Source organism: Oryx dammah, unplaced genomic scaffold (assembly GCF_014754425.2).
Source record: "Oryx dammah isolate SB20612 unplaced genomic scaffold, SCBI_Odam_1.1 HiC_scaffold_27, whole genome shotgun sequence".
Taxonomy (NCBI): Eukaryota; Metazoa; Chordata; class Mammalia; order Artiodactyla; family Bovidae; genus Oryx; species Oryx dammah.
The window spans coordinates 31214836-31503193 of NW_024070211.1; the positions used below are offsets into that span (position 1 = coordinate 31214836).

At 45.4% G+C, this 288358-nt stretch overlaps 3 protein-coding genes and 1 non-coding gene across 5 annotated transcripts in view; 1 reads left to right on the plus strand and 3 right to left on the minus strand.

Annotated features, from left to right (window-relative positions):
* Positions 1-275: 275 nt before the first annotated feature.
* Positions 276-54247, minus strand: SMARCAL1 (SWI/SNF related, matrix associated, actin dependent regulator of chromatin, subfamily a like 1). Of its 2 annotated transcripts, XM_040228493.1 has the most exons (18): positions 54034-54247; positions 52173-52208; positions 50947-51785; positions 50294-50344; positions 46118-46357; positions 43375-43425; positions 35419-35605; positions 32883-33033; positions 31784-31942; positions 30110-30175; positions 23013-23153; positions 19154-19372; positions 12460-12530; positions 8455-8557; positions 6414-6596; positions 5293-5393; positions 4229-4325; positions 276-1143 (listed from the first exon to the last, which is right to left on the minus strand). In XM_040228493.1, exons 3-18 carry the CDS (start codon positions 51725-51727, stop codon positions 931-933), a joined length of 2814 nt encoding a protein of 937 aa, XP_040084427.1. In that variant the 5' UTR covers positions 51728-51785; positions 52173-52208; positions 54034-54247; the 3' UTR covers positions 276-930. The 2 variants fall into 2 exon arrangements, with proteins under 2 accessions (XP_040084427.1, XP_040084426.1); XM_040228492.1 differs by lacking the exon at positions 52173-52208 and having other exon boundaries at positions 54034-54235.
* Positions 54248-61164: 6917 nt separating this feature from the next.
* TRNAC-GCA lies at positions 61165-61236 on the minus strand. Its single transcript has one exon. It is a non-coding gene; the product is annotated as a tRNA-Cys (tRNA).
* Positions 61237-103041: 41805 nt separating this feature from the next.
* MARCHF4 (membrane associated ring-CH-type finger 4) lies at positions 103042-221021 on the plus strand. Its single transcript, XM_040227917.1, has 6 exons — positions 103042-103288; positions 103388-103554; positions 190910-190920; positions 194631-194847; positions 200448-200640; positions 220289-221021. Exons 1-6 carry the CDS (start codon positions 103042-103044, stop codon positions 220654-220656), a joined length of 1203 nt encoding a protein of 400 aa, XP_040083851.1. The 3' UTR covers positions 220657-221021.
* Positions 221022-273222: 52201 nt separating this feature from the next.
* The window catches only part of XRCC5 (X-ray repair cross complementing 5), an 87393-nt gene continuing 72257 nt past the window's right edge, over positions 273223-288358 (minus strand). The window contains exons 17-21 of the mRNA XM_040228547.1: positions 288215-288324; positions 286797-286893; positions 284914-284981; positions 274471-274545; positions 273223-273459 (exon numbers count right to left, since the gene is read on the minus strand). Of these exons, the coding sequence (XP_040084481.1) occupies positions 273445-273459; positions 274471-274545; positions 284914-284981; positions 286797-286893; positions 288215-288324 (365 nt within the window). The 3' untranslated portion in view covers positions 273223-273444. The remainder of the gene's footprint in view (positions 273460-274470; positions 274546-284913; positions 284982-286796; positions 286894-288214; positions 288325-288358) is intronic.

Consider the following 288358-nt stretch of genomic DNA (forward strand, 5'->3'; position numbering starts at 1 on the left):
TGACTGTACTGGGTTAAAGTATTACTAAGTTGGTCCTTCTTTGTTTTTAAAAATGCTCTTTAGAAAATTAAAATCACATATGTGCCTTATGTCTTGTTTCTATTGGACGGTATTACTTTACACCAGGGGTTGGCAAACTATGGTCTGTGGTCTAAATTCTGCTCACTGCCTGTTTCTGTAGGGCCTGTGAGCCAAGTCCAGTTTTTACATTTTTAAATGGTTGAAAATAGAAGAATGGTAATTCATGACATATGAAAATTATATGAAGTACAAAATTCAGTGTCTGGAATAGAGTTTTATTGGAAAAGAGCCATAGTCACTTGTTTCCGGATAGTCCATGGCTGATTCTGCACCAGAGCAGCACGGCTGAGTGGTTCCAACACAAACATCCTGACCCATAAAGGCAAAATTAATTACTCTCTGGCTATTTATAGAAAAAGCTTGTCAACCCCTGCTCTACACACTTAGCTTACTTTACCTTTCTTCATAGAAAAATACTGCCTTTCTTGTTAATATGATGACCTTGGCAAATGCCTGCACTTTCCTTCTTTGTTTAGTGAACCCCTGTCAGCACCTACAACAGGGCCTGGCACATATTAAGTGCTCTATAAATATTTGCTGAATCAATACATTTAAAAAAAATCTAGATTTCAGGGGCTGTGGAGGAAGCACCTTGTTAAAGAACATGATTCACCATTACTACGACCTACTATCTGTTTCTCGGTAGGTCAAGCTAAGATTAATTAAAACCCAGGCAAACCCACACATAAGGAAAGGAAATGCTGACACTTGGCCTGGTAACCCACTGGGCTTGGAGACGGAGACCAACACTAAAGTAAGGACGAGAGGAGCATACGCTTCAAAAAAAATAAAAAGCCTTATGTTATTTTAATAAATTCCATGATTTTTAATGCTCCCCCCCCCCTCCTCTTATAGAGGAGAGGTAAAGCTGTCCCAGTTATCAAAAAATTCAAATTTCTTCTTCTTCACTGGGCTGCCCGTCAATGTGCTTTCATCCAGCGTGTCTCCCGTGTCCTGGGAACCTGGATCAAAGGACTCGGCTGCCTCCAGGAGCTCCATATCGCTTCCGTCTTCCTCGAAGGACTTCTGGAATAGGTCGTAGATCTTCTGCTGCTTTGAGTCCTTCCACAGAGGAAGAAAAGACATCAGTAACCAGGCATTAACACTGACTTTTCCTCCACCTCTGTGGGACCAGCTCAGTAAACTATTTATCACTCGAGCAGCCTTACTGCCTTCATGTCTGGCTTCTTCTCTACTGCTTGTTGGGGGAAAAAAAAAAGAAATGGTTGTGAAAGCAACAAAGGACATGCTCTCACACTAATTTATGTTGGGAATGCTTCTCCCTTCTAACTTTACAAATCGCTATTTCAATGATGAAACAGCTCCCAAGCTCTCACTTCCTCCAAGGCCTTTTTCCACGAAGAGGCTAGTTAAACTGCTAAGTCAACCCCCAAATCAGTGTGTTTAGCCATGGTTTATACCTAATCTTCAGAGTGGTTATAAAACACACACTTGACGTACTGATAAGTAGATACATGCACCCATTTCTGACTACCCTAAACTTACAGTGATTACAACTGTGCCTGTGTGCTGATGACAACAGTGTAGGGCTAAAATCATACCCAGTGGTTACGAACACAACACACGACGGGCTCGTTCTCACCCCTCTGCTGACCTCTGCTCTGTCTCAACTCCCAGCCCTGACCATCACTCAACCCAGAGGCACATATTCGGTATCTCCAGTGACTTCCCACAGGTCCATAAAACCAAACCTGTCTAAAAACCACAGCCATGTCTCACCTCAATCCTACATCTCTGAACCAGCTCCCGTTCCCTGGTTTTGATGGTCTCCCACTTCTCACCCAGTCCCCCGGGCTTGGGATCTCGGGGGTGTCCTGATTCTGTATCTTACACATCAAGGCTGGCTTCTCCCTCTGGTCCCTCCTAGGTACCTCGGAGGCAGTTTGTTTACTTGGGCCACATGGCTCTGGACCTGCCTGGACCTGAAATGGTTTCACTGCACTTCCTGCCTCAGGCCTCTTCCCACATCACCTGCCCACAGATCTGGCCCAGGCCTGATTTTTCCCTCTAGATGGTCCTCTACTAAGATTCTCCTGTCACGTCACTGGGCACCCTCTGTCTACCTCATCAAGTCTGCTTCCAGGCCCTAGCAGGTTGAGACCTGCTAGTCAGGTCTCAACCCAACTAGCCACTCTTTCTTTGCTTTCATGAAAGCCTTCCACGGTGATGCTAAATCCTTGAAAACTGATCCTGCAAGGACTCTAGATTATTCAGTAACCCGTGCCCTACGTTCGCTCGCCATTCAGGATCCCAAATATTCAGATGGGACATGACATTAAAGGTAATTAAGATCAGGCTCATAGCAGCCATGTGCCCCCTCTACGATAACCCTCATCAAGCTTCTGTCTGGGCAACTAAAAGTCAAGGAAATGCTGCTCACAAGGCAGCCTACTCCAGAGAGAAGTAGCTGTCCACGTTCATTGGCGTCTGTTACGGCAAAGCTCTGTGCTAATCTGGAGCACACACAAAGGGAAGCAAATTTCAAGATCAGACAAATATTTCACTTCCCCTCTCAGCAGGCAGGCAGGCAGACATGACCTTTTTTGCTTCTGGCTCCTATACGAGGAGGCAACATTTTCTTGTCCTAACAGTTGATGAAGTTTTCAGTTTTAATTACTAATCAAAATAAATATTGATAAGCTCCGTTTGTATTATCTCGCATTTGTACTTTTAGGCAGAAATTCTTAATTAATTCAGAGCAACTGAGGGTCAGGCCAGTATAAATAAATGAGTTATAAATAAACCTATTCTTATTAGTTGAGAATCCTTTAAAAATAAGGCTCTTTCTTTTTAAAGGGCAAATAATAAGCAAGGCTCTGTCAAAACAGTCATTATTCAACTGAATTAGAGAGTTCTTTAAAAAGTTTAAAAATAAAGTTGTTTTTAAAAATTGGCTTATTAACTGTAAGGATAATTTATATTATAATTTATATCTACCCCGAGTCTAATTTATCCCAATAATTACACCCTGAAAAAAGAATTTAGTTTTAAGTAATCGTAAAGATCACACCCTCAGACAAGTCAGAATCACCTACAAGACTGTGTTGATTTAAACTCAGCTTTGATGCTTGCACCTCAGTTTTCTGAAGAGCAAGGCTGCCTTTCAGCACAAGGCTCAGACCTCTGTCCAAGTTCACTCTTTAGAAACAATCCTCTTAGGACCTCCTGAATTCTCACCTTCCTCGTCAACCACCTGAGCAGGTGAATGAAGACCAGCCCTGGTCGTCTTTGCACCTCTCACTCCTCTCTTCCTTGTTTCACAGAAATGGAAGAAGAAGGGCTGTGGCCGCCAAGGGGCTGGAGAGGTAGGCCAGGGCAGGCCTGCTAGGCCCAGGCTGTTCTCGCCAGAGGCAAACAGATCTCAGCCCTTCTGACAAGGCCGAGCCGGTCACGGAAGGATGCTCATGGGCCTCTTACTCTCCTTGATAATAATAGAGGCCGTCACACAGGGAATGCTGGCTGAGCCCGGAAGCCTTCTGCCTTGAGCTGGCTTCACGTGACCCGTGACTGTGGGCCAGCTTGTGTGAAAGTGAAAGTGTTAGTCACTCAGCCGTGTCCGACTCTTGGCAACCCCATGGACTGTAGCCCACCAGGCTGCTCTGTGTATGGAATTCTCCAGGCAAGAATATTGGAGTGGGTAAACAGAGATTTGCAGGGCAGTTGTGGGCTAGTCTTACTCCTATGCAAATCTCTGTTCACCCCTTTATAAAATGGGGAGACACTGAGAATAAAATGCAGCTACAGAGGAGAAAATATGTACATGAAAGCAACACCCTATGTGAAACAGTCCCCATTGTGGGCTGGGGACATGTTCAGCCAGCCTGCTGAGTGGTGCTATGTACTTTTTGCAACAATTTAGCAGTTTGCACAGGGGAGTTTTTTGTCAGTTTGGCCTGATGGCAGCATTTGGAGGCCCTGGTTTTAGGAGGATCTAGAAGGGTATGTGAAAAGCAGCAGGAGTTAATGTCAGCACTTCTCCATAAAGGGATGCACACTTGGATTGACCTGAGAACGACTGCAGCCGTTTATTTCGGCTCTCAGTCTGGGGGAGATTTCAGGAGTGATTCACACCTTCCTGTTCCAAACCTCAGGATGCCCCAGAGCAGGGAGCCATGGCTGGTGTTACCTTGTGGAAGTAATCTGTGGCTTCTGTCATTTCTGAAAAATTGGTCTCAGAGAGCCCGGCTTCACCCAGAACTTTAATCTTCTCTTGAATCAGGGGCCTGTTGGGGAAGAAAGGAGCTGCAGTGCATGGACCCAGCAGACTGATTACAAGACCACCACCCCCACCCCCGCCCCGAGCTTACGGGACAGTTTACTGTCTCACATCTCTGCAGCTCTCCAGGAACGAACACCCGTCCTGAAACACCTACTTCCTCTCTATTGTAAACAAACCAAGTCAGGGCTCAGATATCAGACTCAAAGCTCTTTCTGCTGGGAGATGTGTATGAAATAAATGCCATTACAACAAAATTTTGGACCTTGTGCTGTTATGAGCTGCCTGAATAACAAATCCACTAACAGAGACAGGGAAGAAGAAGCTAGCCACACACAAAGTAAAGGTCAGATGCCTCAGTCATCATGCTAGAAACAGAGGTAGGCAGTGGAAACAGATTAGATAATCAAGAAACTTATTATCAGGAAGGGAGAAATGGCACTGGGAGGGAGCATTTTGAGATCTTTCTCTTAGGTAATGGTCATGAAACTCCATAGAGTTGAAAACTTTATCCCAGTTCTGCTAAGAAAGCACTGCATGACCCAAGTGAGCCACCTTCTTTGGATGGCCCAGCAGCAGCACTGAAAATGTGGCCTTATGGTACCAGCAGACATCACAAGGGGACAACGGGGGCGTTTCCTGTCTAAGCAAGAGCCTTCATGTCTGGGAACAGTGTTTTACAAATAAAATTTCACCTACATTTCATCCCAGTAAGTTCTCCTCCCTTTTCTCAGGTCAGTGGGAAGGAGCCAAGTACTCATTCCTGCAAGGTTTCTGCATTTCCCCCACCCCACTGCAGTCACAGTAACGCTGCGCAGGGGGCCAGACAGGGTCATGATGAAAGGGGGAGGGCACTACCAGTGAGTCTTCTGTGTGGGTCCCTGGAGAGCTCCCCCAAAGCAGAGGCTCTCAGGGAGCAAAGAAAATACATCACTGGTGTCAAGCCCAACTGCCGGGCCAGCCAGCGGCCTCACCAGAGGTAGTCATCAGCCGTGCCTCTCGCCACCAGGTAGTGGATGCTCACGGAGCTCAACTGTCCGATGCGGTGCACCCGGTCCTCAGCCTGCATCAGCACCTGCGGGGCGTGGGGCGGGATGGAGGCAGGTCGAGGCTGCTCGGTCCATCACAGCCCTGCCTCCTCCCCGTGTGTCACAGGGCTGGGGGCCTGCGTGCCTCTGCCCACAACCTGTCGTCTGACAAAAGGGAGAGGCAAACACAGCACTGGGCAACTCGGGGAACTCAATCTGTAGCTGCGGCTGTGGATGGCTCCCCAGGGCTGGGCCCGGTGCTGGGCACTGTGGACAGAGGCTGAGCTGCAGCTCTGCCACCAGCCGTGACAAAGGGGACCCGGCCTACTTTCTGTCTTCCTCCATGGAATGAAAAGTTATCTTCTAAAGATAAAAATACTGTACCTTGGCAGAGGCCAGATAGGATAGGGGGTAGGGTGGCTTTTTTATACCGTGGTGAACCCTACAAAGAACAATGAAACCCACCAGCCGTGGTTTCTATTCTGAGAAGCCTTCCGCCTCTAAGCCCCCCATGGTCATCGTTATGGCCGTTGCCAGTGTGTGGCAGTGAGAGCCACACCCAGTCAGGACGTCAGGAGGGAAAGACCTTCCTGCTGGAGTTGAGGAGAAAACTTTACAAGTCCCAACAAATGTCTTCCGTCTGTTGCCACAGTAGTCAGCTCATCAGATAAGGCCAGTGGGCACCGTGGCCGTGTCCAGGGAACACCCACCGTGGTCTCCCTGCTGTGGCCCCATCACTATGTGGCTCTCAGGGGTGGTGGATAAAAGGGGCTCAGGGTGGGAAGGCAGAGGCCTGGGACCGGGGCTGCCACGTGCTCCCCTTAAGTGACAGCTATGCTCTCTGAGCGTCTTCAGGGAGAGGTGGATCCGGAGGTTTCTTCAGAACGTCAGCCTACCCATTGATAATCAGATGGAGTCGATAATCCTGCTACAAAGCAGGGGCTGTGAAGACCTAAGATCTGTTTATGAAGCTGACGGACAACCAGGGGCCATGACGCTAGCACCAGGGACAGCGCACACAAGCCCCGCCTCTCGCCTCCCCGACCCCTCGGACGCGCGCCCCTCACCCCCGGGTTCCAAAACAGCTCCCCGAACACCACCAGGTCAGCCGAGGAGAAGGTGAGGCCCATGTTGGCGGCGGTGATAGACAGCACGGCCACGGCGGGGCCCGGGGACAACTGAAACTGCTGGCAGAGGTCCTCGCGGTCAGCCGAGGAGGTGGAGCCGTCGATACGGATGTGCTGCACGCGCTGCAGGAACATGGGGAGAGGCGGTTGGGCAGGGGTGCGCAGAGAACCGCGCTGCTGGGACTCCGAGCTCCAACAGGCGTCCTCTGAACAGCTTTCTGAGCTTTTTTCTGGCCTTTCCTTTCAAACTGAACCTTGTGTTGGCAGAACTGTAGGTTTGCGTGTGTATTAAGCAAAAAAAAACAGAGGGATTCCTCGTCCATTACCCCAGTGATAATATTGGTAAAAGTTGAAGTATTTTTAGTCGTTGGGCTGTGTTCAACTCTTTGGGACCCCATGGACTATAGCCCACCAGGCTCCCCAGTCTATGGAATTATCCAGAGTTCTCCTGAATACTGGAGTGGGTAGCCATTCCCTTCTCCAGGGGATCTTCTCCACCCAGGGATCAAACCTAGATCTCCTGCATTACAGTCAGATTCTTTACCATCTGGGCCACCAGGGAAGCCCAATGTTGGTAAAACTATAGCATACTATTATACCCAGGAGACTGACTTTGACACAATCCACTGGCCGTATTCAATTTCCCATTTTACTGAGACTCATCTATACGTGTTCTATACAGTTTTATCCCACATATGCGTTTTCACATATCTGCCTTCACAGTGGAGACAGTGAATGGTTCTAACCACACAGGGATGCTCTGTGGCCCTTTTATAGCTCTGCCCACTTCCCTCCTGCTTCCCTCTCACCCTACTAATCTGGCCTGCATTTTTAAAATGTTCCATGTCAGAAATGCTATATAGAGTCAAACACTATGTAAACTCTGGGCTGTGGTCTCTACTCAGCATCATTGCCCAGAGACTCATCCCAGTCATTGCATGTACAGACAGATCGCATGTACCTATAATTATACCTCATGATTGCAGCCATGAAATTAAAAGACGCTTACTCCTTGGAAGAAAAGTTATGACCAACCTAGATAGCATATTGAAAAGCAGAGACATTACTTTGCCAACTAAGGTCCGTCTAGTCAAGGCTATGGTTTTTCCAGTGGTCATGTATGGATGTGAGAGTTGGACTGTGAAGAAGGCTGAGCACCGAAGAATTGATGCTTTTGAACTGTGGTGTTAGAGAAGACTCTTGAGAGTCCCTTGGACTGCAAGGAGTTCCAACCAGTCCATTCTGAAGGAGATCAGCCCTGGGATTTCTTTGAAGGGAATGATGCTAAAGCTGAAACTCCAGTACTTTGGCCACCTCATGTGAAGAGTTGACTCATTGGAAAAGACTCTGATGCTGGGAGGGATTGGGGGCAGGAGGAGAAGGGGACAACAGAGGATGAGATGGCTGGATGGCATCACTGACTCAATGAGCGTGAGTCTGAGTGAACTCTGGGAGTTGGTGATGGACGGGGAGGCCTGGTGTGCTGCGATTCATGGGGTCGCAAAGAGTTGGACAGGACTGAGCGACTGAACTGAACTGAACTGAAGGTTTCCCTGGTAGCTCAGACAGTACAGAATCTGCCTGCAATGCAGGAGACCTGGGTTCGATCAATGGGTCAGGAAGATGCCCTGGAGAAGGGAAAGGCCACCCACTCCAGTATTCTCACCTGAAGAATCCCATGGACAGGGGAGCCTGGTTGGCTACAGTCCATGGTGTTGCAAAGAATTGGACACGACTGAGCAGCTAACATTTTCACTTTCAAAGCAATTAAAATTAAAAAAAAATTTTTTAAGATGGGTTAAAACAAACATGTTCATGATTCTAAAAGCAAGAAAAATCCTTCAGAAAGTCTTCAGCAATGGTTCTGGAAAACTTCATCTCACTGCTTTGCTCAGATCTGACCTCGGCCTGCTCAAAACAACTCAGCAGCCAATGCACAAACAAGAAAAGCATCCTGTGCTGAATTTCAAAGGGTGCTTACCTTCCTCTCAAGCTCCTTAGTAATTGCATCCAGAACCACCTTATGGTGCGCAAACACAAGAAACTTCTCTCGTCCACTTTCTAGCAGGTCCAGGACATATTCGCTGCATTTAACAAAGACAACAATAAATTGAAAACATATGCAATCCGACTGAAGTTAGTTACTGAAAAGTGACTGCATTTATGGCAGACACCTTTGGGGTACCTGCCTCCCTGGCCCATCCACTCCCTCCTCTGAGAGCTGACCTTTCCCTCTCGCCCTCAGAAGGTATAGGGAAGTCATCTTCTGCCATATACAGAACTCTTCCATACTTTTTAAGTCATCTCCCAAACACAAATAAGTCAAAGTATCTTTATGTTTTATATGTTTCTGACAGGTTACTGAAACATTCTTATAACCTGAGATCATACTAGATAATTGACAGTTTTCACTTTGGCTGCTATTATCATTCAAGTGTGTTTTCAATAAAAACTGAAGTGCTGTCTATAGATCTGAAAATGCCTGGGCAAGGATTAAGGGATTCTTGACAGTAATCAAATTTGGGGCAATGCAGTATTGAGAAGTGAGTAGGAAATGGCAACCTACTCCAGTATTCTTGCCTGGGAAATTCCATGGACAGAGGAGCCTGGGGGACAGAGGAGGCATGTCGCAAATAGTCAGATACCACTGGGCATGTACACACACACGTGTACTTATACTCAGGACGGGTCAGGGGCAGCCCTCCAGCTCCCTTCCACAGCAGACTGCACACCAGGGCCTGCAGTTAAGGCAGTGTTAAGTGAATTCTTTTCGAGGCCAAGGAATAGGGGGTGAAAAGGCCTTGTTTACGTGGTCTTTTTTCCTCCCTTTATTTCTCTTCTCCATCCACTGTGGGTTTTTTTAAACGACTTATTTTTTTTTTAATATTTTTATTATTCTTATTTACTTTTTGGCTGTGCCGTGGGACATGTTGGATCTTAGTTCCCTGATCAGGAATTGATCCCACACCCCCTGCATTCGAAACTCAGAGTCTTAACCACTGGACCACCAGACAAGTCCCCATCCATTGTGTTGTTTTCTTGACTTTCTGCTCCTTATCTTTAGCTGTGGCCTTAAAGGAAGGCAGTGACCACCGAGAGCTGTGTAGGGAGAAGGGTCGCTCAGTCAGCAGACCCTAAGGCTTGCCCTGGTACTAACGCCCTGCAGAGGGTTCCCAATCTCAATACAGGTCAAGGCTCCTGCACAGGTAGCAGGAAGGTGAGCCTCAGTAGACAGGACACACACATGGGTGTCTGGGCAGAGAACAGATACTGCTCTCCTTAGAGGGCAGATCTCTAAGGCTTCCTATCACAGTGTGGGCAGGTGGTGAAAAGGTAAGTGGATGGTCTTCTTAACATTTAAGATTTTCAAAAAACACTATGGTCAACCATAGTATGGAGTTGAGTTCCATCTGTGAATTGTTGGTACTAACATAATCTAATTAGTTTGAGAGACATAAAATTTGCCATGATATAAGCAAAAACATTTATTACTACATCATCAAAAAGTCACAAGGCCATAAAATCAACTTGCTCAGGCCATAAACACCACGGCCCCCAATTTTCCTAATGCTTTTCTCCACTCTGCGTCTCAGACATGGCACCACTGCTCTGCCTTCCTCATATCCCTAGGCTACCAGGCTGGAAATATTTGCCAACCACAATAACCTTGGCTTTATATTGAAAGATGTCCATTAAAATGAAAACCAACAACAGCAAAAAAAAAAAAAAAAAGAAAGAAAGAAAGAAAAGCAACTATCAGAGGAAATTGGAGTTTTAAGATTTATAATCTAATTTCTACTTACTAGCTGTGTGACTCTGAAGTTTAAAGATTTACATGAGATTTACTCAGTTTCTACATTTTAACTTATTCAACTTATTTAACTGATCTCACGAAGAGACTGTAAATGTGAAATGAGTTAATAGATGTTAGAACTGTTGGAAAATATAAATCACTGTATAATTTATCATAGGATTTTGAAAAAGTATGTCTAAGATATGTTAGGGACTGAATGTTTGTGTCCCTGCCCACTAGCTCATATGTTGAAATCCTAACCCCCAGTGTGATGGTTCGGGCTTCCCAGGTAGCCCTAGTGGTAAAGAACCTGCCTACTGATGCAGGAGACGCAAGAGATGAGGGTTCAATACTTGGGTCAGGAAGATCCCCTGGAGAAGGAAATGGCCACCCACTCCAGTATTCTTGCCAGGAAAATCCCATGGACAGAGGAGCCTGGTGGGGTACAGCCCACAGGGTCACAGAGTTGGACTGAAGAGACTTAGCATGCACACACAATGTGATGTTATTGGGAGCTGGGGCCTATGGGAGGAGATGGAGCCAGTTCTTACAAAAGAGAGCCCCAGAGTACCCGTGCCCCTTCTGCAAGGGAGGACACAGCAAGAAGATTGCTGTCTACAAGCCAGGAAGAGAACTCTCACCAGACTCTGAATCTGCCAGCACCCTGAATTTGGACTTCCTAGCCTCTAGGACTGTGAGAAATACATGTTTGTTAAGGCACATGGCCTGTGATAGTTTTGTTATAGCAGTATAACCATACTAAGTCAAGGTCTAACCTAAGTTTCTTTACAAGATGGAAAAATGGCTAGATTTAAATTTCTAAGGGGAATGGGTGGCTCTGAGCCAGCACTCAAGGGACCCTGGGTTTTGTAGGTCACAAGCTGAGAGAGCAAAGGAAGGGCTGACACCCTTGCCATCTGTTATCCAGTGGCACGTGAGAAATGGGTTGGTGGGGGCAATTCCGGTTGGTGTCTGAGAGAGAAGTTTTCAGGCTATAAAAACCACACCTGGAGTTCATTAGTCTCATAGCAGTATCATAAATGAAAAGGGTAGTACCCAGAGGGTGAAGGAGGGCTGCCCAACACTCAGTGGTCCATGTGGAGAGCCTGCAATTGGAACAATGAGGTGAACTCACTCTCCAACCACATATGAGGATGCAGAGGGAGAGGCCAGGGAGGCTAGGCGGTGCAGGGGCCGAGTGAGGGGCCGGGTAGGCTGCGTGGCTCAGTTTATCCATGAAACTTAACCCATGTTCAATTCCTTTCATTGTAACCTAATCACTTGGACCATTATCCTGCCGGAGTCTCATACGAATGTTAAACAATAAAAATTAGGCAAGCTCCACGTCATTTTAGACTCACTTCAAGCTTCTATCACAGTGATATGTGAAAAGCAGTGGGGGTTTCTTTCTTTAGCAAAAGCAGACAATTTTTTTCAAGTCACTGAATAATTTTAAGGACAGAATTCATCACTTCAGCTTTAGTTTAAAAGGCGGAAGGAGACTCAAGTATGACAACAGCCACTTGCCCGTATCTTTTGAACAAACCCTGACATTCACTTTCTTTCTTATTTAGGTAAATGATGGCTGAAACACGTCTTTGGAGAAGACTGGAGACTCTCTGAAAGGCAGCTTCTAAGTCTTCTATGAAACCCCTAATGTCCTCCTACAGGCAAGTGAGCACAGTTCTCAGAAGAGGAACACTTCACTTCAGTGTTTGGGTTATTCTGCCCTCCTTGGAAGTGGCCTCAGCTCCACTTCCTTGGGTTAAGACATGATCACTCAGGGACCTCAGTCACATCTGGGAGGTGTTCCAGCTACAAGCCTACTTATGCCTCCTGAGCCATGAGGCTGTGGTGCCTTAAACTGTATATTCAAGGCAACTAGCATTCAAGTCTCAGATGATAAAGAGTCTGCTTGAAATGCAGGAGACCCGGGTTCAATTCTTGAGTTGGGAAGATTCCCTGCAGAAGGGAATGGCTACCCATTCTAGTGTTCTTGTCTGGAGAATTCCATGGACGGGGGAACCTGGTGGGCAACAGTCCATGGGGTCGCAAAGAGTCGGATATGACTGAGTGACTAACACAATCATTTCTTACAGAACAATAAAGCCATCCTGATGGACTAAGGTAACAGGTGTTTCTTTTTAAAAAAGAGAAGAGAAAAGAGAGAAGCGACACTTGGTGACCACTTACATAACGGATGGGATTTTAGCTTCAGCTGTTCTGTTGAAGAAGAGAATGAGGGCTTCTTTTTGCTGCTGCTTCTGTGGAAAGAGAAAGGGGGGGGTTTAAAGTCTCCCACTCTGAGAACTCTGCAACAGACTGATGTAATTATTGCCACCACGAGCTTTATAGGTCCCAATATCATGTGGCAGAGCCAAGAGTCCCTGACTTATCTGCTTGCTTTAGCCACGCTGTGGAACTGTCTGGACCCTGGGAGACATGGCATTATAGCTCCTCTGTCAGCCTTTGAGAGCTGTCGTGAGAATCCAACGAGGCAAGGAACATACGAGCTCTTTGGAAGGACATCTCAGGTGGTACCTCGACATCCATACCAAGCTCAGGTGCTCAGCTGAAAGGCAGCCTTGCTAAGCACACCTGTTTACTACAGGCGTTGCAGTCTGGTGACAACTTACACGAGACCCTGGACCAACAAGTTCCCCTAGTCCCTTCCTCTGGCAGGCAGGCAGAGCTGTGTCCATACCCAACTGACTGAGCTCACCTCTAAGACGTGCTGCATCAATTCCAGCTGACACCCACTCTATTCAAATAGCATCTCAATACTCTCATTCATGTGTTTCTGGCCTGTCTCCCCATAAGGCAATTGACTTCTTTAGTGTTTGCGTCTAAATAAATCCCACTAAGGAATGCTAACACAGGAGGTGCTTAAATAGTTTCATAATAATATGAGAGAACGTTTACTATCGCTCCTGGGCTCCCAGAGATGACCGATACTCTCATCGGCCTTGGTAGAGCCACCATCCTCTTCCAGTGTGGGTTTACAGTTGCTCCCACAGTTTGGGCCTGGGCCCTGTGAGGCCAGTGACTGACACGGCAGCTCCCTCATGGGACAAAGAGATGACCCAGCAGTAATAACACCCATGGCCCCGAACTCACTATAACTCAGAGAAGCAGCCACAGCGGGACATACCTTAAATGATGGACACCACAAGACGAGGGGAAAAGCTACCTGGTCAAAATCGCTGTTTGGCTTTAAGCAGCATCTCTCGTCTAGGTCTTGACGAGAAACAAGAAAAAGACCCCAGAACCACAGGAATCCATGGGGATCCTGCTACTGACGGGTTAGCAGGTCCATTTCATTTTATACATGCGTGTCATGGTGGCCACCGTTGCTCCTATCTTGTGGCAGCAGTTCAGTTTAACAACTCAAACTTCCTGGGAACTCACGGCGAACGTGCGGTTCTGTGTGTGTGTGTCGGGGGGCGGTGTCCATGTGCCTTGTTTCTCAGCCTCGGGCGTGGTCAGGACTCCGATGAGGCTCCAGACACACGCCCAACTTTCCGTGTGTGGCCCATAAGCTCACATGGGGTCCACTCATGTCCCTCAAAGGGTCCCCGGCAGCAGGTGAGGCTCTCCAACCGAACACGTCCCTAGAAGGACATGCTGACGGGACAGTGTCAGGCTCCCATCTGGTGACCTCACCAGCAGTGCGCATGCCTCGAGCAGACTGCACCCCACTCAATCCACAAAATAAACCCCTGGGCCCCTTCAGACACTCCTGTCAGATCCTTCCCCCCACCCACACTTACTCCACATCTGCTATTAGAAAAGGAGAGGGCAAAACAGATGGAGAGATGGTAAAAAAAAGCACTTTCAGAAACCCTGCCCTGAGATTTAACATGCCCAGAACTGATGTGGGTATGAGAAAACAAACATCCTCATCACACATGGCTAGGAGGCTGCAGTCCATGGGGTCGCTGAGGGTCGGACACGACTGAGTGACTTCACTTTCACTTTTCACTTTCATGCACTGGAGAAGGAAATGGTAACCCACTCCAGTGTTCTTGCCAGGGACGGGGGCGCCTGGTGGGCTGCCGTCTATGGGATCACACAGAGTCGGACACGACTGAAGTGACTTGGAAGCAGCAGCAGCAGCACGGGGATGGTATACTGAGCTAACTCTTTTGGTCAGTATATAGCAGAAGTCTTCAAAATATGCCCATATCCTGTGATGTGTGTGTGTGAGTCACTCAGGAGTGTTTGACTCTCTGCAAGCCCATGGACTGTAGCCTGTAAGGCTCCTCTGTCCATGGAATTATCCAGGCAAGAATACTGATATGGGTTACCATGCCCTCCTCCAGGGGATGGTCCCGACCCAGGGATTGACCCCAGGCCTCCTGCACTGCGGGCAGATTTCTTTACCATCTAAGCCACCAGGGACTCCCTATCATGTGAGACAGCAACTCAATCCTTAACATTTATCTTCAGGAAGAAATGGAGGTACACAAACTCAGATGTAAACTGCTTTTTCAGTGTAGTGTCATTTAGAATAGTGAACAACGGAAATGACTTAAGTGTCCAGCTACAAAGACTGACAAAATTATTATATAGACATGTGAGAAAGTATTCTGCAGTGTTCAAATTATTGTTGTTATTTAGTCGCTCAGTCATGTCCAACCCTTTTGCAACCACATGGACTGTAGCCCGCTGGGCTCTTCTGTTTCCCAGGCAAAGATACTGGAGTGGTTGCCATTTCCTTCTCCAGGGGATCTTCCCATCCCAGGGACCGAACCTGCATCTCCTGCATTGAATAGGTGGGTCTTTTACTGCTGAGCCATTGGGGAAAACCAGTCTTCAAATATTATGTTTTAAAAGAACACACAACAACACTGAAAAGTGCAGATATAGTTTTGTAACCTGCTTTCTTCCCTACTTGAGGTATGCAATCTCATATCTTAATGGATACATATGGAATCTAGAAAAATGATACTGATGAATCTATTTGCAGGGCAGGAACAGAGACACAGACATAGAGAATGAACTTGTGGACACAGTAGGGGAAGGAGAGGGTGGGACGAATTGAAAGAGTAGCACTGAAATATATACATTACCCTGTGTAAAATGGATAGCTAGCGGAAAGTTGGTGTATAACACAAAGAACTCAACCCTGTCTTCTGTGACAGTGTAGAGGGGTGGGATAGGGGTGGGATATGGGTGGGAGGGAGGCATAAGAGGGAGGGGATACATATGTATACTTTTGGCTGATTCATGCTTTTGTGTGACAGGAACCAATACATTATAAAGCAATTATCTTCCAATTGGTAAGCCTGGCATGCTGCAGTCCAGGGGTTACAAACAGTTGGATACAACTTAGCGACTGAATGATAACAACCACCTCCTCCAATTAAAGATTAAAAAAAAATACTCTGCTCATTACATACATAAGTTATATGTAAACTGATATATAAATAATAAATATTTTAAAGCAAAATACACAGATTTAATAGAAGAAAATACCCAAATGATATATGCCAAAATTATCAAAAGATGGGTCAATTTATTTTTTATAGTATAGTGATAAAAAACGTTTAATAAATGCTACATATTATAAGCACTTTTCTTTATCAGACTTTATACAGTAGATATCTGCTGTATTTTTAATGTAGGAGAAATCAATAGTTTATCTTAAAAAAAAAAGAAGAAGCTCCCCAAACTGAGTAGACATAATATTAGCCCAATAACTATCTTACTTCTTTTGCTAGCCCTGGACTGGGAAATTTTAAATAACCTGCATTCTTTGTTCCTGCCTCTTATACTTTTATTAAATTAGATCCACTGGGGTTCTGAATTTCTTTCTCTGTGTGGGAATTTGAATGGATTGTCAAACGGCAGAAAGGTGAGCTGATACCATCCCCAGGAAGTCTGCGTGGACCAGTTCTATTTTTCTGCTCCTGGTCCTGCTGATCAAAAAACGGCTTTAGACAAAGAATGATTAGAGTTGGCTTTTCTTAGCCGGTGAAGAGCTATCTATTATTTCAGCTCAAAATGAAAAAAAGCTTTCGCTGTACGTTATGTTTTATAAATTGGCTGCTTCACCTTGGCTTCTGTGATTTAAAGCTTTTCAAAAACGTGGTCCTCTGGATGGGAAGGTGTGAGGGAACAAAGAAAGAACCGCTTTTTGACAGGTTAGCAGTGCTTTGCTTGAACCACCATGTGTAAAATCACTGGGAAACCTGGGGCTGCAGAGTCACTATTAAAAATGGGGGTGGTGGGGTCCTTTCTGCAGATTCACAGACTAAACCCACAAAACCATGATTCTCCAGTTTAACTCTTTCAATTCAGGATTTCACAGCCAGTCAGGGCTTGGAAGGCATGTTGATGGCCATCTGGTCCAAGCCCCCACAGACACTGGTTCTATTTCCTGGGTTAAGTGGGGGTGGACTGCTCCCAGTTGGCATGGTTTGCAACGCACTAAATCTGTGGCTTTATGGTAAGAAAGGTTCTGATGTTCTAAAGGCTCACACTCATAAATTCATTTGCTACTTGGATTTTCCATTATAAAAAATGAGTTTACATTAAAGAAGACAAAAGAAAACAACATTTTTCAAGAATTTATCCTATCAGAAAGAATATAGTATCTTAGTACCATGCCGAAGGCAATCTTTATTCAATTTCTCTCTCTTAAAGACAAACTTAAATTTCCCAAGACATCAAGGAAGCACAGAGCAATTCTCAAGCACTGTACTGAGAAGAACTCAAGGGCTCTTCTCCACTGGATTCTTGAAGAATTACAATGCAATTTAGGGTCTGTTTTCACAATCTGCAAAATAGCTTTAAGACTCGGGTGAAGAAGCAGTGACAATAATCACACAACAGGTGGGATTCAGAGCAACTGCCACCAACCTTTTGTACTTTTCCAGCACCAAGCCTAGGAGGCAGGTTGTGGCTTCCCTTTTCAGGGAAGAAAATATCAACAAATCCCAAAGAATTCAAGGGATCTGCATAGTCTCGGGGAGTTATAAACATCCAATATTCCTGATTTCCACGGCTCAGCCTAGTCAATTTCACATCATCCCCTATTAATTCAGAAATCAAACATGCAGGTTACACCTGAAATCATAAAGGGCCACTCACCTAACCATGCACATTGGCGTAAAGTTTAAAAAATCCTTTCAAACCTTGCTGCACTAAGTTCAAGATTCCCATACATTTTTTTTTTTTTTTTTTGGCTATTCTGCACAATTGACAGTTGCCTCTTGACCACTTAATATGACTTTCCTCCTCAATTCAAATCCCCACTGACTACTTTGTCAGTTGTCTACACTGGCTGTTCTCCATCTGGTTCGAGAGGTAAACTGGTATAGGCAAGGCTGTTCTCTGGAGACTCCCATGAAATACTGATAGACTCTCTTCCACCACACGTTCAAGGAACTAAAACACTTTATAAAGCTTTTTATAAACATTCATACCTTTGCATCTAAAAATAACATACATTTGAATTTTTTCCATTTGTTTTTCCAATTTTTTCCATTAATAGTATATATACACTGGTTTTCTTGTTTGGTAGATTTCACTGATGGGCAAAAGTTAGACTTGTTAATGGCTTAAGAAAGTTTTAAGAAAAAGCTTAAAATCGAGGAAAAAATTTCCATTCATTGAGTTTTTATCTCAATGAATGGAAAAGGCCACTGACACTGATTCTAGCAACAGAACACCTTAGTTCTTCTGGTAGTTCCATGGAAATATAATTTGAGAATCACTGGTCTGTATGTCCACAGTGATGTTATGGAACTTTATTTGAAAATTCCACAGCAAAGAGATTATGCCTGCTCATTTCCTCCAGGCCACCCAGATTATTGTGTATAATATAGTGTAAATTAAACACAGCTGGATAAGGTATTAATATCAGTGCAAAATCCTACACTGTTTCTTAAAAGCTACTAGCCAGTTTTGCTCGTCACATGGGAAGATAACATTAAAAAAAAAGAATCACACATTCTGTCTCTTGTCATTTTATTTATTTTGTACTCTCCTAGGAGGCTGGTATCTCATTTAGATCTAAGTTTCTGTATACAGGGTAATACCAAGCCCAGATAATGCTTTATGATAATGTCAAAAAATGTCAATGACTGTTATTTTCTTGGGAATGAAAACTGCAAGGTTTTTATCCCATGAGGACAGAAACGGAGCTGGTATAGATTACTTGACAGCACTTAGCACAGTGTGACACTGAAGGCAGATACGAAATGAAAGTGTTTTGAAAAGATAAAGCCGCCGTAGTGGAAAGAGCCCTAAAATACAGAGCTAACAGGCTTGGGGACAGCCTCAGCTCTGCCATGGAGTAGGTGTGAGACCTTGGTCGAATCCCAATCTCTGTGAACTTCAGTTTCCCTTTCAATAAAATGGAGGTGCCAACTTCCTGCCAACCATAAATGACTGTAATAAGGACTAAAGGGTAAGAAGGTTTGAAAACTGTTATATAAATGTTAATTTGATACTTTGACTAAAGCAAGTGACATGGGATGGTTAGAGGGTTAACATGTACACCAAATACCCTTAGGACTAATTTCTAACAACTGTGACTAGAGAGAGGTACCCTCAAAATACACTAAATGCAAATTCCAACTTTCTTTGAGGCATTCAGAATATGTATCACCATCCTGTCATTCCCCTGGGGTTTATTTTTATGACTGTCCATCAACAGTGATCTACCCAAGGAGAAAGCTGAAAACTCATGAGAAATTTGGGAAGCAGACTAGATAGGCTGAGAAACGAAGCAGGCTCACCATCCTGGCCTTGGGAGGTAGGGAAAGGTTACGGAAAGACAACGTCAGAGGACTCTGGTCACCCCCACGGTGCCCCTTCCTAGGAAGGAATGGCAGTGCCCACGTGGACTTCCAAATCCCCATCTGCTGCCCCGACTCACAGTTTTGTCCTTGGTGGTCATCTCCTTGGCGGCGGCATCCAGGGCGGCTCTGGTCCTGGCGTTGATCTGGCCTGGGGCGACCACCACCATCTTGCGCTGCTTGGCTGGGAGCTGGGAGAGGACGTCGCCCTTGAGGCGTCGCAGCATGACCGCCTCCTCCAGCAGGAGCTTCAGCTCCCCCAGGTTGGAGGAGCCCGAGTAGTCCCATCCCCAGGGCTGCTGTGGAGGCAGAACCGAGACACAGCCCGTGAGACTCCTCAGGACCCAGGGACGGGGCTGTGACCCCCAGGGATGACTTCCTCACAACGTTCTCTTCCCCTGGCTTTGTTCACAGAACTTCAACTGGCTTTGAGGGATGACTCAAACCTCCAGGAAGACAAATGAGAAACAGGAAGGGAATAGGGAGAAACAGGAAGGGAATAGGAAGAAACAAAGTTGGGAATGAGGTGAACCAAAAATGTGTATCATCAGTTCAGTTCAGTTCAGTCATGTCCAACTCTTTGCGACCCCATGAATCACAGCACGCCAGGCCTCCCTGTCCATCACCAACTCCCGGAGTTCACTCAGACTCACGCTCATTGAGTCGGTGATACCATTCAGCCATCTCATCCTCTGTCGTCCCCTTCTCCTCCTGCCCCTAATCCCTCCCAGCATCAGAGTCTTTTCCAATGAGTCAACTCTTCGCATGAGGTGGCCAAAGTACTGGAGTTTCAGCTTCAGCATCATTCCTTCCAAAGAAATCCCAGGGTTGATCTCCTTCAGAATGGACATGGCATCCCACAATTTGGTGTTAAGCTTTCTAGCAGCAAAGGGAAGATGTCTTGGCCCATTACATTAAAGAACAAGCGAGAGGGCCTCCCCTGGTGGTCCAGTGGCCAAGACTCCTTGCATCCAATGCTAGAGGCCTGGGTATGATTCCTGGTTAGGAAACTAGATGCTGCAACTAAGACCTGACTGAACCAAATAAATAAATACTAAAAAGAAAAAAGAACAAACCAGATATTCAGCTTGCCAGGCTCTTCCTATACATCAAATGCAGAAAGACTCTTCCTCAGGGCTTCCCCTACAGAGCCCACTGCCCAAGGTAATAGACGACGCTGTGATATCTTTATTTGATGGGGTTAACAGGGATTTATTTACAAAGCTGTTCTTCCCCAGTGTAGGTTTCACCAAGTGTGACCTGGTGGCTGCTATCACAGTGGCCATAAGTGGGGGCAGAAGGGGAGAACCCGGAACACAGGTGCAGCCGCATCTGGTTGAAACCAGCGGTGGGTTTTAGAGCACCCAGGCCATCTTTGATAAAAACGGTTCCTTCACCCAGCAGCTCACCGGCGGCAGCGAGTGAGAATGCCTACTTGCTGCCATACAGCTGGAGGGGACGTTACCAATTAAAAACCCTGCCCTTCGCTAACAATCTCACCAGAAATAGGACTGACTTTTATGGTCTTGTAGAAAATGAGGGAGCTGGGGTGCCTGTTGCCTTAGGGTTTCAGCTGCTCATTTTCCCTCATGCCTCAGCCCACCCTGTACTGTGAGCCGCCGTGGGCAGGGGCTAGGCTTGCTCATTTTCGAGGGCCAGTGGACCTAGTATAATGGTGATGTGGCAGGTGTCCCTTGCTAAGCTGGGAACAGGAAGAGACAGCCAAAGATAGAGAAATAAAATGATCAAAAACTGCTTCTTTCTTTTTTAAAAAAAATGCTCTGAAATCAACTGGAAGTTCTCAGCAAATGCCTTCACACCATGGGGTTGAAAATGAGCTCAGTATGGGGCATTCTCTTCAGTGGCTACTTTTATTGCAAGAATCTGGCCACAATTAAAAAAAAAAAAAAGTAGATCTGGCCTACTGGCTGCATTATATAAAAATCATGCCAGGAACAAATAGATATCATAATTAATTTAGGTATCATGCTCCAACATTCTAATATTATCAGCTCTTAATCTTGCAGGTTAAAACCTGATAATACCAAAGGTTTTAATATATGGAATAACTACATTTCAGCAAGCTTTTTACTGAAAACTTATCAGGGAGCAGGCATTGGGCTAAGTGGAAGGAAGGATATATTGGTCTAAGCAGAAGGAAGGATATAAAGATGGGGAAGGTACTTTGTTTTCTTGGGTGCTGGGGCAGCAAGGAGGAGGGAAAGGGTGAATTTGAGGATGTGAAGGACTGCGGAGATGGTGGCCAGGAACATAGGGAGGGACGGCGTGGTGGTAAAGGCAATGAGCTCTGCTTCTAGCTCCTACCACCCCTGGCTCAACAAGACACTATCAGGGACCAGACTGTCGAGGAGGAGAAGATCCTTTGGAGAAAGTGGATCGCTTGCAAAGAGGACAGAGGTACAAATCACACATGGGAGTTTTGAGTGATCAAGACAACCGTGTCCAATCTAATTTGGACTGATCCACAGGGAAACTTAGTTAAAGAAGTGTACAGCTTTAAGTACATTCAAGGACAGAAATTTCTTGCCTCAGTGACCAGCTAAAAATGGTGTGCAATTAACTTTGCCAGGCTCCACAAGTCACACGATAAGTACTTTGTTTGAATATAAGTGGATATTTTTAAAGTACTTGGAAAGCTTTTCTCTTTTCAGGAAGCATTTTAAAATAAGGCAGATGATCGTTTTTATGTCATGAACTTGCACAGCAAGGCTCTTCTCTCTCAGGTGGTGTGGGGGGCAGCCACTTCTCCAGAGTGTCAGGGCCAGCCATGCAAACCAGCAGCTTGATATATCTGTGATTTGGTCACCAAACAGGAATCCTTGAGGTCTGAAGTAACGAGGCTTTGAGTCCAGCTAGAGCCTCTGTGACAGGGGCACCACCCACAAGAAAGAAGCCGGCATGAGAATGAGTAATTAACTGAGGGGGTGTCTCTGAGGGCTTCCTTGGTGGCTCAGACAGTAAAGGGGCAAGTTTGGCATCCAACTTTTTTTTTTCACTCTTATTTCCCACATCATTAATTTTTTTCTTCAATTAAAAAAAAATTGAGGTTTTAGAAATCATGATAGCATTTGTGTTTATAAGGTTTGCTCTGCCCTTTTTGGAAAAGAGAAGCTGTGTGGACTGCGGCTCTGTGAACTGCAGCTCCAGGGGCAGCCGCTCCTCTGGCTCTGTATTCACAGACAAATAATCGGTAGGTCAGAGGCTTCCGGCCAGCGGATCAGACACGGTTCACCATCGTGAGTCAACATCTATGAGCCAAGGCGCACTGCTGTGAGCCCACCACGGCAGCCTGAGACCACGCCCCCCACTCCACCTGTTCAAAGGCATCCTCTGTCTTCTGTGCACCAAGCAGGGGGCCTTGGCTTCACCTAAGCTCACTTCAGTGTCCTGCAGTCGGGCAAGAGCTGCAGGCTCTTGGAGATCCAGGCACCTGTGCACCGCCCACTGGTCCCTTTACCAGAAAATACTATCGAGCATTAGAACTAGGAGGGGCTGCTCTTGTCTTACCATAGAGGACACTCCAAGGCCAGAGTAAGGGGTGAAGCGGAGCTAAAATCTGAATCCAGCTCTGTGGCTGGTCCCTTCTGACCACGCCATAGCCGAAAAGAAGGAACAAGAAGGAAAGTGTGACTGTTGTATTTAAAATGGATAACCAACAAAAACCTATTGCATGGCACATGGAACTCTGCTCAGTGTTATCAGCCTGGATGGGAGGGGGGATTTTGGGGGGGAATGGATACATGTATATGTATGGCTGAGTCCCTTCACTGTTCAGCTGAAACTATCACAACATTGTTAATTGGCTATACCCCAATACAGACGGTTTTTTGGTGTTAAAAAAATAATAAAACAAAAAAGGAAAATGTGACAATCAGGGTGAAGGGTGGATGGGGAAGAGAGGGAATGGAGAATAAATACCCGCTTGGCGCCACAGTAGCGAAGTCCAAAGGCATGGAACTGAGGGAAGAAGGTTGGCTTGACGGCAAGGATCTGTGTGTAGAGCTCCGCTGGCCGGGACATTGCTGGTGTGCCCGACAGTAAGATCACCCTCTTGGCAACCTAGAACACAAAGAGCCAAAGGTGCTGAGGCACACAGAGGACACTCAGGGCATGTCCCCAGCACCCTCTCACTAGGAGCTGGAGCCGACCCTAGAACAGTATATTCCGTGGAATCCAGCAGGAAGCAAGACGTTTGCTTCCTGGCATTCTGACCGTAGGTGCTTCCCAAGTTCACCCATCTTAGATCCAAGGCAAATGTAGATTCCAAACACACTAAGACTGGCATCACTCCAGGGCTCTGGGTGGCATCAGCCTGGGAACTCTAGGCGAAGGTACCACGATCAGAGAGAAAGAACAAGTGTGCTCCGAGAACCTCATGGTTGGATCCCTGTAAGAGGCTGGGCGTCATCTTCTAAGCTGCCTTGGCCAAGCCATCTATTTAAGCACTTAGCCCCTTGCACTGCTATCTATCTTGTCTGACTCCCTCAACTAGACTGCAAGCTTCTTGAGATCAAGGACTGAGCTGGGTTCCCTTTGATCTCCTGTAGCACAGTGGCTGGCACAAAGTAAGCACTCAGTAGGTATTCACTGTATGCCAAAAAACATTCACAAGGAAGCTAACCAGTGTCCTAGGGACGGCAGAGTAAACATGGAGAATCCAGCACTGGAAGAGGAAGCATGGGAGACTGCAGCAGCTCTGAACTTTTTCCAGGATGGATTTCTGACATCCAAGCAGAACCTGTGATCAGACAATGGCACCCAGGACCAGCCCTTTCGCACTCCCAGGAGGAAGAATCCACGATGGCCTGTGTGTTAAGCCTCTATTTGATTTTCTTTAGAGGAAAACAGAAAAAACAACAGAAAAAAAGTGTCACTAACCCAGCTACACAATGCTTTGAGCCTGGATATCCCTGACTCAAGTTCATTTTGCAGTTAATAAGGACTTTAAAAGGTGGGACCTGGATCCATCTCCCCTAAATGCAGTCCAGGCCTGTAGCAGGCTGCTCAGCCAAAGGCAGAATGGGTCTAAACAGTTGGTTGATTCCAATGACAGGCTTCAGATGCCTCATTACCCTGACATCCACCTGACCCAAGGAGATCAGACCCCAAATCCTACTTCTTACTCAGATGAGAAAGAGGGTGAGAAAAAAAAAAAAGAGAGAGAGAGAGACACTCCCCACTGGATTAGAATGCAGAATGGTCAAAGATCACTGGAAGTAAAATCCATTTCAGCTCTGGGAAGGGACCCTACTGTGAGGCTCAGTTGTCTAGAAACAGCTTGCTAACCACTGTAACCTTGAGTTAATGACAGCAGCATAAGGCAACTGCATGCAGTCAATCACCTAGGGGAGGAAATTAGGTTTTCAGATGGATACATGGCCTTATAAAAATAAATAAATAAAGGTGCAACAGAGGGAAGAAAAATAATTCTTTATAAATATACAATATATACTTTTCTCAAGATGCACTTCTGCCCTCTGAGCAACCACCAATACCTAATTCCATTATGACAGGAGAGCTATGAATTTCTCCAGCTATAATTTTCCACAGTTCAATTACCCAGGCCTTCTAATTTCCTGCAAGGTTTGATGTAGATTCATTAAAATAACAATGAGCTTCTTGAATGACGCCTGTAGCATCGCTTGCCTTGGCTCAAGACTATTTCAATGAAACGGGAGAAATGAAAAGTCTTATCAGGAAGAGCAAATCAGCTCATCATCCCAAACCTATTCCCCACATCATTGTCATCCCCGCTGCCATAGCCTGGGGGATGGAGTCTGGGTAGCAGCTCACAGATTAGCTGATGGAAATTAACTCCAGGGTTCTCTGCCAGGTGGTTACAGGCCAGAGTTAATATGGAGTCAGCCTTCCCATATACTGTCCAGACCCTATAGGGCGTGAGGGGACTAATGAAAATGGATGCTTGCGGGTGTTAAAAAGCAGAGGCAGCATTATGGAAAATGAAAAAGGCCAGCTTTGAAAAGAAACCAATAGGGCGTCTCATCTGTTATGGAATGATTTAAACCGCTCAGCCCCAACATGTTTATGTCATCACTGTCACGCGTAAGGCCGTTAATCATGCCCGGCTGCTCAAGGTTCAGATGTCATCCTCCACCTCTGGAACTTCCCGTTTAGGAAAGTGGAAATGTATACAGCTACACGAATCCACACTAAACTGAATGCCTTAAGTTAACTCTTACCAAACCCGAGAAACCCACAATGGCACAATGCAAAAAAAAAAAAAAAAAAGAAAGATTTCTATTTAGTGTCAAGAGAAGTTGGGTCATTCTCACAAGCAGGGGATTCCTTCTGCAGATGGCTTGATCACCCTGGGGGAGAGAGCAGGCCCTCCAGCTGACACCACTCCCCTCTGACCTGAAGAGGCAAACAGCCATCTCTTCAGAGCGCAGAGAGACTGGGTTTCCTACCCCCTGCTTTTATATCACAATGAAAAGATGGCCACGGGGCTTTCCTGGTGGCGCAGACAGTAAAGAATCTGCCCACAGTACAGGAGACCTGGGTTCGATCCGAGTCACACAGATGCCCTGGAGAAGGAAACGGCTACCCATGCCAGTAACCTTAAGTGGAGAATCCCATGGACAGAGGAACCTGGCAAGCTATGGTCCATAGGGTCACAAAGAGTCGGACACAAATGAGAGACTAACACTTCACTTGCTCTGAAAGAGTGTTCTTACGGGGCTTCCCAGGTGACACTAGTGGTAAAGAATGTGACTGCCAGTGCAGGAGACATTAAGAGACTCAGGTTTGATCCCTGGGTCAGAAAGATCCCCTGGAGGGCATGGCAACCCACTCCAGTATTCCTGCCTGCAGAATGCCATGGACAGAGGAGCCTAGTGACTACAGTCCATGGGGTCGCAGAGAGTCAGACACGACTGAAGCAACTTAGCATGCATGTAACACCCAGAGCTTGGCTACAAATCCACCGAAAGGGAATGGATGATACACATTACAACAGATTTATGCAGCAGAAAACTACTTCTGAGAATGAGATTCTGTCATCGGTAATGAAATGGAATGATTACCAAGATACATCATCAAGGGGGAAAAGAAAGGTAAAAAACAGTGGTAGAATACTCTAGGGAGGGAGATAAGAAACACACATCACGTCCTGACATGGGCACAGACCAATTTTTAGAACTAAACCAAGGGACTGGGGATTCAAGGTGAGCACAAGTTATTTTTCAGTGTACACTCCTTTGTGCTATTTGAATATGCCATCTGGTGAAACTGCTTTAATGAAAAAGGAAAAGAAAAAGCTCGTACGCCGGAGATCACTAGTCTCATCTGGTCTAGCCAATCAACAGAGATGAAAGGACTCTACTCACACAGAAGGATGGTGGGATTCTTCCTCTACAGAAATAATCTAACTGGTTAAACAATAAAAAGCACTATAAATAAAACACCACTAAAGAAAACTCAAACACACACCTCACAGCTCAACAGGGAAAAGTCTGACACCCTTCAGGGCTGAGGTCACGGGGAGAAAAAGAGCGTGCGATGATTTGGGCTCAGCGAGAGTGACGACGGTGATGCATGGGCAGACTGAGCTTCAGAGGCAGCTGTCAAAAGGTGAATCACTACCCAGAAATCCTGAATGTAGGAATTTGTCCTAAGAGGACAAGGTATAGAAGCTCTGAACATATGGATGGTGCTCATGTGCAGAATTAGTTATAACAGCTAAACAAGGTTCCACGCTAAGGGTTAAATTATGGGATGCGACCATACCATACAGAATGCTCCTAAGCCAGTAAAAACGATCTTGTCCTACAACTGATGTGTCAGAAAAATAACCAAACTGGTAACAGGGGTTTTCTGTGTTGGGAGGGATGAAAGGTGATTCTTTTTTTTTTTTTTTTTTTGTGGCCATGCCATGCAGCATCCAGGATTCTAGATGCCCAAACAGGGATTGACCCCCACTCCCCGAAATCCCCACCCCTCTGACAGTGGAAGCTTGGTCTTAACCACCGGATCACCAGGGAAGTCTCAAGATGATTTTAGTTTTAGTTTTGTCCCCTATAGCTTTCTGTCTTGCTTGCTTTGAACCCATTGAAATAACATGGGTGTGACCTGTACAGTTCCACTTAAGCAGATATTTTTCAACAACAGGTTGAAAATTCAACCACACGGATGAATCTGAGGATGTGGGGGAACCACAGATACGGAGGGCCAACTAACTAGAAGCAAGTTAAAGGCAGACTAACCTCCACGTTGTTCAAGGGTCAACAGGAAATGAAAATAGAACCACTCTGTTTAGCAGCCTGGGAAAATAGTGCCACAGGGAAAGAAAGTTGCCACCTTTCCCCAGGGTACAGTGACACCAATTTCCTACAACACGTCCTCTGCATGCAGCTGCTGTTTCCATCCATGAAACCCACATGCTCTGGCCTAGCTGTCTCACAGACAGTGGGATTGTAACCTAATTACCTCATCACGAGCATCTGCTGAAAATCTTGACATACTAATTAACAGAATGTAGTTCTAAGAGATCCACGAGTGGAGTGAGGGGAATAGTCAAGTAGTATTAAATTAGGCCCATATGTGGCTTTTCAAAGGCATTACTTTACTTCTTCCCAACTCTCTTCTTATTCCAAAAAATACCTAGCTTGACTCGTTTCCTTAGAGCATCTAGATCAATGGTTCTCAAGAGAAATGGGGAAGCATAATTCCCCTCCTCTTGCACCTGGCTTCCCTGCTGGCTCAGCTGGTAACGATTCGGCCTGCAATGTGGGAGACCTGGGTTCGGTCCCTGGGTTGGGAAGATCCGCTGGAGAAGGGAAAGGCTACCCACTCCGGCTCCTCTGTCCATGGGGTCGCAAAGAGTTGGACACAACTGAGCAACTTTCACATGCCACACATGCCACCTGGGACACTTGGCCATATCTGGAGATAACTCTGGATGTCACAACTGGGGGTACCAGTGGCATTTAGTGGGTACAGGCCAGGGATGCTGTTAAACATCCTATTGATACAATGCCTAGGACGGCCCTGTGGACAACAAGGAATTACCCAGCCCAAAATGTCAACAGTGCCAAGGTCGAGGAACTGTGATCTAGATGAAAATACAGCAGAGAGATGACAGGTCTGATCAACAGAATTAATACAGGATGCCTCATCCTCCACCCCTACTCAAAGGTGCCAACAGTCCAGCACCATGCAAAGTCAATGTTATGGATGACAATGGTTTTGAGACACCCATGAACAGGCTTATATTCACAGGTCCTATTTAGATACATTAATTCACCCAAGTTCTATGGTAAATCCAGAGTAATATATACTAGTTTGCACTTAAAAATTTGTTTTAAATGTGTCACTCTGAAATACACCCAAGATATGAAAAATATTAACACTGTTTAAAAGGTCTGGCTCAGAAGCACATATTTCAGAAACCAATATTTAAGTCCGGCTTGCCTGCCAGGCGATGAGGGCATTAACAAGACAGTTGCTAAGAACCTTTCCTAGTATATCTTTAACGATAGCATCTACCTACTGTGCAGTTTCTTTTGTCTAGACAATCAAGGGTACAGATTTAATTTTAGTTATGGCTGTAATATTGAAACCTCGGTACCAAAGTCTATTAACATTTTTCAAAAGAAAACATATTAAAACCTCCCAAAACAAGGGTCACCACTCTGGGAAAAACATTTCATTTCTGTGTGTGCAGAAAGGGCTCTCAATCTATAAACATTTATAGGTAACTTGAGCAGAGAATGAAGTTTTTAAGTAAAGTACTTTTAAGTCTAGAGCAAATACAATCCTGCTTTGGAAGATGTATCATGCTACCAGTTATTCTGAATGCAAAACAAACTTGAAATGAGTAGATACTTGAGTGCCTTTTGTGGGCAGGCAGAAAAAATTTTCAAGTGCTAGTAAGTTTCACCAACATTTAGCATATTAGTTTTCTCCAGCTTAACACGATTATGCTTCTTTAAGGCAATACAAGCTGCAGTTTTAAAACGGTGGCGCAACCCAAAGGCTGCTTTACTAGAGCCCAAGATAAACAGGCACTTTCGTTTGCTCAGTTCATACAAATCAAAGATTGCTCCAGAGTCATCTGTGAGATATTTTCACCTTGTTATGAGGGAAAAGGTTACTTTTCCAAGTGTACAATATTTTTCTCCTAAAGGAGCAAAAAGCTCACTACAAAAAAATGGAAGGAAATTTGGGGCTTTCCCCTTGTTGGGAGGGGAGGGACTGGAACACACACACAAAGACACCAATGTGTGTGACACACGCAACATGGCACTTATGCTGCAGGTCAGAATAGAATGCTTTTGGATAGATTCAAAGCTGCGCTGTACACACATAGAACACGCACAGCACACACACACACCTTCTGCTTGGAAGCCAGGACTGAAGCAGACAGTGTGCAGCACAGGTTCAGACCACCCAGAAAGGATGTGGACCGCTAACCTTTCTGTTAACAAATCAGCCTTAGGATGGCCCCAGAAAATGGTATCATCTTATTATTATTATAAATTAATAATATTATGAAGAAGCAGGTCTCAGCTTTGTGGCTGAGACCCACAATACCCAGTTGATACCCACACTTAGTTCTGAGTCTGTATAACTGGTTGCCCTTGGTTCCCAGCACCCCAAGAGCTCTGCTCCGCAAACCACAGAGCAGAGAGGCAGGTCCTCCTGGACAGTTTAAGATGGGACACTGCTGGAGGCTATAGCTCTGCCTTGTCCAGGAGGACCCTAAGGAGGTTCTGGAGTGAATCCTGACCCGACTCGTGACCTTCAATAGGTCTTCATGTATGACAGACAACTACACTGACCACTAGCTCCTCGGCAGGATGTTAGGAAGAAAAGTGAACCTGGGACCGAAGCCCTAAGTAGAGATGCCCTGGGTCAATGCTAAGTCATGTCCGTGGCCTGCAGCCCCAGACTTGCAGCCCCTGCTCCCCTTGGACCCCTGTCCAGCCCAAACAAAACACAGGGCATCTCGGCACCCCGTGGGTTCAGGCACCAAGTCTAGCCTCGGCAGCACTCACCTTGAGGAGGGGCACAGCTGCACGACAGCGGGCAGTCTTAATGTTTTTGAGGAAGTGGGATTCATCCTGTAAAGAAACAGTCACATAAGTGGACAAGGCCAAACCCTGCGTGGATGGAGAGAGAGCCCACGTCAAGCTTGACCCTGACACAGCATCGCCCTTCTTATTCAGGGAGACGGCTGTGGGTGTGGCTAAGGACCAGGCTCTGGGCATCTTCTCTGCAATGTTTTAGGCAAGCTGCTTCATCTCCCAGGGAGTTTTCCACCTGCCAAGTGGGGCTGGCGATGCCCCTGCCCTGCCCACCTCACTGGCTGCACTGAACAAATCTCTTTGCTGGTTTCTAAGACACACCTCCCACTAATCAGTGTGCTGAGGACCTGGTGCTGCTGCCCGGCGTGTGCAGTCTCCTTCCCCTCCCTGAGCACCTCCTTGGCTCCCACGTCTCTGAAGGCACTGGGATGGGTTGTGATGATCTGCGTGTGCTTCTGCCTGTCCTGCTGGCTATGGCTCCCTGGAGGCCAGAGGCTGACCTCCTGTCTCCATACCCGCAGCAGTGCACGGCCCTGCACAGGGGATGACCCTCTAGTGGGCTGAGCAAACGGATGAAAGTGGCTCCCTTGCAGTCAACCTGCTGCCGGGAAACCCGAGGCAGAACCTCCACTGCAGCCTTGTTGATGCGTATGTCTCAGAGGCTCACCAAGAGCTTTCAAGAGCCCTTCCCTTTCGCTCTCTCTAGGTGAGATGTGCGCTTGACAACACGAGCAGCAAGGTCTGTGGAGCCACTGTCGACAGAGAATCCTATTTTTAGAGGAGGGAAATACCACTGGTAGTTTTCCAGTTACACGTTTGCATAAAGACCCTTTCATGTCATCTGGAGGCATCAGGTTCACCTGTTCTACTAAGAAGAAAAGTGAGGATACACTTACATTGGAATTCATCCATTGCACGCTCCACCCCGAACAGTCTGTTACCTGGACTTGGGGTGGGAGCTGGCCGGATGTGGGTGGAGATGGGAGAGACTCCCACCTTTTCAGGGTTATATTTGTGAGCTTTGTGGACACGCTGAGTGCTGGAGAGGAGGCCAGCCTCTCCAGACTTTCCTTCTGGAGCGTGAGAGGAGTTAGAAGAAGGCAAGTGGCAACTACAAGACATACCGTCACATCTGGGAGCAAGACTCTGACAGCTTCTCCAAAGAAGGATAACGAGTGCTTTTGTGTGTATGTATTTGTGGTGGGAGGGAACATCTTTATATCGGCTGAAAGAAAATCTATTAGCTGTTTGAGCTGCACGCCTGGGTCATGCCAACAAAGAGAGCAGCAGATGAAGGCGCAGGCCCGTGCTGTCCAGGCTGTAGTTCCTGGAGTTCTGGGCTGTCCGGGGTCCACAGGCTCCATCATGACCCCGCCGTGGGGAGAAGAGGCGGGCTGGAAACCCCCAGCCAGACCCAGCAGATCACCATTTTCCAAAAAGCCCCCAGAAGATCCTAATATGTAGCCAGGACTGAGAATTGATATTTGAGAGAAATGAAATACCAGTTCCTCACAAAATGAAGCCAGTGATTTCTCTTCTAGAAACTTAGGGAGGCTCCATGAGATTACAGATGTGGACATTCGTGGAGCTTTCAGGGAGACTTTCCCCAGGGAGGAAGTAATGAAAGACTGTCGAGTCACTTACAATGATGACAACTTTAAATGGGGGTTTTAGCTGCTTTTCTAACTTGCTCAGAAGATCAAAACTGACAATGTTGACCAAGCCATCTGTCAGGCGGTCCTTCCCGGTCACCACAACGTTGATGTCGACCGGGTTCAGAGACGGCAGCCATCGACGGAAGGCCTGGGGGTGACAGGAGAGGACAAAACCCAAGTGAGGCTCTGGCCCGGCAGCCACCAGCTGGGACGCCCGCCAAGCCATCACTGACCCTCTCCAGGTGGACCAAGGTTAGCGCCCCTGCAGGTACACTCAGGGTCCCTGCTCCCCACCCTCCTACATCTGTCATACCCTGTCCCTATGACTGAACTGTCCCTATGAACGGCCATCGCCTGAGCAAGCCGACAGCTGCCCCCGAGTAGCCTGAAGCTGGGGAAAGCTACGGACGATGAACCACGTCTTCCTTCCTCACCACGCCTGCTTATGGAGAGTTTTATTCATTTCACAGGACCACTCTGATCCTTGGGTTTATGGTAGACAAGCTCATAGCTAAGTGACGACACAACAGTTGTGTCGGGTTCTTCAGCCAAAAAGTTGCCCAGCAGACAGAACACCTCGTACCCACACCACATGCTACTGGGTGTAAAATCCTGAGCCCCCAGTTAGGAGGTATGACCTCAAGGTCCCAGAACCGCCCCTCGCTAGCAGTAAGTATGGTGCTTAGCCTCTTTGAGGGGCAATTTTCTCATCTGTAAGTGGGGTTAATATCTCATGTCTATTGTACATGGCTACTTAAGGATTAAGGGAAATAAGGGAGTAAAACTATTCTGAAACCTAAGTGAAAGGTGTTGTCAGCAGGGACACCAGAGGCGCTCAGGAAGCATCTGTGACAGACGCAGGTGAGTTGGAGCTTGGAAAGACTGTTCCTCTCCTTCCTGAAGGCCTGGCCTGATCCCAACTCAGAAAACCAGGGGTCTGACCTCAGGAGGCTATCTCATCTCCCTTCTCCCCCTCAGCTGACACAGAGCTTCCGAGCTTCCCTGGGTCTTGCCCCCGAACAGTCACGTGGTGACTCTGACTCTGAGGAAACTGTCCTTGTGAACGTGAAGACACCAGGAAACCTGACCTGCTCCCAGGTGAAGCGCACAGACGACGGTACCACCGCCAGGAGGGGCCACTCCTTCCGGTAATAGGCCGCTATGCAGATGGCTTGGATGGTCTTCCCTAGGCCCATGTCATCGGCAAGCAGCAGGCGGCCTCTTTGTGCTACAGCGAAACTGAAGTGGACAAGGTCAGGATACAGCTCGGCACACCTCCCAGGGCAGTGGTTAAACTGCCATTGCATAGCATGGGAAGCCACACCGCTGCTTGCGGGGGCTACCTGTTCATGAGAGACCTCTCCCTCAAGAAGGAAGACAGGGGGCAGGCTGGTAATAATCTAGAGAAGACTATACAAACAGGGACAACATGCTGTGCTTAGTTGCTCAGTTGTCTGACTCTTTGCGGCCCCATGGACTGTAGCCCACCGGGCTCCTCTGTCCATGGGGATTCTCCAGGCAAGAATACTCGAGTGGGTTGCCATGCCCTCCTCCAGGGGATCTTCCCAATCCAGGGACTGAATTCAGGTCTTCCACATTGCAGGCAGATTCTTTACCGTCTGAGCCACAAGGGAAGCCCATGAATACTGGGGTGGGTAGCTTATCCCTTCTCCAGGGGATCTTCCCGACCCAGGAACTGAACAGCGGTCTCCTGCATTGCAGGTGGATTCTTTACCAGCTGAGCTACCAGGAAAATGTGTAGTCAAAGGGTAGGGAGAAGCTCCAAGACCTTTAGGTCAGGGAAGCAAAGTGGGCGGAGTTTCCAATAAGATGAGTTGCTCTCTGCCTGGTGCAGGTGAGGCCCACGGGATGGAAGGGAAGAGAGTGGGAAAGCCTCCCTAAAGAGGGGCTGGGAGGGACGCACTTGTCACAGGAGGGATCTGTTGGGAAGGAAAGGGAAGAAAGGAAAGACAGTGGGATCAAAATATGGCTTTTCTCAAGGTCAGAGAGGACTCTATATGCATAAGCATGGCCAAGACAGAAAACATTAGAGAAAAGAATGATGTCCAGAGAGAAGGATGGAGCAAGAGTGTTGGTCTAGGAGGAGCACTGTGGCTCATTACCTAACAGCCTGCAACCGTGACCCTGACCCTCCAGGGCAGTAGCCCTGGCTAACAGTTTGTGAATAAGGCATGGGATTAGTACTCCACTCCCTCAGAGCCCCACTGGCCTGGGCTGGGGTTCCAAGTCCACCACCTGGGAGCTGTGTGCCTTTATGCAAGTGATCTATACCCTCCTCGTGCCTCAGCTGTCACATGGTATAACAGTCAGACCTACTCCAGAGAGTATAGCAGGCATTCATAATGTCTAAAAAACTTAAAACAGTGCTTGGTGCCATCGTAACTGCTGGGAAAGTGTCTCTCTTATAACTAGTATTCCCCAAAATGAGAAAAATAACCAAGGCACAGTGACAGTAACTTGCTTGACCAACATGATGAATCAGAAAAAGCTAAAAGGACCTCTGAAAGCCAGATATCTGGTCTCCTGCTCCAAACACCACTCCTCTTTCATCGGAATTCCTGCAAAACTGATCATTTGTCAGGAACCTGATAATAAGCCAGCTGACTAGTTCTTCTCCTTTCCTTCTTACACAGAAAAGACAGAGGACATCCCCTCTTCTGATGAGCAGCTGGCATGGCCCACAAGAACCCCAGGCTGCACAGGTCTTTCTGAATTGCCTGAAAACAGCATTTCTGCCCTTCGGAAGCCAGTGACCGACCAAGGTGGGAAAGTGACCAGTGAGCCTGTGGGTGGCATGAGCCGAGGACACATACGTTACTTCTTACACTATTTCAAGTAGAGTTTGTGCACCCTTGCCATCCAGAGTCCTGATTAACTTCATTTCAGTCGCTCAGTCATGTCCGACTCTGTGACCCCATGGACTGCAGCACACTAGGCTTCCATGTCCATCACCATCTCCTGGAGCTTGCTCTAACTCATGCCCATTGAGTCAGTGATGCCATCCAACCATCTCATTCTCTGTCATCCCCTTCTCCTCCTGCCTTCAATCTTTCCCAGCATCAGGGTCTTTTCCAATGAGTCAGTTCTTTAGCTGTCAGCTTTAGCATCAGTCCTTCCAATGAATATTCAGGACTGAATATCCTTTAGGATTGATTGGTTTGATCTCTGTGCAGTCAAAGGGACTCTCAAGAGTCTTCTCCAATACCACAGTTCAAAAGCATCAATTCTTTGGTGCTCAGCTTTCTTTATGGTCCAACTCTCACATCCACACATGACTACTGGAAAAACCATAGCTTTGACTAGATGGACCTTTGTCCGTTAAGTAACGTCTCTGCTTTTTAATATGCTGTCTAGGTTAGGGATTAACTTAGGGAACTAACTTAGGGAATTTGAAATTAGGGAATTTAACTTAGGGAATTTGAAATCAATGGTTACAATCAGGCTTTGGTGATGGCACATTGGGACTGTTTAATTCTAATCCCTAGATGCTTTCAGAAGGTTGTGAAAGAGGAGTATTCACAAAAGAGGGAGCATCTGAACCTCGTTCATGGTGATTGATAAACCTGAACAGGAAAGACCACAGAAGGCAAAGGAAGAACCTACTTGACTCCGGCTCTCTGAAAGGGCAGCAGGCTAGACACAAGCTTGGAATCCACCCTGGACAGGTCTGCCTCGGGGATGTCTGCCACCGGAGAGAGAGACGTCTTCTGGAGTTGAGCGGCGAAAGCCAGGGTGAGGGTCTTGGGCAGAGGATCCAGCTGAACTTGTGGAAGGCAGCGCACTCTTTCCACTAGAAAGAACAGAGGCGTAAGAATTGGAGTGTTAATGCCCGAGACTTCGGGGAGAAAAAGGAGGGGCTTTGAGATACAAAGTTCAAGGGCTGGAACTCTGCAGTGTGCCACCTTCTTCAAAAGAGTAACTGGAGCGAAAACAGGGTACTGGCGGATGCATGGCAGAGCAGCAGCTTCCTCCCTCTGTTCTTAACGCCCGCAGACAAGAGGGCGCTCAGTAACGCAGAGCTGATCTTCACTACGCTACGCCAGCACTGGAAAGAACATGTTTTTGTGACTGATCTTTTTTAACCTAAAGTCATTTAAAAAATTATTTTAGTATTTCCTTTCAATAAATAATGACCCATATTCTTCAAAAATGAGCCCAATTAAAGCAAGACTTAGAGTGAATAAATCTTGCCTTGTTTTCATTCTCCTTATGTTTTATTTTGGTTTTGATATTTGAGAAGACGGAGAACTTTAAGCTACATGCTGTCCACAGGCAAGAAAGCACCGCAGTCCATGCAGAGAAACTGTGAGGTGTTTCCAAGAAAGAAGGGTAGCTGTGGTAGCCTGGATGGGAGGGGAGCATGGGGGAGTATGGATACATGTGTATGGCTGAGTCCCTCTGCTGTCCCCTAAAACCATCACAACATTGTTAACTGGCTATATTCCAATACAAAATAAAAAGTATTACAAATAAATAAAAGAAAAAAAAAACAAAAATAAAATAATATCACAAGCCAGGAGGTAGGGTTGGGGGGAGAGAGAAAAATCAGTAGGACAGGAGTGCTATTTACAAATAATGACAAAGGGCAGAGTCCATGCAAAGGCCATGACTGAGAACAATGCCATGGCCTTGGACTTTGGACATTTCCCATAAGAGAGAAAGCATCTCCTCTTGGGAGAGGTGGCCTATGGACCAAACCAGTCTCCTTACTGTTCTGATAAATAAAGTCTGTGGGGAGACAGCTGTGCCCACGTGTTAGTGGACAGCCAATGGCAGCTCTCGTGCCTAATGGTGCAGCTGAGTCACTGGGACAGAGAGAGCACAGCCCGCAGAGCCTGAAATATGAACTGTCTGGCCCTTTACAAAAGAACTTCACCAACCCCCGCTTAGCTTAGAGTCTACACTGGGAGTGGCCACGGCTCTCTCTGAACTAAAGCTTATACTTCAGGGTCTTTACTTTCCTTCCATGCATGCGGCTTCCACACTCCAGTATAATGGATGGAGAGATCTTTTCTAGTCAGAGCCATAAAACCAGCTGGGAAAAACAAATGACCTAGGACTACATGATGGAAATGAAAGCAAAGTAATTGCATTGATTTTTCTTTTTTGAAGGAATTTAGCTTCACCTGATTTCAAAAGAAAAACAAAACAAAACGTCTTTATTCAGTAAAGAAACAGGAAAAAAAAAAAAAAAACAAACACCCAAGTTTCAAATAAAACAGAATTCTGTAGGGTGGAGGAAGGCAGGATAACACCAGTTTAAAGTTAGAGAAAAGACAGAGCTAGAAATCCCTGGTAGTAGAATTATCATTAAACCACCAGTCACAGCCTGCTGTCCCACAGTTGCAGCTTTCAAGATGTCTTCCCTTTCATCATTTCCTTCAAAAAATCTAACTAGAGGAGTGACCACTGCCTACACATCCTCGATGGCTCTTTACCCTTTACCTCTCAGGGGCACCCTGGGAGAGTTGTAGTAACCAACCAAGAGGCTCATTGGATTCTCCAGGAATCCAGGTGAAGGAATCAGAGAGAGAACTTGGGTCCATTTCATTTCCAACCCATGTTACTTGAAATTCTAAGGCTGTTGCTTCTCCATTCCACATGGTCATGTGTTTCTTAATCTCCCCACAAGGTATTCCAAAAGCCTTCAGCCACAACCATCAATTGCCGGTTGCAAATACTGAAGTGAATATGGAGGCTGAGCCATCTACCACCACCTTAAATTGTGTTGCATTTTCAATATATTTAAATCCATTTGTCTTTCCCTAAATATTTCTGTTGTTGTTCAGTCACTAAGTCATGTCTGACTCTTTGTGACCCCACGGACTGCAGCATACCAGGCTTCTCTATCTTTCATTATCTCCCAGAGTTTGCTCAAATTCATGTCCATTGAGTCGGTGATGCTACTAGCCATCTCATCCTCTGCCGCCCCCTTCTCCTTTTGCCTTCAGTCTTTTCCCAGCATATATCTGGAAACCGTTTGCATGAATAGCAAACGGTTTCCAGATAAGAAATTAGGTAATGCTGATAGCTTTAATAAAAGAGACTGTTCATATTGATGCCCCCATACACTGTAAGCTTCCAAATTAAATCCAAACGTGCTGATTTCTGCACACTTCAAGAGGCTGAGCGCTCCATGTGCTTTCAGAACCCATTTTCATTTTAATCCTAGTGATCTTCAGCACTCAGATACCTGATGAAAGCTAAGAAAGGGCTGATGGTCCAGCTGGGGTGGAATGCCAAGGCTTTGTGCGCATCATGTCCTTTCAGCCACTCAAGGGGGAAAAAAGAACCCTCTACTCTGTTTCCTATCGACTGCTAGCTCCCCAGATCCTATGCTGCTGGTTCAGCCCACAGAGTGTGTTTCCGAGGCCGCCTGAATTCTCTGTCAGCGACTCTCTGCTATCCTTTCTCCACACTGGGAGATCAGATGGATGTGCTATCTGGCTTCATGAGTCATCGAGAAGTCGTTTCTGTCAAACAGCTCTCTGGCAGAACGCTGCCGGCCCACATGGCGGAGAGATGTGGATGTGAATGTTTTCAAATAGCAGCCGACAAGATGAAATCACTGATTTGGGGACGCAGAACCCTTCTGGACTGTGACAGGCAGGGGAAAACAGAAGGCTTGCTGCCAATTTCGCTGTGGCCGGGAGGCCGTGAGTCATCACTGAGAGAAGAGGGAGGAGGAACACTCAGAGGAGACTGGCCTGACCTGGAGACCGGAGCAGCCACTGTATCTGCAGTGGGCACTCACACGCTCAGGTCTTACTGTTATTTCTTAATTCGTTTCAGAGGCACATGGTCACTAGCTCAGGCCAATAATCTGATTTTACATACGAGATCTAGGGGTGGGAGAGAGGCCCAGACTCCCCAGGTTTATGATCTGTTACCAGAGGAAGGGAACTGTGACATACGCCGCACTTCATCTCCCCAGGCTCTTAGCTCACAGAACTGGTTTCTCCATCTCCTAGTGGGTCACATCACAAACTCAGAATAACAGTTTTAATCAGACTTTACTGTGACCCTGCAAGGTTCCTGACAAGGAAAACAACTGTTTCCTTTCTCTGGGTCCAGATTTTCCCCAATCTATGAAATGGGGAAAGGAGAAAAGGTAAGATATACTCAACTGAATGCAGAGTTCCAAAGAACAGAAAGGAGAGATAAGAAAGTCTTCCTCGGTGAACAATGCAAAGAAATATAGGAAAACAGTAGAACAGGAAAGAATAGAGATCTCTTCAAGAAAATTAGAGATACCAAGGGAACATTCTCGGAGAAGGCGATCGCACCTCACTCCAGTACTCTTGCCTGGAAAATCCCATGGACGGAGGAGGCTGGTAGGCTGCAGTCCATGGGGTCGCAAAGAGTCGGACACGACTGAGCGACTTCACTTTCACTTTTCACTTTCCTGCATTGGATAAGGAAATGGCAACCCACTCCAGGGTTCTTGCCTGGAGAATCCCAGGGACGGGGGAGCCTGGTGGGCTGCCGTCTCTGGGGTCGCACAGAGTTGGACACGACTGAAGCGACTTAGCAGCAGTAGCAGCAGCAAGGGAACATTTATGCAAAGATGGGCACAGAAATGGTATGGACCTAACAGAAGCAAAAGATATTAAGAAGAGGTGGCAAGAACACACAGAAGAACTATATAAGAGAGAACTCAATAACCCAAATAACCATGAAGGTGGGATCACTCACCTAGAGCCAGACATCCTAGAGTGCAAAGTAGCGAGCCATAGGAAGCATCACTACAAAGCTAGTGGAGGTGATGGAATTCCAACTGAGCTACTTCAAGTCCTAAAAGATGATGCTATGAAAGTCCTGCAATCAATATGCCAGCAAATTTGGAAAACTCAACAGTGGCCACAGGACTGGAAAACGTCGTTGTTCACTATAATCCAGAAAGGCAATGCCAAAGAATGTTCAAACTACCACACAATTGCATTCATCTCACAAGCCAGCAAAGTAATGCTCAAAATTCTCCAAGCGAGAACTTCCAGATGTTCAAGCTGGATTTAGAAAAGGCAGAGGAATCAGAGATCAAATTGCCAACATCCACTGGATCATAGAAAAAGCAAGAGAATTCCAGAAAAACATCTACTTTTGCTTCATTGACTACAGTAAAGCCTTTGATTGTGTGGACCACAACAAACTATGGAAAATTCTTAAAGATATGGGAATACCAGACGACCTTACCTGCCTCCTGAGAAATCTGTCTGCAGATCAAGAAGCAACAGTTAGAACTGGACACGGAACAACAGACTGGTTCCAAAGTAGGAAAGGAGAACATCAAAGCTGTATACTGTCACCCTGCTTATTTAACTTATATGCAGAGTATATCATGTGAAATGTTGGGCTGGATGAAGCACAAGCTGGACTCAAGATTGCCGGGAGAAATATCAATAACCTCAGAAACGCACATGATACCACCCTGATAGCAGAAAGCGAAGAAGAACTAAAAAAAAAAAAAAAAGTTGGCTTAAAACTCAACATTCAGAAAACTAAGATCATGGCATCTGGTCCCATCACTTCATGGCAAATAGACTGGCAAACAATGGAAACAGTGACAGACTTTCTTTTCTTGGGCTCCAAAATCACTGCAGATGGTGACTGCAGCCATGAAATTAAAAGACGCCTACTCCTTGGAAGAAAAGTTATGATCAACCTAGACAGCATATTAAAAAGCAGAGACATTACTTTGCCAACAAAGGTCCGTGTAGTCAAGGCTATGGTTTTTCCAGTAGTCATGCATGGACATGAGAGTTGGACTATAAAGAAGGCTGAATGCCAAAGAACTGATGCTTTTGAACTGTGGTACTGAAGACTCTTGAGAATCCCTTGGACTGCAAGGGGATCAAACCAATCAATCCTAAAGGAAATCAATCCTGAATATTCATTAGAAGGACTGACGCTGAAGCTGAAGCTCCAATACTTTGGCCACCTGATGGGAAGAACTGATTCATTAGAAAAGACCCTGATGCTGGGAAAGATTGAAGGCAGGAGGAGAAGGGGTGAACAGAGGAAGAGATAGTTGGACGGCATCACCAACGCAATGGACATGAGTTTGAGCAAGCTCCAGGAGATGGTGAAGGACAGGGAAGCCTGGCATGCTGCAGTCCAGGGTCTCAAAGAGTCGGACATAACTGAGCGACTGAACAGCAACAATAAGACACGGAAAATCAGCACTCAGGGTCCTCGTTGCACCTCTGTCAAATTCTGTGAACCATTATCATCCCTTCAGTTGTGTCCGACTCTTTGCAACCCTATGGACTGTAGCCCACCGGGCTTCTCTGTCCATGGGATTCTCCAGGCAACAGTACTAGAGTGGGCTGTCATGCCCTCCTCCAGGGAATTTTCCCAATCTAGGGATCAAACCTGTGTCTCTTACATCTCCTGTATTACCAGGTGGGTTCTTAACCACTACCGCCACCTAGGAAGCCCATCATTATAATGAATGCAAAAAAAGCAGTCCTAACTCTAGAAGTCTTAAATCAAGGTCCATGGAATTAGTAATATAAAAAACAAAATCTTTACATGTGGGGACTTCTCTGGTGGTCCAACGGTTACAAATCTGCCTTCCAATACAGGGGATGAGGGTCTGATCCCTGGTCGAGGAAGGAAGATTCCACATATTGCGGAGCAACAAGGCCTGAGCACTGCAACTAGAGAGGCGCAACGAGGACCCCGAGTGCTGCAACTAAAACCCAAGGCAGCCAAAAATAAATAAACAAAATAAATTTTTTTTTTAAAAAAAAACCTTACACATGGCCATTCTGTACATTTTTCCCAGTGAAGACTCCATTGTTTCATCACATATTTCAATGAGTCCATGGCCCACAAGACTTGGAACCATTATATAATGCTACGTGAGCTGCAAGTCATGGTTTTTCAACATTATATTCATCTGCTAATGCTGTAAATGTCCTGCTTTTTGTTGTTGCATAAAAGCCAAAGGCTTCATAGCTCACATATTTACATGTCTTTCTGTGGTTGAAAGACAAAGGGCTGAGAAAGAAAAACTAACTTTGACTGCTCATCAAAAATTCAGCTTCGGCCAAATAATTTGCTCAAGCCACAATTTCCAAACAGTTGCAGCTAAGGAGTCTCAGATAAATGTCAGCCACCCTTTTTGCTTCAGCTAGTGGATGCTGATACTAAATAAGTAACTCATCATATTCAAACTGAACCCCAAATTTGCAGCAAGTTTTCCCTCAGGGAATCAAACGCTCTTCCCTCATATTTAATTTCTGTCAGTAGGATACATATGGATTAAATACCTTCCCTCCCCCATTTTTTTTAACTGAAGGGCCAAATGCGACCCAGAATATTGAGCTACCTACCTGATGTCACACAGTAAATCACATAAGAAGGAGACAGAGGGAAGAGACCTCTTCCTTACACCCCTAGCCTGGTGGACACCGCCCCACCTCCACTGTGCTGGAGAATGTCTCTTCTGGCCGGACAGGTACCATCCCTGGGACCAGAAAGTTCTCAGGGATCAAGCAGGGGGAACCTGTGCTGTGCCAGCTGCATACCCACTGCAGGATTTGAAGTCTGGAAGACAGGTGACAGACGATTCCAGGACAGGCCAAGATATGACCACATCAACCCACCCCACCCCACCCCTTCCTCAGGCATATTGGAATTCATTCATTGCCCCACCCAAGCAGAGCACAGAGAAGCAAAATGATAAGCCCAAACTGACTTCTCCTTCTCATAGTTGTATCTGTACACATAGCCCTTCCCTTGGTCAGGCTCCAAAGCGTGTACTAAACACCAGTATGCCCTGGCCTTGGCTTCTGCCTCTGGCAGAACTCAGCCCATCATGAAGCCCGTTACCACTATGGCTCTCCTGCATCCATAGACCATCTGGTTCTAGCAGTAAGTGAAGAGCCCGCTCTTAAAAGAGATCTAAAGTAGCTTCCATCTAACGTCAGCAATCCTAGCTTGCCTCTGATTCCCAAGCCCATGAACACTCACTTCTCGTTCTGCTGTGATGGGTGGGAGGGTGCACAGGCCTCGAGTATCTGACTAGCACTGCCTCAGCCTGATGGAACATGAGGCCCTGCATTTCCCTGAGCTGTCATAAAGCCACTATCACAGAGCACAGGGGCATGGCTGAGGGCATCTTTGCCTTTCCCAGGCCTGCACTCAAGTGTGTCATGTTATCGCAGCAGAGGGGAGGAAGGAGGTGATTCTTTTAAAATATGTTATACTGGGTCTTCCCTGCTGGTGGAGTGATTAGAGGTCTGCTTGCCAATGCAGGGGACACAGGTCCAATCCCTGGTCGGGAAAGACCCCACATGCATCGGGGCAACTGAACCCACGTGCCACAACTACTGAGACCGTGCTCTAGAGCCTGTGCTCCGCAACAAGAGAAGCCCGCATGGCAGCTAAAGAACAGTCCCCACCACAGCTACAGACAAGCCCGCGTGCAACAGTGGAGACCTGGTAGAGCCAAAAGTAAAGAAATCTTAAAAAAAAAAAAACTACATTAAACCCGAGGCATAGGATTAAGGCTTAACAATAACATGATATAAACAAGCAAGGTGGGCAGCTCACTGAGTTTACTGTATTCTTCCAGGAGAAAGCTCCACTTCCGGGTCTTGACATCTGCAACGACAAGAGAAAAACAGGCAGACGTGACACCCTGCCCTCCTGCAAAGTCACCACACTTACTAATTCATCCCCTGGTTTCACAAAACCCCAGGAAGCTCAGGCGGTGGGCACCTTGTGCTGACCGTGTGCTGGGCAGCAGGGATAGAGAGACTGACAACACCTTTCATTGAGGCTTTCACACAATTCAGGGAGGAAAGACAAGCAGACGTGGAGATGGCACTGGGTTGCTAAGGGTGGGGACAAAGGGAGTTACGTGGACAGAGGACCAGGGATGGCCTAGCAGGTGAGAAATGCCCTGAATCTCCAAGGCTGGGATAATAATATAGCTTGTACTTATTCAGTGCTTACTTTAAGCCAAGAAACTTATATGACCATGTCCTTGGTTCCTCAATGTGCTATAAGCTGGGCACCATTATTAGTAGCTTCATTTTGTGCATGGAAAACAAGCTACATGTGGTCGGAGGGGTCAAATCCCAGGTCTGCCACTTCCTGGCGGTGTGACTTTGGGCAAGTTACATAACTTCTCTCTGTGCCTCTGTTCCCACCATCTGCCAAAAGAGGATCCTAGAGCCCCTGCTTCATAGGGTTCTTGTACGGATTACATAAAATTTAAATGTAAAATGCTTATAAAAGTGGTCTGGCAAACAATGTACTCAAAAAAAGGGAAACAATGATAACTTATGATGATGATGATGCCATCTTCCGATCAGTGGAGTATAGCATAATCTACACACGTTATTAACTATGAAGGGTGAGTATTTCCCTACCCAGCACTGACTTGTTACTTCCGGTTTTCCTACCAATCTACCTTCTGAGAAAATCAAGTAAGCTGCAACTCAGTAAATGCTTTCTGGGTAGTACAAGAGAATTCTCCTCTGTCTGGTCACTTAGGAAGCAAGGTAGTTAGGGAAAAGGCATCACGGACACTGAGTCCATGTCAGGAGAGAAGCAAGGTGGCCCAAGTGTAATCTGACAGAAAGACCAAAAGCAGACAGCCCACTCCTGATGTGGGAATAGTGCAGGAGGCCCTTTCTGATAACAGCTGGATCCTGATGGCGGCAGGGCAGCAAATGGATTGGGGGCAGGAGGAGAAGGGGACGACAGAGGATGAGATGGCTGGATGGCATCACTGACTCGATGGACGTGAGTCTGAGTGAACTCCGGGAGTTGGTGATGGACAGGGAGGCCTGGCGTGCTGCGATTCATGGGGTCGCAAGGAGTCGGACACGACTGAGCGACTGAACTGAACTGATTCCTCCACAAACAGCAGATCATGTCAGAAGTGTGATTTCAAAGGCCATACTTATCAGAAGTCACAGGTCATCGGTACTTGCCTTTTAAGGGCCACCCCAAGCAGAGGTCAAAGACCTAAGGAGTCTAGGGGAGGGGGGTCAACACTCTCTGGACCTGGGCTGGGCCCTGTGCATCATACCTAAATCCTACTCCCCAGCCGGGTCTCACCAGTCAAAACTATCCATCTAAAGGATAACAAGGCAGCAGGCAGCATCACCCTCTCCTGAAGGATCCCCAACCTCGAGGAAGGCTCTCTAAGCAAGTCACTCCACAGAGGCTTCATCCACAATGCTGCCTGAGCATAATGTCTCAAAGGCAAGAGGTTTAAAGGTTTGCTTTCTACCTGCCTGTGTGTGCTGTGCTAAGTCGCTTCAGTCGTGTCCGACTCATTGCAACCCTATGAACCATAGCCCACCAGGCTCCTCTGACCATGGGATTCTCCAGGCAAGAATACTGGAGTGGGATGCCACTTCTTCCTCCAGGGATCCTGCCGACTCAGAGACTGAACCCGAGTCTCTTATGTCTCCTGCATTGATAGGTGTGTTCTTTACCATTAGCGCCACCTGGGAAGCCCTTCTAACCTGCCTAGAAAAAAGCTAAAATCATCTGAAGAATGGGAATACAAAAGCCACATTGTTTTGCAAAGCAACAAGACCCAAGCTAAGAATGAAACCCAAGCTAAGTTCAGAATTCTGCTCCTTATTCTGATGTGGCAGCTTTTGAAGAACCTCACAAAAAAAAAAAATCAAGCAAAACTGCTCTGCTTTGTCTGGTGGATTTCAAGCCTAGCTGATTATTAGACTCACCTGAAATTTTTTTTTTTAAATGCCAATATGCAGGGCCCCACCTCAGGCCAATTAAATCAGTAGCTCTTGGTGGGAACCCAGGCATCAACATTTACTCCGGGGGTTGGATCAGCCGATCTGTGATTCACCCACCACTCCAGGGTTGGGAGGCGGGCTCAAGCTTGAAAACCACTGACTTAGTCGATGCAAAGAGTTGGACACGACTGAGTGACTGAACTGAACTGAGTCTATGCAAAGGCAATCATTTTTATGGCAAACACTTATTTTTCAAGCTCTCCTAAGGACAAGGTAAAACTAAATGGGTTTAAGTGGTTACAGCAGAAACTTGCCTGCTTCTGCTAAGCAGACACTGCCTAGGTGACCAGGGAAGGAGTCTTCTCCTTGGGAGGTCGTTAAGGACAAAGCAGACCCTACTAGGTGCTCAACTATCGGTAACAATTTAGAGAACACCTTTCCGCAGGAAGAGGAGCAGGTTAGGAAGGCTTTGCCAAGAAAGTCACTTCTGAATATTTAAAGAGACGAGCACCTTGCTCTGAGATCATGGGCCATTCTGCCTTCTCGGAATTAGGCAGAGGCCGACTACTTGCCGTATTTTCTGGAGTCCATCTGTTTAAACAGCGCAATCAAGTCTTCTGAATAGCTGATGTCTGCCTCGAAGCGGGCCCGGGAGATGAGCACGCACTGCCCTTTGACAAAGGCCAGGGAGGGAGCTGCAGGAAGGCTGGTCTTGGCTATAATGCCACTGCTGGTGGAGGGTGACTCCACATGGCCCTCGGCTCCTTCCAAAGGCTGCAGGGTGATCCCCGGGAGGCGCTGGGCTGCGTTCACTGCGGAAGAAGAAAAGGACCGAGGTGATGACCTGGTAACTTTTAAGGCCCTGGCATGCTCAGGCAGGTAGGAGAGGAGGCAGGAGCAGGGTGACAAGGAGGTATGCTAGGCAGGCAGGAGACAAGAGGTGTAGTTAGATGGGGAAGGTGAGCAGGTGAGCTTTAATTGGAGGTTCAGAGATCTCAGGATTACCTGAATATAACTCTTTTATTCTTTAGGTTTTCCAATTTGAAACTGAGAATTCAGAAATGAACAGGGAGAAGAGGGGTCTCACCAGGATGAGTAAACTTATTAGATAATTTCTGCAGCTATGTCAGAGAGGCCACTGAAGGGAATCAACACACCTGAAATCAGCGCCTTAACCCTGTTCCCAGGTCACTGCTCTGTCCCTCACTGGGAGGACAAGGAAGGAGACACAGGACTGTTAGGCCACAAATGCAGTTTTCAACCTTGTTTTCTCTATTACTGAGGCATTTTATAGATTAATAGATTTGACAACATAAAACTAAACAGTCAAAAAACGCAAACTGAAATGAAAGGCAAAACTACTGAATAAAGATATCTGCAAGAAATATGAAGAGAGCTCATACTTAAAAAAAAAACACTGAAACCACTAAGATACGTTAGGTAACCAACTCAAAAGGGGGAGAAAATGACTAATAGACATTTGAGAAACATGCAACTCTGCAAATAATCAGAGTAATACAAAGCCAACTTATTAAACTTGCAGAATTAGAAAAAATAGATATTTGAAAATCTTTTGGAAAACAATCTTGCAACACAGAGCAAGAGCTATAAAAAGTCATCAAAATGATTCAACTTTTAGGAAATCTGTCTCAACTAACATAAATTGAAAACACAAAAATGTATAGACCAAGGTGTTCCTTACAGCTTTGATACTAGGGAAACTGGAAGCAAATTAATATTAAACAAAAAGAACATGATTTACCCAATTTATAACACATTCTTACAATGGAAGGTTATATAGCCTTCCATTAATTAATTAATTAATCTTCCATATATAGCCATTAATTTTGGGTGGGAGAAATTTTGGAAAACACAAAGGTACAAAAAACAATATTAAATCATCTTTTGGAGGGCAAAGTGGTTCAATAACAGTGGTTCAATAATGTTTTCATCATTTAGAATGAACTGTTTAACATGCATCACTAAAATAAAAATGTTTTAGAACTTCCCTGGTTGCACAGTGGATAAGAATCCGCCTGCCCATTCAGAGGACATGGGTTTGATCCCAGGCACAGGAAGATCCCACATGCCTCAGAGCAACTAAGCCCGTGTGCCACAACTACTAAGCCTGCTGCTGCTACTACTGAAGCCTATATCCTAGAGCCTCTGCTCCGCAACAAGAGAAGCCACAACAATGAGAAACCTGCTCACTGCAACTAAGAGTAGCTCCTGTTTGCTGCAACCGGAGAAAGCTCATGCAAACTGCACAAAGCAATGAAGACCCAGTGCAACCCAAAATAAATACATAAATAAAAAATTAATAAAAATGCTTTATGCAGGAACACTAAGTGAAAAAGGCAAGATACAAATTATATTAAATATATAAAACATTGTATATTTTAATGCACAGGCAAAAAGGATGGAAGGAACAAAACTAAAATGCTAATAGTGAGTGGAGACAGATGGGGGGCAGATGAAGGGGTTGGTTTTTCTTCTCTTGCGCATTGATATACTTTCCACATGGCCTACAAAGAGTGTGTGGTAGGGTTCGAAGAGTGTGTGGTAGAGTTAAAAAGTCAAAGTTCAGAGGTGAACCCAAATGAATAACAGAAAGACTGACAGTCTTCATAAATTATATTAATGAAAAGTATAATCTACTAAGATGACACAGCAAACATGAACCATCTGAAAACGAAGAAAGGATAGAGGCACAAATTCATGACTGCTGCAAGGGTTTTCAAGATATACTTTGGTAGAAGCAGATTGTGCACGCAAAACACTGACAAGGATACCGGGGAGCTAAACAGTTCCTGTTCAGCAAAATTCATCTGAAAGCTACACCGAGAATTTTGTGCCCAACAAACGGTTTAGGAGCATTACCAGAAATAATCATACTGCACAGAAAACCTAAATGAATTTGCAAAAGCAGACATCATCTGAGTCACCATGCATTATGGTCAGAGAACAGGAGTAAAAAGATGACAAATCAAACAAAACAGAGACTTTAAACAGTCTCTGTAGGTCACTTTTGTATACATATATAAAAGTATATAGCAAAGAAAAAAAAAAAAACAGGACATGAAAAAGATTTCCTAACAGTGGAAATCACTGGTTTAATATGCAACAATGCAACACCATGTATCAAGACCTGCAGTGTTAACTCAGAGCACTGTCTCTCCTCTTCCTAACACACAATAAATGGATTAAAATAATGGTAAGGGCTTCCCTACCCCACTCTAGTACTCTTGCCTGGAAAATCCCATGGATAGAGGAGCCTGGAAAGCTGCAGTCCATGGGGTCACGAAGAGTCGGACATGACTGAGCGACTTCACTTTCACTTTTCACTTTCCTGCATTGGAGAAGGAAATAGCAGCCCACTCCAGTGTTCTTGCCTGGAGAACTCCAGGGACAGGGGAGCCTGGTGGGCTGCCGTCTATGGGGTCGCACAGAGTCGGACACGACTAAAGCAACTTAGCAGCAGCAGCAGCAGCAGCAAGGGCTTCCCTGGTGGCTCAGTGGTTTTGAATCCACCTGCCAATGTAGGCGATCCCCGATCTGGGAAGATCCCACACGCTGCAGAGCACCTAAGCCCATGCGCCTCAGCTACTGAGCCTGCGTTCTAGAATCCGGGAGCAACAAATACAGGGTCCACTTGCCACAACCACTGAAGGCCACTCCCCCTAGAGCCCGTGCTCCCCAACAGGAGAAGCACTGCAGTGAGAAGCCCGCACACTGCAACTAGAGAATAGCCTAAGCAGCAACGAACACCCAGCATGGCCAAAAATAAATAAATAAATAGAACAATAATAGAAATAAAATAATGGTAGAGGTGAGCTCTCCCAAACCTAATGGTGTACATCTCAAGTGGAGGAGGCAAAAAAAAAAAAAACCCACACACAACACAGGAAGTTCTGCAGGCGGCTGTCTCATCACTTCCAGAAGCTATACTAGTGATTCTAGAGAATTCTACTCCATGCCCCAAATCTGTGGAGGAGTAACTGCCCCGTGGATCCTCTGCTTTCCCCTTTTTGAACTGGGTGGGGAGAGAGAGGGCACTGACATGGCCAGCGAGGAGAAGGAGCAGAACGGGGCTGACACGGACCAGGTGCAGGCTCCAGGCATCAGAAGGCGACAAAACCTTGGTGCGGGATAGTCAACAAGATCACAGAAGACAGGAGTGGTGCACCTGGGAGCCCTGACCACCAACAGATGTGGCACAGCCTGGCACCAGCCAGGGCAACGCCCCTTCTCTGCGCCCTCGGGCTTGTGCTGTTGCTGAACTGTTATTCTTCCTGGCAGCAGGGCCCACACAGCTGCCTGGCATGGCTGGAGCCCACATTCTGGTGGGAACAGGCACTCTGAAGTCAGATGGGCTGCGTTTGAATTCCAGGTGCACAACCTATTGGTTGGTGTGTGATTCTATGTTAGTTACAGAGCCTTTCTGGACCTCAGTTTTCCCATCTGGAAAATGGTTGTTATACGGAATAAAAGAGTTACCAAATATATAAGGGGCTTAGAACAGCCTTGCATGTAGCAGGTTCTGATAAGTGCTAGCTTTTGTTAATATGATCAGTTATGTCCTCCTAAGGACCTGCCTCACTAGGCTGGCCATGGTGAGAAGTAAGAGGAACATTGGGATGGCACCCCAAAAGCCATGTGAACCACCAGCTAGACTACATCTGCTACTTCTAAGGAACTCCTCAAGAGCAGCTTCTCCCTGCAAGAGGGGGAACTATACACCTACTTACTTAGGGGACCATAGTCAGTCATGCTGAAGTTCCACGTCTTGGTGGCAGGATCTGAAATGAAACAGAAGTACCCGGTTGGCCCACAATAAGGTCAAAGACTTGGCATGAACAGTACTTGGACATTCTATAAAGGCTTGTTGAATGAGTCAATGAATGAATGCACGCATGCATGCTAAGTTCAAGACAGTTGACTGAAAAGCCCCTCTCCAGGTACAAAATCCCTGGAAAGAACAGACAGCAAACATACCTGAGGATAACCACTTTGGTTCTGCCCTTCCAGATTAACTAACCTGAGCATGCCACTTCACCTGGCTGAGCCAGTTCTATCGCCTTTAAAATGGAAATAACATCTGCTTATGACAAAAAAAAAAAAATGCTGTTTGGCTTAAGTGCTACAATGCACACAAAGCAGCTGGCAGCAGGGGAATGGGCCTGTGAATAACTATGGCCACGAGACAGCCCCTAAGTGTGGCAGCTATTGGAAGGGATGCCTATTACAAAAGGAAACAGGAACTAAAATAGAAATTTTCTAACAACTGGATGGATAGAATGTGCCAACGCATCTTCTTCATATTTATGAGAAACTGTTAGAGACTCTAGAAGTAGGGGAAAAAAAAAAAACATCTGAAAGAACCAGTTGGAAGACTCATTACCGTAACTTCTGCTGGGGAGACTCTTAAACACTGCGATGAGTGCCTCATTGTACCCAATCTTCACCTGGAATCGCTCTCCATTCCGGATACACCTTCCCTGCTGGGAGCCTGCCACTCTGTGCAGCAGGGTCTCTGCTTTCTGTTGCAGTCTTCCTTCTGTCCTGGGCATCACACTCCCCGAAATGCTCTGCCCAGAGGTGGAGGGTCTCGCCATCCTGGCCTCTAATTCAGGATCCCTAGGAGGCTGTCCAGAGGAAGAGGCTGCTGTCTCCTGGAAATTCTTCACTTTGGCCAAAGGCTCGTGAGTTGTGTTAGCAAAGGGTGTTGACTGGGTTTCATGTGAAGCCTGAGGATGACCTTGACCTAACTCGCAACCCCAGAGCTGTTGGCTGGGGACCCCTGGAGGACTGTTTGCCAGGGGCGGGGAGATCCCAGTGACAGTCACTTGATTTGGTGGGCGTGAGCTTGGGCAGGCTGTGGGCATCTCTTCTGGCCTCTGCCACATCCCCTTCGCCTGCTCAGAGGTGTTGGGTGGAAAACTGTGGGGATTTTGAGGCCTCTGGTCACCATGAGATGAACTGCTGGGATATTGTTGTTTGAAAAAGATGCCATGGCTCCCTGACTTAGAAGGATCTCGGGGGAGGTTTTGGGATGGGCCCTGTTTGGACTGGGCAGGTTTCTGATGCTGTTCTGCTAATAGTTTCTCAGCTCTTCGGGCCAGAGCCTTCTGCCGATTTGCTTCAATTTTTTTCCTCTGCTCCTCTGTAAGAGGCAAGGACATTTTAATGGAGAGATGCTCATGCAGGAATGTCAGTCTGTAACTGGAAACCTGGCAAAAGCTGAGAAAGGAAAAACATGGAAATAAGCATTATTAAAAAAATTTTTTTGCTTACCTTGATTTCAACAAGCTTTTGTCCCAGGAAATGCACAAGGAGTATAAACAAAGGATATATTAAAATTTATTTTATAATTAAACATACACACACACATATGACAAAAACCATGACCCTGACAAAAAAAGTAAATAGCAAGGTCAATCAAATCCAAAGTTGAAAAGATATTTCAACTGCAATGTTTTTCTCCCTCTCATCCACCAGCCAACATGAGTTATCAGATCCCAAGCAAGTTACGCAGTGCAATCTAAATCCATCAGATAAAGAGAAGGGAGCATTTCAAACTAAAAAGGATAATGGATTAGACTGACATGGACCAAAACAACTACATACCATGACGTGACATTTATAAAATAGCCTCTTTGCAACCTGGAAGAAAGAAAAAAAAAACATTAACATCACACAGACTGCACACTAAATTCACCCCTCAAATTGAATCATTTTATTATTCCTAGCAAGGCAATCTGCAGGTGGTAAACCCACGACCAAGGAGCAACAAGTGACTCTTGGAAAAGTAAGGTGAAAACAGTAATACATGCTCATTGGACAAAACCAGATGCTACATACAGATGTAAAGAAAAGAGTACAATTAATCTGTCATCTCATCATCCATCAATAACCACTGTTCATAGGTGGTGGTTTAGTCGTTAAATTGTATCCAACTCTTGTGACCTAATGGACGGCAGCCCGCCAGGCTCCTCTATCCATTGGATTTCCCAGGCAAGACTATGGAGTGGGTTGCTATTTCCTTCTCCAGGGGATCTTCCCCATCCAGGGATCGAACCTGTGGCTCTTGCATTTCCAGCTTTGGCAGGCAAGATTACTTACCACCAAGCCACCAGGAAAGCCAGCTAGTGTTCATAGAGTATAGTATAATTCCTTTTTTTCTATCCATATCCTTAGATACAGGTCCTGTATTTTGGAGATAGATGAATTTACTACAAATTATATGGGCTTCCCAGGTGGCACTAGTGAAAAGTGAAAGAAAAGTGAAAGTCGCTTAGTCCTGTCCGACTCTTTGTGACCCCGTGGACTATACAGTCCATGGAATTCTCCAAGCCAGAATACTGAAGTGGGTAGCCGTTCCATTCTCTAGAGGATCTTCCCAACCCAGGGACTGAACCCAGGTCTCCTGCATTGCAGGAGGATTCATCAGCTGAGTCACCAGGGAGACCCCGGTTCTACTCCTGGGCAGGGAAGATACCCTGGAGAAGGGATAGATAACCCACTCCAGTATTCCTGGGTTTCCCTGGGCGCTCAGATGGTAAAGAATCCACCTGCAATGCGAGAAACCTGGGTTCGGTCCCTGAGTTGGGAAGATCCCCTGAAAGAGTGGTAAAGAACCCACCTGCCAAAGCAAGAGCCCTAAGAGACGCAGGTATTCTTGCCTGGAGAATCCCACGGGCAGAGGAGCCTGGTAGGCTGCAGCCCATGGGTTCACAAAGAGTAGGACACAACTGAAACACAGCACAGCAGGATCTTTTACATACTGTATCCCGAGCCTGATTTTTCTCCCCCAATTAATTTACTTAGGTCCTTTTTCCAAGAGCTGAGCCACTTTTACAACATTCTAGGCCCAGGCTCTTGACACCAACTTCTCTGGCTTGATTCAGAATAGAGTCGGCTCTCAATGGGCCACTTAATGTTTACAGTGATGACAAGGGAGTAGGGGTGCGGTACTCTGAGAAGAGCCTGGGGTTAAAAAGGTTTCCTTCCTCCTGCGACTGTCTTTGACAGAACCCCCAAACATCTGTCCCCAGAGACCTCCTTCTTCCCCCAACCGCCAACAGTTAGGAAGGGATTAGAGAAAGGCTTTGTTCCCGGGGCTCCGCTCAAGTTCTCAGGTTCCCTAGGCAAGGCACTGCTGCCTAAACTTTCCATCCAGGGCTTTGCCGCGACCCCAACTTCTCCAGTGCGCTGCCTCCACTAGCCAGGAGAGACGAGGCCGTGGGATGAGGTCCCATTGATCAGCCCCAAACCAAGCCATCCCACTACACGGAGGCCCCTCTTCTTTTTGCTAGGACCTCGGTTCCATCCCATTTTGGGGGCGCGCATCTCCCCCCAGACTTGGCAGGACGGAAGCGCCATTCCCACCCCTATCATCTCCACTTGGATTCACCCTTTCCGTTGGCCACTCCCTGCTGCAGGCTGGTATTTGGTCTCGTCCTTCTCCGCCGCCTTCCTCCCAGTTTACCTTCTCGGCTGGTGAGACCTAGACCGCGAGCTTCATTCGCGCCAGACCCCGAACACAGGCGCGTCTCCAGAGCCCTCCTGAGCCAGGTTTCTCTTCCGGTGACGGGTTAGGCGCAGGTGCTCGAGGGCTTGCCGGTTCGCTCGCCTTATTTCAGTTCCCTGGCCTGAGAGGTAGTGTTAGTGGCAGTGTCGCTCATCGAGGAACTACATTTCCCAGTGGGCAAAGGGGTCCGAATTGCGCTTTTTTAAAAAATGAGAGTTCAGGAGGCGGGAGGCCGGAGCGGTACTGCAGAGCCTTCTGGGATTTGTAGTTTGAGAATTGGGAGAGACGCAACGTCATGGGCGGGGTGGAAATGGTCCACCCTGGGAATTGTAGTCCTCTATTTCCTGATGATGAAGAGCCCCAATCCTTTGGCCACCCGATGGGAAGAGCCGACTCATTCGAAAAGACCCTGATGCTGGGCAAGATTGAAGACAGGAGGAGAAGGAGACGACAGAGGACGAAATGGTTGGATGGCATCACCAACTGGATGGACAGGAGTTTGAGCAAGCTCTGGGAGACGGTGAAGGACAGGGAAGCCTGGCATGCTGCAGTCCATGGGATCCCAGAGAATTGGACACGACTGAACGACTGAAAAACAATTCCCTGAAAGGTTTCACCAAACTCCGGATCATTAAACCTGAGTTGTTGAGGTTTCCAAAACTGAAGTCTTGCTGTGAAGAACTGTCAGAGCTGTGGGGTTTTTGTTTTTGTTTTCCATGCTCTTCCTTATTTTCAGTAGCACCCTGGAAGGAAGCAATATGAACTGTGCAAAATGTACAACATCATAATAACACAAGAATTTCATTTGACAAGTCAAAGATCCTGAATCTGTGGCTAATATGGAGAGCCAGGCAGTCGGATTTGGTAGCCCTGGAAGACCGGTTCCTGATACTGATAACTTTGCAATTTAAGCATCACCTGCTGTTCCAACGCCGACCTGACCTTCTTGAACCAAAGAGAATTAGCATTGTCATCACTCTCATTGTCATAATCATCCTTTTCATCTTCAGTCGTTGAGCATTTATGCTGAATTATCTCATTTAATCCTCACTACAATGTTAAGGAACACACAGTATTTGAATCCCCCTTTTACAGATAGCCTATTTGTGGTTCTGACTCTGGAGCCCACACTTTTGAGAGAAAATTAGTAACCTGACACTATCAGGAAGAAAAGTTATGAGCAACCTAGATAGCATATTCAAAAGCAGAGACATTACTTTGCCGACTAAGGTCCGTCTAGTCAAAGCTATGGTTTTTCCAGTAGTCATGTATGGATGTGAGAGTTGGACTGTGAAGAAGGCTGAGCGCCAAAGAACTGATGCTTTTGAAGTGTGGTGTTGGAGAAGACTCTTGAGAGTCTCTTGGACTGCAAGGAGATCCAACCAGTCCATTCTGAAGGAGATCAGCCCTGGGATTTCTTTTGGAAGGAATGATGCTAAAGCTGAAACTCCAGTACTTTGGCCACCTCATGGGAAGAGTTGACTCATTGGAAAAGACTCTGATTCTGGGAGGGATTGGGGGCAGGAGGAGAAGGGGACGACCGAGGATGAGATGGCTGGATGGCATCACGGACTTGATGGACGTGAGTGTGAGTGAACTCCGGGAGTTGGTGATGGACAGGGAGGCCTGGCGTGCTGCGACTCATGGGGTCGCAAAGAGTTGGACACGACTGAGCGACTGAACTGAACTCAACTGAACGGACACTATCAGAGTCAGTTTACCTCATTTCTGAGTACCAGTGTGAGCCCTGTTTCCATTCCATAATCACCTCCACTATTAAATATTGTTGGTAAATACAATATTCCCCTATCATCACTGTACACATAAGTATTGTTAGTCTGTTTCCAAACATGGCACATTTAAAAACAAACAGGTATATCATTACTTAAAAATCTGTAAAAACGACCAAGATGTATTGTTCAGGAAAACAAAGCACATTAATGCATACAGTTTGATCCATTTTTTTAAAAAAAAATCCTTACCTATCAGTGTGTGTAAACTCAGTTCACGACCAAGGGAGGATGGGGTACACTAGTCTACTTTTTAATCTAGAATTTCCTGAATTACTTGAATTTTCTTAAAATAATCATATAGAACTTGTGTGGCTTTTGGAACAGGTTTTTTAAATGACAAAGGCATTGGCCTGTCTTACAGGCCTTGAGTGAAGTTCAGCACTGCTGCTGCTGCTAAGTCGCTTCAGTCGTGTCTGACTCTGTGTGACCCCATAGACAGCAGCCCACCAGGCTCCCCCGTCCCTGGGATTCTCCAGGCAAGAACACTGGAGTGGGTTGCCTTTTCCTTCTCCGATGCATGAAAGTGAAAGTGAAGTCGCTCAGTCATGTCCAACTCTAGCGACCCCACGGACTGCAGCCTACCAGGCTCCTCCATCCATGGGATTTTCCAGGCAAAAGTACTGGAGTGGGTTGCCATGCCTTCTCCGAAAGTTCAGCACTAGTGTTCAAATCTCAGCTCCACCCCTTTCTTTGGCCAAGTCAACACAGTGACCCTACCTCTATTTCCTCATCTGTAAAGTTACAGTAAGAAAACAGTACTACCTTTCTAAATCTTCTTGTGGTAAGGATCAAATTGAGAAAATATAGGAGAAGCGCTTAGGGAACTGTGAAATCTCAGAACAGATGGGAGAGACGTTGCTATTATTTGAGATGTATCTTCTTCGGTTCAGTTACTCAGTTGTGTCTGACTCTTTGCAACCCCATGGACTGCAGCACACTAGGCTTCCTTGTCCATCACCAACTTCCGGCCTTGCTCAAACTCATATCCATCAAGTCGGTGATGCCATCTAACCATCTCATTCTCCGTTGTCCCCCTCTCCTGCCTTCAAATATCTTCTTAGGTCTTTCATTACTTATACCCAGAAGCCATTTCCTACTATATAGTGTGAGCAAAAATGAATGAACATCTTTCCCTGCCCTTTCTGTCCCTCAACAGAGTCAGTTAATTTGCTAAAAAGCTGGGTGCTGGGCACTCCACCCACATCCGCCTCCGCTTCATACAACAGTCACTGCCCTTGGCAGTTGGCTTACTTGTAAAATGATATATTGCCCTTTGATGTGTGCTAAGCAGGCACGGGGACCAGCAGAGCTTGGGTTCTAATATTCCTATAGATTCATGGGATCAAATCCTAATTCTGGAAGACTAGATTAACTAAAAGATGCGTTTACTGTCCTAGCACAAACATTCTAAAATTCTAAGAATAGGAAATTACACTAAGAATTAGGTTTAAAAAAATTGTCTTCAGAAAGTAAACAAATCAAACACCACTTAGTGTTCACATCTGCTTTGTCAACAACACCACTGATTGAGTACTGTTATATGCAAGGCTTCTTTGTTTAAATTTCTGGACTTCCAAAGTTCTTCAGGCAACTTATAGTAAAAATTCATTCACTGAAGAGATTTTAAAGTCCTGGAGGAAAACATGGGAGACAAAGATTAGAGGGAGAGGTGAGAGTAGTTGTAGAAGCTGAGCTCCAGATTGACTCAGAGCTTCCTCGCAGCTACAGCAAAAAAAAAAAAAAGAAGAAAAGAAAACAAACATTGTGCAAGGCTATCAGATAAATACCACACAGCTGAAACTCCCAAACACTGGTCAGCTGGGCAGCGTCTGCTGGTTTGAAACATTGCCTGGTTGCCTTATATGCACACAAACAAAAGGAAAATGTGATAAGTAGCTTGTAAAGTTATTTTTTAATGATTTATATAATTATATAAAATTACATAAAATGGCTCTAAGGCTCATTTTGTTTTGGGTTGGCCAATAGTTCATTCAGGATAGTGTGGGAAAAACCCAAATGAACTTTTTGCAGCCCAGTAGTTTTTAAAAGATTAACTAGTTTTTCTTTAGAAAAGTGAAGAATGTCATAAATGTCTTCGTTTAGCAAAATTAAAAGTAGTCTCCCTTTCAAAAATACCCATTACTATTTAGTCTGTGAAATCCAAAAATCTGACACACTTATAAGGGATTCCAGCGATAAGATCCACTTCCTGTTCCTCCAAAAGGTTATATTATTTGGAGGATAGAAGACAAATAGCTAAAATTGTCAGATTTAGCAAATGTCCCAAATATTTGTCCCCAATAGTGCATGAGACATGCTTTTATTAAAAAGCTATTATTTATCTGAAATTTTAATTTAACTGAGGGTTGGCACCCCACTCCAGTACTCTTGCCTGGAAAATCCCATGGATGGGGGAGTCTGGTAGGCTGCAGTCCATGGGGTCTCGAACAGTCAGACACAACTGAGCGACTTCACTTTCACTTTTCACTTTCCTGCATTGGAGAAGGAAATGGCAACCCACTCCAGTGTTCTTGCCTGGAGAATCCCCAGGACGGGGGAGCCTGGTGGGCTGCCGTCTATGGGGTCACACAGAGTCGGACACGACTGAAGTGACTTGGCAGCAGCAGCAGCCTATATCTTATCTGACAAACCATAAAAACAGTCCACCCCTTTTGTATCTGTGAGCAGTGAACCAATATGCATTGATAGTGTAGATACACGATTCACAAGTACAGTGACGTGGAATTTTAAAGCTGAAACTAGACTATCCGGTTTTACAAATGAGGAGACAGAGGCCAGACCAGCTGCAAGTTCAGACAGCACCCAGAGGATTTAGCTGTGCCTGACAGCAAGGACCAGGCAGAGGCAGGGCTGGAATGGGCAACATCAGTCCCACCACAGGACTTTTTCTGACACTAGTTAAACATACAAGTAGCTGTTGCATGCTTGCCCTTGCTTAGCAGTATGTTTGGGTACCTACTGCAGCCCTTTCCCTGGAGCTTACACGCTAGTGATGCAGGCACTGGGCTTCCCTCTTCCCTGTTTCTGATCCCCTAGTGACAGTCCTTTGGGAAGGGAATTTTTGACAGGCACCTCAAGGGCTTGCCATCACTCAAGTTAATTACACCTAGAGCACTGTGATAAGATTTGGGAGCAGATGCAAGACTTTGGGTGGATAAGGAGGCTGTTCCCACCTGGAGTGCTGCCAGTAAGTGAAGGTATTTACATATCCAAAGCACAGAGGAGCCATGTGAAGGTTTATAAGCCAAGAAATTCACCTTCCTTAGCAGTTGTTCCATTCTGATGGACTTAATTGCTTTGAGTCTGACAGTTGAGTTTTTCTCCCTCCTCTCATCTGCACCCCCAACCTCCCTGCCCTGCCAAAGCTCTAAATGTATAAAGACAGAAACTCAGTATCATTTCTACACTGTGCATTCCACAGTTAGGTGTGAATGTTTTCCAAGCATCTTAATTTCTCATAAAGATGAGAAATTATTATTCTTGCCTGGAAAACATCATGGAGAGAGGAACCTGACAGGCTACAGTCAGTGGGGCTGCAAAGAGTCGGACACGACTGAGCAACTAACACACTTGGGTCTTAGTGGCTGTGATTAATTCACAAGCCTCTCCCTCAAATCTGGCACATTTCTGTTGCAACGACTTTGCCAAAGGCACCCCCCAGCCAATATCCTGCTCCAGTTTCCTTAAACCTGTGAAATTTTACTTTTTTGTTTCTCCAAAATCACAAACTCCATTTTATGCATCCATCCATTCATATATTCATTTTGCAACAATTCAAGGACCTGCTATGATCCATGCATATGCTGTGCAAAGGCCCTGGGGTTGCCACAGTCAATAAAAACCCAGAGATGTCACCCTTTCTTCTTAAAACTTACGGTCTGGTTGGGGAGGTAGACGCATACACACAAAAAGGAAGCAAACTAAATAATAAGTCTTTTAAAAACCTAAACAGATGTTAACCCAAGGAAAGATGGAAGGAACTAGTTCACAGTGGTCAGGAAAGGCCTCCTCAAAGGGAGGCATTGAAGCTGAGAGCAGAGGATGAGGGGAGGCAGTCATGAAAATATTGGAGGGAGGAGGTCCTGAACCCAAGGGACCCAGACAAGAAAAAGCTGGGAATGTCTGTGGAGCTAAAAGAAGGCAAGTGTGGCTGCAGGACAGTGGGAGGGAAGGCAGGGGGCACACAGGGAGGCCGGAGAGGCCCATAGGGCAGATAATGCCAGGATCCTGCATGAATGTTTGGATTTTGTTTAGGAGCCATGGGGACCCACTGGAAGGATTCACCTTGGAATAGTGTGATTTGGTGTCTTAGGAAGATTGTTCTTGCTGCTTAGTGGAGATATCCCTGGAGGAAGGGGAGAGTGCCAACAGGAAGGCCTTTGGGGAAGCCATGTAGGAAGGAGTCCAGACCAGAGAGTATGGTGGCCTGGTGAGATGGTCACGTTAGAAAGATGGGGGAGGAAGACTCCAGCACCACGTCCCTTTCTCAGGGAGCCTGGCTGTCCGAGGCCAGCACACAGCATGCAAAGAGATACCCGTTGCTCACCTCCCACTGGTGGCAATGGACCTGAAGTTGCTCGGAAAGCTGGGGAAGTAAACAGAACTTTCTTACGCACTGCTGTGTTTTTCTGTATACTAGGGAGCTTCTTTACAGAAACATGAATTGGGAAAATTCTGTTCTTTCATGATGATTAAAGGAATATGGAGGCAAAGAGGAGAAAAGTAGCTTGTTCGAGGATATAGGTATCATTGGAGCCCAAACTTGACCTCAGGTGTCCTGCCTCCTACTTCTTATCCAGGTTGCTGCTCCGTAGGTGCTACAACAAGGGAAGAACCTTCAGACTTGGCTCAGTATTCTACGTTTGATACACAGTAGATAATCCACCCCATGGGAAATTGCCCAGAGGGTAGCACACAATTTGTGTTTTGTTTTGTTGTTCAATTGCTGAGTCGTGTCCTACTCATTGGGACCCCATGGGCTGCAGTGCTCCAGGTTTCCCTGTCCTTCACTGTCTTCCTGAGTTTGCGCAAACTCATGTCCATTGAGTCAGTGATGCCATACAACCATCTTATCCTCAGTGGCCACCTTCTCTTCTTGTCCTCAATCTTTCCCAGCATCAGAGTCTTTCAGATTAGGAGTCATTGAAAGTGAAGTCGCTCAGTCGTGTCTGACTCTTTGCGACCCCATGAACTGTAGCCTATTAAGCTCCTCCGTCCATGAGATTTTCCAGGCAAGAGTGCTGGAGTGGATTGCCATTTCCTTTTCCAGGGGATCTTCCCGACCCAGGAATCGAACCTGGGTCTCCTGCATTGCAGGCAGACGCTTTACCATCTGAGCCACTAGGGAAGCCCTTTAGGAGTCATTGGCTTGGTGCAATATCCCTGAAGGCCACGAGGGGGCGAATAATAGTCCATGATCCCAGCCTGTGTTACTGTTCCCATCACTCTGTCTGGACTCTTCTTGCTTCCTGGTGGCTCAGCTGGTAAAGAATCCACCTGCAACGCAGAAGACCTGGGTTTGATCCCTGGGTTGGGAAGATCCCCTGGAGAAGGGAATAGCTACCCACTTCATTGTTCTGGCCTGGAGAATTCCATGGATTGTATAGTCCATGGGGTCGCAAAGAGCTGGACGTGACTGAGCGACTTCCACTTTTCTCTGTTTATGCTTGGTCTCTTACTACATCTTTCTTTTTTGTATTGTACAGTATTACATTTATTACCTTTTTACTCTTCCCTTTCCCCACCTCTGTTTCTCTAACCCCATATCCAGCCTGCTCACATCATGGAAAAAAAAAAAAAACAAAACATTTTTAGCAGTTTGTTGTATGTCATGAATTTCTCCTGGTTTTCAGTTGCCAAAGACTGTGAGCCTAACAGTTTATATTTCCCTCCTCTAGCTTTTCCCTGCTTGCTTTAAAGCAATATTTATTTATTTGGCTCTGTTCTGCCAGGTCTTAGTTTCAGCACATGGGACCTTTAGTTGCAGCATCTGGGATCTAGTTCCCTGGCCCAGGACTGAACTCAAGCCCCCTGCATTGGGAGCACAGAGTCTTATCCACCGGACCACCAGGGAAGTCCCTTCCCACTCATATTGGTTTGATTTTTACTTCTGCAGCCGTTAATTGCCTTCCCTCCCTTCAATAGAAAAAGAAAGGGGATCCACTCCTGATTCAAATGAAACATCACACAAACAAAAGGTCTTTCAGTCGATAAGGAATTTCAAAAGTAGGGGTCAATTTAGGTGGCCCTGAGGGCTGCATGCTGTTTCCACTGTAACTAAGACAGCATGTAGATAACCATCCAAAGTGTGGAATTCCTCTGGATCTGGAAAACACCTCTCCTTCCTACCCTGACTCCAGTATTTCACATTTTTTACCTGTCAGATGATTCTCCTTAGTGTCCATTCCAAATTCTCTGCAAGTGCAGTTTTTTCTGTCTATGGGAGAGAGAGAGAGATGGAGGGAGCTGCTAGCCATTTTATGTTCTTGTTGACCTGGGGGCTTGTGATCAATCCTTCCACAGAGCCAGGCTGCAAGCTGCAGGGTGAGGCATTAGGGTGGTGAGGATGCAGGTTGGCCATCTGCTGCAAACAGAGCTATTTCCATCTGCATTAGAAGGAGGCATGCTCAGACTAAATCACAGAGCAGGAACAGTCCCATATATCACGAGGGTAAATTATCCTAATTGAGTGGTTAAGAGAACGAATGCTTTCTAGGTAGTTTACAGTAAAGGACCTCCTTCTCCTGGCTGCACTAATAGCAAACCACGGGCCATCAGATCCATTTGGGAAAGAGCATTAGCATCCAGTCCACTCACCTCCTTGGTCCTACAGCCCCTGTTTCCAGGAAATCAACCTTTCTCTGAGCAATCAGCTCATTATGATTTGAGTTTTTATTTTGCTCTTGTAAGCTAGTGAAAGAGCAGGGACTTTCTCCTTAACCCTACTTGTGCAGCAAGTGATGTGTAGTCTGGTAAGTATCACATACTCAAGCATTTTAGACTCAGGCCCGGAGTCTCTATTTTCAAATGATAGGGGTAAATTCCCAACCTTCTGATACCCTGTTTCCATTTAAACAGGAAATTCCAGAGCTGCTTCTCAGCGTCCTCTCTAGCTTACTACAGGCACCTCCTTCTCTGTTTGTCAACAAATGAAAACAGTGATTTGCTGTTTGAACAATTTAGAAGTCCTGTTTCATGCTATCCGTTGGAGAGATAGTATTTTAAAATATTAATTAAAAGCAGTATATTTTTTGAATAAGCAATACATCCTCATGATTCAAATTCTGTGCACATATAAGAGCACATACAGTAAAATGCTTTTTTCCAGCTGGAAGCAGATTTAACATGAAGCTACACGAGTTTCAGCTTCAGGTACCTCGTTACTTGGGTCTCTTCTAAGGCTCTGTTAGGTACCTGGTTCTCTATTCACTTTACATTATTTTTTCTTTAAAAGCTGTCCCGACCAAATTGTATGAGTTTCAGTGCCTCCAAGACTTGAATCTGCCTCTGCTTGCACCTCTGGCTTTTAGCCTCCCTGCCCAACAGTCAATATTGGTTATCACATTAGTGCATATATTTCTGGGTATATTTTAGGTGTGTGCTAACTCGCTTCAGTTGTGTCCGACTCTTTGTGACTTTATGGACTGTAGCCCACCAGGCTCCTCTGTCCATGGGATTCTCCAGGCAAGAATACTGGAGTGAGTTGCCACGCCCTCCTCCAGGGGTTCTTCCCCACCCAGGGATCTAACCCAGGGATGGAACCTGTGTCTCTTATGTCTCCTACATTGGCATGCAGATTCTTTACCACTACTGCCACCTATGTGAGTAAAAACATATTTAACCCTTGCTCCTTTTTCTATAAAAGGTAACAGGCTGAACATGTCATTCTGCACTTTGATCTTTGCATTTGTTTTGAAGTAATTTACTTTCTTCCTATTTTGGCTTCCTCCTTTATAAAATGGAAAAATAGAGTCTATTCCAGAGACTTAACTTTTAGGATTAAATCAGATCATATAAAGCGCTTAGCCTATCACCTGGAACATAGGAAGTGACATAAGCTAATAGATGTAAGCTATTATTCTAGAGTTAAAGCTTAAAATGTTCCACAAAGCTACTACAATGAAAATGGTGGTGGTACTGATAACATAATAGCGAATGGATGAAACAAAGTAAGAAGCATCTGTTCTTTATTATTTGCCTGCAAGATGCCAATTGTCTATGATTGAAACTATTTTTGTTGTTGTTTAGGCCCTAAGTCCTAACTGACTCTTTGTGACCCCATGTTCTGTAGCCTGCCAGGCTCCTCTGTCCCTGGGATTTCCCAGGCAAGAATGCTGGAGTGGGTTGCCATTTCCTTCTCCAGGGTATCTTCCTGACCCAGGGATCAAATCCGTGTCTCCGGCATGGTGGGAGGATTCTTCGCCCCTGGGCCACTGGGAAAGCCCCATGACTGGAAGAGAAACATAAAAAGAAAATGTTTGCCTCCAGGAGCTTCTAGTCCAGCGGAAGATGGGAGATGTGTGTGAAAATGTGATACGAAAAGAATGCATGGCTGTGAGGAGTAGCGAAGAGATCACTGCTGTCTGGAGTGATGGTGGGTGCAGAGGGCCCACGGGACAAGGGGGTGCAAGTGATGAAGTGGTGCCTGAACTGGCTTTCGAAGGACAAGTAGGAATTTGATGCCCAGAAATAACTAGGGGAAAATGGTAGCTCCGAGGATGATCCAACGTGATGAAATCACAAATGCTGAGGAAGGGACTTTCCTGGAGGTCTAGTGGTTTTAAGTTTGCCTTCCAAAGCAGGAGTGAGGGTTGGACAGAGGAGCCTGGTGGGCTACAGTACATAGGGTCGCAAAGAGTCGAACACAACTAAAGCAACTTGGCACCCACGCATAGGAGAGCGAAGATCCCACGTCTTGTGACCGAAAAACGAAAACATAAAACGGAAGCAATATTGTAACATGTTCAATAAAGACTTAAAAATTGCCCATATCAAAAACAAACAAAAACTGCTGAGGAAAATTTGGTGAATTGAATGAAATAATGTTTAAGAGAAAGAGTTATAGATTGACAGGACAAGCTCCTAAATGACAAGCTCTTTGGGGGAGTGCCTCAGCAGGGGTGTGTTACGTGGCTCTGACTGAATTTGGCCTCTCCACCTAACTCCCAACTGCAGTTGAAGGGGCAGAGTATCAATATTCACAGAACCGATCCCTCACAAATAAACTCAAAGTTTAAATTGTTAGCTCAATGGTATCAATAACACATTCTAATTACATTTGAAGCTTTGAAAATATGGTCTGTATGATAATTGCTGTGAAGCAGGTTTTCGTCACAGAGACTTGTACACTGTAATTGTACAGAAGAAATAGAGAGCTTATTAAATTATGTCATTTGATTGCAACTGCAGATGGTGACGATGCTTGGAACAACAGAAGCCCCCAGTCATCCCTCCCTCCCCACCACCTTACCACCTTTCCAGTGTATCAAGCGTATAAATAACATTATATATGCAAAACCCCCAAGCGTCCTCTAACCACTTCCCACAGCCAGACGGCACTTTGGGGAAACTGAGTGTCAAGCCATGTGTTAGTAAAATGAATCTTACATGTTGATCTCAGAAATTCAAGAGTCCTATGGAGTTGACTCATTGGAAAGGACTCTGATGCTGGGAGGGATTGAGGGCAGGAGGAGAAGGGGACGACAGAGGATGAGATGGCTGGATGGCATCACCGACTCGATGGACGTGAGTCTGAGTGAACTCCGGGAGTTGGTGATGGACAGGGAGGCCTGGCGTGCTGCGATACATGGGGTTGAAAAGAGTCGGACACGACTGAGCAACTGAACTGAACTGATGGTTGAGGCAGCTTCCAGATAAACCCAGAGAAGAACCAGTTCCCTAAGTGTCTGTCATTAGATTGAACACATTTCAGACATGAAGAGAGAGGGAGTCCCCAAAACTGCCCCTCAGCATGAGTAGGGCCTCTTCTACCTATTGGGCACCTCTTTTTCACAATTTCCCCTCTCAGTCTAAATCTCCCTTGGTGTCCCCAATTCTTGCCCAACCAGTGTATATTGCCTTGTGGGATCAGCAAGTCATTTAGGGAAAAGCCTTTTAATTAAGAGAAGAGCAACAAATTATTCAATCAGAGTCATCTGATTTAATACCCTGCCATCTGGCCAGGACTCCTCCTGCCTCTTTCTCCTCCCAGCCTTCACCGGGGTAGAAAGGGACAAAAGGGCATGGAACGTGGAAAGGACCATCCAAGCCTTTCTGGAAGCAAGGAGATGGTTTTAGGAGGATTTCCATTCTTTGCTGTAGAAATTCACCCTCCATTTCCTTACAGGTAAAACTGGGGGAGTAACACCCACCTCAGTGCTCTAGGACGCCTGGTACCATGACGGCTGGCCTAGAGGCAGTGCTCAAGAAATGTAAGGTGAATCTGAAGCCTGTAAATGAGCTGTGTTTTGAAGGTGGATGTTGATGGTGGTGACAGCAGCCGTGGTGGCAGGAGTGAGACACGAAGATTTTCTTCTGGTAAGCCAGCCTCAGCTCATCTCCTTTCTGTTGTGATCCACAGAGGCACTCCCCGGTCCTCTCCCCTGAAAGGGAGCTCAGGAAATCCATGTCCCCCTCTTGCTCCTCAGTTCAGCTCAGTCGTGTCTGACTCTTTGCGACCCCACAGACTGCAGCATGCCAGGCCTCCCTGCCCTGTCCATCACCAACTCCCAGAGTTTACTCAAACTCACGTCCATCGAGTCAGTGATGCCATCCAACCATCTCATCCTCTGTCGTCCCCTTCTCCTGCCTTCAATCTTTTCCAGCGTCAGCATCTTGATCCTAGTCCCTCCAAACGTGGATGTCAGGCTTTATCTTGAGACACGTGCAGTTGGAGCCTTCCATGTCTGGTTTGGGCATGATAAGAAGAGGGCTGGGAGAGACTTTGAGTTGAAAGAGGCTAGAAATAGAACTTAGGGGGTTATTTCAATAGGTAGCAGCTCAGAAGAGGACTACGCTAGACAACGTCATGAAATAGATGCAAGTTCCTCAAAATAATATCACCACCAACGTGACAGCTACAAATGAAGACTAATACAGGGATATAGAAGACTCAATTACCACGCACAGCTTTTACTGTCAGTGATGTGACTTTCCAAACTGGTGAACAGCTCCTGATAAAGCACTGAACAAAATATCAAATACAGTCTTCCTGTGATTTGCGTAATAGTTCCATTCTTGGGGTATACTTAGTGTATATTAAAAGCCCTTTTAGAAAGTCCTTCTGTTTACATATAAAATGAAGCTACATTCTAAAGCTCAGATGATTATAAGTGAGTTTCCAGCTCTGTAAATATCTAGTGGGACATTTGAAAATTGTGTGGAGCATAGGGTGAGCCATGCAAAGGATTGCTGCTCAAGTTGCGATAGATCAAGCTGCTGGGTCCCAGGCTGTCTTTGACAGGAGACGGACCTCTACCCATCACTGGGACAAACCAAATCACTCCACATTTTTCCAAAGTGCCCCACTAGGGACACAATCCTATGCTAGGCTAAAAACCAAAATGTGAATCAAATTAAACGTAAAAAGAAAAAATTGAATGACAAGAAATTTTATGTAAAAAAACACCTTGAGACAAGAAAGTTTAATGTAAAAAAACACCTTGAGACAAGAAATTTTGAGCTGGATATTAAACAAGATGAAAGAATTTTTCATTTTGTTTGGTATGATAATAAAATAATTTTATGTAAAAACACAGACAGATGTAAAAATGCCAAAAAGGAAATTTCAGTGGTGACCATCTGAATACAGTATGTCTGTGAGCTTTATAGAAAATAATTCCTGGGGTGACTGCTTAACTCGCAAAGACTCACTCTTCTTTGGAAACATCCTCCACACAATATTCAAGGTGAACACTCCAGATAGAGTTTGTATCACAAGCTGCTTCCCTGTTCCCCTGCCCCCAATCCAGGTCATAGGTCTAGCTGGAGGTGGGGCACACTCAATCAACCCAACTGTTACCGAAAGGATATGAGTAGGAGGTCTGGCTGCTCTGCTGCTTAAAAGCCAGTAAACAGGACAGGTTGGTGGAAAGGAAAGTTTGCTTCATTTCAGATGCTGGCAACTGGCAGTGGTAGAGAAGGGAGGGTGGCAGACATCTGTCCAAAGGCCGACTGCCTGCTTCCAACAAGCAGGGGTGAGAGCATTTACAGACAGAGTCGGGCGTTGGTGGAGGGGGCTACACGCAGAAACAGCACAGTCATCTCTAACAATCGTCTTCAATTGGTCATCAGTGGTCTGACTAGCATCATCTTGGTTGTTTTAGGTATAATTAATTTTTCAGTTTCGGGATGCACTGGTTCCCATTTCTTTGCAATCACTTCTCCGAATTATGGCAGCTCAAGTCCTGGGTACATTCTAGTCATCAAGTAGTTACCTTCTCCACTTGGTGTTTTGGTATCTGTAAGACAGCTCACAGGCTATGGCTCAGAATATTATCTACAGCCCTTGATGGTAGAAAGTGAAGAGGAACTAAAAAGCCTCTTGATGAAAGTGAAAGTGGAAAGTGAAAAAGATGGCTTAAAGCTCAACATTCAAAAAACGAAGATCATGACATCCAGTCCCAACACTTCATGGGAAATAGATGGGGAAACAGTGGAAACAGTGTCAGACTTTATGTTTTTGGGCTCCAAAATCACTGCAGATGGTGACTGCAGCCATGAAATTAAAAGACGCTTACTCCTTGGAAGAAAAGTTATGACCAACCTAGATAGCATATCCAAAACCAGAGACATTACTTTGCTGACTAAGGTCCGTCTAGTCAAGGCTATGGTTTTTCCTGTGGTCATGTATGGATGTGAGAGTTGGACTGTGAAGAAGGCTGAGCGCCGAAGAACTGATGCTTTTGAACTGTGATGGTGGAGAAGATTCTTGAGAGTCCCTTGGACTGCAAGGAGATCCAACCAGTCCATTCTGAAGGAGATCAGCCCTGGGATTTCTTTGGAAGGAATGATGCTAAAGCTGAAACTCCAGTACTCTGGCCACCTCATGGGAAGAGTTAACTCATTGGAAAAGACTCTGATTCTGGGAGGGATTGGGGGCAGGAGGAGAAGGGGACGACAGAGGATGAGATGGCTGGATGGCATCACGGACTTGATGGACGTGAGTCTGAGTGAACCTCGGGAGTTGGTGATGGATAGGGAGGCCTGGCGTGCTGCGATTCATGGGGTCGCAAAGAGTCGGACACAACTGAGCGACTGAACTGAACTGAGAAAGAAATAAAGGTCCTTGACTATGCTTAATGACTACATTATTATTGTTTAGTTTCCTTAGACTCTTTTCCTTTGTTTCAGCAGTTCTTACTTCTCTGATTAAATGTATTCTTTGACTGAAGCTTTCCACAGGCAAAAAGCAGGCAGAAGACGTGGTGGCGTTGGAGGGGGCGGGGGGTTGGGCAAGAATCATGGAGTCCTGCTCCATTTCACAGTCAGATGCTCTTTCACAAGAACTTGGCATCTGGAACTGGGGCTCTAGGGTCTGGCAGCTTTCACATTAACAGTGCTCCCAGAGAAGACCCCTAGGCTTCAGGCGCTCAGGTCTCCAGAACCACTTTGTTTCCCGTCCTTCTCTGAAAGTGAAAAGTGAAGTATTGGTAGTTCAGTTGTGTCCAACTCTTTGTGACTTAGCCTGCCAATCTCCTCTGTCCATGGAATTCTCCAGGCAAGAATACTGGAGTGGGTAGCCAATTCCTTCTCCAGGGGATCTTCCCGACCCAGGGATTGAACCTGGGTCTCCTGCATTGCAGGTGGATTCTTTACTGTCTGAGCCACCAGGGAAGCCCAGTCCTCCTTTGGGTTTGACAACTGAGTTCTCCCATCATTTCTATGAGACACCATCAACTCCTTCCCTCAAATTCCATTTCTTTGTGCTCAAGCCAGCTAAAGTTGATGCCTGCTATTTACAACTAAAGCATCTTAGTAAGATTTTCTTTTATCCTGGAGACAAATAGCATATCAGGAGAGGATTTACAGATTAAAGATTGACTATCATAGATTAGGCCCTTGGAAGTCAGAACTGTAGAATTATTTTATTCTTCATTGTGGTTATATTTAGACAAACCCGGCAAAGAAAGATGCAGTTGAACGTTGCAAATCACTTGTCTGTGCATTTATTGGAAAGTAACATTTAAATAGAATAACTGGTAGCCAGCTTACAAATGGGCACCCAGTGATGCTTGTGGCCTAATGTTCTCCTTCTTGTTTAGAGCCTTCATATTGAATAGGCCTGACTTGTGTAACCAGTAAGATATTGCAAGATATTGTGCATGGAATGTGACTCCTAAGGCCAGGCCATAAAAGACTTTGAGGTTTTCACCTTGTTCTCTCTTGGGTCATTCACTGCAGAGCTGGGCTGGTCTCCATGTCATGGAGACACTCAGGCGGTACAGCTAAGACCTCCTGCCGCCAGTCAGCTCCAACTTCCCAGGTGTGTAAATCGGCTACCTTGACAGTGGACATTCCAGCTCCTCTCAAGCTATCAGGTGAATACAGCCCTAGCTGATATCTTGGTTGCAGTGTCCAGCCTGAACCACTGAAACTATGAGCTACTAAAGTGTGCTGTTCTTTTAAGCCACCATGTCTTTTTTTTTTTTTCTTTTAATGTTTATTTATTTAATTTTGGCTGTGCTGAGTCTTTGTTGCCGTGCAGGATTTCCACAGGGGCTACTTCCCAGTTGCGGTGCACAAGCAGCTCATTGTGGCGGCTGCTCTTGCTGTGGAACATGGGCTCTAGAGCGCGGGGACTTCAGTAGTTTCGTAGCACTCAGGCGCAGTATTAATAGTTGTGGTGCATAGGCTTAGTTTCTCTGCAGCCTGTGGGATCTTCCCAGATCAGAAATCAAACCCACGTCTCTTGCATTGGCAGGCAGATTCTTTACCGCTGAGCCACCAGGGAAGCCCAAGCCACTGTGTCTTGAGATAATTTGTTGCAACCTGACTGAGAAATAATCCAAAATACTCAAACTCCTCACCATGACCCACAGGACCACAAATGGCATGCCTGACTCTTCCCAATTATACCTTAGACCTCATCTCCCAGTCTTCTCCCTCTCTTTCATGCTGCTTCAGATACACTGGCCATCCTAATTTTCCTGGAACTTTCCAGCTGCACTCACACCTCAGATACTCTACACTTGTGGACTTCTCTGCCTGAAGCACTTTTCTCCCAGACACTCAGTTGACTCGCTCTCTGACCGCCCCCATGTCTTGGCTCAGCAAAATCCTCCCTGATCACTGTGCTTAAAATTAAAACTCTCCACCTCACCTGACAATTCCATCTCCCTCTTTCGCTTTATTGTCTCCTTATCCCTTATCACTGTTTAACATATTGTAAATTTTATTTATGCATCTTCTTTATCTTTAGCTCCACGAGGACGAGGATTTTGTGGGTTTGTTCATTGCATTCTTAGGGTTCAATGCCCAGCACACAGAAAACTCTCAATAACTATTTGTAAATGAACAATAAATAAATTATTCTAGTTAGCCTAAAAAATAGAACATATATAGGTTACTTGTAGAAAAATTAGAAATTGTGATAAACTTTTGGGATGAAATAAGAAGCAGCATCTGGAAATAACCAGTACTGATATTTGCTATATATCCTTCCTGTGTGCTCTCATCAACGCCCTTGGAGATGTAAGGAACAGAAATCTACTCCGGCTGACCTGAACTCAGGAATGTTATCAGAGGCGGCAGTGGGTGGGGCCGGCAGGGAGCCCTGCAAGGCACAAAGAATCTCTGGGCCTCAAGTGAACAACATTCCAGCAGACACTGAAGCTGCTCTTTCTGGCTCCATGGGGTTTTGGGACCCTGTGCTCCTGGCATCTCGGCTTCATCTCTCCATCTGCTCCAATCTGCTGTCTCTGAAGAGCGTTTCCCTTTGCTCACTCCTTAGGCCCTGCTGTCTGCCCTGGAGCCTCCAGGATTGGTCAGTCTCCCTGCTCCTTCTTTCATTGTCCCAATTCCAAGTTCCAAGATGACTCTGAGTGTGCCAGCTTAGCCCAGGCAGTCTGATCCGGTAGACAGGGTCGCACAGCTGTATGAGTTTGTTAGGGCTATCATAATAAAACACCGTGGACTGGGTGTCTCAACAGCAGAAATCCATGTCTCATGGTCCTGGAGGCCAGAAGTCTGAGATCCAGGTGTCTGCATGACTGAGTCTTCCCGAAGGCTGTGCTTCTTCCCTAGATTCTGGTGATTTGCTGGAATCTTTGGGGTTTTTGGGGTTTTGCTGCCTCACCATAATCTCGGCCTTCATTTTCACAGTGATCTCTCTGTGTGCATATGTTTATGTCCAAATTTCTTCTTTTATAAGGACAACGTCCTACTGGATGACAAACCACCTTAATGATCTTAATTTGATCTGCAAAAACCCTACTTCTAAATGATGTCACATTCACAGGTACAACTACTAGGGCTCTAAAAGCTTTGGTGGGGGAGGGAAATACAGTTCAACCCATGAGAGTCACATGAACGTGTTAATAGCAGATTTGTGCCTTTAAGTGGCTCTGAGTAGTGGAAGCAATGATATATATGCCAGACCAACATTGTTTTCTGTGTAAATATTTTATTTGTGCAAAAGTGGAATCATACAGCATAGATTTCCCTTAACAATAAATTGTGAAAATTTTCTCATATTGATATCATACTTTACCTTATTTTTTAATGGTTGCACAATATTATGCTGTGTGAAAATACTGAAATGTATTTAAGCAATCTCTTATTATTAGATTTCTTTCAATTTTGTGTTATCTTGTATAATACTGCAGTGAGTATATTCATCTCTAAATCTTTGTGCATGCTGATAACTATTTCTTTAGGATAAATTTCTGGAAGTAGAAATAGCTTTCCAAGAGTATGGCATTTGATAAGAATTTGGTATTTATTATTAAGCTGATTTCCAGGAGGTTTGTTGTGAATGACTGTCTCCCAACTCTTTGCTAATATCAAGGAGAGTATTTTTGGCCAAAGTCAAGGAGTTTACAAAGTACCTTACAGTGGTTTTAATGTCTATTTTCAGAGTGAGATTGAATTTTTATGCTCGAATTCAGTAGTCATATGCATTTCTTATTGGGAAGAATTGTCCATTCATTTACTTCCTCAATTTTCTGTTGGACTTCTTTTTCTTATTGATTTGTATTAATTTTCCACCTTAGTGATAGTAATCTATTATATATGGTAGCTATTTTCGTGGCTTCTGTTTGTTTTTCATTTTGTTTACAATGCTTTTATAAAAGATTTGTTGACTTACCTTGGCTGAGAGCAGGCTTTTGTTAGTTGCAGCAAGCGGGGGTGTTCTCTAGTGTGGTGCGCGGGCTCCTCGCTGTGACTTCTGTTGTTGTGCAGCACGAGCTCTAGGCGCATGGGCTTCAGCGGCTGCAGCATGCAGGCTCAGTGGCTGTGCTGCACCGGGTTAGCTGCCCTGCAGCATTTGGGATCTTCCCCAACCAGGGATCGAACCCGTGTCCCCTGCATTGGCAGGTGGATTCTTAACCACTGGACCATCAGGGAAACCCTACAATGCTTTTGAAATACAGAAATTTGAACTCTAATTTTCCTTTCTGGTTTCTTTCAGTTCTCTTATGCTTAGAGAGTTTCTCCATTCATAGAGGGGATAAAAGATCACGTATATTTTTTAAATTTTTTCCCCAGTGGTTGGTATTTTTACATTACAAATATTGATCTGTATGCTTTCATTACCTCTGGTAGATTCAATATGACTGCAAATTCCCTGTCGCTCTTACCTTTGAGAGATGGAATCTAATTCTCCTCTTCTTGAATCTGGCTTTAGTGACTTGATTACCCAACAGAATGTGGTAGAACTAATATCCTAGAAATTCTGAAGCTAGGTTGTGCTCTTGCTGTACAGGCTAATGGAATCTTGAGTCTCATTGTAAGAAGTCTGATTACCTTAAGCCACCATATAGGAGAGGTTACGTGTAAACACTTGACCATCCCAGCTGAGCCCAGAATTCTAGCCGATTGCACCAACACAGACCAGGTATCAGCCAGTTACCTCTGGCAACACTAAATGGAGTGGAAGAATCACCCGGTCAACTCTGGCCCAAGTTCTTGACCTATAAACTCATGAGATAAAACATGTACAGTTGTTGTTTTAAGGCACTAAATTGCAGTGCCGTTTGTTACACAACAGTAGGTGACCGGAACATTACCTCTTGCCTAAGGTACCATAACAGAAGCTGCGAGGTACAGAAAAAAGTACTGAAATTGCCAGAAAATGGAAGAGCCAAGAGCTTCAACAGGAGTATTCTCATCAATTGGTAATGACTGATGATATTAAAAGCAGCAAGGTTTACAGCTGACATGTACTTTGAAGCAGAAAAAAAAAAAAAAGGCAAATAATCCCAACTCCAGCACATTTTGAGAAAAAAAAAACAACCTTTTTTTAAATAATTGAAATCCACAGAGCAGTTTTAATGTGCCATACAGAGCACTAAGCCCTTGACACAGATTTTCCTCATTTGATTCTCAACAGACTCCCTGTGAGTAGCTGCCATTACTGCCCCCATTTTACAGATGAAGAAATGGAGGCTTTGAGAGATTCAATAACATCTCCAAGATTACAGAGGTAGAACTAGGACCTGAATCCTTGTGTGTTGGGGGGGGGGGTGCTTCTCCAGTGGCTCGGTGGATAAAGAATACCCTGCAATGCAAGAGACACAGGAGATGTGGGTTTGATTCCTGGGTTGGGAAGATCCCATGGTGGTGGTGACTCACTCCAGTATTCTTGCCTGGAGAATTGCATAGGAAGAGGAGCCTGGTGAGGTATAGTCCATGGGGTCGCAAAGAGTCAGATAGGAGTGAGCACGTGGCACATAATAGGATTTGAATCCTTTTGTCTGAGCCTGCACACTTGGCCACAGGACTTACCTCCTTTCCTCTGGCTTGGAGTGAGGGCAATACTCTCTATCAACTTGTGGAAAGCACCTCTTTATCAAGGGACAGATTTAGATGCCTTCTTCCCCACCAGCTCCTGCCATTTAGATGTCTCCAGGAAACTCTCCAACTTTTCTTACAGATCTTATAAGCTTGTGGTTCTTAAAGTTGAATCATTGTCCATGATCCTGCAGCATGGACAATGCAACGGAAACCAAGTGGTCCCTCTGAGCTGGAGATTCAGAATGACCTTTCCCACCCAGGGTCCTCTGGCTCCAGACACCTGGAGAGATGGGGTGCAGTCACTTAGAGAGGAGGTCCTAATGGACGAGTTCTTGTCTGATTCATCCCTGGAAACTAACACAATGCTGGGCACCTTGGGACATATCTGTGGCTCAATTACAGTGACCTCAACTGAGACCCCAGCCCTCTTAGACCCTCAAATCATTTTGGAAAGTTTCCTAGAGTACTGTCTTACCCAAGTCCAGGAAAAAGGCTGTGAGGTTATTTCTTTCGGCCTTATCCCTAAGGCCACTGCTGCAGCCTCCAAGAGATTCCTACTGGGTACTGCCTTCCATGGGCTCGAAAATAGTCGGACATAACTGAGTGACTGCTAATGCACGCGCCACTGCCTACGGCTGCCACCGATTCTCTGTACATCTGTGATCTCAAGGGAGGAGATGCTCTCTGCTTTGCTGCTGGGTCCCACCCAGGTATCAGCGTCTTCTCTCAGCCACTAGCATCACTGAGATTGGGCTGTAAACCTTAAGGAGATTTTCCTCTAAGTCTGGGATTAATGGAAGAAATTAGGAAAGCTGAGAATTATCAAAATCCCTTGGTCATCCTTCGGATCAGTTTCCTTCCTGGGCCCCAGCTTGGCTCCACTGACAAAGGGCATCCTCCCCCAGCCCAACACGTACTCACACCAGAAATATCCCAGGACTGTTCTTGGTCTTTTGGTGCCAGCTGAGGAGACATTCTATTCAGGAAAGAACAAATACTTTTTTTTTTTGCTTCCTTATACAAATCCCTCTTCCTTATATCCTTATGGCTAACATCCAGTTGAGTTCGTGCCAGGATGATTGACAATGAGACTATCCCTTTGTTTCAAAGACAGACCCTCCTCTCCTCCCCCAGAGACATGTGTCTTGCTCAGAAAAGACAATCACAGAATGGTCTGACATCAGTCCATTTATCTGGTTTCTCCAGTCTTACCCACATGCCCCTTATTAATGAATGGGAATGAATGAACCCACCCAAACCAAGGTACCACCCTGATTGTAACCAGTAAACTCCACACTTGGCACCTCCTTAAGCATTCAGAGGGTTTCCCCTTCAAGGTATAACCTGTAAATTCTTAGCACAACTCTAAGTCCCGTGAATACCAGCCTCCCCTCCTTGGACTGTTATTTGCTTCTGAAACCGAAGCTCATTAATCACTCTGCTGCCTGCCAGGCCCTTCTGGCCGGCCAGCAACTGTTCCTCTGACCCTTCCTGTCAATCTCCCTCCCTGGTCCAAGCCCCTGGCAGAGCGAGGAGGGAGGTTGACACCTGTTGGAATGGGGTGGACAAAATCAATTAGCAGGGGAAGATTCTCTCCCATTTCCCAGCCTTGTCCTCTACCATTTCAGCCCCCTACTTCTCAAGAAGATGCTAGGATTAAAATTCTTCTCCCCTGGATTGGCCAAGGCAAAGTGGTGGCAAGATGAAGTGGGAAAGAATTTAGGGGAAAACAACAACAGTGGTTGGAGAGCCCTGCAGAGCTCTGGCAGCTCTCGACTGCTGGCTACAGCAAGCCCGTGAAAAAGTTCTCCAACTTGGACCCAGATCCCCATGGAGAGACAACCCAAATGGGAGCCAAAGAGAGACAGAAAACGATGCTTTGTTGGAGGTCTCGTTGCCTTATTTTCTCTAATGCCCGCTGCCTAATTTCCTCAAGGCCCTGGTCCCAGAACCATGAATGAATTGAGTGACTGGTGTCTCAGTTGGACAAAAATTGTAAAGTAGGCCATTCCGGTCTTCACTGAGCTCCTGGCAGTATTAGCTCTTTGTGCTAAAAGGAGCAGATGCAAGGGCCTCCCTTCCACTCCTGGGAAACTGGCTTTAACGGCGACCTGCTGGAAATAGTGTTCCATCCTTTGTCATTTAAAGCCTTCACGACTCAAATGGTAGGAATTGCAGGCCTGATAAGAAGGGAGGGTGTCCTAGGCAGGCGGGTAGAGGGGATATTTTTAGGCAGCCAGAACCTGGGAGAACCCATCAAATCACAGAGGCCTGCCCACTTCACCTGTGTGTCAGCTTTAAATTTGGATTGAATTTTTTTGGTGGCACAAAAGAGTCAGTGCCTCCTGCCACTGGGGGGGCCCATTTTCCCACTCTGCTGTCTCCGTGTATTCCGCCTTCCAGCATCCAGCTGGCTCCTGTCCTGCCTGAAGAAGAACAGGCGGCCAGACCAGCCTTGCCAGACTGGCCATCTGTCCCAGCTGAGGGTGAGGGTCCCGCCCATCCCAGGGCTTCCCAGGGCTGCTGATGCAGCTGTCCCAGAAAGATCTTAAAGCCTGTGTTCCCATGGATGCCACTAATAAGATGTGGATGCTGGTGGAATGACTTCTCCCATGCCAGAAAGCCAGGCCAAGTCCCCAGTCTCTGCCTGTTTCAGAAAACAATATTGGATAGGTGATCTGACGGAGATTGAAGAGGGATGGAATTGTCAAGAGGCGTGGCCCCTATTCTTGGCTCTCCCTCAGTGACCATGTGACCTTGGTAATCATTTCCTTTCTCTGGGCCTCAGTTTCCTCCCCAGAAAAATAAGAACGTGAGATAGGATGTATCTGGATTTCCTTCTTATGAATCCAATATCTCCCAAGATGATCAAATAAGTCTTTGTATCATCCCGGCAAAATCTACAATGAGTCAGTGGAATTTGAAACTGTGACAAGTGTCCATATTCGATGCTCATAATTTTCTTAATATTTTAGACAGAAATGTTTTGTTGTATTTGGGGAAGGTGGGCTGGTGGGGAAGGCTGGGTTGTGCCTTATTCTGTTTTGCTGGTACAGACACAGCCAAAGGGTTTGCATTAATTTGGGTGGACTGGCATCCAAAGTGCTTCTATCTCTCATCTGCTCTGAGGTGACTGGAGACTCTATTCTTATTTCATGTGTATCAGGTAGATGATTTTTTATTACAAGGGATAGAAAACCCAACTCTATTTATATATATATATATATATATATATATATATTTATTTATTTATTTTTGCCATAGCACAAGGGATCTTTGTTCCCCAACCTGGGATCGAACCTATGCCCCCTACAGTGGAAGCATGGAGTCTTAACCACTGGACCACCAGGGAAGTCCATGGAAAACTCAACTCTAGTGGATTAAAGCTAAGCAAAGAAAATGTATTGTCTTATATGCTTGAACCATTGTCACTAAATTGCATTTTGTTTCTCACTTCCCATCCTGCATTCTCTGTATTTTCTCAAGTCTTAGGTAGAATCCCCCTATATGATCACAAGAGAACATCCAAAAGCTCCCAGGCTTGCATACAACTGTTCTAAAGTCCATGTCACTTAAGATAACTTGAACTAAAAGAAAAAAAAATCTCAGTGTCTTATGACAAAGAGAGAGAGAGACAACTTGAGTTGCAAACAACAGGAAATTTGACTCAAGTTAGTGTAATCAGTCGGAGAAAGCAATGGCACCCCACTCCAGTACTCTTGCCTGGAAAATCCCATGGACGGAGGAGCCTGGAAGGCTGCAGTCCATGGGGTCGCTGAGGGTCGGACACTGAGTGACTTCACTTTCACTTTTCACTTTCATGCATTGGAGAAGGAAATGGCAACACACTCCAGTGTTCTTGCCTGGAGAATCCCAGGGACGGGGGAGCCTGGTGGGCTGCCGTCTATGGGGTCACACAGAGTCGGACACGACTGAAGCGACTTAGCAGCAGCAGCAGCAGTATAATCAATAAGAAAAAAATTCAGCTCACCCAAAATGAAATCCAAAGATACAATGAGATCCAGACTGGCTAATTAAGTGCCTCAACAGTGTCGTCAGGAGCCAAGGTTTTTTTCTGCTCATTTCCAGGATCAATTTTTCTGTTAGAAGAAGAGCCTTTATGGTCACATAATAGCTATTGAAATTTCAAGTGTCATATGTAGACATTGCAAGGTGCAGGAAAATAAGTAAAACCACCTCTTCCTTTGGCTCTTTCTTCAAAGAAAGAAAATGTCCCCTAGAATCTCCTAGAAGACTTCTTATATTTTATGGTACAGAATTGCCCCACTTGCCCATTTATTCTTCAACCAACCTCTGACAAGTTGGATAAAATTACCATGTTACTCAGATCAGTGGTTTTCAGCCAGGGAACATGTCTTACAGTGGCCATTTGACAATATCCAAAGACATTCTTGCTGTCATAAATGCAGTGAGGGGTGCTACTGGCATCTAAGTGGGTGGAACACAGGGCTGCTGCTCAACATCTTCGATGAACAGTGACAGCCCACACAACAGAGAACTGTCTGTGGTGCTGAGGTTGAGAAACCCTTGCTTAGACAAGCATCCAGGGTGCAATGACTACTAGTCAACCTTGATGTCTTCTACAATATTCTGCCTGGAAGTCATCAACAGTCTTTGTTTCCAGTATTTCTAACAAAATCTTTCTATATTTTCTCACTCTGACTGTATTTCACATCCATTTCTGAACCAACTACTGTGTGCAGAAGAATTAGATGCAATGATTTGTTTAAGCCTATATTACATGTTCTACCTCTGAGCCAGGAATGAGTTAACTCTACGTAAAGATATGGACTGAGGATTGGAGAAGAATGGGTAATACCCCAGAGAGAATTAGGAATGGTCATCAAGATGAGGTGCATAGAAGCTGCTGCTGCTGCTGCTGCTGCTGCTGCTAAGTCACTTCAGTCGTGTCTGACTCTGTGCGACCCCATAGATGGCAGCCCACCAGGCTCCCCCATCCCTGGGATTCTCCAGGCAAGAACACTGGAGTGGGTTGCCATTTCTTTCTCCAATGCAGGAAAGTGAAAAAGTCAAAGTGAAGTCGCTAATGCCATGTCTGACTCTTATCTACCCCATGGACTGCAGCCTTCCAGGCTCCTCCATCCATGGGATTTTCCAGGCAAGAGTACTGGAGTGGGGTGCGATTGCCTTCTCCCATAGGAGCTAGTCAGCAAAAACAAAAACAAACAAAACGCCAGTTGCCCACTACCCCATCCCTCTCGCTGACAGACTAGAGAGGCAAGAATTGTGTTTGTACTTTGACTCTAAATAGCAGCAGAAGCAGAAGGCAGTCAATGGGATTGTCTAGGAACACTCAAGGCTGGCTCCTGTGAATTGCTCATTCCATGTGGTGGATAGAAGTTCTGTGGCTTTAATTACCTCCATCCAGGCAGCACTTTTCACCTAAGGAAATGCTCAGTCAACCTGGCAAAGTGAAAGCCAGACTAGCAGAGAAGGGGAAGGGAGAGGAGGAAATGGCAGTCTACAATGGTGCAGAGAAAGGGAGAGCTTGAGTACAGGGGTGCTGTGTATCCCCAACTCTGGATGACTTCTCTGCTCTGAAGCTGGGCTCTGTGGACCACATCACCCAGGCCCCCTTGTCCTCTGTCTTCCAGTTGGCTTTGGTCAATGGCTGGCAACTTCAGGAGATGAAAAGAAAGGAGGAGAGAGAGACTTGCATGTTTACTCCTCCTGATTCCCACTGGCTTTGCCATGGTCTGGGAGTGTCTACAGCTCACTAGTGCTTCTGTTGGTTGATTCCCCTTCCACGGTGCCACATTCATTTAAGCTCCATAATACTACCTCTTCCCTGTGACCTCAGGCCTAAAGGTAACTCAACACTCCCCAATGGTTCCCTTAATCTTATATTGAATACATCCACACATCTGTATATTGAATCTTCATTAGTCTCTGTGTTGTCTGAACATCAAAAGGAGCCTGCTGCAATAGACAGGTGGCAGGTGCAAGGTTTACTCATGCCAGACGGTCACACTAGGGTATGATGTACCTTGATCACACCTAGTATTCCATGAGCCTAAATAGGCACTCACACCTGTTTCTTCAGTTCAGTCACTCAGTCATCTTCGACTCTTTGCAACTCCATGGACTGCAGCACAGCGGGCCTCCCTGTCCATCACCAACTCCCGAAGCTTGCTCAAACTCATGTCCATTGAGTCAGTGATGCCATCCAACATCTCATCCTCTGTTGTCCCCTTCTCCTCCTGCCTTCAATCTTTCCCAACATCAGGGTCTTTTGCAATGAGTCAGTTCTTCACATCAGGTGGCCAAAGTATTGGAGTTTTACCTTCAGCGTCATCCTTCCAATGAATACTCAGGACTGATTTCCTTTAGGATGGACTGGTTTGATCTCCTTGCAGTGCAAGGGACTCTCAAGAGTCTTCCCCAACACCACCGTTCAAAAGCATCAATTTTTCAGCTCTGGGCTTTCTTTACAGACCAACTCTCACATTAATACATGATTGCTGGAAAAGCCATAGCTTTGACTAGATGGACCTTTGTTGGCAAAGTAATGTCTTTGCTTTTTAACATACTGCTTAGGTTGGTCATAGCTTTTCTTCCAAGGAGCAAGCATCTTTTAATGTCACGGCTGCAGTCACCATCTGCAGTGATTTTGAAGCCCCCAAAAATAAAGTCTCTCACTGCTTCCACTGTTTCCCCTTCTATTTGCCATGAAATGATGGGACCAGATGCCACGGTCTTAGTTTTCTGAATGTTGTTTTAAGCCAACTTTTTCACTCTCCTCTTTCACTTTCATCAAGAGGCTCTCTAGCTCTTCTTTGCTTTCTGCCATAAGGGTGGTGTCATCTGTGTATCTGAGGTTATTGATATTTCTTCTGGCTATCTTGATTCCAGCTTGTGCTTCCTCCAGCCCAGCGTTTCTCATGATGTACTCTGCATAGAAGTTAAATAAGCAGGGTGACAATATTCAACCTTGATGTACTCCTTTCCCTATTTGGAACCAGTCTGTTGTTCCATGTCCAGTTCTAACTGTTGCTTCTTGACCTGCATACAGATTTCTCAGGAGGCAGGTCAGGTGGTCTGGTATTCCCATCTCTTTCAGATTTTCCACAGTTTGTTGTCATCCACACAGTCAAAGGCTTTGGTGTAGTCATTAAGCAGAAGTAGATGTTTTTCTAGAACTCTCTTGCTTTTTTGATGATCCAGTGGATGTTGGCAATTTGATCTCTGGTTCCTCTGCTTTTTCTAAAACCAGCTTAAACATCTGGAATTTCACAGTTCACGTACTGTTGAGCATTACTTTGGGAAGCCTGATCATTAAAACCCTTGGGGTTTAAGGGTTATGCTCCCTCTCTCTTCCTCATCTCTGCCAACCTGTTTACCCTGTTGTTTAAGCAAGTAAAAAGTGTGCTGTGCTGTGCTTAGTCGCTCTGTTGTGTCCAACTCTTTGTGACCCCATGGGCTGTAGCCCGCCAGGACCCTATGTCCCTGGAATTTCCCAGGGAAGAATACTGGAGTGGGCTGCCATTTCCTTCTCCAGAGGATCTTCCCAACTCAGGGATCAAACCCAGGTCTCCTGCATTGTAGGTGGATTCTTTACCGTCTGAACCACCAGAGAAGCCCAAGAATACTGGTGTGGGTAGCCTATCCCTTCTCCAGGGAATCTTCCCGACCCAGGAATTGACCAGGATGAGCACCAGGGAAGCCCCCAAAAGTGTGTTGATCAGGCTACATATGTAATGGTACCTGCCATTACTTGAATACTTACAATACATCAAACACTTAATACGTTTTATCTCATTTAATCTACACAACAAGCTTATGGGTTAGATAATATTTTCCCCATTTAGAAAAAGAGGGAACTGAGGTTCAGAGAGTTCAGTAATTTGTCCAAGATCAAACAGCCGTTATGTGGCTATGGTGGTTAATAACAGCGGTCACCAATATTTCCAACTCTCTTCCCCTTACTGGATACATGGAAAAGTATATTTACCATCTCTCTTTGCAATTGCTCAGAGTTTGTGGATAATGTTGCCAATGGATGGTAACTTCAAGTAACAAGTTACTCCTGGGATGACACATTTCAGAGCTGGCATGTGGTCCTCAATGCCTGATTTCTTTGTCACTGAACTCACAGGAGCATGTGTCGAGATGGGTGTGCCATGAGACCAAAGCAACCTGGACCTCTGAGCCACTACATGAAGGCAGCTGCCCTGCAGGGTCACTAGGACTGGTACTAACTTGGTGAAAGGGTCAAATAAACTTTCATTGAATTAAGGAAATGAAAATGTGGTGCTGTTTGTTATTGCAGCATAACCTAACCATTCCAAAAATGGAATATATAAGCAGCTTGGCCACTAAACAGCTGTATGACTTCAGAGATCGGTTACAATCTCGGCCTCGGTTTCCCAGTTTGTAAAATGCTGGCTTGGGACGAGAGGAGCAATGTGGCTCATTCTTATTTACCATCTATGAATACTCTGTGGTAGCCTGAATTTGAGCCGCACTCTTACATGTGAGTGGAAAATGAGTCTCTGGTTTCCCTCTCACTGCATGCCATGGTCACCTGAGGCTAGATCAGCACGTCCTCGTCCTCTGCACGGCTCCTGACCGGTGTCTGAAACCACCCACATGGTCTCCTCTCTCTGCCACATCCTCAGCCTGGAGCCATCTGTTGGGGTTTTCAGTTTGGGGATTCTCCTGGAGGGGAAGTGACTAGCCAGTCTGCTCCATGTCAACCACAACCTTGCTGCCCACTGCTTGTACCTATGACTGAGAAGCCTTCTCTGAGCTCTTTTTCTGGGAAGGCAAATGATATCATTAAATATTCATAAAGCCCACAGCGAGGGCCATTGACATGATAGACGGAATCTGCTTCTCAATTGTCCTAAGAGGGCAGTTGCCTGCTCAGAGTCAGGCTGGGACAAAGGGGGCGGTGGTCTCAGCAGAAGATTCCCCAGGATCCTCCGGATGTGCCCCTGATATGTCCACCCTACATCTGGCCCCACATGAGACAAAGCCCTCCACCGACCCATCCTCTTTGTAACATATTATCTTGTTTGAGTGACACATGACTATGGGCATCTGAGATGTACAAATACAAACATAGCCCCAGATGGAAAGGTAATCTGTGTTTATACTACAAACTCCCCTGGTTTACAGTATATAATGATTCCCACACTCTGTAACCTTTAGCCATGTACATATGCATAACCCATTTTAACAGAGAGCTCGCTAATGCAATGTGGCTTTTTAAAAAGCCTGTTTTAAATGGCCAGCCAATGTGCACATGTAAATCGATAGCCAGACAGATAGAAATATTGATTTTTAGATACGTATGTAGCAATAATAAAACCTTGAATTTATATACCTTCTTTCCCCTGGGGGATTCACAGGGTATGTCACGTCTCCCCTTCAGGGATAGCACAAAAGTTTAACTGTGCTTGTGATGTGATGTGGAATTTTGGAATTAATATAAATACAAGGAAAGCCCCACTGCATCCTGGTTTATGTCACCTTGTATCTCATACACCTTGAGCATCTGGATTCATAGACCTTCCAAAATAAGGGAGACTTGGGTTCTATAAATCATAAGACGATGATGTAACGTGAAAACATCCATGTGCATGCTATAACATCATGTTCTAAAGAATGTCACCTGGAGTTAAAAAAATTGTATCTGCAGTGCCTGCCGTAGTTATCATTTCTACACCTCTGATCAGATGTGGTTATTGACAGAAAGTTGTTACCTGAGGATCTAAGTGTGTCAAAATCCCTTAAGCTATCTGCCATGTTGTGATTTATAGGAAAGATAAAATTTGGCCTATCAGAAGAGATATGAAATATGAGCTGTTTCTCACAGATATTTGGTCATCATCCACACTTCCTTGCTCATAACTCCATAAACCCTTGGAATTTTCTGAGTGATAATGGCAGCAGGATAATATTTGTTCTGTCATCTTCAGTTCCTGTAAACACTTCAGAAAAGGTAACTTTTGGATCCTATCCAAAGGTGGGAGCTGGTTGCCAGGAGAAGAAGACAAGTGATTAGAGGGCTGGAATTTTTAGTTCCACCCCTCGATTTCTGGGGAGGAGACAACCTTGCAGTTGAGTCAATGCCATTGGCCAATGGATTGAAACAATCAGGACCATGTAATGAAGCTTTCTTTAAAACTCAAAAAAAAGCAAGGTTTGCAGAGCTGCTTGGTAATACATAGAGATATGGGGAGAGATGTGCCCCTGGGGAAGGCATGGAAGCTCCCTTCCCCTCCCCCATACCTTGCCTTCTGTGTCTCTGGCTGTTGGTTTGTATCCCTTATCATCCTTTTTATAATAAATCAGTAAGCCAACAAAAAGTGGATTTCCCTGAGTTCTGTAAATGATCTTAGCAAATTAATTGAATCTTAGGAGGGGGTTGTGGAAACCTCTGATGTATAGTCAGTCAGTCAAAAGTCCGGTTAACAACCTAGCCTTGTGACTGACATCTGAAGGCAGTCTTGTGGGACTGGGTCCTTTACCTGTGGAATTTGATGCTATCTCCAGGTAGATAATGTCAGAAATGAGGAGTATTTTCAGACACCCACTGGTGTCAGAGAACTGCTTGTTGTGGTGGTGAAACCTAGACACACACACGCACACACACACACACACACACAGAGGAATTGGATTCAGGAACTTTATTTACTATCCATTTAAAATTTATGCAGTTCATTGTGTATGAGTAAATGCTGTGCTGTGCTTAGTAGCTTAGTCATATCCAACTCTTTGTGACCTCATGGACTATAGCCTGCCAGGCTCCTCTGTCCATGGGGATTCTCCAGGCAAGAATACTGGAGTGGGTAGCTGTTTCCTCCTCCAGTGGATCTCCCAACCCCATGATCAATCCCAGGCCTCCCACACTGCAGGTGGGTTCTTTACCACATGAGCCACCAGGGAAGCCTCCTCAACAAATCATACAATCTCTTCCCGTCACCATCTCCCTACTTTAACATGCTGTCACACTTCTGCCTCTCTAATCTCAAGACTATCTCTCTCTCCTGGTCCTGTCATTCAGCAATCCCCTTTATATATACCCCTGTAGTTATGTACTCCAGAAAAACTAGCCTAGTCAATCTTCTCTTCCAATACACTTGGGTGACAAATGGATGTGTATACATGACTATATAGAGTAAACAAAGCACGGAATTTGTAGGAAGAAAGGCCTGGATCTGGATCCTCGGTATGTCCCACGGTGCAAGCTGCTTGATCTTTCCGAGTCTTAGTTTCCTTATGTAGAAAATGCGACCACTGATCCCTACATTAGAGAGTTGTGATGAGAAAGGAATTTGTTGTTGTTTAGTCTCTCAGCATTGTCCTACTCTGTGACCCCAGGGACTGCAGGACACCAGGCTTCCCTGTCCTTCACCATCTCCCAGAGTTTGTACAAACTCATGTTCATTGAGTCGGCGATGCCATCCAACCATGTCATCCTCTTTTGTCCTCTTCTCCTCCTGCCTTCGATCTTCCCCAGTGTCAGGGTCTTTTCCGATGAGTCGGCTCTTCACATCAGGTGGTCAAATTATTGGAGCTTCAGCTTCAGCATCAGTTCTTCCAATGAAGATTTAAGGTTGATTTCCTTTAGGAAGGACTGGTTGGATCTCCTTTCTGCCCAAGGGACTCTCAAGAGTCTTCTCCAGCACCACAGTTCAAAGGCATCAATTCTTCAGCACTCAGCCTTTTTTTTATTGTCCAGCTCTCACATCCGTACATGACTATTGGAAAAACCATAGCTTTGACTATGCAGACCTTTGTAGAGAATGGAATAAGAACATGCATATCAATGAACCATCTAACATTGCTCAACAGAAGCTTGGATTAGTGCTAAGTAAGAAGGAATGCAAAAGTAGGAAGTCAAGAAACACTTGGAGTAATAGTAATTACTATTAGTAATTAGTAATAGTAATAGTAATTTGGCCTTAGAGTACAGAATGAAGCAGGGCAAAGGCTAACAGAGTTTTGGCAAGAGAACGCACTGGTCATGGCAAACACTCTCTTCCACAACACAACAGAAGACTCTACACACGGACATCACCAGATGACCAACACTGAAATCAGATTGATTATATTCTTTGCAGCCAAAGATGGAGAAGCTCTGTACAGTCGGCAAAAACAAGACCGGGAGCTGACTGTGGCTAGATCATGAATTCCTTATTGCCAAATTCAGACTTAAATAGAAGAAAGTAGGGAAAACTACTATACCATTCAGGTATGACCTAAATCAAAGCCATTAAGATTATATAGTGGAAGTGAGAAATAGATTCAAGGGATTAGATTTGATAGACAAAGTACCTGATGAACTATGGATAGAGGTTCATGACATTGTACAGGAGACAGGGATCAAGACCATCCCCAAGAAAAAGAAATGCAAAGAAGCAAAATGGCTGTCTGAGGAGGCCTTACAAATAGCTGTGGAGAAAAGAGAAGTGAAAAACAAAGGAAAAAAAGAAAGATATACCCATTTGAGTGCAAAATTCCAAAGAATTGCAAGGAGAGATAAGAAAGCCTTCCTTAGCGATCAGTGCAAAGAAATAGAGAACAATAGAATGGGAAAGACTAGAGATCTGTTAAAATTAGAGATATCAAAGGAATATTTCATGCAAAGATGGGCTCAATAAAGGACAGAAATTGTATGGACCTAACAGAAGCAGAAGATATTAAGAAGAGGTGGCAAGAATGCACAGAAGAACTGTACAAAAAAGATCTTTATGACCCAGATAATCACGATGGTGTAATCACTCACTTAGAGCCAGACATCCTGGAATGTGAAGTCAAGTGGGCCTTAGGAAGCATCACCACGAACAAAGCTAGTGGAGGTGATGGAATTCCAGTTGAGCTCTTTCAAATCCTAAAAGATGATGCTGTGAAAGTGCTGCACTCAGGATGCCAGCAAATTTGGAAAACTCAGCAGTGGCCCCAGGGCTGGAAAAGGTCAGTTTTCATTCCAATCCCAAAGAAAGGCAATGCCAAAGAATGCTTATACTACTGTACAATTGCACTCATCTCACATGCTAGTAAAATAATGCTAAAAATTCTCCAATTCAGGCTTCAACAGTGCATGAACTGTGAAATTCCAGATGTTCAAGCTGGTTTTGGAAAAGGCAGAGGAACCAGAGATCAGATTGCCAACATCCGCTGGATCATCGAAAAAGCAAGAGAGTTCCAGAGAAACATCTGTTCCTGCTTTATTGACTATGCCAAATCCTTTGACTGTGTGGATCACAATAAACTGTGGAAAATTCTGAAAGAGATAGGAATACCAGACCATCGGACCTGCCTCTTGAGAAATCTGTATGCAGGTCAGGAAGCAACAGTCAGAACTGGATGTGGAACAAAGACTGGTTCCAAATAGGAAAAGGAGTATGTCAAGGCTGTATATTGTCACCCTGCTTATTTAACTTATATGCAGAGTACATCATGAGAAAAGCTGGGCTGGATGAAGCACAAGCTTGAATCAAGATAGCCAGGAGAAATATCAATAACCTCAGATACGCAGATGACACCACCCTTATGGCAGAAAGTGAAGAAGCGCTAAAGAGCCTCTTGATGAAAGTGAAAGAGGAGAGTGAAAAAGTTGGCTTAAAGCTCAACATTCAGAAAACTGAAATCATGGCATCTGGTCCCATCATTTCATGGGAAACAGATGGGGAAACAGTGGAAACAGTGTCAGACTTCATTTTTTTGGGCTCCAAAATCATGGCAGATGGTGATTGCAGCCATGAAATTAAAAGACGCTTACTCCTTGGAAGGAAAGTTATGACCAACCTAGATAGCATATTGAAAAGCAGAGACATTATTTGCCAATGAAGGTCCATCTAGTCAAGCTATGGTTTTTCCAATAGTCATGTATGGATGTGAGAGTTGGACTATAATGAAAACTGAGCACTGAAGAACTGATGCTTTTGAAGTGTGGTGTTGGAGAAGACTCTTGAGAGTCCCTTGGACTGCAAGGAGATCCAACCAGTTCATCCTAAAGGAAATCAGTCCTGAGTATTCATTGGAAGGACTGATGCTGAAGCTGAAACTCCAATACTTTGGCCAACTGATGCAAATAACTGACTCACTGGAAAAGACCCTGATGCTGGGAAAGATGTAAGGCAGGAGGAGAAGGAGACGACAGAGGCTGAGATGGTTGAATGGCATCACTGACTCAATGACATGAGTCTGAGTAAACTCTGGGAGTTGGTGATGGATAGGGAGGACTGGCGTGCTGTAGTCCATGGGTTCGCAAAGAGTCGAACATGATTGAGCAACTGAACTGAAGTAAGAAGGATCTTGCTGCAAATTCCTTGTTTAGGGGAATGTTTGCAGTTCTTTCAGGCAAGATAACTCCTTATTAGTGAATATTAGATTCTGTGCCTCCTTGAGAATGATCTTCTCTGAGCATTTTCACTGACAGTCCTAGCTAGGGCTGACAAAATTTGTGCAATTCACACGTACTTGTGAAATTCAAAAACATTATCTCTTACTGACACACCATAATGATGGTAGTAAACAGGGAAGCCTCTGTTCTAATAAACAAGTAATTAAAGTTGACAATAAATGTGTAAACATGATGCTAATTAGCAAATCCTCTCATAGCTGTTCCCAGTTTGTAGATATGCTTGGGAATGTAGATAAGACCAGGCACTCTGTATTCTCATCCATAGGTATATGAATATTGGGCAACAGGTGCCACCTTCTTGGTCAATGCTTTTTTATTTTTCCCTTCTTTTTTCTGGTCAGTTCAGTTCAGTTCAGTTGCTCAGTCGTGTCCGACTCTTTGCAACCCTATGAATCACAGCACGCCAGGCCTCCCTGTCCATCACCAACTCCTGGAGTTCACGCACGCTCACATCCATCGAGTCCGTGATGCCATCCAGCCATCTCATCCTCTGTCGTCCCCTTCTCCTCTTGCCCCCAATGCCTCCCAGCATCAGAGTCTTTTCCAATGAGTCAACTCTTTGCATGAGGTGGCCAAAGTACTGGAGTTTCAGCTTTAGTATCATTCCTTCCAAAGAAATCCCAGGGCTGATCTCCTTCAGAATGGACTGGTTGGATCTCCTTGCAGTCCAAGGGACTCTCAAGAGTCTTCTCCAACACCACAGTTCAAAAGCATCAATTCTTCGGTGCTCAGCCTTCTTCACAGTCCAACTCTCACATCCATACATGACCACTGGAAAAACCATAGCCTTGACTAGACAGATCTTAGTTGGCAAAGTAATGTCTCTGCTTTTGAATATACTATCTAGGTTGGTCATAACTTTTCTTCCAAGGAGCAAGCATCTTTTAATTTCATGGCTGCAGTCACCATCTGCAGTGATTTTGGAGCCCCCCAAAATGAAGTCTAACACTGTTTCCACTGTTTCCCCATCTATTTCGCATGAAGTGATGGGACCGGATGCCATGATCTTCGTTTTCTGAATGTTGAACTTTAGGCCAACTTTTTCACTCTCCACTTTCACTTTCTGGTAGAAAGTATTATTATATTTTTAAGTAAAGAAAATGAGGTCATTTTTAGTATCTTGGTTTCCAATGTAATCTCTTTAAACTCAGATTTCCTGCAACCTTAAGTGAAAGTCATTCAGTTGTGTTCCACTCTTTGCAATTCCATGAACTATATAGTCCAGAATACTGGAGTGGGTAGCTGTTCCCTTTTCCAGGAGATCTCCCCAACTCAGGGATTGAACCCAGGTCTCCTGCATTGCAGGCAGATTTTTTTACCAGCTGAGCCTCTAGGGAAGTCTAAGAATACTGGAGTGGGTAGCCTATCCCTTCTCCAGGAGATCTTCCTGACCGGGAATCAAACCTGGGTCTCCTGCATTGCAGATGGATTCTTTACCAGCTGAGCTACCAGGGAAGCCCATGGGAGACTGTAATTCATTACATAAAGTGCCTTTAGATATGGGGACGATGGCCTCATTATCTGAGTTCTTTCCAGACTTAGACACGGAGACATGGCTTGTCAATCCTCAGGATTTGGGAATGATGAGTGATATAAAGCTGAAAGGAGAAGGAGGTTAAGATTAACAAACAGTCTTAAATTAACAATAATAAATATTTTAAATAATAAATATTTATGTATATATCCATTTATTTGGCTGTGTTTGGTCTTAGTTGCAGCACATGGGGTCTTTGTTGCCTCATGTGGAATCTTTCATTGGGGCACGTGGACTCCCTGGTTGTGGCATGCAGCCTCAGGAGCTGAGGCATGTGGGCTTAGTTACTCCATGGCATCTTAGTTCTCTGACCAGGGTTTGAACCTGTTCCCCTTGCATTGCAAGGCAGAGTCTTAACCACTGGACCACCTGGGAAGTCCCAACAAATTCTCTTTATTGAACCAAGAAGTGGGCCACAAAGGGGACAGTGACCCAAATGGAGGTTCTATCCTACTTGCAGGTGGAAGGGCAGTAGTTTAGAGCTTTTCTTCCAAGGCAGAATGCATTTCCATTTATTCTTCCCTAGAGATGGTTTGCAAAATTATTTTTCAAAGAGGAGCAGCCACAATTAATTTCTTTAGTTCAGTTCAGTTCACTCGCTCAGTCATGTCTGACTCTTTGCGACCCCATGAATCACAGCACAACAGGCCTCCCTATCCATCACCAACTCCCGATGTTCACTCAAAGTCATGTCCATCGAGTCAGTGATGCCATCAGCCATCATCCTCTGTCGTCCCCTTCTCCTCCTGCCCCCAATCCCTCCCAGCATCAGGGTCTTTTCCAACGAGTCAACGCTTTGCATGAGGTGGCCATAGTATTGGAGTTTCAGCTTTAGCATCAGTCCTTCCAATGAACACCCAGGACTGATCTCCTTTAGAATGGACTGGTTGGATCTCCTTGCAGTCCAAGGGACTCTCAAGAGTCTTCTCCAACACCACAGTTCAAAAGCATCAATTCTTCAGCACTCAGCTTTCTTCACAGTCCAACTCTCACATCCATACATGACCACTGGAAAAACCATAGCCTTGACTAGACAGACCTTTTTTGGCAAAGTAATGTCTCTGCTTTTGAATATGCTATCTAGGTTGGTCATAATTTTCCTTCCAAGGGGTAAGCGTCTTTTAATTTCATGGCTGCAGTCACCATCTGCCGTGATTTTGGAGCCCCCCAAAATGAAGTCTGACACTGTTTCCACTGTTTCCCCATCTATTTCCCATGAAGTGATGAGACCAGATGCCATGATCTTCATTTTCTGAATGTTGAGCTTTAAGCCAACTTTTTCACTCTCCTTTTTCACTTTCATCAAGAGGCTGTTTAGTTCCTCTTCACTTTCTGCCATGAGTCTTCCCTGGTGACTCAGATGGTAAAGCATCTGCCTGCAATGTGGGAGACCCAGGTTCGATCCCTGGGTTGGGAAGATCTCCTGGAGAAGGAAATGGCACTTGCCTGGAGAATCCCACGGGCGGAGGAGCCTGGTAGGCTACAGTCTATGGGGTCGCAAAGAGTCGGACACGACTGAGAGACTTCACTTTCACTTTTCACTTTCTGCCATAAGGGTGGTGTCATCTGTGTATCTGAGGTTGTTGATATTTCTCCCGGCAATCTTGATTCCAGCTTGTGCTTCCTCCAGCCCAGCTTTTCTCATGATGTACTCTGCATAGAAGTTAAATAAGCAGGGTGACAATATACAGCCTTGATGTACTCCTTTTCCTATTTGAAACCAGTCTGTTGTTCCATGTCCAGTTCTAACTGTTGCTTCCTGACCTGCATACAGATTTCTCAAGAGGCAGGTCAGGTGGTCTGGTATTCCCATCTCTTTCAGATTTCTTAGTCATGAGCAAAAACCCTGATGTCCTAACGATAAATATTTTTTTCTAAGAAATCCTCTTTTTTATCTTTATTATTTTTTGATTGATGTAGTAGGCAAAAGAAACACAAGCATGATTTTCTGCTAATCACTTTCCTCTTTTATTTCTCCAGTAGTTGTCCTCATAGAGATTACATTTTTTCCTTAGCTCCTCTTTCTCTCATCTTTCCAAGGCCATGACTTTATCTAAGAGGTCTCCTGAATATCGAGGTAAGGAGAAGCAGTATTGCCTAGTAGTTAAGGATACTGACTTGTGGTTCGGAAAGACTTGATTTTGATCCTTACTTCACTATCGTTTCAGTCAAGACAGGTTACATTATGCTGAAATTACAAACAGCACCGCATTTTCAGTTTCTCAACACAATGAAAATTTGTTTGGTCTTCTCAGCAAGACATTGCAAGTCTCAGTGACTCTGCAAGGCAGCTGTCTTGATGTGGTGACTCAGTGGTCCAGGCTGCTTTGGACTCATGGCACACCCATCTTGACACATGCTCCTGTGAGTTCAGTGACAAATCAGGCACTGAGGACAACATGCCAGCTCTGCAATGTGTCATCCCAGGAATATCTTGTCACTTGAAGTCACAATCCATTGGCAACATCATCCACAAAACCCTGCACAATTGCAAACAGAGATGGTAACTATAGTTTTACATGTTTCCAGGAAGGGGAAGGGAATCAGAAATATTGGTGACCATTGTTATTGACCACCATAACCACACACTGACTGTTTGATCTTGGGCAAGTTACTAAACTCTCTGAGCCTCAGTTCCCTCTCTTTTAAAATGGGGAAAATATTATATAACCAATAAATTTCTTGTGAAGATTAAATAAGACAAAGTGTATTAAGTGTTCAGCATGGCATCTAACATATTGTTCAAGAAGTGGTAGACATCTAATCCACTCCTTACTTAGCAACCAGAGTGACCTTTTAAAAAATGGAAATCCATTACTTAGAAATTTTCAGTGGCTTCCCAGCTCACTTAGAATTTCATGCAATCTTTCACCATTGTTTCAGGACTCTGCATGACATGATTCTTGTCCTCCTCTCTGATTTCATTTTCCATCACCCCTCCGCTCATTCCCTCATCTCCAGTCACACCTGCCTTCTGTCTGTTCCCCTAACATGCTACATCATTTCCGCTTCAAGCTCTATGCTTGCTGACTTCTCTGACTGAAACATTCTACCCCAGATGTTTGCATCATTAGTTCCATTTCACCTCTTTGGTCTAAAATCAGGAAGCCTTCCCTGTCTTCCCCATCTATTTCCTTCCAGTCAATACATGCACTAGTGAGTCATTCCCTATCACATTACCCTGTTAAGTTTCTTTATAGCACTTATCACCGTATGAAATTACTTGTTTTATTTATTTGTCTGTTTATCTGTTTTCCACACTAGGATGTGAACTTTGTGACAACAAAATCTTCATCTGTCTTGCTTCCTACTGAATTCCTGTCACCAACAATGGTCTAGATTCCAGTGGTAAATGCACAAATCTTTTCTCAGCACCTTTCCCATATCACTATGTTGCCTTTTTCTGATATTGATTTGAAACTTGCTCTTAACTCACTCTTGTCTGGAGAAGAATTATCCACTCAGAGCCGGGGAATGGCCAGCCCTGCTCACATAGCAGCTGATGGTGGGAAGGTGAGGTCCTGATTCTGAACTTTGTCTTCTAAGCCAGTGTTCTGCACAGTGGAGCTCAAGAGGAACTAGACAAAAAGATGCAACTCAGGCCCCATACTGGACGTATTAAGTCAAGATCTCTGGAAATGAGAATCTACCCAGGGAATCTGCTCTTTAAACAAGCCCCCAAGCTGATCTTTGGGCTTCTCAGGTGTCACTAGTGGTAAAGGACCTGCTTGCAGATGTAGGAGACATAAGACATGTGGGTTCAATCCCTGAGTCAGGAAGATCCCTTAGAGTAGGACATGGCAACCCACTCCAGTATTCTTGCCTGGGAAATCCTATGGACAGAGAAGCCTAATGGGCTACAGTCCCTAGTGTTGCAAAGAGTTGGACACGACTGAAGCGACTTAGCATGCACTCAAGCTGATCTTTAAAGCACACTAAGGGTTAAGAGGCATTCTCCCAGGTCTTAAGTTCAGCCTATCAATGAAGCATACTCAAGCAGTTCTTTTTCCCGGTGATCGCTCACATGGATACTTGCATTGTCTTGTGAATGATCAAAATCTCCATCTGAGGTCAGAATAGAGTGCTTTGGGGCACAGAAATCACAGGCACTGTTACTGAGTGCCCTATGTATGAGTTACCAATTGCTATGGAACAAATTACTCCAAAACTTAATATGCTTCTAACATTTGGGGACACTTTTCTGCTCACTAGAAACCCCTTGAGAGAAATAGGGTAAAGTAACGTGAGTCATGAGCAGGAATAGGAGAGAAAATTTCCATTTCAAATTATTCCTTATTAGTGTCTCAAATTATTCCTTATTATTCCTTATTGGACAAGGAGGCTGGGATATTGGTTAAGCTGGGGCTGTAATATTACTCTAGATTCTTAAAATCCACAATTGAAAGAGTCATGGTAACAATGGCTATGCTGATGGTCAGGGTGGTCATAATCCCTTCAGCAAATATGTATTGAGCAGCTACTACTACATGTCATCACTGACCTAAGCACATGGGATCAAAATGGACCAAAGCCAAAACATTAAAACAAGACAAAGCAAAACCCACCCCCCTTGCCCCATGGAGCTTATATTCTAGAAGAGGAAATGGAAGGAAATGATCCTAGCATCTCACTCCCTGTTTGAAACATTTCCTTTTCAAGAGTTCTTAGTCCTGAGGGAATTAGTCTCCACCAAGTGCCGAAGTTTAAATGAGAGATTCCTTAACTTCATCTCTTCCAAGACTTGAAGGTGAATATCTACTCAAAATGCTTACAAGCAGGGAAATGGACTTTGGTTGAGAGGTAAATGTCTCTATAGAGGTGTGTTGGAGTGGGGGTTGTGATAACAGAGAGAGGGCTTAAAATGACTACATTTATCTCACAATTTCCATCAGTCAGGAATTCAGGCACAGCTTAGTTGGGTCCTCAGGTTCTTTCATGAGGCTGCAATCAAGATGTCAGCCAGACTCAAGTCTCAGCTGGTGAAGGACTTGATTCCAAGCCCACTCATGTGATCACTGGCAATCAGTTCCTTGTGGGCTGTTGGACTCAGGGCCTTGGTTCCTTGCTGGCTATTGGCTGGAGGCTGTCTGTCCTCAGTTCCTTGCCACGTGGGCCTCTCCGTGGTGCAGCTCACAATGTTGCACCTGATTTCCATCAGAGTGAGCAGGTGAGGAGAGCCAGTGAGAGAATGACAGCAAGAGGCAAGTCACAGTCTTGATCTCTGAAGTGACATTCCATCACTTTGACTATATTCTATTTATTAGAAACAAGTCACTAAGTCCACTAAGGCAATTACACAGGGCATGAGTACCAGGAAATGGGGAGCACTAGGGCCCCTTTTAGAAGCTGCCTGCCACACCTTAGCCTTCGTTTTGAACTATCTTTTGACATGGGACACAGTATGACAGACAATAATATAGGGATTCTATATGGCCCTTGGAAGCTTAATTTAAAAGGCAACGTTGCATCATAAGAAGACCATACACTTTAGGCCTCAATCAGAATCTTGCCTTTGCTGATCACCAACTGTTTATAACTTTAAACTTTGTTTTACTGAGCCTTGGTTTTCTCATTCACAAAGTATGGAAAATACCTACCACCTAAGGAGTTTTGAGGATCAAAAAGTCACTTGGGCAAGGCGCTTGTTAAAATGCAGATTCTCAGGTTGCTCACCCCAAAATTCATGTGCAGTAGACTTGGGGTGGCTCTTAAGAATTTCTATTTTTAAAAATTTGTTAACTTTTAATTTCATATTGGAGTATAGCCAATTAACAATGTAGTTTCAGGTGGACAGCAAAGGGACTCAGCCATACATACACATGTATCCATTATTCCCCAAACTCCCCTCCCATCCAGGCTGCCACATAAAGGAATTTCTATTTTTAATAAGTACATTTGCAAAAGATGTGTGGCTTGGTATATGATAGCTATTAATAATCTGCATGATAACAGTAATTCTGCAATTATTCTTGAGGAATTATAAAGGGACTATGTATTTAAACTGTGCATTAGTGGAAAGCAAACTGTATTGAGGATTAGAAGATGTGTAAGTTTTAGCCCTTACTTTGTTATCGGATCTTAGGCACAGAATCACCTAATCTTTTCGGATCTCTTTTTCCCCCTAGCCTCTGTAAAATGCCTTCCACCCTGAGTACTCTGTCTAGGAAAAGAAACAATAGCTACTAGATGGCATCCCTTTAGGGCTCCCCTGGTTGCTGAAAAAAGTGCAATGGCCTCTGTAATAAGTCTTTTCTGAATCTCTGCATCTCCTAATATTTCTTCCTGAAGACTATTCCTTTGAGCCTCTCATTCTTCTACTCTTTTAATTCATATGACCCCCAGCATCCCTGTATGTAATGAAATATATCTGAAAACAACCTCGTTTAAAAGAATAAATCTATTAAGGAGCTGAGAACTTTCTGGCGTGAAATGAAAAATATTGATTGCTTCTCACCTGTTAGCAGTGAAATCCCATCCAGTTAATTAACCTGCTAAGAGATAAAGTTTATTTCTGCCCTTCACCTTCAGCTCCGAATCTTTAAAACCATTAAAACAAGTACCTGGTCAATGAATAAATCTTCTCCAGAGTGGCATTCAGGGCCTTCTGTAACCTGGCTTCAGTCTACCTTTCTAACTTTACTTCCAGCTACTTACCTTCAAGCACCTTCCACTCCAGGCAAATGAAAGAATCAAAGTATTTCAGCATTCCCATTGCCAGAAATATACTTCCCTCCTCTGAATTCTACATATTAACTCAGTTCAAATGTCACTTCTTAAAAAAAGCTCTGGCATCTCCACCTCCTCCCACCTCTCCTAACTGCTGCCAGGGTGTAAGCATTAATTACCTCCTATTTCTAAACATTTTTCAAAATTTGAATACCTTTGTAGTATTTATTACTTTATACTTTATTATGATTTTGTATAAGTTTATAGTACTAGACCTTAAAGGATGCAGTTTCAATCAATTCATTTTTATGTTCCCCACATCTTCCAACACAATACCTTACTTATAATTGGTGTTTAGTAAATGTTTTTTTTGAATGCTTAAGTGGAGGCACATTGATCTATGACTTTAATTCTTAAGGGACTCACAACTACTGTTTCATCATCAGTATCAGAAGAATCTGACTCAGTGAGGCATTTTTCAAGATTTACATTATGTTCAAAACATAACTTTCAAGCTTTCCAGGTTTTTTGAAAACAGTCTTGTTGCTTCCCACCCTTAGCAGCTTTCTGTTTCTTTTTGAAAAAGATTTCTTTCTGAAATTTTTTTGCTGTCAGTGGAAGAGTTGGAAAAGACAGTCTTCTTATGGATATCATCCCTTTCAATACTCTGAGTAAAGCTTCTTATGGCTTTTGTATCTCCTGCCCCAGTTTACTTCCATGACATACTTGGAACCAGTGTTTTATTGATATAAAACCCTGAAACTCAGTTTCGGGTAAAACAGATATTCAGTCATGTATGAGAGCATTCACATAGGTGTGCCTAGGATAAAGAGGAAAACTACGATAGCTTCACTGAAACAAAAAGGCCATCCATCACTTGTTGTTCATTTTCTTTTTAATTTTTATTTATTTTTAATTTAAAAACAATTTAAAATTTTCTGAAACATTCATTTTCTTGATCACCCAGAAGACTTTAGGTGCCTTCAAGGATTCTTGCCTTCAAGGATTTCTGAGTCTTATAAAGGGAGATGAATATATGATGAAATCATTATTAAAGACTAATTTGCACAATGTCAGAGGCAAGCAAAAGGAAATGTGGAGCACAGAGAATTTTCTTTGATATAAGATGGACTTTTTTAAGCAAAGAAAATCTTTTCTGTAGCACAGTAGTTGTGTTCATATCAGTAAAATACATATTATTTTGGAGTTGTTAACAGCACCATCCTCTTCCAACTACTCACCTTGGCCCAGGTGTCAGCATCCGTGGTGGGTTCTGAGGCATGATTCAAGCAAGTAGCCACCCTGGGTTAACCAAGACCCATACTTACATCCTCGCTCCTTAGAACTTGTAGGAAAGAATCACTGAAGGAGATGGCAGCAAAGCAGTAGTTTTCTTGCGACTCATAGGGCTGTCAATGATATTTTGAAATGGAGGCTTTTGCATGCTACTCTGTCTATGGTTCCAACATTTTTAAAGGAGATGACTCATTGGGGTAATTTGTCCAAGTCTATGACCTTGGCAGTGTGTGTGTGTGTGCACGCGTGCACACATGCATGGAGGGTGAAGAGGGAGGGATTCGTTATGAGGAAAAGCAAGAAAGCAATCCTAAGTTTTAAATGACCAAAGCCCACAGCTGCTAAGTACTGAGTACTTGTACAGACCACTTTAAATTTTCCTTTTTCTTCACATTTAAGGACACTTTTCTATTCACTAGCAACTCATTGAGAAGGATGGAGTAGGATGACATGAGTCAGAAATAAGAGAGGAAATTAACATCCATCTCAAATTATTTCTCGTCAGTGGCTCAGTGAAAGGCTCAAATAGAGGGGAAGCTGGAGACATCGGTTAAGATGAGGCTGTAATATCATTCTGGATTCTTATCATTACAATTGAAAGAGGTCTATGGCTTGGAGTAATGATGATTTTAGGCTTCCCTGATGGGAAATAGATGGAGAAACAGTGGAAACAGTGTCAGACTTTATTTTTCTGGGCTTCAAAATCACTGCAGATGGTGACTGCAGCCATGAAATTAAAAGACGCTTACTCCTTGCAAGGAAAGTTATAACCAACCTAGACAGCATATTCAAAAGCAGAAACATTACTTTGCCAACAAAGGTCCGTCTAGTCAAAGCTATGGTTTTTCCAGTGGTCATATATGGATGTGAGAGTTGGACTGTGAAGAAAGCTGAGCACCGAAGAATTGATGCTTTTGAACTGTGGTGTTGGAGAAGACTCTTGAGAGTCCCTTGGACTGCAAGGAGATCCAACCAGTCCATTCTGAAGGAGATCAGTCCTGGGTGTTCATTGGAAGAACTGATACTAAAGCTGAAACTCTAATACTTTGGCCATCTCATGCAAAGAGTTGACTCATTGGAAAAGACTGATGCTGGGAGGGATTGGGGGCAGGAGGAGAAGGGGACAACAGAGGATGAGATGGCTAGATGGCATCACCAACTCAATGGACATGAGTTTGAGTAAACTCCGGGAGTTGGTGATGGACAGGGAGGCCTGGTGTGCTGTGATTCATGGAGTGGCAAAAAGTTGGACACGACTGAGCGACTGAACTGAACTGATGGCTCCAATGGTAAAGCATCTACCTGCAGTTCAGAAGACCTGGGTTTGATCCCTGGGTTGGGAAAATACTCGAGAGAAGAAAATAGCAATCCATTCCAGTATTCTTGTCTGGGAAATTCCACAGACAGAGGAGCCTGGCAGGCTACAGTCCATGGGGTTGCAGAGTCGGACACGACTGAGCAACTAACACAAATGACTTTGGTGAAAGTGGTCATAATCCACTCAACAAATATGTATTAAGTACCTACCACATGCCATCACTGACCTGGGCACATAGAATTTAAATGGACCCAGAAAAATTTCTGTCTAGAAGTTTATATTCTAGAAAAAACTGGCAGAAATGGTGTTAGCATCTCTCCCTGTTACAAATATTTTCTTCTTATGAGTTCCTAGTCATGTGAGGGACTTAGTCTCCATCAAGTCCCAGCATCAGTGCAAGAATCACAAAAATTTCTGTCTTTCAAAGCTTGCAGACTGGTATCTGCTTAAAATGTTTATATGAGCAGGGAGATGGGACTCTGGTTGAGAGGTAGAAGTCTCTGTGTATGTGAGTTGAGGGGGCAGTAACAGTGTATAGCAGGAAGAAATTCTATAGCAGTGCCACCCACACTGATACACTATCCCAAGCTGGGGGAAATGTACGAGTTAGTACCCGAATGCTCCCTTCCACCCCACTTGCCTTTCTCTCTCTTCCACCACTTTGCTCCCTCCTCCTTTCCTTCCTATATCCCTCCTTCTCCTTCCTTCCTTTTCGCCTGGTCCCTCCCCATCCCCTTCCCTCGAACAGTGCTTCCCTTCTCCCCTCTCTCCTTCTCCCTCTAGTCTCTTTGCCTCCTCAATCCCTCCCCGGCGTCTGCGTCAGGCCCCCACTTGCGTGACGCTCTGGGTCTGGGTGGGAGCTGTCCACTCGCCTAGGGTGCTGAATGCAGCAGCGGCGGCGGAGAGAGCTGAGAGCCGATTCTCTGCTCCAGGAACCTTGCTTCCAGACCTCGGACGGTCAGCTTACCGCCTGCCACCTCCCCTCCAGCACCACCCCTTTGGGAACTGAGCCAGGGGGGCAGCAGTCTCGGCGGGCGGGTGCTGAGCAACGGCGGAAGACGAGACAACACCTGGCAGCAGCCTGGAATCTGATTTGCTTCCTCTCGCCTTTTCAAAGAGATATATTTATACATGGTTTTTGGGGAGTCGCGAGGACCCAGCCGGAGCCAAGTGCTGGCTACCTCCCACCTCGGCCACGCTGCTTCGTTCCCCCCTTCCCACCCTTAGCTGGTACTGCAAACAAGCCTTACCTCGTTGCTTCTACGAAGAGAGGTAGCAACAGCGAGCCCAGCCAGCCAGAGGCAGAGGAGAGGAGGGAGGGGTTGGGAGGGGGGGGGCGCGCAGAGAGCCGACCGAGGCCGCCCTTGGTGGGGGTAGCAGGGGCAGAGCTGCCGTGAAGACCCGGCAGCCGCCCTTCTCCGCCTCCACCCCTCTAGAAGCGCTCTTTCCTGATTATTTGAGAACCGAATTGTTCTTATTTCACTAGTATTATTTCATTTTTTATTACCCTTACTCCTCACTCCCCAGCCGCCCCCAGCCGCCCCCACCCCTACGCCTGCCTCGCCTCTGGTTGCATGGCAGCGCTGCCTGGGCGCGGGGGCTCAGAGCTGGCCCCCCGGGAAGGAGGAGGAGGCGGAGGATCATGAAGCCGGGAGTCTTGGCCGCGTCGGACGGCGAGCTGCAGCCAGAGGACGAGCCGGAGCGGCCCCCGCCCCGGAGACACACGGACGCCACCGACAAGCAGTCGCCGCCGCCGCCACAGCAGCATCGGTGGCCGCGGGCAGATCCGGAAAGAGAGAAGGAGGGCGACAGCGGCCCAGAGGAGCAACCCGAGAAGGCGAGGCCACTCACCCGCCGGGACCTGCCCTTCTACCGCCCCTTGCCCCTCGCCCCAAGGGACCTTTGATGGAGCCAGGGAAGGGGGCCGAGGGTTTACAGACTGCCACAGGGCTGGGCAGGGGGTTCTGATCATGTAACTACTCCCCCTAGTTTCCTCCCACACACACGCCCCTCTTCTCTACCCCTTATCTCTGCTCCACTGCCTCCCACTCCCCAAACACACACCCTTCCTCTAGCCAGGATCTTAACGCTCAGGAAGGAGGTGGCTCTGCAAAGGTTAAACGATCTTTTCTGTTTTTCCCTTTCTTTCCCCCGTCCCCAGTCCCTGATTTTCCCACCTCTCTTCTCCTAATTGGCTTTCCCCTCTTCCGCTGCAGAGGCAAAGCACAAGCCCCTTGCCCAGTATCACCTGGATCTCTTCCTCACCACCCACTGCTCTCTTAAAAGCAACTCTGGTGCTTCTGGAGGTTAATTGCCCCAGTTTTCTGCCCAGGAGAATTAAAACTTCTCCCAACCTCCTCTCTTCCCCTCCTCACCGCCCCCAGGCCCTCAAAACCAACCTCCTACTACCTAAGGAAAACTCTCTTTTCTCTCTAGCACATGCAGCCCTCAATTCTCCACTGAGCTAGTTTGCTCTAAGCCCAGCTCAGTCCACTCCAAATTTTATTGATAACCTTCCTCACCCTTTTATATGAAGAAATTTCCCACTGCCTGGGAATTTGAGAAAAACCCAACAAGCCTCTTCCCAGGGAACTTTCTAACAGTCAGACTTTGATCTCAAGGCCCTAACAGCCCATCCTCAACTTTTTTTCCTATCCGCCTGCCTGTACCAGTACTACCGGGTCAAAAGCAAAGAGGGAGATATGCTGGAAGCTTAAGGTTTGGGTAGAGGTAGGAGGGGCAAGACAATTTTTTGTTGGGCTGTCCAGGTAGAGTTCAGGACCAGTGACTCTCAGTTGCCAGTCCTGGGAGTCATTTATTTGCTACTTGGAGGGGATGTAAGAGGAGTCAGCAAGAACGAATACTCCCTCCATCATAACACAGATACACTGTGGACCCCCAGACCATCCTATCCTCTGCAAAGACTCCACCTGCCCCTACTGGGCTCTCTGCTTCCACCGGGCACATGCTGATGCCCCTGAGTGGGCTGCTCTGGTGGTGGTGCTGCTGCTGTGCCTGGTACCGCTGTGGATTGTGCACCCCAGCTCCCCAGATGTTGCGCCACCAGGGTCTACTCAAGTGCCGCTGCCGTATGCTCTTCAATGACCTGAAGGTTTTCCTCCTGCGGCGCCCCCCTCCAGCGCCCCTGCCCATGCACGGGGAACCCCAGCCCCCTGGTTTGGCGGCCAACAACAACACCCTTCCGGCTCTGGGTGCCGGGGGGTGGGCAGGCTGGAGGGGCCCTCGAGAAGGGGTGAGCAGGGAGACCCCTCCCCTGCCACCTCCCCCGCCTCTGCCACCTTCTGTGGAAGATGACTGGGGTGGCCCAGCCACAGAGCCACCTGTCTCGCTGCTCAGCAGTGCCTCGTCAGATGACTTCTGTAAAGGGAAGGCTGAGGATCGCTACTCCCTGGGCAGCAGCCTGGACAGTGGCATGAGGACCCCACTCTGCCGCATCTGCTTCCAGGGGCCGGAACAGGTGAGCCCCTTCTCCCGTTTTTCTACTCGCCTACTTGCCCTATGCTGTCTCTAGGAGGAGGACTGTAAGCTTTAAGGGGTCCTCAGTGATGTTTAATGTGGTTAAATTTTCCCGAGAGGTATCTGGTGCCTGGTGGAGCCTGTTTTGCATTTTCCTTCCATATGTTCAATTCCATCCCCAAATTCCATAAGTGTCCTTAGAGGGGAAGATTTGGAAGTTGGAAGGGATGAAATGAAGGAACTTTGGTGGTACATTCATGCTTGTTGCCAAGATATCCTTGTATCTGATTTGTTGTTAGTGACATTTCCCCAGACTGTCTTCAGTTCCAGATTCAAACTTCTTCCCTCTCTGATAGTGTGTGGAGATCTTGTCCTTACAGCCTACATCTGTTTCTTCACTTTGAGATGATCCCTTCCCATATTATATTGACATCTTCGGCAGTGTGTTTTAGTTACTGAGGAGGAAATGGAGAGGGTTTGTAAGTTTGTGAAGATTATACAGTTTGCTAAGACACTTCTTGTCAGACTCAAGTTTTTCTAGGTTGAAAGTGTTAGGTAAGTAGGGTGAGAGGGAGTTTAAGGAAAGTGGAGAAGGAAGTAGGGAGTCTGATCATAACTATTCCCCTTGGCAGGTCTGAAAGAATATGAACTTAGAAAGTCCCTTAAACTTTCCCCATCAGGATAGAGATACCAAGTAGCTTATGGACCAGAGTCTTCCCAAGGCCAAGGGTTCTCCCTACCCCCACTCATTCAGATTTTCAAAGACATACTCGCACCACCGCTTTCTAGCTCCATTTTCAATCTAGTGTCTGCAGTGATGGAGAATATGTGCCCATTCTTCTGGAATCATAAATTGTGGCAACACAATTCTGGCCCACAGAATCCCAGATAAGAAAGGTTCACCTGAAAATCTGACTTAGTTAGTGATGCTGGAGAAGGAACCTTCAGTTGCACCCTGGGCAGGGTTATATGGTCACACATCAGCCCCTTCTTTGCTAGCTTCCCGGAAGTGGGGGTCAGGCTTCTGGGTGCTCCTACAACAACTGGTGGTGTAGTAGGATGACATACTGCTGCACCTTCTAGTTTCTGTTGAAGGCTTTGTCTTTGAGAGACAGGCTTTGCGGACATTTTCATTCATTTTGTGTTTGCTTGGAATGAGCAGGGCACTTCAGGACAGAAGATGACTGGGGCCATGGCCCGGGCATTATGAGAGGAAGTAATGTTGATCTTAGTGTGAATAAATGTCTCCGAGAGGCTGAGGGCAGGCTTCCTCCTTTTGTGACTGGAGTGGCTTGCCATTCCCTTCTCCAGGGGATCTTCCCTACCCTGGGGATGGAACCCAGGTTTCTTGCATTGCAGGCAGATTCTTTACCATCTGAGCCACCAGGGAAGCCCTTTTGTGACTAGGCTTGCCAAAAAGTCCCAACTGGACTGCAGCCTAGAGCCAAAGACTCCTGTTAAGCAGGAAGGTACAGGTGCCTGCTCAGTGCCCCTCTTCCAGGGCTGGGCATCCAGTGCAGACACAAGGAGGAGTGGCACAGCTGAGAACAGGAAGTGTGTTTCACTTTGGGCTGCTCCCAGTCAGCATCTGTCCCCATTAGAAGCCTTGTCTTCTCAAAAAATAAAGAAAGAGAGAGAGAGAGAGACATTTCTTCTCCCATATGCCTGGTTCAGGTCTGAATGTCACAGGGGCACTGGGAGTGTGGCTTCTGGCAAGAATATGCTTGTCTCTAGCAAACAACAGAGCTTGGAACCTGTTCTGGATGATATTTATCTGCTGTGTGAACTCCTTCAATTTCTTTATTCTCCAGGATCCCTTTTCCAACTTCTGTGATTTAAAAGAACCTTTTTTTATTCCCCACATTTCCTTATAAGTATGTTGAGAGGATCCAGAAGATAATGAGCCTGAAAATGACTTGAAGGGGATTAATATATAAGACATATATTTTGCTTATGGTAAAGCAATATCTTGTTTTAAAAAAATTCTTAGAAATACTGTGAAATATCCTCAAGTGACATAAGGTCTGGTTGAAGGTTAGGAGCTTTCCTTTCTTGTTTGTTATTTTTGTAATGTGTCACAAATAAAGCATGGAGTGAAAAAATAAAAAGCTAGCACCAATAAAGAAATGAGCTCTATTATTATGTGAAAGGGATGGGAGATAGTGTGAGTACTAAGTCGGGATCAAGTGAAGCACCCTCTGCATATGATTATTATGTTTTGAGGCTTTGCTTTATTGGGGCAGGAGGCGGAAGATTTTAATGGGATTGTGTTATACTAGAAACAAGAGTCGCATGTGTTAGATGTGAACACATTTTCCCACTTTTTGCTTGTTTTTCTTCACAGAATTTCAGAGGAAGGGAGACAAAGGGGAGGAGATGGGGAAAACTCTCTAGAGAAGAAAGAGAAGTCAGACACAGGCAGAAAGTGAAAAGCTGAGATTTCAGTATTTTGTTTTCTGTTCAGGGAGGGAGCTGTCCAGCAATTGTTCACATGTGGACTTGCGGCTAATGCAGACAGTCTGCAATCTCAGTAGCTGAATGTCTTGGTCTTTCCTCTGACCAGACAAAGGAAATGAACAGCTCCTTGGTCACTTGCCACTACTCCAGGGGCTAAAAGGATGCCAAAGCTGAAAATCTGGTCTCTTCCTGCCGAAGGCTTGAAATGTATATGGTGAGGGGAGGCAACTGAAGGATCCAACAAGTTCCAAATTCATATATATCTCTAAAGGACTTAGTATTTACTCATTCACACATGCATATATTTAGCAAATGTTTGTTGGGCACCTACAGCATGCCAGATATTGTTTCAGACCCTGGGTTTCCAGGGGAGAACAACACAGATGAGACCTCTGGTCTCCTGAAGCTAATGTTCAAGTGAAGATGCAGAAACAGACAAGTAAAGTAGCAGACAAAAGAAGTGATAAAGTGATTTCAGATGGTGTTGAGTGCTGTGATGAAGGCAAAACAGGAAAATGAGTTAGGCAAGGAGGAGGGGCAGGGCTTGGGAGCTACATTACACAGACAGATTGTGAGCAGCTGCCCTAAGAATATACCATCTGAACTGATACCTGAGTGATGCAAATGACCCAGGGACACATACAGAGGTCTAGAAGAAGAGTTATCCAGGTAGAGGAGATGGCAGGCCCAAGAATGAACACACTTAGTATGTTGGAGAAACAGAAGAGAGGATAGGAGGAGAGAGGGGTGGGGTGTGAACAAATGCTTTGAAGGCCAACTCAGCTCCACACTGGGCAACTGCCTGAGTGGCCAGCTCCTCCCCTCAGCCAGTCATTTGGGTGGGACAGGGATCAGTCGGTCAAGGATCCATGAGAGCATGCGACAAGAGCCTGGCTGGCAACCCTTTGCTCTCCATTTCTGCTTGAAGCTGCCCTAGTTCATGTCCAGGAAGTGTGCCGTGGCAGGTAAGAGGAGGTCTCTGAAGCCAGTGAGGCCTGAACAATTTGCACAGATTCTCTGTGCTTCAGGTTTCTCATTTGTAAAACTGACCTGATAATGACAGTCCCAAAATTCAAAACGTTGTTCTGAGCACCAGATCGGTCCACACTGTTAGAGCGGTGCTGTCGCGGTGTTTGTTGCTCTTGTTATCTCAGAGATAAGACATTGTCTCCTTCCCCACATACTTGGTTTAAAAGGAAAAGTGTGTTCCAGCTTCCAGGCTGGCAGGAGCACTGCTGTGCTGTGGTCCATCTGTGTGGTAGCTCGCTTCCTGCTCACTCACAATGCTCTAGATAGTGCTGCTCTTGTTTCCATCATCAAAAGCCTATGTTAAGTGCCCACCTCTGCCTGCTGCTCTGCTGAGCAGGGTCTGGAGACACAGGGCAGATGTGGGCCTGCCCCCTCTGGGAGTTTCGTAATCTAACCCAGACATCACAGAGGCTGATAGAGATCAAGAACACACAGACAGTGAGTCGCAGGTGAATTACAGTAATATCAGGGCAAGGAAGAGATGCATGCTTAAAAGCAGCTAGCGTGTGGGGTGCCTATTCAGAGAGACAAGTGGATGAATTTGCTACCTTTTCTCCAATTAGTCAGAGAAGGTTTCTCTGATGCTGCTGCAGACTAAGTGAGAAGAAATAGACTTAGGCTGAGTTTAGACAGCTGGAAGCAGAAGAGATGTGAGACACAAGAATATGTTAACAAAGAGGTGAAACCATCTCCCGGCCTAGGTCAGCTGTGGAGCTCCTGGAGTGGGTAAAAAGATGGAATCTACCATAGTAGAGGGGGTGATGGGTGATGGGGTACCTGTTTTGGATCTAATGAAAAGCAGGAAACAAGTCTGGAAGGGATTAAGTCTTGGTCAGCCTCCCTTATTCTTCCTGGGGTTCATGTCTCTGGAGCTCCAAGTTCAGAAGGGACCAGAGTAATGTGAAATATTTTAGTCAATGTTTTTGGATCTCAGAAAGTAGGAGAAGAGGGCATTGCTGGGTTCAATGGAAACTGGGAATCCCCAGATGCAAGGAGAACTCTGGGAATGGAGATCAAATAGAGCATTTTAGGAGAGAAGAAATAGTATATTATTTTTCTTATCATCATGGTTCAATTTTATACTTCTTCATGTGATTAATTAATATCTATATCCACAAAGAATAGACCCATACCTAACATTTATGGACCACAGGGCAAGAGCATGGATATAGTTTCACATATCATCAGTGCAGTTCAGTTCAGTCACTCAGTCATGTCTGACTCTTTGCAACCCCATGGACTACAGCACACCAGGCTTCCCTGTCCATCACCAACTCTTGGAGCTTGCTCAAACTCATGTCCATTGAGTCGGTGATGCCATACAACCATCTCATCCTCTGTCATCCCCTTCTCCTCCCGCCTTCAATCTTTCCCAGCATCAGGGTCTTTTCAAGTGAGTCAGTTCTTCGCATCAGATGGCCAAAGAATTGGAGTTTCATCTTCAGCATCAGTCCTTCCAATGAATATTCAGGACAGATCTCCTTTAAGATGGACTGGTTGGATCTCCTTGCAGTCCAAGGGACTCTCAAGAGTCTTCTCCAGCACCACAGTTTGAAAGCATCAATTCTTCAGCACTCAGCTTTCTATATAGTGCAACTCTCACATCCATACATGACTATTGGAAAAACCCTTTCCCATATCATGGGCCAAAATATTTAGAAGTAATAAAACCAGCTAACAAACTGTTAAACAAAGTCCTTCATAGCCTTCTGTCCTGGAAGGATATACCTTCAAAACAACAAGGAAAACTGGTCTGAATTCAAAACTGTTAGAGTCCTCTGAATTCTGTGCTAGGCAAATGGGGACACCTGGCGCTTGGTCAACAGGCCACTGTGCTCAGATTCTCTTTCCGCTGCCAGCTCCATCTTGTACAGAGACAAGCCTTGGACATACACATGTGACACACACTGGCTTGTCCAAGCTCTATCTGTACCACCTCCAAAGAGCTTCCTCTTGCTCCTCTCCCTTTGAGCTTGAAGAAAGAGAACCATGAGGGTCTGGGGAGCAGGCTCATAGGCAGGAATTCCAGGGTGTCAGGTAATCAAAGCATGTTCTAGAAAGGGGCTGTGGGTCCCTGCAGGCTCCTCATTCTATGAAAAGCATGCAGCTGAAGAAGGACCAGAATGGAGCCTTCTATAGCAAGGGGCCCTCTTGCCTGAGTCTAAGGAAGGCACTGGAAGGGACCGTAAGAGCCCTGGAGGCAGTAACTTGGTTGTGATTTGCCCATCAATCCAGTTCCTGGCTTTATGCTCCATAAGTATTTGCTAAATGAATGAGCCATTAGAACTCATGCAATGGGCAGTCTCACAGATATGGGAAGTGGAGAGAAGAGACTAAAAGAGAGAAAAATACATTCACCGGCTGACCATGTGCTGCACACAAGAAGGGGCAGAGTTATCCTCTGTGATCACAAATGGCAGTGCCTTGGCCAGTGGTGGAATCTCCCGGGAAGCCAACTTGGGTTTTGATATTAGAAAGAACTTTCTATCAAAGCTGTCTCCAAGATAGCATAGGCTGCCTTAGAAAGTGGGCTCAAGTGGACAACTGAAACTAATGACACTCAAAATCCCCTTTGAGCTTGAGACTTGGGATTCATTATGAGATTGCTTGGGATCCAGAGAGATTTTAATCTAAGCAGAAAGAGATGGGTCTGCATCCTTTTCTAATTCAAAGGGTCATCTAGTCCCAGAATATCTAGTTCCAGGGTCTAAATAGCACATGGCCTGTAAAAATGTATCTTGAGCAGAGATCACAAAGAACAGTCTCTGTCCTGTGTTTGTAGAAATCCTAAGGTGCTGATGAGGATGTGACGGCTGCAGTCCTGAATGTGCACCATGCATGTAAAATAGGAGAATGAGCATTTCCTGAATGGCAGGCAGCAGACACCATCATGGGCCTAAGATGCAGAACCATCCCAGGAAAGGAGAAGCACACCTGTCACCACCTTTTCCCCAAATCATGTGTGAGCTATTTTCATTTTCCCATCGGCGGTTTTTTTTTCCCCACTGTTGTTTCCCAGTTGCTGCATTTGACAGTCCTGGTCCTATTTTAGCTGGAAGGTCCAAGGACCCTTTGGTGAGGGTTCTCAACAAAGCTCTAATGCTTTATTGGGAAATGATGTAAGGAGGCTTAAACCTCACCATTGGGTCCCTGGTCATTTTCCAGATTTAGCTCTCTATGTTTCACACGCACACACAGGCGCATGCATGCATATGAATAAAGCATGAAGTGGAGGAGGGGAGTTAGCCAGTGTCTTGACAGTGCTGGAGTGATTCTCACCTCAACTCTTGGTAGATTCTCTGCATGGTGCTCACTTTGGAGTAATCTTTCTTCACTTGCCAGCCTGCATCTGCTTGCGGTGGGTTGGCTAATTTATTGGGTGTGGCTTTTAGCTGAGGCCCCCATACAGAGAATTCATAGAGCTGAAATATGGATTTCAAAAAAGCCTGGAAGAAGAAATGAGAGATCCTGGAAATCAATATATCTCCCTCTCTCTCTGCTCTCTTTTCCAGCTGGTATGTGGAGAAGCCCAGCTGTGGCTTGTGAGTTGGGGGAGGGGGGTTGGTTTGAGGGGGAGGGGATCCTCAAAGGAGTGTGGGAATGAGCAAGCTGCTTCTTGTTTGCTGGGAAGGAAGCCAAGTTGGAAGTGAGCCCGGATGTAAAGGATCTGGCAAGTGAATACTGTGTGGGCCGAACTGTATACCATCCCCCTCTCAAGAAGTATCATGTGTAAGATAGAGTCACTTAGACTCTGTGTGTATTACGTAGAGTCCACCTTTGATACCTCCCTCTGTGCATGCTGAAAGTAAAAATGGGGTGAACACAGGACTGACTGTTGCATGACAAGACAGTTGAAATTGCAAAAGTTATCATTTGAGTTCTAGATAGATGCAAATTGTCAGAAAAAAGGGAGATCTGCAAATATAAGCTCTGTGATCCAAACCCACGAAGGGGACACATAAGACCCAGTCTTGTACCCAGTTCATTGCTTTGATGAGGGTATCTACAAGGCCTGTGGTCAGAGATGCTGAGGAGGACAGATCAGATTAGTTTCCTTCATGGTATCTGGATGTGGTTGAAGAGAAGCAACATCAGTTTCTCCAAAAGAAGCCTCTTGAAACCACCCTGATGTCTAACATGGGGCTTTGCATACAGTGCACGTGTGGTCAGTTGCTTCAGCCATGTCCGACTCTTTGTGACCCTATGGACCGTAGCCCACCAGGCTCCTCTGTCCATGGGATTCTCCAGGCAAGAATACTGAAGTGGGTTGCCATGCCCTCCTCCGGGGGATCTTCCCCACCCAGAGATCAAGCCCACATCTCTTACATCTACTGCATTGGCAGGTGGGTTCTTTACCACTAGCACCACCTGGGAAACCCTTGCATACAGTAGGGATTCAATACTGATCCTTTCCCCTCCTTCCTGGCATATTCCAGACTAGTAGTGTTATCTTTGGTTCCTAGTGCACATATTCACTTATGTGTGCATGGGCATATATGTGTATATAAGTTAAAATGCTGAATGAGGAGGAAACAGATGAACCATTCCACCCCATCCAACCTCCTTTTCTGATTCTAGAATCACAAATAGCAATGATTCTTATTCTAGGAATTATAGTGATCATTATCCTGGCTTAAGATCACTTGACCAAGAACAAATCTGTTCTCATCCAATTGTACAAAGATGAAAAGAACATGGGATTCCAAGTAAGAAAGACATGGATTTAAATCACAATTGGGGTTCTCCCCAGCTAAGTGGTCCTATGTGACTTATTTAACCTCCTTGGACCTAGATTTCATCATGTATAAAACAGGAATAAAGTGCTGAGCTTGAGCACATAAGGAGTGGGCATGATTAAAGTTCTAGGCACACAGCAGTGGTTCATTAAGTGGGAACAATATTTACCTGATTCTGTCCAGGTAGCTCAGAGACCAGAGTGGGGTCCCCAGATCACACTGCTGTCTTTCTTACCATCTGCTCTCACGATGACCGTAAGAAATCAGACACGCTGTTTAAAGCTGTACTTTGACTATAGAAAGCCCCAGCTGTTTTTATGCCCACCATCAGGGACACACATTTAGATCCAATGTCTCTGTTCATCTGACTTTCTATCTTGCATTTCCTCATTCAGCTGGACCTCCATCCTCTCCTGCTTGGATCCCTCAGTCCTAATATATTTGTGGTTTTTTTTTTTCTGTTTTGGCTACATTGGGTCTTTATCGCATTGTGAGGGCCTTCTCCATTTGTGATGCACGGGTTCTAGAGCATGCAGGCTCAGTAGTTGCAGCACAGAGTTGCTTCATAGCATGTGGGATCTCAGTTCCCTGCCCAGGGACTGAACCCATGTCCCCTGCACTGGAGGACAGATTCTTAACCAGTGAATCACCAGGGAAGTCCTCTAACATATGTGTCTCGTCTCAATCATCACCGTGTCCCCGACCAATCTTTGTTAGATAACACTCTCGGTTTGGCAGGAACTGTGTAGAAAGACACTTTTCTGGACTCTGAAATCCCTAGATGCCAGGAACAGGCTGTGCACAGAGAGGAGCGTGTCGAGGAACTGGCAGTGGAAACACCTGCTCAGGTGACAGCATGGTGTTTTTCGTTTAGGGTCATCCCCAGACCTGCATTTCTGAACGCTGGGAGGGGATGGATACTCGAGACAGACATGGTGGTAAATAACATGGATCCTCAAGTGAGAATGTTGTTCTCTTGATATTTTGTCCTCATGTCTTATGATTATGTCAGGAGAAAATCTCATTAGAGATTTTCATAACATGAAAAGATTTTCATAAATCTCATAATGTCTTTCACGTCTTTTTAACACTTGTCAAATCTCCTCTGTAAACAAAGAGAGAAGGTACCACACTCAGAGCCTTTGGACACACAGCAATGTCGAGCTAGAATCTGTTCATCTTGTTTCTCTTGCATTTGTGTGTGTCTACTCTTTTCTGGGGGGAGGTTTCTCTGGTGGTTCAGTGGTAAAGAACCCTCCTGCCGATGCAGAAGATGTGAGTTTGATCCCTGGGTTGGGAAGATCTCCTGGAGAAGGAAATGGCAGCCCACTCCAGTATTCTTGCCTGGGAAATCCCATGGAAAGAGGAGCCTGCTGGGCTGCAGTCCATGGGGGTCACAAAAGAGTCAGACGAGACTTAGTGACTAAACAGCAACAACAATAACAACTCTTTTGTATTAACAGACTTTACTTTTTAAAGCAATTTAATGTTTGAAGACAAACTGAGAGAGCTCCCGTATACTTACTCCCACCCTGCCTCCCCCACCATCAACATCCTCTACCAGAGTGGCACATTTTTTATAACTGACGAACCAATGTTGACATATTATTATTATCCAAAGTCCACAATTTGCACTGCTGTTCACTTTTGATGTTATACATTCTGAGGGTTTTGACAAATGCATGATGACATGTATCTACCACTATAGTATCATATAGAACAGTTTCACTACCTGAAAAATTCCCTGTGCTCCACCCATTCGTCCCTCTGCTCTCACCCCTGAACTCCTGCAATATGGTCTGGTCTTTTTCAGAATGTCATTTCACTGGAATCATGCAGTATTAGCCTTTTCATATTGGCGTCTTTCACTTAGTGATACGTATTTACTGCTATGTCTTTTCATGGCTTGACAACACATTTCTTTTTAGTGCTGAATAATATTCTATTGTTTGGGCTTCCCAAGTGGCACAGAGGTAAAGAATTTGCTGCCGAAGCAGGAGATGCAATAGATCCGGGGTTCAATTCTTGCGTTGGGAAGATCCCCTGGAGTAGGAGATGGCAACCCACTCCAGTATTCACACCTGGAAAATCCCATGGATAGAGGAGCCTGGTGGGCTACCGTTCACAGGGTCACAAAGAGTCAGATATGACTGAATACAGGCACACGGTATTCTATTGTATGAATGTAGTACAACTGGTCTTCTTTTAATAGTTACTGATAGCTTTTTTTTTTTTTGCTTATGGTAGTGACAAAAAGTCTCCTTTAGAAACAAGTTTACTGAAGTAAAAGTATGACACATTTAGAGAAAAATGTTAACTATTAAGAAAATAATAGTATGAATATGTCAAACAGTGTAAGTGACTGAAGTTTGGGTAACATTGACATGGGTTGCACACTTTACAATAGTTCTGAAATATCTGTGGCCACCAAGAAGTGCCTCAGGTATGGGGAAAATGCAGAGTCCCAGGCCATGGTCCTAGGGTGGTACCCTGGAATCTGTATTTCTGACCATTGGCTTTGACAATTCCGAGTAGGGGACTACTTCACAGGAATAGTGTTATTAGGCAGGAGTTTGAGGAGGAAGCCAAATGTTGGGAGAAGAAATGCTTCTACCAGACCTGAGGTTCCCTGACATATAAGAAACAAGGCTGTGGGCCCTCGTAGAGGAGCGGGCAGTAGTTGGGTAGGTGAGCACAGGGTCATGTGATTAGGAAGGAAGTGAGAAGGAAGGAACTGATGACTCTTACATCTCTCTCCATCCCTGTCTAGTAACCTGAGAGCTTCAGGTCCCACCTGGGACTTGATGGGAAAAAGTCTAACCATTGTGCGACTCTGACATGAGGGAGAGATGTGAACTTGACTGTGTAAAGATATTGCCCAGTGGATGCTAGTTTCTCTGACGAAGACAACCATCAATTCACATTCCTGAATGATGTTCAGAGGCTCTTCTTGAGCGAAGTCAAATCAGGGCCTCTAGGGGAAGCCCTAGAGTCCCGGAGTAAGGGAACAGATGGCGCACAGCGTGCTCCCTCACAGCTCACTGAGTACCAACAATGAAGCGCCTCACTCTGGGAATGGCACATCACTCTTGCCTACAATTTGGCTGAATCTAGAGACGTGGCCCTGTCTACCGCCCCATAGCAGGGGTGGGGAGTGTCATTCTCCTGGGTGAAAGAGAGGAAGTTCAGACGTCATGAGCTTTGGCGTCTCTCTGCCCACACTGTGTGTACCTCCCTCTTAGGGTTGCACTTAGATGAGCTAACACATGCCGAACACTTAGAGCACCGCTGACCCACAGTAGGCACGCAATAAATGTTAGTAGCCATTGTTATTGTTTTCTCACTTATGTAAGGAGGAGGTGGTACGAGGGAATATCCAGGCCCCTTCCAGTTCTGTTGTCTTCTTTTATGCCTTATCAGGCAGAGGAGCAATATCTGAGGTTATAAATCCAATTCTTCCTTTCACCAATAGAAGAAATCTCCCTAGAAGAATGACATTAGTGTGTGTGTGTGTGTGTGTGTTCAGTCGCTAACCCCATAGACTGTAGTCCATCAGGTTCCTCTGTCCATGAGATTTTCCAGGCGAGAATACTGGAGTGGGTTGCTATCTCCTCCTCCAGGGGATCTTCCTAACTTAGGGATCGAAGCTGTGTCTCCTGCATTGGCAGGTGGATTCTTTACCACTGCACCATCTGGGAAGCCCAGTGACCTAAGAACGGAGCCTTAAAGACTGAACCAGAGAAAGAATTTGGAAAACAGGAAATGAAGACTTTTCCAGATGTTGGAACAATGGAGGCAAAAAGTCAGAGATGTTTTATGGGAAAATTGACATGGTGGATAAGAATATGGGGCTTTCAGAGCCAAGCAGAACTACGTTCCAATCCAAGGGTTGCTTTGCAGTAGATATGTGACCTTGGGCAAGTCACCTACAGACAGAAATGTTAATTTCTTCCATGGTAGAATGGGAATGATAATAATAGTGCCCAACTTAAAGGTACAGTTGTGAGGCTCAAATGATGTAATGCATACAAAACTCTTGGCAAAGAGTAGAATACAAACACACAATAAATTTGCAAAGATGCAATGAACATTAGTTGTTAATGCTATCTGATCTACCAGGCTTTCAATGGTCTTCTTTAAACTTTCTTTGAGAATTTCTGCCTTGATGTGTGTATGACTGTGGGATGCTGACATCAGGAGAAGCTTCCAAACTATCACAGGGGTAGGTAAAACTAAACATACTCAAGCATTGTCAGTAAACTAAAATTATTTCACAGATACACATAAAATTTTCCAAATGTATATGGAAGCCACAAGGATGAACAAAATCAAAAGCATCTTTCACATTTGTTAATTGCCAATAAGTATTTTCTCAATTAACAGATACTCAAAGTACAAGTATGGGCTTCTTGGGTGGCCTAGTAGTAAAGAATCTGCCTGCAATGCAGGAGACCCGGGTTCGATCCCTGGGTTGGGAAGATCCCCTCGAGAAGGGAATGGCAACCCACTCCAGTATTCTTGCCTGGAGAATCCCATGGACAGAGGAGCCTGGTGGGTTACAGTCCATGGGGTCGCAAAGAGTCAGACATGACAGAGTGACTAACACACACACAAAGTATAAGTATAGTCATTTTGAGGGTTTGTAGAACTCTTTTAGTATTTAAAAAAAATTTTTTTAAGATAAATTTATTTTTGACTGTGCTACGTCTTTGTTGGAGAAGGCAGTGGCACCCCACTTCAGTACTCTTGCCTGGAAAATCCCATGGACAGAGGAGCCTGGTAGGCTGCAGTCCATGGGGTTGCTAAGAGTGGGACACGACTGAGCGACTTCACTTTCACTTTTCACTTTTATGCATCAGAGAAGGAAATGGCAACCCACTCCAGTGTTCTTGCCTGGAGAATCCCAGGGACGGGGGAGCCTGGTGGGCTGCCGTCTATGGGGTCGCACAGAGTCAGACACGACTGAAGCGACTTAGCAGGAGCAGCAGGTCTTTGTTGCTTTGCATGGACTTTTTCTAGTTGCAGCGAGTGGGGCTGCTCTTTGCTGCGGTGCGAGGGCATCTCATTGTGGTGCCTGCCCTTGTTGCGGGGCACCAGCTCTCCAGCACTCGGGCTTCAGTGGCTGTGCACATCTTAGCTGCTTTGCGGCTTGTGGGATCTTACCTGACCAGGGATCAAACCCATGCTTCCTGCGCTGGCAGTCAGATTCTTAACCACTGGACCACCAGGGAAGCCCCTCTTTTAGTATTTCAAGAGACAGTCTCGAAAAACAACCAAAGGGTCATGGTCATGAAAGATAAAGAATGTAGGGGAAATCACCCTAGACTGGGGGAGTCTAAAGAGATACAGTAACTAAATACAATGTGTGATTTGGGCTTGCTTCTGGACCAGAGAAAGTCTGGACCAGACTTGCTTCTGTCCCTTTGTGGGACAGTTGCTGATAAGATGTAGCGGTTACTTAATGGCGTTGTATCACTGCTAAGTTCCTCATGTTGGTCATTGTACTATCATTCTATAAGATGTTAACCTTTGGAAAAATTGGGTGAAGGGTTTATGGAAAGCTGTGTTTACAAGTTTTCAAATGAGACTTACATAATTTAAAACAAAAAGTTGGAAACTAAAAATAATTTAAATAGGGGGTAGTTTCTCATACTTGGAAAAATTGGGGGGAAAAGAATATAGAAAAAAGCATAGAAAAAACAGTATGGGTTTGGTGGTTAAAAACACTGGGTTAGAATCTAGGCTCTAGCACTCAGAAACTGAAAGCAACTATGGGCAAATCAATTCAATGCCCTGGGCTTCAGTGTCTTCTATCTGCAACAGTTTGCTTCTATGGAGCAAATTAAAGAAATACATCATAGAAATATTGTGAGAATTTGAGTAGACCACACCTACTATACTACAAGGAAGGGGCTCCAGATAAGCACTCACTCTCTGTCTGGTCTCTCTTTACCCCTCTGTCTGCAGAGGATGACAAACATTCCTCACATATTTCCCAGATATGAGGATTGTGTGCTAAGTGCTTTGAAATTGACAGGGTGACACCTGAGCAATGAAAAGTGTTGAGTGGGCAGGAATGTTTTCCCAATACGGGATCTTGAGCATATAAACAGAGTTCATAATCATCAGCATAAAGAGCATTGGCCATTATGCAGTGTGTGTTTTTTTTTAACACTTCTTAACCTGACACCCAAAAAGGAGCGCTTTGGCACATTGAGTGAGTGAGTGTGGGCTGTTTATCTGATTCATCCTGGAGCCACACAGACTTAAGCCTCCATGGAGCAGTGGGCTGCTGTGTTCAGAGAACAATTGCCCAAAGCAGGCAGTCACAGGTGACTGAGGGCAAGTGGGAGTGGGAGTGAAGAGATGTCCTCTCCTGTGGTGTGTGTTTGTCTGCGGGTAGGAGTGAGTGAGTGGACACATGTCTGCATGTGAACCGCATTTATTTAACACAAAATAAAACGGCGCTTAAGGGGGTTGGTCCATTTGACTGCTCCTGCCTTTCAATCATCTTTGTTCCAGAGAAAGCCCAGGGCGTCTGGTCCTTGCAAAGTCGGTGCTGACATTTTATACAAGACTCACTGCCTTGTTTCTTACTTCTGGCATCCATTAAGTGTCTGTTTCCAAAAAATAAAAATCAGTTTGGGGCTTTTGGAAGTGTATATAGTTTGATTTCAAAAGTTTTCCACTATCTCCTCCCCCAAACACATAGAGAGAGGTAATCTTTATCCTTTCTACTAACTAACATTTGACATGATGGCTGGAATTTGCTTCAAAATAATCTAGTGACTAAAGGTGAAACAAGACTGGTCATAAGTTGATAAATGCTAAATTTGGGTGATGGGTTACATGCTTTCTTCTATTCTCCCTACTTTTATGTATGTTTGGAATTTTCCATAATAGAAAGGTATGGCTCCTCATCTGGTTAGTTAAATGTTATTAAAAGACAATTATTTGAACAGGCTTTACAGGGGAGGAGGCACTAGCTGAGAGCAGACAAAACAGCTTTGTGGCACAGTGATGCTGATGATCAGGGCCAAAGACAGACAGGACCAGAGCGCATCCCAGTGGGCCCTTCATCAGTCTTGCTCAATGAGGGGAAGAAATTTGATGACCTCTTAAGGGATCTTTCATCCCCAAAGGTCATTATTTAAAGATAAAAATGTCCTGTTGTCCCTTTTTTTTCTGGTCCACCTGGCGTGGTGTCAGCAGAAGGATCGGTGTGACCACTCAGTCCACAGACATTGAGTGAACACACCCAGTGCTACGCCCTGAGGATGTGGAGATAAGATGGTGCAGGGAAGAGCCTGGCAAGCTGAGAAGCAACCATAACATGACCTAATCAGAACAATGAGCACCTTGGGCCAGAGTCACATCCATTGTGCTGAAGGACCACACAGGAGAGGTGGTTAGCAATGTCCGGGAAAGCTAGAGAAGATTCTCTAGAGAAGCTTATCCTTGAGTGACCATGCTGGGGTGGGGGGAATTCTCCAGGTGGGAGTGTGTGCAATGCCAGCTATACGAGATGTACCCTCACTCTCCTCATCAGGACTATTTCCCACACAGCCTAATCCTTTCTCCCTTTTACTGCTTTCCAAATCACCCTGCTCTGCTCAAAGACCCAGAATCGCTCTCCTTAGAGAACTGGGTGGATTAAAGTATGGGCTTCATGCAAATGGGGGAGGGGTGCATTAACTCCTCTCTAGAAGCTTCTCCTCCCAATGCCAGCCTTTTGGGGCTTGATCCTGCTTGCCTTTCTGTAAGTGGAGCCTGCTGGTCTAGTTGTTCTTGGGGGGCACTTACCTGGTAGTAATAACTCTGCAAAAACTTTCTTGGTTGATTGAATTAAGGGTTTTTTTCTGTACGTATTTCTTTTAAAAAATATTTTACTATTCTTACTTTATTAATTTTCATTTTTTGGCCATGACACACAGCATGTGGGATCTTAGTTCCCCAACCAGGGATCGAACTCACACCCCTTGTAGTGGAAGGGCAGAGTCTTAACCCCTGGACCACCAGGGAAGTCCCTGAATTGAGGTTTTATCTGGAAGCTTCAGTTGTGGGTCCAGGAGCTACATTATCCTCCAATGCATGCACAGACATGGGTTCATATTCTTTGGTAAGGAGGAAAGAGCAAACTTTATTTTCCTAATTTCTTGGGGTAAGAAACCAGGATCTAGAGTGGTAGATGGAAGGCAACATGCTAAGGCTACCTTAGCAACTAGAGCCTACATCTGCCCCTCACAGGAGTAAAACATTTCCCCAGCCCCTTGCCAGTCACAGGAATATTCATTCATTCACTTCCTAAGACATAAACATGTTGTGAAGTGAAGTGAAGTGAAATGAAGTCACTCAGTCGTGTCCGACTCTTTGTGACCCCGTGGACTGTAGCCTACCAGGCTCCTCCATCCATGGGATTCTCCAGGCAAGAATACTGGAGTGGGTTGCCATTTCCTTCTCTAGGGAAACTTGTTGTAGTAAAGTGTTAATTTATCATGATGTTTGGAGAATGAAAGAGATTAGGGAGGGAAAAGGTGGAGGAATGGGACACATTTATGATTAATTGAATTTTCTAGTGAATTTGGAGGTAACCCTATAATTTATATTTCAACTTTTGTCACTGACAATCTTTATAAAATATAATATATAGCCTTTGTAAAATATGTCTGCTTCATAGTGCATTTGGATATCACCCCAAGTTCCCTATACATTGAAGGGTTGCTGTTTAAAGTTAGACTCTGGGGTTACAGAAGGCAAAGGAGTGTGTTTCTAGCTTCACAGACCACAGGATACCTTGCAGAAGTCAGTATGTGAATTTTGTTGAGACTGTGATATCAACTTGTTTTATCTTCCTCCCACAAGAGTGGTGTAAAACATCTAGTTCATTCATTCAGCACTTATTTATTTAGCAACTGCTTTGTGCCAGAGCTGCACTGAGCATCCTGGCTATCCTAGTCAGCTCCTGTCTCCTAGGAGCTCTGCAGTCTTATAACTGCAGGTGGGGCCATTATAATCCAGGATGGAGAGGATTAAGAATTGTGCCAGGTGCTCTGGGAGCACAGGATCAAGGAGGACTTCTCACAAGAGGAGACAGCTATGGGGAGCAGCGGCGGGGGGTGGGGGGGCAGCGCAGGGGGCTTGAAATTGTTCAAGATAACAGAATAGAAGGGCATTCCAGGCAGAAGGAGGAGCTTTTCCAAAAACCCTGTTTGTTTCAATACACATGAATTCTGTCGTCTTCCATTCCTGTACTCTGTTCAGCAGAGTCATATCTACCTCTCTAGGGGATCAGCTGTAGCAGCAATGAGCCTCTCTTGACTTGGGGCTGCACCTCTGCACGTCTTGGCCTAACCCAGTTCTGCTTCCACCAGGAGGCTGCCTTACAGAGCCCATCTGAGGAGTGGGGACACAGGGGTCCCTCTGATGTGGGTGATCACCTTGGTAACAACCACCTCAGGTTGCCAGAGCCAGGTGGGAGCTGCAGCAGGTTGACAAAGGAGAGTCCAGAGGCCCAGGGACTCTAAACACACCAGGTCCCTCTAACATGGGTGGGAAACAGCATCTCATTTCAGACTCAGGCATATTTTTATTTCAGGTCCCTCACCTATAGGCCATTGTCTAGCTAGACTATGGTCCAGGCCCCATAGTCTTCTCAGACCCTCTGTGCTTGCTCATCCTTTGGAGGTCTGGCAGACACAGCATCAACGTACTGTGTTTGTGTTTTGATCCCTTTGCAAATGATCATTCCAAAGTTGATCATTCAACTTTGATCATTCATCAGCACTATTATTACTTACCCTCATGCTAGAAAATATTTACAGGTTTTCTTGCATATAGAACAGTATGCTTTGAGAAAGGGAACTTCCTTTTCTATGAGATAAGGAAATCAAGGCCCAAAAGAAAGTAAGTTATGTGTGTGTGTTACTGCTGGATGCACAAATTCCACGGAAGATGTAGGTGTTGTTGTTTAGTCCCTAAATCATGTTTGACTCTTTTGTGACCCCATGTACTATAGCCCACCAGGCTCCCTCTATCCATGGGAATTCCCAGGCAAGAATACTGGAGTGGGTTGCCATGCCCTCCTCCAGGGGATCTTTCCAACCCAGAGATTGAACCCCTGTCTCCTACACTGGCAGGCAGATTCTTTACCACTGCACCACCTGGAAAAACCCATGTTTGTAGGGTATGTGGGGTAAAATCAATTCTAAATGTTACTCAGTGCCCCTCAACATAGGGTGGACAATCGTTCCAATTTCCCTGGGGATTGACACAATTCCCAAGATGTGGCACTTACAGTGCTAAAACTGGGACAATCCCAGACCAACCTGGATAGTGGATCACCCTTCAAGAATGTTCCGCTAACCACGCTGTAGACTAATATACCCCAGGACAACACCTCTGGTACTCAGGGTCTACCTGCTGTAAGTTGGGAGGCACTTGTTGATTGATTGGCTACTGGTGGCTGGTTTCCTACTTTAGGGGCAAGCATCCATCAGCGGTTCACCAGGCTGCTTAGAGTCAAGGAGCCATGATCACTGAGACCCTCCTGTTTGATCTTACACAGGGCAGGAGGGAGGGCCTAAGAAGTTAGATCTCCGGTATGGAGCTTCTCAGATTTTAATGTGCATGTGAACTACCCGGTGTTTTTGCTCAACTGTAGAATCTGATTTTGGCATTTGGAGTGGAGCCTGAGAATCTGCATCCCAACAGAACCCAGGTCAATGCAGATACTTTTGGTCCACAGACCACACCTTGAGTATCAAGGAGCTCAGGAGTTCTTATCCTTAGCAGGCATATTAGGATTATCTGGTGGGGGGATTCTTCATATGTCCAGCCAGGTCGGTTATTAGGGGTGGCACCAGGCTTTGGTATTTTTAACTCTCCCCAAGCATTTCCAATGTGCAAACAGGGTTGCAAATCCCAGGGAGGGGAAGGAGAGAAAAGTTCCCTCTGATGATAAGTGCTGATTGATAGGTCCAGATGGGCTAGGCTGTGCTGTCAAGAGATGTATTGCGAGTGGAATCAGAAATCTAAAAGAAGGTGCTTATTTTGGAAAGTCCAGAGGCAAAATTGCTTTCAAAAAATCCGGCACAATGGTTTGTGTTCTTAGGCCTTTTAGCAGTGAATCAACAATGTTTCTCTTGCCCTTGGGATGGATGGAGCCCAGTGGCCCTGCTCTGAACGTATCTGATAGGAGAGAACAGAGGTTCTGAAACCAGCAAATCACCGGTTTCACAGACGAGTCATCTGAACCGGTCCTCCAACTACTCAGGATTTCTTTCATTGCCTTGCTTACGGATGCTTTCCCGCACCTGTTTCCAACATTCCCCATTCTCATCAAGCTGCCAGCCTCCTTCCAGCAGATGACTTTGCCTCCTATTTTACTGAAAAAATTGGGGTCAGCCATTCAAAGGCCATCATCTCTCCCCTCCTGCTGGTCATCGCTCCCTCTTCACTTCTGCAAATGTCTGTCTTTACCTAGTCCCTCCTCCTCCCTCCTACTGCCTCCCTCCCAGAGTGACCACACCAGTGCTCTTTGCCCCAGCATCCTCCACTGACCCTAGGACTTCATCCGCAGCTACCACCCTCTCCCTGCACCCACATACATCACTGTCAGACCCTCTCCATCACGTGCTCTTCCCTGGCTCCCTCTCCTCCGGACATAGGCGTGTTCAGATCTTTACTATCTCCTGAAAGGGTAGTGTTCTCTCTTTCATCTCCTCATGCCCACTCCAGCTGTGCAACCTGGGTTCCACCTCCACCACCGACTGAAAATATTCCTTGGAAGGTCCTTGATGATCTAATTCCAAAACCATGTGGCCTTTCAGAAGCCCTCCTTCCTCTGGAAGGGGGTTTTAGAGGAGAAAAGATACATTATATGTATGGCTGAGTCCCTTCACTGTTCGCCTGAAACTGTTACAACATTGTTAATCCTCTATACCCCAATACAAACTAAATAGTTAAAATAATTACTTATTTTAAAAAAAGAAGCCCTCCTCCCTAGATTCCTCTGCACATTGCTGCTGCTGCTGCTAAGTTGCTTCAGTCATGTCTGACTCTGTGCGACCCCAGAGATGGCAGCCCACTGGGCTCCTCTGTCCCTGGGATTCTCCAGGCAAGAGTACTGGAGTGGGTTGCCATTTCCTTCTCCAATGCATTAAAGTGAAAAGTGAAAGTGAAAGTGAAGTCGTGTCCAACTCTTCGCGACTCCATGGACTGTAGCCTACCGGGTTCCTCCGTCCAGGGATTTTCCAGGCAAGAGTACTGGAGTGGGTTGCCACTGCCTTCTCCACCTCTGCACATTAGGCACTCAGAATTCCCCACTCCATGTCTATATGGTCCTGCCTCTTGTCTTTGCTAACATCAGTTGCAATGAAAATGAGGACTCACTCTCCAGCCTCCATCCCCCTGCTGATGGTGAAGTCCTGTCCAGGTTTCAGGCCACTCCTCATTTGTGGCTTCCCTCATAGCTCAGTCGGTAAAGATCCCGCCTTCAATGCAGGAGACCCCGGGTTTGATTCCTGAGTCCAGAAGTTCCCCAGGAGAAGGAAATGGTAACCCACTCCAGTATTCTTGCCTGGAAAATGCCATGGACAGAGGAGCCTGGCAGGCTACAGTCCATGGGGTCGCAAGAGTCAGACATGACTTAGTGACTAAACCACCACCTCATTTATGGGTCCTGAAGTCAGTTGCATGATTGAGTTGCAAGCAGCATTCCTTTCTCCATCCACCCCCGTCTGCCACCCCCATCCCCTCAACACCGCCCACCTCGTCCTACCATGAGATAGACCAGAATAGGATAATAGGATAGGAAAACATTTGCATGCATTACAAGTAGGAAGGGTAAGCACTGTTGAGAAGCTGCTATTCTAGTCCATCTTCTGTGCTGCCAAGGACAGTTCAGTTCAGTTCAGTCGTTCAGTCGTGTCCGACTCTTTGCACCCCATGAATCGCAGCACACCAGGCCTCCCTGTCCATCACCAACTCCCGGAGTTCACTCAAACTCACATCCATCGAGTCCGTGATGCCATCCAGCCATCTCATCCTCTGTCGTCCCCTTCTCCTCCTGCCCCCAATCCCTCCCAGCATCAGAGTCTTTTCCAATGAGTCAACTCTTTACATGAGGTGGCCAAAGTACTGGAGCTTCAGCTTTAGCATCATTCCTTCCAAAGAAATCCCAGGGTTGATCTCCTTCAGAATGGACTGGTTGGATCTCCTTGCAGTACAAGGGACTCTCAAGAGTCTTCTCCAACACCACAGTTCAAAAGCATCAATTCTTCAGCACTCAGCTTTCTTCACAGTCCAACTCTCACATCCATACATGACCACAGGAAAAACCATAGCCTTGACTAGATGGACCTTTGTTGGCAAAGTAATGTCTCTGCTCTTGAATATACTATCTAGGTTGGTCGTAACTTTTCTTCCAAGGAGTAAGCGTTTTTTAATTTCATGGCTGCAGTTACCATCTGCAGTGATTTTGGAGCCCCCCAAAATAAAGTCTGACACTGTTTCTACTGTTTCCTCATCTATTTCCCATGAAGTGATGGGACCAGATGCCATGATCTTCATTTTCTGAATGTTGAACTTTAAGCCAACTTTTTCGCTCTCCTCTTTCACTTTCATCAAGAGGCTTTTTAGTTCCTCTTCACTTTCTGCCATAAGAGTGGTGTCATCTGCATATCTGAGGTTATTGATATTTCTCCCGGCAATCTTGATTCCAGCTTGTGTTTCTTCCAGTCCAGCGTTTCTCATGATGTACTCTGCATATCAGTTAAATAAGCAGGGTGACAATATACAGCCTTGACGTACTCCTTTTCCTATTTGGAACCAGTCTGTTGTTCCATGTCCAGTTCTAACTGTTGCTTCCTGACCTGCATACAGATTTCTCAGGAGGCAGGTCAGGTGGTCTGGTATTCCCATCTCTTTCAGAATTTTCCACAGTTTCTTGTGATCCACACAGTCAAAGGCTTTGGCATAGTCAAGAAAGCAGAAATAGATGTTTTTCTGGAATTCTCTTGCTTTTTCCATGATCCAGCAGATGTTGGCAATTTGATCTCTGGTTCCTCTGCCTTTTCTAAAATCAGCTTGAACATCAGGGAGTTCACGGTTCACGTATTGCTGAAGCCTGGCTTGGAGAATTTTGAGAATTACTTTACTAGCATGTGAGATGAGTGCAATTGTGCAGTAGTTTGAGCATTCTTTGGCATTGCCTTTCTTTGGAATTGGAATGAAAACTGACCTTTTCCAGTCCTGTGGCCACTGGTGAGTTTTCCAAATTTGCTGGCATATTGAGTGCAGCACTTTCACAGCATCATCCTTCAGGATTTGAAAGAGCTCAGCTGGAATTCCATCACCTCCACTAGCTTTGTTCATAGTGATGCTTTCTAAGGCCCACTTGACTTCACATTCCAGGATGTCTGGCTCTAGATGAGTGATCACATCATCATGATTATCTGGGTCGTGAAGATCTTTTTTGTACAGTTCTTCCGTGTATTCTTGCCACCTCTTCTGTGCTGCCAAACTGGGAATTAAAAACGACATTTCCCACACCTCTGCAACATTTCTAAAACCACAGTGAGACTGTCTTCTGAGAACTGAGCCCTTCTCCCAAATTCCCTCCATGGCTGATGGTTTCTTCCGGGTAAAATGCTGTGACTTCTACCTCTTGCTCCATCCACACTGACTGTCCCTAGGTCCTACTCTGAGGAGTTGAGCATCCACTCCTGCCTCCCTCACCCCATTTCTCCTGGCTTCACTGGCAGATACAGATATTGCTATTCATCCCCCAGATATGACAACAGCCTTCTAACCGCTCTCCCAACCTCCAGTATCCCAAAGCCCTCCAGTCCATGGCAATCCTGAGCTGTCATTTACAAGCTACTCTTCCCTGCAAAGTGGAAGTATTTAATACTTTTCTCACTAGGCTGTTCCTTGATGCATTGAAAGATACATAAGGAAAATATATAAACCTGGGTAAAGGATATGTCAAGGGGCTGGCACAAGTTAGGAACTCAGATGGTACTTTCTAGCCTCCTAAATCATCCAACATTCTGCTGCCAAACCCTCTATGGCTCCCTAGTGCCTACTGGATAAAATGTCTCAATATCTTGGTCTTAGTCTCCTAGGAGTCCTTCAACATGGCCAGAAGGCTTCCATCTAAGCCTTCTCTGTCCACTGATCCCTGTCCTTCTGGACAGTGGCCAACTTGCCCTTCCTCCCACAGACATGCACATTCCTGTCTCCATGCTCTTTTTTGGGCAGTGCCTTTTGCCTCACCAGTCCTAGACCTCAGCGCTACACCACTTCTCTCCGGCCTTGTCATCATAGTACAGTCTTGTAGAAAGAGAACACAAGATCCCCCCTCTTCCACCAGCTGGTGGCCCCAGACCTGTGGAAGCAGACTGGGTTCAAGCCCAATCACAGCAGGCATCTTCAAGGGCAGGGAGCACGGCTGGAACCCGGTGCAGAGAGGAAGGTGGCATGAGGATCTGTCGGCAAGCTTGTGGAAAATAAAACCGCAGCCTACCCCTGACTCTCTTTGCAGGGTCCCTGACTCCCCAACCATGACCCAGATGTGCTCATGCCTCTAGCTGGAATAAACTCCAGAATCTTTCTAACACGCCTACCCCATTCCCACTTCTCCATATAGATTATACTCACCCACCCCGTACTTCCCCACCACTCCTGCAGCTATGCTAGCCGGGTCACAGCCACCCCCAGCTCCCATGCTGGTCCCTTCGCAGATCTGCCCATCTATCACAAAGACAATGCCGACTGGAGCGCCGGAACACTTGTGCACTGGAAGGGGTCCTTCCTTCTTTTGGAGACAGGAAATCCTAGGTTCAAATAACCGCCCTTTCTTGTACCCATGACATTGTGGACTTCCGCCACCTGTAGAAAACAAACTCGGGTCTTCTCATCTGTCAACTCAAGGGAACAGTAGGAAACTTATGGGTGGGTGTGAGAATTAATTGTTGTTTAATCTGTAAAGTGCAGCACAGTTCCTGGTATCCTAAGGCCAGAGGGCTCAAAGTGGGGGCTTTGGGAGGTGTGTGTAGGCAAAGATATATTTTCTTTGAACTGGACTGCACATATAGCTATTTTTAACAGAAAGAGCCCAACACCACCACCCCCCACCACTCCCTGCCCTCCACACACAGACACACACACACACATACTTTCTAGAACTGACTCTTGAAAAACTTGAAGATACAGAATCATAGGGCCCCTTCTGCCCTTGAGACAACTATGGGCTGTTGCTAAGCAGAGGTCACCCCTAACTGTAGGCGGTTTGCTATAGGCCTTCCTCAGGCCCCTGATCTGATGCTCCTCGCGCATGACTGAAAGTCAACATTGCTGTCATAACCTAATTCTTCCATGCTGCTTGGTGAGCAGCAGCTGTGTGGGGTTCTAACAGCCCAGCTGTCCCAGTTGATCCCATGGGCTCCCAGGCCTCAGCAGGATCCAGCAACTAAAGGGTTAATGCCAGCACAGCAGGGGGCCTCTGGGACCCCTCAGGCTACCAGGCAACTACTGGGGTTGATGTCTGTGCAGGTCCTGTTGCTTAACATTTCAAACAACATCTCAGCCCAGATGTACAGGAGTTGCCCCTCTGTGTTCACCTCTGAGTCCCTAGCACTGAGAACAGATCCTAGCACATGATAGGTACTCTTTGTTGACTAACTGACTAACTCGCCTTATGCTCTCAAAAATACTAGCTTTGCCTCTCTCATAGCTCAGTCGGTAAAGAATCTGCCTGCAATGCAGGAGACCTGGGTTCAATTCCTGGGTCCAGAAGATCCCTTGGAGAAGGAAATGGCAACCCACTCTGCTATTCTTGCCTGGAAAATCCCATGGACAGAGGAGTCTGACAGGGTACATACAGTCCATGGGGTTGCAAGAGTCAGACACGACTTAGTGACTAAACCACCACCACCACCCCTTTGCCTCATCCTCCTTTTCCTTGGATGCTAATGGGAAGGAAACTGGTCCACTCTGGATCCTGCCCATTTACTCAGCTCTCCCTCAATCCCCCTCCATCCACACTAGCTGCTGGGGGTGGGGTAGGGTCGGGTCTGGTGGTGACCCCAGTCGAAGCCCCTCAGCAGCAAGCAGACTTTCTCCAGAAGTCAGTTGCAGAGAAATACAGATGGTGCCTTCTGCCTTGTGGGCAGCCAAATATAGTCATGCATGGGAGACCGTGGGTGTAATCAAAACCATTTTATTTCTCAGACAATAGAAACAAACAGAACAGCAATCTCAGTCAGGCCAGAGAAGGACCAGCAGGGAGCAGGTAGATTGGAGGAGCTGTGAAACGGTATAAATTAATGAAAATGATTCTGCTGGCACTTCTCACTGCCTGCCTGCCTCCTTTAAATGGGTCTAGCAACTGCTGTCCTGGGCTCCGTGCACTTTGGGGCCTGGTACTCAGGGAGGGCAAAAACTTGGGGATCTGAAAGCAGACACGATTTTGAGTTCAATGACTCAGAGAATGAGGGGGAGGAAGAGAGAGCCGACCGGCATCTGAGGAGCTATCCACAGCCTGGGCAAGAATGTATGGATGTCCAATCTGAGAAGCCAGGAAGCTCGCAAGGGAGTCCCACACTGGGTGACCTTGGTCTGTGTGCCTCACCTCTCTGGGCCCCAGTGTTCACGTCATTGAGTAGACTGGGCTAGTGGAGCTTCCAAGACCCTGCGTGTATGTTAAGTCACTTCAGTCATGCCCAACTCTTCGCAACCCTATGGACTATACTCACCAGGCTCTTCTGTCCATGGGGATTCTCCAGGCAAAAATACCAGAGTGGGTAGCCATGCCCTCCTCCAGGAGATCTTCCCAATCCAGGGATCAAACCAGAGTCTCCTGCATGTCTCCTGCATTGGCAGGTGGGTTCTTTACCATTAGTGCCACCTGGGAAGCCGTCCAAGACCTTACCAGCCCTGATATTCAAATACTGTTTCATGAACACCCTCACTTCCATTTCTGGTAGAGATTATTTGGCTTGTCTCTCTGTCTGTCTCAGCCAGAAGCTCCTCCTCAAAGCCAAGAATTATTTCCTTCCTTCCTTTCTTCTTTTTTTTTTTTTTTGGTCACGGGGTCCTAGGAGCCTGGGAGGTGCTGAGACCGTGCTGGAATGACAAAATGATGGACAGACGGCTGCCCGCAGGGATGGCTAAGTCTGTTGCAGGCAGTAGCTAGACAGGCTACTTACTGTGACCGATGGAAGGTGTGGAGAGGATTAGGCTTTAATCGGTTCAGGTGGGATTCATTAGTTCATACGGAGATTTAGCTTTGCTCTCTCCAATGCCCCCTCCCCCACCCCAACACACACACTGGCAGGTTAAAGGCGGTAAGGACAATGTGTGTCAGTTCCTGGCTTGAAACTGACTGCCAGCCAGGCAAAAATCATTTGGGGTTTATATTCATGTGTCACCCTAGATTGTAAAACAACAGTGCCGACTGGAAGGTCTCCCTCATCTGCCCCGAGTCCACCCAGAGGCCCCTCATTTTAGCCATGAACACTACGCAGGGATCCCAGAGCCCAGGCTGTAAACCCAGGCATGTAGCAGGCTTTGCGGAAACGCTCCAGCGAGCGGCGATCGGTCTGAAGAGCCGGCCCCACCCTCTCGACTTCCTGTTTCCTTTGTCTGGGGCGAGGGCAGCCGGCGAGGTGTGGGAAGGAGGCAGGCAGCTCCGGCTGAAATGGGCTTTAGCATCCCGGCGGCTCGGAGGGAAAGGGAGCCGGGCTGGGGGCGGAGCCCAGCGGGCGGCCAGCCGGCTGCTGCTTGATTTAAGGAGATGTTTTCGAATCACCCCGGCAAGAGGCCTAGAGAGATGGTGGAAATTAAGTGCACGACTCCCCCGAGGATCCCTGGTCCCCTGTCGCCCCGGCAGAGTCCTAAGTGGTAATGGGGTCCCCTGGAGGGTCTCCGTGGGACGCCTGTTGATGCCTGCTTTATACTTGAGAGACCCCAGTAAAACCCAAAGCCCCAAGTCAGTGCCTGCCCCCACGGCGGGCAAATGAATGAACAAATGAGCAGATGGATGAATGACCAGGAGGGCAGCGGAGGGTTTGAAAGGGATTGTAAAACTGCCAGGTTCCCAGCGTCAATGCCACTTTCGCTCTTGTGAAGAAAAACACGTCTCAGCTGAGCAGCTAAGAGAGAAAAGTGTGTCTCACGGAAGGAGTGGGGTTGGGGGGGGGGATGAAGGAATGAATGGATTTTGTGTTTTGACATATTTACTAAGAAATGTGGAAACTGCTTAGCACCTGCTAATTAGAGTCAGAGCAACCTCAATTCCCTGCGATCTGCAAATGCCAAGGAGCTGGAAGGAGGGGTGGATTTTCCAAAGGGATTCATGCGCTTTTCTCAGTTGAGGATGGAGAAACTGAGGTGCTGAGGAAGGCAGGGTACAGAGCACTCGGATTTCTTGGCAGAGCGCTCTCTTCTCTCATGATGAGGCTATTGCTGGGAGGTGACGGAGAAGGGCTCTGGGCACTCGGGTCTACCATCTCAGGCTATAGTTCTGGAATTGCAATGTGTATTTAATCGCTCAGCCGTGTCTGACTCTTTTGGACCCCTTGGGCTGTAGCCTGCCAGGTTCCTCTGTCCATGGGGATTCTCCAGGCAAGAACACTGGAGTGGCTTACATGCCCTTCTTCCGGGATCTTCCCAACCCAGGGATCAAACCCAGGTCTACTGCATGGGAGGCAGATTCTTTACCATCTGAGCCACCAAGGAAGACCTACTGAAGGTCAAAGACTGGTCCAAGGTCACCCTGTATTCTTCCTCTGTGCTTTCCTCTCCCCCAACCTGAGATTCTCTCCTATCTCCCCACTTCCTCCTGCCCAACCTGGGAACTGCAGAGTGGTTGGGGACCTAGCCTTGGACTCAGACTCCCTTAGCCCAACTCTTCCTTCCCTAATTTGTGTGTGTGTCTGTGAGAAAGCCGCTTTATTTTCTGGGCCTCAGCTTCTTCTCTTGTAAATGGGAGACAATAAGAGCACCGATTTCAGAGGGTTGTTGTGAGGATTAAAAATCTTGCCACAATGGATGTGGACCATCATTTGGAGACTTTGGAATCTAAGAGCTGTGAGAGCCCTAGCTCACAATGAGTAGCTGGGAAAGTATATGGATCAGGGTCTGTTCAGGAAAACAGAGCCCCCACTGGGTACCTCAACGCGGGAACTGATTGCAGAGGTGTTGGTAGAACTGTAAGTCCAGGTAGGAGATGTTGAGGCAAGTTGGAGAAGCCATATAGTGAGGTGGTACCATCCCTAAGCTGGAGGAACAGAGGGAGGAGGCAGGTAACTGGAGCCTGGGAATCCAGTCTTCCTGGCCAGATCTGGGAACACTAAGGAAGGGTTGTCAGGGGTGCAGTGGGGATTAGAACTGAGGAGGCTGCATAGCTACTACTGATGTTGCTACCTGAAGCTGAGAAGAAGTGAGCTTTCCCATCTCCTATCTCCCAGCCTCCCACTTGGCTGAACCAGTTGGCAGTGGAACCTAGGAAGGGTAGTTTGCAGGGGTCCATGCCCTGTGGCATAGAGCAGAACAGGACAAAGCAGAAGAGACCTGCCCAGGGGCCAGGGGCACACTACTCACCCTCTGAAGCTTTATTGTTCTAAACTGCTTAAGAAAAAGTGGGCAGAGGATGCCCGATGGTTGACGTGCTGTGACTGTAGTGAGGCTTACATGAAAGAAAATGAACAAAGCCCACAGCACCGTGCCTGGTTGTAGTAAGTATTCAGTAACTGTGGTTCATGCTGGTCCTCCTTTCAGGCTCCAATTCATATCTCACCTCTTCTGGAAGTCACTGCTGACCCCTGTGATCTGACACCAGCTTGCTCATATTTTCAGGAGAGTGTTGATCACATTGAGTGCTGCTTGGGATCAAATATCTGTCTCTTCCACTTGAGAATGAGACCCTAGGAGTGGTTTCCTCCTCTTGGCATCCCTTGCTCTTGGAATGCCTGTTACTCAGTTGTTATTGGGTGAAAGCCCAGTGAAAATGAAAGTGAAGTTGCTCAGTCGTGTCCGGCTCTTTGCGACCCCATGGACTGTAGCCTACCACTCTCCTCCATCCATGGGATTTCCTAAGCAAGGGTACTGGAGTGGGTTGCCATTTCCTTCGCCAGAGGATCTTCCCGACCTGGGGATCGAACCCGGGTCTCCCACATTGTAGGCAGGTGCTTTACTGTCTGAGCCACCAGGGAAAGCCCAGCAGGCCACCATAAAACATGAACTCTTCAAAACCATCTTCAAAGTTCATGACACGGGCTATGGGTTCCTAGAAGGTTAGTAAAGGGAAAGGAAAGACAAGGCACGAAGCATAAAGTTTAAGGAAGATGAGAAGTACGGAAGTTTGGAGAAATATATAGAGGCTCATTCACAGTCACATGCATAGTAAGGACTGGCAGATTTAGCTAGTAGGTATTTTAAATTTTTAATTCTTTTCTCTTTATGAAAAAAATACATATTCAGTGTGGGAAATTTAGAAATTTCAGGTAAACAAAAGAAGAAAATTAAAATTATCCACAATGCCAACCCACTAAAATAACCACAGTAAATATTGTGGAGTTTATCTACTCAGTTGTATACATACGGCATTTTTTTTCTCTTGCTAGAATAGTTTCAGTCTGTTTTGCAGCCCTTTTTTTTATATATATATATAAACTTAACAATAATGCTTGAGGAACTTTCCAAGACATTACATATACTTTTACAGCACAAATTACAAAGATACATAACAGTTCACTTTACACATTCGCTTGTTTTATTTAACCAACCCTCTGTTACTGCATTTTTTAGCTTGTCTTTAATATTTTACTGTGCTAGAAGATTCTATTATGAAATCTGTTTAGCCTAATCTTTTTGCACATTGTCAGTATTTCCTTGGGATAATTTCCTAGAAGTATAATTACTGGTCAGAGAACATGCACATTTTTATAGCTTCTAACAAGGATTGCCAAATTGCTTTTGAGAAGGAGATTTTTTTAAAAAATTACTTGCATTCCCCATTTGCTATAGAATAAATGGTTCTGCGTAAATTTACCAACACTGAATTGATCTAATGCCATTTGCCAAAAATCAGTTCATCAAATGATCAACTTGCAAAATAGCCATTTAAGAAAAAAAAATGATAGGTAGATAGGCAGGTAGATTGAGCAAGGCAAAGCAATTCATTAAATGACCAATTAACAGAATAAATAATTCAACACAGGTACTGAGTAACATTGTTGTAAAGCAATTTCTACAGCATGGGAACATTTTCCTGTGGCTTTGGAGATCATCATTAAGAGTGAGTGGACTGGCTTTCATTTTATCTTCACAGCAGCAGTTTAAGGATTGCTCCATTTGTTGAAACTATGGGGTTTTGTGTGTGAAAGTGTCTTTAATAGTCAAAAAAAAGTTTATTTCTTCATTAGACACCAGAATGTTGACATTTTAAATGGGAATCTTTCCATTTTTACTGATTTGTTTTGAACACTTTTTTACATCATTTTCTGTTGCCACACTTAAAACATTTGTAATGAAATGTTTAGTAAATTTTAATAAATGTTTAATAAATCAGTAGTTCCTTAATTTATTTCTAGCAATTAGTAAACAAAATTTGATGTGTGATATACACACTACTATCACTTCTCAGTTCCTGTCTTATCTGAAAATTGTCTAGCATTTTTAGGATTAGTAATCATTTTGCTTTTTATTTCCTCAATAGTTTAATATTGATGGTTAATATTCATCATATTTGAGACACGCATTGTACTGTTCACTATAGTAATCTCTTCTAGGTTCTTTTTTAATTAAACTTTTTTATTTTATATTGGAATACAGCTGATTAACAATGTTGTGATAGTTTCAGGTGAATAGTGAAGGGATTCAGTCATATATATACATGCATCCATTCTCCTCCAAACTCCTCTGTCATCCAGGCTACCACATAACTTTGAGCCGAGTTCCCTGTGCTACACAGTAGGTCCTTGTTGGTTATCCATTTAAAATGTAACAGTGTGTACATGTCCATCCCAAACTCCCTAGCTATCTTTCCCCCCATCCTTCCCCCTCTCTTCTGGATTCTTGAGCTCTTTTTTCTGCTACTTACTCTTTCATGTCAAGTCTTCTGCAAACTTCTGACAAGTCATCATATCCCAATTACTCCTTGTTAGAAACCCAAATGCCAAGATCTCATATTGGATGAAACTGTTTCCTCTGATGTGCTAGTGAATTTCTTTTTTTCAATTAAATGTATTTTTAGCATTCATTTGCCAGTTCTCCAAATTGCATATCAGCCTAAATGTACTTCTAGGAGTTAAGTTTTAAAATTTCAGCATTTCTTCTGTGATAGAATTGTTTTGGACATTTTTGCATGTCATTTTCTTTTGGGTTTTTAAAAAGGAATTTATTGATTTGGCATCATTCAGTCTTAGTAGGAGCATGTGAAATCTTCCTTGTGTCACACAGGATCTTGTTGGCTGCACACAGACTCTCTAGTTGTGGCACATGGGCTCCAGAGCACGTGGGCTGAAGTGCTTGGGCTTAGTTGCCCAGCACCGTGTGGGATCTTAGTTCTCTGACCAGAAATTGTCCCCTGCATTGCAAGGCAGATTCTTAACCATTGGACCACCAGGGAAGTCCCTCATGTGTCTTTTTCTGTTTATCCAATCTCTGGTCACTGGGGGCATTCTTTTTATCAATTCCTCAAATGGCATATCAGCTTTGATTTAGAATTTCTGGAATTAATTGATGCAATAGTTTCTGCCTTTTTCTTGCTTAACCCATCTTCTGGTGTTTATAAGATTTGGGGCCCCTTAACCTCTGGCCTCTTTATTATATTTATGGTGAAAGTGAAAGTCGCTCAGTCGTGTCTAACTCTTTGAGACCCCATGGACTGTATAGTCCATGGAATTCTCCAGGCCAGAATACTGGAATGGGTAGCCTTTGACTTCTCCAGGAGATCTTCCCAATCCAGGGATCGAGCCTAGGTCTCCCACACTGCAGGTGGATTCTTTACCAGCTGAGCCACAAGGGAAGCCCATATTTATGGTGAATGTATAACAAAATTTCGGAGAAGGCAATGGCACCCCACTCCAGTATTCTTTCCTGGAAAATCCCATGGATGGAGGAGCCTGGTAGGCTGCAGTCCATGGCAGTCCATGGTAGCACAGAGTCAGACACGACTGAAGCAACTTAGCAGCAGCAGCAGCATAACAAACTTTGTGATTCTGTTCTGTGTTGATCTCTCTTTTTTAATGCTTTGACCAGTTTTGTCCTGAATTGTAAATCATATAAGTTTTCTTTTTTTTTAAGTCTTTATTGAATTTGTTACAATATTGCTTCTGTTTTATGTTTTGGGGTTTTTGTTTTTTTTGGCCCAAGAGGCATATAGGGTCTTAGCTCCCTGACCAGGGATTGAACTGAACCACCCATATAAGTTTTCTAAAAAATCCTATCCAGTTGATTTTCCTGTTTACTTTTCCCACTATAAAATCATACATTATCACTAGCCATTTAAACAGTGGGAATAGTTCTGAAGGTTCCATTCTCATACCAATCTTCACAGTACTCCAGACTCCATGGTTATTTTCAGGGTAAATTTGGTCAATTTGCCCACTTATTGGACTAACTGGCTATTTTGGAAAATCCATGTTTTAGCAAATTCTTTTCTGATAACAGAGTCTGCTTCTTTGCGAAAGTCTTTATTTCCTTGCATCTTGCCACGGTACTAGTTTTTTTTATTGTTGCTGCAATTGCTACAATCTTAGTAGCTATAAGTAGCACAGATTAATTTTCGTAAATTCTGTAGGTGTGAAGTCCAATGTGCGTCTTCCTGTGTTAAAGTCAAGATGTCAGCACACCATGCTCCTTCCAGGAAAACTTAGGAGAGATTTTGTTTAATCTCATTCAGTCTGTTGGCAATAGTCAATTCCTTACGCATATAGGACTGATGTCCCTGTTTTGGTGTAAACTGCTGACTGCTGTGAACCGCCTGCTGGCTGTGAACTGAGGGACTTCTCAGCTGCCAGAGTCTAATGGGCCCCTTTTTCCATCTTCAAAGTGAAAGTCACTCAGTTGTGTCCTACTCTTAGTGACCCCATGGACTATACAGTCCATGGAATTCTCCAGGCCAGAATCCTGGAGTGGGTAGCCTTTCCCTTCTCCAGGGGATCTCCCCAACCCAGGGATAGAAGCCAGGTCTCCCACATTGCAGGCAGATTCTTTACCAACAGAGCTATCAGGGAAGCTCTCCATCTTCAAAGCCAGCCGCTCTCAATGCCTTTGCAATTGACATAGCATCATTTATGAGAAGACTGGCCTTCCCCTCACTGTCCTGAGATTTCACATTTGTGATAAATCAAGTAGCCATAGATATGTGTAAGTGGGCCTGTTTCTGAGCATTCTGCTCTGTTCCACTAGTCTCTTCAAATTAATTCAGTATCACACTGAACTAATTTCTGCGGTTCTATCATTAGTTTTGATATCTGGTGGCAGAAAGTGAAGAGGAACTAAAAAGCCTCTTGATGAAAGTGAAAAAGGAGAGTGAAAAAGTTGGCTTAAAGCTCAACATTCAGAAAACGAAGATCATGGCATCTGGTCCCATCACTTCATGGGAAATAAATGGAGATACGGTGGAAACAGTGTCAGACTTTATTTTTTTGAACTCCAAAATCACAGCAGATGGTGACTGCAGCCATGAAATTAAAAGACGCTTATTCCTTGGAAGGAAAGTTATGACCAACCTAGACAGCATATTCAAAAGCAGAGACATTACTTTGCTGACTAAGGTCCGTCTAGTCAAGGCTATGGTTTTTCCAGTGGTCATTTATGGATGTGAAAGTTGGACTGTGAAGAAAGCTGAGCGCCAAAGAATTGATGCCTTTGAACTGTGTTATTGGAGAAGACTCTTGAGAATCCCTTGGACTGCAAGGAGATCCAAGCAGTCCATTCTAAAGGAGATCAGTCCTGGATGTTCTTTGGAAGGACTGATGCTAAAGCTGAAACTCCAATACTTTGGCCATCTCATGCGAAGAGTTGACTCATTGGAAAAGACCCTGATGCTGGGAGGGATTGGGGGCAGGAGGAGAAGGGGATGACAGAGGATGAGATGGCTGGATGGCATCGCTGACTTGATGGACATGAGTTTGGGTGAGCTCTGGGAGTTGGTGATGGACAGGGAGGCCTGGTGCGCTGCAGTTTATGGGGTGCAAAGAGTCAGACACAACTGAGCGACTGAACTGAACTGAACTGAAGCAGCTTCATTCAAGACTGTGTTGGTTCTTCTTAGCCTAATGCATTTCCATATAAGTTTTAAGATTAACATATCAATTTCCATAGATAAGATGGGATTTTGATTTGTACTTTGCTGAATCCAAATAGATATTCTTAGGAAAATGAACATCTTTCTTTATGAAATAAACTTAATAAATCTACTTAATAATAGTAAACATAGTATTATGTAGTAGTAAAATAGTAGTAAACGTATTTGTTAAATTTCAGCAATGTTTTGTCATTTTGATATAAAGTTTGTAGACGTCCTTTAAAAGATTTATTTTTCAGTTTTTGAAATTCTTGATGCTATTACAAATGATATTATTAAGTATATTTTAACTTTCCATTTGCCACTGATATGTAAGTTGATTTTTTTATATTAGTCCTAAAAATCAAGAAATGTTGCTGAACTTATTTTAAACATAATAGTTTGTAGATTAATTTTTACAAGGTACCTAGTCATATTGACTACAAATGATGTAATTTTATTTCTTTCTTTCTAATTCTTATAAAGGATTGTATTTTTTTCTTGATAGTGAAAGGGGCTAAGATTTCTAGGATAGTTTGAATAAAAATGGTGTCTATTGATATGGTCATATGATTTTTTTCTCCCTTGTAAATAAATAAATAAACATATGCATTGTTTCTGAAGTGAACTACATTGATTGGTTTTCATCTGCTAAACAATCCTTGCATTTCTGTAAGAACATACTGGATCCTAGTGTGTTGTCTTTTTGTATATCACTGGATTCAATTTGCTGATATTTTATTAAGCAATCTTGCCTCATGTTCATGGAAGAGATTGGCCAGTAATTTTCTTTCTTTTAATGACAGATTTTAGTATCAAAGTTATATTAGTTAAATAAAATGTCTTTCTTTTTTTTTCTATTTTATATAATATTGATATTATTTATTTTTTAAATGTTTGAAATAATTCATCAGTTAAGACATTTGGGCCTTGAGCTTCTTTTTGTGAAGATTTTTAGTTACTAACTTAATTTATTTAGGAGACATGGTGATATTAGATTTTCTATTTCTTTTATTTTGGTTTGTAAGTTGTACTATTCTAGTTGTCTATTTCACCTACATTTTCTAAAATTTTTGGCACAGGGATTTATAATATTCTATTATTAGCATTTTAATGTCTTAAATGTCTGTGGTGAATTTAATTCCTGATATGGATGATTTGTGCTTTTCCTCTTTCTGTCTTATGAGTCTTGCTAGAGATCTATCTATTTTATTATGGGTCTTTTCAAAGACCCAATTTTTGGCTTTGTTGGTTTTCTCTATTGTACATTTATTTTCTACTTCATTAATTTCTGATCTCATTTTTATGATTCTCTTCCTTCTACTTACTTTGGGTTTAATTTGCTATTCTATTTCTATCAATAAATTATTCAGATGAATGCTTAAATTACCAATTTTTTAGCCTTTCTTTTTTCTAATATAAATGTATAAGGCTCTCAGTAAAGTTTTAGTTACATCATCCATTTCTATATATCGTATTTTTGTTACTAAGAATGGAAATTTACATTGTGATTTCTTCTTTGACCCACGGATTATTTAGAAGTTTATTACTTAATCTCCAGACATTTGGTGGATACTCTACTCACTTTTGTTATTGATTTCCAGTTTAATTTGGCACACTCAGAGGCTATTCTGAGAAATTTCTTGAAATTTCCTTAGAACTTGCACAATATATGTTCTAATTTGGGAAATGTTTCATGTACACTTGGAAAGAATGTACATTTTGCCATCAGTATGAACAGTGTTTTATCTATATCTGTAGGTCAAATGGGTCATTTAATTTTGTTTTTCAGATCTTCCATATCCTTACAATTTTTTTTCTTGTCTACTTATTTTATCAGTTATTAAGGAGTTGTTTCAAAGTTTTCCTCTGTGATTGTGGCTTTGTTTGTTTCTCCTTTTGGTTCCCTCTACTTTTGCTTTTTATTTATGTTGAGTATATGTAAGTTATATACAAATTAAGAATTGTTATAAATTCTTGATAGATTGTCCATATTATCAGGTCTTCCTGCATTTTCCATCAACAGCTGATAAACTGTGACATTCAGCCCCATCCACTGAAATGTGAACAACAGCCCTTGCAGACCCTGGAGGGCAAAGTTGGGATGTAACAGGAGAAACAGTGAAACAGAACCCTAGGTCCTGGGATCTGCCAGCTGGAAAGCTTGAACCACTCATTTAATACTTGTGAGCTGCAATTTCTTCATCCCCCCAAAACAAGATTGTAAACCTGCTTGCTTTACTTCTCTTACAGGTATCAGTTCAGTTCAGTTCAGTCACTCAGTCGTGTTCGACTCTTTGTGACCCCATGGACTGCAGCATGCCAGGCTTCCCTATCCATCACCAACTTCCAGAGCTTGCTCAAACTCATGTCCATCAAATCGGTAATGCCATCCAACCATCACATCCTCTGTTGTCCCCTTCTCCTACTGTCTTCAATCTTTCCCAGCATCAGGGTCTTTTCTAATGAGTCAGTTCTTCACATCAGGTGGCCAAAATATTGGAGTTTCAGCTTCAACACCAGTCCTTCCAATGAATATTCAGGACTGATTTCCTTTAGGATGGACTGATTGGATCTCCTTGCAGTCCAAGGGACTCTCAAGAGTCTTCTCCAACACCACAGTTTGAAAACATCAATTCTGCAGTGCTCAGCTTTCTTTATAGTCCAATTCTCACATCCATACATGGCTACTGGAAAAGCCATAGTTTTGACTAGATGGATATTTGTTGGCAAAGTAATGTCTCTGCTTTTGAATATGCTGTCTAGGTTGGTCATAGCTTTTCTTCCAAGGAGCAAGCATCTCTTAATTTCATGGCTGCAGTCACCATCTGCAGTGATTTTGGAGCCCAAAATAATAAAGTTTCTTACTGTGTCCACTGTTTCCCCATCTATTTCCCATGAAGTGATGGGACCAGATGCCATGATCTTAGTTTTCTGAATGTTGAGTTTTAAGCCAACTTTTTCGCTCTCCTCTTTCACTTTGATGAAGAGGCTCTTTAGTTCCTGTTTTACAGGTATATTCAAGCTTACATGAGATAGCAAATGTGAAAACACTGTATAAATTCTAAAGTAGAGATTGTGAATGAATACAAGGGCTGCATGCAGGCATCAGATTTTTTTCTTTTTCTTTTTTTGGACTGCAGTATGCTTCCTCTTTTTAACCTGGACATTAAAAGAATCATATTTCACATAAAAATATAGATTTCTGTCTCCAGGGGAAAAAAATCTGAAATTCTGACAACTATAGGCCTGGCTTCAGACACATGACCTACGGGCTAGGGCTGAGCGGGCTCACTGGAACACAGTTTTACACTGTGAGAGTTGTGTCATACTCTCCCCTGCTCAACATGTGCACACATGCACTCACACTGCCAGGCTTGCACATCTCTGCCCACCTCTTCTTTATCTGTGGCTCTAGCTAAAGCATTATGTCATGATTCGTTGTTATTACTCACTTAAAAGCCAGAGACACACAGAGACAGATTTTTTAGTGTTAAGTGTTGCCAAGTGCTGAAACAGGTAGCTGAGGGAGGAGGTAGAAACACTTTCCCTGGAAACCAAAAACTAAAACAGACTGAGGCACAGCCTCTGCTGGATGCAGTGGAAAGGCAAAATGACTGCACGGAGCTCCTCCCAGGTTTTAAACTGGGCTGGGGGTGGGGAGGAGCTATTTTAGGATCTGTATGTTAGATGAGACAAAGGTGGAGATTTTTCATACAAACTATACATTGTAGTATAATTCAACATTTGGGAAACAAAAAGTTTTTATAATATAGACAACAGAAAGAGCATAAGACCTTTGTTTATAAAAAAAGATTTATGGAATTGTCACAACTTATGGAACTGACCACATAAAATCTGTGAATTTCACTGTCTATAAATTATATCTCAATTTTAAGAAGTAAAAAGTGAAAACAAAATTTTCAAAGGGGGACAGGGGGTAAAGTATAATTCTAACCTGTATTAGGCACATTCAGTTCTGTTCAGTCACTCAGTCGTATCCTATTGTTTGCAACCCTGTGGACTGCAGCACACCAGGCTTCCCTGTCCATTACCAACTTCCAGAGCTTGCTCAAACTCACGTCCGTCGAGTCGATGATGCCATCCAGCTATCTCCTCCTCTGTCATCCCCTTTTCCTCCCGCCTTCAATCTTTCCCAGCATCAGGGTCTTTTCAAATGAGTCAGTTCTTTGCATCAGCTGGCCAAAGTATTGGAGCTTCAGCTTCAACATCAGTCCTTCCAATGAATATTCAGGACTGCACATACACTGTACTAAGTACCTTACAGGGATTAATTGAATTATTCACACAATATCTTCTAAGGTAGGTGCTATTATCCCCATTGGACTAGGTGTTGAAACAAGTTCAGTGTGATAAAGTAACCTACCAGTTTCTCCAGCTGTTAAGTAGAAGAGCCAAATCTTGAACTCCAGATTGAAGAACTCCAGTGTCCGGATTCTTATTCATTCTATCCGTGTTCTAATCATTTGGAAGATTACAAAGGTGAAGCAAATGAATTCTTATAATCTTGAGGATGCAGAAATGGTATGAGTGTAACTTGCTGGACTACAAGTTTAAACACCTGCTGATAAACACACTTTGCTTTTTCAGTTTTCAGTCCAGTCAGTTCAGTTGCTCAGTCGTGTCTGACTCTTTGTGACCCCCTGGACTGCAGCATGCCAGGCTTCCCTGTCCATCACCAACTTCAAGAGCTTGCTCAAACTCAAGTCCATTGAGTCAGTGATGCCATCTAACCATCTCATCCTCTGTGGTCCCCTTCTTCTCCTACCTTCAATCTTTTCCAGCATCAGGGTCTTTCCTAATAAATAAGCTCTTCACATCAGGTGGCCAAAGTATTGGGGTTTCAGCTCCAACATCAGTCCTTCCAATGAACACCCAGGACTGACCTCCTTTAGGATGGACTGGTTGGATCTCCTTGCAGTCCAAGGGACTCTCAAGAGTCTTCTCCAACACCACAGTTCAAAACCATCAATTCTTCGGCACTCAGCTTTCTTTATAGTCCAACTTTCACATCCATACATGACTACTGGAAAAGCCATAGCTTTGACTAGATGGACCTTTATTGGCAAAGTAATGTCTCTGCTTTTTAATATGCTGTCTAGGTTGGTCATAGCTTTTCTTCCAAGGATCAAACATCTTTTAATTTCATGGCGGCAGTCACCATCTGCAGTGATTTTGGAGCCCCCAAAGTAAAGTCTGTCACTGTGTCCACTGTTTCCCCATCTATTTCCCATGAAGTGATGGGACCAGATGCCATGATCTTAGTTTTCTGAATGTTGAGTTTTAATCCAGCTTTTTCACTCTCTTCTTTCACATTCTTCAAGAGGCTATTTAGTTCTTCTTCACTTTCTGCCATAAGGGTGGTGTCATCTGCATATCTGAGCTTATTGATATTTCTCCTGGCAATCTTGATTCCAGCTTGTGCTTCATCCAGCCCATCATTTCACATGATATACTCTACATATAAGTTAAATAAGCAGGGCGACAATATACAGCCTTGACATACTCCTTTCCCTATTTGGAACGAGTCTGTTGTCCCATGTCCAGTTCCTACTGTTGCTTCTTGACCTGCAGACAGATTTCTCAGGAAGCAGGTAAGGTGGTCTGGTATTCCCATCTCTTGTAGAATTTTCCACAGTCTGTTGTGATCCCCATAGTCAAAGGCTTTAGCGTAGTCAATAAAACAGACATAGATGTTTTTCTGGAACTTTCTTGCTTTTTCAATGATCCAGCAGATGTTGGCAATTTGATCTCTGCTTCCTCTGCCTTTTCTGAATCCAGCTTGAACAACTGGAAGTTCATGATTCATGTACTGTTGAAGCCTGGCTTGGAAAATTTGGGCATTACTTTGCTAGCATGTGACATGAGTGCAGTTGCGTGGTAGTTTGAACATTCTTTGGCATTGCCTTTCTTTGGGACTGGAATGAAAATGACGTTTTCCAGTCCTGTGGCCAATGCTGAGTTTTCTAAATTTGCTGGCATATTGAGTGCAGCACTTTTACAGCATCATCTTTTAGGATTTGAGATAGCTCAACTGGAATACACTCATTCAGAAAACCCAAGTCACTCAAAGAGGTATCATTGGGTTCTAGAGTGCAGGGTCTTCAATTCTACACAATAAGGCAGGGGTACTTGGAAGAATCGGTATTTCCTCCTCAAGGAAAATTATGACTTAGTAGTAAATGGTTTTGTTTTCTTCAGGATATCTCCTGACAAGAAGTTTCTGTCTTTACAGAATATACACTGACCCACCCAGACAGGTCATCTGTATAACCTGAATCCAGTAGTAGCAGTTGTTGTTGTTGTTGTTTTATCATGCCCTGAGGCATGCGGAATCCTTGTTCCTTGACTAGGGATTGAAACCAAGTCCCCTGCATTGGAAGTGCAGAATCTTAACCACTAGAACACCAGGGAAGTCCCAGTGATTCTTAATTTGAGCATTTGATTTTCAAATCTAAATGCCAAGAATCCTCCCCACAAAAAACTGTTCATGTTCAGAGATCCCGTGAAGCTCATTCATAGACCCTACTCTGAAAACCTTTGTTCCAAACCAGGATGGAGCCAGACTCTAGGGACCTCAGCCTTCAGCTTCCCTGATTATTCAAAGCATCTCAGCACCAGTTGTCAATCATGTACTTTCAGTTTTCTTCTCTCCTAACGGCTTGATGTTTATCTCTTGCTTTCTCCTGGTCTCCTGGAAAGTTGGTCCTGGTAACACATTCCAGGAGAAAATGGCTTTGCTGGTTCTCATTTCTGTTGCTCCTCTTGGACATCTTTAGCCATTTTTGGTAACTTATGTTTATTCATCAGGACACATAACACACACACCTAATTAAGCATCATAGTGTACAATAATTTTGATCTGTCTAGTCCTCATTTCACAGCTTTTTCAGTTATAGACACTTGTATAAGAGGGGTCTGTTCACAGATCAACCAGCTTTGGATTGTTGTTCACTGAATAGTAATACCTGGCTTGGGCTGGGGGTGGTGTGGAGTGGTGGCTGGTCAGTAGGGGCAGAAATCTAGCCTATGCTGTACTCTTCAAGCCAGGTGCCCTGGCCCAAGTTTGGGTCTTCCTAGAGGAAAGGGTATCTTTTTCTAAATCAAACAAATGCAGTGTAGGGGACAGTGGCAGTCCTCTTTCTGATGAGCAGTGTCAGCAGGCAGTCCAGAAGACAGACATATCAGAGGATGAAATGGCACTGTCTCTATTCTGGCTGTATCATGAGTTATCTTCTCACTTCTTTTTCCTCAGTGAATAAAACTTTCAGTGTTCCCAGGGCTACATTGGCTGTAGGGACAAGACCTGAAGGATCCATTTCCTCTACTGCCCCATCTCCATTTCACAGGATTCAGGTTTCTGCTATGGCAAGAAGAGAGGGAGAGAAGACAGGAATGGCTGGATAATTCTATTAGCAACTTCCATCCTCTCTTTGCCCACTGAATTCCTAGCCATCCTTCATATCTTGGCTTAAGCATCACTTCTTCAAGGACAGTCCAGTCCCTTTGTATTTGCCTCTTATAGCACTTCTTAGCTCTCTTGCCATGGACTTACCACCACTGGGATTTAATATTTATTTTGGATAATGCTGTAGATATGAAGATAGATAGATGATAGATAGAGTCAAATACAAATACAAATGGGGAACACTATTTGTACTTACCATTGTATCCTGGTTGCCTGGCACATGGAGGGTATTTAATTATATATTTGTTTGAATGAATGAGTAAATGGATGGGAAGTAGTACAGATTGTGGGAAGCCTCAGAGTTTTGACTGAGGAGTTAAGTCCTCCTACGAACACTAGGAAAGCCCATGTCCAGGCTAAATGAACCCTCCTGTCTTTGAACTGTGTACTACAGCTCTGGCATTCCAACTAACCATTCCTCTCTGCTCTTACCTAACTTCAGAGAAGGTGCTTTCCTTGTAGCTCAGTTGGTAAAGAATCTGCCTGCAATGCAAGAGACCCTGGTTCAATTCCTGGGTCAGGAAAATCTCCTGGAGAAGGAAATGGCAACCCACTCCAGTATTCTTGCCTAGAGAATCCCATGAACAGAGGAGCCTGAGAGGCTACAGTCCACCGGGTTGCGAGAGTCAAACACGACTTAGCAACTAAACCAGCACCACCACCACCACTTAAAGGAAAAGAGACTCCACTATGCATCCTTAACTGCCCTGAGAGGATATACAGTGTGGTGATAAAAAATCAGGGATTTTGGAATTAGGTAGACCTAGATTTTACATCTGGATTGCCCACTTGCTGGCTGTGTGGTGCAGGCTTCTCTGGTGGCTCAGCGGTAAAGAATCTGCCTGCCAATGCAGAAGACGTGGGTTTGATCCCTGGGTTCAGGACAAATGCCTGGAGAAGGAAATGGCAGCCTACTCCAGTATTCTTCCCTGGGAAATCCCTTGGACAGAAGAGCCTGGTGGGCTACAGTTCATGGGGTCATGAAAGAATTGAACACAACTTAGCAACCGAAGAACAAGACTTTACACCTGGGTTACCCACATACAGGCTGTGTGGCTCTGAGCAAATATCCTCTGGCCTCGGTTACTTCAGTCTGTAAAATGGGTGTGATAAGATCTTTTTCATAGGGTTAAATGACTTAAGCTCTTTGAAATGTTAACCAGAGAATCTGATTCATAGTAGAAGCTCAATCAGTAGATGCTTTATTATTAACTAAACTGAATGCTCAAGAGAGTGGTGGAAAATTAAGAACCCACAGGAGTGGGGGCCAAAAAGAGTAACTATGTGACATCTGGCTTTCTTATTTCTTTCCCGGAAAATATGGAAAGAAGAATACCTTAACAGCTGGCATAATTTAGAGATGTGTTTAACGTTCAGTTCTTGTGTTCCTTGAATCTACCTTTGTGTCTTACAATGGTCCTAAATTCTAAGCAGATTTTTCAACATTCCGTTGATACCACCCAGCACGCTAGAGAGATGAAGAAGAAATCAAGCAAGGCATTGATTGGCGATACAGCTTATACACTTACATGAGCTTCTAGATTAGATGAGCATGTCAAGGAACAGCCATGCAGCAAGCTGGCTGTGTTCCCCCAAAGGCTAATAGCAAGTCTGTAGTCTTTTTGCTTAGAATTATTGTACTTCTCCAGTCATTAAACTCCCCACAGGCATGGCTAATTTGAAAATAGCAAAACTCTGGGATGAAGGACAGAAGCCAGGATTCCATTGACCTGATTCAGGAGGGCTTGGAGAGTTTCTTATTGTCCTGCTCCAAATGGAATGTGTAACTCCTCTCCAGAGGTTCAGCTCATCGAGTCCACGAGCATTTATGAGTGTCTGACATGCACTGGGTGCAGCTCCCTGACCTGGGGATGCAGAAACACCACCTGCCCTTGAGGTAGTAGATGTGTTTTAAGGAAAACACATTTTATATTCTAGAAGCATTGCAGCAATCACAAATTTATTTTTTGAAAAAGGAAACTGAATTCCTTAATCCCATCTCCCTAATATGATGACTTTTATTTTTGTGTGTCCCTTTTCTAATGTCTTGTTTTGAACCAGCACTAAAGAATCTGTTTTGATGACTCTTCTTAGTCACATCATTAAAGTTTGGGGAGGAAATCTCTTAAGTTGTAAATGCTTCCCATTAACTAATTCCAAATCCGGTCCTGAGTAATGGAGTCCTTGCTGTCTCTCTGATTTTACTTCCTGCTAGTCTCCTCATTCATTTTGGTGTTCATGTAGTTTTTGCTCAAGCAGACTGCTTCTGCCTCAGGGTCTGTGAACGTGCACTCCTCTGTCTAGGACAGTGGTCCCTCTGGTCTTCACCCAGCTCATTCCCTCACTGAATTCTTGTCGCTAAGAGAGGTTTCCCTGGATCCCTTTCTAGTAGCTTCTATCACTCTCTATCCCTTTTCCAAATATAAACATCTTCACAGCACCTATGACCACCCCCCCGCCGACATTTGTATTTAAAGTACTTGTGTGTGGTCTCGCTCTTCCCATTGGCTGGGAATCACATAAGAGCAAGGTCCACTTTTCTCAGTGTTACATCCCTAGCATCCAGAGCAGTGACTAGCCTGAGACAGACAGGCAGCACCCTGTCATTTCCACAGCTTGCAACTGCAGTCAGCTGGGTTGTTTAAAATGGATAACCAACAAGGACCTACAGTATAGCACAGGGAACTTTGCTCAATATTATGTGGCAGCCTGGATGGGAGGGGAGTTGGAGGAGAATGGATACATATATATGTATGGCTGAGTACTTCTACTGTACACCTGAAACTTATCACAACATTGTTCATCAGCTACACTCCAATATAAAATTAAAAATTAAAAAAAGATGAAATCAACTGGGAAAGGGTAGTGGTGTTTACTTGGCAAAAAACCTTTTGTTTCCCTGATAATTTTTTTTAAATTGTAGTATGAATATTTATCATGAGACTTATTCTCTTAACAAATTTTTAAGTATGCAATACACTATTGTTAGCTATAGACACTACAGTGTATAGCAGATCTCTAGAATGTATTAGTCTTGAATAACTTTATAGCCACTGAATAGCAACTCCCTGCTTCCTTCTCTCTAGCCCCTGGCAACCCCCATTCTTCTGTCTGCTTCTCTGAGTTTGACTATTTTAGATACTCATGTAAGTGGAATCATGCAGTATTTATCCTTCTGTGACTGACATTTCACCTAGCTAAATGTTCTCCATTAGGGCTTCCCATGTAGCTCAGCTGGTAAAGAATATGCCTGCAATGCAGGAGACCCCAGTTTGATTCCCAGGTCAGGAAGATCCGCTGGAGAAGGGATAAGCTACCCACTCCAGTATTCTTGAACTTTTCTGGTGGCTCAGCTGGTAAAGAATCCACCTGCAATGCGGGAGACCTGAGTTTGGCCCCTGGGTTGAGAAGATCTCCTGGAGAAGGGAAAGGCTACCCACTCCAGTATTCTGGCCTGGAGAATTCCATGGATTGTATAGTCCATGGGGTTGCAAAGAGTTGGACACAACTAAGTGACTTTCACTTTCACTTCAATGTTCTCCAAGTTCATCCCTATTGCCATACATGGCAGGATTTACTTCTTTCTAAAGGCTAAATAATATTTCATTTTATGTATAAGCCACATCTTTATCCCTTCATCCATTTTTGGATGTTTAGGTTGTTTCCATATCTTAGCTATTGTGACTGATACTGCAATTAATATGTGAGTGCAGATATCTCTTTAAGATCAGATTTCATTTCTTTTGGATATATATCAGAAGTGGGATTCCTGAATCGTATGGTAGTTATACTTTTAATTTATTGAGGAAATTCCATACTGTTTTCCATAGGGGCTGCACCAGTTTATATTCCCACCAATAGTGCAAAGAGATTCCAATTTTCCATATCCTTAAAACTTATCTTTTGTCTTTTTTTAAATAATAGCCATCATAATAGGTGTAAGGTGATATTATGGTTTTGATTTGTATTTTCCTGATATTGGTGATATTGAGCACCTTTTTATATACCTGTCCACCATTTGTATGTCCTCTTTGGAAAAAGATGTATATCTAAATCCTTCACCCACTTTTAAAATCAAAGGTTTATTTATTTATTTATTTTTGCTGTTGAGTTGTAGGAGCTCCTTATATATTTTGGATATTAACCTCTTCTTCAGGACTTCGGTTTTCAAATACTTTTTTCCCATTTTGTAGATTGCCTTTTACTCTATTGATTGTCTCCTTTGCTCTGCCAAAGCTTTTTAGTTTAATGTAATCCTATTTGCCTAATTTTGCTTTTGTTAACTGTACTTTTGGTTTCATATCCAAGAAATCATTGCCAAGCCCAATATCATGACGTTTTCCCCCTATGTTTTCTTCTAGAAATATGATAGTTTCAGGCCTGATATTTAAATCTTTAAACCATTTTTGGTTGATATTTGTGTATAACATAAAATAAATGTTCAGTTTCTTTCTTTCTTTGTTTTTTTGCATGTGGATATCCAGTTTTTGTGACATTGTTTGTTGTAGAGATTATCCTTTCTCCATTGTACATTCTTGGCACCCTTGCCAGCAGTTAGTTGGCTATATATACATGAGTTATTTTGGGGCTCTCCAATTTGTTCCATTGGCCTATATGTCTGTTTTTATGCTAGTACCATACTGTTTTACTTACTGTAGCTTTTCAATATACTTTGAAATCACAATGTGATGCCTCTAGCTTTGTTCTTCTTTCTCAAGATTGCTTTAAATATTTAGAGTATCTTTTGTGGTTCCATATGAATTTTTAAATTGTCTCTCCTGTTTCTGTGAAAAATGCCATTGGGGTTTTGATAGAGATTGCATTGGCCCTCTAGATTTTTTTGGATAGAATGGACATTTTAACAATATTAAGCATTCTAATCTATGAACATAGAATGTCTTCCCATTTATTTGTGCTTTCTTTAATTTCTTTCATCAAAAATTTATAGTTATTTTCTGGTAATTTTAATATGTGCTTTCTTTACCCACTCAGTGTAGACAGCTGGAGCAATGGTTGATGTATTCTGCTTGCTCTCCTCCAGCACTACAAACTACTGTGGAATTTCAGTATTCTTTGGAGGGGCAGTATGTCCACTCTTCTGTTCATCTCCTTCATACCATCCCCACATGACCTGGTCATATCCTTTTTTTCCTTACCTGCCTGTGGAGAAGTGTAAAAAGGGTTTACTTTAAAACAGGGAGGTGATGTACATCAGAGCCCCAGCAGTTCCTCATGGGAGGAGGAGGGGTTCAGTGACCACAGGCATTGGATTTGATGTTTTAGAGCTCAACCCTGCTGCTGCACTTCCTTGACAAGACCTGATGAAAGCTAAATGCACACATAACAGTACCATTAGCTTAGAAATAACTACAAAGATGAGGAAATGATGCTGTCAACCAATGGGACAAAAATAGAGATACTAAAACCCACAGATTCCCTGAAACCTCATTTTGGCTGGTTGCACAAAAGCAATGTACAAAAAGCAGTGTGGTCCTCTCTGCCCTGCCCACACTTTGCAGGCAATGAAGGGAAAACACCCTCCATAAATCAAGGCATCATATTAACATGGATAATTTAAGCTCTGAGCAAGCAGGGCTTCCCTGGAGGCTCCATGGTAAAGAATCCACCTGCCAGTTCAGAAAATGCAGCAGACACAGGTTCAATCCCTGGGGTGGGAAGATCCTCTGGAGTAGGAAATGGCAACCCACTCCAGTATTTCTGCTTGGAAAATTCCATGGACAGAGGAGCCTGGCGGGCTACAGTCCATGAGTCACAAAGAGTTGGACATGACTGAGCGACTGAGCATGCAGGCATGCAAGCAGGAATAAAAAGGCTGTCTACTTCCTCAAAGAACAATTTAATATTGATGTTACTTCTCTCCCACAGATATAAGGTTGCAGTTTTCAGCTTATCATCCAGGGAACCAGCTGAAATGCAGATTCCTGATTCAGGAGGTCTGAAGTGTGGCCCAGGAATCTGCCTGTCTCACAAGCACTACAGGTAGCTTGAATGGAAGTGGTTTTCCACATCCATGTTTTGCCAAAGACTAATCTAAATGCTCTTAAACATATTTCCTAGTTCAGACCTCATTCCAAGACCAAGAATAATTAGATCATATTCACAAGAGCCAAGACTGCATTTTTAAAAGACCCCCCCAGTGACCTAAGAACCTCTGCTTTAACCTCCCAGGTACTCTGGGGATTGGGGGCAGGTGGTGTTCAGTGTTCCTCAGAGGTTAATGTGCACATGAGTTGCCTGAAGACCCTGTTAAAATGCAATCTCTGACTCCACAGGTCTGAGTTGGAACCTGATATCTGACTCTCGGTATTAAAGCTAGTCCTCAGTTTTCCCTTCTTTAAAATGTGTGTAATATCTGCCTCACCTCACAGAGATGTTTTGAAGATCAAGTACTATAATGTATGGGAAAGAATTTTGTCAACCTTAAAATGCCTTTTATAACAATTATTATAATAATTGTAATTATTATTCTCAAATGTAGAATATAATTGAAGCCATATTTGAGCCCAGGGGTCTGAGTCTGTATCTGAACTGTCCAGTGTCCATCCAGGATTTCCATATTCATCTGCCTAATTGGCACTTACTTAAGAAGAGGGAATACTACCTGGCTGCCCCCTGCAGACCCCTACCCAGCTCTGTGACCTTCCATGGATGCCCTAAGCAATGGATGTCAGCCTTTATGGGGCTGACCTGAATTGGCTGATGGGTGTTACCACAGGAAACAGCACAATTCGGGGATTGAACTGATGATCTCTGTGTTAGTTCCTCAGTCACATCTGACATTTTGCAACCCCATGGACTATAGCCCACTAAGCCTACTCTGTCCAAGGGTTCTCCAGACAAGAATACTGGAGTGAGTAGCCATTTCCTTCTCCGGGGGATCTTCCCAACCCAGGGATCAAACCGGGGTTTCCTGCATCGCAGGCAGATTCTTTACCATCTGAGCCACATGGGAAGCCCTGAATTGGTGATGGCTCACATCAATTCCATCCTATTCTCTGGAAGTGCAGCTCAGATATATCTGTTTCCCAAACCTCATCAGGTGATTGCACTGGGCCATCTGGATTGAGAGCCACTGCCTTCTAGGGACTTGCTACCCAGGGTGTTCCAGAAGTGACTTGGTAGCTTGCTAGAAATCAGAGTCTCAAGCCCCACCCCAGAACTACTGAATCAGAATCTGGTTTTAAACAGGATCCTCCATGTTGGAAGCTCTGCTATAGGGCAGTTGTCCAGCCAACGTTTCACTGGAGTGCAGGTCCTCTATAAAGATAACAACTAGAGATTTATAGCTTCAGGGAGCACTCATATCAGGTGGGGTCAGAAGCCACTTCTGGCCAAACTTGGGCTCTAGAAACTAGAGGCTTATATAACTACATCCCTTTCCTTTGTTATGAACACTTCTTCCTCTCCCCACCTCATCACATCCTTCACTTTCTACCCCTTGGATTCCTCTGATGTATCCAATCCCTCAAACATGTTCATTCTGCAATGCAGGGAACAGAGACAGCCTGCTCTGAGTCCCCTGGGTGCTTTTATAATACAGATTCCTGGGCAGCACCCCTGACTAGCAGAATCAGCATTTCAGGATGTGGGGCCAGAAACACAGAGGATATCCGCTTCCGTCTTCAGAGTTTGTAGCTTTGTGCACTGCTTTCAGTTTTTTGCTCTACTGACATGACTTTGGTATGTGTTTCTTCTTTTCTCTTCTGTTCTCTGACCTGTCTCCTCCTTAACTTCTACACACACCCCAAGGCTGCATATTTCTTTTCTCCAAAGATGTAGTTTTTCCTTCTTCCACAATGCAATCCCTCTTCCTAGAAATTTACCTTTTTCTTTTGAATCAAGAGTTGCTCTGTTTTTGCTAGGTTTTGCAATCCTTGGCATTCCGCCCCCCCCCCCCCCCCCCCGCCCCTCGTCCCCCCCTGCATTCCAGGAGGACTGGGAGAGGCTAGGGCCTCGTTTATTGTAAGGGAGAGTGAGTGAGCAGGCAGGGATCCCCCTCCCCCCACAACAGGAAGCACAATTAAGAATGTTCCCAGCAGGAAGGCTGCTCTCTGGGAAGCACAGAGAGCTGTCAGGACAAGTGACCTTTCTAATCACGCCTGACATTTCACAGCCTGGAAGGCAGAAGGGCTGTCCTTATTCCGGAGGCATCGTGTCGCGCTGTGTCACCCCATACACCTGCGTCTGAGGCTCTGGTGACTTGGCCTTCAAGTGGGGCGGGGTGGGGGGCGATGAGTCAGACCACGCACAGGGCTTTGTTTCCCAGGAAAAGAGAAAACATTGAGCAGGGGGCTTATGTGGACCGTGTGACTGTGTCTAAACCAAGGATAGAAAGGGATTGGAGGCGGAAATCGCCTCCCCGGGGATTAGCCCTGTTCCTGAGGGCTCAGGTGATGTTGATCAAATAGGCCTTCTTGAGGAAGAGAAACAGACAGGATCATTTTCCAGTCCCTTCTGGCCCAGGGGAACTGTAATGACTCACTTTTTACCCACCCCAATAAGAGAACAGCTTTATGTTTTCTTATTAGAAAAAGCAATCCACGCTCATTCTAAAAAGGTCATGGAAAAGTGAAGTGAAAGTCACTCAGTCCTGTTGGACCCCACGGACTACACAGTCCATGGAATTCTCCAGGCCAGAATACTGGATTGTGTTGCCTTTCCCTTCTCCAGGGGATCTTCCCAACCCAAGGATCGAATCCAGGTCTCCTGCATTGCGGGCAGATTCTTCTTTACCAGCTGAGCCACAATAAAACATATCAAAGTATAAAAGAAGAAAGTAAAACTTATCTGCAATCCCATCACTCAGAGATAACCACTATTAATGTTTTAAGGACACATATGCATAGATATGATATTTTAAAACAAAATACAATCCCATCAAAGTTATTGCTTTGCAATCTACAGTTTTTACTTAACATCTTGAACACATTTCCATGTCTAAATATATATTTAATAGACTCATTCTTAACGATATCACTGTAGTCCATTACATGAATGAACCTACTGAGGTCACCTCTGATTTTAATCCTGATAGAATAAATTATAATGAACAGTCTCATAGTCAAAACTTTCTGCAGAATTCAGTGTTTCCTGATGATAAATTCCTAGAAGTGGAATTGCTGAGTTGAAGAGTAGGCAGACTTGCTCTCTGTTCCCTAGAAAAATTAAAACAATGTACATTCCTACCAGCAGGAAATAGAGAACCTGCTTCTCTTTACCTTTCTCAGTTCTGGGGATTACAATCTTTGCCAATTTCATGAGTGAAAAATGGTCCCTTATAATCATTTTTATGTGCCTTTTTCTTTTTATAAGAGGAGTTTAATATTTCTTCCTATGTTTAGTGGCCACTTGTGTTTCTTGTTTTGTGAATTTACTTGAACTTCCCCCCTCATCTTTGGGGGGTGTTAACCTTTCTTATATTTACTTTCTATACTGTAAAGAGGGCTTTCCAAGTGGCTCAGTGGTAAAGAATCCACCTGTCAACGCAGGAGACGTGGGTTCAGTCCCTGAGTTGAGAAAATCCCTTGGAAGAAGAAATGGCAACCTGCTCCAATACTCTTGCCTGGGAAATCCCATGGACAGAGGAACCTAGCGGGCTATAGTCCATAGTGTTAGGTAGTTAGAATAGGAGAAAGGCGTCCAAAATGGCAGTGGCTAAAAGACAAAGAAAGGAAAAAGCCTGCGAAAATGGAACAAAAGAAAATCCAAGGACCGGAGTGAAAACCTCAGGTGAAACAGCCCTCCTGGCTAGCCCAATTTACATAGGGCAGGCTGGGGGCTGCAGGGCGGGAGGTGGGTGGGTGGCGGAGGAAACAAATGTATAAAAGGAGGAAGGCAAGACAGATTGAGGGCTCTTCTTTTGGGTTGGCCCGCCCTCGCGCCTCGAGGATGTATTTTCCTTTGCTTGCCAAATAAAACTGAGCTGTAACTGAATGTAACACTGGTCCACCAAATAAAACTGGGCCGTAACAGAACTATAACACTGGTCTGCTGTTTCAAATCTTTGCTGCAGGGAGACGAACCGAGGACATTACACACTCCCCTGACAATAGGGTCTCAAAGAGTTAAGACACGACTGAGCACTCGTGCATATACTGTAAAGATAATAACTTGTCAAACAAGTGATAACTATTTTGCCTTGCTTGCTATGTATCTTTAACTTTATGTGGTTTCTGCCATGAAGTAGTTAAAATTTTTGACTAACTTCTGTGGTCCCAGCTTTTTTGGAACTGCCTTTAGAAAGGCCTTCTCTGTTCCACGGTTATAAACATATGGATCTGTATTTTCTTCTTGCATGTTCTGGTGTAACCCAGCAGGATTCTAGGGGGCCTTCCCAGAACAGGCCCTTCCCCCATCTCTTCTGCTTTAGCTTCTCTCTGGAAGTACCCAGACAATGTATTTGATGCACATTTCCTGAATTGTATTGCAGATGCAAAAACCCCCTACCAAACAGAAGATGATAGCTACTTGATGACTCTGAGCACAAAGCCTCAGGCCTCCTGGAGCTTAAGGACTGATAAAGTTCACCCCCACAACACCATCCTGTTCCCTCACCCCAGCCAAGCGACAATTGTGCATGATCCGATCTTGTACCCTGTGACCTTCCCCATCCCCCATCTGGTTTTTTGACAATGCTTTGCTGAAATCTTTGGGGAGCTTGGCCCACTTCCCTGGTGTTTCAGATGGTAAAGAATCCGCCTGCAATGCGGGAGACCTGGGTTGTATCCCTGGGTTGGGAAGATCCCCCAGAGAAGGGCATGGCAACCCACTCCAGTACTCTGGCCTGGAGAATCCCATGGACTGTATAGTATGTGGGCCACCTCATTTCCTCCCATGGCCCTGCAATAAGCCTTCCTCTGCTCCAGCCTGCTTGGCCTCACTGTGTGTCAGGCACAGGAATTGTGTTCATACTAGATTCCATGGTCTTCTGCTGTCCTCTCAGCCTGGAGGGAATGATCTTCCACCCTGAAGCTGGGTGGTGTCCTCTCACGTCTCAAGTCTCAGATGAATACTACTCCAGGGAGCCTTTCCTGGTTATATAACTTCTCCTAACCCCTGTTTATCTTCCTCTTAGAATGCTGTGGTTTTCCTTCATAAGTTTTATCAAGAATTGCAGTTATGTATTTTATTTGTCTGTTTGCGTGTGCATTCGTGCCAGGTCATTTCAGACAGCTTTACAACAGTGTGGTGCATGCATGCTCAGTCATATCTGACTCTTTGCAACCCCATGGACTGTATAGCCTGCCAAGCTCCTCTGTCCATGGGATTTCCCAGGCAAGGATACTGGAGTGTATTGCCATTCCCTCTTCCAGGGGGTCATCCTGACCCAAGGATTGAACCCAAGTCTCCTGAAGCTCCTGCACTGCAGGTGGATTCTTTACTGCTGAGCCACCAGGGAGGCCCCCTATTTGTCTACTTAGGCAATATTTGCAACTAGACTGTAAATTCTATGAAGGGCAGAAATCATAGATCTGTTTTGTATTCCTAGCACCTTGCTTAGGGTCTGGCACATAGTAGATATACAAAAGATATTTGTGAAAACTTGTTAAATGTTAAATTCGTCTAGAATTTATTTTGGTATAAGGTGTGAACTAGAGATCTAATTTAAGTGTCTCCAAATAGTTATCTTGTGATTACAACACACAACTATAATACAGACTAGTTCTCTCTCTCTCTCTTTTTTTTATTTTGGCTGCACTGGGTCTTCATTTCCATTTGTGGGCCTCTAGTTGTAGCCTGAGGGCTTAGTTGCGGTATGTGGGATTTTGGTTCCCTGATCAGGGATCGAAACCCGGGCCCTCTGCATTGGGAGCACAGTCTTAACCACTGGACCACAAAGGAAGTCCCCAGTTCTCTCTTTTATAAATTTATTTGTTATTGAAGTAAAGTTGAATTACAATGTTGTGTTCATTACTGCTGTAAAGCAGTGTCTCTGTTATACATACTTTTTCATATTCTCTTCCATTGTGGTTTATCACAGGATATTGAATATAGTTCCCAGTGTGGACTAGTTTTCTTATAGCCCCTGTTTCATTTGCCATTGGGAAACGAAGCCTGAGATGTGGGAGGGGTAGAGTCAATGGCTCTCCTAATTGCTGTTTCCAGTCCCATTGTCTCCTCTCTCTGCAATGACTTCCCTTTTTCTGTTCTTGCCTGAACCCTAAGTGCTTCCCATAACGCTTATTTCAAGGCTCAGCCTAGAGAGGATCCTTAATTAATGGTATTTACTGGCTGATTCAAATCATTTAAATGGCAGGGGAATCAGATATCTTTGATGTGTTTCATACAATATTCACATCAGCCTTTGGAAGTCCTGAAAAATCTATGCTCCCCCTACAACCCTGAGAAACCCTGGATGTCTCTACATCCTTTCCGTATCCAGGGATCATGTATAATAGCAGTGAATGAAAATGAGAGGAATGGAGAGTTAGAGACAGTAGAAAGAGGAAGCTGGCAGCCCTCACTTACATTTCCTTTTAAAATCTTCAAGGGCCACCTCCTGTCACCTGCCATTGCTCCTCCTAAACCTCCTGTGAAGTAGCTACAGCCATCTTACAGTCAGACCTAGGGAGGCTGTAAGTTTTAAAGTTTTATATCAGTATTTTTTTCCTATTTATAAAAGTAACACACTAGGCATAAAATAATGAAAGAAGTTACAAAGAAACTGATGTTACTCCATTTAAAAATAATTTTAGTGAGCCTAAAAATGTCCAGCTTTACTAATCATCAAGGGATTGTGACTCTAAAAAGCACTAGATACAATTTGCCTCTAAAAACAATGGGAAAGTCACAAAAGAGGAACCAGTTTTACTCCAATTAAAAATTATTTCATTAAACCTAAAAAAGTCAACTTTACAGATAATCAAAGGATGTAAATTAAAACCACATTTGGATACTATTTACTCCTAATAAACTCATCACAGTGTAAGAAATTGTAAGTAATGCTGAGCAGAATGTGGTAAGGCAAGTACTTTATATGGACAGGAAAATAAATAGGCAGGATGCTTCTGGAATGGAGTTTGTCAGGAAGAAGCAAGAATCTTACAAAGATCCATACCCTACGGTCCTTTAATCTTACTCTTAGAAAACTCTACTAAGAATTCTTATCATGTGGTTGTTTATTAAAATGAAACTGTGAGAAAATTGTTTGACAATAAGAACATTAAAAACACTTGAAGTTCAACCACAGTATGGATTATTATGAAATCATTGCCAATAGTATTACTGTGGCTTAATTAATGACATAGGCTATATTCCTGAAACTAATAAGTATCCAGAGTTTGATTTCAAATTTTATTTTTGTTTTTTCAAAATGTAACAATGAGTTTATTGTTCCACAGAATTTCTAGATGTTGACATTTGAAAAACAACTCTGGCTAACAAAGTTATCAGAACATTTGTAGGTGCTCAACAAATGTATTGAATGAATGACATTAGTATATTTTAATGATATAAGATGGTCTCAGATTGAAGACATTCTGAATTATAGTCCTTATTTAAATTAACTTTTTATAAGAAAAAGATTAGAAGAGAGATGATAAAGTGTTAGCAGTAGTTATCCCTAGGTGTTTGGGCTATAGGAAATATTTTCCTTCCTTCAGTTCAGTTCAGTTGCTCAGTTGTGTGTGACTCCATGAATTGGAGTCATAACCCCATGCAACCCCATGAACTGCAGTATGCCAGGCCTCCCTGTCCATCACCAACTCCTGGAGCTTACCCAAACTCATGCCCATTGAGTTGGTGATGACATCCAACCATCTCATCTTCTGTCGTTCCCTTCTCTTCCTGCCCTCAATATTTCCCAGCATCAAGGTCTTTTCAAATGAGTCAAATCTTTGCATTAGGTGGCCAAAATATTGGAGTTTCAGCTTCAACATCAGTCCTTTCAAAGAACACCCAGGACTGATCTCCTTTAGGATGGACTGGTTGGATCTCCTTGCAGTCCAAGGGACTCTCAAGAGTCTTCTCCAACACCACAGTTCAAACACATCAATTCTTTGGCACTCAGCTTTCTTCACAGTCCAACTCTCACAGCCATACATGACTACTGGAAAAACCACAGCCTTGACTAGATGGACCTTTGTTGACAAAGTAATGTCTCTGCTTTTGAATATGCTGTCTAGGTTGGTCATAACTTTCCTTCCAAGGAGTAAGCGTCTTTTAATTTCACAGCTGCAGTCACCATCTGCAGTGATTTTGGAGCCCTCAAAAATAAAGTCAGCCACTGTTTCCACTGTTTCCCCATCTATTTTCCATGAAGTGATGGGACCGGATGCCATGATATTCATTTTCTGAATGTTGAGCTTTAAGCCAACTTTTTCTCTCTCCTCTTTCACTTTTATCAAGAAGCTCTTTAGTTCCTCTTCACTTTCTGCCATAAAGGTGGTGTCATCTGCATATCTGAGGTTGTTGATATTTCTCCCGGCAATCTTGATTCCAGCTTGTGCTTCTTCCAGCCCAGCGTTTCTCATGATGTACTCTGCATATCAGTTAAATAAGCAGGGTGACAATATACAGCCTTGACGTACTCCTTTTCCTATTTGGAACCAGTCTGTTGTTCCATGTCCAGTTCTAACTGTTGCTTCCTGACCTGCATATAGGTTTCTCAACAGGCAGGTCAGGTGGTCTGGTATTCCCATCTCTTTCAGAGTTTTCCACAGTTTATTGTGATCCACACACTCAAAGGCTTTGGCATAGTCAAGAAAGCAGAAATAGATGTTTTTCTGGAACTCTCTTGCTTTTTCCATGATCCAGGAGATGTTGGCAATTTGATCTCTGGTTCCTCTGCCTTTTCTAAAACCAGCTTGAACATCTGGAAGTTTACAGTTCATGTATTGCTGAAGCATGGCTTGGAGAATTTTGAGCATGACTTTACTAGCATGTGAGATGAGTGCAATTGTGTGGTAGTTTGAGCATTCTTTGGCATTGCCTTTCTTTGGGATTGGAATGAAAACTGACCTTTTCCAGTCCTGTGGCCACTGCTGAGTTTTCCAAATTTGCTGGCATATTGAGTGCAGCACTTTCACAGCATCATCTTTCAGGATTTGAAAGAGCTCAACGGGAATTCCATCACCTCTACTAGCTTTGTTTGTGGTGATGCTTTCTAAGGCCCACTTGACTTCACATTCCAAGATATCTGGCTCTAGATGAGTGATCACACCATCGTGATTATCTTCATCATGAAGATCTTTTTTGTACAGTTCTTCTGTGTATTCTTGCCACCTCTTCTTAATATCTTCTGCTTCTGTTAGGTCCATACCATTTATGTCCTTTATCGAGCCCATCTTTGCATGAAATGTTCCCTTAGTATCTCTAATTTTCTTGAAGAGATCTCTAGTCTTTCCCATTATGTTGTTTTCCTCTATTTCTTTGCATTGATCACGGAGGAAGGCTTTCTTATCTCTTCTTGATATTCTTTGGAACTCTGCATTCAAATGGGTGTATCTTTCTTTTCTATTTTGCTTTTTGCTTCTCTTCTTTTCACAGCTATTTGTAAGGCCTCCAGACAGCAATTTTGCCTTTTTGCATTTCTTTTCCATGGGGATGATCTTGATCCCTGTCTTCTGTACAATGTCACGAACCTCCATCCATAGTTCATCAGGCACTCTATCTATCAGATCTAGGCCCTTCAATCTATTTCTCACTTCCACTGTATAATAATAAGGGATTTGATTTAGTTCATACCTGAATGATCTAGTGGTTTCCCCCACTTTCTTCAATTTAAGTCTGAATTTGGCAATTAGGAGTTCATGATCTGAGCCACAGTCAGCTCCTGGTCTTGTTTTTGCCGACTGTATAGAGCTTCTCCATCTTTGGCTGTAAAGAATATTATCAATCTGATTTTGGTGTTGGCCATCTGGTGATGTCCTTGTGTAGAGTCTTCTCTTGTATTGTTGGAAGAAAGTGTTTGCCATGACCAGTGTGTTCTCTTGGCAAAACTCTATTTGCCTTTGCCCTGCTTCATTCTGTACTCCAAAGCCAAATTTGCCTGTTACTCCAGGTGTTTCTTGACTTCCTGCTTTTGCATTCAAGTCCCCTATAATGAAAAGGACATTTTGGGGGGGTATTAGTTCTAAAGGTCTTGTAGATCTTCATAGAACCTTTCAACTTCAGCTTCTTCAGCGTTACTGGTTGGGGCATAGGCTTGGATTATCGTGATATTGAAAGGTTTGCTTTGGAAACAAACAGAGATTATTTTGTCATTTTTGAGATTGCATCCAAGTACTGCATTTTGGACTCTTTTGTTGACTATGATGGCTACTCCATTTCTTCTACGGGATTCCTGCCCACAGTAGTAGATATAATGGTCATCTGAGTTAAATTCACTCATTCCAGTCCATTTTAGTTCGCTGATTCCTAGAATGTCAATGTTCACTCTTGCCATCTCCTGTTTGACCACTTCCAGTTTGCCTTGATTCATGGACTTAACACTCCAGGTTCCTATGCAATATTGCTCTTTACAGCATTGGACCTTGCTTCTATCACCAGTCACATCCACAACTGGGTGTTGTTTTTGCTTTGGCTCCATCTCTTCATTCTTTTTGGAGTTATTTCTCCACTGATCTCCAGTAGCATATTGGGCACCTACCAACCTGGGAAGTTCATCTTTCAGTGTCCTATCTTTTTACCTTTTCCTACTGTTCATGGGGTTCTCAAGGAAAGAATAATGAAGTGGTTTGCCATTCCCTTCTCCAGTGGACCACATTCTGTCAGACCTCTCCGCCATGACCCGTCCGTCTTGGGTGGCCCCACACTGCATGGCTTAGTTTCACTGAGTTAGACAAGGCTGTGGTCCATGTGATCAGATTGGCTAGTTTTCTGTGTTGTGGTTTCAGTCTGTCTGCCCTCTGATGCCCTCTCTCAGTGCCTACTGTCTTACTGGGGTTTCTCTTACCTTGGACATGGAGTATCTCTTCACGGCTGCTCCAGCAAAGCATAGCCGCTGCTCCTTACCTTGGACATGGGGTATCTCCTCTCAGCTGCTCCTAATATATTCCAAATTCCTTATAATCTATTATGCATGCATGTTCAGTCATATCTGACTCTTTGCAACCCCTGGACTGCAGCTCTCCAGACTCCTCTGTCCATGGAATTTTCCAGGCAAGAATACTGGAGTGGGTTGCCATTTCCTATTCCAAGGGATCTTTCTGACCCAGGGATTGAACCTGTCACATTTTTATTTTTAAGAAGTCTTCCCCTCTCTTCTCCTTTCCTATCCCTTGGTGATGTTAACTTGGTCTTGGGCTACATTCACTGAAGTGTGAAATCCAGAAAAGTGAAGTAAGAACTTCCTATAGACCTCTCTTGTCAGCTTAATACCTCATAGGTACAAGATAAAGCTTTTAAAGCTTATACTTCCAGACGGGAGTTAATAAAAGTGTGATGTGAGAAGGCACTTGAAATCACAGGACATGAAAAATGGCTAGGATACATGGGTATGATTAGGAAGCTAGATGGGTTGCCCATAAGTACCGGAAGGTTATCATGATGCAAAGGGAAAAAATTATTCTGTCACCCCAGAAATCAAGACCAGTGACTGGAAATAACTGACAAAGATATCTGAGTTCACCTTAAGAAAGAACTGTCTAATGATTGGAGCTGCCCCCAGAGTGAAAAGGGCAGTCTCAGCAAGAAGGGATATTCATTACTGAGGTCATGGCTAAGTGCCCAGATGGTAGCAAAGCTGAGAGGGCTCTGGCATTCCTTGAGTGGTTATGCTGGTCAGGTGCCGTCTATGGTCTCATCTAAGCAAATGATGCTATGCTTTGCCCATCATAAAATGCCATGGAGAGTACTGGGAATCACTTGGTAGTTCTACCCTCTCCCTGCCAGTTCCTCACTTCCAAGCAGAAAGTCCCCAAAGCCATTTGAGACAAGTGGTATGGGTCTGTAGATGCGATGGGATGGGGCTTGGAAATGAGGGAAACGGAGCCCTATCAGTTAGCACTCTTGGTTGTAAGTGATAAAAAGCCAATTGAAACTGTATCAAGCAAAATAAAAAGTATATTAGCCCCAATTCAGGCAAGCCAAAATGAATGGAACTGGGTGCAGCATGGCTAAAACCACAGGTACCCAACTAGAAATTTCAATTAATCTTGAAAATTTAATACCAGTAAAAATTTTCCAATTTCCATGGTATTCATAGGCTGATTTAAATCATTTAAATGGCAGGTACAAAACTGGAAGAAGTGCTAACTCATCTTTCCAAATAATTCAGATTATGCAAAAACTGTCTTCAAGTTTCTTTAAAGTCTCATATATATTAGAGACACAGGAAGCTCAGAAAAAAAATGGCAGGTACAATCTGATTTCAAATTCCATCCTTGATCCATGTAGCTGAGTCTGGCTACATCGTGACACAGGCCTCTTCGTGTGGAAGCAAGATGGTGTTCAACAGCCTGGAATTATACTTACAATTCATGAATTCAGACTAATATTGTGCCTTCCTCCAAAACTTACATAAAATCCTTAAGAAGACCTCCTTAGATGATTTAGGTCATGTGACCTCTTCCTAAACCAATCACTGTGCCCAAGGTAGTCCACTAATTGATTAGGCTGGATTATATGTACATACCTGAAATTAGGTGTGATGGAGGGAATTCAGCCTTATATGGACTTCTGGGTTGAGCAGGATATGTAAAATGGCCTATGTCCAGTATAAGGAGTGCTCTCCTATTTTAAAAATATTTTGGAAAAAGATGTATCAGCTGCCATGGAAATCTATTTTATGTCCACACCATCTGGTAATTTTACCTCTCTTCCAGCTTGAATTCCTTCCGCTATAATTTCCATCCTTCTTGTTCTGTGCCATCTTCAGGGTAGATTTAGATCAAAACCTCTTCCTTCACAGACACGCTGTGAGGCTTAATTAGGTTTTCCAGAAACCATCTGTAAAGTGCCATGGGATCTTCAAAACCAGATGCTTTGTAAAGATATTCTGCCATTAGACTCAGCCCTTCATTTTTTATGCTTATGGGGATGGGAGGAGGATGGATCAAGAGACAGGAAATGAAGTCTACAAATAGTCCTGAGACTTTACTTTGACCATGGTTACTATTCCTTCTCCAAATACTTTGCCCCTGCCATGCACAAGGAGGAAACTTTAAAAACAACCATGATAGGTTTGTGTCTCTATACCCTTCTCTGAGAAAGAAGTAGGGGAAGTTGGGAATGGGAGACCAGCAGTGGCAAAGCAGGTTGTATAACCTGAACCAAATCAGTGTCCTGAGGATTAGCAGCTGACTATGCTGAGTCCTTTCTTTTTTTAGCTCAGGTTAATGAGCTATGAATGATATATAACTGTCTGGGCAGTATGCAAACGTCAGAGTCTGGGCTCCTCTGTCAACCTGCAAGATCCCCTTCTGGGGGCTATCAGGGACAAAAGCTGGGATGCACAGTGCTTAGTGGGAAGGTGGAATGCAGGTTTGGGAAGCAGAACATAGGCCTGGTATAGGCAAGACTGGGTACACTGGAGGGCTCTCCTGTCCCATCCTGCCATATGCACGTCAATCACTGGCCTTCAGGAAACCAGTTTCTGTGGCTGTTCTAGGGAGCAAGCCCTGGAATCCAGCAACAGGTGGTCCACAAGCCTTCTTTGTCTTTAAAAAAGTTTTCCCCAACTTTGAACTCCAATACTTTGACCACCTGATAAGAACTGACTCATTGGAAAAGACCCTGATGCTGGGAAAGATTGAAGGCAGGAGGAGAAGGGGACGACAGAGGATGAGATGGTTCGATGGCATCACCAACTCGATGGACATGAGTTTGAGTAAGCTCTGGGAGTTGGTGATGGACAGGGAGGCCTGGGTGCTGCGACTCATTGGGTTGCAGAGTCAGACACAACTGAGTGACTGAAGTGAACTGATAGATATGGCAGATAGGTAGACACACACACACACACACACACTATCTATCTCTACATCCAACTCTCTCCAAAAATCTGCTCTTGTTGTTCAGTCACTAAGCTGTGTCTGACTCTTTGCATCCCCATGGACTGCAGCACACCAGGCTTCCCTGTCCTTCACCATCTCCTGGAGTTTGCTCAAACTCATGTCCACTGAATCGGTGAGGCCATCTAACCATCTTATTCAGCAAGCTAGCTATCAAAAAACTTCTGTAAGCCATTTGAGAGTAAGTTGCAGTTCCATAAATATTTCTTTATGAACTTCCTAAGTACAACCATATTCCCCTATGTAAGTACAATACAATTATCACACCAGAAATTAGAATTGATACAATGCTAAAGGCTAATAACCTCGATTGTCCCGTTAATTCTTTAAGCTGATTTTTTTATCTAGCTCCCCCAACTTTGTCTATCATTCAGGATATTGACATTTTTGAAGAGTGAAGAATCCAGGCCAGTTGTTTACTTGCAGACCATCCCTTAATTTTGATTTGTTTAATTACTTTCTCATGATCAGATTCAAGTTCAATGCATAAACTGTTAGCAATGTGACCCTTAGCAAGTTGCTTAATGATGCACAACCTCAATTTACCGATAATATTACATGCCTCCTAGGGTCATTGTGAGAACAAAGAGAGCGAATAGCTGGAGTTCTTAGCCTAGGAGCTGACAAAAGTAAGCACCAAAAAATTGCTGGCTCTGTGATTAGAATCACTGACGTCACCAGCCTGGGTCTGATGGAGTCTGTTCCCAAACAGATTTTCATTTCCCTGGGAAATTTCCAGAGCCCTTAATCCCATTATCCTCACCTGCAAATGAGAAATAAGTCTTGCTCTGAGTATCTTGCTGAGCTATTGTGAGAATCAGATAAGAAACATGATTAATGGCACTGCAAACTGGTACGTGATATGAAAATACAAGGAAGCATCATTACTGATTTTTGTGTTTGCAAACTTTTAAATGACCCTCACGTGGAACAGGAAAATCCAAAGTGGGAAATAGAATAAATTAGCAGCCAACAAAAACCTGATTTCTGTGTTTAACACTTTTATCAGCAGAACTTCATTTTCAAATGAAATTTGTGAAACCCCAGTATATAAAGCAGACTAAAATAGAGCTGCTCTGAATGACGTTTGGGTAGAGATGGAGTACACAAGCGCTTTGGGTCACACTTTCAGAGACCAGGATTCTTCCCTGGTGGCTTAGAGGTTAAAGCATCCGCCTGGAATGTGGGAGACCCAGGTTTGATCCCTGGGTTGGGAAGATCCCCTGGAGAAGGAAAATGGCAACCCACTCCAGTACTCTTTCCTGGAGAATCCCCTGGAGGGAGGAGCCTGGTAGGCTACAGTCCATGGGGTCGCAGAGTCGGACGCGACTTCACTTTCTCTTTTCCAGAGACCTCAGGCTCTGAGGAGCCAGGCTGGAACCCTGCAGATGGGCCCCAGATGCTGTGATGGTTACAGACTTCTCAGGGTTTGCCTCAATTTCCCCAGTGGGATCTGCTCACAAAGCCATGCCATCGTTTATCTTCTCCTTATTTCTGGTGCATTTCTGCTGAAGAGTTGTAATATCTATAGACCTCAATGATGATTCACTCAGGTCAGTATTAGTGTTATTTATCGCTTATAAACATCCTTCCCTGGAAAGAGCACTAAGTGCCTTGCACTCAGACACAGACAGATGACATAATGAGGCACCGGTGATGTCACTGATAGAGCAGCTACTGTCAGGAGCCTCCCAGCCTAAAGGTCACCTCCACCTGCATGTTTCACATCCTGAGCTGGAGGCCAAACATTCCTGTAGCCCCACCTTGTCTGCACACTGCCAAACCTCATGCTAAAAACTCTGATAATGGGCTCAGGCATTGCTTACACCAGAGCAGGGCCACGTGGTAGGACAGAAAACTGACATGAGCCTGGTTCCCACTTTGTGACAATCAGGTCACCTTTGTTCTTTTTGTTGTTCAGTCACTAAGTCATGTTAAACTCTTTGCAACCCCATGTACTAGAGCATGCCAGGCTTCCTTGTCCCTCACTGTCTCCCAGAGTCTGCTCAAACTCATTTTCCATTGACTCAAAGATGCCATCCAACCATCTCATCCTCTGTCGCTCCCTTCTTCTGCCCTCAATCTTTCCCAGCATCAGGGTCTTTTCCAGTGAGCTGGCTCTTCGCATTAGGTGGCCAAAATATTGGAGCTTCAGCTTCAGCATCAGTCTTTCCGATGTATATTCAGGACTGATTTCCTTTAGGATTAACTGGTTTGATCTCCTTGCTGTCCAAGGGACTCTCAAAAATCTTCTCTAGCACCACAATTTGAAAGCGTAAATTCTCAGGTGCTCAATCTTCTTTGTCAGAGAAGGCAATGGCACCCCACTCCAGTACTCTTGCCTGGAAAATCCTATGGACAGAGGAGCCTGGAAGGCTGCAGTCCATGGGATCGGTGAGGGTCGGACATGACTGAGTGGCTTCACTTTCACTTTTCACTTTTATGCATTGGAGAAGGAAATGGCAACCCACTCCAGTGTTCTTGCCTGGAGAATCCCAGGGACAGGGGAGCCTGGTGGGCTGCTGTCTATGGGGTCGCACAGAGTCGGACACGACTGAAGTGAGTGCAGCAGCAGCAACCTTCTTTGTGGTCCAGCTCTCACATCTATACATGACTCCTAGAAAAACCATAGCTTTGACTAGAAGACATTTGTTGGCAAAGTGATATCTCTGCTTTTTAATATGCTGTTTAGGTTTGTCATAACTTTTCTTTTAATTTTGTGACTGCAGTCACTGTCTGCAGTGATCTTGGAGCCCAAGAAAATAAAATCTGTCACAGTTTCCACTTTTTTTTATCATCTATTTGCCATGAAGTGATGGCACTGGATGCCATGATCTTCATCATCAATCCTATTAGGCAGACAACAAAACCCCCATTAAGATAAGTTGTTTAAGGTTGCCCAGCCATGGAAGAGTGGGATTCAAACCAAGACTCTTTGGACTTCAAAGACTATGTGCTTCTATCCTAGGGGTTATGGACCAACCTATTTTCTTAGGACTTCTGGAAACACTTTGTGGCATCCCTGGCTCACTGACACCTTCGACTCCTTTCATCCTTCCTTCATACTGTGAGACAAAGTATTAATATTATCTAGTTCTTATTTGTGATCTGCTATGTGCCAAGTACTTTTCCAAGTGCTTTCTGTGTATAACTCATGTAATACTCAGTATGACCCAATGAGTTAGGTACTGTTCACTTTGTAGCTACAAACACTGAGGAACTGAGAGGTTCAGTTTCATGTACAGAAAAAAATATCATTACAGCTAGTGCTAGAAACTGAATGTTTGTTTCCCCCAGAAGTTCATGTTGAAATCCTAGCCCCATTGTGATGGTAATAGGAGGTGAGGCCTTTGGGAATTCAGTTAGGGTGAAGCCTTCATGAATGAGATTAGTGCCCTTATAGAAGAGACCCCAGAGAGCCCCTTTGTCCTTTTTCCATCATGTGAGGACATAGTGAGAAGGTGGCTATTTATAAAGCAGGGAGTGGGCTCTCATCAGATATCAAATCTGCTGGTACCTCAATCTTGGACTTCTCAGCTTCCCATAACTGTGAGAAGTAAATGTTTGTTGTTTACAAGGCACCCAGTCTATGATATTCTGTTACAGAGGCCTAAACAGGTTAAGAAAGTTAGTAAGTGTCAGGTTAAGACAGCTGGTAAGTGTCAGAGTGGGCGTCTGAACCCAGGGAGTCTAGCTCTAAGAACCAAGCTCTTAACAACTGCTGAAGTTGGCCAGGGGTTAATTACTGGCTCCAGTTTACAGACAAGGAAGCTGAGAGGTTCTCAGGGCTTGGATAACCTGCTCAGGATCACACAGCCTTCACTATAGGGCCATGCACTGGCGTTTCAGGATAGCGTGGACAAGAGGCCAGAACTCGGGCTGTGAAATGAAAGTGAAATTCTCTTCCACTGATCAGATCCAGGGCTAGACCAGCAAAGCAGGAATTGCCAAAATAGAGCAGCAATGCCCAAGGCTTAAAGTCCGGAGGAATCAAGACTAGGAGTAATTGACAAGAAGACACAGCATGTTAACCAGGTCTAGGCATATTCCAGCAAAATCCTTGGAGTGAGGAGAGGGGAAAATCCTAATGGGGCCTCTGATGAGAGCGTTCTGGTCCCATCGTTTGGTCAGTTTAAAACTCAAGACTTGCAAGGTCTGGAATTGCAGTTAACCGTTAAACACTGGAGCCATATTTGGAGAGCAATCTTCTGACTCTCAGAGAAGGCAATGGCACCCCACTCCAGTGTTCTTGCCTGGAGAATCCCAGGGACGGCGGAGCCTGGTGGGCTCCCGTCTCTGGGGTTGCGCAGAGTCGGACACGACTGAAGTGACTCAGCAGCAGCAGCAGCTTCTGACTCTGATCAAGCCCGCGGCTACATGGGAAGGACCACGTGTGGGACACTGGAGGGCCTCCTGGAGGAGGAGGGTCAGATGGGCTGAGATAATGGTTTCTGGGGGTCTAGATCTCCCATCAGGCCAGTGGGCAGACCCTGCAGCCTTTGGCCCCTCCTCCTCAAGAGGCCACCCTTCTTATGGAGACATGCATGTGAATGTTCATAGCAACCCCAAACTGGAAACAAATCTGTATAAGCAGTAGAGTGAATAATACGTTGTGACATATTCATACAGGGTAACATCCTATAGCAATGGAAATGTTCAAATTTGTATGTAACAATCTGAAATCATCAGTAATTGTGTTCTGCCATATCTCCATCAAGGGACTTCTTCCCACGCTCTCTTCGGCCACAGGATGCCCCCGTCAAGTTGCTTCCCAGGAGTAAAGAATCCACGTGCAATGCAACCCTTGGGTTGAGAAGATCCCCTGGAGAAGGAAATGGCAACCCACTCCAGTATTCTTGCCTAAGAAATCCCATGTATTGATGGGCTACAGTCCATGAAGTCGTGAAAGAGTTGGACATAACTTAGCGACTAAACAATAACAACAACCTCATCTAATCCATGCCTGTCTTTCAGCCTTCAGCCCACATATGGCACTGTCAGGGCAGCCTCCTGATGAGTCACCAGGTCTTCAAAGCAGCATTTTTACATTGGTCTATGTGATTATTTCGCAAATGTTTGTCTCCCTTCTAGACCATAAATAGCAACCAGGGTCTATTTTATTTGCCGCAGTGTCCCCTAGGATCTTGTGTGGCACTTGCATACATCAGTAAATATTTGAATGAATGGGTGGATGAGTGAATGAACAAGCAAATGCGTGGAAATGTGGTCTTCTTCCTACACCCGGCTCAACAAATGGCTTCAACCTGTTTCCTGTAGAGCTGTCTCAGGGGTCGCTGTGCACTGTGGGGATCTGGAAATGTCCACTCTCCTGTCAATTCACCCAGCTCCCCTTTTATTTGTTTCAAATATTGACATACCTCCTAGGATACCTTAGAGGAAAATGTTCCAGCTACTTAAAGAATGTTTTAAAAACCACTGTTCTAGACCTTACCCTTCCTGTCAGCTAGCTGTTACTCTCTCTCATCTTCTCTTCCCTTCTTCCTTCCTCACAGAAACTTCCGCAGAACTAATGCCTGGCAAAGCTTTGAAAATAGAAGCCCCTCTCTTTCTCCCTTTCCCTCCATTTCCTTTCCTTCCCATCCCCCCATAATTTGTTATTTAAAAAAAAAAAGGAAACCGTCTGGATGTATTCCTCTGAAAAGACACACTCTTCCTGACTAAATGAGACAGTTCACTGATGGATCCCTCCAGCCTGACAGTCGAGCCCCCATGAGTCACTGTGAGCAGCAGCCAGCGCCTCTGCCCTAGGTGCACACATACACACACACACACACACACCCCAGAGCCACCTCATTCAGGTTTCCAGCTGGACCACGCAGGCACACACTGAGGTGACACTTCGAGGATCTTCTAAGGCAGTGGTCCCCTACCTTTCTGGCACCAGGGACCAGTTTCGTGGAAGACGATTTTTCCAGGGGCCAGGGTAGGGATGGTTTGGGGATGATTCAACTGAATTACCTTTACTGTGCACTTTATTTCTGTTATTATTACACCAGCTCCACCTCAGATCATCAGGTGTAAGATCCTGGAGGCTGAGGAGCCCTGCAAGGTGCTGCCAATGGAAGGGTCCCCTGGGATGGCTGTGGGACCCACCTACTCAAGAGCAGGACCAAGAGAGTCACACTGCCTGGGGTGGGGTGAGGCCTGAAGTCAGATGGCAGTCTGGAGTGCTTTGTCAGCAGGGTGGGTATATGAGAGAGAGAGACAGAGAGAAAACAAGAAATAAGCCAGAGCCCAAAAGGTGTCATGGGGTATGTGTGCAGCCAGTGGACACTGCAGTTATGAATGAAGAGAGAGACAGTGTGATATGGTAGAAAAAAATAAATAAAAGCTTTTGACATCTGAAAGTTGAGTGTTCAATTCCCAGGTGCATCACGCGATCACTGCGTGACATTGGGTGCGTGACCTCATTACTCCTTGCCTCTGTTCACTCATCTATAAATGGGGATAATAATACTCACCTCAGCACTCTTGTAGGCTTAAAGGAAATCACATTTATTTGATGTCCACATGCACCAGGCAGTTAATAAAGTACTCTTGCTCTGATGTGGCAGGACATCTTCACCCTGATGGCATTTCGAAAGAGTCATTGTAAGAAAAAGGAGAGTGGCTAAAAAAACTGTCTTCCATAAAATTTATAATTTATTAAAACCTGGCAGAACACTCACAGCTTGTTAACAAAATTCAGATCTGCAAACTTTGATCCAGAAAAAAATTAAATTTGGAAGGATTATAAAGGCCACAGAATAAAATTTTCAACGACAAGATCTTTAATTAGTGAATTTTAATATGGGCCCAAACCAGATCCACTAATCAAATGGTTAATACATATTTTACTTATAAAAACATTAATCCCCATGAAAAGTCTCAATAACATTAAATGAGAAATAGAAAAAAGTGGAAACAGTTTAACTGTTCTATATTTAAAAAGATTAATCAAAAATTAAATGGACTTCTCTTTGGAAAACACATTTTCAAAGACTTTATCGATGCATATACATCTCTCATTAAAACTGTGCATTTATTATCATATATTAATGCATACATATGGAATTTAGAAAGATGGTACTAATGAATCTATCTGCAGGGAAGCAATGGAGGCACAGACATAGAGAACAGGCTTGTGGACACAGTGGGGGAAGGAGAGGGCAGGATGAATTGAGAGAGTAGCTTGGAAACATGTACATTACCGATTGTAAAACTAGATAGCCAGTGGAAATTTGCTTTATGATACAGAGAGCTCATATGTGATGCTCTGTGACAACCTAGAGGGGTGGGTGGGGGGGGGCAGTGGGAGGGATGTTTTAGAGGGAGGGGACATGCAGGTACCTATGGTTGATTCATGTTGATATATGGATGGGGGAAACCAACACAATACTGTAAAGTGATTATCCTCCAATTAAAAATAAATAATTTTTAAAAACTGTGCGTTTATAAATGCAGAAGCAAAATGTCCTTGGGGTGCCAATGGTGAAATCAAAACCATCTTTACAATGTCTATAACAATGATGACAGTCATGAAAAGTGTTTAGGTGAAAGAACAGCGGGATGTGGTTGAGCAGATGTGTTGGGATGAAGGGAGTGTTTGGATACAGGGGGTGCCAGAATAAGATGGCATTGTCCCTCCGTCTCTTCATTCCCTAGGATTTACACTGTGTCATTCCTGGGAGGGATTAAGGCGAAAGGAAAAGGGATGAGTATAGAGAGATGTTTGGCAGTGCCCAGCCCTTGATTCCTTCCACATGACTGCACCATGTAAGGCAACCCCCCAGCACAAGTTGCTCAGTTTTCACATGGGTCTATGGTAATTCTGAATTGAGAGGTGATAGGCCAAAGATTCATGGAATGAAGCTCTTTCTCATAGAATTTGACTCTATATGTAGATATTTGCTGGCTTGGCTGGGGCCATAGAGAGCCTAGGCATCCATTCCTTTGTGACTCTTTTAGCAGCTCCTAATCTCCAGTGCTTCCCTGCTGGCTCAGCTTGCAATACAGGAGACACAGGAGATGTGGGTTCTGCCTCTGGGTTGGGAAGATCCCCTGGAGAGGGAAATGGCAGCCCACTCCAGTATTCATGCCTGAAGAATCCCCATGGACAGAGGAGCCTGGCAGCCCAGACGGAGGAGCCTCACAGGCTGGACAGGGGAACCTGGCAGGCTACAGTCCATGGGTTCCCGAAGAGTCAGACACAACTGAGCGACTAAACATGCAATCTCCCAGTCTGGTTATTTCAGTCTACGTTCCCCTATTCTTCTCTGCTTCTCCTCCATTTTCCCTGCCTGTGGCATTTTTGCCTGAGGGAAAGAGGGCAAGAAAGGTGATGCTCATGGTGAATAGGGATAGGGTTTTACTGCAGAAGAGGGAGGTGGGACAGGTAATGGGAAAATTGTTGCAGAGGCGAAGGAAAAGTCACCATGACCACATGAACATTCAGGCAAACACACAGTGTGCGACCTTGAACTTACATCTGCTTATGCCCTTTCCTGGCTCCACACACATACCATTCTTACCGATACAGATGCATATGGCCACACGTCCAGATCATCCTCCAGTCTTTTGTAATGCTGCTTCATCACGGCTCGCATACAGCCCTGCCCTCCTGAAGCTTGCAACTTTATATTTATCACTCCTCCAGCAAATGTTCACTGATCAGAGCTATTAAAAATGCAGTGGGTAGGGGTAGAGATAGGAGGGAGATTTACGAGGATGGGGACATATGTATACTTATGGCTGATTCATGTTGTTGAATGGCAGAAACTAATGTAACATTGTAAAGCAATTATCCTCCAACTTAAAGTTTAAAAACTAAACAAGGTGATGGCTCATTCTGCCATCGTATGATATCATAATCAAATGCAAAGTTGATTAAAAAATGCAATGGGTGGACACCGTGGGTGAGATAGTAAGCTCCCCATCATTGAGAGGCTGGTGAATGATTACAAGTGGCTCAAACAGCACTCTTGCTTGCTGAGTGGAATGGTTTCCATGGAGTCTACAAATGTTTTCCACGCTGTCCTACAGTCTAAGACTTGGCTGATGAGAATGCAAAAATCAAAGACAAAAACAACAGAATAAAAACAAAAATAAATATTTGCCTTGCACAATATACATTTCAGGAATAATTCATCTCTTTTGTCAGATGAAGTTCAGAAAGAGGAGGGGAGGGGCTCTCCCAACTCCCCACTCCCCTACAAGACTGGGCTGAGGAAAGTCTGGAACCTTCATATAACCACCTTGCGCTCTGGGTGATTATGTTCTGAAAAGACATAATTTGGGCCAAGAAAACTTGTAAGAAACCAAGATAGAGATCAGAAAGCTGATTTCTATTTGCAGTGGAGGACACTCCATTTCAATGCCTGGAGCGCTTATGTCCCCACGTCAATGGGGCTTGTTCTAGGATCTTATGTAGCTGAGAAGCCAGACAAAAGAAAGACAAGAAGCTTGCTGAATGACATGGGCCCTGAAGAAGCGAATCAGATGCTCTTTAAAAACAATTTGGGTCGAAGCGATAGAAATCTATCCTTCTCCACGCTAGGGAGCAGATCAATGCAGTGCCCGAGGATCCCCGTGGCTACGTGTGTCTCCCTCTGTTGCATTACAGATGCACAGCCGTCAGTGGCTCTCTCTGGAGTCTCTGCTTCAGGATTCTGAGATGGCCATGGAGCTCCCAGTGATCAGGGTTGCCACTCCCAGCATACCCCTCCATCTGCCTAGGGAGTGCACTCACTTCAGTTACAAAGAGCTCCTGTCACCAGGCCTTTGGCCTAGTTCACCTTCAAGCAATTCCTAGAATCTCGTGTTGAGTTGTTTTGCACGTACAGAACCTTTACAGAATCTTAAAAAGTCAGACACTGTCAGTGACTGGTAGAGATTATTTAATACAATACCCCCCACCCCCATTTAAATGATGAGAAACAGACTTGCCCAGCAGCAAGAGGAGGGGCCAGGACCCAAAGCCAAGCTGTCATCCCAGAGCTTCTCATTCATCTCTTCCACCATAAGGATGTGCCCAATTTGGGCATTAGTACTCTCTGGGGCACTAGCTTGCCTGCTGTCCATAACTATGCTGCTGCTAAGTCGCTTCAGTTGTGTCCGACTCTGTGCGACCCCATAGATGGCAGCCCACCAGGCTCCCCCGTCCCTGGGATTCTCCAGGCAAGAACACTGGAGTGGGTTGCCATTTCCTTCTCCAATGCATAAAAGTGAAAAGTGAAAGTGAAAGTCCGTAACTATACCCACAGATAAGTAGCCTAGCCATGCTTTTCAGTACCTTGGATAGCAGAGAAAGAACATGCTCAGTATCTGGAGACCCTGCCAACATATGGCAGATGTAAGAAAAGTGAGAAAAAGTGTCCCTGGAAGGAGTGAGCTGATTTGTGCAACCAGTCACTTCTTTAAGTGGCTGTCCTGCTGATCTCCCAAACCATCAGTGATCCAAGTTGGGAGAGATCAGGTACAGGAGTCCAGACACCCAGTTGTGATCCGGGGACCAGGTTTGGAGGTGGAAATGACTATTTCCAAGAGCCTGTTCTGCCTTCTCAAATCAATGCCATCTTCCTCCAGTTCTTTTCCCCAAAAGTCGAGGACTTTCATATGCTCTTTAAGGAGATGAAGTTCTCACCATTTCAGAGAGGATGCTGTGTGTTAGTCATCTCTTTTATTCTGACTATTTTCGTTCTTATGAAAGTGAAAATAAAGTTACTCAGTCGTGTCCGTCTGACTCTTTGCAACTCCATGGACTGTAGCCCACCAGGTTGCTACATCCATGGGATTTTTCAGGCAATAATACTGGAGTGGGTTGCCATTTCCTTCTCCAGAGGATCTTCCCAACCAGGGATCGAACCCAAGTCTCCTGCACTGTAGGCAAACTCTTTACCGTCTGAGCCACCAGGGAATCCTATATTCTGAGCTTAAATCAGAAAAATGTCTTATTTTCCAATGAAGAGATAAGAGGCATGAATAGAGGGGAGAGGAGTGAGAGTAGAAATTGAACTGTGTTTGTCAGTTGAAAACTAGAAGCCTGTCCTCATTTCCTAATAAATTATAGATTTCTATTTGCAACAGTTTTCTTCAATGCATCTCTCCTCCATAACTGAATCTGTGATAAACTTTCAATAAAAATTTGATAACAAAAATCAAAATACACAATAAAACTGTATAGCAGTTATAAGTGATGTTTATTCCTTTACATTTTAAAGTATTAATGCAGCATCGTTTCCTCAAAAATTCTGCATTTCTATCTTGTTGTCTCACAAAATTGTTTTCTGAAAGCTCTGATCTTGCTTGTGTATTTTTTGCTTTTCTGCTTTGCTTTTCACCAACAAGTTCATTATACCACTAGGTCGACAGAGCGCAAGTGGGTCATTAACTAGCTCCACCTCTCCTTCACTAAAAGTAATCATGAAAGCACTTTTATTGAATCTCTGAGCATTTAAATCTGATTATTCTTTCCAACAGGGAAAGTAGATAAGTACTACTATTGCCCTTATTTTAGTGATGAAGAAAGTAAGGTACAGGGAGGTTAAATAACTTACCCCAAAGTCCCCTGAACCATACCCTGCATCCGTGCGCATCTATACTGATAAACTCACGCTGTTTTGTTCTCCGTAGTCACATCCACTGACTTCCACATGTCATCCCATAGGTGTGTTGTAGGAACTGGCGTGACAGAAAGAGCACACGCATCGCCACCAAAACTGTCCTCCCCAACATTCTCATGTTAATTTATTTAAGTGAAAAAATCCTAATCTGACTCTGAAAGAGCGGTACAGGAACGCTGTGCCATTGCTGCAAACCACCCGGATGACGAACAGACACACTCAGACGGGGGGTGGATAAACGTTTATTTGGGCTTCCCTAGTGGCTCAGATGGTAAAGAATCTGCCTGGAATGCAGGAGAACCAAGTTCTATCCCTGGGTGGGGGAGAGCCCCTGGAGAAGGAAATGGCAACCCACTCCAGTATCTTGCCTGGAAAATTCCGTGGACAGAGGAGCCTGGTGGGTTACAGTCCATGGGGTAGCAAATAGTCAGACATGACTGAGAGACTAACATTTCCACTTCTAAGCTTATACTTGGAGTGCTCTCTGAGGTGGGCAAGACTGGTTTTCTTGGTGATACACTAACAGTAAGTACGAACTGCTTCTCTCATGAAAGTCAGGGGAAGTACAGAGATGAGGAGGTCTGCGGGCTTGGTGCGCTTGTCCTGACCACTCCAAGTACACTGTGTGAGAGTCCTTGACCCTGGCTGGAGTCCAGCCCTGGTGCTGGGACAGTGGTGTTGCAGTCGGGATGGCCTCTGAGGGTGACGGGTCTTTGCTGCCAATGCACCTCCTCAGGGCCTTTCCCTTGAAGCCTCTCTCACCTGCTTTGAGGGAGAGGACCAACTCTTTCATGCACCTCCTGCCATGATGCTTTCACAGCCAATTAAAATTCTATTCCATTCCCAGCAAGGGAGCTGGCAGCCTTGGGTCTCCCCAGCAGGATGGACTGGCTGCAATTAATGTCTCTTCTGGAGCCTGATTAGCTAAGGGGAGGCCAGGATACTTATCCTACCCCCAAGGCCACCTTTAAATTAGGAAATGGAGGTTTCCCCATCCCATTGCCTCTATACAGTCATCAGTTAGTACAAATATGTTAACCCATTCTATTTCCCTTTTGGTAGTGGAGCTGCATCAGAGAGCCAGAGATCATCTCTCAGCTGCACAGTCCCAGGGATAAGGAAGGGGGAGACTCCTTGGGTCCCTTTGTATCCCAATTCACAACCACTGGAATTAGTTGAGAGCCTCCTCTCTTGGGCACAGGTTAGGAGTTGGCAAAGTTCAGCAAAAGCCACAGGTAGAATGTTCAGTGTCATTATGTTGAAGCTTTGAATGTGGAAGGTAATGCATATAAATAATACATTTAAGAAAAAAGAGAAAGGCCAAATGTTGGAAAGGAGAAGGAAAGAAATACATAGTGGAAGTTTAGTATGTGCCAGACATTTTACATATAGCGTGGAATCCTTCAAAAACTCCATTTTTACAGGTAATGGTCCTTAGGGCTCAGAGAGGTTAAGAGAATTGTCCAAGGTCACAGAGCTAATGCGATAAATTGATTGTACTAATGGCCCTAGATCTTCATGCTTTCCTGTGGTCATTTTCTTTTGATAATGCCTGCTCACATTGACTCTGAAATAGGCACATGGCTTGCTTTGACCAGTGGAACTTTAGTAAATTTGATGTAAGCAAAGGTTTTAAAAGTGCTTGTGCATCAGGGCTTGCTTGTCCTCTCTTGCTGGGGGGTACTATTCCCCCCATCACGTGAGCAAGCCTGAGCAATCCTACTGGATGATAAGAAACATACAAGCAGAGGTGGGCCATCCATCCTAGCTCAGTCAGACTCCAGCCAACTCCAAGATGCATGAGGGAGGCCAGCCAAGACCAGCCAAACCAAAGCAGCAGAACGATTCAGCCAACTTATCGATTTGTGAAAAGTAATAAAAGGCTATATTTTAAGTCTTTAATTTAATATATATGCAGGAGCATAGTTAGTAGCCTAATTAACTGATATAGTTAATGAATGGCACAGTCAGAAAGTTGTTTGATCTTAAAGCACGTGCAAGAAAAGATAGGAAAAGGCTGAAATCGTAGCAGGGAAAATGCAGGCTGGCTTATGATACATCTTTAACGACAAAGTTGTCCGGTCACACAAGGGTGTTTACTGGGACCCGTGCGGCATTCTTATATTTAGGAACCTCAAAGAGAAGTGGTGGGCAATGATCCAGTGCAAAGTGTAAGTGTGGGGTCCTACAGCCCCAGGTACCTTAACCCTGTAGTCTGCCATCTCAGAGACTGGGCTATGCTGAGACTCTTGACCAGAAGACTCTGAGTCATCCGTATCATCCACCAGTTTGCTGGAGAAGGAACACCCCACAACACCCAGGCTAAGATTCTGCAGCCTTCAGCTAGCTATGTGCCCCTGGTTCTCTTTCACAGCTGAGGCACTCTCCTAAGACTGCCTCAGTGGTGGCAATGCTGTAAACTCCTGACTCAGCCTCCATTCTGAAGCCACCTCCTGTGCTTTCCCTCCAGTAGAAAGAAAGGTGGAGAGGAACAGACCATCTGCATTTCTGAGCTTTCCTTCTCAAGGGTCATAGTCATGGCACTACTGATAATCATTCGTGAGAATGTGGAGAAAGGACAGGACCTTAAACATGGGCCAATAGCAGCAGGTATGGATGGAAACCGGCACCGTTTTGCTGAAGGCCGGTTTGGCCTCCAGGATGTAGTAAGAGCCTAATAATGTCCACACCCTTTGAATGAGTAGTTCCATTCCAGACCTGTCTTCTAAGGAAATAATTGTGGATATGAGCCATGAAATCAAGGATCACCATGAGGAAATTTTCATGACATGGTGTAAATGAGAAAATACAGGTTAAAAACTAGCTCTAAATTATGTTCCTGATTTGGGGAAAATTACGTGTGCAAGTGTAGGAGGGGTATAGTTATGAAGAAATATTTGAGTTATTATAAATCTCTACATATTTTTAAGATAGAGTCTTTGCTCCCCCAGTCTCCGGACATGTCGATCCTTGGCTGTCTTGGATGTAGCAAGGAAATGTAACTTAAAAATCTAATAGATGGTAAAGGTCTAGAAAAACAAAAGGCTGAAATGATGCATGATATGAGAATAGGACTCAAGAATAGATTTTTTAAAACAGATGTATTTGTTTGTTCATTTGTTTATTGGCTTTGAGGCATGTGGGATCTTAGTTCCCTGACCAGGGGTCAAACCCGTGCTCTCTACACTGGAAGCATGGAGTCTTAACCACTGGACAACCAGGGAAGTCCCAATGTGTATGTGTGTGTGTGTGTGTGTGCACGCGCGCGCACGCACCCAATTGTGTTTGACTCTTTGCAACTCCATGAACTGTAGTCTGCCAAGCTCTTTTGTCCATGGGATTTCCCAGGCAAGAATACTGGAGTGGGTTGCCATTTCCTTCACCAGAGGGCCTTCCTAACCCAGGGATTGAACCCACATCTCTTGCATCTCCTGCACTGGCAGAAATAGATCTTTTTTCAATGTGCATGGACCACTGCTGGAGGGAAGATGAATACAGCTTTAAACAATCATGAAATCTAAAGGGAACGAGAACAGGGACTGGGGTGCCAAATCCCAGAAAACAATTGTTTGGAAACGTCTTGATTTCTTGCTTAACCACCTTGTCACCTGAAAGAGGTTAAAGGCAAACAAAAGGAAGTCATATTTTACAAAATTAATAATTAATTAAGTGAAATACAGGCTTAAACACCACAGAGAAGGCTGAGACTCTGGGTAGGACTGAGGAAGCGAGTCCTAGTGTGAGTGTCCCCGGGGAGGTGTCTGAGAGCCAGGGCTTGATCGAGGCCACTGGATGGCCCCTAAAAGGAGACTGAGGGCTACAGTCACCATCTTCTGGAGGGAAGCACTGCTGGCCCATAAATATCTCCCAGTCTTTAAGTGTAGAGGCTTAGGCTCTTGCTTGAGCTTTGGCCTTTCCCTGCACTGGTCTTCATTGTACAGATCTGAAAGGAAAAACTGGAAGCACAGGTAAGCCCAGGAGACTCTGGGGTCCCCCTTCCCAGCATTGTCTCTAACAGGAGCACCCCATCTGTCAAGGATCCCTTGACAGACGTTCTGAGCAGAGGTTAGAGGATGAAGAGGGGGTCTTTGAAGACCAATGCATGCTTCCCAGCTCCAGAAGCAAAGAATACAGAATTCTTTCAAACAAAAAGTCAAATTGCCAAGATGACAGAAGCTACAACCACTTGGAGCCGCTTAGCAGAAGCTTGGAGTCAACAGACCGGCGTCTATTCACACGCCATAGTAATTCCAGCTCTCCTTAGCAGGCTTATTCCTGACTGGGAACTGGAGCCAACACTTCAGGAATAGCACGCTTCCTTGAGAGGTGTGAAAAGAACTGGGCTGAACTTTCAGCAGACTCTGGAGTGGGTATCACCGGTGAGAGGCATCAATATCGCAGAAATGTAGGGCAGACTCTTGCAAGCTCTGAACCCAGAGAGGAAGGGGCCCATGCTTTTATTTTCTTTCTCCTTTTTCAGTGTTGTCCCACTGCACCACCCTAGGAAGAGCCACTGCCCTCTCTGATGCTTCGGGTTTTTCAGTCTAAACGGAGTAGACTCTGAACATGGTTCATCATGAAGGAGAGGTACAAGTCCTAATCAGAGAAAGAATAGAACAGCGTTTCGATATTTACTGCAGCCTCTTTAAAAAGCAAGCAAAGGAAATCGTAAGGCAAAAATGTCCTTTCCCCCTCAAACTCCCCTCTCCCTGCTAAGCTCTCTATTGCACATAGCCAATCTGCTCTCCTTTCTCTGCACTTTCAAGGGCATCGCAAATCTCCCAGTTGGCTCCATGAACATAGAAATGCACAGCCTTACCTGAGACAGGAGTGGTAGCTGCAAACCCTCATGGCTTAAGACCTTTTCTTGACCCCATATCAGGAGGTAGAAAGACGCGCACATGAGGGAAGAACACTCGGGGAGGGACAGGTCTTAAGAAACCCTGAGACATGCGGGCGGATGGACAGCTGGGACATCTCTTCTGTCCTTCCCTCTCCCTGTAATAACAGGGCAGTGAGCAGCCCTGGAGACCCTGGCCTTCATCACACTCTTATTACCTGTACTCGTTATCCAGGCTCCCGGGCAATTTTAAGTGCTCACAGGCTTCAGACTGATGAGTTTCATTTACAAGGTGGTAAAGTGCAGCAAATACAGAGACCCCTCATCCACAGGGCAAGAGGGCAGCATTTTCTGCCTCACTCCTTTGGCTAGGCTGTGAAGAGATTTAGGAAGGATCAATGGGCACACGAGTGACAACATAGAGTGATCTACGAAGAGCTCTCGCTATGTGCCAGGCAGGGTTCCATGCACTCCTCATGGTGCACTATCTCATTTAATCCTCATGACACTCCGGGGAGCTGGAAGCATCTTTGGTCTCCCTTTACTTCTGAGCAGACTTGCCAGGGTCTCATGGGTGATCAGTGGCAGACCAGTCAGCCTGGTCCACTGGCCCGAGCAGCCAGGCTCTACCACCTCAAGCATGCCAAGTGCTTAGAACAAACCTGGCCCCTGGCCCATATTCGTGTGAGTTAGTAAGAGGGGTGGACACAGCAGCTGAAATAAAGCAGCACGATGTAGCTGAAGGACTGTGGCTCAGGGCAGGTGGGTATCTTGCACAACGTCCATCACCTAGCAAGTGGCAGAAGCAGGATTTGAACCTAGCAGTCACAGCTTGCATACAGGGCTTGGCACATAGTAAGTGCTCAGTAAGTTTTAGCGATCGGTATTTATTTTCCTCCTTTATTTTCATCTAAAAGTCTCAGAGTGATGTAGGAGACAGAAGGTTTGCTAAGAGTATCTAGTCCAGAGCTTCACAAATGAGTCTTAGCCAACCTTGCTTCAAGAGAGGGGGATGGGTCTGCATGAAATCAGAATCTCTGCAGTCAAAGCTTGGGAATCTGAACACATAAGCTTTCCAGGTGATTCTTCTGTGTGTGAAATTCGGAGAAGCAAGGGATCAAGGCTTAGCTGAAACCCATGTCAGAGGGTGGCAGAGCTGGAAAGAGTGCCCAAGAAAGACCCTACACTTTTGCTTTGTTAGAGTCAGCCATACACAAGATTCTAAGTGTCTGGGGCCATGATTCAGAGTATCTGTGAAGTATGACACAACATCACAGCTTGTTTACACTTGTAACCTCTGATGTATTCCCTAAACACATTGAATCATGTATCAATGACTGCGGCTTCCCTGGTGGCTCAGACAATAAAGAATTTGCTTGCAATGCAGGAGATGAGGGTTTGAACCCTGGACTGGGAAGATCCCCTGGAGAAGGAAATGGCAAGTCACTCCGTTATTCTTCCCTAGAGAATCCCATGGACAGAGGAGCCGAACGGGCTACAGTTCATGGGGTTGCAAAGAGTTGGACATGACTGAGCAATGAACACTTTTATTTTCATTCACTGTGACTGGAAAAGAATTTCTGTAGAATTTCACCACAACACCTTCAACTACATGAGCATTTTGCACCACTGAGGCTGGGCATCCTTCTGCGTGTGTACAGAGACTGTGGAGGGCTGACCCCATGAGGTCACGAGTAATTGCCCTTCAGCTTGCCATTGACTTGTGCCCTTGGCTTGGCCTGACTTGTGGGAAAGAGAGAGAACACGGTGACCTGGAATCTCTGAAATTTCAGCCTACTGGCCTGGAACCCTGGAAACGGGCCCAGCCCTCTGCTATATGCAAACAACCCAATTCTGGCCAGTGAGGTTTATCAAAGTTATGCTTTTCTATTAAGTCAGGCAAAGGACTGAGGGTGAATCAACCTTTAACTTTAGCTCCTTGTTAACAATGGTGATGGTAAGTGGTACAGAAAGACACACAGACAGTATATGGCACATGTAGTTTATTAGAAATACAGATATGATTATGAATATCCACATAAAGTATGACCTTCTTTCTTTCTGCCAGCCCTTGTGGGGGTTGGTTTGTTTATTATGCAGGTCATGTTTGACTTTATGGAATCAGATGTTATTTAAATTCAATTATTGTGAGGTTAAGTTCTTCTTTCTGGTATCAGTTGAGTAAATTCAAAGGCAGTTAGAGGGAATAGGTACATTTGTCTTATTTCAGTTAAATTATAGGGAGAAAAGCAGTGCAGGAATAAAAAAATTATCATGAATAGAAAAACATGGTTTGGGGGGTTTGGTTGGGGCTTGTGTGTTTGTTTCCTATGTCTCTTTTTGTAGCCCTTTTTTTGAACTGATGAGCAGGAAGGCTGAAAAATCTTCCACGAAGAGGAAAGCAGATTATATGTATGTGTGTGAGTGTGTATGCATGTGTAGTGTTGTGTTTGTGAAAGTAAGTTACTGGTATGAGAGAACTGGAAATATTTGTGTGGTTAATTGAATTTAGTATAGATAGCTCATTAAGGCCTTAAGTCTTCTTTTTCTGCTTAGTAATAGAGTTTTCTTTTTTAAATCGAATTATCTTACAATGATTCCCTGTTTACCAGTGTTCACACTCTGTCAGTCTCCTAAAGCAGTGGCCCCCAAACTTTTAGGCACCAAGGACCAGTTTTGTGGGAGACAGTTTTTCCATGGACAGGGCGGGGGGTAGGGTGCAGTGGCGGGTGGTGGTTTCAAGATGATTCAATTTATTGTGTACTTTATTTCTATTGTTACATCAGCTCTGCCTCAGACCATCAGGCATTAGATAGAGGAGGTTGGAGGGCTCGGCTTTGGTGTCATTGAGGGAGGAAGTGAGAAGCTTGGGCCTGGTCTGGCTGGAAAGGGAGGATGTCAAGTGCTATGGATGAGTAGCCAGAAAGGGCTCCAGCCAGAAAACAAATTTCTGCCTGTATGCTGCCCAACACAACATGCAGAGAATTCAGAATGGCTTGTCTATGTATAATCCTGGATTCCAGGGCCATGGGGATCTTTGAAGGTCATCTTGCGATCAGCCTGCTTCCCAGAGATAAGCAGGAAGCTTGCTTTCTCATCCCCCTGGGTGGCAGGAGCCACCCTACTCCGATTTATCTGCCACAACCGTGGCTAGTGAGAAGGTCTCATGATAGCTCATCTTTCTTGATCCCAAGTCCAAGATACATTGACCTCTTGCAGTTTTGTGGAATCAAGAAATCACTGTCTGGTGTCCTGCATGAAAAAGATGCTGGAAACTTGTAGGTTTTCCTTCTGTTCACTTTCCCCACTTGTGTTTCCCCTTTGTGTAGTTGGTTGATATTATGAACCAGTTTGGTTGTGCCCATAAGTTGGGAGGATGTGTCCTTGATAAGCCTTCCTCTTAGCTTGCTGTTCAGTTGCTAAGTCGTGTCCAGCTCTTTGTGACCCCATGGAGTGCAGCACACCAGGTTTCACTGTCCTTCACTATCTCCTGGAGTTTGCTCAGATTCATGACCATTGAGTTGGTAATCCTGTTAGCTGGTGCCCCAGATATTTGATATATGTGGAACCTAGTTACTGATACAAAACAGTTCTATGCTTCCCTGTCAATAGTCCTTCATCATAGGTGCCATCTAGGATGGACATAGAGGAGTCTCCTTTCTTTGGCATCCTTCCTAATTCTCCTCTACAGCCTCAGTGAACTTTTCCTATTCCTGTGCCCATTTCTCATCCCCTGCACCATACACACAGGTTTCACTCCACTCAGGAGGGCAGTTCTGATTTTAAGGCTTTTGGTCCTCTGAGTCTTCACAATGGAGCATCTACAAGGCAAGTGAATGTTTCCTTGTGAATACAGACCACATCTCAGAGAAACTTCTAATGCATTTCTATGCTTGTAAAAATTGCTGTCTCTTAATTTTGACTCAACAAATGTCTACTCCCTGCCAAGGGTGGGAGTATGAGGAGGAAGTGGTGGGGAGTGAGTTAATTCCATTATGTCCTCACTCACCACTACCACCACCACCACATCAATTAATACTCAGTGAACACTGCCTGGAATGGGGTTCAGAGGAGAGGAGCAAAGGGGAGAAGAGTTTTCACCTTTGCATTTATGCATTAATAGGGATCCAGCAAGGCCATCTCTTTAGTCAGGGCTGGAAAGGTAAGGATATGATGAACAAGGCTGCTGGGGTGGGAGGAGAGATGGGAGGCAGGTGACATGAGCTGGCAGAGAAGTGGTGGGTATGGGCAGCCTGATGGACAGAGATTTACCCTGCCTTTCTCTTGAGCAAGTAACAACCTCTCTGAGTGGGTATCATCACATAATAAAGCAGGAGAAATGATATTAGCTTCATTAAGTTATTGAGGTAGTAGATGATATAATATCTATCTTGTTAGAACTCTGAGATGTTTATAACACTAGGATTATTAAGAAGAAGGGAATATTATTCAAAGAAGGAAGGAAGGCAGAGAGGGAGGAAATTGATCAGTGTTTGACATAGGTGTGAAGGTGGCTTTTGAGACAAGAAGATCAGCCATAATACCTATTATAACCATTTCCATGTTGGTCTAGCATTTACTGAAACCTGCTTGTGTGCCAGGCAGGGTGATAAATATATGTTCTTATGACCCTCTTCCCCCAATTTCATGGCTGCTCCATTTTATTTTAATAGAAATGGTGCTCAGTGCTGCCCGGAATTCTATTTTACGTTACTAGTCTAATTACTCCTAAGCTCTCCCAGATGACTTTGTAAACCAATTCTCAGACCTCCATACCTTCTCCCCCACTTCCACTCTCAGTCCACAGCTTTGCTTTATCTAGAAAAAGAAGAAACTGAGAGAAAACTTGCCCAGTGTTCTCATCCAACTGGATCCATCAGCAGCTTTTCTCAGGGCTCCCTCTTTCTTCTCAAGAAGACTTTGTCTTCTTCTTTGGCTTCTGGAACATCACATTCACCTCTCGGTCCACTGACCTTCCCTCTCAGGCTTTTCTACTGATCCTTTCCTATCTTCTAAGCTCCAACATCTTGACATCCTGCAGGAAGCAGTTCTGGTAGCCCTCCCCCTTCCTACCTGCCCTCACTCCTGGGTTTGTGGCTTTAAAAACCATCTGTAGGCCGATGACCCTCAAGTGTATATACTGAGGCTAGAGCTTTCCCCTAAACTCTAGATTAATGTATATCACATTCCCACTTGGATATTTAACAGGCAACTCAAAATTGACACATCCCCAAATGAGCTCACAACCTACCCTCCAAAACCTGCCCCTCCTTCAGTCTTTCCCATCTCAACTTGAACACAACTCTCCACCCCTCACTGCTCAGATCTTCATCATCCTTGACTTCTCTCATCCATCACACCTAATCCATCAGCAAATCTTAACATCTGTATCTTTGAAAATATATCCAGAAGCCACTTAGAACTTCCACTGCTACCCTACTGGTTCAAAGCACCATCATTGCTCACCTGGATTACTGCAATAGCCACTTGGCTCCTTACTTGGTCCTTACTTCCTTCCAGTCTATTTTCAATACAGAAGGTGGAAGGAACCTGTTAAATACGGTCAGATCATGTCACTTCTTCTGCTCAAAACGCCTGTGATTTCCCATCCCATTCACAATAAATGACAAGTCCTTAAAACAACCCACCAGCCTTGTCTGGCTTGTCCCCCATTCTTGATCCCCGTTATACCTCTGACTTCATCTACTCTCAGTCTTTCCGTTCATTCTAGCCCAAACATACTGGCTCTTTGGTGTCCCTAGGAGATGCCAAACAGGCTTCTGCCTCAGGGCCCTTGTACTTGATGCTCTCTGCCCGAATGCTCAGGTCTCATACACCTACATGCCTTGCTCCTTCATTATCCTCAGGTCTTCTGTCAAATGTCCCCACTTGTAGAATTTCAACCTGTCCCCTCCCTGGTATCTCATTTTCCTTTCCCTTGCTTATTTTTCTCCATAATAGCACATAACAGCATGCCATGTACTTAAAAAAGTTTACTTGTTTATCTTATTTATTTATTTTTAAAAAGATGTTTTGATGTGGACCATTTTAAAAGTTTTTGTTGAATTTGTTACAACACTGCTTCTGTTTTATGTTTCCGTTTTTTGGCTGTGAAGCATATAGGGTCTTATCTCCCCGACCAGGGATCGAACTCGCACCCTCTATCTTGGAAGGCAAAGTCTTAACCACTGGACTGACAGGCAAGTCCCTTGTTTATCTTTTTAAAATGTCTGTCTTTCTTGACCAGAGAACTTTGGTTAGTACCATTCACTGCTGTATCCTTGTCACCTCATATAGAACTTGGAACATACTACATGTATATTTGATGAAGGCCCAGAGAGGTTAAGCAACTTGCCAGGGGTCACACAGATCATAAGAGCCTGGATATACTCAAGTCTGTCTGGGATTAGAGTCCAAGCTCTTAACCACCATGTTAGTGTCAATAAAGGGAAATGTCCCTGAACTGCACCCCAAGGCTGTTGAATCTATTGCTTCCCTTGTTCTAGTCTCCCAGAACTGCTAACTATTGTACAGCAAGACTGGGGCTGCTTTTTAATTTTTTTCTTTCTGCTCAGTGGCAAGGATGCCTGGTGCCCCTGTGGGTGGCAGGGGAAGTCTTTGGCTTACCTGCCAACTGCCATGGCAACCAGGTAACCTAAGGACTCCAGAAGCAAGTCCTTTCAGATTGAGAGGGGAGAAAAACTGAAGCAAGGCAGAAATAAACAGGAAGAAATCTGTGAATGGAGAAACGACTGGAGTCTTGCTCCTGCAGCTTGCTGTGTCATTTGGCAGCGAGGTGAATCCGTCCTGTTTGCTTCCCCATCCGCCAGCTCAGCCGCAGCCACAGGCTGTGGATCACCTTGTCCTGCCTCCAGCATAACCCCACTTAACCCATTCAAGCAGCCTTCTGTTCAGCCTCCCCAGGAAAGGAGGACTCCAAACATTCTCGGTGACCCCTGGTAACACAGAGGGCAGTCCTGGGCCAGAAGCTGGGAGACCTGTGTCCTAACCCCTAATCCACTTTACTGGGGTGGACTCTTAGGCATTTCTTTCATCACAATCTCCCTCTAGGCTCGGCTGACCCTGTACTTAAGGCATGGTTTACTTATTTGATTGTGGGAGCATAGAACAGAGTTGTAGTAGAAAACCTATGGAATTAAAGTCATGGAAAGGTGAGTTGAAATTGTAATATTTTCACAAGAGGACTTACTCGGGCCAGGCTCTGTGTCCAGCACCTGGCTTGCATGATCTCAGTCCATTCTGACAGCCATGCTTTGAGGAGGTTAAGAGTTGTCTGCAATGGAAAAATGAAGAAAGAGAACCTCAGAGAGGTTAAGAGACTTGCTCAAGTTTGCATAGCCAGTAAGTGTTGAAGAGGGTTGGGTTGGGGAGGCTGGGATTGGTGTATTTGCACGACTGTATATGAGGTAGATGGCTGGTAAGAACGTACCATGTCGCTCAGGGGCGTGGGGAGAAAGAAGGTACAACCTGCTTGTAGGACAAATATGAAGTTAAAAATGCATTCTAACATACTGGGGTGCAGACAAATGCTGCTTGACAACTCCATTTACACAAGGTACTTGGGGCTTCCCAGGGGGCACTAGTGGTAAAGAACCTGCCTGCCAGTGCAGGAGCTGTAAGAGATGCAGTTTTGATCCCTGGGTCAGGACGATCCCCTAGAGGAGGGCATGGCAACCTGCTCCAGCATTCTTGCCTGGAGAATCCCATAGACAGAGGAACCTGGCGGGCTACGGTCTGTAGGGTCCCAGAGTCAGACACGACTGAAGCGACTTAGCATGCACACGCATGAGGTGCCTAGAGTGGTCAAATTCAGGCAGTCAGAAAGTACTTTGGTAGATGCCAGGGGCTGGAGGCTGGGGGGTATGGGGAGTTAGTGTTTAATGGGGACAGAGTTTCAGTTTAGGAAGGTGATAATGTTGGGACTTGCACAGCAAGGTGAACACACTGAGTTCTACTGAACTATACAGTTAAACATGGTGACAAAATATGTTTTACATTATGTGACTTTTACCACAATAAAAAAAAACATTTAAAAAGGCAAAAAGGATGCATTTAAATCTAAGGGGTTGGTTTTCAAACACTGTGCTCTTCACCCCTCCCTTACACTGGGTCCCATGGGGGCCAGGGGATTAGAGAAGATGTGATTTTTCTTGACTTAGTCATTCCAAGGGTGGTCTCTGGGCCCCAAAGCTCTGAGCAGATCATCCAGGAAGTGTCTGGTGCCCTTTGCATTTAATGAGCCCCTTTGATCTGTGGAGTTTGCTGAACACTGCAGACAAGATGGGGATAATCCTCCAGCCCAAAGGCTGGACCCTCAGGAGCTGGGCTGGAGGGGTTCATCCTCTGCCTTACCCTGGTGCCCATCCAGCCTATGAATGCACCTTTACTGCATAACTCTGACGTGCCCGGTCCTGTGGGGTATGCAGGGTCACCCCGAAGCCTAGAGAAAACAACTGAAGAGTGATTAAGGGCTGAACTGTGGGTGATGATGCAGGGACAGAAAATAAGTCCAGAGCAGCCCCTTCCAGACTTGGTGAAAGGGCCGGTGCTGGAGCAGGGAGGGAGAGACCAGAAGAGACCCATGGGCACAGATGTGCAAGGGACAGCAGGAACCAGAGTACAGAGGGAGATGGGCAGAGTGTGGTAAGAAGCTGAGTCTGATGTCAGAAAGACCTGGCTTTACATTCTGGCCACGACCTGGCTGGCTGAGTGACCTTGGGTTGGTCATTTAGCCTTTCTCTTTAATAGGAGTCACTGTTATATTGAGAGATGTTTATCACCTCCATTTCCATGTTCCACCATTTTAGCTTGTAATAAAGTTGACTGTAAAGAACATTCTCCTTCAGTCTAACCTGAATCTATCTGGCTTTGGCTCATTTACATCTTTCTTGTTCCAGGAGAAGCACAGGTTGACCAGCCAAAGATAGTCCAGGGTCCAGATTAACGCCTCTTAGAAGCCCTAAACACAAAAAGATTATGGCCCTCCTCCCCAATGTACATAAAAATATGCCAAATCATAAAGTAAAAAACTTATGTGAATGCCAAGGTTAAAATAGCTTTTTTGCAGATTTTTTTTCCCCTAAAATCCTGGATCACTTCCTTCATCGAAGTTAAACTTTTCTAACAGCTTTGGTATCCTAGCTTTCTAGTGTTTGTGGCACCCAAAGCAAGCCTCTATTCTACCTTGGGTTGTCCAATCCAGGGAAAGTGTGGGGACTGGGAGCTCCAGGGGAAATGGCACACCTTTGGCATCATGGTCTGTGGCCAGGCATCGGGACCAGGCCAGGTCATGCTCCTTCCTTCTCCAGAAAACTAGGGGCCCCAGGGATGGTCCCCCATCCAGAGCCACGGTGGAGAGCCCAGGTCTTGTTAGTTGTGCCCAGCCAGCGGCTCTTCCTTCCCTGTCTCATGGCTGCCGCGTTAGAAAGCAAAGAGAACAGCCTTCGCTGTTGCTTGGCACCGTTGCTGGGGACCGGAAGTACTGTCTCTTACCTGATTGGCAAGCTGACATGGCTGCCTAACAACCCGATTAATCAAACCCAGCTCATCCTGTTAGAATTAATGAGCCTAGGAGATGATGCCATGAATAATGAGGGCTTTTGCCCCTCCTTCAGCACCTCTCCTCCCCCTCCCATTCCTATTTTTTTCTCAGAGCCACACAGCAACTACTCATGACCGAGGACCTGGAGGCCTCCATGGGTGTGGTGGGCACCTGGCATTGTGGGCATCTCCTGCCTGTCCTACTCTACCTGGAGCCAGAGGCTGGCCATGTTCCAGAGGAGCGAAACCTCTCACTCATCAGACAGCTCAGTGCACACAGCACTGCTAAAGTAGGATGGAGTATGGGGCTTCCCTGGCAGTCCAGGGGTCAAGACTCCATGCTCCCACTGCAGGGGTCGTGGGTTCCATCTGACCCCTGACCAGGGAACTAAGATCCCACATGCCAAGTGGCATGGCTACAAAAAAAAAAAAAAAAAAAGACAAGAGTATCTGTTTCACGTACTGCACCAGGTGCTAGGGATGCAAAGACGGACGTAAGACGCATATTGCTGCTGTGAGAGGCCATGGTATAGTGACCCAGAGACACATGGGGAAGTGCTTTCACAGTGGGTATGGGAGGGTTCCTGGCCTGCAGCCACCGTGAGGGGGCCTGTCAACACAAAAGGAGCAGAGTGGGGAACCAGAGAGGATTTTATGAGGTGGTGGCGCCCTGAGTATTTCCATCACCAGGTTCCTTCATCATACATACACATGTGGAGTGCTGGGCACTGAGTGAAGTGCTGGGGTCCCAAGGTCAACAAGATGGACATGGCTCCTGTTCTTATGGAATAGGCAGTCTCGTCTTCATTCCTCTGGGCCAGGCAGGAAACCTGAGCAGACAATTGAATTATGTTTTCACTTGCTCAAACACAAAGGCTGTTGAAGGCTTCCTGGGTGTAGTCTAGGCACTGGGAGAATGAATGCAAAGATGAACAACATCCCATCCCTGCCTCCTAGGGTTCCTCTGATGGGGCAGTGGATAGGCATATGCCAAGGGCCCCAGAAGGTTACACTGACAAGGTGCTCAGAGATCAAGGCACTGCACTCAACCTAGAGAAATCAGGGATGACTCCCTGTAGAAGGTGGCTTTGGAACCATCATGAAGACAGAAAAGCAATTGGACAGGTACACCAGGTGCAGAAAGACACTCTAGACCTCATCCAGGCCGAGGGGTAGTCTTTGAGTGATAGGAGTTGAAGTGAAAGGGAAAGATGATTCCATGCATCCTGGGAGAAAAGGACTGTTTCTACAGTCTACAGCAAAGAGCATGACTAAATACACAAATAAAGATCTGTAACTAATAGGTCAGGAGCTCCTGTGCCTGCTTATCCTAAGTTGGGAACAAGACGTGGTTTCTCAAATAGTGAAATCCCCCAATTCCCAGGTGGATCAGTGGATAAAGAATCCGCCTGCAAAGCAAGATACGCAGATTCGATTCCTGGGTGGGGAAGATCCTCTGGAGAAGAAAATGGCAACCCACTCCAGTATTTTTGCCTGGGAAATCCCGTGGACAGAAGAGCCTGGCAGGCTACAGTCCATAGGGTCACAAAAGAATTGGACACCACTTGGCGACTAAACCACCATCACCAGATTAAAAGGGACATGGCTTCAGTGGCCATATTGCAACCACACCAGCATGGGGCTTAGGGAACGGGCTGTGCTTGGCAGCTTCTGGGTCCTTTGACAGGAGTGAGGCAGAACGCATCTCCTTCAAAATAGATGAGTTGGGGGAGGAAGGGCGTGGGAAGTAAGGAAGGGGGCCTTGGGACAGGTCAGAAGGGAGCAGAGGTTGGGGAGTTGGGTGGGACCCACTCCTAAAGTCCCTGAGAAGGTAAATGAAGGTGCTGGTGGACAGGAGTCAGGAGGTAGAAAGGACAGGCTCTAAGCGAGGAGGGAGAAAGAGGGGAAAGGGAGGGGGAGGAGAGAAGGGAGTGAGGAGGCCCTTGGGGGCCCGCAGCATCAGGACCAGCAGGGAGTGGGCGCAGGCTTCAGTTGTGGTCATGCGGTGTGTGGTCATGTGACATGTGGTCATGTGACATGTGGTCATGTGACATGTGGTCACAGGAGGCTCTGGAGACTGAGTCCAGCCTTGCAGTCCACAAGGAGCTTCAACTCTGGCACTGTCTTTGCCTCCCTGCTTCTCGTGAAGCCTGCCCCAAGCTGGGCTTGCCAACCACTCCCAGCCAGTCCCAAGGGGCATGCTGAGCGGGCCCCAGGCCTTCAGAGGGGGCATCTGCTCAGCCTCCTAGGTCTCCAGGATCCAAGCCTGCCATGTTTTTGTCGCTCTGGGACCAGGGGCAAGAGGCTTCACAGAGGGGAGCTGGGTCTCTATGGGTTGTGTTGCAGAAGAGTGCAAAGGCTCAGGACCAGAACTCCAAAGCCAGGCCAAATGACCTTCATGACATGTATTCAAAGCTTGGGTTTGCTGTTGACATTTGACTACGGGGAAATTTTGCATAAACACTTGCCTCCTTGGAACATAGAGTCCCACATTTGCAGCTGATGATGTCTGTCTCTTCAACCCACCAATCCATTCCAGTTTCCTCCAGCTGGCTTCAGTCACAGTGTGGCCTGTCTGCCCCTAAGAGCATTTGGGTTTGAGACCCCTGGTTGTACGTTTAAAGAGAAGTCTACCTAGGCTGATACCCACTTTGGATGGCAGAGAACTTCCATGGAGATCCTCTCACTCATTTTCATAGAAACCCTAGGACTTGGGCGGTACCCAGTAGGAGCCAGGAGCTCAGAACTGTTAGTTGAATTCACTGAAGTTCGGAACCTGGAGCCCAGGCCTCCTCCCAACCAAGTCTGTGGTCTGGCCTGGCCAGAGACATGGAGGGTGGGGGGCAAAGCAACTCTGAAGGCAAACTCCCCGCCCCTTCCCCCCATTGCTGAGGTCTGGCTTACTGGTGGCTGAGACGGTAAAGCGTCCGCCTGTAATGCGGGAGACCTGTGTTCGATACCTGCGTTGGGAAGATCCCCTGGAGAAGGAAATGGCAACCCACTCCATTACTCTTGCCTGGAAAATTCCATGGATGGAGGTGCCTGGTAGGCTACAGTCCATGGGGTCGCAAAGAGTAGGACACGACTGAGCAACGTCACTGGTTCACTGGCTCACCACCCTCCGCCTCTCTCCCTGCAGGGGGAGCTGCTGAGCCCGTGCCGCTGCGATGGCTCGGTCAAGTGCACGCACCAGCCTTGCCTCATCAAGTGGATCAGCGAGCGGGGCTGCTGGAGCTGCGAGCTGTGCTACTACAAGTACCACGTAATCGCCATCAGCACAAAGAACCCTCTGCAGGTACGGCCGGGGGCTGCCAGCTGGGGCGCTGCGGCGAGGGCCGGGCTTTCCCACACCCCGTGATCTCCGGCGGGACGTGAAGTCACCTTAGAGCTCCAGGGCTTTGGAGGAAGGGAAAGAGATGGGCCAGGTGGGCGAGACCGAGGATGGAGAGTGGGCAGGAGAGCAGGAAAGAATTTTTGTGTTTTCTCTTAAGCCTCAGCCAGAAGAGGAGAAAGGGGTGGGATCAAGAGACAGAAATAGATAAGAGAAGGAAACATGGAAGAGAGAGAAAAAGTGAGTTCATGGATAAATGAATGGATAAAAGAAATCAGAAATAAGAGAAAGGAGCAAGAAGAAAAGAGGAGAGGGAGGGAGGAAACAACAAGAAAGAGATAACAGAGAGTGCAAAAAGGCAGAGGCAGGGTGGGACGGTGAGGAGGAAGACTGTGATGAGGTTAAGGGCAGAAAAGAAGAAATGAGAGCAGAGACTGGGTGCTATGTCCCAAGCTTGACGGTGCCTGGAATCCCAACAAAACGCAGGGTGGGGCCTGATAGTCTCCATTCCAACGAGCTACCCAGTGATGCTGCTGCTCCTGGTCCACAGACCTCACTTCTTATGACAAGGGACTAGAGAAAGACAGAGACGAGACACAAGAGGGAATCAGAGGAAGAGAAAAGATGGGGCAGGAAGGAAAAGGGAGAGAATGTAAAGAGTCCATGAAGGTCAAGGGCAGGAAGACCAGGGTTCAGGTGGGGTCTTTGGAACAGATTCACATGGGGCGGGGCTGTCAGATCAGAGGCCCCCACGCCCCCCACGGTCCTCCCAACCCCTCCCATCCTGCCCTGAGACATCTGTTATCCCCAGAAGAGCTGACAGCCTCTGTGCCACCTCATAAATCCTCCACATCACACAGCTCCCCCCTGCGAGGCACACACACACAGAGAGGGCGCTTTGCTTCTGAAAATACCTTCACATAGACACGGTCAGCCAGTGAAGCTGCCACGTCATCAATTAGCCAGCATGCTGGCGAGGGCGCGGGGAACTCCAGCAGCTTGGCACAGTTGTCTCTCTCCTGTCCGAGGGGGTGAGAGAGAGTCAATGCTGCTGCCCCAGCAGAGCGAGTGGCTTGGGGGTGATGGTGGGCTGGGACCTCCGCGTGGAGGGGCAGCTGTAAACACCCAGAGCTGCAGTGTCCCTGCAGTGGGGGCCGGCCCAGGGTGGGGGGCATTATCGCTAGAAGGGAGCCTTAGAACCCCTAGGCACCTCAGTCATCCTGATGGTGCACAAAAGAGTCAGAACCAGAGGTGCCTCACCATGCGCTGGTTCTATCCTCAGCTATTCATTTCAAAATCTTGAAGTGTCTTAAAATAGCAGTGTCTGATTCCAGGCCCTGGGGTGCATTAACTCTTCTCTTCTTTCTCAGCCGATTCAAGCCTTGGAAAAGGGTCAGAATCCAAACCCACCAGCCGAGTGCCCCCTTGGCTCTGTCCTTGCCTCTTAAACAGGCATCAGCCCTTGACACAAAAAGGGAAGAAACATTTAGGGATAACTTTTTCCTGGGGGTAGTTGTTGTTCAGTCTCTCAGTGTTGTCTGACTCTGAGACCCCCTGGAGAGCAGCATGCCAGGCTTCCCTGTCCTTCACTATCTCCTGAAGTTTGCTCAGACTCATGTCCGTTGAATCGGTGATGCCATCCAACCATCTCATCCTCTGTTGCCCCCTTTTCCTCCTGCCCTCAATCTTTCCCAGCATCAGGGTCTTTTCCAGTGAATCTTTTCCTTGGAGTAAAGAAAAGAAAAGATTATTCTAATCTCACAAGTGCCTTAAGCAAATGGCAATATTGACATTGCCTTTCTACTTTATTCTTTATTCTTAAGTTACTACTTAAGAATAACTTTGTCTTTTAATGTGCCCATCTTTGCATGAAATGTTCCCTTGGTATCTCTGATTTTCTTGAAGAGATCTCTAGTCTTTCCCATTCTATTGTTTTCCTCTATTTCTTTGCATTGATCACTTAAGAAGTCTTTCTTATTTCTCCTTGCTTTTCTTTGGAACTCTGGAATAACTTTATCAAGTTACTGCTTAAGAATAATTCTTAAGTTACTAATTAAGAATAAATTTATTCTTAAGCTACTACTGTGTCTTTAACTGTGAGTTTCTAGTCATTGGAGATTCTGATTCTGTTACTTCTGGATTGTGATTGGACCTCATTGCATTCAGTGGTGTGTGCTCAGAAAATGCCATTTCACTCTTGCAGATAGTACCAGAAGAAGGAAGTAGTCTGGACTAGCAGCAGTACTGTGTGGTTGTGGCCCAAATTGACCCAATTACATGTCTTGGGCTCCTCGGTCTCAGCCAAGTGTGAGATGACTGCCTGCTCAGCCATGGTAGGGCAACTTCTGATCCTCCTCATCTGTGGTAGAGGATAGAGCAGGCAGGCCCTACCAAGAGAAAGTAGAACAATGGATGGGGTGCCGGGGCTAACTGCTGTCAGAGTAGGGAGGTTTCTTCCAAGTCTCCAATGTCTCACCTCTTGGTTCATGACCCCATAAAACATTCTGAGAAACAGTGGGCGTGATAGCATGTTATCTTGGTGACCCTCTGCAAGCTTTGTTTCTAGAAACAGCTCCTGAGAAAGGTAGCGTTTCAGTGTAATCCTGTGGTCTCAAAGCTCTGTGGGTGCCTCTCATCCTCTTTGCTACATCTGAACTGCAGTTATATTCATGAATGTTTAATTAGTGCTTACTGGGGGCCTGTTGTTGTTCTAAGTGTTCACATATATTATTTAATACTAAAAACAACCCAATGCAATGGGTACTATTATCATTCCCAATTTACAGATGAGAAAATGGAGGCACAGAGGGGTCAACAATTTGCCCAAGGTCGCCCTGGTGGAGCAGGGTTATATCCAGGGGTCTGACTCCTGAGTCTGGCCCTTCACCTCTACCCTACACACCCAGCACGGAGTTTGCTAAGTATGGTTATGAATACTCCTACCTTGCCATGCATTAATATAAAGAGGAATAGAAATGATGGCAGCAGGTACCCTTCAATTTCACTTAATTCTCACAATACTCTAGGAAACAATTATCTCCACTTTTTGGAAGTCCTGATAACTTATTGACTTCTCCTAGGTCACACTCCGTGAGTTGGAGCAGAGCTGAGCTAGGATTGGGTGACCAGGCCCTTGCTCACTGCCTCTTCTTGTTATAAGGAAAGAGTCATCTGTCTTCATGCTCTTGCCCCTTGGTCTCTCCATTCACTGCACAGAGGGGCATGGAGAAGTCTCTGGATGCTGTGATCAGGAGCTTGCTGGGGATGAAGAAGCTCTGGGGATCCAGTAGAGGGAAAGCCTGCTCCCTGGGGAGCCCTTTCCAATCTCCTTGGGAGACCAGAGAGCTCCCCTGTCCTCTCCTTTCTCCTTGTGGCTCTGCTCCCCACATCGCTTGTGGAGCCTCCCATGGGGCAGGCAGGAGGGAAGCCTTGGGCATAGCACCCCATCCTGCTCTTTCTTCTTCCTGCTTCAGTCGTAGTTGGGGTGCTCTATGGCTTCCACAAGTGGCTTGGGGCTGGTAGGAAGGACTTTAGGAATTAAGGGGAGCTTCCTCTGCCTCTCCATTTGGGGTTTCTTCTGCCTGGAGCAAAAGAAGGGGAGGGTGTTGATGTCACAGAGGCAGAAACAAAAAGCTCAATCAGGAGCCCTCTTCACAGAGAGGGAGGCTGGCTCTGGAAAAAGCATTTTCCCTCTATTAGAGGAGTCTGTGGGATCAGGCCATCTTCTGGAAAATTCCTGTTATGTGTAACCCTAGGCAGGGTGGAAAGAGCAGTGGAAAATGTAAAGGCCCAATTACCTGTAACAGGATGCGATCTGTATAGTTACATGTAAGGGCTGATGTCCCACATCTAGATGAGTGAGCAAATGCTTTCCAATAGTTACAGTTCCTTAGGGGCCACTGGTCAGTTCTGGCAGGAGCCAGAATCATCAGTGCTTCCATCTAGGCCGTATAATGTGCAGGGAGGGCTCGCTGTTGGCAGAAGGAAGGTTGTCCGCCTTTTCTGGGGAGTTCTGACATGCCTTCTGAAATGCCTACTAGGTGCTCTCTGCAGGGCGTTACACAAACTGCTACTATCAGGGGATAGTCCTTCCTTCCACCTTCCGAAGGGCTTCCCAGGTAGCACAGTAGTAAAGAATCTGCCTTCAAATGCAGGAGATGCAGGTTTGATCCCTGGGTTGTGAAGATCTCCTAGAGAAGGAAATGGCAACCTACCCCAGTATTCTTGCCTAGGAAATCCCATGCACAGAGGAGCCTGGTGGGCTACAGCCCATCGGGTCGCAAAGAGTCAGACACAACTGAGCACGCACACATGCCACCTTCCCAAACCTGATCCTGTCATTTCCCTGCTGCAAACTGGTCAAGAGTATCATGTTTATTCTTACAAAAAAGTTTTAAAAAGTCTTTGCATATTCTTTAGGCTCCCGTGTGGTATTCCTTCTTCCTTTCCCAGTTGTCTTACCCCACTCCCTGCTCTCTGCTCCACCCTCTCTGGTCTTCTTCCAGGTTTTTGTGCTTACCCTGCTTTCTTCTGTCACAGGGCCTTTGCACATGCTCTTCTCCCTGCTGGACACATATGCCTCCTCTCTTTGTCTAGTAAACTCCCACTCAACTCATTGCTTCCTCTAGGAAGTGAAATCCCCTGTCATAGGCTCTCACATGTCATGACGGATTGCCATTGTAAATAATCATATGTCTGTCTGTGTTCTCTAAATGTGAAGCCCCATGAAGGCAGAAGTCTGCATGTTTTTGCTTACTGCTTTATATTCAGCACCTAGCAGGGTACACACACAGAACACCCGGTACATATTTGCTGAGCAAGAGCATGAATAAATCCCAAAGTAAAATCCAACTCATGGCTCATTTAGGCCTGTGATACCTGGATCAGTCATAGACTCATAGAATTTCAGAGTGGAAAGCCACCCACACTCTAGCCTTCAGTCCATCCATCAACACAGCTATTAGCATAGTGCTTTTCTGTTAAAAAAAAAAACACCAAAATTTTGGCATTCGTATATAGTCAGTAAATTATACTGTTTTTCTTCTCTCTCCCTGACATCCTGTGGCCTCTCTTTGTCTGTTGAATTGGTAATCTCTAGCATGTATATTAAATGACATGCCAGGTGTTATTGTAGAAAACAAGCAAAAAGAAAAAAAAAAAAAAGGCCCATGCCCTCTTAGCACCTATTAGTGAGAAAATAATGTGTTGCTCCGAAAAGAATATTCTGGGGACCTGGAACACCACCTACACACTGCATTTCCACTTTCTCCTTCCCAGTTTTCTGTCTGCATCATAATCAACCACAAGGACTTTCCTTCCCAGCCTGACCCACCCAGAAATGACTTCTGATCATTCGGTATGATATAGGTTTCTTCCATATCAAAAACACAAAGTTAATACTCAGAAACTCTCAGAAAGAGCCATCGTATCACACGTTGGTGAGCCCTGGTTTAAATCCAGAGGTGAGAGCCTGGAGCGGCAGCAGGAGGAGGGGGTGGGGATGGGATGGAAATGGGGTGAGGGCCTGCAGGCCCCCTGCTGACCCGCCGTTCTCGCCCCCGCAGTGGCAGGCCATCTCCCTGACAGTCATCGAGAAGGTCCAGATTGCAGCTGCCATCCTGGGTTCCCTCTTCCTCATCGCCAGCATCTCTTGGCTCATCTGGTCGACCTTCAGCCCCTCAGCAAAATGGCAGCGCCAAGACCTCCTCTTCCAGATCTGCTACGGGATGTATGGATTCATGGACGTGGTGTGCATAGGTGGGTCTCCGGGATGTGTGGATTCGTGGACGTGGTGTGCAGAGGTGGGTCTCCGGGATGTGTGGATTCGTGGACGCGGTGTGCAGAGGTGGGTCTCCGGGATGTGTGGATTCGTGGACGCGGTGTGCAGAGGTGGGTCTGGAAGCTCGTCTCTACAGGAAGTGGGGAGCCATGGGGCTGGTGAATTAGACACATCCCCCAGGGTCCCTCCCTCTTGAAGGTCAAAAAAGTCAAAGCAGAGATGGCACCAGGCTTGAGACTTGTGAGCTCAAGAGGGGCTGTGGCTTACATTTGAGGGGTGTGTAGGGAGTAGGAGGAGGGAGGAAAAAGACAGGAGACCTCAGTCTTTCCCGGCAACTCTGTCCTGCCCAGTTGAAGATGAACATGAGGAGGTTAGCCTCTAAGCATATCTGAGAAAGGTCAGTTGGTCCGTCTACCTGCCTTAGGCAAGTTGTGGAAGGCCTCTTATCCATTGTGTACCACAGCTGCCAAGTCAAGACAAAGGAGGCCTATACATTTAATTCCATTCTCATCACAGCAAAATGCCCAGAAACAGTCACAATGATACCTTGCTCCCCTTTTTTTTTTCAGCTTTCCTTAAGCCTGTTAATACCCAAGATTTCTCTAACCTAGTGGTTTTCAAAGTGTATGTAGTTCAGGGGTTCCATGCACAACTTCAAGAGCCACTTTAAGGAGTGGGGAATGAGATGCTGTACAGACGGGCTCTGAGTCTTCATCCCTGCTTCACCCCTAGCTTCTGTACTTTCATCAGTTTACATATGTGTCTGTTCCCAGGTAAGGTTTTGTTTTAAAGCTTTCAGTGTTTTAGAAGAAGGTTAGAATCCCACCACTGTAAATTCCTGCTTGCTCCCTTACCCCCTTCCCAAATGTATGTTCCCTCCTCTTCCATTATATTAGGCTGGCTGGTGGAGGGTTTTTGTTTTTTTCCAGCAGATGACTATGGCTGTCAACTCTGGAGTCTTCATCCAAATGACTGAGGAGGTGGGGAATGGCCCTGGTTTTCTCTGAGTGAAGGAAGCATGCTTAAGCCCTGGTCATACCTCCTATCCTGGACCTCTCAGGTTACCCCCTAGGCTATAGTGCCAACAGCACCAGAGCTCCACAGTGGTCCTCTCTGGGCGTTAGTTTGTGTTTCTATCAAATAGGTTACACTGCTCTGTTTGGCAAGAAAACATCTATCAGCTAGAATTGGGCTGAGAGGGTGTTCATTTTCTTCGGGGTCCTTTAATAGTAGGGATCACAGAGGCTTGCATACAGATTGCACCAGCCAGAGACTAGTGATGCTGGCACTTGTAAACCTATCTAAGCGTCTTGCTGCCTCTCCATGCTGGCAAAACCAGTACGTCAACTCCCAAGTTCAAGAGCCTTTTAATTACAGCACCTAGGCAGTGAAAGAAACAGACTGCCTAGGCTTGGAGGCCTATAGAAGAGAGAGGACTGTGAATGGGGAGCAATTTGACATTGAGGCATTCTAATTTAGTTTCCTCTCCCACCAGACTCCCTTCCTACCCCTGCTGAGGCATGAGTTATTGATGCCAAAAACCAGGTGCGTCTCCATATGGAGGTGTGTGGCTCTGGCAAGAAGGGGGAAGCAGTGGAAGCCTTCCTGTAGGGCTCTTCCAGCTGCCCTTCATTCTCCTTCAGACGGGCCTTTGATGAGTCCCTGGAGTGCATGTCTATGAGACACACTTTCCTGTCACGTGGTGTATTCGTCAGCTTTGGCTGCAGTAACAAACAGCTCCGAAATTGCACTGCCTCACAGCAAGCATTTATGTCCCATTGTTGGGTCCACGAGATGATTTGGTTCTGCCAGGCTTGGCTGGACTTAGCTTCTGAGATTGCGTTGGGCTCAGGCCTGAATGTCTCCTTATGATGGGGCCCAGGCTAAAGGGGCAGGAACTACTGGCGTGTAGTCTTCCCACCAAGAGCAGGAGCACAAGAGGATGAGTGAAACTCACAGAGCTTCTCAGAGCTTCCACTCAGTACTGGCACCCTGGCCCTTCTGCCCATAGGCTATGGGCCAATGATGTCACCAATAAGCTCCTGCCCTGGAGGCCAGCATGAGAGAAGGAGGAGCATAAATACCATCTCCCAATCAGGGCTCCAGAGATTTGAAAACTGGGAAAACTGGACATAGAAGAGACTTGGTCATGGGACCAATCAAGACAACTCCCTTGTTTGGCAATCTAGAGAACAGGGGGCCCACGGAAGGGGAGTGATCAGCTCATGATTGCTCAGCTGGGACTAGAAGCAAGGTCTCCCAGCTGCCCATCCAGGGCTCTTTCTATTATCCTCTGGCATCAGAGAGCAGGACTCCCGCAGCAGCACTGGGAAACCTACAGATGCTACCTGAGACTTCCAGTGCACCTGGGCCCAGGTACAGGAGGGGCCCTCATGGCAGGCTGCACCCTGGCTCCGAGCCACCCAGCACCCCCACTATGGCCCGCCTGGAGCTCTGGTCTCTCCTCCTCATGGTGTCTCCTCTGAGTAGGGCTCCGGGACCATCTCCTTCTCTGTCTCTTCCTTGGCTCCTCTATCTGCCTGCCTGCTCCCCACCCCTGGCCCACTTTTTCTCCCATCTTATATACATGTGACCCTCAGTCACTCCAATTATGGGAAAAGCAGAGTGAGCCAAATGCTGAGAGTTTTCACATTGTTTTCCTTCCTTCCAAGCCTTCAGGAAAACATCCTTCCCAGGGGCACAGCCCCACCATGAGCTATCCAATCATCTGGTGTGACAGCCAGTGACTGCTTGGAAACTGTTATTAGATGGAAGGGGAATGCATAGGGACCCTCATCTCTTTTAGCGCCATCCAAAAGTGGTCACATGTATTTATAGTTAGACTATCTCACCTGTAAAAATTTAAAAAGGGAGTAATATGTGCTCTGGTGGCTCAGTGGTAAAGAATCCGCCTGTAATGTAGGAGACCTGAGTTTGATCCCTGGGTCAGGAAGATCTCCTGGAGAAGGAAATGGTAACCCACTCCAGTATTCTTGCCTAGAGAATCCCATGGACAGAAGAGCCCTGAGGGCTACAGTTCATGGGGTTGCAAAGAGTCAGACACAACTGAAGCAACTGAGCACACTTGTGTGCAAAATGTGCTCTAGATAAAAAAGAGGGAGGTGACAGGCAGGAGCTGGAGTGCACAGATTCTTGTGGTGGTTGCAATGATGATGATTTTGATGATGGTGATGACCAATGTATGGATGTGAGAGTTGGACTGTGAAGAAAGCTGAGCGCCGAAGAATTGATGCTTTTGAACTGTGGTGTTGGAGAAGATTCTTGAGAGTCCCTTGGACTGCAAGGAGATCCAACCAGTCCATTCTGAAGGAGATCAACCCTGGGATTTCTTTGGAAGGAATGATGCTAAAGCTGAAACTCTTTGGCCACCTCATGCAAAGAGTTGACTCATTGGAAAAGACTGATGCTGGGAGGGATTGAGGGCAGGAGGAGAAGGGGACGACAGAGGATGAGATGGCTGGATGGCATTACTGACTCAATGCACATGAGTTTGGGTGAACTCTGGGAGCTGGTGATGGACAGGGAGGCCTGGCGTGCTGCCATTCATGGGGTCGCAAAGAGGTGGACACGACTAAGCAACTGAACTGAACTGAACTGAACTGATGACCAATAGTAAGGATGATGGCTTTAAGGATGAAATATAAGTAACAGTCATTTTTCTGCTGTGTTCTGGCCAGTTGAGGAGAAGCACACAGAACTGCACAAGTAGATGTAAAAATAGCTTTTTAAGAGCTCCCTGGAAGGGATAATCGGGTGGCATCTTTTTATTTTTAAGCTCAGCTAGACATTCAGACTCATGGAACTACCAGGGAGCGTGTTTGGCACCAGATTCACTTAGAGGACCATAGACAGGAAGCACAGGCTCCTCAGGCGGGTGCAGCTTGCTCCTGCAGGTGAGTCCTCATCTGTTTTAGTTCAGGACCACTCTCTCAGCCCCCAAGTGATAGCTCAGAAACAAGGAGATGAGATCCACAACAACGCGTCCCTCTTGGCCCAGTTTTCAGGATTCCCACAAAAGTCAGACATATTCACAAGAGTCAATGGACTAAGAAAGCCCAATGCTACAGCCTCCCAGCAGTATTCATAGTAAAGCACTCACCAATCAGGGGTCACCTCCAACTCAGGACATGTTACAACCCAGCTGATACTGCACTTTCATCAGATTCCCAGGAGAGACAAACCAGAATGCCAACACGGTCTGTTCTTACAGAAGGAGAGTATGCCATCACACTCCTCTTTATCCTTGGGGAAGGGAAAATGAGTGTAGCCCTGTATTAGCTTAACAGGTGGAGTGAGAAAGAAGTTAGAACATGGTATTCCCTGCTAGCTCAGAGGGTAAAAAATATGCCTGTAGGGCAGTAGACGCGGGTTCAATTCCTGTGTTGGGAAGCTCCCCTTGGAGAAGGAAGTGGCCACTCATTCCAGTATTCTTGCCTGGAAAATTCCATGGACAGAGGAGCCTGGTGGCCTACAGTCCATGGGATCACAAGAGTCAGACACGACTTAACGACTAAGTTTTAGCCTAAGAAAGAGATAAGACACTTGTTAAAACAATTCCTTGAACTTTCTCTACTTTTCAGACACCTTGGTCTATTCCTTGAGACTGTTAAATGGCCTCAGATAGTAAAAATTTGAGTAAACATAATGCATAGGTTTAATTCATCCTTAAAAATAACTTCTCTATCAGACTGGTGTGCTAAGGAAAAGTTGATGAGTGTGCGAGGGACGCACGAGAAATTCACTGCGTCAGCACCAGCTCAGGGGCTATTCTCTGCCATGAAGCTAAGAGGATGCAGAGTCTGAGACATCGGCTTGCTGCTCGTGAAGCCACATCAGCCCCATCCATGGCTGTGTCCATCTGGCTGACCTTCAGGTGAATCAGTGAAAGCAATGGCTCTCGGGCAATGACCTCTAGTTCTCACCAAAGGATTTTGCCTGGAATGGTTGCCAGGAAGGTCTGGGCTCTCTATTTAATGCAGCATGGGTTCAGGGCTGTGGACAGTGACTCTGGACTTGGTCGTATCAGAAGGTTGTACATTCTGGAACACAGGCCATCCCTACAGATTAAGCATCTCTTGGCTTAGAGTCCTAAGTCCTGAGACCAGTCTCTGCCACAGTAAAAGCCAGATGTAACTTGCTATAGACAGAACAATCCACCAAACCCCTGCAACAGAGAGGAACTGAGAAAGGGGCCGACAACGCTAGAAGACAATCAGGGGAAAAATTATCCCTATTGAACAGGTGAGGGTAGGCTTAAAGCAGTTGGGCACCAGGTCACATAACTAAGCAAATGGTAGAGCTGGGGATTGGACCATGACCCTCTGGCTTCAATTCCTGAGCGCTTTCTACTGCCTGTTTCATCTCTGATTGCTCTGTGAAATTGCAAATGCAGAGCTTGGATGGGGAGGCAGGTTGAGAGAAAATTGGTCCAGTAATATCTTGACTCATAGAGTTAATGGCTGGTGGCAATAAGAACTTCAGTGAACGCCAGCTGCTCCTGTCCTGTATTCAGGGATTTGGAAATTAACCATTGCTGTACCTCCCTTTTGATCAGTGCTATTCTGACATCAACTGAGAGGGAGGCTTGAGAAGTTGAGATGAAATTTAGGTGGTTTGTTTCCCTGTGACACTCTCATGAAAGGTCCTTGGAATATGGGGAGCTAAATCCACTGGTTAACATGAAATTAGGGAATCCATCCCTTCATTCAGAAATATTTATTGAGGACTTCCCTGGTGGCCCAGTGGTTAAGACTCTGAGCTTCCTGGGCTTCCCTGGTGGCTCAGATGGTAAAGACTCTGAGCTTCCACTGAAGAGGGCATGGGTTCGATCCCCGATTGGGGAACTAAGATCCCGCATGCTCCAGGGCTAAAAAAAATTGTTGAGAGAGCACTCCCAATGAGAGAGTCATCCACTCTCAAGGACTGTGGATTTCACTGGGAAGGCAGACAAGTTAATTATTGAGGCTAGGACACAGGGTGAGCACAGAAAATGACTGAATCAGAGTAAGCTCCGGGTGGTCAGGTCCATTCATTCAGTAGCATTTGTTAGCTGCCTAATTTCGGTCATGAAACTAGGGAACTTTAACAGAGATGTGAATGAGTCCCAGTCCCTGCCCTTGAGGAGCTCACAGTCTACAAATAAATTACAACAGAACAGGAGCTTTTACAAGACACAGAGAAAGGTAGAACAGAGCAGAGAGCAGTTAACTCTTCTTTGGAGGTATTCAAGACTGCTGTATTTAAAATGGATAACCAACAAGGTGGAGAAGGAAATGGCAACCCACTCTAGTATTCTTGCCTGGGAAATCTCATGGACAGAAGAGCCAGGTAGGTGGGCTACAGTCCATGGGGTCACAGAGTCAGACACGACTTAGTGACTGAGCCCACAACCAACAAGGCCCTACCGTGAAGCATATGGAACTCTGCTCAAAGTTATGTGGTAGCCTGGATGGGAGGGGAGTTTGGGGGAGAATAGATACATGTATATGTATGGCTGAGTCCTTTTGCTGTCCACCTGAAACTATCACAGCATTGTTCATTGGCTATGCCCCAATACAAAATAAAAAGTTTAATTAAAAAAGAAGGGTTTCTAAAGGAAGGAACCCTATCCTTGAACTAGTTTTGAAAGCTATGTCAAAATTTGTCCAGAACAGGGGAGAAGAACTTTCCAGGCAGAGTGTGGTAGAGGCAGAGACAAGAGAGAACAATGTGTGCTTAGAAAGCATTGAGCAGCTTTGTATGGCTCAGTGCAAAGAGCCAGGATGGGGAGGTAGGTCATGGGGATGGGGAGGTTGGCAAGAAGCAAATCTCACAGCTGATGAATCATGCACGAAGCAGCTCAGACATCCCTGTTGGTGAGGGGAGGCATTTTAAAGATTTTATACAGAGAAGTATGATCAGACGTGTGTTTTAAAGAGAGAGCTCTAGCAGGTGTCGGTAGATTGGATCACAGAGCTGGACAGACTAGACGTTGGGAGAAGCCAGCTGGAAAATGCTTATAATAGAGTGAGAAAGAAGTAAAGAGATGCAAAACAGCGATGTCGGGGAAGAAGTGTGTGGGGTGACCTTGAGAAGTATACGGGATGTGGACTTGATACAGTGGTCTGAACTCCCTCAGACTGGTGGGAACCCCGGGATGCTCGCTTGAGTGGGGACCAGGCATCATTCTTTGAGCATGAGAATGGGGTGGGCAGTGGGTGAAACAACGAGGAACTAAAGGGTTCATCTTCAAGAAAGGCAGCACAAAAAGAAAGGACCATCCTAAATCTAAAGTCCAGGCAGAGAGGCAAGAGGCAGTTTCTAAGTCATGAGTTGGCAGTAGAAGAGATGCCAGACACACAGAAGACATTATGGGCTGCAAAGAGGAGAATGAAGGGTCAGGAAGGTGTCTCTTTGCTGGGCTAGAAAGAGGGAAACCTTTTTTTTTTTTTTTAAGTGAACAGGTGGTCCCCTCCTGTGATATAGAAGAAGATACTGAGGGCACTGAACCATTTCTGACAACTCCTGGTAGCTGATGGGGAGATGAGATGGTAAGGAAAGCAGGCAGTTGAAGACAGATTTGGAAGGCAACAGTAAGAGGTGTTTGAAGCTGTGAATTTTGAATAGGTAACTTAGGAGGACTGTTCAGGGAGTCGGTGACTAAGAACAGAGACCTAGGGAACATTAAACACCTAAAGGGATGAAAGGAGACAGAGATGAGAAAATAGCAGGAGGGACTGAGCCACGAACCGCAGAGTCTGGGTCTCCGGGATGATGGGAGTGGTGCTACATAGTGCTCTGGGGCTGCACGTTGCCCACTTCCTTACTAAACGGGACCCTAAGTGATTTGCATAACCTCTTTGCTTTTGTTTTCTCCCTTGTGAGGAGGAATAATAATACCGTCCTCAGAGAGTTGTCGAGAGGACTGGATAAGATGGCACGTGTAAACAGCAGGCATTATACATATCAGTGACCAGGTCAGGGTAGATTCTCCCTAGGCTAAGTCGCTTCAGTCGTGTCCGACTCTGTGCGACCCCATAGACGGCAGCCCACCAGGCTCCCCCGTCCCTGGGATTCTCCAGGCAAGAACACTGGAGTGGGTGGCCATTGCCTTCTCCAATGCATGAAAGTGAAAAGTGAAAGTGAAGTCGCTCAGTCATGTCTGAGCCTCAGCGACCCCATGGACTGCAGCCTTCCAGGCTCCTCCGTCCATGAGATTTTCCAGGCAAGAGGACTGGAGTGGGGTGCCATTGCCTTCTCCAGATTCTCCCTAGGCACTTGATAAAGATTTGCCAAAATGGTTAAAGGTTTGCCACAGCCTGGAGTCCTTCCATAATTGAGAATCTGCCGTTATTTGGAGCAGTGCCTCTTCTGGAAGGTTTTGGCTCCCTCACCCACATCCCCTGAATGAGAAGATCTGATTACATTGAACGTCCTCGTCCCACCTGCCCCCTCTTCCGTCATCTCTAATGACGCTGTCTTCCCTGGCGTAGAAGCTGACAGAGCCTCCCAGGAAACAAATGGGACGTTCTCTGCTCCAGTGGGTCAAGTTATTAGGATTTAACAAGAGCAAATTAATTAAGGTCCCTGGCACCAAAAACATTTTTTTTTTCACTCCACAGACCCAAGAGATTGGCCACCAAGAAGTCAACTCTGCAAAAATGAGGCCCGCGTCCTTCTCATGTTTGTTTTTCTCTTGTGAGTGGAAGCGGGTTAGGGGAAGGAAAGCAAGAGAGATTCTGAAACTCCAAATCTTTAAAACAGAGGGCTAGGGTAATGGATGGAATTATAGAAAATATTTCTCTTTTGTTGTTGCTGTTGAAACTTCTCTGTGTGCAGTCCAGTGAGTAATTTTCCTCTGATTTAGAGGTGCCTGGTGCTTACCTTTGGAGATGAAAAAGTTCAAATCCCAGTTTATAGCAAGCACACAGGGGATGGGGACAGCAGGGCTGTGGAAACATTGTTTTTCAAACTTAATTTTACTTCACATTAACATAAAAAGCACATATATGCCACAAAGATTCCTTCTTTTCCTCCTTCCTTCTGGGTAGGAATGACCCCACCTATCCAACCTCTTGTGCTTAATCGCTCAGTGATCTCTGACTCTTTTCTTCCCTATGGACTGTAGCCCACCAGGCTCGTCTGTCCATAGGGATTCTTCAGGCAAGAATACTGTGGGTAGTGTTCCCTTCTCCAGGGGATCTTCCCAACCCAGGGATCAAACCCAGGTCTCTAACATTGCAGGCGGATTCCTTACCAGCTGAGCTACCAGGGAAGCGCCATTCAACCTCTTAATTCCCTGAAAATATGGAAGGGGCAGGCTGGTGCAGCAGAAGAGACTAGAAGACCTAGATCTGATGATCAGCTTAGCTAACAGCTACCTCTGTGACCCGGGACAAGTTATTTCCTCTCTCTACAACTCAGTTGACTCATCTATAAAATGAGAGGGTTGAACCTGATAACCTACAAGGTTCTTTCAGATCTGGCAATCCAGGATTTTGGAATCACTTCCACTGTGAGAGGTCATGATGACTCTCAGAGATTGGCAGTTGTGACCTTGTGAATTCCCATATTGTTGGGCCAAGCCAAACAACCAGCAGAATCTACCACATACATGGGTCAGACGATGCACAGACCATGATCTGTTACCTCTATGTGGCTTATCCAGCTTTCTGGATTAACTTAAAAAAAATTTTTTTTTGTTTTGTAATGGGGTATAAAGCATCACCCAGTGTTCTCGCCTGGAGAATCCCAGGGATGGGGGAGCCTGGTGGGCTGCTGTCTACGGGGTCACACAGAGTCAGACACGACTGAAGTGACTTAGCAGCAGCAGTATAAAGCATCACTATGAGCAAAGCTAGTGGAGGTGATGGAATTCCAGTTGAGCTGTTTCAAATCCTGAAAGATGATGCTGTGAAAATGCTGCACTCAATATGCCAGCAAATTTGGAAAACTCAGCAGTGGCCACAGGAATGGAAAACATCACTTTTCATTCCAATCCCAAAGAAAGGCAATGCCAAAGAATGCTCAAACTACCGCACAATTGCACTCATCTCACACGCTAGTAAAGTCATGCTCAAAATTCTCTAAGCCAGGCTTCAGCAATACGTGAACCGTGAACTTTCAGATGTTCAAGGTGGTTTTAGAAAAGGCAGAGAAACCAGAGATCAAATTGCCAACATCCACTGGATCATCGAAAAAGCAGCAGAGTTCCAGAAAAACATCTATTTCTGCTTTCTTGACTATGCCAAAGCCTTTGAGTGTGTGGATCACAATAAACTGTGGAAAATTCTGAAAGAGATGGGAATACCAGACCACCTGACCTGCCTCTTGAGAAACCTATATGCAGGTTAGGAAGCAACAGTTAGAACTGGAGATGGGACAACAGACTGGTTCCAAATAGGAAAAGGAGTACATCAAGGCTGTATATTGTCACCCTGCTTATTTAACTGACATGCAGAGTACATCATGAGAAATGCTGGGCTGGAAGAAGCACAAGCTGGAATCAAGATTGCCGGGAGAAATATCAATAACCTCAGATATGCAGATGACACCACCCTTATGGCAGAAAGTGAAGAGGAACTAAAAAGCCTCTTGATGAAAGTGAAAGTGGAGAGTGAAAATGTTAGCTTAAAGCTCAACATTCAGAAAATGAAGATCATGGGATCTGGTCCCATCACTTCATGGGAAATAGATGGGGAAACAGTGGAAACAGTGTCAGACTTCATTTTTTTGGGCTCCAAAATCACTGCAGATGGTGACTGCAGCCATGAAATTAAAAGACACCCACTCCTTGGAAAGTTATCACCAACCTAGAAAATGAAGTCGCTCAGTCGTGCCTGACTCTTTATGACCCCATGGATAGTAGCCTGAACGAAGTTCCTCCATCCATGGGATATTCAAGGCAAGAGTACTGGAGTGGGTTGCCATTTCCTTCTCCAGGGAATCTTCCCAACCCAGGGATCAAACCCAGGTCTCTCACACTGTAGACAGACACTTTACCATCTGAGCCATGACCAACCTAGACAGCATATTCAAAAGCAGAGACATTACTTTGCCAAAAAAGGTCCATCTAATCAAGGCGATGGTTTTTCCAGTGGTCATGTATGGATGTGAGAGCTGGACTGTGAAGAAAGCTGAGCACTGAAGAATTGATGCTTTTGAACTGAGCTGTTGGAGAAGACTCTTGAGTGTCCCTTGGACTGCAAGGAGATCCAACCAGTCCATTCTAAAGGAAGTCAGTCCTGGGTGTTCATTGGAAGGACTGATGCTGAAACTCCAATACTTTGGCCACCTCATGCGAAGAGTTGACTCGTTGGAAAAGACTCTGATGCTGGGAGGGATTAGGGGCAAGAGGACAAGGGGATGACAGAGGATGAGATGGCTGGATGGCATCCCTGACTTGATGGACGTGAGTTTGAGTGAATTCCGGGAGCTGGTGATGGACAGGCAGGCCTGGAGTGCTGCAATTCATTGGGTCACAAAGAGTCGGACACGACTGAGCGACTGAACTAAATTGAACTGAATAGCCAATTAACAAACAATGTTGTGATAGTTTCAAGTGAACAGCAAAGAGACTCAGCCATACATATACATGTATCCATTCTCCCTCAAGAGCTTCCCAGGTGGCTCAGCAGTAAAGAGTCTGCCTGCCGATGCAGGAGACAACGCAGGAGACTCGGTTTCCAGACCTGGGTCGGGAAGATCCCCTGGAGGAGGGAATGGCTACCCACTCCAATATTCTTTCTTGGAGAATTCCATGGACAGAGGGGCCTGGTGGGCTACAGTGCGTGGAGTCAGAGTTGGACACGAATGAGCAACTGAGCATTCTCCCCGAAACTCCCCTCCCATTCAGACTGCCACATGACTCTGAGCAGAGTTCCACACGCTATAACAGAGGTGCTTGTTGGCTTGGATTAACTCTTAACTTGTAATCTTCGCCTTCTTCCTTTAGCACCTGCCTTTCACCCCACCCCCACTTCCTGTGCCTGGTCACCTCTCTCCACACCTGAGCTGCTGGATGTGCAGAGGATGAAGACGATGATTTAGAAGCAGACACACCAAGCGAGCACTGTTCCCCTCAAAGGAGACCCTTGGGAGGCAATGCAGTTATTCCAGTTGTGCTGACAGGGCTCAAAATATTTTAGGAACGCCTATTAGGAACTGCCTTCAGTGCCTGCAGCACAGTTTTTGGAACACATTCAGAAATAGCAAGTCTGTTCATTGATGATGGGTTTTGACTAGAAATAGTCGCAATCTGGTAAATAATGTGGATGCTCAGGCCAGTGAATCTATTTTGGGAACCATAGGAAATGTGCCATTGAGCCACAGCTGCCTTTCTCTGTGGCCCCTAACATGCCCCAGAGGTACTGTAACTCCAGCAAATAGAAAAGTAGGCTTCCAAATTCAGCGTTTCAACCCAATAGTAGTTCCTGTGAGTTGTGGGTGGCAGTGGGGTGTGGGTTTCTCCTCCACACAGTGATTCGGAGACCCAAGACCCTTCCATCTTGTGGCTCCACAGTCCTCTAGGCTTTTGAATCTTCTATCTCTGGCTGATAGAAAATACAAGAGGGCATGGTAAGGCAAACACACGCGCACACACACACACTTTTCCCTTCTGTACCCATTTCTTAAATCTTGACTTGACTCATGCTCACATTCAGTGCCAGGCACCTGGCTCCACCTGAGTCCAAAGGGCTCTCTGAGCTCAGCTTCCTGTTTTGTAAAGTGGAGATAACATCACCTTCTTCACTGGGTTTGTGTGATAAGTTGACCCTATTTGCAAAGCCCTTTTAATGATAGGACCTAATAAGCATTCAATAAATATTGACTCTCATCACCATCACCATCATCACCTGACCTCTACCATCACCACCCAGAGTGGTGGAGATATGTGGTCCTTTTAGTATTTGTTCAGAGAGAAGAGTGCTAAGCCTCCAAAAAACTCATGAAAGAAGTCTATAGTCTCTTAGGGCATAACTTCACGAATACTTCCAGAAATGGACCTCTCAGTTATACCAGTGCAAGGATATTTGGGACGTGTGAAGAATCAGCTGGTGTACAGAGCTCCTCTCAGGTCTAGCCTGTTATTCATCTATAAACAATAATTCAGACCAGGGGCTGGGAAGGACAGTTAGGAGACAGCAGAGCAGGTGTTTGTGGCTGGGAATGGGGTTGGCAATAAAGGAGTAGGAGGATGAGGGAGGAGATAAGAGTGGACTTTTTCTGTTCTGCAATTTCCCCAAAACAATCAAACCCGTGCGGTATCGAGTGTAAATGTGTGCCTGGCACAGTGCAGGCATCAGAGCAAAGGATTCATCACTTCATTCAGTCTCATAACAACCCTATTAGGAAGCGGATAGCAGCCCCACTTCCTGATGAGAAAACAGGGGCTCAGAAGGAGGAATTAACTTAGATCAAGAGACAAGGCTAGTAAGTGGCAGGTACTCTTAATGTTCAGTGCATGTTCATCCATGAGTTGACTCTAAATTGTGGGACCCAAACACCTTTGGGTCTTGGAGAAGTATCCATTTCTTGAGTTGCCTTAGCTTCTGTGTCTGTCACATCTGGAAATGGAGTGTTTTTTAAATTACTTTTGGTTCTTTGTTTGATCATAATTCAAAGGCTTCCATGACACAGTCTGCCAGGGTAAGGACCATGTTCTAGGCAGTGCTGCTCAAGGATGGTCCACATCTAACATCACCTGAGGGTAGTGCCCAGGAATCTGTCTCCATAAGCTCCCTGATTTGGGGGCTTCCCAGGAGGTGCAGTGAAAAATAATCCACCTGCCCATGTAGGAGATGCAGGTTCGATCCCTGGGTCAGGGAGATCCCCTGTAGAAGAAAATGGCAACCCACTCCACCATTTTTGCCTGAGAAATCCCATGGATAGAGGAACCTGGTGATCTACAGTTCATGGGGTTTCAAAGAGTCAGGCACGACTCAGCACACACACACCACATCATTGTAAAGTTGTCTGCAACCTTTATGCCACTTAAACTAGGATACTAGCAAGAGAAGAGGTGAGGGTGGCAAGTGGGATCGGTGTCACTGAAGGGGCCAGAGCTCTTCTCTATGTACTTCTCAGCTGGCCTTAGCCTGTTAATTCTGTACTTCATGGGAACCCAATTTTTTGGGTTGCTCACAGAAGTGAGAAGTGCTTGCTCAGAGAAGTGCTCAGAGAAGTACACGGTCGGTACTCATAAAATAATACTAAGCAGAATTAAGCTGTATCTCACTGCTGTGGACACAGTGAGAACCAAGGGCCAAAATTCATCACATGAAGATTGGGATTCTAGGTCAGGGAGAACTTCCTGATAGCACTGTGAGTTAGGGCAAGGGAACTGCACAGGCAGGACCACCTACTCACATGGCCACTTTCCATCCCATCCTCATGGGCTGAGCAAAGGCCCATTTCTCCTGGAGGCTGGGGGAGAGCTATGGCAACAAAAAAGGGTTCTGACATCCTACAGAGCCTACAAGAAGAGGATCCCTGAAAGAAGGAGAGATGTTAGAAAGATGAAGACAGCAATTCTTCTAGAGCTGTGTCTATGGAAAACAGCCCAGGGTTGAGCACCTTGTTAGGTGGTTACTAGACAAATTATATGAAAAACCCCAGAAAGGGACTCAGTCAAAACGCATTTGCAAGAGACATGAATGGACCTGTCATACAGAGTGAAGTAAGTCAAAAAGAGAAAAATATTGTATATTAACATATATATGGAATCTAGAAAAATGTTATAGAGGATCTTCTTTGCAAAGCAGAAATAGACACACAGACATAGAGAACAAGCATATGGATACCAAAGTGGGAAGGGGGTGGGATGAATTGGGAGATTGACATATACACACTACTGATACTATGTATAAAATAGGTAACTAATGAGTACCTCCTGTATAGCCCAGGGAACTCATCTCAGCGCTCTGTGGTGACCTAAATGGAAAGGAAATCTGCAAAAGATGAGATAGATGTAAACGTACACCTGATTCACTTTGCTGTACTGCAGAAATTAACACAACACTCTAGAGCAACTATACTCCAATAATGTGAAAAAAGAATAAATGTATCCATGCCTACAGATTTCAGAGGCCTGCTAAGTACCTTTACTTTGGACTTCAAGCCTTCAGAACTATGAGACAACAAATTTCTGTTTGGTTAAAGAGAGAAAAACCAAACATTGAGTTTCTGATATTGCCATGCATTCAAATTTTCCATTTTGTTTTTCTACTACTTCTCTGCCTCCATTCACCAATAGCCTTCTTCCCTCCTATTCTAATTTTAGTCTCTCTTTCCCTCCATCCGTTTCCCCATTCCTTTTCTTTCTCTCCCATATCTTCAGCTTTGTCCACTTCACCTGTCCCTATCAGATGAGCCCCACCCACTTTCCCTCATTAAAAAAAACAAAAAACAAAAAACTCTGCTGCTCAGGGAATCAATAGGTAATTTGTCGAACAGGAAGCAGAGAGAGAGAGAGAGTGCTAGGGAGTGGATGTGAATGAGGTAGTTTGTGCTTTTCCAACTATTGCCAAATACACATTATCTACAAAGACAGGTGCACCTTCCTTCCCTTCAGCCACCTATTCATTAAAATGGTTTAATTACTTCCTGAACACTAGACAGATAATTAGGAGGTAGCATTCAGACCCAAAATTTAAGCCACCCTCTTCAATCAGGGTAAAACTGTCTGATCAAGAAGCTAATTAAGAATCAAGGAGAGTGACTCTTGTTGGAAAGAGTGAGTTTGGGGTTTTAAAAAAGATCCCGATTTCCCCTCCCAGAGGCCCCTATGTCCCCTGTCATCACCAAGGCTTCATGAAGCTCTCGATACTGTATCTGCTGCCCAAGCCTCAACCATATCTGACCCCTGTCCTTGAGGGGCTTGCAGTCTAGGGAAAAGAGCACAGCAGTGTTCAAACAAGACTTGTGGAGTGACTGAGCCCATGAACACTGCAGTGCCAAGGGTACACAAGCATGTGTTCACAAGGTTGAAGGAAGTGGTGAGTGTTAGCATGCTGGTAGAGAGTGGGAAACAGGGCAGAGAGGAAGTTTCCTCGTCTAGAACCAGGCAGGAGATCAAAGGGTCCCCTGGGGGTCCAAAGGAAACTTATGAGCCCCCTAAAATCATACAGACAGTCCCTGTGTCTGCTGTTTTTTCCCCTAGGAATTTGGTCCTAGCTTTCATCAGATCCTCAAAGGGGTCCATGATCCAGAGGATTAGAAACAACTGGGCTATAGGGTAACTATCTCCTTTTATGAACCTTTGAAGACCTGTTGCACAAAGTACGTTTTCAGGAGCTATTGGAGCCCTTCCTAGAGGAAAGAGTAACAGTGGGTGACTGTCTTGTCTCCTAGAATCAAGCATGTTAGCGGTTGAAGAGGCTTTGAGATGTTCCCATCCAATCACTTTGCTTGCCATGGAGTTGCTGGAGTGACTCACTGCTGTTTACTCCTATGAGTCAGCTCTTCCCTGCAGGGACCAGACCAGTTGCCTCTTGATTTGTCGTTGTTCAGTCACTCAGTTGTGTCCAATTCTTTGCAACCCCATGGATTGGAGCATGCCAGACTTCCTGTCCTTCCCTATCTCCTGGAGTTTGCTCACACTCATGTCCATTGGGTCTGTGAAGCCATCCAACCATCTCATCCTCTACTACCTCCTTCTTCTCCTGCCCCAAATCTTCCCCAGCATCAGGGTCTTTTCCAATGAGTCAGCTCTTCACATCAGGTGGCCAGAGTATTGGCACCCCTCAATATATAGCACTGCAACTGAATCCCACTGTGCTTTCTTCCCAGTCATCTCACTCGGCGTGGGTCAGGCCTCCTTGACCACCTTCACCATAGGCACAACCATCCCTTTCCTGTTTTGCTCATCCCCATCTTCCTAGCTCTTCCACATGCCCTCTGGACCTCATGGTGCACGATTGGCAACCTCTCCTCCAAGTGTTCCCTTCCTCATCCTTTAATTTTGTAATATAGCTGTCTCTTGAGGACATTGTTTCTTGCATGGCTGTCTCAAGCAGTGGCTGCCGTGTCTCTCGTACACTGTATCCTGGGGGCTCAGAGGTGGGGTGGTGTCCTCCTTGCTCCCCGTTGCCACCTCCAGACTGCCTCTTCCTTCATCTTTCAGAAGCTCCAGCCCCTCTGAAGTGAATGTCACCAGATACCAGAGTCCTTTCCCCTTCTTGATGCTGCTGGTGGCTGTGATTCATTCACTCCTCACGTCCCCCTGCATCTGGCTCCCACACTCCCTCCCACCTGTCCTGTCCTTGGTATCTCTGGAGATCAGTGGTTCTCAAAAGAGGTGTTACCAATCCCTGGGGATATTTTGAAAATGTATGAGGTTTTTGGTTTTTTTCTAAAGTGGTTGTGCCCCAGCATTAATATTGAAATTTGTACTATCTTGTTATAAATGACTTGTTCTTTGTTTTTCTTCACATCGTCTGTTAGGACATTATATTAATTTTTAAAAGAAACCATAGTAGCTTAGCTATCTTATATAAGTTTCATTTCAGAACAGAAAAGGGGATATTAAAATATATTTTTATAGGGACTTCCTTGGTGGTCCAGTAGTTGAGAATTTGCCTTCTAGTGCGGGAGATGTGGGTTTAATCCGTGGCCAGGAAGCAAAGATCCCACATGCTGAGGGGTAACCAAGCCCTCAAGCTACAACTGGAGAAGACTGTACTCCACAACAGGAGACCCCGAGTGCCGCAACAGGAGAAAGCCTGCACACTGCGATGAGGAGCCCACGTGCTGCAGCAAAGACTTAGCACCCCATATTTTATATCTATAGGAACTATATAAACATATGTATGTGTATTTGTTATACAAAGAGGGCATTTGGTCTGAGAGCATTGAGGATGGCTGATGCAGTTAATCTACCCAACTCCTTGACTTCCTCATTATTCCTTATCTTATTCCATAAGACCTTGTCTTCCAGGTCACCTCAGCCCTGCTCAAGTGGTCACTCCATAGAGCTTATCATTACCAAGAACCATCTCCCTTCAAAATCTGAACACCCCACTCTCTGATAATCACCCCCTATCCTTATAGCTCACCAATTTGCAATTCTCCAAATTCATAGAGACCTCTTGACATCGACCCTATCACTTTCTACTTTTCAATTTTCATGTTCCTTATCCCTTGCATGTTCTTACCTCCGTCCTTCCGGGTCTAGAGTCCCTGGGCCAACCATTCCCTGTGGTAAACATTCCCTTTGCAGACTCCATAATTATGTCCTACTTTCTTTCCTGTCTTACTTGCTGGGAAAACAGACTCTGATGCCAAAGCCTGTGTGGTTTTTCTCCATACATGTCAGAGTCTGAAATAGTCTTGCTGGTTTGTTTTTGTATTTACTGTGTTTCTATCTGCTAGAAATCCAGCTCTCTGAGGGCAGGACTCTGCCTGCCCTGCTCACTGTTATCCTAGCGCTTAGTAGATAGAAGGCACACAATTTGTGTTTAGTTTCCTGGTTACCCATGCAGCTCTTTTCTGACTTTACACTGCCCCTGGCCAGAGTGCTCTCTCTCAGCTATGTGTGTATTTCAGTTGTTGTTGTTTAGTCGCTAAGTCATGTTAAGACTCTTGCAACCCCATGGACTATAGCTCACGAGGCTCCTCTGTCTATGGAATTTTCCAGGCAAGTATACTGGAGTGGGTTGCCATTCCCTTCTCCAGGGGATCTTCCCGGCACAGGTATTGAACCTGGGTCTCCTGCATTGGCAGGTGGGTTCTTTACTGCTGAGCCACCAGGGAAGCCTGTGTATTTCAGTAGCATTGGGCTATTTATTAAATAGCCAAAAGTGAGCCAGTGGAATTTTGGACATTCAGCAGTTATGGAATTACTACAGGGTTTCTTTTATGGTACATTTGAAAGCACAGGATTCGTTGAACATCTATCTGCTAAGTGCTGGGTGCCACGGACACATGATCGCAGGAGGGAAAGCTATTTGTATTAATACTATGCCTCAATGGACAATTAATTTGGACTTTGTCAGGCTGAGAAGTAGGAGGGGTGGGGCCAAGGACTATGTGTATGTGCCCATCTGTGTCACGCACTCGGTATGGCCACCTTCCACCTCCTTCCAAAGACTAGTGAGCCTAAAAATGTAGGGATGGTTACCATGCAGCCCACAGCTGAGAGTCAGGTTTGAAAAGAACAAGTCAAACCATTATAAAGTCATCTCACCCAATACCTCTGTGCTTAGTCGCTCAGTTGTGTCCAACTCTTTGTGACTTCATGGACTATAGCCTACCAGGCTCCTCTGTCCATGGGTATTCTCCAGGTAAGAATACTGAAGTGGGTTGCCATGCCCTCCTCCAGGGGATTTTCCCAAACCAAGGACCGAACCTAGGTCTCCTGCATTGCAGGCAGATTCTTTATATCGTCTGGGCCACCAGGGAAGCCCAAGAATACTGGAAAGGGTAGCCTATCCCTTCTCCAGGGAAACTTCCTGACCCAGAAACTGAACCGGGGTCTCTCGCATTGCAGATGGATTCTTTACCAGCTGAGCTACCAGGGAAGCCCCCCAACACCTCTACCCACTTACAAACAGAGGGAGGCTGGTTCCTCCCGGCAGTGACTTGCTGTCTCTTACCCACCTCTGTTTGTTTCTTTCCCCTGCTGGCCAGGCCTCATCATCCACGAGGGACCCTCTGTGTACCGCATCTTCAAACGGTGGCAGGCTGTCAACCAGCAGTGGAAAGTGCTGAACTATGACAAGGCGAAAGACCTGGAGGAGCAAAAGACAGGAGGCAGGACCAACCCCCGGACCTCCTCGTCCACCCAGGCCAACGCCCCCACCTCAGAAGAGGAGGCTGCGGGCACCCCTGCCCCCGAGGAAGGCCCTGCCCGGGCGGCCAGCCACCCCTCAGGCCCCCTGTCCGATCACCACTGTGCTTACACCATCCTGCACATCTTGAGTCACTTGCGACCTCATGAACAGCGGACCCCGCAGGGCGGCAGCCGCGAGCTGGTCATGAGGGTCACTACGGTGTGAGCCGAGAGGCCTGCAAGGGAGTTGTGACCAAGCACGTGCAAGGGAGATAGAACAAGAAGAGGATGGGCCGGGAAGGGCTCGCCCCAACACGATGCCACCGCGTCTGGGGAGCAGGTGTGCAGAGGCACCCAGGGGCCAGAGGGCGGGCAGAGGGCGGTGCACCTTGAGGGCCCTGGGGCAGGGTCGGAGCTGGAGGGAGGCTGGTGCTGTGAGCAGATGATTTTCAGCGAGTTGATTCCATTCTCCAACAAGAGGGAGGAAAACCAAGACAAACTCAACAACGAAGTGCAATACAGACTAAGTCTAACAAAACCACAATGCACCCACCTGTGCCCCACCCCCCGTGCCATGTAAAACACCTGGGCAAAGTGGCGGCTGGTGGGGGAGGCGGCGGGGAGAGGCTTTGTGTCTGGTGGTGGTGGTGCCCACAGGCACACATGTGGGAACAAAAGCACTTGTGGCCTGCCGTGTTTTACTCCTGAGCTTGCTTTGGTTTCCTCTTGGGCTGTGTTCCAGGGGCCGTTGAGGGGGGTGGGAGAGGGATGGGTGTGGGCTGGCAGGGAGGAGATACATGGTGTTTGTGAACCCCTGGGCTCCCCTGGGTGGGCAGGATTCCTGACTCAAGGGCCTGGGGGCGACGATGGCGCAAGGAGGGAGATGCTGGTCTGAATGGCCAGAGGGAGGGGGGTTTCTTGCTTCCTCCAAACCTTCCAAACTGGAACTCCCAATTTCAGATGGGCTCAAAGAGGGCTTAGGTTTGGAGTTGGGTGTCTTTTTGTGCCCTTGTTACTTTATTTTATGGTGATTTGGCTCAAAGATGTTTACAGGAAATACGCACACACACACACACACACACACACATGCACATATACACACACAACTAAAGTAGAGATTTCCCATGGGTAGCTCAAGCACAGTCCTGCTGCTGTGGCTTCAGCCTTCAAGCTGTCAATCCAGGAGTGATTTTTCCCGACCATGCAACCCCACCCATGGCCGGGACACACTCTGTGTCACTGCCCCTCCTGGTTTGGCACAGGCTGAGACCCCAGGACGCCCCACGGCAGGATGCATCCTGCCCAGGGTCTCCCAGGAGAGCTGTTGCAGTGAACGGAAGGAAGCTGGCCAGATGTGTCCCCAAGGAGTAGAGCGGAGACCCATCTTAGTATTCCTTGCTGTTGGGGCCCATCCCCAGGAGCAGTTTGGCTAGTCCCTCAGTGCTACATGCTCCCTGGTCCCTCCTAGGCAACGAGGAGGGCCCAGGGACCCTCGCAGGGAGCACTGTCCCTTGAACCCACCTGCCGGTTCTGGGACCCTTCCAGGGAAGGCCACAGGGTGGTCACCTGCAGTTACTCCTTGTCATTGCACAATGGCCGCGTCATCCGTGGGTATTAAAGGGACACTGTTAAGTACTTTTTTAAACTAGTTTTTAGGGTTTTTTAAAACTCTCTGTTGTTTGTATTATTCTCTTAAAGCTTGAAAATAAAATTTCTTTCCCTACCACGAGTGTCCTTCTCCATCTGTGAGTTTTTCCTTTCTCTGTCCTGTCCCCCTCTATGATGCTTTCCCTCTCCTTTGTGTCTGCTTCACCCCTAGAATCTTCTCCCCCACAATGAGTTGTTTCTCCTTTATGGGTACAGATGGGGTGGGTCAACTGTGTGTGTGTGTGAACCTACGGGAAGCCCTGGGACTCCTGGCCTCTTCTTTGCTTCCTAGCAGGTAAGTTCCTTCAAGTCATAAAGAGGACAAACTCCCCAGTGTTCTGCCTATGACTCCTGGAAGCGGAGATAGTTAGTGCTGGGAGGAGATTTGGAGTTTTCACTCCATCAGGTCATTTGAGAGAAGCTGAGAGAATCACAGGTGAGGGCCATGTTAGGGTCTCCTTCTCTTGACAGTTTTCCTTTTTATTAAAAAAGCTTTTATTGTGGTAAAAGTCACATAATATAAAGCATACTGTTTTAACCATATTGAACTGTACTAAGTTCTAAGCACGTAGTACTAAGTACTTAGTACTAGCAGTAAGTACATTCACATTGTTGTGCAATTCTCACTGTCATCCATCTCCCGAATTTTCCACCTTCCTAAACTCAAACACCCCGTTCTCCCTCAGCACCCCTCCCCACCCCCAACCCCTGGGATCTACCAATGCATTTTTCTGACTCTATGAATTTGACTCTTCTCAGTACCTTGTATAAGGGGAATCAAACAGTTTTCTGACAGTTTTCCTTTGAACATCAGAAAACGGCTCCCAGGGCAGGACCCTGAGAGAAGGCTCAGACGTATCACTAGGCCTCAGACAAGACCTTCCTTCCCTCTAACTTGATCTGGTCCTCCTCCCTAGGGGGCTGGGGCAGTCATTTAGGAAATGTCATCAGTGGGATGCACACAGATTTAGGAAGTCTCCTCCTCTGATGAAGCTCACAGTCCAGAGGGTTAGAAAAGACATATGACTAACAAGACACCAAAGTTCAGTTTAGCTCAGTTCAGTTCAGTTGCTCAGTCATGTCCGACTCTTTGCGACCCCATGAATCGCAGCACGCCAGGCCTCCCTGTCCATCATCATCTCCCGGAGTTCACTCAGACTCACATCCATCGAGTCTGTGATGCCATCCAGCCATCTCATCCTGGGTCGTCCCCTTCTCCTCCTGCCCCCAATCTCTCCCAGCATCAGAGTCTTTTCCAATGAGTCAACTCTTCACATGAGGTGGCCAAAGAACTGGAGCTTCAGCTTTAGCATCAGTCCTTCCAAAGAAATCCCAGGGCTGATCTCCTTCACAATGGACTGGTTGGATCTCCTTGCAGTCCAAGGGACTCTCAAGAGTCTTCTCCAACACCACAGTTCAAAAGCATCAATGCTTCAGCACTCAGCCTTCTTCACAGTTCAACTCTCACATCCATACATGACCACAGGAAAAGACATAGCCTTGACTAGACGGACCTTAGTCGGCAAAGTAATGTCTCTGCTTTTGAATATACTATCTAGGTTGGTCATAACTTTTCTTCCAAGGAGTAAGCGTCTTTTAATTTCATGGCTGCAATCACCATTTGCAGTGATTTTGGAGCCCCCCAAAATAAAGTCTGACCCTGTTTCTACTGATTCCCTCTATTTCCCATGAAGTGATGGGACCAGATGCCATGATCTTCATTTTCTGAATGTTGAGCTTTAAGCCAACTTTTTCACTCTCATCTTTCACTTTCATCAAGAGGCTCTTTAGCTCCTCTTCACTTTCTGCCATAAGGGTGGTGTCATCTGCATATCTGAGGTTATTGATATTTCTCCCGGCAATCTTGATTCCAGCTTGTGTTTCTTCCAGTCCAGTGTTTCTCATGATGTATTCTGCATAGAAGTTAAATAAGCAGGGTGACAATATTCAGCCTTGATGTACTCCTTTTCCTATTTGGAACCAGTCTGTTGTTCCATGTCCAGTTCTAACTGTTGCTTCCTAACCTGCATACAGATTTCTCAAGAGGCGGGTCAGGTGGTCTGGTATTCCCATCTCTTTCAGAATTTTCCACAGTTTATTGTGATCCACACAGTCAAAGGCTTTGGCATAGTCAAGAAAGCAGAAATAGATGTTTTTCTGGAACTCTCTTGCTTTTTCCATGATCCAGGAGATGTTGGCAATTTGATCTCTGGTTCCTCTGCCTTTTCTAAAACCAGCTTGAACATCAGGGAGTTCACGGTTCATGTATTGCTGAAGTCTGGCTTGGAGAATTTTGAGCATTACTTTACTAGCATGTGAGATGAGTGCAATTGTGTGGTAGTTTGAGCATTCTTTTGCATTGCCTTTCTTTGGGATTGGAATGAAAACTTACCTTTTCCATTCCTGTGGCCACTGCTGAGTTTTCCAAACTTGCTGGCATATTGAGTGTAGCACTTTCACAGCATCATCTTTCAGGATTTGAAACAGCTCAACTGGAATTCCATCACCTCCACTAGCTTTGTTTGTAGTGATGCTTTCTAAGGCCCACTTGACTTCACTTTCCAAGATGTCTGGCTCTAGATTAGTGATCACACCATCATGATTATCTGGGTCATGAAGATCTTTTTTGTACAGTTCTTCCGTGTATTCTTGCCACCTCTTCTTAATATCTTCTGCTTCTGTGAGGTCCAGACCATTTCTGTCCTTTATTGAGCCCATCTTTGCATGAAATGTTCCCTTGGTATCTCTAATTTTCTTGAAGAGATCTCTAGTCTTTCCCATTCTGTTGTTTTCCTCTATTTCTTTGCATTGATTGCTGAAGAAGGCTTTCTTATCTCTTCTCACTATTCTTTGGAACTCTGCATTCAGATGCTTATATCTTTCCTTTTCTCCTTTGTTTTTTGCCTCTCTTCTTTTCACAGCTATTTGTAAGGCCTCCCCAGACAGCCATTTTGCTTTTTTGCATTTCTTTTCCATGGGGATGGTCTTGATTCCTGTCTCCTGTACAATGTCACGAACCTCAGTCCATAGTTCATCAAGCACTCTATCTATCAGATCTAGGCCCTTCAATCTATTTCTCACTTCCACTGTATAATCATAAGGGATTTGATTGAGGTCATACCTGAATGGTCTAGCGGTTTTCCCTACTTTCTTCAGTTTAAGTCTGAATTTGGCAATAAGGAGTTCATGATCTGAGCCACAGTCAGCTCCTGGTCTTGTTTTTGTTGACTGTATAGAGCTTCTCCATCTTTGGCTGCAGAGAATATAATCAATCTGATTTCAGTGTTGATCATCTAGTGATGTCCATGTGTAGAGTCTTCTCTTGTGTTGTTGGAAGAGGGTGTTTGCTATGACCAGTGCATTTTCTTGGCAAAACTCTATTAGTCTTTGCCCTGCTTCATTCCACATTCCAAGGCCAAATTTGCCTGTTACCCCAGGTGTTTCTTGACTTCCTACTTTTGCATTCCAGTCCCCTATAATGAAAAGGACATCTTTTTTGGGTGTTAGTTCTAAAAGATCTTGTAGGTCTTCATAAAACCGTTCAACTTCAGTTTCTTCAGCGTTACTGGTTGGGGCATAGATTGGATAACTGTGATATTGAATGGTTTGCCTTGGAGACCAACAGAGATTATTCTGTCGTTTTTGAGATTGCATCCAAGTACTGCATTTCAGACTCTTTTGTTAACCCTGATAGCTACTCCATTTCTTCTGAGGGATTCCTGCCCGCAGTAGTAGATGTAATGGTCATCTGAGTTAAATTCACCCATTCCAGTCCATTTTAGTTCTCTGATTCCTAGAATGTTGATGTTCACCCTTGCCATCTCTTGTTTGACCACTTCCAATTTGCCTTGATTCATGGACCTGACATTCCAGGTTCCTAGGCAATATTGCTCTTACAGCATCGGATCTTGCTTCTATCACCAGTCACATCCACAACTGGATATTGTTTTTGCTTTGGCTCCATCTCTTCATTCTTTCTGGAGTTATTTCTCCACTGATTTCCAGTAGCATATTGGGCACCTAACGACCTGGGGAGTTCCTCTTTTGGTATCCTATCATTTTGCCTTTTCCTACTGTTCATGGGGTTCTCAAGGCAAGAATACTGAAGTGGCTTCCCATTCCCTTCTCCAGTGGACCGCATTCTGTCAGGACACCAAAGGACACATACAAAGAAGTCATGCAAGTGAAAACCAACAAAGCCGTCCAAGTAATTTATGTAAAGTGAAGGTGTCTGTTTTTTCATGTGCTCAAGGAATAGGACATTCAGTTTAATTAAATATTTGTGAAAATATAGGTGTGTCCAGACATGCATGATCTAATTTCAAAAAAGTATCAGAATACAGCAAAGTGTGCACAACGTCAAAACTATAGTGGCCGTTATGTTATCTTCTTTTGGTGATTCACTGATTTGTGGGGCACTTCAGGATCTTGTGCTCATGTAGGCTCATCATCCCGGATACGCTATTTGAAAGAAGAGGTGTTTAATGAGAAGTTCTAATAGGATGCCGAGTTTGTTGAATCTTGGTAATATAAGCACCAGGAGATCAAAGACCACACCTGTCTTGTTTACCACTATTTATCCAGAATGTACAGGCTTATGGCAGTGCCTGGCATATAGTAGGTGCTCAATAAATGCTTTTTAAAAAAGTTTTGTTTATTTGGCTGCACCAGGTCTTAATTTCAGCACTCAGGATCTTTGATCTTTGTTACATGCAGATTCTTTAATTATGGCATGCAAACTCTTAGTACCGCATATGGGATTTAGTTCCCTGACATGGAATAGAACCCGAGCCCCCTGTATTGGGACCTCAGAGTCTTAGCCACTGGACCACCAAAGAAGTCCATCAGTATATGTTTTTGAGTGAATAAGACTACTGGATGGGAGGACCTTCCAACACACAGGAGACATGTCTCCACTTCTTTCAATTTATGCTCTGCCTCTCAAGGTCAATTATAAAATAGACAGGGATAATGCCTGACCACTCTACCCAAGGGGATGGTAAATTCCCTGTGCCTTGGGGAATGGAGCTTTTGGGAACAAAAATGAATGAACTGGGTTTTTATATTTTATGTGCATTGCGGGGATCAACGTAGAAGTGCACCCTGCCAATCTGAGACCACCGTCCTTTTCCAAATGTGCAAATCATTCTTCACACCACAAGCAAAGGCCTATATTTCCTGTAATTTATCCCATGCAGAGCAGTGAGAAGTAGTCCAGAGAATTCACCTGCACATCACCTCTCATGTATGGGACCAGATACCAGCTAACATCTAGAACTCTTGCTATGTGCCAGTCCTCAACTGATGCTTTGCAATCCCATGGACTGCAGCCCACCAAGCTCCTCCATCCATGGAATTCTCCAGGCAAGAATACTGGAGTGGATTGCCATTTCCTTTTCTAGGGGATCTTCCCGACCCAGGGATCAAAACCAGGTCTTGTGCATTGCAGGCAGATTCTTTACAAACTGAGCCACCAGGGAAGCTCTTACGTGTATCAACGCAATTAGTATTCCAACATCCGATGAAGCAGGTACCATTATCATCTTCATTTTACATCTGTGGGCACTGAGGCAAAGAGGTTAAGTCACTAGCTGGTCTTTACCAGCCAGGACTCCACCCCAGATGATCTGGCTTTGTAAAGAATCCACTCCTGCAGGACAAGTGGCACCAAGTTAAGGGAAATCTGGGTCAGGACACTGCAGGGAGGTCATCATGGTAGAGATCTATTGAAAAATTTTGGAAGTTGGAAAAATTGGGACTTAATAATTATAAGGTTTTCCTGTTCCCTACCAAAAAAAATTGAGCAGACCTAACAATTTTTGATATTGTGCAGATAATACACCTGCTGAATGAAAGCAGGTATAGTAGAAAGTTGGCTGTATCTGAATACTGAAAGGGGAATTCTGAAAGGACAAAAGACGCAATTCAACCATATTCTATGGAGAAAGGGCCAGGTTCCATCAGGGATCACTGAAGCCTTTCCTAGGGGGAGAAAATTATCCTATCTGGGGACAAGACTTTTGGCCCTGGTTCCAAGTGAGTGGTGTAGAGTAGTTGTTGGGAGGGGGTCTAATAATAGCCTCAAATTTAGAAGGACCCCACAATTCTGAGGTCTTGTCCCTGTCTACCAGGAGAATCAAATCTGTAACCATCTTAGAGCACAGAACCATGAAACTCAATAGAATTTTTAAGTCTCTATGAGATAATATACTACATTCTTTTGTTTGTCTTGCCCATGAGATTCAAAGATAGCAGAGAGTAGAGGGATGGTTTAGATACAACAACAACCAATTTCTTAGAGAAACAATCTGCTTTGTAAGCAGAATGCATTACCTTGTGTAGGTGAGAGAGCTTGGGCAAGGAGAAGCACATTCTGCAGTATTCTAATCACCTTTTCTCAAACCATCCTGTTCACCAGTAATAAGCAATCAAGGACGACTTTCATCTGTAACAGTCTGAGCCTATAGCAGTGACACAGTGGTCCTAAAACTTCCCCCGCCCCCACAGCTCCACCCGCCCCCCACCTTACTGGCAGATGGACAAGTGGAAACTGAGAAGTGCTTGGGGTGCCATAGATGATTAAGTGACACTCCAAGGGGACTCTAAGTGGTGAGGATCTGGGACTGACTTCACCCCAGATCTGAGTCCAGGGTCTGGGCTTGTATTAGGCTGGTGTCTAAGCACCCTTGTCCCACCAGCAGGGGCCATAGGTCCTTCATGCTGCCTCTTCCCCGACTCCAGCATCCTATCTCCTCCTCACCCAGCCCATCATGGGACTAAGAATCCACTGGGCAAAGGCTTTCTTCTGGCCCAAGCCCCAACCTGATGAGAGCGCCAGCCCTCACTGTCCTCCTGGCCCCTGGTCTTTCGGGTGAGTCTCTCATCTTGTAATGAGTGACCCATAACCATGTGCCACACACCTCCCCATCACACTCAACTCTGACCCAAGGGCTTAGTGGATATTTAGGGAAAAGAAGCTGTGGTTGAGGAGGGTTTAGGAAGGGTTTAGGTTTAGGAAGAAAAGAGAAGCAGGTTTACCCTGTTTCCATGCCTTCTTAATTTTCGAGACAGAAAAGTCGTGAAAACAGAGCATCCTCAGTGGTGCCCATGTGCTGGTCAAAGTCTGGTGCTCTGCTGTCCACCTAAGGCCCTGCCAGCAAGGAAGGGCACAGTACCTGGGCCAATCGGCAGCATGGCGCGGAGCACCTCCAGGGCATCCCTTAACCTGAGGGGCCCTCTCTGATGGAGAGGGGACAGTCTGATTCTGCTTCTGCTAAATAAGAAAAGGGATATTCAAGTTCTCCATCTAATATGGCTTTCCTTTCCCCTATCACTTTAGGGGAATAATAAAAGTAGCCAAGCGTATAGTACTTTCCAGGCTTTCCTGGTGGCTCAGTGATAAAGAATCCACCTGCTAAGGAAGGAGACATGGGTTCAAACCCTGGGTTGGGAAGATCCCCTGGAGAAGAAAATGGCAACCCACTGTAGTTTCCTTGCCTGGGAAATACCACAGGCAGAGGAGCCTGGCGGGCTATATAGTCCAGTTCAGTTCAGTTCAGTTCAGTTGCTCAGTCGTGTCCAACTCTTTGGACCCCATGAATCGCAGCATGCCAGGCCTCCCTGTCCATCACCAACTCCCGGAGTTCACTCAAACTCACGTCCATCGAGTCGGTGATATCAGCCATCTCATCCTCGGTCGTCCCCTTCTCCTCCTGCCCCCAATCCCTCCCAGCATCAGAGTCTTTTCCAATGAGTCAAGTCTTCACATGAGGTGGCCAAAGTACTGGAGTTTCAGCTTCAGCATCATTCCTTCCAAAGAAATCCCAGGGCTGATCTCCTTTAGAATGGACTGGTTGGATCTCCTTGCAGTCCAAGGGACTCTCAAGAGTCTTCTCCAACACCACGGTTCAAAAGCATCAATTCTTCAGTGCTCAGCTTTCTTCACAGTCCAACTCTCACATCCATACATGACCACTGGAAAAACCATAGCCTTGACTAGATGGACCTTTGTTGGCAAAGTAATGTCTGCTTTTGAATATGCTATCTAGGTTGGTCATAACTTTTCTTCCAAGGAGTAAGCGTCTTTTAATTTCATGGCTGCAGTCACCATTTGCAGTGATTTTGGAGACCCCCAAAATAAAGTCTGACAATGTTTCCACTGTTTCCCCATATATTTCCCATGAAGTGATGGGACCGGATGCCATGATCTTCATTTTCTGAATGTTGAACTTTAAGCCAACTTTTTCACTCTCCTCTTTCATTTTCATCAAGAGGATTTTTAGTTCCTCTTCACTTTCTCCCATAAGGGTGGTGTCATCTGCATATCTGAGGTTATTGATATTTCTCCTGGCAATCTTGATTCCAGCTTGTGCTTCTTCCAGTCCAGCGTTTCTCATGATGTACTCTGCATAGAAGTTAAATAAGCAGGGTGACAATATACAGCCTTGATGTACTCCTTTTCCTGTTTGGAACCAGTCTGTTGTTCCATGTCCAGTTCTAACTGTTGCTTCCTGACCTGAATATAGGTTTCTCAAGAGGCAGGGGTTGCAAAATAGTCTGACACAACTGAGCAACTCAACAACAACATAATACTTTCCATATGCCAAGGCTCATCTCAAACTTTTTGTGTATATTAACTCATTTAATGTCCCAACACAACTCCACAAAGTTGGGACTACTATTATTTTTGTTTCTCTGGTGAGGACACTGAGGCATGAAGAGGTTAACCCTGTCGTACATAGTCATATCCCTGTGCACGGCCACACTAGAATCTATATCTCTACAGTCTTTATATGTTGGGCTGCTAACCACTACATTATATGGCCTTTCAGGAAAGTGAAAATGCATTTAAAAGGTTTATCCTGATTCAAGAGATGTTGGATATAATGGCCAGGACATGGAAACAACCTAGATGTCCATCAGCAGATGAGTGGATAAGAAAGCTGTGGTACATATACACAATGGAGTATTACTCAGCCATTAAAAAGAATACATTTGAATCAGTTCTAATGAGGTGGATGAAACTGGAGCCGATTATACAGAGTGAAGTAAGCCAGAAAGAAAAACACCAATACAGTATATTAACACATATATATGGAATTTAGAAAGATGGTAATGATAACCCTCTATGCAAGACAGCAAAAGAGACACAGATGTATAGAACGGACTTTTAGACTCTGTGGGAGAGGGAGAGGTGGGATGATTTGGGAGAATGGCATTGAAACATGTATACTATCAGGTAAGAAATGAATCGCCAGTCTATGTTTGATACAGGATACAGGATGCTTGGGGCTGGTGCACAGGGATGATCCAGAGAGATGATATGGGATGGGAGGTGGGAGGGGGGTTCAGGATTGGGAAATCATGTACACCCGTGGCTGATTCATGTCAATGTATGGCAAAACCAATACAGTACTGTAAAGCAAAATAAAGTAAAAGTAAAAAAAAAAAAAAAAAAGAGGTGTTGGAGAAGAGTGAATGAACATTATACCAGCTGAACATAACCCAGGCACCATCTGTATCATCTGCCCTCAGAGTTGGCTGAGGTCTGCCAAGACCTCTGCATTCTTCAGGCTATGGGAAGGTCAACGCTTTCATCAGCATTTTAAATAATTTAGACACTAACGTGTTTTCTAGGTGCTTCCCACTCAAATGTTCAGAATCTCCTGAACTCAGGGTTTCTCTTCTCTACCTTATTGCCATCTCTTTGACTCTAGTTTAAGCCCAAATGTTGGACGAGATTCCTCCTCCTCCATCTCCCTCTAACCCGCAGTTACACACAATTGTGCATAATATAATTTTATTATAAATTTTGAAGTAATTTGAAGATTCTTCACAGAAAAACTTGCAGTGAGAAACTGCTATGTGGAAGGTTCTTGCCAGGTGGGTGTCTCAAATACAAACTGGATATAATCACCTTCAGGGATCTCACGGTCTGGTTACTAGATTCTAGTGAGAAGAGGCTCAGCATTTCTGATCAAAAGCTGTTCTCATGAAAGAGCTTGATGAGATTCCTCTTACTAACTGTAAATAAGTTAACAACCTTCCCTCTCCTGTGGAATTAGCATTTTTAAGAGGAGATCATTCTTAAGCAAGAGGAGTCACTCTGTAAAGGGTGGAATTTCAATCATCATCGAACAGGTGCTAGGCTGTCGTAAGTACTTTTAGCCAAGAAGATCACAACTGTAGGTGTGCATTTGACCCACAAACACATAGAATGCAATAGAGTGAATGATCAATGCATTTCCTCAAAAGTGACACCTCAAAAGTTCTCTCTACTGAGCAGCTCTATGGATTCCCTTGGGAGGATCAAGACACCCAGGTAACAGGTGGCAAGAGGCAGGAAAAGAGTCATCTTTCTCAGGTCCTCTGGGCTCTGTTTTGTCACTTGGTTTGAGCAGCCTCTTTGTCTAGAGGTTGGATCTGGGATATCACCTTTTTCTGCCCCAGCCAATCACCATTCTAACAAGTGTCTTGTTGAGACGGGGACTCTCCACACCCTCCAACATAGGCCACTGAATCTCTTCAAAGAAGGGATGTAGAAACTCTGAGCATGCTGAGTCCACTCCTGCCTAGTAAATCATAATGACATTATTGTTTTTTTAATAGTTATTTATTTGGCTACATTGAGTCTGAATTATGACACAAGGGACCTTCATTGCATCATGAGGGATCTTTCATCATTGCAGCTGCAGGTGGGCTCAGTAGAGTGTAGGCTCCCTAGCAGTGGTGTGAGGGCTTAGCTGCCCCTCAACATGTGGGATCTTACTTTCCCAACCAGGGATCAAACCCACGTACCCTGCATTGCAATGTGGATTCTTAACCACTAGACCACCAGGAAAGTCCCACGGCAACATTATGGTAAGCCGAAGTTCCTCCCTCAAAAGCCTCAAGGCTGAAGCATCATCTCAGGTCTTCTCAAATCAGTTTGGTGCCTGCCTGTTGCTTTTATCCATCTAGTACACAGAAACACTCTTTCCCATGGGGAACACACATCATGTGGTTTTAGTAGGGCTTAAGCCCTGAAACCACTCCACCCAGGTCTGGATGACCAAAGTATCTTATTCCTCTGTCCACAGGGATTGGTTCAGAAGTAGACATGTAACCAAAACCAATCCAAGTCCCCCCCTGGGATTTTTCTACCAGAGCTAGTGTGAAATGGTTTCCTTCCACCATGGCTGCTAGCTGGGAGTCAGTGAAAATGAAAGACCCCACTTTCTGCCACACATTCATAGAGAGCACTTACCTATCAGAATAAGGTCAAGTGGAGAGATGCAAAGCAAAACAGCAGGAGAGAGACGATGCTGGTTCTGTCCCAGATCCATGATTGATCTAGTGTCTCTGCTAGATATCCCAGGACATTTGCCAGTAAATCCTATTTTTACTTGCATTAGTCTAAGCCGGATATATCTTTCTTGCAACTGAAAATATCCATCATGAATACAAAGATCTCCATACACTCCATGACAGAACTTTGAGTGAGATCCATGGTACATTGATTGGGGGCCAAAAGCACTGGGGTGGATTGTCCCTCTTTTCTGTTGGTTTGGGGCCCAAGTTGGCACAGCAGATGTATTTTCAACTATCATCATCCCCTAATTATTTTCATAAATCTGTTCAAGGTTGTCAATGATTAAATAGGAGGGAAATATGCATAGGCATACAGGAAAAGTGTTTTTTTAAGTAGTTCCTTTAAAAATTTTTTCTTAAGATTACTTTGGGGGAGACAGCGACAGGGCCTAAAATGACAAGTAGATAGACAGTAATCAGAACTCCAATTTAAAGGCATAGAAATGGGCAGGATCCAGTTATGAGGCCACAGGACAGAAGCTAGGACACTAAGACTCAGAGCAGAAGGCAAGAGGCCAAGCTGAGAGTAAGATCCTGACCACCAGCCATGACCAAAGGTTTTCCCATTCTCCCTGGCGTTGACCATGTAAATGGCATGGCCCCATGCGCAGGTGCCACCTTACTGCTACTGCTATTGTTCCTACCGGATGACGTAAGCCACCCCGGGTTCCTGACCTTATGTCTGGGGCCTTGTGAAGCAGCCACAACTCCTCTGTGGGCTAGTCACTTGTTTTTTTGGTCTCTGTTTCCTTCCTCTTTAAAATAATCAATTTGCCTCTAAGGATCTTTGCAATGTCATAAATAATGCAAATAAAGTAGGGATCGAGGACTTCCCTGATGGTCCAGGGGCTAAGATTTTGAGCTCCCGATACAGGGGGTCCAGGATTGATCACTGGTGAGAGAACTAGGTCCCACATGCCACAATTAAGACCTGGTGCAGCCAAATAAACAAGCACAACTCTCTAAAAAGTAGGCAGTGAATAAATTACTTCTATTATCATTTTATTGCTCAAAAGAGTAATAGGAAAGTTCTACCATTACCATCAGTTCAGTTCAGTTCAGTTCAGTTCAGTTGCTCAGTCGTGTCCGACTCTTTGCGACCCCATGAATCGCAGCACGCCAGGCCTCCCTGTCCATTACCATCTCCCGGAGTTCACTCAGACTCACATCCATCGAGTCCGTGATGCCATCCAGCCATCTCATCCTGGGTCGTCCCCTTCTCCTCCTGCCCCCAATCACCCCCAGCATCAGAGTCTTTTCCAATGAGTCAACTCTTCGCATGAGGTGGCCAAAGTACTGGAGCTTCAGCTTCAGCATCATTCCTTCCAAAGAACACCCAGGGTTGATCTCCTTCAGGGTGGACTAGTTGGATCTCCTTGCAGTCCAAGGGATTCTCAAGAGTCTTCTCCAACACCACAGTTCAAAAGCATCAATTCTTCAGCGCTCAGCTTTCTTCACAGTCCAACTCTCACATCCATACATGACCAAAGGAAAAACCATAGCCTTGACTAGACGGACCTTAGTCGGCAAAGTAATGTCTCTGCTTTTGAATATACTATCTGGGTTAGTCATAACTTTTCTTCCAAGGAGTAAGCGTCTTTTAATTTCATGGCTGCAATCACCATCTGCAGTGATTTTGGAGCCCAAAATAATAAAGTCCTGACACCGTTTCTACTGTTTCCCCATCTATTTCCCATGAAGTGATGGGACCAGATGCCATGATCTTCATTTTCTGAATGTTGAGCTTTAAGCCAACTTTTTCACTCTCCTCTTTCACTTTCATCAAGAGGATTTTAGCTCCTCTTCACTTTCTGCCATAAGGGTGGTGTCATCTGCATATCTGAGGTTATTGATATTTCTCCTGGCAATCTTGATTCCAGCTTGTGTTTCTTCCAGTCCACCGTTTCTCATGATGTACTCTGCATAGAAGTTAAATAAGCGGGGTGACAATATACAGCCTTGACGTACTCCTTTTCCTATTTGGAACCAGTCTGTTGTTCCATGTCCCGTTCTAACTGTTGCTTCCTGACCTGCATACAGATTTCTCAAGAGGCAGGTCAGGTGGTCTGGTATTCCCATCTCTTGCAGAATTTTGCACAGTTTATTGTGATCCACACACTCAAAGGCTTTGGCATAGTCAATAAAGCAGAAATAGATGTTTTTCTGGAACTCTCTTGCTTTTTCGATGATCCAGCGGATGTTGGCAATTTGATCTCTGGTTCCTCTGCCTTTTCTAAAATCAGCTTGAACATCAGGGAGTTCACGGTTCACATACTGCTGAAGTCTGGCTTGGAGAATTTTGGGCATTATTTTACTAGCATGTGAGATGAGTGCAATTGTGCAGTAGTTTGAGCATTCTTTGGCATTGCCTTCCTTTGGGATTGGAATGAAAACTGACCTTTTCCATTCCTGTGGCCACTGGTGAGTTTTCCAAATTTGCTGGCATATTGAGTGCAGCACTTTCACAGCATCATCTTTCAGGATTTGAAACAACTCAACTGGAATTCCATCCCCTCCACCAGTTTTGTTCGTAGTGATGCTTTCTAAGGCCCACTTGACTTCACATTCCAAGATGTCTGGCTCTAGATTAGTGATCACATCATCATGATTATCTGGGTCATGAAGATCTTTTTTGTACAGTTCTTCCATGTATTCTTGCCACCTCTTCTTAATATCTTCCGCTTCTGTGAGGTCCAGACCATTTCTGTCCTTTATTGAGCCCATCTTTGCATGAAATGTTCAGTTGGTATCTCTAATTTTCTTGAAGAGGTCTCTAGTCTTTCCCATTCTGTTGTTTTCCTCTATTTCTTTGCATTGATCACTAAAGAAGGCTTTCTTATCTCTTCTCGCTATTCTTTGGAACTCTGCATTCAGATGCTTATATCTTTCCTTTTCTCCTTGGCTTTTCGCCTCTCTTGTTTTCACAGCTATTTGTAAGGCCTCCCCAGACAGCCATTTTGCTTTTTTGCATTTCTTTTCCATGGGGATGGTCTTGATTCCTGTCTCCTGTACAATGTCACGAACCTCAGTCCATAGTTCATCAGGCACTCTATCTATCAGATCTAGGCCCTTCAATCTATTTCTCACTTCCACGGTATAATCATAAGGGATTTGATTTAGGTCATACCTGAATGGTCTACTGGTTTTCCCTACTTTCTTCAGTTTAAGTTTGAATTTGGTAATGAGTTCATGATCTGAGCCACAGTCAGCTCCTGGTCTTGTTTTTGTTGACTGTATAGAGCTTCTCCATCTTTGGCTGCAGAGAATATAATCAATCTGATTTCGGTGTTGATCATCTGGTGATGTCCAAGTGTAGAGTCTTCTCTTGTGTTGTTGGAAGAGGGTGTTTGCTATGACCAGTGCATTTTCTTGGCAAAACTCTATTAGTCTTTGCCCTGCTTCATTCCACATTCCAAGGCCAAATTTGCCTGTTACTCCAGGTGTTTCTTGACTTCCTACTTTTGCATTCCAGTCCCCTATAATGAAAAGGACATCTTTTTTGGGTGTTAGTTCTAAAAGGTCTAGTATATAAAAAACAAGGTTAAGTGAAAGCAAAAATGGGTACCTGGCACCAATGTTCTGTCTTGTTTGGTTTTCATTCAGCTGCAATTAAAAATACCTGACTAACAGGAGCTGAAACAATTGAGCTTTTATATTTCATCTGCAATGAAACATCCAGAGTAAGTGGCTGCTGATCATAATATAACTGGTGATCCAGGCCCTTTCTGTCTTTCTGCTCAGGCACGTTTAGTTTGTCAACTTGTCACCCATGGCTATAACCTTAGAGTCTCAAGCAGCCTATGATAGCTCAAAGTAGGAAAGGAACAAGGGATGACCCTGTTCCATCCTTTCTTTATATCAGGAAAAGCAAAATCTTTCCTAGAACCACATTTCTACTCCTAGAGGCTTCCATGTGTGTTTTTTTTTGTTTGTTTTTTGTGGGTTTTTTTTTTTTTTTTTGGCCAGAAATGTGTCACAGAGCCACCCTTAGCTGCAGGAGGGGCTTGGAATGTGATTATTTATCTTCTCAGCTCCTGCTGTGGAATGCACCAAGGGAAAAGGAGATGAGAAGGGATGCTGGTTAGACCAGCAAGGGGCACCTGCCCCACCCTGTGGGTAGGCTGATAAATCCCTGTGCTCTTTCAGAGGGCCATTTGGTAACGTTCTATTAAGTGTAAAGTGCACATACCGTTCAACCCAGGAGTTCTATTTCTTTGGAACTCTCCTAGAGAGACAGTGGCAGATGCTCCCTTCTCAAAGAGCTTGGGAAATGAGGATCAGAGTGGGAGCACTGTAATAACGATGGGAATAAACCTCAGCGTCTGTCAACATGACAGTGATGATGTGTGAGAAACTGCAGCCACAGGCTATCACTCACAGCACACAGAATGTCATAGATCTGGAGGGACCGACTGGGACAGATCTCAAAGTCATGTTGTTAACTAAAGACTGTCATCTGCAGGGCAGTATGCACAATGATCACATATGCGTCAAGGAGCCAAAGAGGAACCCCACCCAGATTTCAGCTTTAAAATACCGTCCTCTGAAAGAATATGGATCAATTCAGTTCAGTTCAGTAGCTTAGTCATGAAAGAATATAGATGGATACCACCTAACTGGTTAGAGCTTCTTATCTCTGGGAGAGGGTCAAGTTGGGGAATGTGAAGAGGAACTTTCCCTCTGTTGCTTGCATTTTAATAAGAAGAATAAACTCATGTAATATTTTTGTAGTTTAAAAAAATTATGGTACCTATATAGACCATTTATTAAGTGAGCATTGAAAACAGCGATTAAAATCTCTTTGGAGAATAGGTACCTTGTAGTTGGAGGAAGCCCGAGCTCATTTTTCCTGAGAACTTTAGAACTTTGCTTTGGAGAAGGAGCTGCCCTTCCAGGTAGAGCAGAGGAGTCCTTGGGCTTCCAAATTCTGTGTTCCTATGGTTCTGTGATAAGGTAAGTTTGGGTACATGTGTGCCCAATTGTGTCCAACTCTTTGTGACCCTGAAAGGTTGTTGCTGAACCACAGAAGACGCCAGGATTCTTGGCCTCTGGAGGAGAATTCAACCCGGGGCCAGAGACGAGGCTTGATCACTCAGAGCTTTTGTGTAATAAAGTTTTATTAAAGTATAAAAGAGATAGAGAAATCTTCTGACATAGGTATCAGAAGGGGGCAGAAAGAATATCCCCCTGCTAGTCTTTAGCTGGATGTTATATAGCTACTAGCAGTCTGCTAATGAAAGAAAGGAAATGTCTCAAAACTCAGAGAATGGCACCAGGCCCCTCACCCACAAGATGCATTTTGAGATAATCTTGGCACCAGGTGAGGCACCCCGGACCATAAAACGATTGACACGAATCTTGAAGAAAGGCAGATTCCCATACAAATACATAGTTTTATTAACATAGATTAAGAGAACAGTTAACTGGTTTGTCAAGTCAGTTCTGAGCCTTTAGGTGGAACCGACTTGAAGACAGAGTCTGGGGTAAATGCATAGGACATACACATAGTTTAAGAGACACATTTCCATAAGAAAAATGCATTGGTTAGCTCAAGGTTTGAGAAAAGTTAAGTTCAGGTGGAACCAGGTGTCATTATGGCAACACAGAATTTTAAGATAAACCTCTTTTTAAATTTGTATAGAGAGGGGGAAAAAATATAACACTAGTTTGTTTCCTCCTGCCGCTTAAGAGAGATTAAAAAAAAAAATGTCTGACACTTGCAGCCTATTTCTCCTGTTTGGAAACCCCTGGCCTTCCTGCCTGTTACACTCTCAACCCCTTGGACTGTAGCCTGTCAGGCTCTTCTGTCCATTCAATTCTTCAGGCAAGAATACTGGAATGGGTTGCCATTTCCTCCTCCAGGAGATCTTCCTGTCAGGCTCTTCTGTCCATTCAATTCTTCAGGCAAGAATACTGGAATGGGTTGCCATTTCCTCCTCCAGGAGATATTCCTGACCCAGGGCTTGAACCCACATCTCCTGCATCTCTGCATTGGCAAGTGGATTCTTTACCATGGTTCTGTTAGGGGAAGCACACTGATTGAAACCGCCCACCCTGGCCAGGCACCATAGTAACCATTTGCATGAGATGTTTTATGACAGGAGATCCTGGTAAGGAATACAGAACTAATAAGCCACCACCAATCGGAAGAGTTTGGGAAAGGTCCAAAGGAGACACCACGTGTCCGTCCACTTCCCAGAGTCCTTCTTGCTAGCATCCATCTTGACTGAGCGATGCGTGCACCACCAGGAAAGACTCTGAATTAGAATGATTGGCCAAAGACCACCCGGAAACTAATCCCATCACCATAAAACCCGAGACTTCAAGCCACGTGGCAAAGCAGTTCTCCTGGATTTCCTTACCCTACTGCTCTCCACCCGGGTGCCCTTTCCCATAAAATCTCTTGCTTTGTCAGCACATGTGTCTCCTCCGACAGTTCATTTCCGAGTGTTAGACAAGAGCCCAGTTTCGGGCCTGGAAGGGATTCCCCTTCCTGCAACAGTGCCATCAGGGAAGCCCAAGGAAAGTTTGAGAGCCAGGAAATTTGCAACTGAGAATTGACTTGCTGAGCTAAGGGAGATCAATGGCAGGGAGGAGGACCTCAGGTTGGATTCCGGGAGCGGCCTCCCCCAAATGCATTTTGGCCCTGGGCCTGCAGATCAGAGTTTTTCCCAAGATCATGAGCTTTTGCTGCCAGCACACACTTGAGTGAAGCCCGGCTGGGAGGCGCCGAGTGCATCTGCAGCGTGTCTTTGAGAGTGGCCTCCTGCTGGCCAAGCTCTGCGTGTGCCCGAAGAAGATGCAGGCAAAGCTGGCCAGCACAGAGCCAGCATTGTCCAGGCTGCAGACACCTGGTTTGCCACCTTCTCTCTCCCGCCCCTTTGTCTCCACCTTCCTAATCCTCCCGAGGCAAGTGTTTTCAAGCAGCAGCCAGATGGTGCCTTCTAACAGCAGGTGATGGTGGATGGGATGTTTGACACCACGCTCCCTCCTCATGCCCACTCTGGGTTCCAAGCCTTGGGAGCCTCTGGGCCCTGATAATAGGAGCCAGTCCGTTCTCGGCCTGGGGACGTGTCAGCCGGGACAGTCACTGCAGGCTCGTGCTTGTCCAGCCACATGCTGGAAGCCTCCCAGGCGCCCGTCCTGGCCTCAGAACCTGCCAGATGTAACTGGGGAAAGTCAGTCAAGGAGACTGACAACGTGAAGAATCTGAACACAACAAGGTGAGGGCTGCTTTCTGGGCTCCGAGGCAGATGGTGACCCTGGGGAATCAGGCAGAGTAAACAAACAAACATCAAATAAACAAAGCTTTCTTCAGTGGCAACAACACCAACAAAAGAGAGAGTAAAACAAGCAAGTTACATTCCTTTTTGTGTGTATTTGACTATTTTCACAATGTAAATGTAAATCTGTTAGTCACTCAGTCGTGTCTGACTCTTTGTGACCCCATGGGCTGTAGCCTGCCAGCCTCCTCTGTCCATGGGATTCTCCAGGCAAGAATACTGGAGTGGGTTGCCATTTCCTTCTCCAGGGGATCTTCCCAACCCAGGGACTGAACCCGGGTCTCCTGCATTGCAGGCAGATTGTTTATTGTCTGAGCCACAACAAAGTGGCTTGCATCACATCACCTGGTTTCCACAATCTCTCTGGCCTGGAAGGTCCCTCCTGTCACTCTCCATGCATAAATCCTACAGGACCCACTCCAAATGCCACCTTCTCTCAGAAGTCTTTCCTGATGGCTCCTCCTCCACCACCCAGTGGGAGGAACCCTTTTTCTGCGTTCTTATGCCCTTTTCTTGTACTATGTTGATAGCAGCTATTCCATTTGGACTTTTAAGATAGTTTATATATATATATATATATATATATGCATGCTGATTCCACCAAGTAGCCCGAGAGTGCCCCCTCACTTTTTGGCCATTCCATGCAGCATGTGGGAATATTAGTTCCCATCCAAGGATGGAACCCATGCCCCCCTGCATTTGGAGCCCAGAGTCTTAACCATGGACCACTAGGGAAGTCCCCTGGGGTTTGGATTTGTGACCCTTTCTATCCTCAGCACCTACACATGGTCTCAGGCAATGGGAACTAAATAAATGGATAACTAGATCAATCATTGACTCATTTCATAAATACTATGGTGCATCCAAATATAACAGGCACTGTTCTAGGCAGTGATGTTAACAAGACAGATAAGACTGTGGACCCCTTGTCCTCACAGAGTTTGCAGTCTGGCAGGTGAAGGCAGCCATATAGACAGATGATTACAGTGAAGAGTTACAGTGCCCTCATTAACAGTACATCAAAGGGAGAGGGGAGGGTATGAAGGAGAAGGTTCAAGTCTACGTGAGGGAGGTTAGGAGAGCCTTCAGGACAGAGGTGATGGTAGCTTGATCCATTAGTTCTGGTTCATGCTTCCCAGAAGCAGGTGGGGCTAGTGGTAAAGAGCCTGCCTGCCAGTGCAGGAGACATAAGAGATGCAGGTTCGATCCCTGAGCTGGGAAGATCCCCTGCAGGAGGAGGAGGACATGGCAACCCTCTCCTGTATTCTTGCCTAGAGAATCCCCATGGACAGAGGAGCCTGGCGGGCTACAGTCCATAGTGTCACGACTGAAATGACTTAGCACACAAGCATGCAAAAAGCGGGTTAGACATGCAAGAGATGCGTTGGTAGCGAGAGCAGAGGCGATAGGAAGAGCCCTCAGACCATAGTCAGCCTGACAGCTAAGGGAAAGGAGGATAGAGTAGGGAGAGTCTCAGACTGCAGGGCAGTCCCAAGAAAGCTGTGGCCAGAACAACGGGGAGTCCTTGAGCCCAAGTTGCCATTGGATGAATCTCAGATCTTGTTGGGTGGGGCTGCCTTAGTGACCCACTGTGCCCAGTCAGTGGCTGGGAAGAGTCCCCAAGAATCGCAGCTTTGGCAAGAACATGGTGGCAGGACCAGCAGGACAGCAGGTGGGGGGATCATTAATGATGTTCCCTGCAACAGGAGATATGAGGGCACATTTTCATGGCTGCAGCACTTGGTCTTTATGCTTAAACGAGTATCAGCAGCATATCAGTGAGGTGATGTGGGAGAAGACAAAAGGGAAGATGCTCCAGGATGAGGAATGTGTCTGAGCAAAGATACTAAAGCATGAAGCAATGGCACTCACTGGTGGCCTGTAATAGCTGGGCACGAATGGAGTGTGGATTGGAGTATGAGGAGGGATGATACAGCAAGAGATGAGGTAGGCTGGGGGGCAGTGGCCCCATCATGGGGGGCTATTGCATGTGAGCTGTGGGGAGCTGTTGAAGACTGGAAGATATTAGAGCAGATTTGGGCTTGGAAGCTCTGCTGGCCACATAGAAGAGGGCTCAGAGGGAAACAGGCCATAGAGGAGGCCCAGCAAGGGCTGGGGAGCAACATACTGAAGATGGACTAAAGCAGTGGAGGCAGAAAAGGGAGGAAGGGAGGGATGAATGAATGGAAGGCTGGATGAACCTAGAAACGAATGAGTGAATGCAGGTGGGCAGATGCAAAGCAGCTGTGTTGTCTCATGGACAGCTCACTGGATTCAAAGCCCTGAATTCTGCTCTTAAGTGCAAGTGGAAATAAAGCAGCTCTACTATAACTCATCCTGCTAAAGAGTTTCCATTAGGTGGAAATATGCCCTGATACATTATCAAGAGACAAGTCTCTCTCCAAGGTCCTGCTCAGCAGAAACACACTGCCGCCTGTCCCCTCAGCCCAGGCTAGTCTTAGACAGGCAGGCCCAGATGTGACTCTGAGCCCAGTTGGAGGCTGAATCCCCAGGAGGCCAGGCCGTCCCTTTTCGCTCCATTCATTTTCAGGGCCAGATGGTGTCTGCCTCATTGACTTTCACTGCTGATGGCATCTTGTTTGCTGGTTTTTCACAGGTTGCTTTCTTTCCTTTCTTTCAATTCATTCTCCCACTTGCCCCACTTTTGTGTCTGTGTCACATTCATCACGCCGGCAAGGAGACACCTGGAGCTCTCAGCAGGTGGGTGTTTCCAGGGAACCGGCCAAACCCAGTTCCTACAGCTCAGCACCCACCCCCACCTGACCCAGCTCCTTCACGGTGGGAGCCCTGAGACCAGTAAACTCAGTTTTATTGAAAAATCCTGCTGATTAAGCAAGATTGCAAGGCCATCAATGACAGCCATGACCAAAAGGGTGATTTCTGGCCCAATCTACTTAATTCTTCCCAAGTTCCCTGTGACCACCTTGCGTAAGGACTGTCTTAAAAGCAACTTCAAGAATGGTTCCCATTTAGTACTTTGTGTTGTTCATTTGTGTCCTATTCTTCATGATCCCATGAACTATAGCACACCAAGCTTCCCTGTCCACCACTGTCTCCCAGAATTTGCTCAAACTCACGTCCATTGAGTGGACGAGGCCATCCAACCATCTCATCTTCTGTCATCCCCTTCTCCTCCTGCTTTCAATATTTCCCAGCATCAGGGTCTTTTCCAATGAGTCAGCTCTTCACATCAGATGGCCAAAGTATTGGAGCTTCAGCTTCAGCATCAGTCCTTCTAATGAATATTCAGGGTTGATTCCCTTTAGGATTGACTGGTTTGATCTCCTTGCTGTCCAAGGGACTCTCAAGAGTCTTCTCCAGCTCTATAATGTTACCAGCAAGGTTAATCAGTTTATCCACCTGCTCACACTACGCCTCCAGGGCCTACCTACAAATCAAAAGGCTCCATCCTTCCTTTCTAGTTAAAAAACAGCCTCTTTCACCTTTAAAATGCAGCTCTATTTTCTGCTCAAAGCAATGTTTCCAGCAATCTCTGTTCCTTATGTTTGCAACCCTGTCCAATTGTGGCTAGTAGTTGACTTTCTTTGGTCTGAGTTCCCTTGAACATTAGGTGGTTCTGTTCTATTTTCTTCACCTTCTTAGATTCTCAAGAGTAAGAACAAAGCTGTGTTCCTCCTTTGGGGTCTCTGAGCATCTGGAGGATAGTCTAGCATCACCGTGCAGTTGAGCGATGTTGGTGTAGGTGACTTGCGAGGCCTGCTCTGGCTGCATGGTGAGTCCTCGGGCCAGCAATTCCCATTCACTCAGTGGAAACACTAGCTTCTGCTCACCCACAAGCCTTATCAGGGCTTGGGAATGATGAGTGTAACCTGTAAATTGCTCTGAGGTCCTCGGAAGAAATAGGACAGAGAGACTTGCAGCCATTATCAGAAAGTGATCAATACTGGAGAAAAAAATCACCCAGTTTTATGTTTGTCTTATATTTTCATCACTCTCATATACCCTGGTCCTTATCAGTTTAGCTGCTTGCCTTTCTCAGCCTTCCTCCCTGCAAGTATTTATAACGTTATGTAACTGTCTCACATTTAGATTTAAGTGACTCCAAGTGTGTTGTCCACAGTCTTTACTGATGAATACATGATTCCCTGGGCCTGCATTTTGGTGGTGGTGTTGGTAGTGGGGTGTGTGTGTGAGTGTAACTGAAACAACCTGGCAAGTGCCAACTGGCAGCGTCTCTGGATCAATAATAGTAGTGATTTCAGACACTTCCAAAGAGTGATTGCCAAATCCTTTGGCTTTTTTCAATACCATTATCACTATTACAAGGACACCCCAAGGCCCTTTTACTTAAAGATATGACAGAGTGCCCCAAATAGGAGGACTGTTGATTTCTGTCTTAAAGGGCTGCAACCTCAATGCTTCCTAGAGGGGTGGGTGGCTGGGCTAAGGTTGACCTTGGGATGGCATGGTCTCCAGAGAGCTCATTTTTTGCTAGTTATCCATGTGACCACTTACTTTGCCTTGCCTTGAGTATTTCCCCCTGCCTCAAAGAAGACATATTCTAAAAATCTAGAGCTTCCCTGGCAAAATAAGGTTGTGTTTAAGTGCCCACACCCAGGCAGACATTCTGCTTCCACTCTTCGCTCTGTTGTTTCCTGGGTGTGTGTCCTTTTCAAGGCTCTCCTCTCCTGGAGCCCCCATCCCCAGGTATTATAGATGGGGTACAGGGGCTGGAGGGTTGTCCAGGGATGATTGACAGTTGGGAGTCTGTGGTGGGCATTCCGTGTAGGGGAGAGGGGATCCAGAAAAAGGGCATGTGGCTCAAACAAGAAGGGCATGTGGCTCAAAAGAGAAAGCCCTGAGAAACCCATGGAAATCATTCATTCATCCATCTATCCATTCATTCACATGCACTCATTTAACATATATTTCTTGAGGGCCTACCTTGGGTCAGGCATTATCCCATGTTCCAGATCAATGCTGTCCAACAGAAATTTAATATAAGCCACACATGGGATTAAAAAAACATTTTTTTTTTTTTGCTGTGCTGGGTCTTCATTGCTGTGCACAGCCTTTCTCTAGCTGCAGTGCATGAGCTTCTCATTGTGGGGTTTCTCTCATTGCTGAGCACAGGCTCAGCAGTTGTGGCACACGGGCTTAGTTGCCCTGTGGCATGTGGGATCTTCCCGGACCAGGCATGGAATCTACATGCCCTGAATTGGCAGGCAGATTCTTTACCACTGGACCACCGGAGAAGTTCATACACATGGGATTTTAAACTTTCTAACAGCTGCATCAAGAAGAGGAAATAGGTGAAATTAATTTTTATGATCTGTTTTAGTTAACCCAATATATCCAAGGTATTATCAGTGCCATTTCTCAACATATAAGCAGTATAGAAAACACTAGTGAGATACTGTATGTTGTTGTCTTTATCCTGAGACTTTGACACCATGTATTACTCACAGCACATCTCCAGCACCAGCTATGGAGACTGTGACATCTGAAGACCTGGAGTTGGGGGACAGGAGTGATAGCTGGCATTTACAGGCAGCTGATGTTTACAGGCTACTCATTAGGAGAGGGGCAGCGTGCTAAGCATTTCTGTGCATTAAATAAGTCCATTCTGCGGCCCAGCTGGTAGGTATTGCTTCACACTTATTTCACAGTGATGAGGACATGGAGGCCCAGAAACTCTAAGTTGCTCTAAACCATATGGCGGCTGAGTTGTGAGCCAAAGAGCACGGTCTGTCCAACTCCACATCCTTAGGCTTGTATTTACAATCCCATTACCTCGTCCCTTTGGGCCAGTTGGCCCGTATGAATCTGTTAACATAATGTGGTTGCTTTTTAGTTCTCAGGGCTGTGGTGAGAGAGGCAATGAAACCGTTGTGACTCACATGAACTGCTGGCTCTGCCTTACCCATGACATCAAGAAAGATCACATCCCTTAGATTCCTTCAATTTAGATGAAAGCCACCCATAAGCTAATCAGTAGGGATTCTCTGTCACCCTTTTGGGGTCTTCCCTGTCCCTGGGACTTTAGAGTCCTATCAGGGACCTTGCCTGGCTCCGCCACCACCTGCCACAGTCCCGTGCGCCATGCAGGGCCATGCAGAGAGCTGGGCCTCTCCCTGCTGGAGTGGTTGGTTCATGACGAAGCTGACCAGAGGTGACCTGCAGGACGCCACCCTCCACCGTGTGTTCCTCAAGCCCCAGGGCCAGCAAGTGAACTTAAGATGTCAGACTCCTGAGCCTGCATTGAAAAATCAGGATCTCTCTCTCTTTCTCACACACACACACACACACACACGCACGCACACACACACACACACACACACACACACAAATAGAGTTTCTCTCTCAAGAAAAAAAAAGCCCCAAGCATGATAACCCTCATTTTGTACACCCATGTGGCGACCTGTGGGTGGTGGCTGTCCCTTTAGAAGAGACACTTGCAGCTCTGGATCACAGCACTCACCACTCGCTACCATCCCAGGCATGAAAAATTAGAGTTTTCATTTATCATCACATGTTTGCTATTGCTTTGAACTGTGGAGACAGTGATCTCTCTGGGCTCATGTCTCTATGAGACAGACAGCACACAGGCCCCGAGTGGCCTAAGGGCAGCAGTTCAACAATTCCCTCACCTGGCACCGTGCCACACCCATCCAGCTCTCAGGGCCCCTCCTCCAGCCACCCACACAGCCATTCTCCTCTCTGGAAGCGCTACCCCATCGCTGAGTCTGGCATCTGGCCCTGTAGATGCTGCAAGCTCTGAGCTTCTCTCCAGTTCTTAGGAGCCTCTGAAGCACCAAGCATTCCTTTCGTTTGCCAACAGGGTTTGGAGTGTATAAACGTGCTTGTGAGGAGGCTGACCTTAACACCCCCGCTGTCTATTTCTCCTTTGCTAGGAGCTGGGGAAACACCCACCATGCCTCACCAGTTTATCTTTCTCAGGAGACCACATCGTAAAGTGACTGAGAGCCCAGATCTGGGAGCCACAGTCCCTAAACCTAAGCCTGGCTTCAACACTCACTACCCACTTGTACTTGAAAATGTTCCTTGGTCTCCCTGTGTCTCACCTTCCCTGATGGGAATTTGTACTGAAGTGTGTAGGGTGCTTGTCTCAGCGCCTGGCACAGCTAGTGCCATGGAAGAGGTTGCTGTCATTCTCACAAAATACAAACCCAGTTCTCAGCAGTTCACCCACTGTACCATTTGATCTGACCGGTGCAGAGTAGGCAGAGGAAAACGGTGACCATTTTCTGTCTTAGTACCATGGCCACAGAGTATCAACTCCACAGAGACTTCCTTCTTTCAGGGTTTCTGATTTCAGAGAAGGGCACTTCATCAGTTTTCCACACTAGGAGAGAATTGTGATGACATGCTCCAAGGAAATGGGCCCAATAGAACAGCCCCTGTTTACTCTGCCCACTGCTCAACAAATGGGAGCGTGACCGCAGAGCGCAGTGGACCCCTGAGCCTTTACACAGGTGGGGGGCCCCTGGCCTGCTCCCTCGTGTGGAAGCATGTGAAGGTGGGTGGCCTGGATCTAGACTAACCACTTCCGCAGAGTTCAGCTAGAGCAGGAGGTGGGGGTGCTGGGTCAAGATGTTCCCCTCCATACAAACTACAGATGGAGAAAGGAAGGACTCTGTAGAAGAAAAGACAAATGCTAGCCCAAAGAGCAGGGCAAGCACAGTAGGGGCTGGGGTCCTCTGGACACAGGGCAGGCCACTGTGAGTGACCCGGGCAAGCAGGTCGTGGAAGGGTTTTGGTGGGGGGTGTGGAGACACAGAGAGAACAGGGTTAGGAACCAGAAGACTTGGGTTCCAGGTCCAGCTGTGCCCCAACAGTGTGCGTGACCTTAGCAGGTCCCCTCTGCTGATCCTCAGTCTCCTCAGCCAAGGAGGAGGGAGACAGTGTATTCTTACTGTTCCTTCTAGTTGTGACACTCTCTGACCATTTCCTGGCCACTGTTGTTATGTCTTCTGTCTGTCCCAGTCTTGCCAGTGGTATACTGTGAACCCCAAAGCAAGACCCATGTCTATGATAAGCTCCAGGCTCCTAGGTGAGGTATTGCTTAGAACCACAGACCTCACTTGGGCATAATAAAACTTTTTTCTTTTTATAATGGTAGCTTCCATGCTGGGCACCCCACATTTCACTTATCCATTTTCCCATTAATTCAACAGCACTGATTAAACACATGGCATGCAGAACATGGTGTGGGCACTGGGGAGAATGAACGAGACAGCCCGGGGCATAAAATCCAGCACCTCGCCCATGGGCGGGAGCCTGGCTCTCTGAGCGCTTGTGCATTGAAGCCTCCTGATGTGCCCCTGCCTAAGAGGGTGCCATGGCCTCACCCTCATCTCATGGGTCACGTGCAGGGTGTAGCAGAGGGCCAGGCCAGCTTCCTGCATCACTGGAAGGGCCAGGCTTTCAAGTCCCCTTCTTACCCCATCCCTCTCTTCTTCAGGGCCAGTGGATGGTCTGAAACCAAAGTGTTTCCAGAGACACTCCCCAGACTGAAGGGATCCTGGGCCCTGGTGTCAGGAGCCTCTCCTCTTTCCCCAGAAGCCTGGACGGCCTCCCACTGATGGAGCCTGATAATAAATGAGTTCATTACCCGTGCTGCTGAGGCCCATGACAGCCCATCTGCTGGCAGGATTAATTAAAACTTTGACTGGCAATGGAGGTGCCATCTCAGGGCCGGAAAGCGATTAATCGGAGGATCTTCCAGACCATCATTTCTGATGGATCCTAGAGAGACTGGCGCCAGAGACAGAGAGCAGGGTCTTCGTGGGCTGCTCTCCTTGCCTTCCTCTCCTGTGCTCCCTGCAGAGGCTCCTTCCCTGTGAAACCCACTCTAATTAAGTGGAGGCAGAATGGTGAGCCAGATCCTCAAATTCCATCACGTGCAGTTGTCCCCTGAGTAACATTTCCTTTAGTTCAGTTAGGGAAGGGTTTTTCTACTCCTCCCAGGAGCAGGAATTGTTGGGGTTTGAAAGAGGGTTTCCCCCTCTCTTCTCTTGAGCCCTGTGCTTAGGCGCAGTGAATTCCTCCCACTTGCCTCTCCACGTGGAGACCATGCCATCATCCTGTCTCTCTCTGTCCTCCCAGCTGTGTATGGAGCAAGGCTGCTAGGAAAGGCCTCGGGCCCAAGCAGAGCGCTTCCTCCTCTGGAGAGCGAAAGGTTGCTGCTGACCCACGACGTGTGTTTATTGATGTGTCTAGAACAGTGCCTGGCACACGGTAAGTACTCTGTAAAATGCTCATATGAAACTGAGTGAAGAAAGACTAAGAAATAAGCCTTATGCAGTGTCTTTGAAGTTTTTAAGCTCATGGCGCCCTCTGATGATACAATATCTTACAAGGACTCCCAGTGAGGAAAACAGAGAAGGTGCTGTTCTGATTTAAGTGTGTATGAACAGGGTAAGGAAGCTCTCACCTGCCCCCACTCTGAATTTACAAAGAAAGAAACAGGAGGAAAGAGACTAGAGACATGTGGAGCTAACCCCAGTCCAAGGCCCCTCCCAGCCCGTGGCTCTCCCCACTGCTCTGGGGCTACCCCCGAGGGACCCCGCCAGGCCACCACCCCAAGTCTTCTCTACCAGAATGGCGTTACCTTTGTCTGTCATGTACGTTAAGCTTCTGTAGAGGCTTTCATTTGAGGAAAGTGTTCTCATGTTTCAACAGCAAACAAACAAAATCCATTGTTAGGGGAATGGAAGAAGGGAGTATAGATTAAGGCAGAGGTTGGTTCTGGGAGAGATTCTGCTTCCTTTTATCACATGACCCTAAAGAAGTCAGAAAATGGATGAGGTGGGGATGAGACCTGAATCTTCTTGCCTGTGCTTCTTTGGGGGATTTATTGTTTCATTCTGTGCAGTGGGAGGAAACTCTTGCTCACTGACTAGTAGGAGGAAAGAGAAAGGGGAAAGATTAGAAGGGAAGGAGGCAAAGTATTCCTGCTTGGTCCCTGGAAGTCCTGAGATGCTCAGATACCAAGTGCCTCCAAGTCACATGGGAAGGAGTGACTAGAGAGCCTTTCTGCTGGTGTCCCTGGCTCACGCTGAGAGCTAAAGACAGGGAGAAAGACACCAGGAGATGGTGCTCAAACTTGGCCACACATGAAATCATCAAGGGATCTTTAATCACTAGCGATGCCTAGTGCCTGTGTTGATTCCATGGGCAGGGCCTGGGACCCAGGGTGGGCAGCAGGAGTTTTTAAAGCTCTTCAGGTGCCAGAAAAGATCTGTCTAAGTCAAAGCTATAGTTTTTCCAGTAGTCATGTATGGATTGAGAGTTGGACTGTAAAGAAAGCTGAGCACAAAAGAGAACTGATGCTTTTGACTTGTGGGGCTGAAGAAGACTCTTGAGACTCCCTTGGACATCAAGGAGATCAAGCCAATCCTAAAGGAAATCAACCCAGAATATTCCTTGGAAGGACTGTTGCTGAAGCTGAAGTTTCAATACTTTGGCCACCTGATGTGAAGAGCTGACTCATTGGAAAAGAAGCTGATGCTGGGAAAGATTGAGGGCAGGAGGAGGAGGGGGCAACAGAGGATGAGACAGTTGGATGGCATCACCGACTCAATGGACGTGAGTTTGAGCAAGCTCTGGGAGATGGTGAAGGACAGGAAAGCTTGAAGAGCTGTAGTTCATGGGGTTGCAAAGAGTTGGACACGACTGAGTGACTGAACAGCAATGACAAGTGGATTCTAACATAGAGCAAAGTTCAGGAAGCCCTGCATCAGGAGCTGGGGTAGGCAGTCCTTCCTGAAGCCTCCCAAGGAGCAGCGCCTGTGATTCTTAACCCACTTCTCTCAAAGGGTGGGTCTCCAGGGACAGGAGCCCCGAGCCTGACAGGACAGAGATGCAGGGGCACTAAGAGGGGCCGGCACACCTACAGCCTGTGGTTATTCTGCTCCCCAGGGTTTCCTGCTCCTTGGGGACACAGGCAAACCACACAGAAGAGCTTTGCAGGAGGCTGCATAAACAGGAGGTACCAGGTCGGAAGCACTTTCCTGCAAAGAAGGGAAGGTCAGAGAGGGATGTGGCTAAGGCCAGAGGGAGATGGACAGTTGTGTCCAGCTGCATCAAGGTGGGAGAGTGAGCAGCCGGGTGGCGTGCTCTGAAGAGGAGGAGAGGGGAGAACAAGCTAACTCAGCCTGACAAGTGGGCTGAAGAGGGCAGACAGACACATGCCCTTGACAGCGGGCTCCGGTTTTCCAGGAATCTCAGGCTCCCCGGGGGCAGGGAGCTGGATTCCCACTGCTGAATAGCTGTCAACGGGGTCATGCTCTCGGCCATCCTCCTCTCCACTTCCCCGGGGGCTGCCCTGGTTTGGACTCTCATCCTCGCTCCGAGGCCACTCCAGCAGCCTGCAGACTGCTGATGCTGCATCTTCTCTGTCCTCTCTGCCAGAATAACCTTGAAGGGCCCATCTGATTGCATTTTTCTTTTCAATAACACGTTTCTTCTTATAACAGCTGCCTGACCTATCTTTGCAGTCTGACTGCTCACCGTTTTCCACCTCAACCTCCAGCCAAACCAACCACTTACCCTTTCCTAGGTCTGGTCTGAACTTGGCTGTGTCCTCTATTTGAGCAGCCTGCCTTTCTCTCATTAGATTCTTGTTCCATTCATGGTCTGTCTTCAATGCCACCAACTCGAGAAAGGGCCCCCAGCTACCAAGCCTGAACTCCATTGCTCCTTCAGTGTCTGAAGCTCATTTTTGTCCCTTTTATAGCCTTTCTCACCCTGTGGGTTTGGGTATCTGTGACCATCTGGAGGACCAGCAGTGTGTTCTCCTATTCTAACCTTCTGGAGTGCCCAGCTGTGTTTTGGAAACAGCAGATGATCAATGTATGCTTACTAAATTGAATTTTGTAGACAAGGAACCCAAGACACAGGTCAGGGAATGGGTGGAGAGCAGGACTTGCTTCTGGGATAGCTGGAATATCAAGAGAGGCACCCCCATAGAAACATATACACTACCATGTGTTAAATAGATAGCCAATGGGAACTTGCTGTATGACTCACGGAGTTCAAATTGATGTTCTGTGACAACCTAGAGGGGTGGAATGGGTTGGGAGTGGGGAAGAAGGTTCAAGAGGGAGGGGACATATATATATATATACCCATGGCTGATTCATGTTGATGTATGGCAGAAACCAACTCAAAACTGTAAAACAATTATTCTTCAATTAAAAAATGTTTTTAAAAGAGAGAAACGCCTCTTCTTGCCAGCCTTGGTGTAGGGTAAGAACTGTGTGTTCCACCTATGTCCATAAGGGCATGTGGTAGGGCCGTATGCTTGGGCCATGTAGGACACTGACCACCTGGTCTCCGTCCTCGGAACATATGAAATTTCATGAATAAAAGGATACAAAGACACATACTTATCAATAACAACAGCTAACACTCAGAGAACACTTTGTGGTCTGTTTCACATTCATATCCTCAATAAATACAGACACATGGACTCTTTCTTTACAGGTTGGCAATCTGATCCTTCCCACTCACACAAGGTGGACAAATGTTATCCTCATAATTGGACACACCGCACACACACTTCTTTATACTTACAGAAAGAAGGGAACTAAAATCATTGCCTCCCTTCTGTATTTCAGGCACTGTTCTAGGTAGCCAACAGATACAAAACACGTTTTCCAGAAGCCTGCTCACACGTGTGTGTGCATCCAACTCAACGTCCCTCCTCTGTGTACCACACCACTCTCTCTCTCCTAACGCCACACATTTATTCCCTGCAGATGCAGTCAACAGTCTCAGTGGCTGTGACGGGCTGAACCATGTCCCCATGGAAGCCGTGTTGAGTCCTCACCCCCAGAATGTGACCTCATTTGGAAACAGGATCACTGACATGATTATTAAGATGAAGTCCTTTGGCCTCTGTGGGAGAAGGCGAGGGTGCGATGATTTGAGAGACTAGCATTGAAACATGTATATTACCATATGTGAAATAGATCGCCAGTCCATATTCGATGCATGAGACAGGCTGCTCAGGGCTGGTGCACTCAGGGATGGAATGGGGAGGGAGGTGAGAGGAATGGGGGACACATGTATACAAATGGATGATTCAGGTCAATGTATGGCAAAACCCACTACAATACTGTCAAGTAACTAGCCTCCAATTAAAATAAATAAATTATTTTTTTTAAAAAGATGAGGTTCTATGTGGTGAAGTAGGCTCCTGACCCATTATAACTGTTCTTTAGGAAATGCTGCCCACAGAAATGAAGACAGTGGCCCAGAAAGGAAATGTGTACGTGTCTGTGTGCATACTGGGCATAGGACTAGCCTTGAATGCGTAATGAGTGAGTGTCCATGTGTGTATGTCCCAGAGGCTTTAAGTCTGTGTGCACCTGTATATTGTGCATGTAAAGTCAAGGGATGATCTTTTCCCCTCTTCTATCACACACACACACACACACACACACAGTAGCCTTTAGCCCTGAACCTTCCTGAGTCCTGTTGCTGGCTGTGCGTGGCCCTGCGGCCCTGTGCCGGTGGGTGTACTGCAATATATGAGTGGTGATTAAACCTCTATTAGGTTTCATCTCTACTGATCATCATAGCCCATAAAAGGCATCTAGGCCTGATGGTATTGGAGGATCAAGGCTGAGAGGGTAGGGGTCTCCAAACAGAGGAAATAGGCTGCAAGTGTCAAACATTTTTTTAATCTCTCTTAAGCAGCAGGAAGAAACAAACTGATGTTACATTTTTCCCCTCCTCTGCTGCTGCTGCTAAGTCACTTCACTCGTGTCCAACTCTGTGCGACCCCATAGAGCGAAGCCCACCAGGCTCCTCTGTCCCTGGGATTCTCCAGGCAAGAACACTGGAGTGGGTTGCCATTTCCTTCTCCAATGCATGAAAGTGAAAAGTGAAAGTGAAGTCGCTCAGTCGTATCCAACTCTTAGCGACCCCACGGACTGTAGCCTACGAGGCTCCTCCATCTATGGGATTTCCCAGGCAAGAGTACTGGAGTGGTGTGCCACTCTATACAAATTTAAAAAGAGGTTTCTCTGAAAACTCTGTGTTGCCATAATGACATCTGGCTCCATCTGAACTTAACTTTTCTCAAACCCTGAGCTAACCAATGCATTTTTTCTTATGGAAATGTTTGTCTTAAGCTATGTTAATGTACTATGCATTCACCCCAGACTCTGTTTTCAAGTCAATTCCACCTAAAGTCTAGACAAACCAGTATGTTATACTCATACACTGTTCTCTTAATCTATGTTAATGAAACTATATATTTGTATGAGAATCTGCCTTTCTTCAAGATTCATATCAATTGTTTTATGGCTCGGGATGCCTCACCTGGTGCCAAGATTATCTCAAAATGCATCTTGTGGGTGAGGGGCTGGTGCCATTCTCTGAGTTTTGAGACATTTCCTTTCTTTCATTAGCAGACTGCTATTAGCTATATAACATCCAGCTAAAGACTAGCAGGGGGATATTCTTTCTGTCCCTTTCTGGTCTGTCAGAAGCTTTCTCTATCTCTTTTATGCTTTAATAAAACTTCTACACAAAAGCTCTGAGTGAGCAAGCCTCATCTCTGGCCCCGGATTGAATTCTTCTCCTTTGGAGGCCAAGAATCCCGGCGTCTTTCATGGTTCAGCAACAGCCTTTCATTGTGGGGGCTCATCTGGGATTCTTCAGGACAAGGTAAGAATGCTTGGAGCTCTAGTTCTTTGTTCTCCTAGCAAACATGCTTTCTGCTGTATTTTACTAACTCTACAGTGTGCTTGTGTGAATGAATGACACACCCTGCGCAAAGCAAGTGAGGAGCCCTGCTCTGCAGTTTCGCGGAGCCTCATACAGCTTATGGCAAAAACCTGTCAGGGAATTATACTGACCTGCCAATGCCAAGAGTCACCCAATGTCTCCTTCAGGGACCAACCAGAAATGGGCAAAGCGTGTGGACTGAACTCTCCTTTCTCGGTCAAACGTTTCGATCTCTTTGACCATTTCATAATTTCTTGGGAATTAGAACTACTAACCTGTCTGTCGGATCATAGACTTTCAAGGGACTTGTTGTTGTGCCCAAGTCGCGAAATCTCCCAGTGACCACCAGGGAGCCGATATCCGATGCAAAAGCAAGAGAGTTTTTATTACCAAGCTCGAGCTGGGGCTCCCACCGATACCGACGCAGCAACTATAGGGAGGAGCCCCGAGTTCTGGGTTACATTGCTTATATAGGGTATTTGCCCGCGAGAAATTTGAAAAATGGGAGTTTCCGAGTTGGAAGACATCTAATTGGTTACCTTCTGTGGAAGGGTTAGGTGTTGGTTTCTGATTGGTTTTTATTTTCCCGGGCTGGCCCCACGTTCTGATTCGTTCCCATTTCCCGGGCTGGCCACGGGTTTTGATTGGTTCCCAGGTGTTGCACCAGTACCCCCTTTGCCACTCCTTGTTTTTCATCTAAGTACAGGAGAAAGGGTTTTGTAACGTCAGGCAACCCTAGGGTGGGGGCTGACAGCAGGGCCGTTTTAATAGTCTTGAAAGAGGTCTCCATCCGCTCCATCCAACTGAAAGGGGTGGTACTTTTTGTGGCCTCATATAAGGGTTTAGCCAGTTTCGCATAATTTGGAATCCAAAGACGGCAGAACCCAGCGGACCCCAAAAATTCTCTCACCCCTCGAGGTGAATCTGGGGTAGGGATTTTGAGTACCGTCTCCTTTCGTGCCTCTGACAGCCATCTCTGTCCCTCCTTTAATACATACCCTAAGTAGGTGACCTCTGGTTGGCATATCTGAGCCTTTTTGGCTGAGGCTCGGTACCCTAATTTTCCAAGGGTCCGCAATAGTTCTCAGGTGCCCATAAGGCAAGTCTGTTGGTCCTTTGCTGCAATTAAGAGGTCATCTACATATTGTAACAAGGTTAGTTGGGGGTGTTGTTGTCTGAACTCACCCAGATCCTCATGGAGGGCCTCATCGAAGATGGTGGGAGAATTCTTAAATCCCTGTGGCAGCCGGGTCCAGGTCAGCTGGCTGTTGATTCCTTCTTCCAGGTCAGACCATTCAAAGACAAAAAGGTCCTGGCTCTTGGACACCAGGGGGAGGCTGAAGAAAGAATCCTTTAAATCTAAGACTGTATACCAGTGATGGTCCAGTGGGAGAGAGCTCAGGAGGTTGTATGGGTTCGGCACTGTAGGGTGAATATCTAAAACTCAGCGGTTGACTTCTCATAAATCCTGCACTGGCCGATAGTCACGAGAATTTGGTTTTTTGACAGGGAGCAAGGGGGTGTTCCAGGCTGACTGGCAGGGTCTCAAGATTTTCTGGGCTAGGAGCCTGTGGATATGGGGGGTGATCCCCTGTTGGGCCTCCAGGATCATGGGGTATTGTCGGACCCAGACGGGGTCAGCCCCTGGCTTAAGATCTACATATACAGGAGGGCGGTGTTTGGCAAAACCGGTTCCCCCTGTCTCGGCCCACGCCTCGGGGAATTCATCTAGCCATTTTCGAATGTCTACTGGAGGCGGTATAGGTTTCTGGTGCAGCCGATATTCATCTTCTAATTGAATGGTCAGTACTTGGATCGGTCTGCCCGACTGGTCGAGTATTTTGGTTTCCCCCGGGAGGAAATGAATCTGGGCCCCCATTTTGGTCAACAGGTCTCTTCCCAACAGAGGGAAGGGGCATTCTGGAATGACCATGAAAGAGTGGGATACCCGGCCCGCACCCAAGTCCACTGATCTTCAGGTAGTCCATTGGTATTGTTTCATTCCAGTAGCCCCCTGCACCCAAGAGGGCTTTCCGGCCAGTTTTCCCTGGGGCTCTAGCAAAACCGAATATTAAGCCCCTGTATTGACAAGGAAGTCAATTGGGGTCCCCTCCACTCTTAGGGTTACCCTGGGTTCGGGGAGGGGTGCCAAACCCCGTCCTCCCTAATCGCTCAGTTCTTCGACGGCCAGGATGGGGGTCTTTCGTGGTCCCTTCTTTTTCTTAGGGCATTGCTTGGCCCAACGTCCTTCCTCTTTACAACATGCACATTGGTTTTTTCCTAATGCTGGTCGTGTATGGGGACGGCTCTTACCTTTAGCAGCCAAGTGGCGCAACTGGCGCTCCCTCTCTCCCGAGTCAGGAACTGTTGCAGCCAGCAGGATGCGTGCCATGTTACGGGTATGGCGATCTGCCGCTTTGGCTTGCTTTTCCTCGGGGGTTTCTCGGGTGTTGTAGACTCTTTCTGCTACTGTTATTAAATCCTGGATACTCTTTTCATCAGGTGTTCAAGTTTTTGTAACTTCTTCCTAATGTCGGGAGCCGCTTGGTTGACAAAATGCATTATCAAAGCAGCCTGAGTGCCTTCTGCTTCTGGATCCATGGGGGTGTATTATCTAAAGGCCTCCATTAGCCTCTCCAGGAAGGCTACTGGACTCTTGGTGGGGCCCTGCTGAACATCTCCCACTCTAGCTAGGTTAGTAGGTTTCCGTGCAGCTGCCTTAAGCCCCCCCAAAAGAGTCTGGCGGTAGACCCAGAGCCTCTCCTTACCTCGTGCCGTATTGCAATCCCAGTCAGGTCTCGATAGAGGAAAAGAGGTGTTAATTTCATCTATATAGTGGTGGGTTCTCCATTTGCCCCTGGGACCCTTTTACGGGCCTCATTCTGTATTCTCTCTCTCTCTTCTGTGGTGAAGAGAATCTGGAGCAGCTGCTGGCAGTAGTCCCAGGTGGGCTGATGAGTAAACAGCACCGTCTCTAGAAGGTTAGTTAGGTCTCCAGGGTTGTCTGAGAACTTAGCATTCTGGGATCTCCAGTTATATAGGTCACTAGTAGAGAAGGGCCAGTATTGATGAGGTTGGTTTCCTGCCTCATTGGGGGGCCAGCCACTCGTAAGGGGAGGACAACAGTTGAGTCTACCGGCCCCTCCGGGAACCTGGCTCACCGATGGCGAGTATTTTGTGCAGCTCCCCCCCCCACCCTGTGTTTCGTCCCTGGGTGAAGGAATGGCGGGGGCCGGTGGCGGTTCCGGGGGTTGGTAAGGGGCAGGAAAGAGAAGTTCTTCTTCTGTTCCCCCCTGCAAGATAGAGTATAGCGGCACCATTGGTTCAGATTCCTTGGGATTCTTCAGGTTCTTTCGTACACGTGTCACCAACACCTGAGCGGTAGAAAATCCCTGTTGAGGCAAAAAAGGTTTTACCCAAGAAGGGGGGCGCAATATGATATTTTCCCATACTATGATATAGGGAACTTGGTCAGGGTGTCCGATCCGCGGTCGGAAGATGATATCCCGGACTCGGTGTACAGTTCCCAAATCGAAGGTGCCTTCTGAGGGCCAGCCTACATGGAAAGTCGGCCATTCTGCGGTGCAAAAAGTGATTAATTTATTCCTTTTAATTTCTACACTGAGGTCATGAGCGTGCATCTTGACCTCCTTAAAATTAGCAGTAACCAAGGCTAGAGGTGTGGGGCTAGAATGGCATTGCCCCATCGTCCCGGGATTAGTCAGATGTTGGTAAATTAACACAGACAATACGAACAGCCACACAAAAAGACAGAGAGGCAGGAGAAATACACCTCCGGGAGTCCGGAGGTAAAACCGAACGACGACGGCTCCGCCGTTCAGCGGGAGCAACCCGCTATCGTCTACAGAGAACAGGGGCACTCCATCCCCCCCACGCCGGGGTCAGGGACATCTCCCAATGACCCCCACCGGTGACTCTCCGTTGCGTCTGCTTCAGTCGTATACCGGTCCCAAAAACTAGGCCCTGCCAGGAGTGAAAAGAAAGAGAAAAGCTTACCGGCTGCAGATGGCTCTCCGGATCGGTCTTCCCGTGGAGCCGGTGGGAGATCCCGGACGAGCCCCCAAATGTTGTGCCCAAGTCGCAAAATCTCCCAGTGACGACCAGGGAGCCGATATCTGATGCAAAAGCAAGAGAGTTTTTATTACCAAGCTCAAGCTGGGGCTCCTCCCTATAGCCGCTGCGTCGGTATCGGTGGGAGCCCCAGCTCGAGCTTGGTGATAAAAACTCTCTTGCTTTTGCATCGGATATCAGCTCCCTGGTGGTCACTGGGAGATTTCGCGACTTGGGCACAACACTGTAATCTATGCTGTTACTGTGTACTGTTGCTTAGGTCCCAAACTTGGATTGGTGGTCAGGAAGAGCCTAGCCTCGCTAGGGGTCAAAAGTTCGGAAGCTAGATGGAGCTCTAGCTCCAAGAGCATCTCTGACGTTAAAGGTTACTTAGATTGGAAGTACAGTGGGTTTCTTCTTTTGATAACGCTAGCTCTTAGTGGACCAGAGGAGGCTTTCCAGTGGCTTTCCCCCCAACTCCTTAGATATTCTTTCTGTGGAATCTGTGGGAATGAACTGGAAGGACTGGCCCTAATAACTTTAAGACAAAAATCACTTTTCCCTCATTGGCCAGCCCTTCACCATCTCTTCTGCTATTGCTTATACTGGTGTGGCAACACTTGGAAGGAACATCTCAGTTTTATGTTCGTACGAGTCTTACTGTGGTCAGGAATATACTCAGGGTCATGCACAGGCACTCAGGTGACGAATGTTTCCCCCAGGGGTCTTAGCTTGGGAGGCATTCCCAAAGGTTACTCTTATTGCACCCCGGGTGGCATCAGAGGCAAGCAAGGTTTTAATGGTGAGGAGCTGGACGTCAGTCAGGGATGCCATCATGTCTACCCCTGGGGCATCTCCACCCCACCTCAGTGGGAGAACCAGGAGGGATGAGTACGGCACCTGCGTCAGTGAGGGACAGACTAAGTCCAACCAGGAAAGGAAAGCTTTGGTGTAAAGTCTGTCTACACCCCCATCTAGAGCAGGGAGGGACACCTCCGATAGAAAGATGGCACTGGTCGCTTCTTTTTTCACTTACAGATGGGAGCTAACAATTCCAGCCTCACTCCTTTGAACTGTATCCTGAAAAACTGGGACAGATTTGATCCCAAGGGCTTAAAGAAGACACACCTGGTCTTCCTGCGTGACACTCCCTGCATGGCCACGGTACCCACTGGAGGACGCCCAGCGGTGGCCGGTTGGAGGGTCCCTTAATTATAATACTGTTTTACAATTAGACAGTTCAGTAGAAAACAAGAGAAATGGGTAGAAGCAGCATATGTGTTGCCCTTTTTCTCTCTGTGAGATATGCCAGACCTGTGTCCTAGGGTATAGCTTTGGGTGTGAAACCTTCAACTCCCTCCTGTCCTCCTACTTTGCCCCCATACCCAGGCTCCAAACTGAGTAAACTGAAAGTCAGAGGCCCCGCCCCCCACCCACCCCTCCACCCGCTGAGGAAAGGTTGCCTTGGTCTCAGTAAAAACCCAAACTGAGATTCAAACTGCCCAAGTGGAGGTCCAAACAACCCCTGTCTTAGTACGACCTCACACTACTCTGGTTTCAATAGAAACTCGGACAATCAAAGTAAGAGAAGCTCAGACAGAAAAAACTAAGGGTGAAATATAGGATGAAATGGAGGACAGGAGACAGAGATAAAGAAAAGCAGGTTTTTCCAGTCTATCCCTGGGATCATATGCGCAGAGCAGCCAGAGAAGCTGAGGAACAGCCACACAAGCTGTTGCTTCTTCCTGAAGTACCCACTGGGAGAAATAATCAATCTACAAGAGTTAATAAGCCCTTTTCTTATGAAGAAATACAAAGAATCAAGGAGGATCTGGGAGAGTATTTAGAGGACCCAGAAAAATATATTAGGATTTTTAAAGGTGTTACTCTGCTCTATGACCTACTTGGAAGGATGTGATGTATATCTTGGGACAAATGCTGACACCTGACTCAAAAACTCGAGTTTTGGGGAAAGCTGTTGCTTATGGAGATGAGTGTCTTGGTAATGTATTAGTAGGGAAGTGGGAGGACAAGATAGCCGCCCTTCCCACTGGGAATCAGGCGGTTCAGACTATAGAAACTGACTGGGACTATAACACGGCTAAAGGAAGATGGGATCAGAGTCATTTTGTCAGATGTATCCTTGAAGGACTCAGGTAAGCACACGCTAAGACTTTAAACTATGCCAAATTGGCAAACATAGAACAGGAGGGGAAGGAAGCTCCTGGTAAATTCCTAGATAGACTGAGAGAAGCCCTTTGCAGATTCATTGAGATTGATCCCAAAAGTGAAGAGGGAAGAGTGATCTTAAAAGATAGATTTCTCACTCAATTGGCTCCAGGTATCCGCTGTAAGCTATTAAAACAGGTGTAGGGACCAAATCAGTCTTTAGATAATCTGTTGCAACTGGCCCAAACAGTCTATTTTGGTAGGGAATATGAGGAAAAGAAAGAAAAGGAGAAAAAGACAAAGGAACAGGTGGAAGCCCTGGTAATGGCTGTCGGAATCGTTCTTAAACAGCCTGAGAACAATGCACAGAGGGACCCAGGTGAAAAGGGGTGGGCTTTCGATTACTGTGAAAAGGAGGGGCACCTCAAGCGGGATTGCCCTCAGGCATCTAGGCCGCCCCTGGCTCCATGTCCAGTCTGCAAGGGACCACACTGGAGGAGAGACTGCCCCCAGAGGCATAGGTTTCAGGGGTCAGACTCTCAAGACAATCAGGATTGAAGGTGCCTGGGCGTCCCCACACAAGCTCCCGTCCTAAATACACCTGAGAAACCCCGGGTATTAATAACTGTGGGGGGCCAATCCCTCAATTTCCTTTTAGACACTGGGACAACTTTCTCTGTGCTTACTGAAGCCTCTGGCCCACTTTCTTCCTGATTCGCTTCCACAGTGGGACTGTCTGGACGAGCCAAAAGGTATTATTTCAGTTGTTCTTTTAAGCTGTAACTAGGACTCTGTGCTATTTTCACACAAGTTTCTGATCGTGGCAGAGTCTCCCTCACCCCTTTTGGGGTGGGATATACTGAGCAAGGTCCATGCTTCTGTTTTCATGAATATGGAGCCCTCCTTTTCTCTCCCGTTAATTGAACAAAATGTAAATCCTAGAGTGTGAGCTGATGGAAAATCTGTGGGTCAAGCACAAAATGCTATTCCTGTAGTTGTCAAGCTCAAAGACCCACACTTATTTCCACATAAGAAGCAGTATCCACTGAAACCTGAGGTTAAGGAAGGGTTAAAACCCGTCATTGAGAATTTAAAGGAGCAGAGCTATTAATTCCCTGTGACAGTCCATGCAACACTCCTATTTGGGGTATAAAGAAATCAAATGGTAAATGGAGACTAGTTCAAGATTTACAAATAATAAATGAAGCTGTAGGTCCTTTACACCCCACGGTGCTTAATCCTTATACTCTATTGTCTGAAATTCCTGAACGAGCCAAATATTTCTCAGTAATTGATTTAAAAGATGTCTTCTATTCAGTGCCTTTGGCAGAGGAAAGTCAATTTCTATTTGCCTTTGAAGACCCTATGCAGCCAGCTTCTCAGTTAACATAGACAGTTTTGCCCCAGGGATTTCATGACAGCCCTCACTTATTTGGACAAAGTTAGTCACGGGATCTACAAAACTTTAATAGCTCCAAATATCTACAATATGTAGATGATATTCTGCTCTGTGCTGAGACAGAGGAAGCTTTATTCACAAGCCTCAGAAGATTTCTTAAACTTTCTGGCAGGCTGTGGTTACAAGGCATCAAGAGAAAAGGCTCAACTTTGTCAACAATCTGTTAGATATCTGGGCCTAATCATATCAGAAGGAACTAGGGATTGGGGGCAGGAGGAAAAGGGGACAACAGAGGATGAGATGGCTGGATGGCATCACCGACTCGATGGACATGAGTTTGAGTGAACTCCGGGAGTTGGTGATGGACAGGGAAGCCTGGCGTGCTGCAGTTCATGGGGTCGCAAAGAGTCGGACATGACTGAGCGACTGAACTGAACTGAGGGCCATAGGCCCTGAGAGAATTAAACCTATACTAAATCATCCCCTACCTATGACTTTAAGACAATTGAGAGGATTTGGGGAATCACAGGCTACTGCTGCATTTGGATTCCAGGTTATGGGGAACTTGCCCGGCTTTTATATAAACTTATAACTGAGACTCCGCAGGCCCAAACTGACAAACTGGTTCTCAAAAAGCTATTTCAGCTCTTAATGCTGAACAAGTACAAATTAGAAAGGTGGTTTTACAAAACAGATTGGCTTTAGATACTCTGACAGCTGCACAAGGAGAAACTTGTGCCATTATTCATACCCAGTGCTGTACATATATACCTGATATGAGCACTAATGTTACTCATTTTCCTAAACACATGAACAAGATGATTGAGGCTATGGCTACTCCTGAAGCCGCAATTGCCTCACTTTGGGAGACGTTAACTAGTTCCCCATGGTAGAAAACTATCTTAATTACAATAATTCCGATTGTTCTGTTTTTCCTGTTTGCTCCCTGCATCTGTAACTGTGTAGCTGCATTTGTTTCTAGTTGCATGAAGGCTTTTAAGTTACAAATAGTTGCTCAAACTCATGCGACTGCCACCAGCTTCTTCCACCTACTATTTGGGGTCCCTGGATCAGAGACCCTCAATATGAGGGTTAGGAGAATATGTTGCCTCACCAATTTAGGGACAACACCCCTTATAAGCTCAGAAGCAGTTATGGAATGAGAATGACACCCCTTTCCCTAGACAACATAATACTCCTAAAAGAAAAGGGAGGAAAAAGAGGGTAACAGGCAGGAAGGCCAGAGGTCTCCAAACAGAGGTAATAGCCTGCAAGTGTCAGACATTTTAAAATCTCTCTAAGCAGCAGGAAGAAACAAACTGGTGTTACATCTTCCCCCTCTATACAAATTTTAAAAGAGGTTTCTCTGAAAACTCTGTGTTGCCATAATGACACCTGGTTCCACCTGAACTGAACTTTTCTCAAACCCTGAGCTAACCAATGCATTTTTCTTATGGAAATGTTTGTCTTAAGCTATGTTAATGTACTATGCATTTACCCCAGACTCTGTCTTCAAGTTGGTTCCGCCTAAAGGCTCAGAACTGACTTGACAAACCAGTATGTTACACTCATACACTGTTCTCTTAATCTATGTTAATGAAACTATATATTTGTATGGGAATCTGCCTTTCTTCAAGATTCATATCAATTGTTTTATGGCCTGGGATGCCTCACCTGGTGCCAAGATTATCTCAAAATGCATCTTGTGGGTGAGGGGCCTGGTGCCATTCTCTGAGTTCTGAGACATTTCCTTTCTTTCATTAGCAGACTGCTAGTAGCTATATAACATCCAGCTAAAGACTAACAGGAGGTACCCTTTCTGCCCCCTTCTGATGTCTATGTCAGAAGCTTTCTCTATCTCCTTTATACTTTAATCAAACTTTATTACACAAAAGCTCTGAGCGATCAAGCCTTGTCTCTGGCCCCAGATTGAATTTTTCTCCTTTGGAGGCCAAGAATCCTGGTGTCTTTTGTGGTTCAGCAACAACCTTTCAAGCCTCAGGAAGTTGGAAGAAGGGGAGGGAAGGCTTTAAATGAAGGAGCCTGGTAAAGTGATGTCTTGCAATGTGACCTACCTCCTGAGGTTCCATGACTTGGAACATATGCCCATGCATGTGCATACATATCTCTGCCCAGCCAGGACTCAAAATGCCTTCAAGTTATTTTCTCTTAGAACACTTTTCCATTCATCTTCTGTTCCCCCATCCCTTAGAGGCAGGTGTCCATTTTATAGGAGAAAACAGATGGCCTGTTGGGAGTGACAAACTCTGAGACCCACAGCAAGTTAAGGGCAGAGGTGGAGTTGCCTATCAGCTAATCCATGGAGGGCTACGGGGTCCATTTGCAGCCGGCAAAGGGGGCGTTTTAAAGCCAGACAGATGCTGGTGTAGAGAAGGAAGAAAGAGAAGTGGAGGGGCCGATGGCAATGGGAAGTGTTACCGTGCACTAATTATGTACTAAGCATATCATGTGGGTTGTCCTCATCTATCTGGACAACTCTGGAGGCAAGGCACATAACAGGCCTTGTCTGACAGCCGCATCAACTGGCTGAGAATGGCTGAGCAACTGGGCCCTGGTCACAAAGCTAGGCAACGGCTGGATTGGAAAGGGAAGCAGTGTGATCCTAGGCTGGGCTCTTATGATGGTTGGTGGAAATTACAAAGCAAGCTTCTGTGGAGAGAGGAGGAATGAAAACAGAGGTGTGGGATCACCAGTGGCACAGCCCTGGATTCCTGTCTGTACTCCTTCCTCCCGTCTCCCAGCTCCTACAGCCGCCAAGCTTGGGCCAGTGGTCTCGGTACGAGGAGAGCTGCACCTCTTCAGTGCTTTACTGAGCTCTGGGGCAGAGACAGCAGACAGGCCGAGGAAGGGACCCAGCACACCCCAGACAGTGGGCCCTGAGCATTAGGGTAGACAGTGGAACGGTCCTGGCTCCATTCAGGGATTTCTGCAGAATCTCTGGCTAGGACAGAAGATGGAGGAGTGTGAGCAGGAGTCTTGGAGGGCTGGCGTTTACCAACACTTACTGGCTCACTTTATCAAAGTGTTATTTTAATTAACTGATTTAAATCTCAGGCAAGCCCACCAAGTACCATATGTGGATCAAAATGGAAATTTTGAAAGGGGAGGCAACTTCTCTTGAGTTTACAGCTTGTACATGAAGGAACTGGGTGACAGACTGCCAGTTGGCTAGCCCAACATCCATTTTCTGCCTGCTTCTCCCTGGCCTGCCTCAAGTTGAAAAAGTGAAAAGTGTTAGTTGCTCAGTCGTGTCTGACTCTCTGCGACCTTATGGACTGCAGCCTACCAGGCCCCTCTGTCCATGGGGATTCTCCAGGCAAGGATACTGGAGTGGGTTGCCATGCCATTCTCCAAGGGATCTTCCTAACCCAGGGATTGAACCCGAGTCTTCTGCATTGCAGGGAGATTCCTTACTATCTGAGCCACCAGGGAAGCCCATGAAACAATACAGGTCCTCTTACTTCCCTGAGTGCCCTTGAATTTTTGCCCAAAGAAGTCTGTGGCTTTAGGATCACCCCTGCCTTTCCTAACAAAGAGGCAGCCCAGCTGGTGCTGCCCTGTCCACCGTTCTTCCTGCTTTGAATGGTAACGAGATGAAGAAAAGGTCAAAAGGAGTGGTCTTCCCAGCACCGTCACTGAGCTGCAGCATCAGCTGCCTGTGTCGCACTTCTTGTATGTGGAGAGAATAGAGCCTTGTTGTGTTTCAGCCAGTGTTAGCTGCTGTTCCCACTGTCCACAGCCTCAAGTTCTCCTGACTGTCCTCTGAGTGGGGAGCTCACATCCTTGCCACAACAGCAAGGAGAGCAAAAGACAGGCACTCTACTTCATCCCTCCATACTTTGTAGCATTTTAACATGATAAAGACTAGGATGCAAACTAAAATGGCCACTCGCTTTTCTCCCAAAACTAAGATCATGGAATCTGGTCCCACCACTCCACAGCAAAGAGATGGGGAAACAATGGGAACAGTGACAGACTTGATTTTCTCGGGCTCCAAAAGCACTGCAGATGGTGACTGCAGCCACGAAATTAAGATGCTTGCTCCTTAGAAGAAAAGCTATGACTAACCTAGACAGCATATTAAAATGCAGAGACATCACTTTGCCAACAAAGGTATGTCTAGTCAAAGCTATGGTTTTTCCAGTACTCATTTTGGATGTAAGAGTTGGACCGTAAAGGAAACTGAACACCAAAGAACTGATGCTTTTGAACTGTGGTGCTGGAGAAGACTCTTGAGAGTCCTTTGGACAGCAGAGAGACCAAACCAATCAATCCTAAAGGAAATCAGTCCTGAATATTCATTGGAAGGACTGATGCTGAAGCTGAAGCTCCAACACTTTGGCCACCTGATGAGAAAAACTGACTTTTCTAAAAAGACTCTGATGCTAGGAATGATTGAAGGCAGGAGGAGAAGGGGACGACGGAGGATGAGATGGTTGGATGGCATCACTGACTCAATGGACATGAGTTTGATCAAGTTCCGGGAGTTGGTGATAGACAGGGAAGCCTGGTGTGCTGCAGTCCATGGGGTCGCAGAGTCGGACACAACTGAACGACTGAACTAACATAATTAACGGCATTTAGATGTGAAGAGCTGTTACATTTGAAAAGGTCCCATGAAACAGACTGCTGCACCAGTCTGGTTTCTAGGTTCTCCCAAGCTCACGTTGCCCTTCTCAATGCCTCTCCTCTGCTCGGACCACAAGGAGAGAAGGATGGGAGGCTGAGTCTTCATCTCCAGGGACAAGAGTCCACAGACCCATTTTAATAATCGTAAGTCTTGCTGCTTAAGAGAACAAGGTTCCTTTGAAATGAATACTTAAGCTGTTTAGGTCAAAACACGTGTTTGCTGCTGTTAAGTAAAACTGTCTCTCAAATTGTCTTTGAAGTCTCTAGTTCATCCTTTAGGGTTTTGGTAGCAGTCTCAACATTTTGAGTATATTTGATGTTTGGAAACAGTGAAAGTCACCTCTGGTCAAACTTTGGAAATAATGATCAAAACGGTGCAGCCAGTTTGCTTTAAATGAATGATTGAAACAAGCATGCTACTTCCCAAGACAGAGTACACCAGGAACTCTAGCTCCTTTTACTTTTTTTTGAGTCCCCTATCTCTACCCTTGCCTTTGCAGACCAGCAGGTATGGCGTCTGGAATGGCTGGCCTTCTCCAACTGCCCTTGCCCTGCAGCCCTCAGGCTGAGGCTGGCAGAGCTCACATCTAAGTGTCTCAGTTCTGTCCACTTGTGAAATGCTCATGCCACAGATATACCAGTTTGCGGTGATATTTCCCCTTTTACTAAGAAAAGTCAGGAGGGGACTGGGATTTCTGTATTACTTTGTGAAAGACTTGTGCCTCTGTTAAATGCTGGTCCAGTGAAATGAAAGTCACTCAGTCGTGTCTGACTCTTTGCAACCCCACGGACTATACAGTCCATGGAATTCTCCAGGCCAGAATACTGCAGTGGATAGCCTTTCCCTTCTCCAGGGGAACTTCCCAACCCAGGGATCAAAGCCAGGTCTCCTGCATTGCAGGTGGATTCTTTACCAGTTGAGCCATAAGGGAAGCCTGGTCCAAGATACGCTTGTCCAAGACAGACTCTCATTTTCTTAGTGGTGAGTCCACTCTATTGTGTTCACGTTCTCTAGCAACCCGGACACAGTCCACAGGAACTCGGTGTTGACAAAGAGGTCTCTTGGGTGCTGCTGAAGCTGCAGAAATTGACAGGTCAGACTTGCACAGCTTCTTGTGGATTCTGCCAACTCCTGCTGTACACTGCCAGGTGAGACCAGGGTGTCATACCACCTGGCTTTGGAAACGCTTGCAACTTCCTTTTACCCCTATCCTCTGCCAACTTGTGTCAAGGCAAACTGGTAAGAAATGAACACATTTTTCAACCTTTTATTCTCGCTAGGGCAAAGATAGAGAAAATCCATGAACACCTTATGTGAGGCTGGATTTGCCAAGGGCTCAACATGCCCTTTCTTTAGCCTCCCTGGGCAGGACCGTTCCTAATCCAGGTGGGCGGACCACCACACTAGGGAATGGAATCTTGTTTTCAAAATCACTGGAGACCTCTCAGCAGGGCATGGTTTTAACCCTAGTGACAGACACAGCATCCTGTGAAATAAACAACGAAGCCATGTGGCCACGTGGCATGTGTCTGCATCTTCGATGGTGTGCTGGATCTTGCCTCAAGTTCCCTCATTTTATCAAATTCATGCCTTATAGCTTGGAATGCAATTTTAAAATCATGAGTAATGACAAAAGGTATCACACGTGCTACTTCTATGTTTTCCTGGTCAGACTGTTATCTGCTGCTACTTTCAAGAATAGAGTCTGTTTTCATTTTTCTTCTGGAAAGAGATGTTACACAGATGTTTGGTTTTGGCCATAAGATCAAAGCGTGGAGGCATGGGGGCCTGTGACCTGAGGAGTAGTGTTTGCTCTCACCCACGTGACTGATTTCAGGTTTCAGCAGTAAGGCACCCATGTAATCTAGAGATGACGACTCTCTGCAGGCAGCCTGTCTCACCCATGCCCTCCTTGAAGCAGGTCAGAGTTCACCACAGTTATATACATTCCCTAAAATAACCAACTTGAAAAACATTAGTGGGAAGCAGAAATGTCACTGGACACTGAGTGGGGAGATGAAGACTCACTCACACCCCGCACAGGACAGGACTTCAAATGACATGCCCCCGAGGCACCTGCGCCCCTGCTCCCAAGGCTTCCCTCCCTGCCAGCTGCCTGACCACACTTCTTTCTCTTCACCCGCCTCCATCTCGAAAACTCTTTTCCCCCTAACAGAACGCTCATCCAAGAGGCTGATAATCAGCCAGAACCACCCACGCCACCACTGCCGTTCCTCCAGCTTCCCCCATGACACCGTCTTCCCTCTCAGCCCCCTCCCCACCCTGCTGTCACACTGTGTCCTCACTAACCCTAACAATTGCTTCATGAGGGTTATCACAACTCCGAGGATGCTAAATGGGAAGAGGGGCTTAGAGAAATTCAGAGACTCACCCAAGCTAAGGCACAATAGTTCAGGACCCCTCCTAGGTCTGTCAGACCCCTGTCAGTGGCCAGCCCCCCCAACCCCACATGTGGGAGTGCAAAGGTAGTGGACCTGGGGAAACACAAATGTGAGCCTGGGGATGGGGTGTGCCTGGGCTGCTTCCTCCATGCCCTGGGCAACACTTGTTCCCTCATTCAAGCGGCTCCTACAAAGCCGGCTGCGTACCCTCTTTGAGAAGGTCCTGCCTTCTCCCAGGCCATCCTGCTGGCTGCAGGGATGAAGGTGACTCGACCTTATTTATTAGGGGTCACTAAAACCTGACAGGTTGTAAGCATGTTAAACTTGACATGCATTTCTCTCTCCTCCGGTGGCCAGATCTGGACACAGGAGGCAAACTACACATCTAAGCCATGAACTACAACCCAGCTGTTCCTGACTTCCATTTTGCTGTGTATTTATCTACAGTGGAGTGGGGGGTGGCAAGGTAAGATATGTCCATTCCTTGGGCCCAGGTTTTGATACTAGTATGACCAAAACCCAGCGGAACCACATAATCTATAATCCACATTAGGAGGGCACTTCTGAGAGTGAGAGGAGACACAGTTATGCCAGGAGGACAACTCCTAAGTAAACCGGAGTGCACGGTCACCTTAGAAACCTTCCCTGGGTCCTAACACCCTACCACAATCACACAGAGACTAGAACGCTTAAGGGTCTGCAAGAAGATGGAAATAAAGACAGACCTAGTAAAAGTTCTGCCTATGCCTTCTACTTGGAGTTTTCGTAATACCACAATGTTTTATTCATGTAAAGCATTTTATAGTTTACAAAGTACTTTCATGAGCACACTTTGCCTTAATAAGCCTGGGAGGCAGGTAATATGACCAGCATCTTGAGGTTATAGAGCGAGGAGCAGAGAGAGAGCACAGATCCAGGATCTGGGTGAGCCTGTCCTCACCCATAGTGTCCCTGATTGCCTCCACTCTCACTGAGCCACCAGCTTGTTCTCCGAGCCTAGACCACCTGGGAGAACGATCCAAAGCGAGGCTTTTGGAAGATGGTGGACCACATTATAGTATTGTCTGAATCAAAATGAACTGCAAAGCCAGGCGTCGATACTGTGCACACTGGAAAGAGAAATACACGTGTGGTCACTTACTTTCAAAAAGAAACCTAAGTGAAACACTGCCCATTCCCAACATGGCTTTCTGAGGAATTTTCTAAGACCCTAAACTTTATACATAAAATTAACTGGCAAAAGACCAACCCCCAACATTTGAGACCGCAGTTCTTGGTGGGGTGGGGTGGTATTACATAACCTCAAGGAGCCATTTGATTAGTCACTGGGGTCGAGTCCCCTCCTTTCTCTCTGCCTCCCCTGTAAGTCAGTGAATGTTAGTGACACAGAGGACCAAAGGTGCCAGGCCCGAGGGTGACTTCCAGTCCCCACACAAGCCTACTATCCGTGGGACTGGTGGTCTTTTGAGGACCAGCCTGTGGTCTCCTGAGGATGATGTCCTGCAAGCTGCTCTCTCGGGCCACGGCTGGCACAGCACCAAGGAGCTCCACGGCTCTGCACATCTCTTTTCAGGGAAACATAACCTGGGTGTGTTCATCTAAAACGGGGCGTCTCTACTCAAAGCAGCGTGTTCTGAGCAAGACCACACAGCACGTGCAGGCTGCCTACATGAGACAGAGACAGAACTTTCATGGCTGATTTAGCCTTGTCTCTCCCCAGTCTGTTAAACTTGCTGCTGCTTTCGGTTATGCAGATAATTTAGGTCGAAGTGGAATTAGGGGAAGCACAGATAATCCCACTGTGTATAAAATAAATCAAAACATATCACAAAGGACTAACTCAATTCAAACTCTTCCTGGTTTGACAGAAGAACTGATGTTTCTGAGAAAAAGCTCCCCAAACTGTCAAAGATGGGGGTGCTTGTGAGGCCGTCCTCATTGAACTGATTCATTCTGTCGGAGGATCTGATGAGAATAACATAGAACAAAGCTCTCCCTCCTGATTCTGCGACGTCTCAGTCTCATCCAAGTCACACGCCTCCCCTGGGCCTCAACTACCTGACTGGACTGTAGGACGCGACCTCCTTCACTGGGGCGGCTTTGAATGGGCACTGTCTGTCAAGTGTGCGTAGTGGAGTGGGACGTCCTAGAGGCCCAGAGTAAACCACGCCCCTCTCCCCTCGTGGAGATGCATTTTCAGAGCACAGAGGGGCTTTAATTCTCAGCACAACCCTGAAGAATTCTTTTGCAATTAGTAATGAGCAGCAGTCCACAGGAGGAACGAATCACTGACACCTTTAATATTAATGTTCATGGAGTGAAGTGCATCAATAACCGTGTATGGGACGGCCGCGATACAGGAGACAGGGCCCCACTGAGTCTGTGACACCCAGGAAGGAGGAGGCAGAATTCAGGGAAGACTGCGGATAGAAAAAAAAGACTTTGCTGTTTTCTTATTTTAGGAGACGAAACATCATCCAGAAAGATGGGAAAAGGAGAATTGGGTAGAGCTGGGGAAGACTGGGAAATTAAGGAAGAAATGTTTTAACACAACCAAAGCTTCTGTGAGACCTGCAGGTAGAGTGAAATGAGACGACAGAATCCTAACTACTGGTGGTGAATCTCTGAGTTACTGTGTTTTTGTTTCCTTTTTAGGTTCACTGATATGTCAGAGGCTGGGCCAAAATAGCCTCTTTCCTTCATGAGAACATTGCCATAACTGCTTAAAATGGGTACTCCCCTTCCTTCCCTGCTGCAGGCCAAAGTAACGTGATGACTCAAAGGCTTAAATAAAAAGAGGAATGGGCCAGCCCTCAGCCGTGACTGCCCAAAGACAGCTTTCTGTTGGTAAGAAACTAATGCCACCATTTGATCAGGGTAAGTTGTGATGCTGTTAAAGGATCTGACAATGGACGAGACTTCCTGGGGAAGACTGAGAAGCCCACCAGTGCCCATGCTGTCGTTCTGGATGAGATACCTTCACGAGGGTCGCATCCGCACCAGTGTATGAGGTCAGGAAGGCACACGCTAATACACTGAGACTAGTAAGACCAAAAAAGAAATAATACACCAATCAGAAAATAAAGCCTCTTCATAAACACGTATGGGGTCTAAATTATCCCTTATAAATGTTTGCACTCATTCTGCAAGAAATCAGGTGATTCACTTCCGTGTAGCTTGCAGAGACCACCACCAGAACTTCCGGGTCTGCTTGAGTGACCTCCTCCAGGCTGCTCTGCTTAGAACTCTCAGCATCACAGTGATAGCCGCTCTCACAGATTCTCCACACATCCATGAGCTATATCAACTCCAGCTGTAAACAGGAACAACACATTTAGGAAGGGAGCAGACCAACTTCAGAGCACTGCTTCTCGGGGGAGGGGACCATAAGCAACAATGGTTCCCCTCACTGGTGACATGCACGGACTTGCACACTTACTCACCACTAACTATTTTAGGGGGTTTCCCTGTTGACTCAGTGGTAAAGAACCTGCCTGCCAATGCATGAGACAGGTATTTAATCCCTGGGTTGGGAAGATCCCTTGGAGGAGGAAACAGCAATCCACTCCAGAATTCTTGCCTGAGAAACTCCATGGACAGAGGAGCCTGGAGGGCTATAGTACATGAGATTGCAAACAGTTGCACACGACTGAGGGACTACACAGCAAACAAACAGCAAAGGATTTCAGGAGCTAAATTCGAAGCATCTCTTTTTATTTCAATACGAAGAACTTCTCCACAAAGAGGCTGCAAGTTCTTACTGGACTGCTGTCACGTGAAGCTTAAAGGCAGGAAGTCCCCACACACAAAAGATGGATACAAAAGCCAACACTCTACCCAGCCTTCCAGGCATCCAGACATGGTGTGGTAAGGTCCAGAAATCCCCAAATGCCGATCAATCTATTTTGTTTACATTAAGTTCATTCAGAACATTTAAGAATGAGGCTTTTTAAATGCTGCTTTTATTTGTCAGCCCACACAGATTGCACACTGTACTGCTTATTTTGGTGGAGAGCAATTTCAGTAAATTATGACATTTTGCTGCTAAAGGAATAGCCTTCCCAGCTCTTTTTCAGTCCTTCAATGAGAGGATTAAACTGCATGAACAATAAATTTAAAGAACCAAAGAGCACAGGACTGTCTATTATGAAATTACTTATCTGATTACATTTATAATGATGATAAATAATAATAGTGTTGAGAGCTGCTGGTATGTTAGAAACTAAAACACAAATAAGTCCATGATAAGCAGGCTTGGTGGCTGTATTTACAGTTCAGCCAAGTTGAAGCATGAGAACACCTGGTATGCATTAGAAGTACTTACCAAGTCATCCACGTCCCCACCCTCCTCAAAGGCGGCCGCTGTGTCTGCATTTGCATTTTCTTTGGGGGCCAGAAACTGTGAACAGAAAGTCAGGGATAATATCACAAGGACAGTTTTGCCTCCTTTGATGGAGGAGCACATGTAAATGGCCCAAGAGAAGCACCATCTTGATGTACGCCCCTTCCTTTGGTTCTGGATGAGAAGACCCACGTGAGGTTGAACAGTCCACTAACTAGTCACGGAGAAAGTTCCTGGGAAGAGGGAGGAGACGATGTGGCTTGCCAAGGCAGTGAGCATGTGGAGGGGCTTGCATCAGGTCCCGAGGACACCAGGTATTCCCATTTCTGCTTTCACAGCGGGTATGTGGGCTCATTAGGGTGAAGAAAAGAACCAAGCACCCCAAACCAGTATGACTTAGTCTCTCTCTCTTTTTAACAAAAGTAAACTTTACTGAGGTGTAATTGGCATACAATAAATCTCAGTCTCTTTTGAAGGGAGCACTGAGGGTCAAGTGTCTGGACTTAAAGATTATAAGCATCTACTCAATTCCACTGAGGACAAAAAAGAGGTAAAAGGAAGGACTTCTAGGAGATGTGAAACACAAAAATGGGTGGGTTTGTTCAATTCTTTTTCTGGCAGTCTTTAAATGTGTGTTAGAAATTGTTTGAAAACAGGAAGGTGGATGAGAAAACTTCCAGTGTATGCTTCTGTTTAGCATCAGGATTCTAAACCTGGAACTTCTACAAGGCTGCTGCTGCTGTTGCTAAGTCACTTCAGTCGTGTCCAACTCTGTGCGACCCCATAGACGGCAGCCCACCAGGCTCCCCTGTCCCTGGGATTCTCCAGGCAAGAACACTGGGGTGGGTTGCCATTTCCTTCTCCAACGCATGAAAGTGAAAAGTGAAAGGGAAGTTGCTCAGTCGTGTCTGACTCTTCGCGACCCCATGGACTGCAGCCCACCAGGCTCCTCCATCCATGGGATTTTCCAGGCAGGAGTACTGGAGTGGGGTGCCATCGCCCTCTCTGTTCTACAAGGCAGATATGCAGAAAAGCAAAGGGCCCTGAACTGAAGTTTGCAAGGATCGAGGAACGCAACTCAGATTTTCAAAGGGGAGTGAGTGCCCATGAAGACGATCTGAACATTCCTGCCCTCCAAAGACAGCAGTGGGGACTCTTGTCCTTCAAGGTGTGTGATAACTGTATCAAAGACCTAGGTTTTATCAATCTCTTGTCCATCCTAACATCAGAGCAGATCTCGTAGGGTAAGTACTTAGCATGGTGGCAGAGATCAGCCTGCAGGAGGGAGGGTTTTTAAAAGGGGAGATGGAAGTGTGGCAGGCCTCTCCCAGTTAGTATCCCTCAGGGTTGGTATGCATGGAGCTGGCGGGCAGTAAACAAGCCCTTCCAGCCCACTTCCAGCCCACTTCGATTCCGTGGTAGCTCCACCCAAGAGGGAAAGGTGTGTTCATGTGTACACTTTCTTGACATAAAAGCAGGGCAAGAACTGCTTTCCCTGTATTTTCTGTAATTTTTATGGTACCATGGACACAATCAAGGCCTCTGAAACCTAAGAATTATATATAGCTTAAAAGGTCAGGAAGCAACAGTTAGAACTGGACATGGAACAACAGACTGGTTCCAAATAGGAAAGGGAGTATGTCAAGACTATATATTGTCACCATGCTTATTTAACTTACATGCAGAATACATCATGAGAAACACTGGGCTGGAAGAAGCACAAGCTGGAATCAAGATTGCCGAGAGAAATATCAATAACCTCAAATATGCAGAGAACACCACCTTTATGGCAGAAAGTGAAAAGGAAATAAAACGCCTCTTGATGAAAGTGAAAAAGGAGAGCGAAAAAGTTGGCTTAAAGCTCAACATTCAGAAAACGAAGATCATGGCATCTGGTCCCATCACTTTATGGGAAATAGATGGGGAAACAGTGGAAACAGTGTCAGACTTTATTTTGGGGGGCTCCAGAATCACTGCAGATGGTGATTGCAGCCATGAAATTAAAAGACGCTTACTCCTTGGAAGAAAAGTTATGACCAACCTAGATAACATATTGAAAAGCTGAGACATTACTTTGCCAACAAAGGTCCGTCTAGTCAAGGCTATGGTTTTTCCAGTGGTCATGTATGGATGTGAGAGTTGGACTGTGAAGAAAGCTGAGTGCCGAAGAATTGATGCTTTTGAAGTGTGGTGTTGGCGAAGACTATTGAGAGTCCCTTGGACTGCAAGGAGATCCAACCAGTCCATTCTGAAGGAGATCAGCCCTGGGATTTCTTTGGAGGGAATGATGCTAAAGCTGAAACTCCAGTACTTTGGACACCTGATGCGAAGAGTTGACTCACTGGAAAAGACTCTGATTCTGGGAGGGATTGGGGGCAGGAGGAGAAGGGGATGACAGAGGATGAGGTAGCTGGATGGCATCACTGACTCAATGGACGTGAGTCTGAGTGAACTCCGGGAGTTGGTGATGGACAGGGAGGCCTGGCGTGCTGCGATTCATGGGGTCGCAAAGAGTTGGACACGACTGAGCGACTGAACTGAACTGAACTGATGTCTCCTTACACCACAGACCAAAGTTACAGTTAAAATACAAGGCTGCGTACAACAAGTCTCAGGAAGCAAGCACTGTGTGTCCTTTAATTCCTTATGTGCCGAAACTTACGTGGGTAAGAAGGGCAAGAGGAAGGCTGCATGTGCAGAGCTGGGCGAGGCCACGTTAGCACCTGGATGTGGCTATGACAGTCTGTTTTTGACTCATCCTCCCTCCTAGACGTTTTCCCCCTCAGTCAAAACCAGCTCATCCATCACTGACGTCAATTCTGATTGAGAGATTAAGGAGTTCACCTTTCTCTAAGAACATGTATACATCTTTCTATAGCCCTTTGCTGACTCTGAACTGGACTGTGGTCAGTGCTGGAAATCTATCTGTGGTTTAGGAGACAGGAGATGCTAGCAGTCGAGGCACAGCCTGGAACAGAACAGAACCGATTCATATCATCAAGTCTACTTATTCATTCAGGTTGATTATTAATAAAGATACCTGAGAGCCACATAGAGATAAATGAGTCAGCAATCCACACGTGCACCTGCATGTGGTGTACATCTAAAGGTCAGACTCTGCTCCCGGATTCCCAAAGTAATCTTTATTTATGATTCTAATTATCATCAATATTGAAAACGATTTTTATTTTGTTCCTCTCCTACTATCATTAGCCCCCAGGTGATTCTCCCTACATCAAGAACATCAGCCTAAAAGATAAAGACGTATCCTTTAGGTGAGAAAAGAATAAAAAAGTAGAGCTGTGTCTTACCAGAAGCCTCTGGGGGCTACAAGTGACTGGTACCTTCAAACACAAACTCTGTGGTCTTAATCGTTTTGTAGTCCACTATACCCCCTTAGAAACCTGACCCATAGTAGGTACGCACTGATGAATCTTGGAGAAGGAAATGGCAACCCACTCTAGTATTCTTGCCTGGAGAATTCCATGCAGAGGAGCCTGGCCGGCCACAGTTCATGGAGTCGCAGGAGTCGGACATAACTTAGTGACTAAACCATTGAGGAATCTAGAAAATCCCTAATGCTTTTTGGCACACAGTCTCTAAAAGCTCCAATTCCCATTCCCATCCGACCTGCAAAGCCCCTTTCACACTGCAATTACAGGATAAATTCAGATAGGAGTGTCTGCACCATATGACCATAGTATATACCATTAAACATAAACGGCACGTCTCTGAGATGAGGCCAAATTCCAGGAAGAAAGAAACGGCGGCAAATAAACTCTCCTTTCCGTCAAGTGCTAAACATCTGGAGCTGATTTCCTGACAGATCTGCTTTACATTTCTGCTTAAGCAATTTACAGCTAAGAGCAGGCTGCCATCCATTATCCTTCCCACAGCCCCAGGCAAAGCTGATCTCTTACACTTATCACTCCTCACCGTCAGAGTTTTTAACTACAAGTAATTTCCAGGCTGTGCATGACAGGGAAGCTAGAGATAAAGCAGAGAATTCAACGACTGGCCTGTTTTCTCAATAAAAGCAACAACAGATTCTCTGAATGCAGCCAAAAGGGGCACGAGTCAACAGCTGACTTTTCTTATGTTCTTTCTCTCTGCAATATGCTGAAAAAAGAGAACAAATAGAAAAAAAAAAAAAAACAGTTGTGTGACACAGTCCTCCATCCTCAAGCCACCATCATGTATTTGAGGTTACCAAGAACCTTCTTACTTGCAGATCTTTATGAGATGGATAAACCACTACTTCTCAGGTACAGTGAAATACAATCCTGGCCACAAGCAGAGAAACTGCATCAACCACTTCTATACAGAAGCTTCCAGTCCTGTTCCTCAGTAAGACTAAAAACTAAAAATCAGCTTGTCCTAAGGCCCTTAGCAATCCCCAAACTGAAAACACATGGCTTCCACTGGGTTGATTCCAACAGCAAGGTCTATATATACAATAGCATCATGAAGAATGAAAACCTGTTTGCATGTATTTTGTTTAAAATGAAACACACTTAGGTTACATTAATGCTATTTTCATGCTTTATAGGGAATACAGTTCAGGAGAGAAATCTGCAAACCAGTGTGGGGGAAAAGAACCGTATAATTGAGGCACTGTCCGTTCCCAGTAACTCTGGGTAAGCCACTTGACCTTTCTATAACTAGCTCTCCTCAAAAATAAAATGGGTACTGACTCCATTTATCTCTTGGGGTTGCACTGCTTCTCAGATGAAATAAAATATACAAAAAATGCCTTGTGGAATTGTAGATTTTATGTTCCAATTCCTAGGAGTTTGTATGAATATATGTATCAATATATGTTTACCAAATGACAGTCACAAGAATACCCATAGCATTTTTATTCCCAGTTGCCAGTGTTTAGAAACAACTAATGTCTGTCATTAGGAGAATGGATGAAAAAATTATGGTATAACCACAAAAGAGAATACTACATAGCTGTAATAAAGAATGAACAATTTTAACATCATGGATGAGTCATAAAAGGCATGATTCCAATTATACAAAGGTTGAGCTAGGCAAAACTACTCTCAAGTGACAGATGTCAGAATACTGGGCAGGGTATCAGGGAGCCTCCTGAGGTTTTGGAAATGCTCTGTATTTTGATCTGGGCAGTGGGCACCCAGATATACGACTATGTAAGAATTTAGCAGTGTTCATATTTAAGATTTGTGCTTTTAATCTATGTTCTAGCTCAATAAAAAATTTAAAATCATATCTTAAAAATATCAAGCTCTAAACAAATATAAAGTAACAATGTGACCTTTTAATTACTGCTTTTCTTGTACTAACATACAGAACTTCACTAGGGATTTAAGGCAGAAAAGGAAGAAAAGAACAAAGGAAAATGTCATGGGGTCCAACAGCGGCCAGCAGTCAGAGACAGCTGTTCTCAAGAAATGACTCCTAATTCTAATCTTATAATCTTTCACAATGCTTTGGGGATCTTTTTTGGAAGAGGGAGTGTGAGAATCTTTTATGTACACGTGGCTGCTGGCATTCTATGGTGGAGGCATGAAAACGCATGGAGGTGACTATTAAAGAGTCCAGAGTCTGGACTCTAACCAGTTCTGCTGGCCATGAACTTGTGACACTGAGAAAGTCAACTTCACCTCTCTAGACTGCCTCTGGAAAATGACCAGATCACTAAGCTTTGAGCATCTATGATGCTAAGATGGAAAAATCAATAAATGTCAACACCAATAAAGAAGGCTAGATTAGGCAGCTATAAGGAAAACAAGTGCTAAAATGATGCCTTTTCCCCTGTAAGAGTTTGTATCAAATGATTATTTAGGCAAATCTCAACCTTGGAATCCTGTAAGAAACAATATTCCAAAGCCACGGGAATAAATTCTCTTTCCTCTCTGTGCTCTTAATATGGAATAAAAAGAATGGAGGGCTGGGGCTCAGTTCTACCACTGGATTTCTGACCAGTGACACTACGAGATTGTAAGCATATCATTTTATGTCTCAGCCCTAAGTTTCTTCATGTGTATATAAAACAAGGAGTTTGGACCAGATCAGTATTTTTCAGGTTCTGTTCCCTGAGGGCTCTTCCAAGTCCTCAGGGCATGGGTAACCCCAAATTTCCACTCCCACTGTCCATCAAGGGAGAAGTGTCACCCTTCTATGTTTTATGTATCAGGCTTCCTTGTAAGCTTTCAGTTTTAAAAATAAAAACTCAGCTAGATCATCATTAGGATGCCTTCCAGCTGAATAAAATTCTATACAACTTAAGCCAATATCCTCTGCCTTAGTTAAGAATCTGACTTGTTTAAATCCTTTTAGCCCAGGGCTTCTCATCATTCTTTGTTGGGAGGGGCTCTACCTACTAGGAGTCAGTTGCATGCCCCCTGCTGTAACCACCTGGAATGTCTCTGGACAATGCCAATATCTCCTGGGGAATAAAATCACTCCTGGCTGAGAACCACTGTTTTAACCCTAACACAGGTTACTGGGAAAAAATTAAAAAAAATTTTTTTTATAAAGATGACAAACTTTGAATGAAGCATCAGCCTTTCTTGACCTTTTACAAGTGCAGGTCTCTCATGGCCCACGGTTCCCTACTCCTGGATTGTGATGCTCCTGGAATGTGGCAAGATAAACAGACACAACTCCTACCCACCACAGAGCCAAGCCCTGTGAATGAGATGACAGATAAAGGGTGCACAGGAGCTACAGAGTCCTCTCCATGTTGTCGCAAATGGCAAGACTTCACCTTTTTACGGCTGAGTAGTATTCCATTGTGTATGTATACCACATCTTCTTTACTCATTCATCATCAATGGACATGTAGGTTTTTTTTTTTTTCCGATCTTTGTTATCATAAACAATGCTGTGAACACCAAGGTGTATGTATCTTTTTGAAATATGGTCCTTGAGAGGATTATGCTCAGTGAAATAAGTCAGAAGAAGAAAGATAAACTGTATGATTTCACTCATATGTGGAATATAAAACAAAACCAGAACAAATGAACAAATCAAATGAAACAAAAACAAACCCATAGATACAGAGAAAAGACTAGTAGTTACCAGAAAGGAAGGCATGAGGGGAGGGTGAAATGGGTAAAGAGGGTCAACTGTATGGGGATGAACGGAAACTAAACTTTTGGTGGTGAGCATGTAGTGTACACAGAAGTTGAAATATGATGTTGTACACAGAAATTTACTGATGGTATAAAGCAATGTTAACTCAATAAAAAGAAACAAAATAAAACTGGAGGAAAAATATATATACCAACATCAAACATTAATGGCATGTCTAATTAACTACCAGAAAACAGAAAAAGTAAAACAACATATGAGTCGAAAACAGGGGTTATATTTATATCTAGGCTTCAAAATGAAACAGAGGTAACAGTTGTTGAAAGGAAAAGTGACTAAGGCTTATGTCATGAGAGAACTTTCTATTTCTACAGCAAGAATGACTTACCTATATTCTCAAAGAATCATAAAATCCACACATTTCTAGAGTATATCAGAGAGAAACAGCTGACCTTAAGACGGGCAAGTGTAGTCACGATTTTCATTTAAAATGGGCATCCCTGAATAATATTTCCTTTCAAATCATCAACATTTAACAACAGTAATGTGACAGTATACCAACTTTAAATAACTTATGGTCAATATCTTGAAAGAATTTTAATGGACTATGAAGATTGTTCAATGTCTGAATACAGCCAAGTTTCTGTAATTGATTCTTTGGGAAGTGACCAAACATAACAGTTGCTTTGAAGAGAATGTAAATGAGTATTTTATTGTGTGGTCAAAACTGATTATACTTCCATAACTTGGCTAAGAGAAAAAGCTGAAGCATGTCTCTCCTATTAAAACCACAAGGAATCAACTTCCTTGAGCCAGAACTGTACTAATTCTACCCATTATCATCCGTATGTACCTTCTCCCTTCCACAATTCTCTCCAAAAATCAACAGGTGCCATTAAAAATTTTTTTTTAACATACAGGACTAAGTTTACATTCTGGGGAAAAAAAAAGGGGCTCCTGTGATACTGAAGCAGACACAAAAGCATAATCTTACAGGTCAGACACGACAGAGTATGTGCCGAGAGTCAGCCACAACAGCAAGCTTCACTCTGCTATGCTGACCGTGTTTTCTCTCTCTTCAAACATGGTGATGTTTTTGAAGTTGTCTTAAATTGCAACCAACTGAAATCAGTTCTGTTGATATTAGAATCATGTAAGGACACTCACCCGTATCTAGTCTTCACTGAAATTCCTCTCTGCAGCTTCATTACCAGACATTAAAATTCCTGATGGTTATGCTCTGTGCTCTTAAATTCCAAAGGTGATATTGCATTTGCAACAAAGACTAAGGCCCAGACACTTGCAGGAAGCACATTATCCCTTATTAGCTTGCTTTCTTTTCTCGTATTCTGGCCTCACTCAACTCTGACACCACTGGTTAAGAGAGGTACTGCTTGGGGTAAAACACTGCCTTTTCAGGTCAGGGCTTTCCATTTCCTCCCAAAACTGTAACGTACTCAACTGTTCTCAACTGGATGACAGATTTTTTTTTGAATGCAATAATGATTAAAATGAAACTATCTGCCTTATTTTACCTGTTTACCAAAAACTGACTGATAAGCCTTCACTCTGCATGATTTTATGTGTCAACTTCACTATGCTATGGTGCCCAGCTGTTATGGCAAACACTAGATGTTGCTGTGAAGGTATTTTATGAATGTGACTAACTACAATCAGCTGACTAAGTAAAGAAGGTAACCCTCAATAATGTTGGTAAGCCTCATCCAATCAGTTGAAGGAATTATGCCCCTGGAATGTAATACAGAAATCCTGCCTTAATTTCCAGCTTGCTGGCCTGCTCTATAAATTCCACATTTGCCAGCCCCCACAATTGTGTGAGCCAGTTCCTTAAAATGAATCAATTCCCCCTCCACACCCTCCCCCACCACACACTATTGGTTCTCTCTGCAGAGCCTTGAATGACACACCCTAACGGGGCAAATATTATCATGCCATTGTATAAAATAACAAATAGAAATAGAACCAGTTAAAGGGCACTCTGAAGCCCACAGTACTCAGTCTTGACTGTGGAAGCAGTGGATACAGACACCAGAGAACCTTCTCTGAGACAACAGTCAGCATCTTGAAGAATGCTTTTTAAATTCTGAGATCTTACTTCCTGAGACCAGGGGCCATATCTGTTCTTTAACAAAATGCTTTTGCCAGGCAGAGTGCTTAATAAAAAGTCTTGTATATTCTAATTTCTTTGCCAAACAATAGCATGGTTTTTGCCAAATGTGTTTTCTGAACTGAAACTTCAAGATTTTTAAACTTTGGCCTGAGTTTAGCCCAAAGATGAACATCTCTGGCCTTGTTTCCGCTGTTCCCTTAGATTCCTGTTCATCAGTCCCTGACCAAGCTCTCCCTTAGCCGGGCAGTTAATTTTTTGAGTCTCCATTGCTTCCTTCTGCTACCCTGTAAGCAACTGAGTCTCTGTAGGGTGGGGGTGCTGTTTTATCGTTCAGTACAGTGCCCAGCAAACAGCAGAGGCTTAGTACATAACTGACAGCTGATATGTGTTGTACTAGCAAGGCTGGGTCAACCACTGACTGTAAATAACACTGGATGTTATGAACCATATACTTCTGAGCTACTCAATTTAATTTCATTGAAATTTCATCACAAATCTGCAGTATAAAGAAGAAGAACTGAGCTAAATAGCTGTATGTTTTTGACTCACAACTGAATCAGATGTAATGCTCATCCCCCACACAGGAAGACACCAAGTATGTTGACCATTTACATCAATATGAAGTCCATGGGGCCTGCATATCCAGGATGTGTTACTATAAAGACCTGGATGTGCCTTATGTTAGAATACTAGTGTTGCTAATATTCTAACCTAATACGTTGCTGCACCATACAATTACCTGAGGGGCTTTAAAAACTCAAAATCACATTCCAAATACATTTCAGACCCATTTCAGGGGAAAGTAAGGGGTCATCAATGTATGTGTGTGTGTGTGTGTATATATGTGTGTGTGTGTGTGTGTGTGTATTTCTTTTTTTGTTGTTGAAAACAACTCCCTGGTGACTAATGTGTGGCCTGGGTGGAGATCACTGGGCTAGATGGATTTCCTAACCGTAACCAGGGTCTACTATGGATCACAAACTCTAGAGGTACTGAAGTGCAATTGTAGGTGAGTTCTAGAAACATTATCATAGCTTATGGCAAACTGAGTGAGATTACAATTTCTCCTAGGAGGATGCTGCAGCTGAAGCAATTTGCCTGTTGGTTGAGTAAAGAGTGGTACAGTAATCTAGTTACCCCTAGAATTTTACTTCTTCAAGGAAGAATGAACACCAAGAAAATAATCTCTACTGCAATAATTCATCTAAAGACAGGGAACTACCCCGCAATACCTTTTTGGCTTCCTCAGTGGTGACAGAGCTTCCAGGGGCTTCATCTTTGGTGATCAGAGTAACTCCATCTATAACGTAATTCACAGAGAAAAATTCAAGTACAGAGACTCAAGCCCAATCCCACCTTCCTTTCCACCACACCTCCTCCCAGCTTTGCATGGGAGATTTTCAGAATTATTAATATAAAGGTGCTCTACCTTATAGGAAATATAAAGCTTTATGAAAGGTGCTGAACTCACATCATTTTTTCCATCTTCCATTGCCCTTTCTCCTATGTTTGCTTATAGAAAATGAAAGCCACATCACAAATGCTACCTGCTGTGTGAAGTCTTTCTTGATTCAATCTCTCCCTTACAACTCTCAGATCACTTTGTTTATCCCTTTGAAATAGCTCCCACCATACTGTATCCTGTATGACTGTAAATATTTTATCCCTCCTAACAGATTATACTTTCTCTAGGGCAGGGATTACATTTTATTCATCCTTATATTTCCCTCAGTGTATTTCATAGCAGGAGCTCAGTAAATAAATGCAAATTGAGTAACTATGCTTTGGTCCAAACCCATTAGGTACCAGATATGGTAATCTGCAGACTTTCTGACTTCTAGCAGTGTGACCAGCTATTGATGGAATGGCAGAAAGCTAAGGTCAGAAGGAGACACCTTTCATTTAGCCCAGAGTGTTGAGTTGAGCTCAGTGAGAGCAAATCAAGGATGGAAAATCTACCCTGTAGTTTTAAGATTTTCTTCTGTCTCAAATGATTGATGCACAAAACGCTCTCAGAAAAGCACACGCATTTAACATCCACTTGTACCTAGAAATGGCACAAGGTCATGTGTATACTCTCAACAGGATATATATATATATATATACACACACATATATATGTATCTTGTGTATGTCCTGCAAATTTCTTTTCAGCAAGCAATATACTGGAGGCATTCAATAGCTACCAAAACCAAGCTCTTTCATCTACTGGGTCGACAGCAGAGACACAAAAGTGATTTGAGTAAGCCCAATTCACCACCTAGTCTAATTGCTTTTGCTCCCCAGTGTAGAAGTTAAAGGGCTGAAAAATTAACTGTCAGGGAAATGGTTGTCTGTGTGACAAAAAACTGCCTGTTAGAAGCTGGAGAGATAGGCATGTGACTCCTTTTTCACAGAGTTTGCAAAGAAGGACAGGTTGAAACTAATCTGGGGGCTCTACATCAAGTAAGAAGTTTTGTGCTTTGCAACATCATTCACAATATGCACTTTTAACAGGTAATATCTTGTGTTTCAGTTCTGAAAGAAGATCAAGCCAGGTTAAAGGAAATGGGCAAAGGGCATGATGGAAATCAAACAACAAGCCTACAAAGTGAAAGAATGCTTGTTGCCCTGTTTCTATGTTTAATTTGCGTTGGTCACTGTGAATAAGTGAGTGGCTTTGGTGCATGAAGACGTTGGTTGGCTAATATAAAATGTCCAAGAACACAGCAATGAAAGGAGGGCAGTGGAGGAGGGCAAAATGTGGGGGAGATTAATGAAAATGCCATGGATCCAGCAGGACTTACAGGTCTAAGAATCTGAGACAGAGATCAATGACTGCCTACACAGCTTTTTTGGTCATTAAACAGAAAGGCACAGTCATGAAAGGGCCACACTACACAGAGAGTTTAAGATGGGACTTATATGTTTACTTATTATTTATCACTTTGTATTTCTGCTTATTAATCAAGATTTTCAGTTCACCAAATATTGAGCATTTCCCAAATCCACATGGAAAAATCCACACGGGACATCATCAGGTCCTCACATAACACATTACATATAATTTATGTTTAGAACTTATACTTGGAAAATATAGCATGACCATTTGAAGAAAAAGACAAATGACACTTACCATGGACGACAATTTCCCAGAAATGATTTAATTGTTTAATTTCCACTTTCTCTCGAAGGGCTTTCAGGAAATCGTTAAAGCGCTGCTCTTCTGAAAACTGTGAGAGCGTGTCGGGGTAGGGAAGGTGGCAGGTCAGAGCTCATACAGAAACATAATTCACCCCCAAAGCGTTTTATATATATATATACACATATACATATACATACACACACACACAAATCCACCATATTTATTAAAAATACAGAAAATGTTCTTCTTTGGTAAATTTCAGCTTCGTTTGCTGGGAGCTGTAAATCTTTCCATCTGTTGAAGGCACAGAAATTTCCACAGCTACTCAGGTTTTTTTTGTGGCCTGGTACTTTGTTCTTTTAGGTTTTAATATAGACAAACTCAAACAAAAACAGAGCAATTTAGTGGATGCTATGTACCCATCACCCTTGTAACATCTATACCCTCACTTTCTCCCACAACTCTTGGATTGTTCTGAAGCAAATTTCAACCATATTAGTTCATCTATAAGTATGCAATATCTAAAATACAGACTTAAAAAATTCACAAAAAATTAATAATAAGAGTAATGACCAGTCAGTATTCACATATTCCCAACTTTCTTTTTATATTTTTAGTTTAAAAAAAGATCATTAAGATTGACTGATATGTCTCTAAAGCCTCTTTGGCTCCTCTTCCACCTTTTTCTCTCTTTCTTTTTTGGAATCCAATGACCTGGCAGTTTAAAGGACACGTGGTGGTCACAGTGCATGGCAGTGTTATCAGACACTCCATCCAGGCAGTGGGGGGATGTGTGCACTAAAAACTACTGCCACTACCTTTTCAGCTAAGCAAATCTTTCTCCACCTGACTGAGTCATCCTTAGTCTTATATTGACTCTATTTGGCCAAAAATTTGATATTTGATAAAATTGATATTTATCTGTAGGGCATTTGATTTATCTACTTCTGAATCTTTCATCCCATTCTAATTTTAACAATATTTTTATTTTCTTATCACTCTTTCTAACTACGTAAACAATTCAAGAAGTATTTTGGTCATTCACTCAATCCTCTCTATAATTATCTAACTGTATTTTCTCCATCCATTTCCCTAAAATAGCCAAATAGAATCCGATAGAAGAGAAATTTGGTTGGCTCACTAAGTAGAAATCATAAAGCCAGGGCTACAGGGTAATAAAAAGCTAGCTTTGAGGGATACAACATCCCAGTCACCCACCCATCTTTATTCTTCCTCAGAAATGACAGCAATAGTAACATGAGCTAGTCATTTCTACTCCTCTTGGCATATGCTGCTCTTCACAGTAAGGATGATTATTTTCAAAGCCCAGGCTTATCTGTGGGGTGCTGTATGTCTCTCCCCTGTGATGGTGGCCAACTGTTTAGGAAGAGGACACAGGATAGAGTTACCCGAATGGCTTCTTCCCTGAAGGTTTTGATGCAGTCCATGCTCTTCATGAAATACAGTGTTTCGTTAGTATCCAAAAACTGCTCGATGTGGTTTATTAGCTGGTGACTCGCTAGAACATAAGACAATAAATTTATTTTCCTCAA

Excerpts from the sequence above, each read along its gene's own strand:
- SMARCAL1 (XM_040228493.1), bottom strand. The coding sequence starts at position 51,727 with ATGTCCTTGCCTCTTACAGAGGAGCAGAGGAAAAAAATTGAAGCAAAT. Across the intron at positions 30,176-31,783 it reads CATTTAAAGTTGTCATCATT|GATGAATCCCACTTCCTCAA; the intron begins GTAAGTGACTCG and ends GTTTCTTTACAG. Across the intron at positions 12,531-19,153 it reads TGACCACCAAGGACAAAACT|AAGCAGCAGCAAAAAGAAGC; the intron begins GTGAGTCGGGGC and ends CTCTTTCCACAG.
- MARCHF4 (XM_040227917.1), top strand. The coding sequence starts at position 103,042 with ATGCTGATGCCCCTGAGTGGGCTGCTCTGGTGGTGGTGCTGCTGCTGT. Across the intron at positions 103,289-103,387 it reads CAACACCCTTCCGGCTCTGG|ATGACTGGGGTGGCCCAGCC; the intron begins GTGCCGGGGGGT and ends CTTCTGTGGAAG. Across the intron at positions 200,641-220,288 it reads CATGGACGTGGTGTGCATAG|GCCTCATCATCCACGAGGGA; the intron begins GTGGGTCTCCGG and ends CCTGCTGGCCAG.